Source organism: Lissotriton vulgaris, unplaced genomic scaffold (assembly GCF_964263255.1).
Source record: "Lissotriton vulgaris unplaced genomic scaffold, aLisVul1.2 SCAFFOLD_2321, whole genome shotgun sequence".
Lineage (NCBI taxonomy): Eukaryota > Metazoa > Chordata > Amphibia > Caudata > Salamandridae > Lissotriton > Lissotriton vulgaris.
Window position 1 is genome coordinate 152,883 of NW_028252924.1, and position 247,544 is coordinate 400,426.

At 46.3% G+C, this 247,544-nt stretch overlaps 1 protein-coding gene across 1 annotated transcript; it reads left to right on the plus strand.

The window, feature by feature from the left end:
* Positions 1-90,971: 90,971 nt before the first annotated feature.
* Positions 90,972-240,123, plus strand: LOC147661212 (intelectin-1-like). Its single transcript, XM_086951236.1, has 8 exons — positions 90,972-91,090; positions 97,733-97,803; positions 99,714-99,884; positions 182,120-182,367; positions 184,194-184,352; positions 191,889-192,009; positions 206,322-206,425; positions 239,640-240,123. The coding sequence occupies exons 2-8, from the start codon at positions 97,746-97,748 to the stop codon at positions 239,790-239,792; spliced, it is 1,014 nt and encodes a 337-aa protein (XP_086807362.1). The 5' UTR covers positions 90,972-91,090; positions 97,733-97,745; the 3' UTR covers positions 239,793-240,123.
* The last annotated feature ends 7,421 nt before the right edge of the window (positions 240,124-247,544 follow it).

Consider the following 247,544-nt stretch of genomic DNA (forward strand, 5'->3'; position numbering starts at 1 on the left):
CGTCCCTTGATAAGCAGATGGAGACTCTGGCACATAAGTTGGACACGGTGGCTATTGACAAATGAGAAGGTCAAATTGTTAGATATTAAGACATCGAGTCAAACGGCTGACGTCATCGAGTTGCAGACAGGGGTTCGAAATCTGAGGGCCTCGAATGACACTGTGGTCCGTCGCCTTGAGGACTTTGAAGGAAGGGCCCAAAGGAACAATGTCCGGATAATTGGAGTTCCGGAAAAGGCGGAGGATCAAGCGGCCGATCTTTATATCGAAGACCTTATCATCAACCATCTAAAGCCCAGGGGGCGTGGCTAAGGCGCCGATGTAGGTGGAAGCGGGACTCCGGAGCTCCTCCGCGCCCGCCTTGCACCACCACACATCCTGCGCCCCGGCTCGAACCCCGAGCCCACGAGTACACACAGGAAGGTCTCGGGAGCACGAGGGGTAAACCTGGAGGTCTGGGGACCCCTGTAGCTGCCCCCACCGAACTTCTTGTGAAGAGCGCGGCACCCGGAGAAGCGAGCGCCCAAAATGGCGGCCACCGTCCCGGCCTGAAACGCGGCGGTGCCCTGACAGCGCTAAGAGCCCTGGGACACTGTGGCTTTTGGCCGTTTGCCTGCGGAGGTCCCTTGAGTCCACTGGAGGTGAGGAGAGTTGGCGGGCGCCACAGAGCGAGCGGAACCGGAGTGTGAGGGGCGGCCGGTCTGCCTGACCCCAAGATGGCGCCGCCCGAGTGACAGTGCCTGCCTCAACTGTTGATCGCGGAGTCCATGGGGCCTCGTGGGGTGCTGAGCCTGCCCTCCTGACGGTGGGATAGTCCGGAGGCCCCCCTGCCCGAGGCAGCGCGGAGCCCATAACACCAGCAGGTTAGAGACACTTGAAAGTCGGTGGTGGGGAGATTGGAGGCGGAGATACTGACCACCTACTCCTGAGAGGCACCCGGACTGAAGGCAGGAGGAGGCGGCAGCCTGACCGGAGACGCCCGCACACCAGGACCCACCCCGGGACTGGTGCTTGCAAGTGCGAAGACAGCCTGTGAAAATGGGGAGTACTGGTGCCCCGCTGACCGGGTGGAGTGTGGCCTAACCCTTGCGCTGCTTGGAGACTGTGGGCCCCGCCCAGCAAGGGCCCGGAGGCGCGAAAGGGCAGAGTGATTGCGACGGACCTAGTGGGGAGAGCGGGAGTACCCTGACTCGCCGGCGACCAACACAGGGGCACACGAAGCTAACTGCCCGCCAGAATGGTGCGAGGAGGTAGGAAGAAGGGCTTTTTAAGCCCTGAAGTTGGATGACCCGGGCCACCTCGTGGAAGAAGATGCACCGGGGACTGGTGCGGGGAGCTCGGCCTGCCCACGGGATCCGACCTTGGCGGACATCATGCAGGCGATTGTGGCGTCGCGGGAAGCTCTCGAAAAGCGCATGGACACCATTGGCTCAGACCTGACCTTGCTGAAGGATGACCATAGGAAGCTAAAAGAGCGAGTGGCGACCACGGAGGTAACCCTGAAGGATCTGCCCGGGGATGTAGCTGCTCTAAAGACATCATTGGCGGAGATGGTGCAGAAGGTACGAGTGCTGGAGCTCAGAGCTGAGGACAGCGAAGGACGCTCTAGACGCAATAACCTCCGTCTTGTGGGGGTCCCAGAAAAAGTGGAGGGGCAGGATGCGGTCTCCTACCTGGAGGGTTGGCTGCGGTCCGAGGTAGCCCCAGAAGGACTTTCCCCGTTTTTCACCATTGAGCGGGAGCATAGAGTCCCCGCGCGCCCTCCCAAGCCGGGAGGACCGCCACGACCGATAGTACTGCGTCTCCTGCACTTCCGAGACAGGGACCACATCCTCCGGAGGGTACGGGACCTGCCGGACCTGGGGATCGACAACAGCAGGGTCATGGTCTTCCCAGACTTCACTAGGGATGTGCAAAGACAAAGGGCCTCCTTCCTGGCGGTCAAGCGGAAACTGAGGTCGCTACAGCTGCCATATGCCATGCTGTTCCCGGCGCGGCTGAGGGTCATTGCTGGGGAGCACACCCACTTTTTCCTAACTCCTCAGGAGGCCTGGAGCTGGTTGGATGCCAGGGGGGAGTCGAGCGCCGATCCCCCCCCGGAGGCTTCACCCAGGAGGGGTTCTACGGAAACGACGCCGACGCGAGGTTCTGGATCCCCGTTGGGGTGGCAGCAGGAGAGAGCTAAGGCGGTGCTGGCAGTGGCGGCCATCAGCCAGGGAGACGCCAGCCCCTCCAGCAGCGCATCGGAGCAGTCGAAGGTCAGTGCTCCCAGCCCAGGCTCTAGCAGTGGACACGAGCTTTCAGAGACGGAACTGCCGGTGGTGACTCCCCAAACAGCAGATGGAATCCTTGGCTGAGCTGGTTCGCAGGACTCTGTTCACGAATGTAAGGTACTGGGGTGCGGGTGCGGATGGGGGCTGCTTCCGGACGCTATGCAGTGAGAAGTGGATACCTCCTGGGACTTGTCACTGAGATGTGGGGGAAGGGAAGAGCCTTTTGAGGAGACCTACCTCTGGAATGGGAATGCTTCTCTGTAGGAAGTGTCTGTCTAGTATTTACCCACTTCTTTTTATGAGTGGTGAGGTTGTTTTTAATAAAAACTTTTTTAGGATTTTCTGTTAGTTCAGGTTTTACTGGTTTCCCTCCCAAACTATCTCTTCCTAGTTCTTCATTGGATTTTTCTATTATTCTGGTCAGTTCCTACGGTTGCTCAGTTACATCAAGTTCTTTTAGTTTTTGGCAGATTGCCACGGATGCTGCTTCACCTTTAATGTTAGCTAATAATATAGCTGAGACCTGTTTGAAATCTTTCTGTAATTTCATACCGAGATTCAAGGCAGGTTCTGGTCCGTATTCATTTTGAATCTGTTTCACGACGTCTGGGATTATCACCATAGATGGAACACCATGTGTTTTTGTGTAGATTGAAGCAAAGACTGTACCCCAAGTGTCACAGTCCTCCATGTGTGGTGCTATCCCCATTGATAAACAGATTGTTAGAATCCTGTGTTTCTCATGAGTTGTACTATCGGTATATACTACCTCTATTTGAGTAATTGGTTGAGCTAACCAGAATGGAATGTGTTCCCTTTTTGCTGGCAATTTACCAATGACTGATTGTATAGTCTGTGGTGTAATTTTGTTTGTGTTCCCCTGATAAGGGGTGTGCGGTGGAATTCTTATAGCAGGTTGGACTGTTAGAGTCCGCTTGACATATTGTACCAATTGTCTATGTATTTTAATTAATTATTTTAGCTGAGCTAACAGTTCTGGACATGTCATCTGTTCAATGTCAGGATGTGGTGTATAGCTGGCTAGTACCGGCCATGTTGCTCCTGGTCTACCTAATGAGCCGAGCCTGGTAATGTGATTTTGATGTTGTAGGGCACCTATAAACCAGAGCTGATGCTCTTGGTATGTTAATGGAATTTCAACGTCTTCGAAAGGAACGTATTCCGATAGAGGATCCCCTATCTTATAGAAGTGGAACACATGTGTTGTTGGATTTGCTTGTGGAAAGATAATCCATGAATAGAATACCTCTGTCTGCCGATATTCATGTGCCTCTATGACAAATATTACCCTACCACCTCTCGGTGATAGGCCATTTTCTATAAGCTTTTTAGCTATGGTTTTCCTTACATTTTCCGGGATGATTATAGCATCATCCTCATCTTCATTAAACCCTGTGGTGCCAAAACCTGGTTGATTTGCATTCACTGCAGCTCCACCGGCTCCGGTGTTGTCGTTATTCGACATTGTTTAATGAAGGTTTGCAGAGCAAGTCTCAAGGAAATAAAGATAAGGTGCACAATATTTTGGAACACTGTATCCTTCAACGTTGAACAAAACCAAAAACTAATACATCGGATTTTTCATCCTACTTAGTTATGGCGGATATTTTTATCCTTTAACCCACTCCAGACCTCTATTGGAGTATTTTACAGGAAAAAGGGGTCTCTGTGAAAAGCATGACTGAGTTACTTTAGAGCCTTACCAAATGTTGAGCACCATGTAGTGTAGTTCCTATATTCCCAATAGGCACTGCACATTGGAATAATATATCCTATAGATGTGACGTAGGACATATGTTGACGAGGTCTCTATCGAAATATATTAGACTTAATTGAGAGTGCCAGCTAGCTCAGAGGTCACTAGAAACTTTCTCGAGTTCACAAGAAGGGATTTAGTTTCTGACAACCTGTCGCAGGGATCCTGCTCCTACACAGAATTGTGTATAGAGACTTGGAACATCAGTGAATTAGGGTGTTCCAAAACTCATCTTAGTATCCAAAATCCCCTATCAGACTAGCAATCAGTGTCTCATTGGTTCTTACACACCCCCAATGATTAGACAACCCAGAACATGGACTTAGAACACCTCAGGTAACGTGGAACACATGAACATTCTTTCGTTATACTAACATATCAGTCCAGAATGAGGAGTAAATGATTATAAGCAAACATATTATTCTCGCGTGAAGCAAAATATTCTGAAAAGCTTTAATAACAAAATGTGTTGTGTGCAGAGGCTGCAGAAAAGGAAAATGGCGTTTAAACTTCTAATAAGCTCATGCTAACATAACACAGTGTGAAGGCAAAACCTATCTACATGAGACCCTCCCTTTGATCCGAGCACGGATAGGACAAATAAAGGGGCAAACTTAGGAATGCAGAGTTCAAGATCGATAGTCAGAACACAAGTCTCCCATTTGATACCTCAAGAGAAGAGATAAAAAATAAACATAATTCAGAAAAGAAAAAAAAATAAATCTAGCCTTCGGACATTGATAGTCAATAGGTTAGGTCTAAAAAAAAAATGTGTGAATAAACAAATACGATTATCCAATGAAACGTGTCGATCAAGGAAGCGAGATTGCAAACACATCTCATCCTTATAATGAATATGCAAAATATGCAGCAACAGCCTCCAACAGGAAGTCACTTTTCTCATCCGAAAATAAATCGGCCATCCAATTTAACAAAGGGAAAGAACATATATGTTCTTCAATTACCGGAGCCTCTAGCACCATCAGAGGACAACTCGGTGGGTTTTCAAAGAAGCTATGAGGTAAGAAATCTTGCGCCGCTGCAAACACATTCTAACGACCCAGTATTCCATGCATCGCTGCAAAGGCCATAATCCCTACATCAGAACTAAGCAATTCATGAGCAACTAAGGGGCTCATAAATTGATTATAATCCGCATCGGGAGACACCGTATTTCAGAGACACAAATCCAGAGCCCATTCGAAGTCGCAACTCAGGCAATGAAAGACAGGCTGGACGCATGTAAAGTAGGAAAATCGAAATGATAATCCATAAGCTGCACTCAATGTAGCAAGAGGCAGCGCTCCATAGTACTCAAGCATCTGGGCGCGAAACAGCCCCAGCCGAGACAGCTCGCATTGTAACACAGGATGTGCATCCATTTTGAAACAAACAAAACAGCAATAGCACGCCAGCAGCAAGAGCCAGTAGTAAGGGAAATCCACCGAACAGGCTGGAAAAAATAGAATGAAAGAAAGCTGGAAAGACCCCGAAAATCGTTTGAAAGGAAGTCACCAGGCCACTGCTTACAACTTTAAAAAAGTGAGCAAGCCCCGATGTGGAGGATGCATTGAAGATTGTGTGAATTAATTCACCGAAATGCAAGGGCAAATCAGTATAATAAGGCATGCACCTCTGTGCGGGTGTTAGCCAGGTGAAGGACAAATGTTTCATGAGCAGATGTGAGGGCAACTTCTTTTTGGGACAATAGAGCTCTAATGCGACTCATCTTATTGAACTCTGCTTTCAAGGTCAGAATCTTATGCCAGATGGAAACATCAGTTTCCCATGCGGGGTGGATACATTACATTCTCACAGCAAACCACACGCTCACTGGCGGTAACGACATAAGCAATCCCTTTTATTAACCCACAGCAATCTTCATTGTTTAAAAGTAAATAACTCCCATTTGCCAGTAATGTTAATGTAGGAACGATTGCAGGCACGGGGGTACCTTTCAAAATACAGGCTAAATTTGGCTCGTTCTGATTACAGGAGCCGTATAATCGGATATGTCTACACATTAATGAATGATTTGGTGTTTCAATGCATTCTTCACCATTCAAATAAACTTCTTTTCCCTCCCTAAGGCATCTATATGTGAATGGAAGCGACAAAGCTTCATGGAGATAAGAACTTCCAAGAGGCTCGTATCTACCAATGGCAAAGTACTTCATACAACCCTTGAACTCGAACAGTGGGAACGGGAGAATTATTAAACCGTGAATAAGCCACGTTGCAGTATTGGCCTCTGCCACAGAAAACGGTAAAGGCTCCAAACCCTCAATGTGTAACATAGAAAAAGAAGCATCTTTCATCGACAGTAAGCGCTGCTTGTCAGTCAAATTAAACGGGGCAAACAATGATGATGTATTCATGTAATGCCATGGCTATTTTCCGGCCTTAAGGGTCTGCAATGTCCATGCTAAATGCATAATAGAACGCAATTGATTTTGACTGTGGTACAAAACAGACACTTCATCTTGCCCAATATCTACAACAGATGACACAATATTATCTAACGTGTAAATGCGGGAAGAGAGCGTGTTTATGCTATTATCTACAACTGCTAGCACTTTTTCTAAATTTGCTTGATCTATAGCTCTAAGGCGGGTAGCCGCCTCAATCTGGGATGTTTTCCAGAATTCGTTACAAACAGCATATATCCATCTTTTAGATCTACCTTTAGCCGGGCCTTTTATAAAATCATTCAGATCAACATCGTCAGTCAGTTTAGATAAATGCAGTTTAACTGATGCCAAGGTAGAATGTCTGAACCAATGCTGACATAATTTGCCTACAGAATAGGTAGTCACAGAATGGCCACTCTCAAAACGGGGATCTACCCTGACCTGTGTAAAGCCATAAGCCAAACCCAGAAAACAATGCTGGCATGAGTTAGCACTTCTGTGCCAGAGCAACCAGCCTTCGGGATCAAAACTGGATATGTTAAAGGAGGAATTCAATAACAGAGTTTGTAACTCTCTCATGGAAAATTTAGTAGTATTACCCCAACCAGAATATTCCTCTAAGTCAGGAAAAGAAGGAGTATTTATTTAATCTTTTAGCAGTAGCCAATCCAAAGCATGTTGTCTGTGAAATTGTAGAATTCAAAAACAACATATGGTTCGGGATGAGGCGTGCACGGTGCAAAGCCTCAGTGCCTTGCACTTGCCAGCTTTTAGAACCCCAAACTGATTTAAGGTCAATTGTATCCTTCCACAACTTGTAGCCCCCAAGGCTAACTGGTCTAGAAAGGACTTCGAGTACAATAATTTAGTATCGGTAAGTCTAACTTTGGATGTGGACTTTTCAGTAATTGTAAAATAAAATGCATTGGGATTAGACTGATTAAAGTCTGTAAAGTAAGTGAACCTTTTCAAAAAGGAAGCAGAACTGCCTTGTATAGGACCTGGACAGTGTTCTCACTGGGTATAATTCACAGTGAGCCTTCTGGTATTAGTTTTATGTAGATAATGATTGCCAAAATGTTGGTAACAATATAAATTACCCTAATTACCAGACTCCAAATACAAATCTTCAGCATCAAAGGCAGCATAATATTTCAAATCAGAAAACAATGATTCTACGGCCTGAACATCCCAATCATCAGAACATATATTTTATTTAACTACATCCCCCATAGAAACTCTAAGCACATTAGGGACATTTATAACCTCAGTGGGCCCATGGATTTGAAATCGAACAGCATCCCATACAATCCCATCTAAGACAGGCCAAGCAGTGATATTACCAAAAGCCAAGTCTCTCTTCAATCTGTGTGATGAGGAATGGGTAGCCTATGTTCCATTAATATGTCGAATGCATGTTCTCTCCTCGACATAGTGTCCATTGGCGAGACGGAAAAAATAAAACACAAAACCAATTGACATAAAAAGGTAAATTGAAAAAAGTACCAACCAAATATAGGTCCAAGGGGGAAGCAAAAAATGTTTTTAAACAGTCTTGCTAGAACAGAAACCTTTGAAGGCTTTTTTTAAGTGTGGGAATCAGTGTCAAATGAAAATCTTGATTCCGTAGCTAAGCGGGTTTGCAAATCAGGCATCGATAAGTCAGTTGGGTAAGTGTAGTCAGTTTCATCATGTTGAGTACCAGGCAGTGTACTCCATAAAGGACTTGAAACAGCAGGCATCTCGAGAGCAACATCAGGCACAGGATTGAAAACAGGGGCCAAAACAGAATTTCTCAAAATCGAAGGACATGAGACCGCCGGTGTCATACTAAGAAGAATCGGCCACTCTGTGTATCTTGACATTGTCAATGGAGATATACCTGTTCTCCTTACGACCTGGAAGTGGTGGTAAAATGACTGTTCTTGTGCCCTTCACACCAAGCACTGAACCGGAGCTCGATAAGGGGGACCAAATTCTTTCTTGTTTTCGATCTTCTCATGAACCAGTTCTCCAACTTGGGGTAGCCAGCCAACTACCGGGATCTGCAAAGCATCATCCGAGGTGGAGGGCAAATGTTCCTTTGCAAGACTGTCTCTTGTCTTTTGTAGATCCTGTAAAACATTGCAATGTTCATCTACATCAAAGGAGGCAGCAATAGCCACCGAGTCTAGACCGTCAAGGTCCGGAACAAACATCTTGATACCAAAGAGCATCTCGTATGGGGTCCACCCACCCTGAGACCTTCTAGGGAGATTATTGAGAGCAGGCTGCCTGCTATTGAGGTGGGCCAGCCAGTTCCTGCCAGTGCCTATAACTCGAGCCGGCAAAGACTGCTTTAAATCTCGGTTCATCCGTTCCACAACACTATTACCCTCAGGTCTGTATGGAGACGAAAACTTGACTTGTACCCCCAACAAAGTCATGGCATCCTTATACGCCTTAGAGGCGAAAGCCGGACCCTGATCCGAATGGAAGGTACCACAGGCAAAAATCCCTACAAAGACACGCAAGTCTCTTATGACAGTCCGTGAATCAGCACTGCGGTGTGGCCACACCCACACAAAGCGTGTGCATGAATCAACTGCTACTAAGATGTACTTATACGCGGTATCAGAAGAAAAAGGACCGCAGTGATCTAAATAAACACACCCAAGCGGTTTATTAGATATGTACAACTGTGTCTGGGGCGGACGCGTAGCAGTAGAAGGCTTAATCTGCTGGCAAATGTCACATTGAAGGACATAATCCCTCGTCTGTTTGTACAGTCCCCGCCACCAGAAACGTTGATGTAAATGAGCTACAGTAGCCGAAACGCCCGAATGCACAGACGCAACACCTTCATGGGCTGCGGTAATCAGTGTGGGCCTGCGGGCCGTGTTGGGAATTAATCTCTCACCAACGTCAGGTATTTTCACATAAGGAACTTTATCAGGACTTAAGTGGTATGAATACTTCAAAGGGAATCCTTTAGGATATTTACTTCCCTTCTCAGTTGCAGCAACAGCTGCCAAGATTTCATCATCGATCTTACTTTTGGAACGTGTAACTGCTGCAACCAAATATGTCGATACTGCTGATTTCCCGGCCTCATCAGCCAACGAATTGCCAACAGCGTGGACTCCTACGCGCTGATGACCGAGAGTGTGAATCACAAACACGAGTGGCAACTGCTCTTTAAGCTCAGCCACTCGGACCCAGATCATTTTATGTTTTATCATGCTACCCTTGGAATCATGAAAATCATTCTGAATCCAAAATAAGAGGTTCTCATTGTAAGACTGAACACAGTAGTAAGAATCACTCACAATAAGTGTTGTCACACTAGGATCAGCGTACTCCAATGCAAGCATCAGAGCACGAAGCTCTGCCAATTGTGCGGTGCAGTCCCCAAGAGTCTGCGTGTGCACGACTCTGGACTTGAACTCATTATTCACCATGGCACCTACCACAATGGCGCAAGCGGAAATGTATGCGTGCTTAGACCCATGCGCAACTTGCGCTGAACCATCAGTGTATATGATGCAATGGAAATCCTCCAAAGGCCGCATAGCCAAAGGCGCAGGATGAACAAACTCATACTGCAAAAACTCCTGAGACTGTAAGGAGGCATAAAAAATAAACATGACATCCGGAGATGTCAATGATGCTGCCCATCGTATCCACCATGGGTGCAAAGCCTTAGAATTAGGTACACTGGCCTTCGTCACTGCCTCTAGTGCAGGATACGGGGTAACAACCAACATGCATCTTCCCTGCGACAGTGCACGTTCCTTAAGAATCGCCATTTGCACTGCTGTCAAAACTTTTCCCACAGAGGAAAACCGCATTTCAGCCGAAGTGTACAAGTGTGACTTGTAAGCAATAGGTACAGTGTCTCCTTCATTAAAAGTAAGGTACGTAAAACCCACCACCCCAGGGATGATTCTTATCGCCAGGTTGGTGTGGTTGTCACATGTCAGTAAGAATTTAGATTCTAGAAGATCAGCCTGCAAAGATTGCAAAATAGCTGAATGTTCTGGCAGCCAGCAAGATTTGGTAAAAGTTAGTTTTATCAAAGCATACAAAGGCTTGATACGCTGGGCATATTCGAGAATATAAGTACGCCAGAAATTCAAAAATCCCAGCAAGGACTGTAATTTGTTCAGAGTTGTTGGAGCGCGCAAAGGGGTTTTTAGAAAATTAGGACTAGAAGGGCGCGCTGCCTGGGTTAAGACGTTACAAAGTGTGTGAGGAGCAGGAGTGTCGTTGTGTAGTGCGTGAAGAGCAGACGGCAAAACACCCTTAACCGTCCAAACAAGTCAAAAGACAAGGCAAATTAACAAAAACAAGCTCTCGCAACTACATGTGTGTTCATCAAAACAAGGTACAATGACCAAAAGTTAAAAAGAAGCGCAGAAGCAGGTTCCTTGGTGTAAGTCTTCTTGTCACAGCAAGATGTTTAATTTTCTCCAGACTCGAGAATAATACAATCGCCGACACGTGTTTCGTCGTGTGCGGTTGAGTCACACGACTCTTCAGGGCTGGTAATACAAAATAATGTAGGCAATTTGTTATCTAAACATGTTTCACTTGATGCTGCATATGGTGACAATTGTGCAACCGACATGCAGTTGTGACGTGCGTTTGTATCGCACATGGTTGGTGAGATTTGGTGAAGAAACTTGCATATTCGGGCAAGTGATTGGCCTATAGTGCTAATGTGCACGTAGTGAGTGAGATGGATTAAAAAGACCAATGTGTGGTCATGTGTCACTCGTACACAGTGGTCCTAGAAATTAGAGGGTGTTCGTAGTGATGGTGAATGAAACGTGAGATGTCAGATATATTTAATCTAATTAGATGTGTGAGGAGGTATTTGTGTGGCCTCATGACGTGGTAGTGATAAGGGTGCCTATATAGGTTAAAGATCCAGAGAGCACAATTCATGCAAAATCTTCTGTTCAATGGATGATAGGTATTACCTTACACTCCAATTCCAATGTGTGGTTGGAGTAAGTCTGGGTCTTTAAAAGCTCAGTTTCAAGCTAAATAAGGTAAGGGTGAAAAAGATAAAAAGGAACTCATAAGGAGGCTTCTAAAGGAAGCAAATGCTTGCAGGACTAAGTTGAGTCTCGGGCAGCAAAGAAAATCTTTCTCTTACCAATGGGAATTCTGTATGTATATGAAACAGTCGAAGCTGTTTGACAAAGTAATCAGTTGCAGTGTATGGATAGAATTATCGTATCCCACTGGTAATTTCCATTTGAAAGTATAGCGCTATATAAAAAAGGGGATAAGGGAATCATGAGTTTCTGTTACATAGCGCTATGCAGTTAGTTTAAGCAAGTTTGCTAGTCATAGAAATCTAGAAAATAGCTTGCCCAGTTGCTCTTAAAGGATAAAATTTTGAAATTGCAAAGGATTACCTGTATCTCGCTATGCTGTAAGGCGGGGAGCCGGGAGGGGATTCTTTATAGCGCCAAGTTGAGGAAACGAGTACGTGACCTCTGCGGTGGTGTGCTGGCGAGTAAATACAAAATTATAGTAAGACAATTGTCCCAGGGACATGCGTTCAGAGCATCGCGCACCCAACGCTTATTAAATAAGACGCGGGTCCGTGGTGTATCGCACAGCGGTGGAGAAACTAACACTCACCCGCTGCAGGCAATCCCTCCTCTGTTAGTTCCCGGCGGTCGTCTCTCGTGTACGAACACGTGACCCCGGGAGAGGAGGGATTATATTGAGAATGGTAGACATAGAGGACGTACTCCAAAACGATGTGTATGTCAGCGCCATTATTAAAAGGGGAAATCATATGGGAAAAGGAGGACGTCTATGTCTAATTTAATGGAAATAACAGTCCTTGTCCACTGTTAAAATACCTAATCATGATATAAGGCAAAGGAGTAAATGTAGTCCACTAAAATGTAAGTGAATCACAAAATCCCGCTACTTGCCAATGCAACTCATTACTTGTTGCTCATGTGTGGGAATAGAATTTCTTTCAAACTTGCACCTCACATCTGAATAATCCAGCCACACCCAGGCTTGGCCCCGCATGCTCAACGTCACAGCTTCTTTTCTTCTTCGTTTTTTGATAATTTTATGTCTACATAACAACTGACATAGGGATTTGATCTCTATTTCCCTTATCAATTTTATGATTCTATTCCCACACATGAGCAACAAGTAATGAGTTGCATTGGCAAGTAGCGGGATTTTGTGATTCACTTACATTTTAGTGGACTACATTTACTCCTTTGCCTTATATCATGATTAGGTATTTTAACAGTGGACAAGGACTGTTATTTCCATTAAATTAGACATAGACGTCCTCCTTTTCCCATATGATTTCCCCTTTTAATAATGGCGCTGACATACACATCGTTTTGGAGTACGTCCTCTATGTCTACCATTCTCAATATAATCCCTCCTCTCCCGGGGTCACGTGTTCGTACACGAGAGACAACCGCCGGGAACTAACAGAGGAGGGATTGCCTGCAGCGGGTGAGTGTTAGTTTCTCCACCGCTGTGCGATACACCACGGACCCGCGTCTTATTTAATAAGCGTTGGGTGCGCGATGCTCTGAACGCATGTCCCTGGGACAATTGTCTTACTATAATTTTGTATTTACTCGCCAGCACACCACCGCAGAGGTCACGTACTCGTTTCCTCAACTTGGCGCTATAAAGAATCCCCTCCCGGCTCCCCGCCTTACAGCATAGCGAGATACAGGTAATCCTTTGCAATTTCAAAATTTTATCCTTTAAGAGCAACTGGGCAAGCTATTTTCTAGATTTCTATAACTAGCAAACTTGCTTAAACTAACTGCATAGCGCTATGTAACAGAAACTCATGAGTCCCTTATCCCCTTTTTTATATAGCGCTATACTTTCAAATGGAAATTACCAGTGGGATACGATAATTCTATCCATACACTGCAACTGATTACTTTGTCAAACAGCTTCGACTGTTTCATATACATACAGAATTCCCATTGGTAAGAGAAAGATTTTCTTTGCTGCCCGAGACTCAACTTAGTCCTGCAAGCATTTGCTTCCTTTAGAAGCCTCCTTATGAGTTCCTTTTTCTCTTTTTCACCCTTACCTTATTTAGCTTGAAACTGAGCTTTTAAAGACCCAGACTTACTCCAACCACACATTGGAATTGGAGTGTAAGGTAATACCTATCATCCATTGAACAGAAGATTTTGCATGAATTGTGCTCTCTGGATCTTTAACCTATATAGGCACCCTTATCACTACCACGTCATGAGGCCACACAAATACCTCCTCACACATCTAATTAGATTAAATATATCTGACATCTCGCGTTTCATTCACCATCACTACGAACGCCCTCTAATTTCTAGGACCACTGTGTACGAGTGACACATGACCACACATTGGTCTTTTTAATCCATCTCACTCACTACGTGCACATTAGCACTATAGGCCAATCACTTGCCCGAATATGCAAGTTTCTTCACCAAATCTCACCAACCATGTGCGATACAAACGCACGTCACAACTGCATGTCGGTTGCACAATTGTCACCATATGCAGCATCAAGTGAAACATGTTTAGATAACAAATTGCCTACATTATTTTGTATTACCAGCCCTGAAGAGTCGTGTGACTCAACCGCACACGACGAAACACGTGTCGGCGATTGTATTATTCTCGAGTCTGGAGAAAATTAAACATCTTGCTGTGACAAGAAGACTTACACCAAGGAACCTGCTTCTGCGCTTCTTTTTAACTTTTGGTCATTGTACCTTGTTTTGATGAACACACATGTAGTTGCGAGAGCTTATTTTTGTTGTTGGAGCGCGCAGTTGTGCGCATTTCTCTAAGAAGTGAGAAGCCAATCCCTGACCTTCATTGTTGAGCTCGTAGCCCAGGAACAACACTGTGTACTCTGCAATGTGAGGCTTCGGAAAGTTGAACTTGTAACCAAAGTCTGCAAAGTTACAAATAATGCGATCAATGCGACACAAATGCGCCCAAAGCTCGTCATCTGTGAGATATATGTCATCCACATACGAACATGCATCTGCCTATCCTCTCTAAGAGAGAGACAATACGGGCAGCAAACACGCCTCAACTATTTTAATAGCATATAGGCAAACGTTTATACTGGCGTTGTTTGCCGTCACAGGTAAAACTGGTCCACGGGGAACTCAGTCCGTCCAAATTGTGGGCAAAAAAAACGTTGGATATGTCAAGTGTGGTTTTAAACCGTTTACGCACAAGACCATCCACAAGAGCAGAGCCGTGGGTATTCTGTACTGCACAGCTACGGCAATGTGAGTTTAAATGCCGGTAATCCAATACCAAATGGTACGAGCCATCAGGCTTGGTCACAGTAAAAAGAGGGTTATTCATCGGTGACACACAAGTTTCAATTACACCTTGATATTCCAATTGTTCAAGGATTTCCGCGATGGAAGCCTTAGCTTCACGCCGGATGGGATATTGAGGTTGAGGCTGTGGCATAGACCAAAAGGAATCTCGAGTTGTGGGGAATATTTATCCCACCCACAATGTGTACAGTACAAAGCCAGCGCAAGAGCCTTAGCCTACTCTTCTGCAAAATTCAGCGCATGCTCCTTTGAGACTGTGTGCGCAAAACTAGGGAGGATTACCTCCTTCCCGCTCGGAGTTGCGAGCACAAAAGGTGGGGGCTATTCAGCCTCCACTAACAAAATGTCATAGGTAGTCGTAAGATTTTCCCAAAATACCCCTTTGATGGTACGCTGTATGTCACCTTCAATCAAAAGGACTATGTTAGAAAGTCTATCAGGGGAGCTACTCTAGTATCAGCTGTCTCCACAACAACATATTGGTCAGTCGCTGTCACCTTCAGTAGCGGATGCAGAGCCTCTCACACTATGGTAATCTCCGCCGCGCTGTCCAGCAAGGTCAGAGCCCATGTCTGATTCCGAAGCTGCGTTCTCACTATCTGTGGCATATCTCGCTGTTAAAGCGGCAACTTTATTTTTCTGAAACAGGCGTCTTTTCGGTGTCAAATCGTCCTGCTTGCCTTTACTGTCTTTCGGGCGGGGCTGGTCGCGTCCCTTTCTGGCCACCCCGACCTCTGCCGCCTCCTCCACCACCGCTCGATGAGGCCGATGAGTCCTGAAAAAAACGAGGAGATCGTTGTTCAGGAACCTGAAAACGATCAGGTGATTTTATCGTCGCGCGATCGCGCAAGTCATAAATACGTTCTGTAGGTGCAGGCACTGGAGATGCAGGACGAGACTCCTGTTTCTGTTGTTGTTGTTTACCCTGTTTGTGTTTTTTTGGCCAATTTAGCTTTTTAGCCTTGGGCTGTTCGTCCGTTTATGACTTCGGCCCTTGGGGTTGCTTTTTCTCTTTAGTGGAAAATGGCTTGACTCTCAAACTATTGCGGCCCACGGTCTTATAAGCCGCCAGAATAATTCTTGGTAACTGTTGGGGTTTATCGGCATCGGGTACAGCCTGCAAAGCATTAGACACCTGAAAGCTCACTGCATCTCCCTTGACATTTGCAAGTACGAGATCGGAAACGACGTCAAAGCTGCCGCATAGGCGCATACCCAATTCAACCGCTGCCTTAGGTCCGTGCTCATCTTGAACACGCTTAACGACCATTGGAAGGACAGTCATTGATGGTGTGCCGAAGCACCTCGTATACACTGCCGCAAAGATCTTACCCCATGGCTCACAGTCACCAGCTTCTGAGATCAAGTCTTTAGGCATACTAATTGTTAGAATACTGTGTTTTTCAACAAGAGTCGTGTTAGGAAATGCTGCTTCCAACTGGTCAAACTTTTTGGCAAGCCAGAAAGGAAAATCATCCTTATTCTGGAGGCGCTTGCCCCTCACTGCATTAACCATCATAGGACTAAGCTTCATTCCGCTTCGTCCAGCTGGAAGCGCCGCACCACCTGGGGCCCCGCCCGGGAGGTTGCGGGTAATGTACTGCACTAACGACGAATTACACTAATCGTGACTGTATGTAGCAGCCGTAAATCTGCGACGGACACCGCACCATGTTGAGGATGCGGTGTAAATCCAACCAAAACAAGCAAAGTAGCGCCTGGAATGGACAAGGGATCTAACCTTGGAGGTAACAAAGAGTGGGTAGGGCGCCATGAAACCAAACTCGATGCTGCCAAGCATTAATCGGAACTTCCTGTGTCCTATATGGAGTATATTCTTGAGGCACGGCAGTAGCAGTATAAGTGTCGAACATACCAGTATTTGTGTTCACTGCCGGAAAGGTCACCCACGAATAGAAAATTTCGTATGGGTAAGCCACTTCTGCACACACCACCAAGATAACTGCCATGCCATCAACAGGGACGTTATAAGTCTGCAAATGATTGCGCACCGCAATACGACTATGTTGCGGTATGTCAACGTCAGCCATAGTGACACAGTAATCGCCCCATCTCCTTGCTTCCTTACTTAGCTAAGGTTTTGGAGGCACATGTTGCAAAATCCTTGTCTGCCTTTATAGAACAGACCGAACATCTAGACCCTCATCAAGCTGGATTTCGCCCAAGGCATTCAACTGAGATGGTCATCTTGGCTGTCCTGGACGAGCTCCGCAGGGAGGCTGACATCGGCACCCCCCAGGCTCTAGTCCTCCTGGATCTGTCTGCCGCGTTCGACACGGTGGACCATAAGATCTTGTTAGACCGTGTCGAGCGCGCAGGCATCCAGGGCAGGGCCCTAAGCTGGATCACCTCCTTCCTGGAGGACCGTACACAGGCTGTCCGCCTGGCAAATTTTACAGCGCCAGGGCTGAATATCACATGTGGGGTTTCCCAGGGCTCCTCCCTGTCCCCACATTTGTTTAACATCTATTTACTCCCCCTAATCAAAGCCTTAAAACAGAGGAAAGTAACGACCTTCAACTACGCAGACGATCTGCAGCTTTCCTTTACTATAGACAACTCCACTGAATCCATCTCCAACTTTCAGGACACCATGGTGTTCATCCGCAACTGGATGGATTATAACCATCTAAAATTGAACCCCGGAAAGACCGAGGTACTGCTGATAGGAGATAGTTGCATCTCCTGGGGCCCTCACTATTGGCCAGCAGAACTAGGGACGTTCCCTAAACCCTCCTCTTCCGTAAAAAGCCTAGGGGTGACCATTGATAAAGATCTGTCCCTAAACACTCAAGTGGGCTCAGTTGTCTCTAAATGTTTTTTTCAACTGCGGAAGATCCAAAAGATACACCACTTACTCTCCCAGGCAGCACTGATACAAGTTGTGATTGGCCTAGTCTTATCCCATCTAGACTATGCGAACTCAATCTACCTAGGCCTCCCCTCCTATCAGATCAAGAGGCTCCAGCTTGTACAGAACCAGGCTGCCAGATTGATCTATCAACAGCCCAAGTGGCAATCGGCTAGAGCTCTGATAAAAAAACTCCATTGGCTCCCACTGCTTCAGCGGGCCACATTCAAAATTGCCTGCCTCACATTTAAATCTTTAAATTGTTATAGCCCAATTTTTATCAACAATCTGATACTGAGGTATGTTCCAACCCGTGATCTCCGTTCCAAACATCAAAACTTGTTGGTGAGCACAAAATTTAAACGCAAACGTCACGGTGGGTCTCGATTTGGACATTTGGCACCACAACTATGGAACTCACTCCCATGGGAGATCCGTTCTTGCCCTGACCTACTTCGGTTCAGAAAGCAGCTTAAGACATGGCTGTTCATACAGGCACATGAGTAACCGTCCCTTTTGAAGTCATGTCAGAACAGTTAACTCACAACTGCTCAAAACAGCGCCATGAAACCTTGGTCAAAGTGCGCTTTATAAATTGGTTATAACATAACATAACATAACAGTAAGAAAAAGGTACAATAAAAACTATGTAGAACGGGGAGGAGCTTTGCGCACATCCAAGATGGCCGCGTGAGCAAGGGCCTCCCAAGACCCTCGTACCCTCCCGCAGATATCCTGTCACTGATCCTGTCTGATGTCGACATCTCTGAGTAGATAAACCACAGGAGAATTGAACGCTGAAAATTGCGTCCCGATCGGACCCCGGAGGCCGGAGTTGTGGTGTGGTGAAGTTTGTAGCCCACGTCTCCCGGAGGCCCGGCGCTTGGGTTGGCATGGTGCCCGAGGTGTAATTGAACAACATCGGCACGGTTTTGCGGAGGCGGCCGGTCCAACCTCACTTTCACTTTCGATTTTGGCACTTGGACTGTTCTTTGATTCAGAAGACGTCTCATTGTGGCGACGGCTCATACCCCTGCTGGTGCCTGAGCGTCCTGAACAATATACGACGTGTCGTGCTTTGGCCTTGGGGGCGCGCCATCCCTCCCCTTTCTCTGGGCTGATCCGAGTGCCTCGCTCGGAAGCCGTTTTACATTCTCCGTTTTTTACATCGGGGCAAATAAGAGACATTGGGAGCATATCCTGGAAAATAGTTCCTATCTATTGCCCGCCAGACCGGAGACCTGTTCCCCCTTCTCCTGACTTGGGCACCGACTTGAGATTGCTCTGAAATGGCGAGCAAACCAGAGGGGGACAAGCAGAAGTTGAAAACCACCAGAAGGGGCGGATATACCCAGTCCAATGTCATGGATCGATATGCCCAGGTTAAGGGGTCGCCTGGTGGACTTGGTAAGTCGCAGGAGGAGGTGAAAGATTCCTCGGCTCCGGCAACTGAACCGACTTTGCAGGACGTTATGACGGTATCAGGTCGTCCCTTGGTAAGCAGATGGAGACTCTGGCACATAAGTTGGACACGGTGGCTATTGACAAATGAGAAGGTCAAATCGTTAGATATTAAGACGTCAAGTCTAACGGCTGACGCCATCGAGTTGCAGACAGAGGTTCGAAATCTGAGGGCCTCGAATGACACTGTGGTCCGTCGCCTTGAGGACTTTGAAGGAAGGGCCCAAAGGAACAATGTCCGGATAATTGGAGTTCCCGAAAAGGCGGAGGATCAAGCGGCCGATCTTTTTATCGAAGACCTTATCATCAACCATCTAAAGCCCAGGGGGCGTGGCTGAGGCGCCGATGTAGGTGGAAGCGGGACTCCGGAGCTCCTCCGCGCCCGTCTTGCACCACCACATATCCTGCGCCCCGGCTCGAACCCCGAGCCCACGAGTACACACAGGAAGGTCTCGGGAGCACGAGGGGTAAACCTGGAGGTCTGGGGACCCCTGTAGCTGCCCCCACCGAACTTCTTGTGAAGAGCGCGGCACCCGGAGGAGCGAGCGCCCAAAATGGCGGCGCCCGTCCCGGCCTGAAACGTGGCTGTGCCCTGACAGCGCTAAGAGCCCTGGGACACTGTGGCTTTTGGCCGTTTGCCTGCGGAGGTCCCTTGAGTCCACTGGAGGTGAGGAGAGTTGGCGGGCGCCACAGAGTGAGCGGAACCGGAGTGTGAGGGGCGGCCGGTCTGCCTGACCCCAAGATGGCGCCGCCCGAGTGACAGTGCCTGCCTCAACTGTTGATCGCGGAGTCCATGGGGCCTCGTGGGGTGCTGAGCCCGCCCTCCTGACGGTGGGATAGTCCGGAGGCCTCCCTGCCCGAGGCAGCACGGAGCCCACAACACCAGCAGGTTAGAGACACTTGAAAGTCGGTGGTGGGGAGATTGGAGGCGGAGATACCGACCACCTACTCCTGAGAGGCACCCGGACTGAAGGCAGGAGAAGGCGGCAGCCTGACCGGAGACGCCCGCACACCAGGACCCACCCTGGGACTGGTGCTTGCAAGTGCGAAGACAGCCTGTGAAGCCCAGAAGGGGGTGAATTTGCCAAGCGACCGAACGGGGAGTACTGGTGCCCCGCTGACCGGGTGGAGTGTGGCCTAACCCTTGCGCTGCTTGGAGACTGTGGGTCCCGCCCAGCAAGGGCCCGGAGGCGCGAAAGGGCAGAGTGATTGCGGAGGACCTAGTGGGGAGAGCGGGAGTACCCTGACTCGCCGGCGACCAACACAGGGGCACACGAAGCTAACTGCCCGCCAGAATGGTGCGAGGAGGTAGGAAGAAGGGCTTTGAAGCCCTGAAGTTGGATGACCCGGGCCACCTCGTGGAAGAAGATGCACCGGGGACTGGTGCGGGGAGCTCGGCCTGCCCACGGGATCCGTCCTTGGCGGACATCATGCAGGCGATTGTGGCGTCGCGGGAAGCTCTCGAAAAGCGCATGGACACCATTGGCTCAGACCTGACCTTGCTGAAGGATGACCATAGGAAGCTAAAAGAGCGAGTGGTGACCACGGAGGTAACCCTGAAGGATCTGCCCGGGGATGTAGCTGCTCTAAAGACATCATTGGCGGAGATGGCGCAGAAGGTACGAGTGCTGGAGCTCAGAGCTGAGGACAGCGAAGGACGCTCTAGACGCAATAACCTCCATCTTGTGGGGGTCCCAGAAAAAGTGGAGGGGCAGGATGCGGTCTCCTACCTGGAGGGTTGGCTGCGGTCCGAGGTAGCCCCAGAAGGACTTTCCCCGTTTTTCGCCATTGAGCGGGAGCATAGAGTCCCCGCGCGCCCTCCCAAGCCGGGAGGACCGCCACGACCGATAGTACTGCGTCTCCTGCACTTCCGAGACAGGGACCACATCCTCCGGAGGGTACGGGACATGCCGGACCTGGGGATTGACAACAGCAGGGTCATGGTCTTCCCGGACTTCACTAGGGATGTGCAAAGACAAAGGGCCTCCTTCCTGGCGGTCAAGCGGAAACTGAGGTCGCTACAGCTGCCATATGCCATGCTGTTCCCGGCGCGGCTGAGGGTCATTGCTGGGGAGCACACCCACTTTTTCCTAACTCCTCAGGAGGCCTGGAGCTGGTTGGATGCCAGGGGGGAGTCGAGTGCCGATCCCCCCCCGGAGGCCTCACCCAGGAGGCGTTCTACGGAAACGACGCCGACGCGAGGTTCTGGATCCCCGTTGGGGTGGCAGCAGGAGAGAGCTAAGGCGGTGCTGGCAGTGGCGGCCATCAGCCAGGGAGACGCCAGCCCCTCCAGCAGCGCATCGGAGCAGTCGAAGGTCAGTGCTCCCAGCCTAGGCTCCAGCAGTGGATACGAGCTTTCAGAGACGGAACTGCCGGTGGTGACTCCCCAAACAGCAGATGGAATCCTTGGCTGAGCTGGTTCGCAGGACTCTGTTCACGAATGTAAGGTACTGGGGTGCGGGTGCGGATGGGGGCTGCTTCCGGACACTATGCAGTGAGAAGTGGATACCTCCTGGGACTTGTCACTGAGATGTGGGGGAAGGGAAGAGCCGGGAGGCCTCTCCTGAGTTTTTTTGGGGGGGGCGGGACGGGGGCGGGGGGCTTCGGGCCTGCCTGGGGTAGGCGTCACTGCCACCCTAGCCCTATTCTACTGTGATACACCTTTGCTACTTAAGTTTGGATGGGGTTTCCATGTTGGTTGTCTGTCCTGGGGTGTGGGAGTTGGGGTAGTTTGCTTAAACGGGTTGGGGGGGATGGGGGTGGGACCTGGGCGTGCTGGGGGGATCACTGAGGGGGTCAATGGAATACGATGGACTCTACCATGGGATCCGACTTAAGCTACAAATGTCTCACGTGGAATGTAAGGGGGATGCATACAATGCGTAGGCAGCACAAGATCCGCTCCTATTTAGTCAGGCGGGGCATTCACATCGCCTTCCTCCAGGAAACGCATCTGCTAGCTAAGGAAGGGAAGGCGCTGCAGGGACGTTGGAGGGGACAAGTCTACCACACTGGCTACTCTGCTTATGCTAGGGGGGTGGCCATTTGGATACGGGCGGGGGTACCTTTCCAATGCACACAACAGGTAATTGACCCGGAGGGGAGATACGTAATGATGCGGGGCAAGCTGGATGGGAGGGACCTTAACTTGGGTTGTTTGTCCGCCCCGATTGTGGATTAGCATGCATTTCTCTCCCTGCTGTCCAACAAACTGGCCCCGTTTTTAGTGGAACCCTTGCTCCTGGGCGGAGACTTTAATAGTGTGACTGACACTGCCCTGGACAGATCTCACCCCCCCCTACCAAATGCACCAGCTGGCAAACTGGCACTTGCGCGCTCCGCCTGGCAACGCCAGTGGGATCTGGTCGACTCGTGGAGGGCTAACCACCCGTCGGACAGGGACAATTCGTTCTTCTCCGCTCTCCATGAATTGCACATCCGCATAGATGCCTTCCTGTGCTCCCAGGATGTGCATGCAGAGGTGTGCCACAGTGAGTATCTCACGCGCTCGATCTCTGACCATAACCCACTGCTTGTGCGGCTGCACTGGTCGCAATACCGCCCGAGGATCCCGACCTGGAAACTGCGCCCGAGGCGCTGGAAGACCAGCTCTTCCGAACCACAATAGCCTCGGGCATCGATGCGTACTTCCAGATCAACGCGGGCACGGCGGGCTCGGCCGCGACGGAATGGGACGCCTTCAAATCTATGATGCGGGGCCAATGCATAGCGATGGCGTCGGGTGCGCGGAGAACCTTGCTAGAGGACATCACGAGGGAAGACAAGAAATTAAGAGGGCTGGAGAGGGCAAGGCCTGAACGACCGGACACACATGAGGCCCTGCTGGAGGCACGAGAGGCGATGGCAGCGACGGTGGAGCGCCTCCGGTGCTTCGACTACAAGGCCTACCTTACACGCGCGCACTCGGAACGCGACAAGTCAGGAGCTCTTCTGGCCTGGCTGGCCAATCCGGCTCGCCGGAGCTCGGTCATCCTGGAACTCAGAGACCACGCGGGGGCGGTGCGCTTTGACCAGCAGGGGATTAATGGGTTATTCTATGATTACTACACGGAGCTTTACCGCAGCAGGGTCCTCCCTTCGCTGGATGAATTCCAGGCCTTTATGGAGGATCTTGAGCTCCCGGAGCTGGGGGACGAGGACCCGAAGCGACTCGGGGACAGGATCGAGGAGAGAGAGGTGCGAGTCGCCATCAAGAGCATGGCGAGGAACAAATCCCCGGGCAACGATGGATTCCCAACGGAATTTTATCTCACCTATGTTGATCTCCTTGCGCCCCGGCTGACGTGGCTATACAACGAATCGAGGAGGCTGGGCAGTCTGCCCGCGACCACCGGTGAGGCGCTAATCGTCCCCCTGCTAAAACCGTGCAAGCAACCATGGGACCACGCTCAACCTGGACTACAAGATTCTAAGTAAAATCTTGGCGACACGTTTGCTACCCCACATGCCCATGCTGGTTCATGCGGACCAGTCGGGCTTTATCCCGGCCCGCAACACTGCGCTTAACGTGAGGCGGCTCCTACATGTGCTGGAGGCTGACACCTATGACGGCGACGAGGCAGTGGTGTTTGCTGTCGATATGGAGAAGGCCTTTGACAGCCTAGAATGGCCTTACCTCTTCCATGTCATGCGCGCGTTGGGCCTTGGTGAGGGCTTCGTGAATTGGACGTCGCTGCTCTACCAGAACGCGACGGCGAGGGTCCGAACTGGGTGGGTTATCTCTGAGGTGTGTGTGGTGTGCAGTGGCACCCGCCAGGGATGTCCTCTCTCCCCCCTATTGTTCGCCCTGGCTGTTGAGCCCCTCGCGGCGGGAGCCCGGCTGGGCCGAGCATTTCGGGGACTAGACGTCTATGGACAAGTGCACCACATCACATTGTACGAAGATGATCTGCTGATGTTCCTGGCGGACTCGGCTGACTCCCTGCGTGGAGCTAAGGCCCTCCTGCAATCTTTGAGCAGAGTGTCGGGCCTCCGAGTGAACTGGGCGAAGTCCCACCTATTCCCAGCCCGCCCACGAAGAATATGCCCACAAACCACAGAGGGAGTGACGTGGGAGGAGAGGAGTTTGCGGTACCTTGGCACCTCGATATTCGGATATCCTTGAGGGAAATATTGGATCGGCAATCAGGCACGCTAAGGGGAATTTTGACTTTTGGAGCACGCTCCCGTTCTCACTGATGGGGAGAGTGGCGCTTCTCAAGATGGTGACCTTGCCTCGGCTGCTTTACTTCTTCGGGACTCTCCCGATCTGGATCCCGGCGAGCTACTTCCGGCGGCTGCGGACGATGGTCATCGGCTTTCTGTGGGGGTCGGGCAGACGCAGGGTGGCACATGACACGCTCCTCCGCCTTCGGTCGGACGGGGGGCTGGCAGTGCCAGACTATGAGCTCTACTACCTTTTGGCGCAACTGCAATGGCTGACGCAGTGGGTGGCTAGAGCCATGAGAGGAGAGGACGGCTCGGGTGAACCGGCGGGCCCGGTCCAGGTGTTATCCCGGATTGTCCTGGGACTCCCGATGGGAGATTTCCACCTCACTCAGGAATTTGCAACAGCCCGAAAATACTGGAACAGGTATCGCCGTAGGGGTGGTATCGCGGTTCCAAATGCGCCTGAGATCCCACTCAAGCTCTGCGAGGCGCTTCTGCATGGTGGTTCGTGGCACGGACTAGAAGGCTGGGACCTACAGGGGCTGTCGTCCATGGGTGACCTCTACGAGAACGGGGTGCTGTTGCCCTTCGACCTCCTGAAGGACCGCTTCGAGTTGGCGGGGGGGGGACTTCCTTCTTCACGCGGCGCTGACGGCGGCGATCCGCAAACACTGGAAGACGGGCATGACGGAACCGCCTCTGTCTCTGGGCTGCCAATATGTAGTGATGATGGCGGGGACGGTCAAGGCTGTCACATGTCTGTATCGACGCATGGTCTCGGAGGCCGTCGCCCCACTGCTGACCCTGAAGGCGAAATGGGAGGCTGACCTGGCGACCGAGATCCCTGAGGAGGCGTGGGATGGTATACTGGAGCGGGCCCGGAACGGGACGCGCAACGCTAGGTTCCAGCTGGTGCACTTTTATGTCCTACACAGGGCCTACCTGACCCCTGACAAACTACATAAGTACTTCCCAGCCCATCCGGCGTCCTGCCCGCGTTTCCCGGCGGACGTAGCCGATTTCCAACACATGTTCTGGTCCTGCCCTGAGCTGGGTTCCTTCTGGAGAGAGGTAGTGGATGTTCTGAGGGAGGTAACGGAGAGGGACTTACAATTCACCATGGCGCACTGCATCCTACACTGGTTCCCACACACATCAAAAAACAAGGTTACTAGCAAGTTGCTGGACCTGGGTCTTCTCCTGGCGAAGCGGGCCATCACGTCCCAATGGAAGGCGACCAGGGGCCCCACGGGAGAGCGATGGAAGGCTGAGCTACATAAATGGGCCAGGTGTGAGGGGGAACTTCGTATGCAGGCCGCACTCAGGGCAGACAATGACGCTCAGGAGAGGGCAAGGGCATGGGAGAGGCTGGTCCTAGATCTCACGCTTCTGGACGTGGACGAGGAGGACACCCCGGCGCATAGCCCAGCTCCGGCGGAGCGCCCGCCTGACGGAGGGGTGTCCTAGGCCCCTCCTTTGCTCCCCTATTTCCATTGTGATGACTGATAGCTGGTTGTTGATAGCTCACTTCGGATCTGACCTAGTCGAGAGGGCTGAGGATTCGTGCCGGTGATACTCTAGCACGCCTGGGGGGGTGGGGGGTGCGGATGGGGGCGGGGGGCGGTTCTGGGAGTGGGAGGGGGGTAGGAGGGGTTGGGAGAGTTGGGGGGGCGGGGGGCTGGTTGTTCAGTAATGGTAAGGAGTGGCTCTTAGTTCATTCGGACATGGGGCACAGAGGAGGGAGCGGAAGGACTGAAAAGCAGCACTGCCATTTCCCGAACATTTGGTGGTTATTGGACAAAGCAGAATTCCCCAGCGCAGTTCTCTATTCATGATATCGCCGCTCAACCTCTGGGGTGTGAGCTAAATGGCTGTGTGACAAGGGGATGGGGAAGTTGCATATATATTGAACAACAATGGAAATGGCGCGAATGCACCGACTGTATCACTTACCTTGCTGCAATAAAAAGAGATTTACAAAAAAAAAATCAACCATCTAAAGCCCAAGGGACTGAGTAAGTTCTTTACCGTGGAATGAGCACACAGGGTTCCTGGTGCAAGACCGACAGTGGGCGCCCCGCAGAGGCCTATTATAGCACGGATCTTTAACTTCTGCGATAGAGACGCTATCCTCCAGGCATCTCGAGCGGGTGGGCCCCTGAAGTTCGAGAACTCATCTATCAGCTTCTATCCGGACTTCACACAGGCGGTCCAAAAACAAAGACTCAGTTTTCTGGGGGTGAAGAGGAGACTTTGTGACATGGGTCTCAAATATGCCATGCTTTTTCCGGCCAAACTGAGGATTGAACACGATGAACGGACCTATTTCTTTGATAAGCCTGAAGTGGTGGCCGATTGGTTGGACACTTTGCCGGGCCAGCAAGATCTGGAGAGACAATCTGATGGGACTGAGGGCGGAAACATGGATCAGGAATGAATATCAAATGCTTGGTCCCTGGGGTTACTAGGGTATTTCTTTTTGTGACGGTTCTAATCTAATGTGTAGTTTCATGCGTATGGAATGGGGGGTAGTCGGACTACCGGAGGGTCTCTCTCCTCCACAGCTTAACTTTTTGTAGATGTGGGGGCGACAGGCACACTGTGAGTTGGGGTGGCTTTATAGTCGGAAGCAGGGGTGCAGGGTGGGGGGTATTGTAACGGGTTGTTTGGGAAGGGAAGGTGGGGGGTGTTGATTTTCAGTTTCGTTTTTCAGCAAGGCGCTATATTGCAAGACATTTTCATTGACGTGAATGACTCGGAGGGGGGTGGGTTTTCATTCTGTTTTATGAAGGGGGTAGGGGGTTGAGGTTTATGAGCTGGAATGTGAATGGGTTGGGGGACAAGATTAAACGCGGGGTGGTGTTGCAACTCCTGAAACGGCACTCTCCGGACGCGGTTTTACTTCAAGAAACCCACTTAGTGGGTAATACGTGTCATGCCATGAATAGAAAGGGATATTGTTTGGTGGCTCATGCTGGGTTCTCATTTGGGTCCCAGGGGGTTGGAATCCTCCTTAAGAACTATTTTCCATTTGAAGTGGAGTCCTCGGTCCTTGATGAGAGAGGGCGCTACGTGGCTATTTCTGGAAGGTGGGAGGGCCGCGCGCTTTCCCTTGTATCTGTTTATGTTCCTCCTGGCCTGCAGTCTACGACTTTTGCTGACCTGGGACGGGTTTTACTAGATCTCCCTGGGGGGTTTCTGATTCTGGGGGGTGATTTTAATGCAGTGGTATCTGGAGAGTTTGACAGGCACCCACCTCGGGTTCTCAAGGGGGCTCAGAGTTGGTTGCCTGACTTTATTGACATGATGGGCCTGGTGGACGGCTGGAGGTTGCTACACGCTACTCAACGACAGTATACTTTTCATTCTGGTGCCCACGGTAGTCTTTCAAGGATAGACTATGTGTTAGTGCCAGCTGCACAGGCGTCCTATATTGCTGAGGTCAGACATATGGCTCGGGGTATTTCCGATCACTCCACACTTTGGTTTCGGTTTGAACTGGCGCCGGGCTCTGGGGGGAGGATAGCTCTTATTAACCCTTGGTATCTCCGTAATCCCAAGACTCGCAGCTCACAAATTAGGCATTGGAACATTACTTCCAAGAGAACGAGGGTTCGGTCTCTTCCTCGATATCGTTGTGGGAGGCTTTTAAGACAGTGATTAGAGGTCAAGCTCTCTCTTTAATTGTGGGTGTTAAAAAACAGAAGGAAGAGGATGTGGTGAGGATAGAAACGGAGATAGCTGATTTGGAATTGGAACTGGAGCGAGAGGTCACCCGCTCTAGATTGCATGTCCTGCACTTGAAGCAGTCGGATTACAGAACGTTGGTAACGGATGGTGCGAGGGCCCTTAGTCGGGAACAACAGGGGCGTATCTACGATGTTAGGGATAAGGCTGGCAAATTAATTGCATGGTTGGATAGAAAGGACAGAGCTAGTCGTGTGGTACCTGAAATTGAGACGGAGGACGGGGCTCTGGTCTCCGACCCGCAAGAGATAGTGGCATGCTTTGCTGAACATTTTCGCTCTGTGTACTCTTTTGTGTCAGATAGACCAGAGGAAGATTCATGCTTGTTGTTGAGAGATACCACGCTCCCGTGTCTGTCCGAGGCGGACCGGGACCTTCTGGATGGTAGGATCTCTGCTGATGAAGTGGCGTTTACAATAAGGGGTGGTGAGGGACAGAGCCTCTGAATTAAGCAGAAAGCTCTCACCCAGTCAAGAGAGCAGGGCTAGATCCAACACCGTTTTTTAGCTCACTGCACCATCCCAGTTTCAGAACCTGGCTGTATGCAAATTAGTCTGTTCCTGTCCCAGTGCATGATGGGAACAGGGCAAACCAAACTACAAAAGCCAATTCTTACACTGGGAAGGAAACAAGCTCCCGGGGACCGGTTTCTGGCATTACAGCCGTCTTCGGCCCGGTTTGCTTGAATCCTGATGGTGCAATGAGCAAGGGTCTCACATCTGAGAATACCCTTCCACGCTTAGGGTGGACAAAAATATTTACAATAAGGGGTGGTGAGGGACAGAGTCTCTGAATTAAGCAGAAAGCTCTCACCCAGTCAAGAGATCAGGGCTAGATCCAACACCGTTTTTTAGCTCACTGCACCATCCCAGTTTCAGAACCTGGCTGTATGCAAATTAGTCTGTTCCTGTCCCAGTGCATGATGGAAACAGGGCAAACCAAACTACAAAAGCCAATTCTTACACTGGGAAGGAAACAAGCTCCCGGGGACCGGTTTCTGGCATTACAGCCGTCTTCGGCCCGGTTTGCTTGAATCCTGATGGTGCAATGAGCAAGGGTCTCACATCTGAGAATACCCTTCCACGCTTAGGGTGGACAAAAAAATTTACAATAAGGGGTGGTGAGGGACAGAGTCTCTGAATTAAGCAGAAAGCTCTCACCCAGTCAAGAGATCAGGGCTAGATCCAACACCGTTTTTTAGCTCACTGCACCATCCCAGTTTCAGAACCTGGCTGTATGCAAATTAGTCTGTTCCTGTCCCAGTGCATGATGGGAACAGGGCAAACCAAACTACAAAAGCCAATTCTTACACTGGGAAGGAAACAAGCTCCCGGGGACCGGTTTCTGGCATTACAGCCGTCTTCGGCCCGGTTTGCTTGAATCCTGATGGTGCAATGAGCAAGGGTCTCACATCTGAGAATACCCTTCCACGCTTAGGGTGGACAAAAATATTTACAATAAGGGGTGGTGAGGGACAGAGTCTCTGAATTAAGCAGAAAGCTCTCACCCAGTCAAGAGATCAGGGCTAGATCCAACACCGTTTTTTAGCTCACTGCACCATCCCAGTTTCAGAACCTGGCTGTATGCAAATTAGTCTGTTCCTGTCCCAGTGCATGATGGGAACAGGGCAAACCAAACTACAAAAGCCAATTCTTACACTGGGAAGGAAACAAGCTCCCGGGGACCGGTTTCTGGCATTACAGCCGTCTTCGGCCCGGTTTGCTTGAATCCTGATGGTGCAATGAGCAAGGGTCTCACATCTGAGAATACCCTTCCACGCTTAGGGTGGACAAAAATATTTACAATAAGGGGTGGTGAGGGACAGAGTCTCTGAATTAAGCAGAAAGCTCTCACCCAGTCAAGAGATCAGGGCTAGATCCAACACCGTTTTTTAGCTCACTGCACCATCCCAGTTTCAGAACCTGGCTGTATGCAAATTAGTCTGTTCCTGTCCCAGTGCATGATGGGAACAGGGCAAACCAAACTACAAAAGCCAATTCTTACACTGGGAAGGAAACAAGCTCCCGGGGACCGGTTTCTGGCATTACAGCCGTCTTCGGCCCGGTTTGCTTGAATCCTGATGGTGCAATGAGCAAGGGTCTCACATCTGAGAATACCCTTCCACGCTTAGGGTGGACAAAAATATTTACAATAAGGGGTGGTGAGGGACAGAGTCTCTGAATTAAGCAGAAAGCTCTCACCCAGTCAGATCAGGGCTAGATCCAACACCGTTTTTTCCATCAGGATTCAAGCAAGCCGGGCCGAAGAAGGCTGAAATGCCAGAAACCGGTCCCCGGTAGCTTGTCTCCTTTCTGGTGAAGAATTGGCTTGGTAGTTTAGTCTGCCCTGTTCCCATGATGCACTGGGCCAGGGACAGACTGATTTGCATATAGCCAGGTTCTGAGCTGGGATGGGGCAGTAAGATAAATAACGGTGATGGATCAAGCCCTGATCTTTGGACTGGGTAAGAGTGGTCTGTTTAACTCAGACACTCTGTTCATCACCACCCCCTTTTCTAAATCGTTTTTGGCCACTATAGGTGTGGCAGGGTATACTCAGACATGAGTCCCTTTCTAACTGCTCCATCAGGATTCAAGCAAGCCGGGCCGAAGAAGGCTGAAATGCCAGAAACCGGTCCCCGGTAGTTTGTCTCCTTTCTGGTGAAGAATTGGCTTGGTAGTTTAGTCTGCCCTGTTCCCATGATGCACTGGGCCAGGGACAGACTGATTTGCATATAGCCAGGTTCTGAGCTGGGATGGGGCAGTGAGATAAATAACGGTGATGGATCAAGCCCTGATCTTTGGACTGGGTAAGAGTGGTCTGTTTAACTCAGACACTCTGTTCATCACCACCCCCTTTTCTAAATCGTTTTTGGCCACTATAGGTGTGGCAGGGTATACTCAGACATGAGTCCCTTTCTCACTGCTCCATCAGGATTCAAGCAAGCCGGGCCGAAGAAGGCTGAAATGCCAGAAACCGGTCCCCGGTAGCTTGTCTCCTTTCTGGTGAAGAATTGGCTTGGTAGTTTAGTCTGCCCTGTTCCCATGATGCACTGGGCCAGGGACAGACTGATTTACATATAGCCAGGTTCTGAGCTGGGATGGGGCAGTGAGATAAATAATGGTGATGGATCAAGCCCTGATCTTTGGACTGGGTAAGAGTGGTCTGTTTAACTCAGACACTCTGTTCATCACCACCCCCTTTTCTAAATCGTTTTTGGCCACTATAGGTGTGGCAGGGTATACTCAGACATGAGTCCCTTTCTCACTGCTCCATCAGGATTCAAGCAAGCCGGGCCGAAGAAGGCTGAAATGCCAGAAACCGGTCCCCGGTAGCTTGTCTCCTTTCTGGTGAAGAATTGGCTTGGTAGTTTAGTCTGCCCTGTTCCCATGATGCACTGGGCCAGGGACAGACTGATTTGCATATAGCCAGGTTCTGAGCTGGGATAGGGCAGTGAGATAAATAACGGTGATGGATCAAGCCCTGATCTTTGGACTGGGTAAGAGTGGTCTGTTTAACTCAGACACTCTGTTCATCACCACCCCCTTTTCTAAATCGTTTTTGGCCACTATAGGTGTGGCAGGGTATACTCAGACATGAGTCCCTTTCTCACTGCTCCATCAGGATTCAAGCAAGCCGGGCCGAAGAAGGCTGAAATGCCAGAAACCGGTCCCCGGTAGCTTGTCTCCTTTCTGGTGAAGAATTGGCTTGGTAGTTTAGTCTGCCCTGTTCCCATGATGCACTGGGCCAGGGACAGACTGATTTGCATATAGCCAGGTTCTGAGCTGGGATGGGGCAGTGAGATAAATAACGGTGATGGATCAAGCCCTGATCTTTGGACTGGGTAAGAGTGGTCTGTTTAACTCAGACACTCTGTTCATCACCACCCCCTTTTCTAAATGGTTTTTGGCCACTATAGGTGTGGCAGGGTATACTCAGACATGAGTCCCTTTCTCACTGCTCCATCAGGATTCAAGCAAGCCGGGCCGAAGAAGTCTGAAATGCCAGAAACCGGTCCCCGGTAGCTTGTCTCCTTTCTGGTGAAGAATTGGCTTGGTAGTTTAGTCTGCCCTGTTCCCATGATGCACTGGGCCAGGGACAGACTGATTTGCATATAGCCAGGTTCTGAGCTGGGATGGGGCAGTGAGATAAATAACGGTGATGGATCAAGCCCTGATCTTTGGACTGGGTAAGAGTGGTCTGTTTAACTCAGACACTCTGTTCATCACCACCCCCTTTTCTAAATCGTTTTTGGCCACTATAGGTGTGGCAGGGTATACTCAGACATGAGTCCCTTTCTCACTGCTCCATCAGGATTCAAGCAAGCCGGGCCGAAGAAGTCTGAAATGCCAGAAACCGGTCCCCGGTAGCTTGTCTCCTTTCTGGTGAAGAATTGGCTTGGTAGTTTAGTCTGCCCTGTTCCCATGATGCACTGGGCCAGGGACAGACTGATTTGCATATAGCCAGGTTCTGAGCTGGGATGGGGCAGTGAGATAAATAACGGTGATGGATCAAGCCCTGATCTTTGGACTGGGTAAGAGTGGTCTGTTTAACTCAGACACTCTGTTCATCACCACCCCCTTTTCTAAATCGTTTTTGGCCACTATAGGTGTGGCAGGGTATACTCAGACATGAGTCCCTTTCTCACTGCTCCATCAGAATTCAAGCAAGCCGGGCCGAAGTAGGCTGAAATGCCAGAAACCGGTCCCCGGTAGCTTGTCTCCTTTCTGGTGAAGAATTGGCTTGGTAGTTTAGTCTGCCCTGTTCCCATGATGCACTGGGCCAGGGACAGACTGATTTGCATATAGCCAGGTTCTGAGCTGGGATGGGGCAGTGAGATAAATAACGGTGATGGATCAAGCCCTGATCTTTGGACTGGGTAAGAGTGGTCTGTTTAACTCAGACACTCTGTTCATCACCACCCCCTTTTCTAAATCGTTTTTGGCCACTATAGGTGTGGCAGGGTATACTCAGACATGAGTCCCTTTCTCACTGCTCCATCAGGATTCAAGCAAGCCGGGCCGAAGAAGGCTGAAATGCCAGAAACCGGACCCCGGTAGCTTGTCTCCTTTCTGGTGAAGAATTGGCTTGGTAGTTTAGTCTGCCCTGTTCCCATGATGCACTGGGCCAGGGACAGACTGATTTGCATATAGCCAGGTTCTGAGCTGGGATGGGGCAGTGAGATAAATAATGGTGATGGATCAAGCCCTGATCTTTGGACTGGGTAAGAGTGGTCTGTTTAACTCAGACACTCTGTTCATCACCACCCCCTTTTCTAAATCGTTTTTGGCCACTATAGGTGTGGCAGGGTATACTCAGACATGAGTCCCTTTCTCACTGCTCCATCAGGATTCAAGCAAGCCGGGCCGAAGAAGGCTGAAATGCCAGAAACCGGTCCCCGGTAGCTTGTCTCCTTTCTGGTGAAGAATTGGCTTGGTAGTTTAGTCTGCCCTGTTCCCATGATGCACTGGGCCAGGGACAGACTGATTTGCATATAGCCAGGTTCTGAGCTGGGATGGGGCAGTGAGATAAATAACGGTGATGGATCAAGCCCTGATCTTTGGACTGGGTAAGAGTGGTCTGTTTAACTCAGACACTCTGTTCATCACCACCCCCTTTTCTAAATCGTTTTTGGCCACTATAGGTGTGGCAGGGTATACTCAGACATGAGTCCCTTTCTCACTGCTCCATCAGGATTCAAGCAAGCCGGGCCGAAGAAGGCTGAAATGCCAGAAACCGGTCCCCGGTAGCTTGTCTCCTTTCTGGTGAAGAATTGGCTTGGTAGTTTAGTCTGCCCTGTTCCCATGATGCACTGGGCCAGGGACAGACTGATTTGCATATAGCCAGGTTCTGAGCTGGGATGGGGCAGTGAGATAAATAACGGTGATGGATCAAGCCCTGATCTTTGGACTGGGTAAGAGTGGTCTGTTTAACTCAGACACTCTGTTCATCACCACCCCCTTTTCTAAATCGTTTTTGGCCACTATAGGTGTGGCAGGGTATACTCAGACATGAGTCCCTTTCTCACTGCTCCATCAGGATTCAAGCAAGCCGGGCCGAAGAAGGCTGAAATGCCAGAAACCGGTCCCCGGTAGCTTGTCTCCTTTCTGGTGAAGAATTGGCTTGGTAGTTTAGTCTGCCCTGTTCCCATGATGCACTGGGCCAGGGACAGACTGATTTGCATATAGCCAGGTTCTGAGCTGGGATGGGGCAGTGAGATAAATAACGGTGATGGATCAAGCCCTGATCTTTGGACTGGGTAAGAGTGGTCTGTTTAACTCAGACACTCTGTTCATCACCACCCCCTTTTCTAAATCGTTTTTGGCCACTATAGGTGTGGCAGGGTATACTCAGACATGAGTCCCTTTCTCACTGCTCCATCAGGATTCAAGCAAGCCGGGCCGAAGAAGGCTGAAATGCCAGAAACCGGTCCCCGGTAGCTTGTCTCCTTTCTGGTGAAGAATTGGCTTGGTAGTTTAGTCTGCCCTGTTCCCATGATGCACTGGGCCAGGGACAGACTGATTTGCATATAGCCAGGTTCTGAGCTGGGATGGGGCAGTGAGATAAATAACGGTGATGGATCAAGCCCTGATCTTTGGACTGGGTAAGAGTGGTCTGTTTAACTCAGACACTCTGTTCATCACCACCCCCTTTTCTAAATCGATGAAGTGGCGTTGGCAGTGCGCTCTCTGAATTCAGGTAAAGCGATGGGTCCTGACGGTCTGCCGATTGAACTATATAAGCTCCGCCCAGATAGGATTGCTCCGTATTTGAGAAACATGTTCCTGGAGTCCGGGATTGTGGTCTTCTCCCCCGTGATCATAGATTGGCTTCAATAGTTGTAATACATAAGGAAGGAAAACCGAAGAATAGGTGTGCCTCGTATCGGCCGATCTCACTGTTGAACCCTGAACCTAAGATTCTGGCTAAGTTGTTGGCTAATAGACTGATAAAGGTTATTAGCGATCTGGTTCACCCAGACCAGTCTGGCTTTATCCCTCACAGAAATACGGCACTCAATCTTAGGCGCCTACATGGGGTTCTTGCAAGGGCCTCGACACTACGTGAGCCGGCCATTTTGGCATCATTGGATGCCACAATGGCGTTTGATACTGTTGAATGGCCATATCTGTGGGCGGTGCTAGCTAAATTTGGTTTCCGTTCCGATTTCATTAGCTGGGTGCGTCTTCTTTATGCAGACCCTCTGGCCCAGATCGTGGTTAATGGTCGCGTATCGGAGCCATTTTGTCTCGGGCGGGGTACTCGTCAGGGTTGCCCGCTGTCTCCTCTTTTATTCGCATTGGCTCTCGAGCCTCTCGCGGCTTGGATCCGCTGGGAGCCCTCGATGAGGGGCATTAATCGGTCTCCGCAATTTGAGGATCGTATTTCCCTATATGCGGTCGACATCTTGCTGTATTTGACCTCCCCCAAAGAATCTTTAATGGTACTCTGTGATGTTCTGGCCTCCTTCGGAAGAAACTCTGGTTTGTCATTAATTGGGCGAAATCTTATTTGTACGTTCTCAGTGGCGAGATACCGACCCTGCCGCATAACTGTCCTATCCAAATAGCACAAGAGGGAATTAAATATCTCAGAATTTATATTTCCATAGACCCTGTGGTTCGATACGAGAGGAACCTTCTTCCTCCCTTGACTCGGTTAAAGCGAGATGTTGCGGGCTGGTGGACACTCCCATTGTCCATGCTTGGGCGGGCAGCCCTTTTTAAAATGATGTCACTCCCTCGTTTTCTGTATGCCCTTCAGAACACGCTTGATATCGTCCCGGCTAGTTACTTTCGTTTGGTGGAGGATTTACAGAGGAAGTTGTTATGGGATGGCAGACCGCGTATTGCGCTAGCTAAATTGACGCTCCCGTGGTATGATGGGGGCATTGCTCTCCCTGATATTAAGAGATATTATTGGGCATCGCAGTTGGCAGCCATCAATCACGGTATGTACGGCCCTGTGTTAAATCCTGGCTTCGCCATGGATAGGTGGTTACTTCCTGGTGGTAATTATTATAGAGCGTTGTATTCTAAATCTGTGGTGAAGGCTTTGACGGGGCCGACCAAGACAGTTGTGTGGGTCTGGCGTGATGCTACCAATTTGCTAGGGTGGAAGGACCGTTTAACTTTGGCTACCCCACTTTTCGGCTCTGACAAATTTGGCAAACTGTTGAATACTAAAGGGTTCGACAAGTGGGATCTTATTGGTATCTCCAAGGTGGGAGACATATGGGTGAAGGGACAGGTGAAATCATTTGCGGCCTTACAGACCGAGTTTGAATTGGGAGGGATGGAATACTTTCGTTATGCTCAGATTCGGCATGCACTAACTTCCGTATTTCCGGAGGGTGTGGAGATACCAGAATCTATCCCGTTAGAGGATTGTATCTTGGATGGCCATATGCCTGATAGCACCATATCCCTAGTATACAAGAAATTGATTAATCATAGGGCAGACCTTTTATTGCAGCTTCGTGATCAGTGGGCCCGTGATGGCCTTGAGCTTGATGACGAAGATTGGCAGTCGGCGATCTCCTCTCCGAAGGAGGTCGCGATTCCAGTGCGACTGAGATTGGTTCCACTTAAAATATTACATAGGGTGTACATCACAGGTCCCTGCCTAGTCCGGATGGGGCTATCTGAGGAGGGTCTGTGTCGGAGGGGTTGCGGTCAGCTGGGGACATTCCTCCATATCATCTGGGAATGCCGGGAAGTGTTTGATTATTGGAGTAGAATCCATGCGGTAATGCAGGAGGTCATGGGCGTGGCTCTCTTACCGGAGGCCAGACGCTGTTTGCTGAATGTCTGGGAGCCTACTGATCATACTGTGGCACAAACCCAATGGGTGACTCTAGGGGCCATGATTGCCAAACGCAACATTGCGCAGTTGTGAGGGTCCCAGAGGCCTCCTACTCTTGATGTGTGGGTAGAAAACATGGACTGGTGTATGTTCCGGGAGAAAACGGTGTACTTGGCTCGAGGTCGCCCCCGGAAATGGAACAAGATCTGGGCCCCTTGGAATGGATATAGAGGGGATATATGTGTACCACCAGTTACTGCGGTCCTTGATGTCCCACTTTCCCCCTGACCCCTTAATATTATTGATTACTTTCTTAGTACTTCTGTGTTCTCTTCCCCCCCTCCCCCATCAATATATTGTTTATTGTAACGTTTGATGATATGATGCTCGACTCTCGTAAAGTCTTTGCATTCCTATGTTTTGTATATGCCTTGCTTTGTTTTCAATAAAAAGAAATATAAAAAAAAAAAAACTATGTAGCACAACTGGGTAGTAATTCAACCGTTTCAAAAGATTCAAGCTTGAAAAAGACCTATATAATTATAGGTAGGTTTGTCCGACACCACTGTCTTCCAGAAACAACAGTGAAGGGTGTTAAGGAGTGAGATAAGTACTACTCAAGTGTCATGTAATAAGACCACCAACGGTTGGGCGCCATGTTGCAGGGATCCTGCTCCTACACAGAACTGTGCATAGAGACTTGGAACCTCAGTGAATTAGGGTGTGCCAAAACTCGCCTTAGTATCCAAAATCCCCTACCAGACTAGCAATCAGTGTCTCATTGGTTCTTACACACCCCCAATGATTAGACAACCCAGAACATGGACTTAGAACACCTCAGGTAACGTGGAACACATGAACACTCTTTCGTTATACTAACATATCAGTCCAGATCGAGGAGTAAATGATGACACGTGCACGTTTGAAATATTTATTTCTAATGCAGTGTTCTCAAGCGCAGTATCTTAGCTAATACAAGCAAACATATTATAAGGAACAAGGTTAGCAGCATAGTTACTATTCCATAAAATACAAAGGGGGAAAGCATGTTAAAATGCTAAAGGAAAAAGGTCTAAATAGAACTTCAGTTTACCCTCCCTTGCTAGTATATTATATTATATCTACAGAAAGTCTCTTTGGGTTTAGAAGGGCGGGCCCATACCTCTGGTCTTAGCAGAAAGGGATCACATCATCTCCTGCACCAACTCTCTGCATGCGAATATTCATCAAGTGTATTTTCATGCTCTGTGCAGTGCATTATTAATCGCGCCTAAAACATAGAGTTGGCCACAGCTGCATATGTATTATGTCTATACTGTGCGCTGATCAAACCGAACAACAAGCGCTGTGTTGAAATAACCTTGAAGGCCTCGGCACTCACTGTTCAGACATAGCTTACCAAGCAAGGCTAACATTATAAGCAAACATATTATTCTCGTGTGAAGCAAAATATTCTACTAGGCGAAAAGCTTTAATAACAAAATGTGTCGAGTGCAGAGGCTGCAGAAAAGAAAAATGCCGTTTAAAATTCTAATAAGCTCATGCTAACATAACACAGTATGAAGGCAAAACCTATCTACATGACAAACCGCATAAACATGACAACTTTGTTTCCCCAATATAAAACTGATCTTCAGAGTCGTGGAAATAATAGATAGATATTTCACTCAGTCAATTGTGCATGCTTCGTTTCACCAGAGGGGCAGAGAAATAGAGAGACGGGCATTTTCAATAAAAGGATTTATTGAACAGTCTTCTTTCTCAAGCATAAGAAATAAACTGCTACAATCGTAGAACTGGTTGCAAAATATAATGCATACAGTAAAAAGAGTAGAATAAAATAATACTGTAAGAGCATTGTATGGTGCCTAGACCATAGATAAATACATACATAAATACCAGAGGTTAAAAGTACTCAATTGGTGCTTCTAAAATTTGCCTACCCCTATGTACCTAACCTAAGCTTAGTACGAGAGAAGAAGTAAGTGAGGTGTAGCATAAATATAATATTCTTTGCCAAGAATCTGTCTAAGATTTCTTTTAGGGTCTAATCAGCTCCGTACCTCGATTTGGAATGAAGAAGGTCAGGCTCAGGACTCGATTTCCCAACAACCCGCAAGGGTAGCTTGGAAACACTGGAGCTGGATTTCTCAGCAAGAGAAAAGACAGTGTCTCTCTCAGTGCATCTGCAGGAGGGTCGGCTTCCTTCGGCACTTGATGTAGCAGGATGTGTCGGGCAAGTAGATAGTCGAACTGCTCCAAACCACTGTGTGTTTGCTATGGCAAGTGTGGGCATATTTATACCTTGAAGGTACATAATTTGACGTAAAGTTGGACATAATAACGTCATCAAAGAGTCTCAATTCTTTGAAAACTCCATGAATTCTTGGACAAGTCAGTTTTCGAGCAAGGGGAAGCCCCTAGCTGCTGAAGCCGAGTTTTCCAAGAAATCGTTGTAGATTTTCGGAACTAGTGGAAATGGCCCTGCCGTATTTGGACTGCATGAGCTATGTCTAAATATGGTTATGATTCTTATGCCTATATAAGGATATTGTGATTTACACCTATATAAGGGCATGAATCGGGAAAATTGCAATAGGGTCCTAAAATGTTATACAACAACTGGAATACATAAAAAGTGAGTGGGTGATTTTAAAAGTGCATGAGTACTATCTGGGTGATTACAGAAGTACTAAGGTACTGCCTGAGTGATTACAGGAGGGCAAAGGTAGTGCGTGGGTGATTTTATAAGTGTATGAGCAAGTAGACACATATCTCAGTCACAAAACCATGCACAGCTCAAAACTTTACAGAGTACACTTCAATTTTCAAACAGACACTGAAAATGATGCGGTATATATGAAACATAACATTTTTCACATCATACAAATTACTCTAATAAATAACATCTCTACAAACATCTCAAACCTCACTTTCAGGCTACTGCTTAACAATTCTTCAACTACTTATAATATTACACCTACCCAAATAGAAAGTAGGAACCCTTCACATACCTTTAGCAAAAGTCTCACCATATTACTAAAACCATACATGAATATGTCTGTACCATAACACTATCCAAACCTAAAAAAAACACAGAACAAACTTCAAATTTCAAGCAAACATCAAAAAATATGCAGCATACTTAAAGTACCTCTCAAGAAACTTAAAAAAAGAAGCCTAATTAATAACACCTTATGTCACCATCTTTCACGCCAAAGGTGTGTGCTACATCTTCACCATTCTACTAGTACTCACAGTCTTGAGCCTATCACATAAAAAGAAACAACACCTCTTTGTTATACATCATGCACCTCTAAATGCATAAGACATATGAGAATACATATACAAGTAGAAACATTCTTGAGACAGAAGTCCATGCACACCTTAAAATTTGACAGACTCCACCTCCAAATTTAAAACAACAGCTAAAATGATGCGGTACTGGCGAGACTGAGGAGAAGTACTGTCCTTGCTGTGTGTCTGGTGTTGGCCTGCAGTTCCTGTTTCTGCCAAGTATAGGAGGAGGACTTTACTGTGTGCTGTGTCCCTTGCTTGAAGGAGATCTCTAAGGGCCTGAAGTGAGCTGGACTCCTGATACAAAGCCTCAGGGACACAAAGACTTCACCCCCAGCTCCCCGGAACTCTGCTGTTGTAAGTTTTGACCTGCCTTTTTTTTACAGTTTTATATAGCGCAAACCTGACCCGAATCGGGTAACAGAGTGCTTTAAAAAGCACCAGTTGCTTTACATGTGGACACATTAATTTAAATTAGGCATGGGGAGATTAAGTGATTTGCCCAGAATCACAGGATGTTCAGCGTCATTGCCGAGACTCGAACCCAGTTTCCCAGATTCGAGGTCGACCGCCCTAGCCGTTAGGGCAACTCCTTTCTCCATGCCTTCAGGTGCCTATGCCAGTTTTGGGCCTCTGGAGGTTGTTGCTGCTGTTTGGGAGCTGAAAGACAGAAGAAACTCAAAGAACTACAGAAACCAACGCATCACTCTTCTTGCGGCTGTTTTTCCAACTCATCTTCAACGCACAAGAAGAATTTCCACGCATCGTCCGCGCCGCTGCGTAAAACATTGCTGCACCTTTCATCACTGCAAGCATCGACGCATCGAGGGATCATGGCTGAAGAGGACCGACGCAGCACCTTGTAACACCGCTGCATCGATCGCCCATGCATCCCAAAGATCCACGCATCGTACCTGTGCGACACACATTCCCGACGCATCACCTGCAGACTGGAACCAGCACGAAGAATTGACGCATCACTCCCTCTGCATGCATCCAGATGGTGCTACTCCCTACACTAAATGACATCAACTGGGAATGGAAAGACTTTGATTTTGACTTTTACCTAACTACCTACCCCCTACCCTCCCCGCTCTACTCCTCTCCTCTCTCCTGCTATTGACCTTTGCCCTCACCTGTCCTTGCCCTAGTCCCCACTCTGTTTACCTGTGAATTTCCTGCTTCATTTGAGAGCTAGCTATTTTGTCTGATGCCCGATGGAGCTACCTTGGTTAGCTATAGGGGAGACAAGTCAGGGATTCCCTCCTTGGACGTCACCTACCCAGTCGGTCTTTAGCCAGACTTCCTTTCGTCTCTCCTGTCATCTCTTAACGCATCCTCCCTCTTTTTATGTCTCTCCGTCTCTCCTCTCTCAATGTAATTAGACTGAACTTTTTTGTCTGATGCCCGATGGAGCTACCTGGTTTTGCTATAGGGGAGATGGGCCGTGGATTCCCTCCTTGGTCGTCACCTACCTAGTCGGCCTTTAGACAGATTTCATTTTGTCTCTCTTTGTTGTTTCTTCCCCTATCCTCCCTTTCTCACCTTCCCTGTCCCCACCCCTCTACGCTTCATGTATTTTGCCCTCCTTGTTATTAAATGTTCCCCATTGAGACTTGGCTTTTGGCCAGAGCCCGGTGGAGCTACCTGATAGCTATAGAGGAGATGGGTTTTGGAACTTCCCCCTCGACAGTCACCTACCCAGCCGGACTTTGAGCAGACCTTCCTTTGTCTTTCTTCCGTATCTCCCTCCCACCCTGTTTTTTCTGTGAACCTCTTCCCTAGACTCTATAGACTCAACTATTTTGTCTGATGCCCGATGGAGCTACCTGGTTTAGCTATAGGGGAGATGGGCCGTGGATTCCCTCCTGGTCGTCACCTATCCAGTCGGTCTTTAGAGAGACTTCCTTTCGGCTCTACGGCTGTCTCTTCCCTTATCCTCTCTCTCTCACCTCCCCTACCCCCCACTTCTTTCTCTCTCCTTTCTCGCCTCTCCTAATGTATTGCTGATTGTTTAATGTAATGTGTAATTGTTGATCTATTTCTGTTATATTGTTGAACCACATTGTTGCACTTCCTTTCGTCCCTCCTGTCGTCTCCTCCCACATCCTCCCTCTATTTATGTCTCTCCTTCTCCCCTCTCTCAATGTATTGAGACTGAAATTTTCTGTCTGATGCCCGATGGAGCTACCTGGTGTAGCTATAGGGGAGATGGGCCGTGGATTCCCTCCTTGGTCATCAGCTACACAGTCGGTCTTTCGACAGACTTCTGTTCGTCTCTCCGTAGTGTCTCTTGCCTTATCCTCCCTTTCTCACCTCCCCTGCCCCCTCCACTACTTTTCTCTCTCCTTTCTCTCCTCTCCTATTTGTATTGCCTATTTTTTGGGGATTTATTGTGTAATTGTTGAACTTTTTCTGTTGCATTGTTGATTCTCATGTAAAGCGCTCTGATACCTCCGGGTCTAGCCAGCGCTATATAAAACTCTTGAAATAAAATAAATAAATAAATAAATAAAGTAACCACCTCCTTCATCAAACTCATTATGCTCAGAAAGGGAGGAGTCATCTTTGAAAAAGACCAATTGTAGTAACTGCCACATGAACATTGCCTTACAATAGACCACATATTATGTGTGTATCAGGACCATACACTAACATTCTACATCTCCTGCAGTGTTACATTTTAGAGGCCTTTAACTGGCTCTATATCCATGGAAGCCAGCATCTTCTCCTAGAAAACCATGTTTCCTAAATCAAGTGGGGTCCCATCAGCAGCAGGGCTTTGTGTATTGCTTTCTACTTTTTTTATTTAACATTTCTTTATGGAAAGAGGCACAACAAAGGGTCAGCAAGAAACAGTAGGGTGCATGAATCAGTCACATCAATGGTGGCGATAGGGGCTTGTACATATGCCCCTCAGTGTAATTACACAACGCAGCTTAATGACTTCATTTTGGAATTTAACGTGACAAGTGTGGGCGCGAAATTCCAAAATTGATGTGTACTAGGCAGTCCTTATTGAAATTTCGCCTTGGCCTAGACGCATAAGCTATTTCTCCATTGAGTGCAGTTTCTATTATTAAATCGTACAATATTTTCCACAAACAATGTTTAGGACACAATCTTTCTGTCACACGATACTTAGGCCATGATATTCTGGTAGGTTACCCATAACTAGAAGTTCCCTACCGGTCTACTTTCCTCCCTTTTAGGTCGAGCCTATAGCGGCAGCGCGCATCCGGTGCTGGCTTTGTGAGGCATGCAGTATTCAGTATGGAGTGGCTGCTCCGTTGAAGCTCCGCCCACTCTCCGCCCATCTTTTTCATTGGCTTAGTTCCTAAATGCTTAGTTCATGGTTACTGCCCCCTTTACTTCAAGTGTTGCACAGAATGTTTTATTTAGACTGTGAGCACTATTTTCTTCCCGTGCCTCCCACCCCCGCAGTCTGTGCCTTCTCAGACACCTCACCGCACTCCAGTTGTTCATGCCTTCTCGCCCACCCGGACTCCCGTTGCAATGCAAACTCATAAATGCGAGTCCTATTGCATTGCAAAGGCTTGTTTTATTAATGAACAATAAATACAGGGTAAAGCCGATGCCGAGACCCCACCCGCGCCCTTCACTGATAGCATCATTTGTAGTCTAACACACATGGCTTTTCTGTTTGTTTTTAATTAACAATAAATACACTTTGAGGGCCGATGCTGAGACCCCACCCAGGCCCTCTGCAGACAGCTTAATAAAGCATGATTTACAGAAACTTGGAGTGGATGAACGGAGCGCCGAGCACAAGAAGACGTAGCTCACCTTGCTTTCTAATTATGCTTGTTTCTATTACGAAAGTACAATTCTTGAATCAAAGCATGTTTGCGTCCCGCAAACATATGGGTAGCAGCGGTATTTCCAAGCTTCCCTTTGACGTTGTGGAGGCACAGACAGATATAGATACTCAGATGGTTAGAACATCGGTGTGTCGCCCCTTGCCCATGGAGTGCCTTCTGCACATATGATAGCAGTGAGCTGTGTGATTTTCCTGGGGTCCCAGCAGGGCCAGAAACACATTGCCTGATCGCTGCTGAACCCCCACCATACAAACCTGTATGCTCAGGACAACTCAAGGAGTATTCCTTCAGTTTCAATCCTGGCCCTATAAATGTAAATGTACATGTATTTATATAGCGCAAATCGCCCACATCGCAGGCATCTATGCGCTTGCTTAGGGAAACCGTCCTGGTATTCCCCTGTGAGATACCCCGGCAGGGTATCCACAAGGTGAAAGCCAGGCATCCCGCCGCGAGGGGCCGTTGTGGAGATTAAGCACGCTATTTCCCAGAGTCGCAGAGTGTGAACCCGTGAGTCGAGTAGGCACTGGAGCGAGAATTATCGAGTCCGTGGAATTATTGAGCCCAACCCCCATCGGGGCGGGGAATTGAACCCTGGTCCAGGGCCGATCTCAGCTTCCGGGTCTGCCGCCTCTAACCCCTGAGCCACACTTCTCCACGCTATAAAGCGTGTGGGGGAAGGAATCCTCTGGGCATATTAGCAAGGGCAATATCGCCGCTTTAGCAGGACTTTTTCCCGCTAAAGCGGCAATATTTTTACCGCCCTAACAGCAAGCTGTCGCTAACAGCAGTTAGCGACAGCTTTCAGGCGATAGTAACCGGTTTGGGACCCGCTTTGCATGTCAGCGATATTTATCGCTAATGACATGCAAAGTGAGCGTACCCAATCTGTTAGTGACTGAAAGCAGTCGCTTACACAGCTATCGCCTATTAGCAATCTCACGTTAAACATGGGATTTGCCGCCATCGCTGGATTTTATATCCCATTGGAAATAAACATTGGTAATACTGCGTTATCTCCGCGATAAAATACAGCGATAGGTAGCGATAAAAAAATTTACGCTAAGCGAGATTTGCGATAATTATCGCAAGTTGTTGCTAATAGGCCCCCTCATTCGGCATGAAGAGCTCCCGCTCATACGGCCCAAAGCCAGTTTATCACCTGCTCGGTTGTCTACCAATCTCACAGTGAGGTGGGCAGAAACAACGCTTTTAGTGCAATCCTTGGTCAGCTGCTGCAGCTTGTGACGTCTGCAGGGTGTGAGCAGTGTCAGCCAGCAATTAAATGCAAGGTTGTCGATTCCCAGCTGTGGAATGAGTCAGAGAACGATCACGTTTCCTTCTTTTGTGGGGAATATAGTAGCCTATGGCTGTGCTGGTAAAAAATCTTTTTTGGGGCTTCCACTGCAATGTTGTAATTTGCTTCCATTTCTAAAAGTAACTCAATCTACTTCAAAGGGTAGCGTTCAGTTTCATTTACAACAGAGGCCATCACTTCGATCAGAGCTTCTCACTGAATTTTGCACATCCACCTGTAGCACTCCTGGGCCTTTTAAGTGGTAGAACGGGGGTGGGAGGGTGTGTGTGTGTGTGCGTGCGTGAAATATATGAAATAGGAGCTGATCTAGCCACCTTATATGTATAGACTACATTTTCTTTGGATTGTGTGCATTCAGCTGAGCAGATTGGAACTCTTCCATGCATAGTTTTACTCTTCTTGGCATTCATCTGCAGCTTCTTGCTGAGAGTTCAAGTCAAACAAGTATTTTTTACTCTGCAGCCTCACAGCATGTTGCACTTTCCTCCCCCCCCCCCCCCGCATCTTTTACCACCTGTTTTGCTTGCCCTCAAATTCGCCCCCACTTGCGTTTTCACATTACTGTTTTCATCCCCACGTCCTTCCTTGTTTCTTCTTCACCCATCTTCCCCCAATTTAATCCATCACATGTCCATCCCCCACCCCACAGTCATTACTTGTTACTTTTTCCAACCCTCCACTACCAAGCCACTCCATTTTCGTACAAATAGGAGTTATGACAGTAAGAAATGGAAAAGTGCCAGTCATCATCAATCTGTGTAGATTTTCCTCGGGTTAGCTGAATAAAAAAGTTTCCTTTCAGGCAAGAACCACACCTTCAGGCCGCTTACATCTTGAACACAGTAGTGCGCATGCACCGACAATCAGCATTTTATGCTGCCAGTTATGCGAAGTCTGTGTCCAATGCCAGTCAACCCACTTTTAGCGCTCATTAAATTATCAAGCAGGTGCAATTCCGAATGCATGATGCTATATAAATGCCATCCCCAAGTTGAAAAAGAAATAAAACCCAAATGTACATGAGAAGTAAGAATTCTGTATGTTTTCTTTCAGAAAAAGAGGGTAAAAGAAAGCTACAAAACGCCCACACACCATAATAACAAACATTTACGTTGATGTGAATTTTGTTTAAAAAGGTCCTGTATAGCAAATGTATTGGTTTTACTGAGGCTGTTGTCTGTCTTCCATATATAGCTCCATTGAGGACAGATTGCGTGACAAGCAATTTGGTTGAGAGGGGCGCACAAGCAACAGTTTTAGAGTGCATGAACGTTTTTAGACATTGTTAGGTCTCGCCGAGGCAGCGCATATGCCGATTACTGTTAAAGCTTCCCTGCTAAAGAGCAGTAGATGGTGTAGAACGCAGGATAATGTACTGCTTGGATAAAAACTTTTAAGGTCCCAAAGGCAAGACCTATTGGCGATGCCAATGCTTGTTATTACTCTTTTGCACTTGTTCCTCGAATCCTCTTCAAATCCTTGTTTATTTCCTTATCATATGTTTGTGACTATCACTCCGCCCGCTAGTGCCCTTCATGTAACATCCATAAAATTGTTGCAGCCATTACCTTTCTCCAAACAAACTCCTGAGCCTCATCATCATCGTGTCTTGCTATAATGTCTGCAGGCCGCCCCTCTTTATTTGCATTCTTTTATTTGCTTCACACATCTCCTCCAGCCTCAGCACACTAACTTGACTACACAATTATGACTGTGCTGGAGACATTCTGAAGTCTTTAATTTTTGTCTTTCTACATTTTGATTTGCACGTTCAATAATCGAAAATAAAACAACAAAAAATACATTCCAAAGCGCTTTAAAAACTTTGGGGCTTATTTACAAGACCCTTACACTGCTGGTGTATCACTTTTTTTGACGCACTGACGGCCTAGGGTTCTGGCCCATATTTACAAGGCCATGCAAAGCGTGGCTTTTTATAGCCATGTAAATGCGGCCCCTTTTCACCCATCACTTTGTTTGAAAAGTACCATGGGTGTTGCTGTGGGTGTTCACACCAACAGCCATTTATCCTGCTGCATCCCAAGATTCACAACATTTCGTAAACCTGGTAATGTGTCAGAATTCTTCGCCTCCCCAGGGGAGGCACAAGGAGGCGCAACGAGGAGGACTACTTTTATTTTTTATAATGTTTTCCTTTTTCTATGCGTGCTGCATTCTGCAGCTCACATAGAAAGAGGAAAACACCATCAATGATTGTTTTTGTGCAGGAAGGTGCCCCTTCCTTAAAAAAAAACAATCATCCCTGCAACGCAAAGGTGCCTGTGTTGGCGCATGGCAGTCAATTGTGCGGCAGCATGGGAAAGAGCAGGGAGGACTCATATTGTTGTAAATATGACACACTCCGTGCTTTTAAAATGCCGCCTCTAAGTGCAGAAAAATGGCTTGCGGCGCCGCACTGCGTCATTTTGTTGTAAATGAGGCCCTTTGTTTTCTATATTGATTTTTTAGTTCAGTTCAAAATCCGTTATTTGATTTGAAAAAATACATCATCCATTGAGGTATAAAATAGCATTCCAGGGAAGGTAATAAAGTGCAACATAATGTGCAGTTCAAAAGTGCGGAATACATTGGAGTAGATAACAGCAACACAAAACAACAGCAGAAACCGCCAACAGCAAACAATTCTGATATCAAAACCCTGTGGCGGTCAGCTGTGAACAGAATTTAAAAGGAAACTTGTGTAGGAAGTTATCTTACGGGACAGACATAAAACATTAGATCAAAAAACTATAAGCCGGTTATCCTTCCATAGATTTACGTGCTTTAACTACTACTCTCAGAAGGGAACTAACATTAAAGCACACTTAACTGCTTTAAATAAGGCTTTAGGAATAGGTGAAAATACAGCCTAAAAAAATTATAATAAAACATAAACTGAAATAGGAACTGAGGTGACACAGCGTCTCTCGGTCAATATTGCTTTTTCGATTTGTCTTCTTGTTTATTTGTCTCTTTCTCTGCAAATCCTGGTTTTACAAGAGATAGACAGCCCGATCAATATATCTAAGTAAAACAAAGCCTTGAGAAAAACATATTCAAGACATAGATTTGTTAAATATCACCACAAAGGCAAATCAGCGAGCCAGGGCACAATCTAATTCAAACTTCTCCAAACCTCTGCCCTACTCAACGACAGGGGGGAGCCAGCAATGAATGTATGCAGGTCTAGCTCAATTTCAGCATTGATGCCACAGTGTGCACTTATCTGAAACATGCAGCAGCACAGGAAAATCAGCCTTCAGGATTGTAAGCAGTTAACAGAATAACAGGGTCACATTTCTTAGAGCAGTGGGGAATGGAAATGATTGTGGGAGGCCTTGTAGACCGGTGGTTTCAGAAATATAACCTGAAGGAAAGATCATCGTCTGCTTAGAAGAGTAACACTAACTTCTGATCAGTTAGTAAGCTCTGCTGACCTATTAGTAAGCTAAAGCGAGATCAACAGAGCATAGAAGAACAATGCAGGTGGGCAGAGAGGAAGCAATATACAACTCCCCTAAGCAATGTTTGGAGAGCGAAGTTGGCAGATGTTTGTCCAATGGAAGTAGACCAAAGTCCAATTAAACAGGTAAGATTTGTCCCCATTGTGGAAACATGCCACACCGCCTTTAGGGCCATGGAAAACAGCCTGTTCTTGTTCTAAGTTGACAGAATCTGGGCTTTTGTGACTGAAGCTCGATGCTATGAAAAATAAGCTGGATTCAATACTAGGGACAGGAAGACGGAGGGCATAGTTCACTATTAGAGTGAAGGCAACTGATGAATGATAGTACTTACTTAATAATAATTGCATTTTAATTTTGGTTTATATATGTAGGATTAAAACAATATTATTCACAATGGTTTGTAATTAGCCAATGTAGAGCCAAAAAAGGATACAAAATTAGTCAGCCACTGCAACTTACCTAAGATGCAATATCCTTTGTTTAAAAACAATAAAAGTAACACTGAAAGAAAAAGGCGTAATTTTGTAATAAGGAGAGCTGTCATAAATATAATACCCATACCGCTTAGGGCGAAGAGTGCTACGGCAAAAATTATGGATGGAATGCAAAATAAATCAAACATTCCTCCAGTCAAGAGATCTGGATTAAATCCATTGTTCTTTTGCTCACTACACCACCTTAGTTTGAACCCAGACATATGCAAATTAGTGTTGACCCTGCTCCTCATGGGAACAGTACAGCCTCCCGTTGCATTGCTGGATCAACAACTCCCTGGACCGCTTTTGGGAATTTATTCACTGAAGTCCATGTCCAAGGGATAGCCAGACCTGGTAGAGACAGTATGTGAATGGTGTAGTCGAGGAAGCCAGACAACACTGCAGCTGTCATTGGATTGGCACGTTGCCGCAGAGGACATTGGTGAGGCCCAAATGGATTCCTGTATAAACTATGGCAAATTGAAGGTACTGATAACAGCATTACCACCAGCAGGGATACAGTACGAAGGGGAGATCCTTAAAATCCACCAGCACCGGCCAACATTGAGCCCAAGATGGTAAATAGCCCAGATGGCAAGTCCACTGCGCACCTTCTTCCAGTGAGGGGGTGGCCATGCCTTGATGTTTATGAAGTGCTGCGGCAACAAATGATGGACAGAATGCTGAATAAATCAAACATTCACCACCAGTCAAGGGATCTGTGTAAAATCCATTGTTCCTTTGCTCACTACGCCATCCCAGTTTAGACCCAGCCATATATCAGTCTTGACCCTGCTCCTCATGGAAACAGTCCAGCCCAAACTGCCAAGCCGGATCCTCTCTGAACTGGAAACAAGCATCCTGGGACCGGTTTTGGGGCATCACCCCTCATCAGCCAAACTAAATTGAATACAGTGGCACAGCGAGAAAGGGGCCCACGTCTTGGCATACCCATCCCACTTAGGGCAAAGAGTGCTACGGCAAAAATTATGGATGGAATGCAAAATAAATGAAACATTCCCCCAGTCAAGAGATCTGGATTAAATCCATTGTTCTTTTGCTCACTACACCACCTTAGTTTGAACCCAGACATATGCAAATTAGTGTTGACCCTGCTCCTCATGGGAACAGTACAGCCTCCCGTTGCATTGCTGGAGTTGCGTTGTGCTTGCAACATAACTCTTGCAATGCATGACTTTTGCGCCGACAGATGTGTCAGAATTTCTGATGCATTTGTGAATCGTTGCGCCATGGTGCGCCTTATTGTAAATACGTTATTATATATGGGGTAACCCGAAATGAGTCCTAGGACCTGGGTATCAAGTATTACAGATATGGTGGTCCTAGACATAGAATTCCACACACAATTATTCAAAAGTTTCTCAGCTCAATTATTTTTCATATGAGAAATTGATTCCTAAAGTGAAAAAACAAAAATAGAATAGCCCAAAAACACACAGGTGTCCGATATAAACACACAAACAGGTTTCTTATTATCGTTGTTAAAAGTAGAGGAGAGAACTCTACTATTTATTCATAATAAAAAATCTCCTCATATGGCAGTACACAAATATACAATATCTACAATTCGGAACAGAAGGGGTTACGGAGAGAAAATAAAGTGCGTAGAGTGAAAAATTCTTGTGCTCGTGCAAAGGATAGAAAGGACCAAGCGGTCAGGGGATATTGAATGGTATGGTCATAGAAAAATCTGTTGGCTTAGATTCTAGACAGAGCCAGCTCTCAAAAGTTCATTTGTAAAGGAGTTGTAATTTTCTTTACAACGGTCACTTTGCTCAGGTTGTTTTTCGGTCTTCAAAAAAGGGTGGATGGGCAGGGGCATAAGAGATGCCGGCTCACTGTAGGGAAAGGATGTCGACGTTTCGACCCAAGGATAAACAGGGCAATTTGTATCCTCATAGGCGGGTCTTCATCAGGACGGGACGGTGAAGGGAAGGAGCATAGTTACATTGAATTCATGTAACCCCAGAAGTAAAGGCCGACACCTGTAACACAAATGTAAGGGCTCAGTTTGTATTTTAAAAAAACCAACAACATGAAGGTTTGAGATAAGTACTCCAGAAGCACTCACCCTGTTAGTGGTGCGTCTATGTGCCAACTGGTCAATTCGTTAAAAGAGAGCCGATCAAGCGTGCTCTCGAGTACTGGAAGAAGATAAGAAACATAAAGCCATCAGTGCTCTGTTTCTTACAAAGTAATTTGTACATACAAGACATGGACTAGACAAGGACAAAAATGAACAATGTGACACTAAATGGGAGCTAATCAGACTCACCCTCGCTCAGTCGGCGAAAGATGATAAGTTGGATTCTCAGTGAAGCAATATACACGCTGTGTCTGTGGACAAGAATGTATAATTAGCTAAGTGGGTCAACAGTTACAAAGTCGGAGACGATACATGTAACCTCGGGGATGTTTGTTGTCATAACATACCTCCTCCGTACAACTGCGCGGCCTATCAATGGGGCTCTGTCTGTCGGCGACTGCTGAGAGAAGCTCGATCAGCGCCAGGTTAAGTACTGGACGTGACGTCAACGTGCACGCCACTGACATATCACGCTAAGGCCGGGGCTGTTGCCTAGCAACATGCGTGGTGTGGAAAAGAAGACAGACTCTAGGCGTCTTAGAAGTTTGGAAAACATAGTAGACATGGAAACATTAACGTGCAATCGGAACATAATAAACATTATTTGCCGTGTACAGTACATATTTATAAGATACAAATGAAATATGCATCCGGATCACAAAATTCCATATAATTTCCAATGAACAACTATGGTACGAACGTAAACAGCAAGTGGAACATTCAGCCATTGTACAAGGTAGACATTTGTCTTGTTGTTTCTTCGTACTCATTCAGACCCCGATTAACTGTGTCAAATGTGTGCATCCATTTGCACTCTCGGAGACTAAGGGTACTGGCAAAGTTCCCACCCCTGATGTTCACCTGTACTTTTTCCAAGATCCACCACCGAAGACTTTCTGGTGGGTGACCGAAGGTCAGAAAATGTTCCACCAACGGAGCGCCCTGTACTTTGCAGCGTATTCTGCTTACATGCTGAAAAATGCGAGCCTTTACTTTTTGTATGGTCTGGCCCACATACAGGAAACCGCACGGACATTTGATGGCATATATAACACCCGCCGAGTTGCAGTTTGTTTGGTGGCGTAAGGTGTGGGTGTAGTTGTTGTGTGTGCACTGCTTGATTTCCAGAGTCAAAGGGCAGGCTTTGCACGCACCACATTTGTAATGGCCGACCACTGGTGGAGTGTTCCACAGAGTTGTTTGTGAGTTGCTCGGTTTGCTATGTAGTAGGGATTGGACAACATAGTCCCTGACACTTTTCCCTTTCCTGAAAGCATGCATAGGGGGCTCTGGGATCCCTATTTCATCTGCCACAAGGTGCCAATGACTGTTTATGACTCTCTTGATATCATTACTCCTGGTGTTAAAAGTAGTCACACAGGTCATTCTAGTGTTGGTGTCTTTTTCTTTGGTTTTAGGTTCAAGGAGAAATTCTCTGTGGCAAAACCATGCCTTCTTGCGAGACTTTTTTAGTAGTCTACGAGGGTAACCCGTGTCTGCTAATCTTTCAATGAGTAAGGATGATTCTGTAAAGTAATCCACCTTCCGGCTACAGTTCCTACGTAACCTCAGAAATTGGCCGTATGGTAGGTTGTCTCTGAGGTTACGTGGATGATGGCTTGAGTAGCGGAGTAAGGTGTTTCTCTCGCTGAGTTTTCTAAAGAGTGTGGTTCGCAAATGCCCCTCATCCTCAACTATGCTTATATCAAGGAAGTTGATTTGATGGTTGCTGAAGTCCAAAGAGAATTGGATGTCGTTGGAGCAGTTATTGAGCCAGGTATGAAAATTCTTCAACTGCTCCTCACTCCCCTGCCATATCATCAGCACATCGTCTATGTAACAACGCCATAGCACGATGTTGTCATGAAAGGGGTTGGTTCCATTAAGTACAAAGTTGTGTTCGTACGCATTCATGAAGATTATGGCCAGATCTGGGGCAAAGCTTGCCCCCATGGCTACACCCTTTGTTTGGACATAATACTCTCCATCGAAGTAGAAGAAGTTCTTCTTCATGGCGATCTCAAGGAGATCCAGGATGAAGGTCGTTGGGACTTGGCAGGGTCTTGGCCTCTCGTCCAGGACACCTCTAATAACATCCAGTGCTGCTTCTTGAGGGATATTGGTGTAAAGTGAGGTTACATCCATAGTGACCAGCAGATTGTTGGTTTGGTCAAAAGGGTACTCATCCACTAGTTGTATTACCTGCATGGTGTCTCTTAGATAAGCTGTGGTTGCCTCAGCAATAGGTTTAAGGAATATGTCCACATACTTACACAGGGGTTCTAGCACTGAGCCGCAACCGGAGACGATTGGTCTTCCCGGGGGTTTCTCCAAACGTTTGTGGACCTTAGGGAGCGTGTAAATAGTAGGTAACCTAGGGTGGCTGTTATTAAGATAGTCGTGTTCATGTTTAGTTAGGAAGCCATCATCTAGGGCCTTCCTAGTAATAGATTTGATCTCAGCACTTATTTCTTTGGTAGGGTCAGCCTGTAGTTTTTTATAATTACCCTCCACCCCTAGCTGTGAGAGTATTTCAGACTTATAGTCATCCCTGCTTTGAATGACGATCGCCCCACCCTTGTCGGCTGGTTTGATCACGATGTCAGAGTTTTGTAGATATTGTATGTATGTATGTATGTATAGGCATTTATATAGCGCACTACTTACCCGGAGGGTCCCAAGGCGCTTCGACCGCTGCGAAACCCTTCTTGGCTTCCCTGAGAGATGGTCCCTTAATGGGTATCTCCAGGGTGAGACCAGGCATCCCCGGCGGTCTGGTGGGGCCGTTAGTGAAGATGAGGCAAGCTAATGCCCAGAGTTGCCGAGTGTGATCGCTGATCAGAGTGGGCACCGAGGCGAGAGAATTATCGAGTCCGCTGACCCTGGTCCAGAAACCTGCCGCGCCGGGAATCGAACCCTGGTCCCGGGCCGTCCTCTGCTCTCGGGTCTGCCGCCTCTAACCATTGAGCCACACTACTTCACTGTTTGTGTACTGCCATATGAGGAGATTTTTTATTATGAATAAATAGTAGAGTTCTCTCCTCTACTTTTAACAACGATAATAAGAAACCTGTTTGTGTGTTTATATCGGACACCTGTGTGTTTTTGGGCTATTCTATTTTTGTTTTTTCACTTTAGGAATCAATTTCTCATATGAAAAATAATTGAGCTGAGAAACTTTTGAATAATTGTGTGTGGAATTCTATGTCTAGGACCACCATATCTGTAATACTTGATACCCAGGTCCTAGGACTCATTTCGGGTTACCCCATATATAATAACGATCTCTTGAGCAGGGACTCCTGCGAGGGTGTTTTGTATGTTTAATGTGTTTGATATATGTGAACTTTGTATGACCAGTTATCCACTAGAAATCAAGACAGGATATGGCAGAGAAAGACACTCTTACTTATAGCGAGGAATATATTAGCAAACTTATTGAGGCCCAGAAAGGTGGCAGTTTTCTGGGGCGCTCCACAACCCCAATTGACTTAACACTAAATGATAAGATCAATAAAGTTGAAAGGTTAGAGAAAAAACTGATTCGAACCAGACTACACGGCCATGTACTAACCCAATACTTGCAGGCGAATGTGATACCTATAGGGCTTCAGGTGAGAAACGAACCGGCCATATTTATTGACAACCCCAAATTCAAGGGCAAGTTTAGCTTTATCAGCAATAACTGCTCCAGGCACTGGATGGTGCTTGGAGTTGAGACAGCCCTAGAAGAGGTAGAACGCCTGATAAAAGAGATTGCTGACCTCAGAAAGGAGATAACTGATGACAAAGTGCTCAACAACGCCAAGGAAGCGTTGGAGCGCCTAGAAAAAACATTAAAAGACTTCGACACCTTTACTCAGTCAACCAAACTAGACAAATTAGCAAAGGATCTAAAGTTCTATGACAAGGCAGCAGTCTACCCATATCTAGCAGAGGGTTATTACAATAAAGATTCCCAAGGGAGGTTCCTAAGTAGGGGAAGAGGTGGTCACAGAAGATATACCACTTTTTCGGATTCCTCTGCAACCAGCAACTCTGACAACGAGCAGGAGAGACCTAGCACTAGTGGCAACTCATACCCTGACTACTCTAACACTTTTTAGAGGAGGACCAATGGGGGGACTACCAAGGCAGAGGCCGTCCCTGGGGGAGACCCAGGGGCCGCGGACAATCCAACTGGAACCGAGGGAGGGGAGGAACAGTGAAGAAACAGGTCCACTTCAGACCGGAACAGCATGGGGAAATCAGAACCCGACAGAAGCATTACAGGTGGTAGCTTGCCGAACGGAAAAAGGGCAAACTAGCTCTATCATCAACCTGTCTACCTATACCCAAAAACAAGAAGAATCCAGTATACTGGAAAAGGGCCTTTCCTTTGTCCCTACCAGCCTCCCTAATACCTTCAATCTGAAAACGGAGTTACACCAGTTCTTCAGGAAGGTTAGGTTAAAACACCATTTTAACAAAATACCTTTTAAACCGGTATTCAGCAATACTGGTTTACGGCCCCCATCCACTTTCACACCACCGGCACAAATGATGTCCAACAAAATCCTGGCATTTGAGCAAGTGGTTATGAGAGATATCAACCAGGTACTAGCCAAAAAGAAATACACTAAGTTTAATACCAGCAAACCAGAAAAACTGGCATTGGAAGCACTTAAACAAAACTCTGACATCGTGATCAAACCAGCCGACAAGGGTGGGGCGATCGTCATTCAAAGCAGGGATGACTATAAGTCTGAAATACTCTCACAGCTAGGGGTAGAGGGTAATTATAAAAAACTACAGGCTGACCCTACCAAAGAAATAAGTGCTGAGATCAAATCTATTACTAGGAAGGCCCTAGATGATGGCTTCCTAACTAAACATGAACACGACTATCTTAATAACAGCCACCCTAGGTTACCTACTATTTACACGCTCCCTAAGGTCCACAAACGTTTGGAGAAACCCCCGGGAAGACCAATCGTCTCCGGTTGCGGCTCAGTGCTAGAACTAGGGGTGGGCGGCCAGCTACGCTCCGTGCACGGAGTGTGCGTAGTTCCGCCCACTCCGCATTTTGCGGAGCTGGCGGAGCCAGGCGGCACTACGCACGCTCCGCAGACGGAGCGTAGCTGGCCGCCACCCGCCTCCCTCCCGCCCTCCCTAAATACTTTAAAATCAAAGAATGCTATAATTTAAAAAGCACTTACCTTGCTGCCGCTGGCCGCCGCGTTCCCCGGGGCTCGTTATCTTCCGTCTTCCGTCTTTATCAGTAATGCGCATGCGCGGGCGGCCGCGCATGCGCATTTTCACGAGAAAATGCGCATGCGCGGCCGCCCGCGCATGCGCATTACTGATAAAGACGGAAGACGGAAGATAACGAGCCCCGGGGAACGCGGCGGCCAGCGGCGGCAAGGTAAGTGCTTTTTAAATTATAGCATTCCTTTATTTTAAAGTATTTAGGGAGGGCGGGAGGGAGGCGGGTGGCGGGGCTGGCGGCCAGTGGTTTTGCGGAGTGGGGCTACGCGGAGTGCGGAGGTGGGCGTAGTTTCTCGCCCACTTCGCGTAGCTCCGCGAAGCCCCACTCCGCGAACTCCGCCCAGGGTTAGCTAGAACCCCTGTGTAAGTATGTGGACATATTCCTTAAACCTATTGCTGAGGCAACCACAGCTTATCTAAGAGACACCATGCAGGTAATACAACTAGTGGATGAGTACCCTTTTGACCAAACCAACAATCTGCTGGTCACTATGGATGTAACCTCACTTTACACCAATATCCCTCAAGAAGCAGCACTGGATGTTATTAGAGGTGTCCTGGACGAGAGGCCAAGACCCTGCCAAGTCCCAACGCCCTTCATCCTGGATCTCCTTGAGATCGCCATGAAGAAGAACTTCTTCTACTTCGATGGAGAGTATTATGTCCAAACAAAGGGTGTAGCCATGGGGGCAAGCTTTGCCCCAGATCTGGCCATAATCTTCATGAATGCGTACGAACACAACTTTGTACTTAATGGAACCAACCCCTTTCATGACAACATCGTGCTATGGCGTCGTTACATAGACGATGTGCTGATGATATGGCAGGGGAGTGAGGAGCAGTTGAAGAATTTTCATACCTGGCTCAATAACTGCTCCAACGACATCCAATTCTCTTTGGACTTCAGCAACCATCAAATCAACTTCCTTGATATAAGCATAGTTGAGGATGAGGGGCATTTGCGAACCACACTCTTTAGAAAACCCAGCAAGAGAAACACCTTACTCCGCTACTCAAGCCATCATCCACGTAACCTCAGAGACAACCTACCATACGGCCAATTTCTGAGGTTACGTAGGAACTGTAGCCGGAAGGTGGATTACTTTACAGAATCATCCTTACTCATTGAAAGATTAGCAGACAGGGGTTACCCTCGTAGACTACTAAAAAAGTCTCGCAAGAAGGCATGGTTTTGCCACAGAGAATTTCTCCTTGAACCTAAAACCAAAGAAAAAGACACCAACACTAGAATGACCTGTGTGACTACTTTTAACACCAGGAGTAATGATATCAAGAGAGTCATAAACAGTCATTGGCACCTTGTGGCAGATGAAATAGGGATCCCAGAGCCCCCTATGCATGCTTTCAGGAAAGGGAAAAGTGTCAGGGACTAAGTTGTCCAATCCCTACTACATAGCAAACCGAGCAACTCACAAACAACTCTGTGGAACACTCCACCAGTGGTCGGCCATTACAAATGTGGTGCGTGAAAAGCCTGCCCTTTGACTCTGGAAATCAAGCAGTGCACACACAACAACTACACCCACACCTTACGCCACCAAACAAACTGCAACTCGGCGGGTGTTATATATGCCATCAAATGTCCGTGCGGTTTCCTGTATGTGGGCCAGACCATACAAAAAGTAAAGGCTCGCATTTTTCAGCATGTAAGCAGAATACGCTGCAAAGTACAGGGCGCTCCGTTGGTGGAACATTTTCTGACCTACGGTCACCCACCAGAAAGTCTTCGGTGGTGGATCTTGGAAAAAGTACAGGTGAACATCAGGGGTGGGAACTTTGCCAGTACCCTTAGTCTCCGAGAGTGCAAATGGATGCACACATTTGACACAGTTAATCGGGGTCTGAATGAGTACGAAGAAACAACAAGACAAATGTCTACCTTGTACAATGGCTGAATGCTCCACTTGCTGTTTACGTTCGTACCATAGTTGTTCATTGGAAATTATATGGAATTTTGTGATCCGGATGCATATTTCATTTGTATCTTATAAATATGTACTGTACAAGGCAAATAATGTTTATTATGTTCCGATTGCACGTTAATGTTTCCATGTCTACTATGTTTTCCAAACTTCTAAGACGCCTAGAGTCTGTCTTCTTTTCCACACCACGCATGTTGCTAGGCAACAGCCCCGGCCTTAGCGTGATATGTCAGTGGCGTGCACGTTGACGTCACGTCCAGTACTTAACCTGGCGCTGATCGAGCTTCTCTCAGCAGTCGCCGACAGACAGAGCCCCATTGATAGGCCGCGCAGTTGTACGGAGGAGGTATGTTATGACAACAAACATCCCCGAGGTTACATGTATCGTCTCCGACTTTGTAACTGTTGACCCACTTAGCTAATTATACATTCTTGTCCACAGACACAGCGTGTATATTGCTTCACTGAGAATCCAACTTATCATCTTTCGCCGACTGAGCGAGGGTGAGTCTGATTAGCTCCCATTTAGTGTCACATTGTTCATTTTTGTCCTTGTCTAGTCCATGTCTTGTATGTACAAATTACTTTGTAAGAAACAGAGCACTGATGGCTTTATGTTTCTTATCTTCTTCCAGTACTCGAGAGCACGCTTGATCGGCTCTCTTTTAACGAATTGACCAGTTGGCACATAGACGCACCACTAACAGGGTGAGTGCTTCTGGAGTACTTATCTCAAACCTTCATGTTGTTGGTTTTTTTAAAATACAAACTGAGCCCTTACATTTGTGTTACAGGTGTCCGCCTTTACTTCTGGGGTTACATGAATTCAATGTAACTATGCTCCTTCCCTTCACCGTCCCGTCCTGATGAAGACCCGCCTATGAGGATACAAATTGCCCTGTTTATCCTTGGGTCGAAACGTCGACATCCTTTCCCTACAGTGAGCCGGCATCTCTTATGCCCCTGATCATCCACCCTTTTTTGAAGACCGAAAAACAACCTGAGCAAAGTGACCGTTGTAAAGACAATTACAACTCCTTTACAAACGAACTTTTGAGAGCTGGCTCTGTCTAGAATCTAAGCCAACAGATTTTTCTATGACCATACCATTCAATATCCCCTGACCGCTTGGTCCTTTCTATCCTTTGCACGAGCACAAGAATTTTTCACTCTACGCACTTTATTTTCTCTCCGTAACCCCTTCTGTTCCGAATTGTAGATATTGTATATTTGTGTACTGCCATATGAGGAGATTTTTTATTATGAATAAATAGTAGAGTTCTCTCCTCTACTTTTAACAACGATAATAAGAAACCTGTTTGTGTGTTTATATCGGACACCTGTGTGTTTTTGGGCTATTCTATCTTTGTTTTTTCACTTTAGGAATCAATTTCTCATATGAAAAATAATTGAGCTGAGAAACTTTTGAATAATTGTGTGTGGAATTCTATGTCTAGGACCACCATATCTGTAATAATTATTGTAAATACAGCGCATTCGTGGTGGTGCAAGGGTTTCGCAGGCTGGCGTTAGTTTCTTATAATAAGCCTCTGTATGCACACACTAAATTGGAGGGGTTCAGACAGCCCCATGTGGCCTCTTACTATGCAGCATATCACCTGTCGCAGTCAGTGCACTGGCTTCACCCTTGCCGCAACCCTCTCACTTGGATCACCATGGAAAGTGATCTACTTCTATCCAACAGGAATCTTGGAGCCCTCTACTAACCCCATCCTCCACTCCACCAGAGGAAGATAATCCAGAAATTAAAGCAATGCAGAGATTGTAAAACCATGCACACACCCTCCTGGATGTTAACTTTTGGCTTCATACGACCACTCCTATATGAGGCATACAGATAGGACACACTCCTGTATCCTTGCCAGAATGGCATGCCTGTGGCATTACTCACACAGACCAGCTGGTCACAGCAGACACACTCAAAACCTTTCACTATCTTCAGACTGAGTTTCCTCTGTCCCAATTCCAGCAATGCCTCTATCACCAACTGTGGCACTGCCTCTGGAGTCGACTGAGGGGGGATACCTATGACCTCCAAACTACCCTACCCGTCATTCTTTAGAGACCTTGGGTGGCTACAAGGGGCGATATCCATCTTATATTACCTACTGGCCAATCATCCCTTTTCAGACCCCCAAAAAGAACAAGTAAGAGTGCACTGGCAGCCTAGGCTGCAATGGGAGTACACCCCGGAGGCCTGGGCGGAACTCCTTATCACCCACAATAGGATACTTCAAAAGGCCCAACTGAAATTTACTTATTTTAAGACTCTTCACAATTCGGATTTGGCCCCCCACAAACTTCATGGGACTGGCCTCTTACTGCAAAACATCAGTTGGAAAGGCGGGGAGTGGGGCTGTCATCTCACACATGTCCTCTGGCATTACACACCACTTACTCCTCATTGGACCATAGTGTGGCCTGTATTAGGAGACACGCCTGGAATGCAGGTCATCATCCCCTCGATGCACCTTGCCGTCCTTCATGATAGGCCGGCCTGTACACTTCACAATGAGCCCTTTCAAAACTGTCTAGTGAGAGCCCTGGCTGCGGCCAAGGTGTGCATATTACGCCTTTAGAGAAAACCAACTCTCCCTGCCCTTTCGGAGTGGCTATTGAACTTGCTAGGGTTGCTGAGTGTGAGAGTATCATTTACAGAGTTAATGACCATATTACACTCTCTGAGGTAATATGGTAACCCTTATCAAACCATCGACTGGTCAGAATGACTACCACCGGTAAGATATCACTAAGGCCCAGGGGTGAACACCTTCCCACCCATTGACGGGAATGCCTGCCCATACCTACTTCACACCCCGACTATTCCTCTTCCTCTTGTACCCTGAGGTTTCACAGTAAATACCCACTAAACCACATTAGGAACGAGAACAAATCACTAGCTCGTATCAAGGATTGGGGTCGGGAGGAACCTTTTCCTTGAACCCTCTTATTCCCTAGACAGAGATCCCTTTGAAATGGCAAACATACTGTTAAAACCTCCTCATTGAGTGGAACGAAATATACTACTCACTAGAAGTACCTCATTTGTGCTTGCCCTAGTTAATTGTATCATACTGGGTGGGCTTGGTTTACATGTTTACATGCTTGTCTTTTGATATGTTTGCATACTACGGCAGTTGGCATTGCAAATTGGACTGTGAAGATGTGTTACCTGTATCATACCCGGTAAAATCTTAATAAAGAATTGTATAATAATAAACATATTTATTCTGAACAGCAGGTGGAAATTAGTGGGAGACGAAATATTCTGTTCCATCAGCAGAACTTTGGCGACTCTGCGCTAATCTTGTAACACAGAATTTCAGCCAAATTCTGCCTATACCCGGGAGGCAGACTTTTTTCTCTCATACGCGCCAAAAAGGTAAGTTGGTGAGTGAGATGTAGCATCCCCTAGCACGATTTTTGGTCGCTAGTATGACATTTGGCGTGATTTTTCTTATCCGTGCATTTGCAACTGTTTGCGGTCAGAAGGCTGCCGCTCGAGTAGAAAATCTACTCGAGCAGCAGCAAAATCAACTTGAGCAGGTGCAACCTCTGGTGTAGCGCATTGTGTCTTTTGCGCTGATTTTTCTGTGCTGAAAGATTAATCACCGCATGAGCAACCCGACGTTCCTATTTCTCATCATTGGCAGGACTCCGCAAAATCTCACTGAGTTTTTTGGATTTATGCTGAGTCAAATTCTGCAAGTCCCGCCCACCTCTAGCAGAAATGCCTATGGTGACACCCTCTAAAGAGCCCTAACAAGCAACAGGAGAGACACACTAAAGACATGTCCCAGCTTGTCAGGTAACCCCTAATTGTACCCTGGACTGCCTACGTGGCAGGAATATTTAAGTGTATATCAATGAGCCCGCCCTAACCGCTAGACTGTAGAAAGAACGTACCTCTATGGTCCTATCACAAAATGAGAGACGCATTCAATAAAAGACAGGCTTATTGGTTTTGCGAGATAGTCCTCAAAATAACTAAAAGCAAAATACTGAGTAGAGCACATTACAAATCAATGATGGAACACTTCAGGATAAGACCACCTTTGTAAGGCAGAAGCGACTAAACAGAGTGATTCCCTAGCAACTATGCATATCTAAATAGTGTTTTCAATATTCAACGAAATGTGAGAGTCTTTGATCCACCTATAACACAACCACAAAACCTAGTCAAAACAGTTTATCTGACACAGAACATACATATAGGAGTAACCTACATAGAAATACTGCAAAACCGTTGCAGGTTCACGCTGTAAGTGAGACTTAGGAGAATGTCAACATTAGAAAAATGAAAGTGTGCTTCTGTGTGAACTGCCACTCTCCTAGCAGTTCCCAGAATTCGGCACCATGCTCTATTTGACCACTGCTCTCTTGAGAACCTTGTGGTGTAATACTCAAATGGGTACCGCAATGCACTATGGGGCACTCATTTAGCATGGTGCTTTCATATTATTTCCTAGCCGGACTTGCCAATAAATAGTTGCTTCATGTCCATTTTATTTACTTCTCATAACTGCTCCCATTTTTTTTAAGGCAGAAACAGGCTGGTAAAGATGGAAGCCGATTTTCGGAAGCTTACACTGAGTAGGAATCAGTGGGACATGCTGTAGAGCTCCCAAGATCAAGTAGTACAAAATATTAAGATCTAAGGGGCCGATTAGGATGGCGGGCGGACTTTCGTCCGCCCGCCCGCCACCCTAGCGGTGCTGGGACTGGCCACCAGTGATGAGGCAGACCCGCACCTGCAGTTGGGATGCCACAGCCACGGTGGCGGTGGCATCCTCTATTCCCAGCATTGTGGCGGGCGGTGCTCACAGCACCGTCGGCCACAATGCTGGGAATGCACTGTGTGCATTGTCATGCACAAGGTGACAGGCACCGTGCAGTGCCTACCACCTTGTCCATGACAATGTAGGGGGTACCAATTGTAACCCCCTACATTGTCATGCGCACCCCCACCCCCCAATAACCTGGCGGCCCACAACGGGCCCCCATCAGCAAAACTGCATGCCTTTCCGTGGCAGCATCACCGTCATTGAAAGGCTGCTTCCCGCACCAATGCTAATATGGATGGCGTTGTCTAGCAGACACCACCACCATATCAAGCCCCATTTCCACCCGGTCGACTGGCGGGTGGACTTTCATCCGTCTGCCACCCTAGTGGTGCTGGGACCGGCCGCCAGTGGTGCGGCGGTCCCGCACCTGCAATTAGGATGCCACCGCCACTGTGGCGGTGGCATCCTCTATTCCCAGCATTGTGACGGGCGGTGCTCACAGCACCGTCTGCCACAATGCTGGGAATGCACTGTGTGCATTGCCATGCACAAGGTGACAGGCACCTTGTCCATGACAATGTAGGGGGGTATCACAGGTACCCCCCATGCGCACCCCCCACCCCCCAATAACCTTGGCACCGTAACGGGCTCCCAACAGCAAAATCTGCATGCCTTTCCGTGACAGCATCATTGCCACGAAAAGGCTGCTTCCCGCACCCATGCTAATATGGATGGCGGTGTCTAGCAGACCCCGCCATCATATCTAGCCCCTTTTCCGCCTAGTCGACTGGTGGAAAACCGGCAGATGGTCTTTCCGTCTGCCGGGTCCCCCCGCCACACTAATATGGCAGGGGGAAAAGGGTGGCGGGTGGTGAGAAATGTAGGGTGGATCGCCACTGCCATGCAGGCGGTGGCGATCCGCCCTACATCGTAATCCGCCCCTAAGGGGCCGATTAGGATGGCGGGCGAACAACCCTAGCGGTGCCGGGACCGCCCACCAGTGGTGTGGCGGTCTTGCACCTGCAATTAGGAGGCCATCGCCACCGCAGCGGTGGCATCCTCTATTCCCAGAGCACCGCCCGCCACAATGCTGGGATTGCACTGTGTGCATTGTCATGCACAAGGTGACAGGCACCGCGCGGTGCCTGCCACCTTGTCCATGACAATGTAGGGGAGTACCGTAGGTACCCCCCATGTGCACCCCCATCCCTCCAATAACGTGGGGGCCAGCAATGGGCCCCTGACAGCAAAATATGCATGCCTTTCCGTGGCTGCATCGCCGCCAAGGAAAGGCTGCTTCCCGCACCCATGCTAATATGGATGGCAGTGTCTAGCAGACACTGCCACCATATCTAGCCCCTTTTCCTCCCGGTCGACTGGTTGACCGGCAGACGGTCTTTCCATCCACCGGGCCCCCGCCATACTAATATGGTGGGGGGAAATCGGTGGTGGAAAATGTAGGGCGATCACCACTGCCATGCGGGCGGTGGCGATCCGCCCTATACCGTAATCAGCCCCATAGTGTTTAATAGGGTCAGAATCAATTTGCTCACAAAAAGTGAAAGTCGATTTCCAGGATTCAGATAACTAATTTCACCCACTTTTTTCCAGTCTGTGGGGGACATATTACAATGAGTATTGTCTGGGACTACTGTCATTTTAATGGGAACATTAGACAAAAGAATACTATTACCTTTAGCACTAGATCCAGCAAAACGGATCTTAGACTCGACATCTTTGGCATGCTTCCTCTGAATTTTTGCCTCTACCTCCTGTATTTATAATGCTGTGCTGCATTTCGTTTTTGCTGCCTTAGATGCTTTGGGCACTTTACCACTACTGATCAGTGTCAAAGTGCAAGTGCTCCTCATGTAAACTGTTATTATAATTGGTTCTCCCTGATTGGCATTATTTACTAACCGGTAATGCCCTAGTAAAGTGCACTGAATGTTCCAGGGCCTATAAATCAAATGTTATTAGTGAGCCTGCAGCACTGAGTGAAGTAGTGTGGCTCACTGGTTAGAGGCGGCAGACCTGAGAGGAGAGGACGGCGCGGGACCAGGGTTCGAATCCCAGCGCGGCAGGTTTCTGGACCAGGGTCAGCGGACTCGATAATTCTCTCGCCTCGGTGCCCACTCTGATCAGCGATCACACTCGGCAACTCTGGGCATTAGCTTGCCTCATCTTCACTAACGGCCCCACCAGACTGCCGGGGATGCCTGGTCTCACCCTGGAGATACCCATTAAGGGACCATCTCTCAGGGAAGCCAGGAAGGGTTTCGCAGCGGTCGAAGCGCCTTGGGACCCTCCGGGTAAGTAGTGCGCTATATAAATGCCTATACATACATACAGACACTGATTGTGCCACCCACATGAGAAGCCATGAAAAGGTATCTCAGCCCTCCCACTGCAGTGTCTGCGCGCAGTTTAAACTGCCATGTTGACCTGGCAAGTGCACCCACTTGCCAGGCCCTAACCTTCCATTTTCCTACATGTAAGGCACCCCTCTGGTAGGCCCATGGTACCCCCATGGGCATGGTGCAGTGTGTGTGAAAGGTAGGAAATGAACTGATGTGTGTGATATGTCCTAGTAATGAAATACTGCCAATTCGCTTTTTAGGCTATCTGTCCCATAGGGTAGCATGGGAGATACTTTGTAACATCTTACAAGTATAACTTGTCATTGGGACAAGATTGAAAATAAAGTTTAGGCTCTCTGAACTCAGAATTGAATAACACATTTTTAGTAAAGATAGTTTTTAAATTGTGTGTTTGAAAATGCCACTTTTAGAAAGTAGGCATTTTCTTGTTTAACCATTATGTGTGCCTCTGCCTTTTTTTAGATTGACTGTCTGGTTTGTTGTGACAGGGGCTGGGGTTGTGCATTCATTGTAGACAGACACTGGGGGGTTGAGGTGTGCCTGGCCCTTCCTGAATGGCTCAGATCTGAGCTGATTGAGGTTTGTCTGCATTTAGAGTTGTGGAGTTTTCCTTGCACCTGAATAGGGCCTGTCTCCCTAGCACAATGCTATCTCCACCCCCTGGGGTCATACTGCACGAGTGAGGACAGGACTGGTTTGTACTAGGCTCAGAGACCCTTTTACAAAGAGAACAAAGACAGAATGGGGTATAAGTAGTGGACCTTAAACCCCAGAACTTTAGATCACTTATTTACTCAAGAGGAACCTTTGCCAAGTAGAAGGGCTGGAGAGCTGTGAGGAGGAGTATTGTCTCTTTGATATATTCTGTGTGGGATGGCCTGCAGTTGTTGCTTCTGCCAAGAAAAAGGATAAAGACTTGAATTTTGCTGTGAACCTGCTTGAGGAAGAATCTCCAGGGGCTTGTGTGTGCTGGCCTCCGGTTTTGAAGTCTCAGGAACACAAAGACTTCACCTCCATCTCCCCTGAACTCTATTGCTGAGAGTTCTACCAGCCAGGAGGTCCCTAATCCAGTTTTGAGCCTCTGGAGGTTGTTCCTGCTGTTGGGAGCTGGAACCAAGTTGAAAAAAGCAAGAAAACCTGTCTCCGATGGCGTCAGCGATGCCAATGTGACGTCACAACCTGCCACGAGGCCAGAGGCACCGCTCGTGAAGTGCACGCCGCTTCCCCGGCTTGCACCACAGCTCCGACGCCCTTCTACGCCTCCAGTTATCAGCATTCCCAACGCCAGTTCATGTACCGACTCCGTCACCACAAGCTCATGCATCCTGTTATCACGGCGCTGATAGCCGCTGAGGGTGACTCCATGAACTCGCCGACTTCGCACCGAAACAACCGTCTTCCCCTGTCCTGGACTCACCACGTCACCTCCTCACAGACATGACGCCTCCCGTCCCCCCATTCCAGCCAGCGAACCGGCCTTGACCTCTGCACCTATGCCTCAGCTCCACAACTCTGAGCATCATCATTTTCGGGGTACTGTTTGTTTGGGGGTCCATGTGACTCTGTGCCCGACGCCACTCTCCTCGCGATCGGTGCCGTAATTTGGATTTATTGCAGTCACAACGTCGCAATAGCCCCAGGTAGAGCTATTTGTTTTGTACAAGCTTTATTTTGGAAATAACTGTTTTTAAGTGCGAGTAAAATTTTGAAGTGGAGCCACTGTGACTGGGGCTGCCTTTCTTGGTTTGCCAGAGACTTGTGGTGGGCTGTGCAAGGCTGCCGCTTCTGATCTGCTGTTTTGTGCTGGGAGAAGTGCATCATGGCTGGGATTGCTCCGCGTGCGCTCAGCTTACTTCTTGCTCCCTGGCTCGTTCAACGCGGGACATACACCAGGCTTCCTCTGTGTTTGGAGACAGAGGGGGCTGTGTTTTAGAAGCTGCACTCGGGAGTCCGCTGCTGGAGGGTAGCGAAGGACAGCATTTCTTGAATTCAAAGGCAGTTTGTGAGAGCGCAAGGCTACATCAGTTACAGCCGGTAAGAGTGGAGAGAGTGAAGGCTGGTAATTAAATACAGCTGCAGGGACCAACTGCTGTTGCCTTTCTGATATTGCCCCTGCACTTCCTTACTGTGGGCTACAAGTCCCAGCGCTCCTTTGAACCCGCCAGGTGCCGCTGGTGAGAGGGAGGCATGACCTTCACACTTATAGCGCTGCCTCTCCCACCGCCGCGCGGGACCAATTGCTGTTGCCTTGCTGATATTGCCCCTTTCATTAAGAGCTTGGGACCAACTTCATCATTGTGCGGAGCCTTACGGGGGACCGAAGCACCAGAGCACCATCGGACATACCAGGCCACTCAGCGCTTTTTGGCACTTCTTGGCTCGCTTAGCGCTGCACTGCCATACTGTGTACTACAAGACCCAGCATTCCAGCCCAGCTGATGCCACTCTCCCATCACTGTGGCGGATAAAGCTGCCAGAGGATCTTCGTGGTGCGGGATGCGCCCGTACAAAGCCTGGACCGAGGGCGGGCCCGTCCGTGTCTGGATGAGGCTGGGCTGGGTCCACTCTCGTTGACTGAAGTTTTGACTGAAGTTTTGAGGTTGGGTGCACCGCGTTAGCTGTAAGGACCTATTCACTTATTGAGCTGATCTAGGGTGAGTCTGTTGGTCTGGTAGGAGTTTGGGGCATTTGTGAGGTTTACTTTAGTGCAATCCCAAACTTGCAGGGCCGGAGGTCTTGCTAGGGAGGAGGCCCTGGACTTCTGATCTGATATACACACTTTAACTGTTGTTGACTGTAGCCTCTCGCTGTCTGTTCGTGACCTACAACCATGGTTGGGCTCAAGGCAACGTCGTCTACCTCCGTACCTGTTTTGAGAAAGAAGAAGGTGGGAGCTGCCTCCGCGGTCTCTTCCGTTTCCACCATGGATTCATTCCTGCTTAGTGCTGCCTCTGTGCTGGACAAAAAGATCGAGTTGGTGAATAGGCGCCTCTCGAGATCTCCTGTGTATCCTCTAACTTGCCCTCTGCGGTCGCTCAGGAGTTGCAAGTGTTTCGGGAGGGTGGTATTTCTGAACTTACAGGTTTAACCAACTGTTCTAGGCACTATTCGATCACTCAGGGGGTTTTCGGGTCACCTAGATTATTATCTACTGTCTCCATTAGTAATACAAGGTCTTTGCCACTCTCGCCTGTTATTGTAATACGTGACATGGGTGATGATTTGATTAAGAGCCAGGAAATGGGTGGCTGTTAGTAATATTGTGCTGACAACTCCCCTGCCCACTTTAAGTGTAGGGGTAATTCCGGTTGTGGTTGCGAATGGGAATCCGCAACATGGTATAGGCACTAAAAGGAAATCCCACGCTATTGGGGGCAAAGCAAAGAAAGCGAAATCTAATCTGGCTTCTAACATCGTTCAGCCAGAATCGGCCCCCTTACCTATTCCCCCCATATTAGATTTTTTGGGGGCTTTATCAGAATTCCAGCTAGTATTGTCTAAGCTCCTAGTTCTTAAACTGAGCCCCATCTTTGAGAGATTGACTAAAACAGAGGATAGTCTACTGTTACGTAACCCTGTGGTAGCAGCGCATTCATTAGGAGCCCCCAGTACAGTCCCCAAGCAAAAGCTTGTACGGATTCCCAAGTCACATACTAACCAGCAGTATCCTTTAAATCATCCCTTACCAGCTTTGCAGCCTGCTGACCAAGGAATTAGGGATACAACTCAACAAGTATGCCCAAGAAGTAACACCCTTATGTCAATGAATGGCTTAGATGTCAGGCATGGACCCAAGGACGGGAGGATGGAGAAAAGTGAGGAGCAAATGAGTCTTTCAGTAATAGACCTACATCCTGAATCCACCCCATATGTAGTAGTCCTGGGAAGTGTTCCATATCTCCCTCGCGGGGTAATTGAGGATTTTGGGCAGCTGAAAAACAAAATAACTCATTGGCTGACTCATAACACCGCCCTGGGTGCTCACATGGCCAAAAACATCATTATGGCCCATAGGGTTAGCTGGATCAGGATTTCCAGCAAAACAGGCACGGGTGACTGTGTAATTGTTAATTTTGATAACCCTCACATTGTGGGTAGGATATTGCCTGGGGCTACTCGGCACCTGACTCCAGGATCTGTTATTAGGGCACTCCCTTTGGGCTTCTTTTATAAATCTTTTTTACCAAGGGAAGTGCACTCTAATGCTTATCCGGATTCCCATCAAGGTGGGTGGGTTTTGATAAGCGTGGCTCAAATCCACCCGAGTGACTTACCGCACTCACCTATAATCACCATATAGGAAGTCAGCCGGACAGTGGAGAAGAATAAACAAAAGTCTTTATTAGGCCAAACAACACTCATATGAGAGGGCCCTGTCCGACCTCACTCCTAGGAGTGCGAACGAGAGGACTGACTCTCTGCATCACAGCAATACATTATAATGCAATACAGTAACGAGGGGTACGCCCCTTGTGGAAAATCACCGAGCCTCAGACCAGTGGACAATGCTCTCATACAGCAGGCATCTGCACCTGCAAGGGATACATTATTATCTCTACTCAAGGCCATGGAGCTAGGCTTCGGCGTCTCTGGGCATGAGAACATTACTGATAAAGAGACTTGTTAGTTTCGGCCACAGTAAGCTGAGAAACGAAAACTGCTGTCTTAGTACATTTCTGTATTCCTGCGGGAGGGGCATATGAGCGAGCAGGGCCCGCATGCACAGAGGGTTACACAAAATGGTGGCACACAGGCTAAGCTAAGAAACTGATATGGTCACACATACATTTGAGCATAAGCAAGGAGCAAGAATAGTAATTCAACATAGATGCATATACGAACTTCATTAGTTAGTCATATGATGCTAACTCGCACATCATCATAGGGCAATTAGGGTAACGAAAAGTGAACTCTATCAGACCCTCCTTTTAGCATCATTGGCTAACTATAGCCTCATTTATTTGCAAAAGGTAGTGCCGACATCCATTCTAGGGGCAGGACTTTATTTCTTTAGTCCAGAACATCTTCTGCAATAAACATTAACCAACTTGCATCAGCAGGAATTTCAGTAATCATAGAAGTGGTATATTGACCAGGTAACTTCTTTTTCGGACGCATATTTGCAGCACACATTGAACAACATGGAGGGAGGCAATATATGCAAAGGCAACAAGTCAGAATTACACTCACCACACCAACCAAACCCATCAATATTTTCCAACCCCAGGAAGAGAAGGCACCCCAGAGCCACCCTTGTAGGGACCATGTCCCATTATCCTGATGTAGTTCAGTCGCCAATCTATGTAATTTCTGCACTGCCAAGTTAACAGTCGGGGCGGAGTCAGGTATGTAAACACAGCAAGACGTCCCGATGACGCGACAGGCCCCACCCCTATCAGCCAGTATGACGTCAAGCACCATCCTGTTCTGGATCGTAAATAATCTCATAGCCTGAATTTCAACAGATATGTTAGTCGTAATGTCGGCTTCAGTTAGAACCACCTTTTCCATTACCCTAGACAGTCGTCTAATAGCCCTGCTGTTAAATATCGGACCCCAGAAAGGAAGCAAACCCTTAGAAAAATCAGTCCATTGTTGGTACGAGGTGTCTGTCTGATCGACGTCATCTACCTGAAGTTCCCTCCTTTTGCGCTGCTCTTGTGGCTGCTCCTGAGGACTGGGAAATCGACGATGAGTTTTGTGGTAATCGGAGGGAGCCACATACACAGGGGGAATCATATAGGCCAGGTAGCACACCCCACCCCAACCCTCGGGCAACCATAAGTATCCACTATCACCGCAAACGAAATAGATACTGGGTGGGGCAATCAAAGAGGGACTAACGGGCAAGCGCATTGAAGCAGTCACATTACATGAGCTATTACCAACTTTTATGGGACCCCTTCCCTCTATACAGAAAAATGGAGAAGGACCCACCACAGCCAGGGGTATCAGAGACTTGGAACTGTCGTTACTCTTTGGAGGGTGTCTGTAAGACAGAGTGGCATTCAATTTCAGGAAACTATCCCTGAGTCTGTCAGTATCATTTGGTATCAGAAATCGACCCAGCCTTTTCTCACACGTCTCTATAAAAGTCTGGTCAAAACGTCCATCAGTATATATTCGTCCAAGGGAAGATGGAGGCAGAGGGCGTACTCGCATTGTCATTGTCCACCCCCTATTCTGCAGGCGGGGAGTCAGGGAATCTGGCTGCTGGAAATATTTAACAAGACCTATAAGAGTGTACCACCCCACACAACTATTCACCGGCGTCAAAGGGAGAGCAAGGAATCTATCTTTCTTATAGGCAGCAGAAGGCAAAAGCCCACAAACCCAGCAATCTGTCATGTTGGTAGTGGCGTGTGCATGGTGCAAAGTCTTAATAAAAACATTATCTCTGTAATTTTTCCGCAACATTCTTTCACCATAATCAACAGTAATCATATTGTGTTCAGGAACAGCAGTGGGTGTAGGTGCAAGCACATGAACAGGGTAAGCCTTATCCAAGAAAAATAATATTCCAAGAGTCACTAGAAAGGCAATCATAATAATAATTATAACCACTATCTTTCCCTTTCGGGGAAGGGCCAACCAGGGGGAATCAGGCTCAGGTCTCTGGGGAGCTGCAAAGGGCTGCTCCTCATCAGGAATGGGCCGCCCAAAGGGATACATTCTGAATAATCTTCTTCTTTTTTTTTTTAAGTATCAAAAATCAAAAATAAAAATCACACTACTACTAGAAAAAATAGTCCCAGACAATCCTCAACCGGCCAGAGGGGTTCTTCAACCCTTAAAAAGGGATCTTCTCCCTGTGTCCTTCAAAGCCTCACAGGCAGGCTTTTACAGTCCATACCTTGTTCCAACGATGCTGTTCAACAATTTGGGAACAAGGGAAGCACTTAATTCGGGGCCCCGCACCACTCTATAGTCTCAAAGAACACAATCTTCGGCTAAACACCAGGGCTCTTATAAGTCCATCCCTACCACTAAATCTTCTTATTCAGGAAATCCACTAAGCCCTTCTTCCGGTGTCTAGTCCATCATTTTCAGCACTGTTACTTGTTATTTCTTTTTCGGGGCCTCAAATTATAGCGAGTGCTCCCTGGCACTTCGGGGTCAATGAACAAAACAGGTATATCTGTGGCAGACGCTGGACTTTCTGATGTCTCTTCACTAGTAGCAACAGGAGTAGTAGAGCTCACTGAATTCTCTATTCCGCTACGCTCTTCTCCAATCACTGAAGCATCCGAGAAAGGAGCATACCTCGGTATAGACTCATGCTCTTGGTCAGCGATGCCATCCTGTACCCATTTGTCATAGGGCAACGGGAGCGGGACTCTCTTTACATGTGAGGCGTGAGTCCACGCCTTCCTGCCGTCGATCCGAAGTGCGGTGCGCGTGGTGAGGAGCACCTGGCGCGGCTCTGACCACCTTGGCTCCAGACAAGACTTCCGTTGGTATCTTCGCACGACGACCCAGTCCCCTGGGTGGATGGAATGTCCAGGCCCCTCCGGCAGCGGCTTCAGAGTGTCTGCTACCTGCTGATGAATAGAACGGAGGTCTTTAGTCAAAGCATACAGATAATCTGTCAACAGAGGATATGGCACTTCAGAAAAACATTTAGGCCTGGGCACTCCCCAAATATTGGCCGGACGGCCGAATACCACTTCGTGGGGGGAGACGCCCATTTTTGCATTTACAGTGACTCTCGTTGAAAGCAAAGCTAAGGGAAGTGCGTCTGGCCAACGGAGACCTGTACTCTCACATATTTTGGCCATCTTTAGCTTGAGCGTGCCGTTAAACCGCTCCACCAGTCCTGCTGCCTGGGGATGTAAGGCTGAGTGGAATTTCTGGGATATATTCAAACCTTTACATATTTGTTTCACTAATTCTGCATTAAAGGACGTACCATTATCACTCCAGATCACCCTAGGTAATCCGAAACGGGAGAAATACTCCTTTATCAACATCTTTGCAGTAGAAATGGCTGTGCAATCTTTCGTAGCGTACGCCTCCACCCACCTACTAAAGGCACATACGACTACAAGGACGTACTTCAAGTTATTGACCCTTTCCATTTCGATGTAATCCATCTGGATCACCTCGAAAGGGAAAGAAGGGGGTGCAAAATTTCCAGTTGGGACAGGAGTACCCTTTCCAGGATTGTGTCTCAAACACACCATGCACTGACGAACCAAGTTAGTGGCCATTCTAGAGATATTTTTATTACTCCACACCGGGTCTAACAGCTTACAGATGCCCTTGGCGCTCACATGGGCAGGCCCATGTGCCATCGTCACTACTGGAAGAACATACGCATTCGGTAGCAACCATCGTCTCTTGTCTGTCGCATCTGTCCAACATTCATCCGCATCCAGTCGTCCCTGCCCATCCTTCCATGCTCTCAATTCCTCGTCTGTCGCTTTTCCCTGTATGTTCTTGACACTCTGTACAGTGTCTGCGAACATATGAACATCTGGGACCCATCTAGCTGGCCCTGCCACAAACATCCGTGGTAATTTTTCTCCAGCAGTTTCCTTCGCTGTCTCATCAGCAAAAGCATTGCCTCTTCCCACATCATCCACTATCGTCTTGTGTGCGCTACATTTTATCACAGCCAATCTTTTGGGTAGTGTCAGTGCCGTTAGCAGTCGTAATACCAGTGGACCATGTTGTATACGTTGTCCGTGAGAGGTCAGAAATCCCGTTCTGCCCAAAGTCGCCCATAATTATGAGCCACGCCAAAGGCGTATTGGCTGTCAGTATAAATGTTCACATCCAACCCCTCACTCAATTCACATGCTCTCAGTAAGGCAATAATCTCCGCAGCCTGGGCAGAATTGTAAGGAATCCTAGAAGTCTCCACCACCGTCTGTAGTGTTGTTATTGCATATGCTGCTGTCGATGTACCGTCTGGTAATTTAAAACAGGACCCATCTACATACAACTCCCCATCCGGTTCATCCAAGGGCCTGTCTGTCAGGTCCACCCTCCCCTTTGTCTCCTCTTCAGTCCTGAACAAACAATCATGTATGTCATCGTCTTTTGTATCTGTATCTGTGGGGATAGGTAACAAGGTGGCGGGATTCAGTGTAGCACACCTTTTGATCGTAACATGGGGTGCAAAAAGAGTCATCTCATAACCCGTAAGACGAGCACTAGTTAAGTGCTGCGTCTGTGTCCTGTTCAGCAAAATGTCCACAGCATGCGGTACCATTACTGTGAGGTCTGATCCCAGCACGAGCCCTGCCGATTGTCTTATAGAGACCGCAGCAGCCGCCGTGGCTCTCAGACAGCTCGGCAGCGCTCTCGCCACGTTATCGAGCATGGCAGAGAAATAAGCACAAGGTCTCTGCTTCCCCCCAAAACACTGAGTTAGGACAGACAACGCGCAACCTTCCGCCTCATGTACGTAAAGAACAAAAGGCTTCTGGTAATCAGGTGTCCCAAGAACTGGCGCAGAACACAAAGACGTTTTTAGTGACTCAAATGCTTCTTGACATGCAGGGGTCCAGGGTAGGGGCTCGCGCACTTCTTTGGTAGTCAGATACAATAGGGGTTTTGTTAGTAACGCATAGTTAGGTATCCACTGACGACAATACGATGTTATGCCTAAGAACGCGCGCACCTCTCGCTGCGTGTTAGGTACCTGCATGTTAGTGATCGCTTTTATGCGCTCTGGCGTCAATCTCCTCCCCACTTTCGAAAGGAGGTGACCGAGGTAGGTGACCTCCGTTCGACAGTATTGAAACTTTGGAAGGGACACTTTATGCCCTCTTTCGGCCAAATGATGTAGTAATTTCACAGTAGCATCCCGACAACCCTTCTCGTCGTCCGATGCTATCAGGATATCATCCACATACTGCAACATGACGTTGCCAGGTGGAAGTTCCAGTTCATCCAATTGTGCCTTTAGAGCCTGACTATATATGCTCGGACTCTCAGTGTACCCCTGAGGAATTCTCTTGAAGCGGAAGCTTCGGCCAGCCAATGAGAATCCGAAGAGGTAACGGCTCTCTTCATGTACTGGAATACTGAAGAAAGCATTTTTCAAGTCTAGGACAGAGAAATATTTGGCAGAAGGGGGTATCATTGTCAGTATTGTAGTAATGTCCGAGACCACCGGGTACTGTGGTTCCACTACTCTATTTACGTGTCGCAAATCGATCACAAATCTATAAACATCAGGAGTATTATCAGTAGCTTCAGGTGACCGTCTTTTGAGGATAGGTAAAATAGGGCTGTTGCATATGTTCGAATCAGTCTATTCCACTACACCAGACCGTATTAAATCTTGTATTATTTGTAACAGGGCCTTCTCCCCCTCCCTAGGAATCCTGTACTGTGGAACTCGGGGCAATTTCGCTCCCACCTTCACTCTTATTGTCACCGGAGCAATGTCCATTTTACCTACATCCGTATCATTGACAGCCCACAAGCTGTCTGGTATGCCTTGGAATTCAGGTGGCAATGGATCATCCTTCGAAAAACACTGCAATGGGCGGGCAACGTTCGGGCCCAAAGTAAGGTACACACCGTCTGGAGAACAATAGATGGTGGCGTGTAACCTTTTTAATAAATCTAGGCCCAACAAATTTTCCCCACAATTGGACGTCAATAGAAACGGTGAATCAACAGTAAAAGGGCCAATCGTCAACGTGAGAGGTTTAGAAATGGGGCTAATCACCGGAGTTCCTGCGAAACCCACGGAGATGTTATTCTTGCCAGACAGAGCCGCCCCTGGGACCCAAGAACGAGCCACAGAACTTTTCATTGCACCCGTATCCACTAGAAATTTTTGTTGAGACCCCGATAAGTCAGCTTTGACATAAGGTCCCCTCTGATCAACTTCCATAAGTACTGGTCCCATGCTCTGTCCTACGCTGTCCTAGTTGTGGGAGAACCCTGTCAAATCGTCCACTGAGTAATCATCGTTGTAGTACTGACCACCGCCCCTCTGCGACTGTTGTCTGTCTGCCCCATTGTCAAAGTAATTGCCTCCCGGTCTCCCGCCTCCTTCTGACCGCGCAGCCTGTCTCCCAAAATCACCACTACCTCGTCCTCGTCCCCTTCCTGGACCGCCTCCCGACTGAAGCAGTGGGCAATCTCGCCACCAATGCCCCTCCTGCTTACACTTGGCGCACTGATTCGGTCCCAGCCTTTCCCTACTTTCACCTCTCCCAAAGCCGCCCCCCCGACTCGGCGCTGCACCCCTTCCTCTGCCTCTAGCCACTTGCTGCAACAAAACTCTTGTCTTCAAATCCTTAGCTTTCTTTTCCTGCTTGTCCTTACTCTCATTTTCCCTGTGTTCATAATATTGCGCCATACTGAGTATTCCCGAAGGAGAGGACGTTGTCCACGTGCTCTCCGATGCTTGCAGTCTAGCTGAAATTTCAGGCAATAAGTTCATGACAAACCTATTAACAAAAAGCCGCAATCCGCCATCATGTGACACATCCTGTCCACTGTAATCCATAAACGTCTCCTCAAACCTCGTAAAGAAATCCGAGACCGCTTCGTCCTTTTTCTGCTTACAAGCCGTCAACTTGTCCCAATCTACCTTTTCGGTGGGATGAGTGAGTGCATATACTTTATTATGCGCCCTGGCAAAGCTAATATCTCAGCCTTCGGCTTCTCCCCGGGCTTACGCTCCTTGTCCCAATCCTGCAACTCCTGCCATGTACCTCCCAGCTCCTCCGTATGATCCGTACCTTTCACTTGCCGCCACACATCAACCGGGACCAAAAGCCCGAAAAACAATTCAACATCAGCCAACGTCATCACAGTAGAAGACGCCGCTTCCGTAAGCTCTTTGTAATAGGCAGTCGGATTCTTTCTAGAATCCGGTAGCTGGGCCTTCAATGACAACACCTCACTCCTCTTCCATGGCGTATACACCCATTGCTCCTGAAAATGTGCATCAATTCTGTTCCTGGTAACAGACTTCGTTACCGGGTCTAGCAACTCGGGGACCTCGGGGTGAAAAATAGGGTGCACCTCGCGCATTGGGTGGAGACCTGGGAAGTGGGGTGTGCCGGCAGAGGGTAATTCATTCCTGTATTTCAATAACGCACGCAGACTACTCATCACTTCTTTCACCCCTGTGTTCGTTCTATATGCTCCAGCCTGTATGTCTCGTAAAACCGCCGGGGCCACACCTCCATATCCCTGCTCCCATAGCGGTATCAATACATTGGACATGTGCCACAAAGCGTGCTGCTGCATCAAAGGCTCAAAATCTTTCATAGTGGACCAAATATCCTCAAACGAATAAATATTATTCCTGGCCCACTGACATGCCTGATTAGCCACCATACTCTTTTCATCTAAACCAACTGTAGAACGCGTGAGCAACTTCCGTACTTGTGAGAGTAATCCACTACCTGCGCCTCGACTCGGCGTTAGCATTTCCTGACTGGGGGTGGTACTAGCTGAAACAGTAGGGAGTGCTAAAGAAAATTGTGAGGGTGCAGGTGAAGTGGTCTGGAGTAGAGAAACGAGGGGTGTCGAGGGCGAGGACAGTTGGGGGGCACTTGCTGAAGGACCCGGAACGTCACTACTAGGGGCCGAAAGTGGCAAGGAGGGGTACAAGGGCTGTGGGGCATAAGGGGGAGGGGGTCGGGTATTCAAAATGTCCTCCATCTCATCTGGGTCGTCCTCTCGCACTACATAACTTTTATTTTCTTTCAACCTACAAAGCCTATCTGCGCGCTCCATACGTAGCGCATTCTCATTTCCCACCTGCTCTCTCGCCTTCTGCGCCATAGTCTGGGTGGACTTTTTATAAGCCTCTTTCTCATCTCTCAGCTTGCGCTTCCTGGCCTCTTTCTGCCACACTCGCAAAGAATCAAACATACTCTGACGGCTACGCCTAGCAAACAGTTTGTCTTGCAAATAATCCAACTTAGCTTCATCGAAAGAACCCGTCAAAGGCCATTGTAAATCCACATTATCAGCAGTGTACCGATGCCACAAAGTACCAAACAAAATCGGGACCAGTCCATGTTTGACATACATATCAAAACTCGGTGTCCCTTCAGGGGATGCAGGTTGGCTCTCGGCCAGTCTAGTATCTGAGGGTCGACAACAGCATCCAAAACATCGTAACTTGCTAAAACACGGCATCTTTACTTCGATGTAAAAGTAGCACTTCTCCACAGACTACGTTACCTTGAATCACAAACTCAAGCTCGTTCACACACACATCTAGACATACATCGGAAAAACCCACGCATACACAAATACAATATCTCCAAACACGTGTTACCAAATGGGACAAGGCCCGTCGACCAAGTCCTGGGGAACCTGGACTCTACCGCAGACCGAACAGTACGCTAACTGTTCTGAGGACGGGGAACAGATCCGCCACCCGTGCGGCACTATGGATCACTGCGCACTTTACCGCGGGAAACCCAGATCTCACCTCCACTGAACCACCACACTAGGAGTTCAGGGTAAGTACCGGAGTCTGCCCACAATGAGCCACGCCTTCACCACAGTACCATTCGGTCGGATCGCTACAAACAATTACCTTTAAATGCATCCCCAACCTCGTTAAGTCTGTCAGAGCACCAACTCGTACTCTGAGTTCCCCGGAGCACACTAGCCCCAGGAGCACACCGGCTCCTCAAACCATTGGAGACACTCTAGTCTCCCGGAACACTCCCGTTCCTGCAACAATCACAGGTGGACCACTCACCTTCCGTAGGCGGCACCGACCTCTACCGTTCTCCACCTCCGGCTGCCAAGACCAACACGGTCAGCTTCAAGTTCCGCCTTCTGGACCCCGGCGTAAGATCCGAACCGGGACCTCTCCCGATCAGCAGGGTGGGGCAGCGCTGCGAGAACCAAGCTCGGCATCAGATGGGTACCCGGGCCAACCGTGCCGACCAGCGGGTCCCCGGTCTTCTGCTACCCACTTACGGGTGAGAAAGATCCTTATCGCGGGGTCCCTATTCGGGCGCCATCTGATAAGCGTGGCTCAAATCCACCCGAGTGACTTACCGCACTCACCTATAATCACCATATAGGAAGTCAGCCGGACAGTGGAGAAGAATAAACAAAAGTCTTTATTAGGCCAAACAACACTCATATGAGAGGGCCCTGTCCGACCTCACTCCTAGGAGTGCGAACGAGAGGACTGACTCTCTGCATCACAGCAATACATTATAATGAAATACAGTAACGAGGGGTACGCCCCTTGTGGAAAATCACCGAGCCTCAGACCAGTGGACAATGCTCTCATACAGCAGGCATCTGCACCTGCAAGGGATACATTATTATCTCTACTCAAGGCCATGGAGCTAGGCTTCGGCGTCTCTGGGCATGAGAACATTACTGATAAGGAGACTTGTTAGTTTCGGCCACAGTAAGCTGAGAAACGAAAACTGCTGTCTTAGTACATTTCTGTATTCCTGCGGGAGGGGCATATGAGCGAGCAGGGCCCGCAGGCACAGAGGGTTACACAAAATGGTGGCACACAGGCTAAGCTAAGAAACTGATATGGTCACACATACATTTGAGCATAAGCAAGGAGCAAGAATAGTAATTCAGCATAGATGCATATACGAACTTCATTAGTTAGTCATATGATGCTAACTCGCACATCATCATAGGGCAATTAGGGTAACGAAAAGTGAACTCTATCAGTTTTAAGAACAACTCCAGTACAGCACCTTACCCCTGGGGCGCATTTACCACCTGTAACACCAGACTTGTATGCAACCTGCCCTTTGCTGGAGATAAACAATAGATTTTCTGCATTATCGGGGTTGGAGGGGTGTGATTGACTAGGTAATACTAGGTCAGATAACATTGAGTTTGTTGCTCAGAAGCAGTCTTCATTTGAGGTAGCCAAGGCGAGCCAAAGGGTATCATCTATTACATTTTTGTACTGGAATATTGCAGGATTGGCCAACAAATTCCAGGACCCACTATGGTTGCAATTTATGAAGCAATTCCAGGTGATCAACCTGCAAGAGACATGGTTGGTAGACTGTGATCAATTCCTGGAGGGTTATGAGGCCTTCTATGTCCCAGCCACTCCCGCGACCAGTGGAAGAGCCATGGGTGGCTTAATCACATATGTCAAGTCAAGTCAATAAATTTATATAGCGCGCTACATACCCAAAGGGTCTCAAGGCGCTTGGAGAGGGGTGGGGAATTACTTGTCAAATATCCACGTTTTAAGTTGCTTTCTGAATGCTAGGTGGTTCTGAGTAAGGCGAAGGTGAGTGGGAAGTGAGTTCCAGGTTTTAGCTGCCAGGTAGGAGAAGGATCTACCTCCCATGGTGTTTTTGTTGATGCGAGGTACAGTGGCAAGGGCTTGGTTGGCGGATCATAGCTGGCGGGTGGGGGTGTAGAAGGACAGTCTTGTGTTGAGGCATTCGGGTCCGATTTCGTAGAGCGCTTTGTGTGCGTGGGTTAGGAGCCGGAAAGTAATCCTTTTATTGACGGGGAGCCAGTGGAGGTTTTTCAGGTGTCCAGAGATGTGATCTTTACGCGGGATGTCTAGTATTAGCCTGGCTGAAGCGTTCTGGATGCGTTGGAGTTTTTTCTGGAGTTTTGCGGTGGTACCGGCGTAGAGGGTGTTTCCGTAGTCCAGACGGCTCGTGACCAGAGCGTGGGTGACTGTTTTTCTAGTTTCGGTGGGGATCCAACGAAATGTTTTTTTGAGCATGCGAAGAATGTTGAAGCAAGATGAAGAGACGGCGTTGACTTGTCTGTTCATCGAGAGTGAGGAATCCAGGATGACGCCCAGGTTCCGTGCGTGGTCCGTCGGGATGGGTGCTTTTCCAAGGGCCTCTGGCCACCAAGAGTCATCCCAGGCGGAGGGGGAGGTGCCTAGGATGAGGACTTCTGTTTTGTCTGAGTTCAGTTTCAGACGGCTGTGCTTCATCCATTCGGCTACTTCTTTCATTCCTTCATGCAGGTTGGTTTTGGCGATGTTAGGGTCTTTGGTGAGTGAGAGGATCAGTTGAGTGTCATCAGCGTAAGAGATGATGTTGAGGTTATGTTGGCATGCGATGCCCGCGAGGGGGCTCATGTATACGTTGAAGAGGGTGGGGCTGAGTGAAGATCCTTGTGGTACGCCGCAGATGACTTCAGTGGCCTCTGACTTGAATGGTGGAAGGCGGACTCTCTGGGTTCTTCCGGTGAGGAACGAGGTGATCCATTCCAGTGCTCTTCCTTGGATTCCGATGTTTCTGAGGCGTTGTAAAAGGGTGCTATGACAGACCGTGTCGAAGGCTGCGGAGAGGTCGAGGAGGATGAGGGCGACTGTGTCTCCATTGTCCAGTAGAGTTCGAATGTCGTCTGTTGCTGCCATGAGGGCGGTTTCAGTGCTGTGCTTGGCTCTGAAGCCGGACTGTGAGGAGTCGAGGGATTTGTTGGTTTCGAGGAATGTAGCGAGCTGGTTGTTGACCGCTTTCTCGATGACTTTGGCCGGGAATGGAAGGAGTGAGATAGGGCGGTAGTTTTTGAGTTTGGTGGGGTCAGCTGTGGGTTTCTTCAGGAGGGCGCTGAGTTCGGCATGTTTCCAGCTTTCCGGGAAGGTTGCAGAGTTGAGGGAGCAGTTGATGACGTCTCGGAGGTGCGGTGCTATAATGGAGTCTGCTTTGTTAAAGATGTGGTGAGGGCATGGGTCTGTGGGGGATCCTGAGTGGATGGAGTTCATCAGATGGGTGGTGTCCTCAGTGGAGATTGGCTTCCAGTCATTGAGGATGTTCAGGGGGGGTGGGGGTCCTGCAGGGGGTTGGGTGGGTTGGTCATCGGGTCGGTTGTCGAAGCTGTTGTGGATGTCGACAATTTTGTTGTGGAAGAATGAGGCTAGGGAGTCGCAGAGGGCTTGAGAGGGGGTGATGTCGTTGGAGTTGGCTGAGGGGTTGGTGAATTCCTTGACGATGTTGAATAATTCCTTGCTGTTGTGGGCGTTGTTATCTAGTCGGTCCTTGAAGGCGGTTTTCTTGGCATTCTGGATCAATCGGTGGTGTATGCGGGTGGCGTTTTTGAAGGCGTCCTTGGTGCTAGTGGTTGGGTCTTTTTTCCAGGCCTTCTCAAGGGAGCGACAGAGTTTCTTGGATTTCTTAAGATCATCGTTGAACCAGGAGGCCTTCTTGCTGCCTAGTTTGATTTGTCGTTTTTTCAGTGGTGCTAGGATGTCGGCGCTGTTGGATAACCATTGGGTAAGGTTGGTGGCTGCCTGGTCGGGGATTGAAGAGTGGGCTGGGGGGTTAAGAAGAAGCGATGAGGCGATCTGGTCGGTGGTGATTTTGTTCCAGTTCCTTTGCAGAGTGGGTTGGGGGTGGTTGTTGGATGTGGGCTTGTTGTAGGTAAAGTGAACGCAGCTGTGGTCAGTCCAAAGGAGAGCTGTGGAGTGGCTGAAGGAGACATGTTTGCTGGAGGTGAAGATAGGGTCGAGTGTGTGACCTGCTATGTGGGTGGGGGTAGTGACAAGTTGTTTAAGTCCGAGGTTGGCGAGGTTGTCTAAAAGGGTGGTGGTGTTGCGGTCGTTGTTATTTTCAAGGTGAAAGTTGAGGTCTCCCAGAAGGATGTAATCCTTGGAGGGGAGCGCGTGTGGAGTGATGAAGTACGTGATGTCTTCACTGAATTGTGCGCGAGGTCCTGGTGGCCTGTAAAGTAGGGTGCCTCTGAGTGTGGTCTTGGGGTCGATGTGGATCTGGAAGTGTTCGGTGTTGGCGAGATTGATGTCTGAGCTGGTTGAGATGCGGATGGAGTTCTTATGGACGATAGCGATGCCTCCTCCTGTGTGGCCGGAACGGTCCTTGCGGATGATCTTATAGCCTTCCGGGATGGCAATGGTGATGTCTGGGGCTGATGAGGCGTTCATCCATGTTTCTGTTAGGAAGGCGACGTCCGGAGAGATGGTGTCTAGTAGATTCCAGAGGTCAATGGCGTGCCTGTGGACCGAGCAGGTGTTGAGCAGGATGCATTGTAGGTGGTTGGGGTCGGATATCTGTTGTGTGTTCGTAGATGAGGAGTTGTTCTTGGTGCCGTCGAACTTGCAGGAGTAGCAGGAGAAGGGTCCATGGGTGTGTCCAGGAGCGGCTTGGACGCAGTTGGGGGGGCGGCCAGGGTTTAGGGCTTGGAGGGTGGTGGCATCGTAAGTAATGCGGGAGGGGTGGGCATGACGGGGACCAGGGGCTCTGGCGCTGGGCGCGGTCCAGGCGCGGACGGGCGTAGACGGGCTTACCTTTGGCGCACCTTCGGCGCAGATTGGGCGCGGTCGCTGCGCGTGGGTGCATCTGGCATAAATAGGTGGAGGGGGAGGGGCGAGGGGGGCTCAGCTGGGAGGCGGGGCGGGCTCTGGAGGACGGCCTTGCAGGGGAAAACAACAACAACCAAATGGCGGCGTGTGGAAAAGCACGAGCAGCAAAGCGCCAAGCCCTACCAATATAGCGCCACACAAGAGAGCAATGAAGGTACACTCAGAATAAAAGCGCAACAATTTCAGTTTATCTCTGCAGACAAAATGAGGCACATTAAAAGCAAATCGTCACAATGCAAAATAACGCGCTGAAAGTAAGGAGCCAGATCTCAAGCGCAGATCTGTGCAATGATCGCGTTGTGAATGTGTGAGCGCAGAATAACGATACCACAAAGCAGTTCGAGCAGCAGGGAGCCAGGGGAGCGTCTGCTCACAGCAAAGATGAGGCAGACACAGCGCTTACGGGGACGGGAGCGCTATAAGTAATCAGTGGGTATCTCCCTGGCCATTGACTATCATATTCGGGTTGTTACATCTTCTTGCCCGGATATATTGGCACTAATGGTATAAAAGGGAGACCCTAGAATGGTCTTTTGACTCTATTTTATCTAACCTCATGGTATTTAGTGATTTTAATATCCATCCTTGTGGCAACCCCATGGTATCTTGTCCTTCTGAAAATGGGGTGCCCGCGCATGAAGGGGTTTCACTTCGAACATCTTGTTCAGGGAGAACTTTTGAATATTCTGTTAAATGAATTTGACATAACAACCCTGATGTCCCTAACTGCCCCGCACACCACTTTTCCGGTCCCCACTTTTAAAGGGAGAGGTAGAGTGTCTTTCATTGATTTTATTCTAACTTCTTCTTCTTTACAATCAGCATTTTGTACTTTCAAAATTGTGGAGAGTGTATATACTGATCATAACCCCCTTTGCGTCTCTATGAGGGGTTTATGGTCAGCACGGAGTAGAGATATAGTATTGAGGGGTACCCTTAGACCTTTGGATGGAAGAAGTCATCTGAAATGGACCCAGATTTCCCCAGACAAATTCTATTGGGCAGTTAGAGAATCCTGTGCCCATGAGCTAGCTCAGTGTACTGCGGTTGGTTCCTCCCCAGGTGAGGTTATTGGTGCCTATGAATCTCTGGCCCACAAAGTCGGGGACTTTTAAGTATCCCTCCAGGCAGGACAGCCAGTCCCAAGGCCAGATGGTTTGACTTGTCCTTTTCTCGGGCTGCAAAAAACCTAAGGAAAGCTCTGGCTGCTAAACCTAGAAACCAAACCCAGGTGTGTACTTACCGGAAAGAATATAAATTATCCCTGGCTAGACGGAAGGGTATTCTTAAAGAGGAGGCTTGGAGAGAGTTGATAGATTCTAGTACCCTCAGTAATAGCTCCAGGTTCTGGAGTATTGTTAACAGCCCTCTTTTTGATCAGCAAATGGGGGGTGGACTAGATGCAAACATAATAGAGGAGGAATGGGTGTTGCATTTTAAATCAGTGTTTGCGAACCCAATGGACCACCCCTGTCCCTGTAAAGAAACTCGGGATTCAAATGCCCGGGTAATCATTTTTGATCAAGGTGAGGTGGAGATGGGCATCGCAGGGCTCTGTACCAAAAAAGCACCTGGGCCAGATGGCATCCCCCCGGATTTGTACAAGTCTGACCCTTTCTTCTGGGCACCGGTGCTTGTGGCTGTGTTTAACGCAGCCGCTAGGAACAGTTGTCCCTGGTCCTGGGCCACTTCTACTATAGTTCCTGTCTTCAAAAAGGGTGATAGGAATAGCACTCACTGCTAGAGGCCTAGCTCCCTTCTTGACACCATGGTCAAGGTTATAAGTTGTGTTCTCCTGGAGAGACTAACTCCTTGGGCGGAGGAGCATAAAGTTCTGTCGGATATCCAGTTTGGATTGCGACCGGGGAGTTCAACGGTTGCCCAGTGCCTCAACCTTTCTATGTTAATGAGTAAATACACAGTTGCCCACCCCGGCACTGTTTACCTTGCCTTCATGGACTTGTCCTCAGCTTTTGATTGTGTCAACAGGGTCAAACTGTGGCAGTCCATGAGGGCATAGGGGGTGGACAACAGTGTTGTTAACTTCTTAGAGGACCTGCATAGGTCCACAATGGCCAATGTTAGGTTCTCTAAGGATTTTAGGGTTAACAGGGACCTAGAGATTAACACCATCTTTGCTTAAGTTATTCTTCTTCTGTGCTGGGTCATAATGGAAATGGATGTGGTCATGACGAGCTCAGCTCGTCATGAGCACAGGAGCACTGTGCCTCATGACGAGCTGAGTTTGTCATGAGCACGGAAGGGGTTAAGAGGGGAGTTCATCAAGGGTGTATTTTGGCCCCTTTTTTATTTAATTTTTATATCAATGATTTGGATAGTGTACTTAGAGCCACGGGAGTAGACTTTCCATATGTAGGGAGGCGGAGCATCCCAGTTTTACTTTATGCTGACGATGCCGTTCTTTTATCCAGGACCTCATTAGGATTGCAATCTCTACTAAATGCATTCTCCAAATTTATGACGGATTGTAATATGGCAGTAAATAACACTAAATCTTATATAATGCAAGTGGGGCAGCGACCTAAAAAGAGTTATCAATTTAGCATTGGCCCTGCAAATATCCCTCGTACAAATGTATTTTCTTATCTTGGGGTATTGTTGGATGACCAGCTAAATTGGGGGCCACTTATTGCGAAGAAAAGGGGGACCTGTCTTGGGTAAACGCAGCAATTTTTAACTTTGCTTCCAAAGTAGGGAGGAAACCTATTGGTGCCATGTTAAAAGTTTATCATTCCAAAAGCGTGGCTGTAGCTAGCTATGGATGCGAAATTTGGGGACATATTGCTGTGATTCCCCTTCAGGTGACTGAGAATCAATTCCTGAAGTGGTTGTTGTGTGTTCCGTGCGGTTTATCAAATTTAGTGGCCCATGAGGAGCTGGGAGTCCCCTTTTTAAGCAACACTCTGGCTCTACACCCTCTTGTGTTTTGGATGAAGTGCTGGATGAACGAGGAGTTAACTTTAAACCATTTGATTTTACGGGAGTGCATGTCTCTTGATAAGGCAATGCAAATTCCCTGGTTAAGATACATTAGAAGTAGTTTGGAAGGGTTAGGGCGAACTGATTTATTTTTTAAACCCAAAAGTATTGTTAAAAAATGTGCAATCAATTAGTTTAGCTTTTGTAACCCTCAAGAAAATGGAAAGGGATGAACAGGAGGTGCAGAAACCAGGGGGCACATTAGGATGGCACCCTAGTGGTAAACGGGACCGCCCGCCTAAATGGCGGGGGTCCCGAATTGAGGATTAGGATGCGCCCGCCACACAGGCGGGCGCATTCTGTATATTTACCATAGCGGCGGGCGTAGCTGAAATCTCCACTCGCCGCAATGGTAAAAATGCACCTTTTGCATTTCAAAGTGCAACATGACAAGCACCGCGCAGTGCCTGCCATGTTGCACCTTGAAATGCGGGGGGGGGGTACCCCCCATGTGCACCCCCCAAGCTACGGACTCACAGCGGGCCCGCAATGAGCCGCCGCAGGGAGTCTCTGCATGCCTTTCCGTGGCGGCAAATGCATTGTGCAAAGCCCATTGTAATATGGCGGGCGGTGTCTCAAAGACACCGCCACCATGTTACACGTTTTCCGCCCCGGCCGCTAGGCGACCGGGGCGGAAAACAGGCGGGCGGAGTTTCACACCGCCGCGATCCCTCCCGCCATCCAAATCTGGCGGGGGGGAATTGGGCTGATGATGTCGGGTGGTTTTCCTCCTCCAGGCTGGCGGTAGCCACCGCCAGCCTGGCGGAGGAAATCCGCCCGACATCATAATGACCCCCCAAGTGTTAGAAAGTTGTTTTTAATGCTTAAAACAGCCCTGCTAACGGAGCCCTACTTGTTAGGGTCCTTATCTATACAAGAGAGGTTTTTATTAACAAGGTTTCAGATGAATTTTTTTCACCTCCTATTAGCAAGGTCTAAGGGATGCAGTAGAGGACAAGAATTTGCATCCTGTGGCTGCAACGGCCAGTCTCCACAGGATTTGCTGCATTTTATGTTTATGTGTAGGTTTTATGAAACCCCGAAAGGCATTTTATGTTTCCCATTTTAAAGAAGTTGAATTTCTCTCAGGCTCGCCCTGCCCTTTTCTATTTTTCTTCTCAATGTTTTGTGGTGTTGATATAAAGATAAGCATTTCTAAATGGGTTTAGCTGTCTTATGAGTTGGATTTAGAGATCATTGATGAGCATTTTGGCAATGCAGCAAATGGTGATAAGGGTCTTCTCTAAATGGTTTGAGGTAGGAGGGATGGAAGCTGATGAGTGTGATGTATGGTCAGTGGGAGATTTGCTGTTGATAAGCAGGGAATGAGTAAGTGTTTTAAGAAATCAAAATCAGATGAAGTGGGGGTCATGGTTGGAGTCGTCTGCAGTGTTGTTGAGATTCAGGTTCGGATGGTGATGCCTAGATGTGTGTTAAAGAGAATGAGTGGAATTAAGAGAGTGGCCAGAGAGAAATTGAGTGAATAGGAGTCTGTTGATTGTTGGATTGTTGGATTGAATGTGGGTTCTCTTCCAAAATGCAGAGTGGCACACAGGAAGGGATTTGTGAATTAAAACACCATGGTCATCAACAGATCCAATGCTTACTGGTGGGTGGTATGGAACAAGTCAGAGTAGGAGCCGACTCGAGGGAAGAAGGTTAGTATTGTGATGGGTGCAGTTATAAGTGACTATCCCTCTGCTATTCTTCTGAATCCAATTAACTGACTAACCTATCCACCACTCAAGTTACTTTCATATATCAATATACTAATTCAACACTAATCCTTTATCAGTTGCGGAGTAGCGTGCTACTCGCCAAAAAAGCGCTTCGATGTCTCATCAGGGGTAGTAAGCGCTATGTAAATGCAATTATAATGCAATACAATACTTATTGAGTAGGAGAGCAACCCTTCCACTTTTATCATTGGCCTGTGGCTTGTGAGAGACTGTAGCAATTTTGGTAAATGGCTTTTCCCTGCTTAGATACAGATTTCCCAAATTGTACTTTGATACTGAAATCTTGTTGCCGGAATATCATCTGGCATAAATATTGTGTATAAAATCTACACTTAATGGGATTATATTTTTGTAAACTATATTTAGGTTAGGTGTTGTCCAGGAAATATATGCTCCCACCAGTGTTGTCACTGCTCATCTTTACACATCTACAGAATCAATGAAGAATGGACCTGGTCTCAGGGCCTTGGCACTCGGTGTGTGGCAGAATTGGACTGGTTAAGATTTGTTTAAGGCTCACCTGTAATTGCACAGAAGTTTATTTAATGCAGTGATAGCCTGAGGCCTTGTACATGGATTCCCTGAAAGGTTAAATGCCCACCCTCAAGAATTTTCATGAACATTTGAGTTTTCGATTCAAAATCATGTCAGTCTCCACTGAAGTGGCCACACGTCCTCCAGTAGTTTTTTTGGATGAGAAACCCGAACTCTACGTTTTGGGAAATGCTGTAAAACAGGCAAAATCCCAACTTCTGAAAAAATAGTAGCATAACTGCGAATGGTGTTCACACCCTGACCTTTCACCAGGCCCACCTATTTATTTTCAAACAAGATTTTCGACAGACAATTTGAAAGTATAGCAATAATTTCAGAAATGAGTCCCGTGAGGATCATCCCTCTCTCATACACTTTTCAACCTATTCATGGAACCGCTCACCGAAATTCTCAACTCTGCTAATGTCCACTATCACATGCACGCAGACAATACAAAAATATATTTAAAAATCCACAAATTAGAGGACATCAAATCTCTCAACCTAACGTTACAGAAAACACAGACCTGGCTAGCCGAAACCATCTGAAACTAAACACTCTCAAAACTGAATTCCTCCTAATCGCTCCCCCTAACCAATCGACCATCATTCAAGACTGGCTGAAACATGTAACAGCACTCAACTGCCAACCACTCCTCATTGACACAGCAAAATCATTGGGAGTTACTCTTGCTAAAAATCTAAACATGCAGAAACACATCAGCACCGTAACAAGAGGAGCGAACTCTCAGATGAACACCTTGAGAAGACTCAACCCCTTCCTACCCGCAAATGACTTCAAACAGGCAGTTCAAGCATTAGTAATCTCAATAGTGGAATATGCGAGCGTCTCTCTTTGTGGCCTCCCCAGATCATAGACTGCCTCCCTTAGAGCTTCAATCAACACAGCAGCGAGACTCATCACAGGCACAAAAAGAAACTGTCACATCTCCCCTGACCTCAAAGCCCTCAATTGGCTACCTTTCGAAGAGAGGATTCATCTAAAATTTGCATGTCTGACATAGAAGGCCATACACAGCAACACTCCAAGCTATCTGGCACTGAAACTGGTACTTTCTTGTGGCAACAGATCCTCCAGAACCTCCAATAATCTTCTACTGAAACCACAACGATTTGCCAAGAAGAAAACTTATAACCGTGCCTTCTCGGTCATGGCGTCCAGGATTTGGAATGCACTGCCCATAGAAACCAGACTCTAATCCATCCTTTGTCTCCTTCAAAAAAGAAGTGAAAGCTATTCTCTTATCTAAACTCACATGAACTCTATATATAACTTGTATTACTATTGTGCACGTTCACTGAACTGTTTGTTTCCTACATATGCCTGTAAAGCGCTCTGATACCCGTAAGTGTCTTGTTCGCGCTGTACAAAACCTTCAAAATATAAACTACGGAAGCATGGTAGACATTTTTTAAGCTTGGCCCAGCCCCAACTAGAACGAACCAGAATGTGCCAGCACGACGACTAATCCCGTTTGCATACATTCAGATGTTTGCACTCTCAACCCCGCCCTTGCATGCGTTCTACAATTGCAGGAAAACGAGGGTGGTTAATTTCCCGTCATGTCACATGTTTGCCCTGAGGTTTTCCCTATTTGTGTTACAGCCCATAATCTTTATCTAAGGGGCCGCTGATAAGAGGAATCGTATAAAAGGGAGAGCTCTGGTCTGCAGCCCTGCAGTCTCTTTGGCGGCTTCCGAGACAAGCTGCCGAGTCAGAGGTTGTCTCAGGCTAGAGCAACGTTCCTCGTGAGAGGAGAAGCAGGTAATTGGAGGATATATTTTTTTTGCAGGGACGTAGTTATCAGTGGTGCAGCTGGTGCAGTGGCACCGGGGTCCAGAAGTGAGGGGAGGGGGGCAGTCTGCCCGGTACAGGCTGCACATTACAGGGCATCTGCTCTGAATGCTTTAAACACAGTCCCTGGCCCGGGGAGAGGCGGGTTGGATGGATTGGGAGTTGAGAAAAAGGAAAAAGAAGAAGAGATTAAATTGATAAATTTGAGAAAATGGAGAAAAGAGAGAAATAGGTATAGGAAAGTGATTGAGAGAAAAGATAAGAAAACGATGCTGAAATGAAGAGATGTGAACGGAGATGAAACGGCACAGAGATGGGGATGAGATAGGGAAAGTCGGGTAGAAAGAGGAACTAATACCAGTAGTGCAGCAGGTTCAGTGACACCCGGGCCTAGCGGTACGAGAGGCCTTCTGAACCCCGTTTATGGCATTTTTTTTTTATTACAGACTTTTGATGCAGGGGCGCCATTTTACCCTCCAGAATTAGGCCCCGTGTCAGTCTTGCAACACCCTGCTTTTTTGAATGGTTAGGGTAACGCGCTGGTTTCAGTTTTATGAGCACGTTCTGAAAATGTAATCAATTGTTAAACATTCAAACACCTACAATAAGCAAACCTTCAAATGGTGCCTTGTTATTGAAGCCGGCCTCAGAGATTCAGGTTATTAAAGCACGTCTCAGTAGCCGAGGTGATTGAAACATGTGGCATGTCTCAGTGGTCCAGGTTATTGAAGTGTGTCTCAGTGGTCCGGGTTATTGAAGTGTGTCTCAGTGGTCAAGGTTATCTAAATGCGTCTCAGTGGTCCAGGTTATTGAAGTGTGTCTCAGTGGTCCGGGTTATCGAAGTGCGTCTCAGTGGTCCAGGTTATTGAAGTGCGTCTCAGTGGTCGGGGTTATTGAAGTGCGTCTCAGTGGTCCGGGTTATTGAAGCGCATCTCAGTGGTCCAGGTTATTGAAGTGCGTCTCAGTGGGCCGGGTTATTGAAGCGCATCTCAGTGGTCCGGGTTATTGAAGTGCGTCTCAGTGGTCCGGGTTATTGAAGCGCGTCTCAGTGGTCCGGGTTATTGAAACGCATCTCAGTGGTCCAGGTTATTGAAGTGTGTCTTTGTGGCCCAGGGTAATGAAACATGTGACATGTCTCAGTGTTCAGGGTTATTGAAGTGCGTCTCAGTGGTCCGGGTTATTGAAGCGCATCTCAGTGGTCCCGGTTATTGAAGCGCATCTCATTGGTCCAGGTTATTGAAGCGCGTCTCAGTGGTCCAGGTTTTTGAAGTATGTCTCAGTGGCCCAGGTTATTGAAGCGCGACTCAGTGGCCCAGGGTATTGAAGTTCATCTCATTGGTCCGGGTTATTGAAGTGCGTCTCAGTGGTCCGGGGTATTGAAGCGCATCTCAGTGGTCCGGGTTATTGAAGCGCATCTCAGTGGTCCGGGTTTTTGAAGCGCATCTCAGTGTTCAGGGTTATTGAAGTGCGTCTCAGTGGTCCGGGTTATTGAAGCACATCTCAGTAGTCCGGGTTATTGAAGCGCATCTCAGTGTTCAGGGTTATTGAAGCGCATCTCAGTGGTCCGGGTTATTGAAGCGCATCTCAGTGTTCAGGGTTATTGAAGTGTGTCTCAGTGGTCTGGGTTATTGAAGCGCATCTCAGTGGTCCGGGTTATTGAAGCGCATCTCAGTGGTCCAGGTTATTAAAACACGTCTCAGTGGTCCAGGTTATTGAAGTGCGTCTCAGTGGCCCAGGTTATTGAAACATGTGACATGTCTTAGTGGTCCGGGTTATTGAAGCGCATCTCAGTGGTCCAGGTTATTGAAGTGCATCTCAGTGGTCCGGGTTATTGAAGTGCGTCTCAGTGGCCCAGGTTATTGAAGCGCATCTCAGTGGTCCAGGTTATTGAAGCGCATCTCAGTGGTCCGGGTTATTGAAGTGCGTCTCAGTGGCCCAGGTTATTGAAGGGCATCTCAGTGGTCCAGGTTATTGAAGCGCATCTCAGTGGTCCGGGTTATTGAAGCGCATCTCAGTGTTCAGGGTTATTGAAGTGCGTCTCAGTGGTCCAGGTTATTGAAGTGCGTCTCAGTGGTCCAGGTAATTGAAGTGCGTCTCAGTGGCCCAGGTTACTGAAATATGTGATATGTCTTAGTGTTCCCAGGTCACTGAAGTATGCCTCAGTGTTCCCAGTTCTTGAAGCACGCCTCAGTGGTGCAGGTTATTGAAGTGCGTCTCAGTGGCCCAGGTTATTGAAACATGTGACATGTCTCAGTGTTCAGGGTTATTGAAGTGCGTCTCAGTGGACCGGGTTATTAAAGCGCATCTCAGTGGTTCAGGTTATTGAAGCGCATCTCAGTGGTCCGGGTTATTGAAGCGCATCTCAGTGTTCAGGGTTATTGTAGTGCGTCTCAGTGGTCCGGGTATTGAAGCGCATCTCAGTGGCCTGGATTATTGAAGCGCATCTAAGTGGTCCAGGTTATTGAAGCACGTCTCAGTGGTCCAGGGTACTGAAGTGCGTCTCAGTGGCCCAGGGTATTGAAAGATGTGATATGTCTCAGTATTCAGGGTTATTGAAGTGCATCTCAGTGGTCCGGGTAATAACCCGGACACTTCATCTCAGTTGTCCAGGTTTTTGAAGCGCATCTCAGTGGTCCGGGTTATTGAAGCGCATCTCAGTGGTCCAGGGTACTGAAGTGCGTCTCAGTGGCCCAGAGTATTGAAAGATGTGATATGTCTCAGTATTCAGGGTTATTGAAGTGCATCTCAGTGGTCCGGGTAATAACCCGGACCACTCATCTCAGTTGTCCAGGTTTTTGAAGCGCATCTCAGTGGTCCGGGTTATTGAAGCGCATCTCAGTGGTCCGGGTTATTGAAGCGCATCTCAGTGTTCAGGGTTATTGAAGTGCGTCTCAGTGGTCCGAGTTATTGAAGCACATTCCATTGGTCCGGGTTATTGAAGCGCATCTCAGTGGTCCAGGTTATTGAAGCACGTCTCAGTGGTCCAGGTTATTGAAGCACGTCTCAGTGGTCCGGGTTATTGAAGCGCATCTCAGTGGTCCAGGTTATTGAAGCACGTCTCAGTGGTCCGGGTTATTGAAGCGCATCTCAGTGGTCCAGGTTATTGAAGCACGTCCCAGTGGTCCGGGTTATTGAAGCGCATCTCAGTGGTCCAGGTTATTGAAGCACGTCTTAGTCGTCCGGGTTATTGAAGCGCATCTCAGTGGTCCAGGTTATTGAAGCACGTCTCAGTGGTCCTGGTTATTGAAGCGCATCTCAGTGGTCCAGGTTATTGAAGCACATCTCAGTGGCCCAGGTTATTGAAACATGTGACATGTCTCAGTGTTCATGGTTATTGAAGCGCATCTCAGTGGTCCGGGTTATTGAAGCACGTCTAAGTGGTCCGGGTTATTGAAGCGCGTCTTAGTGGTCCAGGTTATTGAAGCACGTCTCAGTGGTCCAGGGTTTTGAAGCATGTCTCAGTGGTCCAGGTTATTGAAGCGCGTCTCAGTGGTCCGCGTTATTGAAGCACGTCTCAGTGGTCCGGGTTATTGAAGCGCGTCTCAGTGGTCCAGGCTTTTTAAGCATGTCTCAGTGGTCCAGGTTATTAAAGCCGTCTCAGTGGTCCGGATTATTGAAGCGCGTCTCAGTGGTCCAGGTTATTGAAGCACGTCTCAGTGGTCCAGGTTTTTGAAGCATGTCTCAGTGGTGCGGGTTATTGAAGCACGTCTCAGTGGTGCAGGTTATTGAAGCATGTCTCAGTGGTCCGGGTTACTGAAGCACATCTCAGTGGTCCGGGTTATTGAAGCGCATCTCAGTGGTCCGGGTTATTGAAGCGCATCTCAGTGGTCCGGGTTATTGAATTGTGTCACAGTGTTCCGGTGCTTTTAAAGTATGTCTAATTGTTCCGGGTTACTGTAGCATGCCTCAGTGGTCCGGGTTATTGAAGTGCGTCTAAGTGTTCCTGGGTATTGAAGCGTGTCTCAGTGTTCCGGGTTATTGAGGCGCATCTCAGTGGTCCGGGTTATTGAAGCGCATCTCAGTGTTCAGGGTTATTGAAGTGCGTCTCAGTGGTCCGGGTTATTGAAGCACATTCCATTGGTCCGGGTTATTGAAGCGCATCTCAGTGGTCCAGGTTATTGAAGCACGTCTCAGTGGTCCAGGTTATTGAAGCACGTCTCAGTGGTCCGGGCTATTGAAGCGCATCTCAGTGGTCCAGGTTATTGAAGCACGTCTCAGTGGTCCGGGTTATTGAAGCGCATCTCAGTGGTCCAGGTTATTGAAGCACGTCTCAGTGGTCCGGGTTATTGAAGCGCATCTCAGTGGTCCAGGTTATTGAAGCACGTCTCAGTGGTCCAGGTTATTGAAGCACGTCTCAGTGGTCCGGGTTATTGAAGCGCATCTCAGTGGTCCAGGTTATTGAAGCACGTCTCAGTGGTCCGGGTTATTGAAGCGCATCTCAGTGGTCCAGGTTATTGAAGCACGTCTCAGTGGTCCGGGTTATTGAAGCGCATCTCAGTGGTCCAGGTTATTGAAGCATGTCTTAGTGGTCCGGGTTATTGAAGCGCATCTCAGTGGTCCAGGTTATTGAAGCACGTCTTAGTGGTCCAGGTTATTGAAGCACATCTCAGTGGCCCAGGTTATTGAAACATGTGACATGTCTCAGTGTTCATGGTTATTGAAGCACATCTCAGTGGTCCGGGTTATTGAAGCACGTCTAAGTGGTCCGGGTTATTGAAGCGCGTCTTAGTGGTCCAGGTTATTGAAGCACGTCTCAGTGGTCCAGGTTTTCCAAGCATGTCTCAGTGGTCCAGGTTATTGAAGCGCGTCTCAGTGGTCCGCGTTATTGAAGCACGTCTCAGTGGTCCGGGTTATTGAAGCGCGTCTCAGTGGTCCAGGTGTTTTAAGCATGTCTCAGTGGTCCAGGTTATTAAAGCCGTCTCAGTGGTCCGGATTATTGAAGCGCGTCTCAGTGGTCCAGGTTATTGAAGCACGTCTCAGTGGTCCAGGTTATTGAAGCGCATCTCAGTGGTCCAGGTTTTTGAAGCACATCTCAGTGGCCCAGGTTATTGAAACATGTGACATGTCTCAGTGTTCATGGTTATTGAAGCACATCTCAGTGGTCCGGGTTATTGAAGCGCATCTCAGTGGTCCGGGTTATTGAAGCGCATCTCAGTGGTCCAGGTTATTGAAGCACGTCTCAGTGGTCCGGGTTATTGAAGCGCATCTCAGTGGTCCAGGTTATTGAAGCACATCTCAGTGGCCCAGGTTATTGAAACATGTGACATGTCTCAGTGTTCATGGTTATTGAAGCACATCTCAGTGGTCCGGGTTATTGAAGCACGTCTAAGTGGTACGGGTTATTGAAGCGCGTCTTAGTGGTCCAGGTTATTGAAGCACGTCTCAGTGGTCCAGGTTTTCCAAGCATGTCTCAGTGGTCCAGGTTATTGAAGTGCGTCTCAGTGGTCCGCGTTATTGAAGCACGTCTCAGTGGTCCGGGTTATTGAAGCGCGTCTCAGCGGTCCAGGTTTTTTAAGCATGTCTCAGTGGTCCAGGTTATTAAAGCTGTCTCAGTGGTCCGGATTATTGAAGCGCGTCTCAGTGGTCCAGGTTATTGAAGCACGTCTCAGTGGTCCAGGTTATTGCAGCGCATCTCAGTGGTCCAGGTTTTTGAAGCATGTCTCAGTGGTGCGGGTTATTGAAGCACGTCTCAGTGGTGTGGGTTATTGAAGCACGTCTCAGTGGTCCGGGTTACTGAAGCGCATCTCAGTGGTCCGGGTTATTGAAGCGCATCTCAGTGGTCCGGGTTATTGAAGTGTGTCACAGTGTTCCAGTGCTTTTGAAGTATGTCTAATTGTTCCGGGTTACTGTAGCATGCCTCAGTGGTATGGGTTATTGAAGTGCGTCTTAGTGTTCCTGGGTATTGAAGCGTGTCTCAGTGTTCCGGGTAACAAAAAATTAAAGTTATAATCCATCCTTAAATTGTGTCATTTGTCATCATCAGATTTTGATCCGGAGCAACAGGGAAAAAAAGACAGAAAAATTAGAGAATCAGAAAAAGATAGGAAAGCTGTTAGAAATGGAGAAAACAGGTATGAAAGAACTGCAAGAGTGAGATAAAGACGAGAAGTGTAGGGGGGGTGGAAGATAGAGGAATGGGGTGGAACCAAGACGGCACAGCCCTGGTATTCACCAATCCGGGCATCCACGAACACTGATGAGGGGCTTCTAAGAAAATCATTGAGACCTTGAATTTACGGTTAGTCTTTTACAAAGTCAGCACTGAACATAGTAATCAATTAAGCTTATTTACCTGATTAAAAATACTTGGTACCAGAATGGTGGCCAGTGAGAGAGACCTAAGAGGACCACTCAAGATATGCCACATGGGAATACCAGGACACCTGCAGGCCTGTGCCTGGTGCATCTTTCTAGGCATACTTCTCCAAATGTGTATAACCGGATAAACACCTGTGGAAGTGCATGCAGGCAGACATTTAAATCCCCATCTATACATTTACGTGTTTTTGGCGAATACGGTCTTTCTCTTCATGCACAATTGAAAATTCCTGTAATTCCAATGTCCATCTGTGCTTCCTCAACAATATTCCTTTTTCTCCCTCACCCCCTCAGGGCGAGCTGTAAAATGAAGATCCTCTGCCTGGTTCTTGTCCTGGTCTCCGTGTCCTGGAGCTCAGCCGCTGGTAGGAGTTTTCAAACAGGGCACATGGGTTTTGTGTGTGGGGTTTGGGGGCAGGGAAAGGGTTGATGTCCTGAGGCCACCTTCCACGAGAGGGCTGGTAAGGGTGGACTCAACTTGAGACCTTCAGAGCTGTATATCAGTGGTTCCATATGAGGGGTGACCCCGGAGAGATGGCGCGGTTCTTTCAACATTGTTGACTCTCTGAGCCATTGTGATCACTATGAAAGCTTCAGTTCCTTTTTTATGCTGCACCCAATCATGTGAGCTATCTACAGTCCACTACTGAGGGCCTCATTCCAAGTGCTCCAGTAACCCTGGTTGTGCTGGTGATGAAAGTTATTGGCCCTTTCAGGGTTATCATTTTTAGGAAGCAAAATCTCTGTGTGATAAACAGGAATGAAACTTGAGGTAATAAGTGTGGAAATCCAGTGCCCTCTAACTAATAGTCCCTTCATGCACATGCATCAGTTTCACTACTTTGCATTATGAAAGCTGAGGATATTGCATTTGTTGGGTGAGTGCGTCACTATATCATATGCAACAAATCGTATGTCCAGCCGCGGCCGGTAGTGGGAGTACCGGCCGGGCGGTGACGTGGGGAGGGGGAGGGGCAGGTTGGGGGATAGTAATGTATGGATTACGAACTTTAACAGGTAAGTAAACATATAAATACATAAAATGAATTTCGTTGCATGCACTGCATCACCAAATGCGATGCAGTGCGCGCAACGAAATTCGTTTTATGTATTTATATGTTTAATTACCTGTTAAAGTCCGTAATCAATACATTACTACTCCCAACCCTACCCCTCCCCCACCCCACGTCACCGCCCGGCTGGTACTCCCACTACCGGCCGCGGCTGCGTATGTCGGTGATGTTGCATCCATCACATCAATTTACAATCCTGTTGCAAGGTAAGTATATAATAAACTTTCTTTACCTCACTCATGCTCCGTAGAGGCTTGCACAGGTAAGAGCCTTGGTGGAGTGGGGTGTGGTAGAAGTCGACAGACAACGAGATAAGTAATATTAAATAAATAAATAGATGAGACTACACTTTGCGCTCGCGGCACTGCGGCGTCGGCGATGCCGCGAGTGCAAAGTAAGTGTTATTTATTTATTTATAATTACTTATCCTGTAGTCAGTCGACTTACACCACCTCACCCCGCCCCACCGACCTACCGCCTCACCATTCTTACCTGTGCGAGCAGCTACTGCTTATGTTTACCTCCCAAAGTAGGTATAGGTGGAGCTAAGAATAGTAACAATGTAGTTACTTTGTGATTTAGTGGAAGACGGTGTAGCAGAATCAATATTACTGTAGAATAACATTGACGTATACAGTCAAGCAAGCATTAGTTGAACCAGACATATTTATGTAGGGGGCACTATCCCACATTGCTAGTAGGATGGCGCCAGAAGTCCATTTGGATAATACTTTTAGTTGCCAGTCACTTGTTGCTCTGATTGAAGATTCTTTAATTCCTAATATTGAATAATGGCTGTATACAAACTGTTTTTATGTCAGAATTTTGAGGACAGAAATATTATAATGAAAATGATTGTGGCCTAACTATTGACAGCCAAAGTATTGTGAAAGTACGTAAATGCAGGTAAACATAGTTCCACTTTTTCTACTTCCATATTCAAGTACTAGATGATAACTACATTGTCTGGATACCTCTATATGGAGTTTTGGATACTAAACGTATACTTATTCATATAGACTTATCTTCACAATATTTTGAAACTCAATATATTAGGCACATCTGCTTTTATATCACAATATTTTAACTGTAATATTCTGGTCAAATACCATCATCTGCTTTTGTCACACGTTAGGTTAAACTTTCCTTGGAGATGGTCTCAAGAAGTGGTGAGTTTTCTGAACACTATCTGTTTCTTTCAGATGAATGTGATGCCAATGATCTTCCTTGTAAGAAGCTGGCCATCCTGGACCTGGTGGCCAAGTGGAACGCAGATGAGTGCGAGCAGAAGTATGACGGCTACCATCCCATGCAGGCAATGAAGCTTATGCGCAGCTGCCAGGAGATCAAGTCTCACGATAAGACATCCCAGGGTAAGTAGGAAGAAGTGCCCATCACCTTAGAAGGAGGGTTTCCGGTACTCCTTTCAAACACACATTCGGCCTCATTTATGGGTTTTTTACGTTGCAGGCATTGCTACTGCGCTGCCCTCTACGGCGAAAGAAAAGGGGAGGAATGCGGAAACCTTCCTGCACAAATACAATCACAAGAGGCATTTTCCTCTTTCTATGTGTGCTGCAGAATGAAGCACACATCGAACGAGGAAAAACGAGGAGAAATAAAGATATTCTCCTCACTGTACTTCCCTTACGCCTCCCTTGGGGAGGCATAAGTTTGGGCGCTACTTCAGACTTATAATTTCTCGTAAATCTGGGGCAGTGTCAAAAAGTCATGGATGTTGCTGGGTACGCCCCTAGTAAAACCCATGGAATGCCTCTTTCACTCAGTTTTCAGCATGAAAGGGGCACACATTATAAGGTCATGAAAAACTGTGTAATGTGGCTTTACATGGCCTTATAACTATGCTAGTGGCACATTGCGCCACTGGAAATTCAAATAAGTGACATTCTGGCAGCACAAAAGTGAGTGTAGGACCTCATACATGAGGGTCAATGTTCTTTTCAAGACTAGAATGTCTTTTACATCACCCGAGCTCACAGGTCTGCCTGGTGCATGTGTGAGTAAGTTATTCTGCCCAGATTTTCCACTGTTTTCTGGGATTCATTAGGCTACAAACCTCAGAATGCAGCTAATAAGCCAGCACTTGATGAGCTACTCACACGTGGGCCAAGAAAACTTTAAGAACTCTGCATGTCAATCATAGACCCTGTGTGGATGCTTCCTGACAATACTACAACACTGCCCTAATATTTATATGTTATGCCATGGAAATGAAAATAAATGTGGCCTAATAACACATGTTATGCAGAGCAACTTTCCTGATAAATGTACACTCACACTTATAAACCTAGAGTTCAAAGGTCAACTTCAAGTTTATTTCACAGTACAGCAAAAGTGGCATTAGAAAAACACGGATTATTGACTCACAGATTGCCTGCAACCATTAATTTACACTGGGAAACAACTCTTCAAATAGCCAGGATGACTCTGCATGTTGCATAAATGTAATCCCCTGCACCCTGGTTTTTGTTGAATACCTATTTTTTCCAGAAACAGATCCCATGAAAATTGCTTATGGCATAAAGCAAATGCAGATGCATAAAAAGCAATGTGATATGTATCACTATTGTTTAGGAAAGAGGAGTATAGTGACCCACTCAAGGTTTCGGCTCTGGTGGATCACACACAAGAATAGTAGAAAATTTCATATTACTCATTACAGAGCTGCATACCGACACTCAGGTAGTAAATAGCATAGCATATTACACTCTACACAACTGCATACACAATTCACTTGCAGGAGCAGGAAAACTTCTTCTGATCTGCTAGGGCTGTAATTTAAAGGAAGCAAAGAAGGGAAAGGCATTTGTTTTAAATGTTTTGGCAAGCAATGTCCAGTGCAGATGTCTAGAATTGTGCAACTTGAGTACCAGGCCTGCACCTATTCTGATGGCCTCATCATAAGCTGCCAGTTAATTCTGAAGGGGTCAGAACTGGAGTGGCGCCAGGGCCATATTGACTGTACCGGGCATCTGGTTGTTTCCCTCGGAGGCTGGAAGGGTGGGGGCTGGTTCTGCAGCAGTGGGGGACGGTTTTGTTACTGGGGCCCGGTTTTCCAGTGGTGGGGTCCGGTTTTGTTACTGGGGGCTTGTTTTGCAGCAGTGCTGCTATATCGGCCCCCAGTAACAAAAGCAGCAGTGCTTCCCACTTGCGCCCAACCCCAGGCTCAGGGAGGGGGAATACGAAAAAATTGCCAGGGCTGCTCTGAGTTTACAGTCCGGCCCTGGTGACCACCTCCCTTCAGCTCATTTTGGACACTGTCCCCAGTTCTGAACTTTTGACTTAGAAATCCTTGATTTAAAATGTGTTAGTCTCATAGGGGAACATCACTTACAACGCATTTATTACAACGCACTACCATTACAACGCAACCATTACAACGCAAACCATTACAACGCATTGCGCTGGGGGGCGCTCTAGGATAGGGAATATATTTAATTTACTATCCAACACCTTCCCTACTATCCACGGGGACTGGAGTTGGAATAGTAAATTAAATAAATCACTATCCAGCGCTAAAAAGCACTATGCGTTGTAGTGGTATGCGATGTAAAAACCGCGTTGTAACAGCAGGCGTTGTAATAGCCTGCGTTGTAACGACACCAATCCGTCTCATAAGTTCAATGGTAAAAGAATAAAACTACAACTCCCAGAGTGAATTAGTTGGTGGCCGAAAGTCCTGCACTGAAAACATTGTCCAGAATGACTGTGTCACAGATGGGCATCCTAGATGAGCATCAATTTGTGAGTGTGTATTCTGATGTTTATGTTTGTCCTAGTTACTGTGACTTACATAAATGTCCTTCCTAAGCTATTTCATTATAGTTTAATTCCTGGGGGAAAGTTAAGTGCTTCATTTGAGCCTGTGGTTTCCTGGGTGCACAGACATAATATCAAGCTTTTTATTTCGACCTACATAAATATTGAGTTTTAAATATCGTAAGGACAGAATATCGACATCAAGAATATCGGTGACCAGAATATCAACCCGAAGGAAAAAAATAAAGTTTTTGTTAATATCGAAGTTAGTAATATCGATAGCAAAAATATTGATGTTAATAATATCGATGTTTATGTTAGTGTTACGTATTTTAGTAGTTATTTTATATGTATGTGTTTCACATGTTTGTTATGTTTTGTATTTTTTTTAAATATATGTAGTAAATGTTTATAAGTTAGTCATTTTTTTAAAGTAAATTTTGTGTTTTAGTACCGCATCGGGTTGTGGGTTCATAGGGGAATAGGGTGGGAAATAATTTATTTATAGTAAATTAAATCATAATTTTTAGAAATTATAAATTATTTTTAATTAAATTTTGCTTTTTAGTTCCGTAGCGGGTTGTGGGTTTATAGGGGAATAGGGTGGGAAGTAATTTAATTGTAATAAAGTAATGATTCATTTTTATTTATTGGGATTGATAATTAGTTTATTGTTAGTTAGTTAATTATTATTGCGAATTCATTTTTATTAATTGATTCAGGGGAGTAGGGTGAGAAAAAAATGAATTATAATACATTAACTATTAATTTTTATTTTTTGGTATTGATTATACATTTATTGTTTATTAATTGTTAATTGGTAATTACTTTTTATTAATTGATTAATTGATAAATATATTAATTGAGCTTATTTAGTTTAGAAGCAGGTTGTGTTTTTTTAGGGGAATATGGTGGGAAGTAATTTATTACAATTAAGTAATTATTAATTAATATTTATTGGTATTGATAATTAGTTTGTTGTTAATTAATTGTTAATTGGTAATGAATTTGTATTGATGATTAATTTTTTGTATTGATAATTAATTGATTGTTAATTAAATATGAATTGGTAATTATTTTTTATTAATTGATTTATTGTTGATTAAATATGAATTGATAGCTAATTGTTATTAATTGATAATTATATCAATTGTGTTCATTTTTATGCGGAGCGGGTTGGGGGTTTATTGGGGACTAGGGTGGGAAGTAATGTAATGTTATTAGAGTAATAATTAATTTTATTTCCCTACTGTTGCACTCACTGGAGTGGGAATAGTAATTTTTGCCCCTACACTATTCAATACTTTCCCTACTGTTGCACTCACTGGAGTGGGAATAGTAATTTGTACCCCTATGCTAGCCAAAACTTCTCCTACTGTTGCACTTTCTGGAGTTGGAATAGAAATTATACCCCCTACGCTATCCAACACTTTCCCTACTGTTGCACTCACTGGAGTGAGAACAGTAATTTTTCCCCCTACGCTATCCTACATTTTCTCCCTACTGTTGCACTCACTGGAGTGGGAATAGTAATTTTTCGCCCTACGCTATCCAACACTATCCCTATTGTTGCACTCTTTGGAGTGGGAATAGTAATTTTAACCCCTATGCTATCCAACACTTTCCCTACTGTTGCAATAATTGGAGTGTGCATAGTAATTTTAACCTCTTCGCTATCCAACACTTTCCCTACTGTTGCACTCTCTGGAGCTGGAATAGCAATTATAACCCTTACGCTGCCAACACTTTCCCTACTGTTGCACTCACTGGAGTAGGGATAGTAATTTTTACCCCTACGCTATCCAACACTTTTCCTACTGTTGCACTCACTGGAGTGGGAATAGTAATTTTTACCCCTACGCTATCAAACACTTTCCCTACTGTTGCACGCTCTGTAGTTGGAATAGTAAAATTTACTCTTACACTATCCAACACATTCCCTACTGTTGCACTCACTGGATTGAGAATAGTAATTTTTACCCTTTCACTATTCAACACTTTCCCTACTGTTGCATTCTCTGGAGTGAGAATAGTCATTTTTACCCCTACGCTATCAAACACTTTCCCTACTGTTGCACTCTCTGGAGTTGGAATAGTAAAATTTACCCTTACGCTATACAACACTTTCCCTACTGTTCCACTCTCTGGAGTGTGAATAGTAATTTTTACCTCTATTCTATCAAACACTTTCCCTACTGTTGCACTCACTGGAGTGGGAATAGTAATTTGTTCCCCTATGCTATCCGACACTTTCCCTTCTGTTGCACTCTCTGGAGTTGGAATAGTTATTTTTATCCCTACGCTATCCAAAACTTTCCCTACTATTGCAATCTCTGGAGTTGGAATAGTATTTTTATTCCCTCCGCTATCCAATATTTTTCTGTATTCTTTCAGTTAATGTTGTGTATAATTTATTGTAAAAAGTTTTTTTAGTTAAATATGGTCGTTTTTAATTTGTTATATCTATTTTTTTATATTTGTATTTATATTATTTATGTATATGTATATATGTATGTATAATTTTGTTGTAAATAGAAGCTGGAGCCTGGTATCATGTAGGTTACTTTATTCAAGTCTTCAGGATGTTAAACCAAGTTACAAAGAAGACCACCAGGAGTGACTAGCTTGCCACTCGGCCTGCCTGGTTCCAACTGCCAGTTGTCACCAGGACCAGCCCCAAACACTCCATGATGTCACCCAAGGTTCCAGTGGTGACATCATGTGAGTGACCATGAAATTCAAGTCTTCAGGATGTTAAACCAAGTTACAAAGAAGACCACCAGGAGTGACTAGCTTGCCACTCGGCCTGCCTGGTTCCAACTGCCAGTTGTCACCAGGACCAGCCCCAAACACTCCATGATGTCACCCAAGGTTCCAGTGGTGACATCATGTGAGTGACCATGAAATCCCCAGAGATAGAAAGAAGATAAGCCAAATACAACAAATTTATAAACTTTTTCTAACAATTTTTAAGTTATTAAAATAATGATTTACAAATAATATTAAGTAAGTATATATATTATATTTTTATATGTTTTATTTATTTTAACATTATAGGGCCGATTCCAATCTGGGTCGGAAAGCTCTCCGACCGAGCGAGATCCGGAGTGTATTCTGACCGAGCCGGACTCCTGCAGTCCGACCGAGCAAGTACGATGCGGCCGCATCCTGCCTGACTCATTTTGGTCAGACTCCTATAGAAGTCAATGGGAGCCGGACGTACGAGCGTACATGGGCTCCCATTGATTGAATGCGTACTTCTCGCACAAGGGCGCCCCCTGCAGTGGGTACGCGTCGGTGTCATCCGCACCATACATGCCTGTGTGGGGGAGACCTTGGGTCTCCTTCTGTGTCCGAGACGTAAGGCTTCGGGTGACGGGGGGTCCGACGCAGACTCCCAAAGGAAGCTTCCCGACGTTTTGCAAGCCGGAAACTTCGGTTCGATCCGGCTATCCGACGCGTGCATCATACCGGCTCGGTCGGAAATCGCCTCCATTGCACGGCACGGTTTGTTTATGGACGAGGCATATGGAGTGGTTCAGACCCGGAAACGATTTGGTCGGCGATTTTGCGTTTCTCGCATCGTACTTGCTCGCTCATACAGCTCTACGAGTCGGGTGGAGAACACGCTTACAGCTCGTACTTTTTACGGCTGGATCGCGTTCGGGGACCTTCCAAGCGAGATCGGAATCGGCCCCTATATGTATTAGTTATAATTTTTAAACATTTTAAAATATTTTTTAACCATGTTTCTTTTCATTATATGTATTATTTAGTTTCTTTTACATTGTTTTTTTAACATTTAAAAAAAAAGATTTTTTTAACAACATTTTAGACATCGATATTTTTTTTCTATATTTTTGTGCTTACTATGATGTAAATAGGATGTCGATATTCTTGACTTCAATATTTTTGTCACAATATTTTTGTACCTCGATATTGTGGAACTCGATATTTTGTCAGTGATTCAGTTTCTGGTGCTCGGCACCGGCACTTAATTGTCAGCACCCCACTTTTGACAGCTGCCACATGGTGGCACTGTTTGTGCAGTTGGAGATGAGTAGAAGAGCAATTATTTATTAATTTAGTATACATAAAAATCAAGTAATACCTGCCACCCAAGGAATTTTTAAGACTTTTAGTGGCAATGGGTAGTCCAAGCTGTGGAGGCCTCCTGACAAGGGCTCTAGCACTTATTTGATTACAAATTGGGGGAAATTAGTGAGCAATCCTTGCTACAGGGTCGGACTGGCCTACAAGGCCAAGAGGCGGTGCAGGAGGGGCTGGTCTTACAGGTCAGAACGTGGGCGGCATTTGGTTAGTTGGGGTGGGCATATCAATAGTGGGCCAATTTTATTCTGTTGATTTCCCTTATATCACCAAAAGCCGAGCAGGGCAGCTTATAAATGCCAATGCTGCTTCGGCAACTAGGCAGCCGCACATACATCTCCCAAAATAAGTGCACCGAGGTCTCCTCACATTTTAGAGAAGTTGCAAAGACCCATAACGGGCTTCAAACATCCATAGTAATATTGTACACGGTGGTACCAACGCCGGTTGGTATTTCTGTCCTTTTATCATGTCATTATGATTCTCTACATCTGTAATCAGGAATAATATGCCAAAAATGGTGTTACCTTCCCAGCTTCTACATGTTTTCTCGAATGGCCTTTTCCTCTGAACAGGGGGATATCAGATCACTAATCAGCCTTATTTTTAAGGGATGCTCCCTTCTGTATTTACCATGTTCTGTTGTCTCTTCATCTCTTGGTATGTGGAGGACGCTAATGCATTGTGACATCCCGATGGACCGTGTGTGGACAGTCAGCCCCCATCTTTTTCAAATCGTGGATTTATCTCAAAATCGGCCGAGGTGCGTGATGCCCGCAACTTCAGTGGGTGGCGCGAAAAACCCCAAAAGTGTTGCTCCCTTGATTTATTTATTGTTTTCTTTCAGGCTGCCTGGAGCTCAGAACCCAGCACGCTTTGCCTGTTAGAAAGGCAGCAGAACGACATGTCTTTTTAGTGATTGCTCACCTTCCAAGGCGTCCCCTAAATGATGCTACATGGCCTTCCTCTGCTCTTCCTCCTCCTCCTCATGCTTAGAGTTGCTTGTCGAGTGGGGAGAGCGGAAACCAGATCAACACATAGGAGAGGAACCCTTCAGACGCAAAGGGAACTGCGTTTCAAATAACCTAAAAAAAGGAATCGTCCCATTTGTGAAATTATCTAGAATTGACTGCCACTCAATCTGATTCTATCCCCTATTTCATGCATACCACACCGATTATAAGACTTATTTTTAGTTAAAAAAAATTATATCTTCTACTTCATTTTCAATGTAATGAAAGCAATTTTTTGCACATTAAAATCAATCAATACATTGCATAAAACCATTTACATAGAACAAATGCAAATATCATAGAAACGATAACACTTTATTTATTTAAAAAAAAATCATGTCTATAGAGAATACTTCAAAAAACAGTCTAATCAAACCAAATTCTAGTAAAAGTAAACAGCTAGTTTGAGTGGCTTTCAATTCTTGACAATTTCACAAAGGGGACGATTCCTTTTCTTAGGAGAGCGGAAACCAGGCCTGCGTCAGTATTTTCTTTCAGTGATCCTAGAAGATGAGCAGGAGTTTTTCACCTGAAATGAGCTCTGCTATATTTGAACTTGTCTTTACTAGTCCCTCTTCACCCACCCCTCTGTCCATTCCTTGACCGACTCAACCAAGGATTAAGGAAGGAGAACTAGCCCATGCGCGAGCCGAGCCCTGAAAATATTTGACATGTACGTCATGCAGCAAATATATTGTTAAAATATGACAGTCTTCAATTGCAAAAAAGTTTCACCAGATTAAATCTCTGGTGAAACCTGCTCTGTAAATATGTAATCTATAATTGCCCGAGCCTAGTCGCTGTTAAAATGCAATCCTGAGTGAATTTGCAATTTGCATATATATTTATAACTCTAACCACTAGTATATGTAGTAGACCTTTGTACTTACTACCATTCCTATGTGATTTTAGAGTTTATCTGTTTGTATCCCCTCCTTGACTGACTCTCCTACTTGTACATTTGCAATTTTTCCCTCCCCTCGCTCCACTTGTACATTTGCAATTTTTTCTCCTGTTTATATCTCTTATGTAACTCATGTAATCCAAAGTCCTTTTGTAATGCAACTGGTTCTTATGTACAGCGCTCTGACACCTTCGGGTAATGTTCGCGCTACATAAAATAGCATTAAATAAATAATAAATAAAATAAACACTCTTACCCCCGCCATGAGGGTAAAGATACCAGTGACCTATGGGGCGAGTTCGTTGTCTTGTGTTTCCTATATGCTGAGACATGGCTGGGATGCAAACCTGGTTCTCCATGTTAAATGGGCAGCAGCTGTAACCTCTAGGCCGCATCCCCTTCTGCTAAAGCTCAGCCCGTTTTGGGCTTGAGGTTACAGGAAGACATCGAGCTGAGCCGGGTAACTGGCTCTAGCTTTCAGAAGCTTGCCACCTCAGTCAGGTGTCCCGTCAGCTACAGCGGCTGTGGGAGGAGGTAGTGAGCATTATGTTCCACAAAGTTTGAAAGTATTGTGTTTTCTTGTACTCGAATGTATTGACTTTGAGCCTTTCCTGTCATTGACAGGTGGTTCTCAGCTGTTTTGCATTGGCTTGGGCCTGAGGTCTCTATACAACTAACATAGTGGCCTTACACTCAAACCAGATTTGCAGGTGGCATAAGCTAAGATACTCCCCACTCTGACCTACGGGAGCCAGGGGCTCAGGGGTCGGGATTGTACCACCTTAGATAAAATGATACAAATAAAATACACAGGTCAATCTTTAAACTACCACCTAACACATCGCCTGCCCAAATTAGGCTGGAGTTTGGCATTGCCAAACAGTCTTTGGCTCGAAAGGTGGCCTTACCCCATTTGTTGTCATAAACTAAGGGTGACATTGGCAGGTTCCTTGGGCTGTTACCTTTGGCATGACCTGTAGTTTAGGTCGAGCTCTCCGGGGCAGGCCTACTTAAATCAGGCCTTGCGCTCTCTCGGCCTATCCAGTGCTAGGCCACCTCGAGTTAACAAGTCCAGGACACCATTGCTATCAATGCTTGAGAAAACGAGTTTAATCTATTGACATTATAAATGACAATGCCTTTTATTTATGTGTTAAAAACAAAAACTAAAATAAAAGGCATTGCCATTTGCAATGTCAATGGCTCAAACTCATGTAAATGCTAGACCTATTGCATTGCAAATGCATGTTTAGAAACTGACACCAAGTCCAGGTGTTCTTTGTTTTTTAAATGATCTTTATTGAGGTTTCTTAGGATACAATATGGGATACAATCTAACTGCACAATGTTGTTTTCAATATCAGCAGTCAACGAATCCCCAACAGCCCCCCCTTCCCAAACTGTCCGGTTAGGTAGCATCATAAGTAATATGGGATAATTGAATTGTCTGAAGCGTAACTGGCATCAGGGTAGCACACTTCTCCCCTGCCCTGGTACCCATGGGGTCTCGGGAAGCATCACACTGCTGAACCCTCGGAGTGGACATCGTCCGGGGGTTCTTTCAAGTCAGACATCCTGGCTGCCGAGGGTCTCAGGTCGATTTCTAGCCTCTCATCTTTGAGGACGTGTTTCACACGTGTCTCTTCTGCAGTCCCTCATTCAGAAACATCTCTGAGCAAGTCTGAGTGACTCGGAGGTTCTGAACTCAACCACCTAATAGATATCCAGGGTTTTGCCAACAATAGACAAAGTAAGTTGAACTTTCTGCTAAGTTATTTCTGGGAGGGTGCTGGGATCAGACTTATTAGTATCTGCTTCATTGTGAGCTGTATGTTCCACCCAGTGGTTCGACATCTCTCCACACCGTTTGCTAGTAGGGTATCAGCATTACACATGACCATGTCATGTGTATAAAGCTTACCTCTTTTGTCCCATAACATGGGCATCTATCGCTACAGGTAGTATATATGGTATGTGGTGTCATGAGAGAAAGGTTTGGTTATGTTATTGTGTTGCAAAAATGTAAATTTGGCATTAGAACGAACCATCTTCACTCCCTCATGTACCCGTGTCCAGTCTTATCTGGTCATGGGGTCATCCAGTACCTCCTTCCATTTGGTTTGGACTCCAAGTGTCCAGTCGGAATGTAGGGCCTTGTAAATATTAAAAATCATTCTCCATCTCCTGCCATGTTTAACAGCGTCACAAGTGTGTCAGATGGTTGTGGTGCATCCGAGAAAGTTGGACAAAGGTCCCGAGCAGTAGCTAAGATTTTCCCATATTGTAGGTATTGGCTCACGTCTAGTGTGAAGGATTCCATGGCTTCATTCCATGTGAAAAATAGCTGGTGGGGAAAAGATATCCTAAAGTGTTGCAGCCACTGTCTTCCCATTTGGGCAGGTAGTTCGCTATTTTAAAAAATGCCAAATACCATTTCCCACACTGAATTTAATCAAAGGAAAGGCAATTTGGCTGAAGCAGCAAAACCATGCCGAATGGCAAATCAATCCTGTAATCAATGAGGTAGCCTACCCCTCATTATGCCCGGAGTGAAGGTATCACCGCCGCAGGTCCGATTCGGCGTGAAAACCGGAAGTTCGGGAGCGTCATTCCTGTCGTGGGACTGGACTTCCGCCTTCTGCCGGAAGCCTGCGCCCATGGAGTGGCTGCCCAAGAGGAGCAGTGGTGACGCGGGGCTCCCATGCCTGAGGGAGAGCCCCGCGGTGAGTGCAGAAGTAAGGAGGCCGCTGATGCATGTGCGGGGCTCCCATGAGTGAGGGAAGCCCCGCGTGTGCCAGGTCATGCGAAGCGGAGGAGATGAGACCAGGGAGTCCTGTAGCAGCAACAAAAGAGCCCGATGAGCGGGGCTTACCTGTACCGTGGGGCCTGGTGCGTGTGTTTGTTTTTTAGTGATTGAGTACTCGTGCACTGGCTGGGGGCAGCTGCTACGTGTGTGTGTGTGTGCGCGTTCACAAGTTAACTCCCGCCTCGAGCCTAATAAACGCGGCGCCAAGTCAAGTCAAGTCAAGTCATAGAATTTGTATAGCGCACTACATACCCAGAGGGTTTCAAGGCGCTTAGGAAGGGGAGGAGGATTACTTGTCAAATATCCACGTTTTAAGTTGCTTTCTGAATGCTAGGTGGTTCTGGGTAAGGCGAAGGTAAGCGGGGAGTGAGTTCCATGTTTTAGCAGCCAGGTATGAGAAGGATCTGCCTCCCATGGTGGTCTTGTTGATGCGAGGTACAGTGGCGAGGGCTTGGCTGGAAGAACGTAGTTGGCGGGAGGGGGTGTAGAAGGACAGACGTGAGTTGAGGCAATCTGGTCCGATGTCGTAGAGTGATTTGTGTGCGTGGGTAAGCAGACGGAAAGTGATCCTCTTATTGACGGGTAGTCAGTGGAGGTCTTTAAGGTGACCAGAGATGTGTTCGTTGCGTGGGATGTCTAATATGAGCCTGGCTGAGGCGTTTTGGATTTGTTGGAGTTTCTTCTGGAGTTTTGCGGTAGTACCTGCGTAGAGGGTGTTTCCGTAGTCCAGTCGGCTCGTGACCAGAGCGTGGGTGACTGTTTTCCTTGTTTCGGAGGGGATCCAGCTAAATGTTTTTCTGAGCATGCGAAGAATGTTGAAGCAGGAAGAGGATACGGCGCTGACTTGTCTGTTCATTGAGAGTGAAGAATCCAGGATGACGCCTAGGTTCCGTGCATGGTCTGTCGGGATGGGTGCTTTTCCGAGGGCTTCTGGCCACCAGGAGTCGTCCCATGCAGAGGGGGATGTACCTAAGATGAGGACTTCTGTTTTGTCCGAGTTCAGTTTCAGACGGCTTTGTTTCATCCATTCGGCAACTTCTTTCATTCCTTCGTGTAGGTTAGTTTTGGCGGTGCTGGGGTCATTGGTGAGAGAAAGGATCAGTTGAGTGTCGTCCGCGTAAGAGATGATGTTGAGGTTGTGTTGGCGTGCGATGGCCGCGAGGGGGCTCATGTATACGTTGAAGAGGGTGGGACTGAGTGAGGATCCTTGTGGTACGCCGCAGATGACTTCAGAGGCCTCGGACTTGAATGGAGGAAGGCGGACTCTCTGGGTTCTTCCGGTGAGGAACGAGGTGATCCATTCAAGTGCTTTTCCTTGGATTCCGATGTTATTGAGGCGTTGTAAAAGGGTGCTGTGGCAGACTGTGTCGAAAGCTGCAGAGAGGTCAAGGAGGATGAGGGCGACTGTGTCTCCATTGTCCAGTAGAGTTCGAATGTCGTCTGTTGCTGCGATGAGGGCGGTCTCAGTGCTGTGTTTTGCTCGGAAGCCAGATTGTGAGGGGTCGAGGGATTTGTTGGCTTCGAGGAAGGCGGCGAGCTTGTTGTTGACAGCTTTCTCGATGACTTTGGCCGGGAATGGAAGAAGCGAGATGGGGCGGTAATTTTTGAGTTCGGTGGGGTCTGCTGTTGGTTTTTTCAGAAGGGCGGTGAGTTCAGCGTGTTTCCAGTCTTCCGGGAAGGTGGCGGAGTTGAGGGAGCAGTTGATGACGTCTCGGAGGTGCGGTGCTATGACGGAGTCTGCTTTGTTGAAGATGTGGTGAGGACATGGGTCTGTGGGGGATCCTGAGTGGATGGAATTCATCAGGCGGATGGTGTCCTCAGTGGAGATTGGGTTCCAGTCGTTAAGGGTGTTCACGGGGGGAAGATGATCAGCAAATGGTAGGGTGGGTTGGTTTCCGGGTTGGTTGTCAAAGCTGTTGTGGATGTCTGCAATCTTGTTGTGGAAAAATGAGGCTAGGGAGTCGCAGAGGATTTGAGAGGGGGTGATGTCGTTGGAGTTGGCCGAGGGATTGGAAAAATCCTTGACGATGTTGAACAGTTCCTTGCTGTTGTGGGCGTTGTTGTCAAGTCGATCCTTGAATGCTGTTTTCTTGGCTTTTCGGATCAATTGGTGGTGAGTGCGGGTGGCGCTTTTGAAGGCGTCCTTGGTGCTGGTGGTTGGGTCTTTTTTCCAGGCCTTTTCAAGGGAGCGGCAGAGTTTCTTGGACTTCTTGAGATCATCGTTGAACCATGAGGCCTTCTTGCTGCCAGGTTTGCTTTGACGTTTTTTCAGTGGTGCTAAGGTGTCAGCGGTGTTGGATAACCATAGGGTGAGGTTGGCGGCGGCTTCGTTGGCGTTAGAAGAGAGGGCTGGGGAGTTTCGAAGGAGCGATGCGGAGATTTGGTTCGTGGTGATTTTGTTCCAGTTTCTTTGCAGGGTAGGTTGGAGGTAGGCGTGGGCGGAAAATCCGTTCCGCTAGCGGATTTTGCGGATTTTCGGGAAATCCGCAATCCGCGAGATTTGCGAATTTCCCGCAAAATCCGCAAATCCGCGAGCAGCGGATTTTGCTCGCACTGCTCGCACTGTTCGCGTGAGTTCGCGCCCCGCGAATAAGTGCAAAATTGCAGAAATACGATCTTAGCAAAACTGAAAGTAACTACTTACCAGGTTCAAAAGTTCAGGCTCATCATTAGTAGCCATTTCCTGGAGTGCTTCCTGAGGGGCCCCTCCAGAGTTCAGTTGCAAGTTGAAACTATTATGTGACCCTGCTCTGAACCTCAGAATAGTTACACATATGCCACAAAGGTCCTGAATTACAGCTAAGGGAGACAAGCAGGAGCCAGGCTGGAAGTTAAAATCCATTAATCAGCCCCTAATTCATTATTGTCAGTTGGGGCAGGGCAGGTGTTGTAACTAATTTTGCAACAATGAAAGCACTTAGCAAGTGCAAAAGATCACTAATCAGGGCGCACTAAGGAAGCAGGTGCCAGCTAAAAAAATATTCTGTGACACATGAATCAGCCCCAAATTAATTCAGGTCACTTGAGGCAGGGAAGGTGTGCTTTGCTTTGCCGAAAATAATGTACACTGGACAACCAGAGGGTGTGGTGATGAAACAGAGGGTGGCATGGGTGGGCCAGAGGGTGGCATGAGTAGTCAGAGAGTGGCAGTGGTGACAGAGAGTGGCAGTGATGAAGAAGAGTGTCCCAAACAGGCTGGACACGTAGAAACAACAAGTTCGCGAAACTTGCGACCCGACAGGTAAGTTCGCAATTTGCGAAAGTGTACAAAACCCTCGCGAACTGGCAGAAACACGGGCGAACACAAAAAAAAAAATCCGCAAATTCGCGGGAATTCGCGGATTTTGCGGATTGCGAATCCGCAAATCCGCAAAATTCGCGAACGCGAGATCCGCAAAATTCGCTCATGCTTAGTTGGAGGTGGATGTTGGGTTTTGGTTTGTTGTAGGTGAAGTGAACGCAGCTGTGGTCAGTCCAGAGGAGGTCCGTGGTGTGGCTGAAGGAGACATGGTTGCTGGAGGTGAAGATTGGGTCGAGTGTGTGACCTGCGATGTGGGTGGGGGAAGTGACTAGTTGTTTAAGTCCGAGGTTGGCGAGGTTGTCCACGAGGGTGGCGGTGTTGTGGTCGTTGATCTTTTCAAGGTGAAAGTTGAGGTCTCCCAGAAGGATGTAGTCTTTGGAGGGGAGCGCGTGTGGAGTGATGAAGTCCGTGATGTCTTCACTGAATTTTGCGCGGGGTCCTGGTGGTCTGTAGAGGAGGGTGCCTCTGAGTGTGGTTTTGGGGTCGATGTGGATCTGGAAGTGAAGGTGTTCGGAGTTGGCGAGGTTGGTGTCAGAGCTGGTTGAGATGCGGATTGATTTCTTATGGACGATAGCGATCCCTCCTCCTGTGTGGCTGGTACGGTCTTTGCGAGTGATCTTATAGTCTTCAGGGATGGCAATGGTGATGTCTGGTGCGGAGGAAGCGTTCATCCATGTTTCCGTAAGGAAGGCGATGTCCGGAGAAATGGTGTCTAGTAGATTCCATAGGTCAATGGCGTGCCTGTGGACTGATCGGGTGTTGAGAAGGATGCATTGTAGGTGATTGGGGTCGGGGATCTGTGGTGTGGTCGTAGCGGATATGTTGACGGTGCCGCTGAATTTGCAGGAGTAGCAAGAGAAAGGTCCATGGGTGTGTCCAGGAGCGGCTTGGACGCAGTTGGGGGCGCGACCGGGGTCAAGGGCTAGGAGGGTGGCGGCATCGTAGGTAATGCGGGAGGGCTGGGGAGCGCGAGGGGCAGGGGGTCTGGCGCTGGGCGCGGTCCAGGCGCGGACGGGCGTAGACGGGCTTACCTTTGGCGCACCTTCGGCGCGAATTGGGGGCGGTCGCTGCGCGTGAACGCTGCGCGCGGGAACTACTGTCATATGTGGATAGTGGGGGGGGAGGGGCGAGGGCGGCTCAGCTGGGAGGCGGGGCGGGCTCAGGGAGTACGACAACAACAACACCGGAGACAAAATGGAGGGGGGAGCAGAGCAGGGCGCCGGGGGATATCGCGCAAATAATGCTAATGCAGGCACAAATGTTTCAACCTAGCGATGATGAAACAAATACGTTTTCAAGTAAAATTGCAATACTACAGTTGCTTGCTATGCAGCGCTGATCACCAATACCGCGTTTCAGCAGACAGGCAGACCAGGGAGCGACCACTCGGGGCAGGAGCGACGAGGAGTCAAGCACCAGCATCCACGTGCAAGCCGTACATCTGTAACAATGAAACTGAAACTTAATTAACGGCAACGGCTCACAGTGTATGGTAGCGCGTGTTTACGCGCGCGTCCACATTTCCAGTCCATCTCTTGCGCGTGCCCATCTCTTGTCTCCCATGAGAGGCAACTCAGTAACAATAATCTCGCTGGCGACAGCGCTTCACGCTGCGTCGCCAGGCGAGACCTAAAAACACAGACTGTCCAAGCACAGTCATGGGTGGGTGATACTAAAACCACAGGGCTACCTAAGCGGACCATATGGAAACCAGTCCAAGGTCCACCAGGCCAACGAGGTCATGAAATATAGGCTGGGACTATTACCCATATTAAGATATCTACCCTCATGGAGAAGGAGGCCAGAGCAAAACCCCTGTCGACTATGCCAACAAGAGCTAGAGAACATTGTTTTGTCTTCTGCCTATGACACTCTGGCATGGGGGATCGACGTGAGCTCCTGTACAGGAAGTGGAGAGATAGTGGCATGAGGTCATGTAGGGAGGCAGTATTGGCCTATTTTTAACCAATGGACATTAGTCTGAATTGTGCAATTGCTAAGTTCCAACAGAGATTTGATAGGAAGTCTGCGATCTAGGATCTAGGTGAATGCGGGGAAGCTGGAATTTGTTTTGAGAAGATAGCATTGTTCCTGATTTTCTTATCTACATCCACATCTCAAATCTTCTCATACCTCCTCAATTGACAGCTGCACCCAATGGCCGACTCATACCTAAATTCCATAATGCTCATTGTTTTTTTTTAATGGAGTTTTATACAGTACGAACTTGAACCTAAGGTATCGGGTATCAGATCGCTTTACACGAGCACCAGTTGCGTTACATGAGTAAACATTCATTTGTGGTTGCCACAGGGAGATTAAATGATTTGCTCAGAATTACAGGATGTTGCGCGTCCTTGCCTAGACTCGAACCCGGTTCCCCAGATTTGAGGTCCACCGCCATAGTCCTTAGGCAAACTCCTCTCATCACGTGGATTCCTAAGAAGTAAGCACTTGCACTTTAACTTTAAAAATCTACCACCTCACACCTCTTAACGAGCACTTTCGTCTTTCTTTTCTAATAAGTTTGCTGCTCTCAAGCCCAGCGTTCACCCTAGATTTTACCATAAGCATCTGTACACTAAATGTAATAAAACTAGACTTTACAAATTAACACTTGCACCTAAATGTTTCATAATGAATTCTCCTAGAGCGCGCAAATGAGCATTTACACATTCACCTCAAAATTGACTCTTCTATTATGGTTGCACTGATTTCTTAGGTTTTATCTTTCTTTGATTTTAAAATAAGCACTCATATTTTTAACTTAAGCAGGGTAATGATCCCTTTAGGCTTTCTCTATCTGTCCCCGCACCTGCCCTGGTCTCTAAAATGAGCATCTGCACTTTAACCCTTACTATGCCACAGCACCTTTTGACACAATAGTACGTGCATAAAGAAAGGGGCTCCCTAGGCCGGAGGAACAGGTTTAAATAGATTTTATTGCCATGAATTTATGATGATGGTTCGATTCTATATGTTACTGTATAGGTATTTATTATGTATTTACATTGCAACGGTATTTATTATTAAAGCAATAAAGAATTACTTTGTTCCAGTAATCCCTGTGCACGACAGTACAGAGCGTTTCCCTCCTGTCCACTTTGAAGAGCAGATAAGCCAAACCTGGCTACATGGGATAAGGTCCTGATCTGCAGCCCTCCGGAAGCTGGACTACTCTACTAGCGCACAGAGTGGAGGGGTGGGGGAGGGCTCGCTTGTATATCCTGATCCTCTTGCTGGGGAGAGGCCTGAACAGCTGATAGGCTTTAAGCTTCTTCCTAAGTGCTAATCTGAGCTGAGAAGGCAGTTCAGGGTGTAATGCACCTGCCACTTAGATGTGCATGAAACCTACCTATGGGTCATACATTCCAACCCTACTACAAGATAATACCAAACTAATGCACATGCTGCATGCACAGAACCTGTAATCAAATGGTCCCACTTCCAGTGAGATAGTTTGTTCATTGGGTAATGGGTCCAGTAGTCAGTTCAGTTCAGTTCAAACAAGTTTTATTCGACGAATAGTCATAAAAGCAAATACAAATATTTATATAAATACATTTAAAAAAATCATGACAAAATACTAAAATAGGCTTGATTGGCCGTTGGACAATTACATACATCATCAAATATAACAGTAGTTCATTATTTACTGGAGCAATCACTGTAACTATTAGTCAAACTCTAGCACATGAAGTCTCGGTTCAAAAAACACTATAGGTAAGAATTCATGTGGAGACAATATGATCACATGCCCTGGAAGATGTTTTAATTCATCATTGCAAGCGCAATTTAGTCAGGGCTTGATTTCATCCTGATTATCCACATCCACCCAAGATATTTTGCAACTGCTATAGAAGTAGGGGGCGCGGTATTGGTGCGTAGTATTCTTTCCGCTACCATACTACTTTTTGTCCCAATGTTCTTTCATATACGGCTCAACCAAACCCTTCGTGGTAAGTCATAAGATGGGCAGACAAATAGCATATGTGCAACTGATTCATTACATGCCTGACAGCTGGGGCACCTACTATCACCTATTTTATTCCACCTTGATGTAAAAGACCCTAGGGGCAGGGAGCCTGCTCTCAACTGAAAATACAGCTTCCTGTCCAGTGGTTTGGTGATAGAATCCCAATATGGTTCCAGACTCAGGGTGAGATTACAATCCAAAAATCTTCCTGTTAATGAGGAAGAATCACCAGCTGTTAATTTGTTAAGTACGACCATTTTCCAATACTTTCCTTTCAATTTTTTTTAGAGGAAAAGCATGCTGTGGCGGGGTCCTCCAAAAGCTTCGACATAACGATTTTAGCTAGGATGTCTTTAATGCCTCGAAGCCAGCTGATTTTATGGAAAGTATCAGATTTTACTATATCTGCAAACCCGGTGGCATATGGTGCCAGTTCAGGCGTGGCCCACAGTCTACGCCAGTATAGCACAACACGTAGCTTTACAATATCAGAAAGGGGGTTTCTCCCAAGATCATAAAACAACGGGCACAGTGGTGTGATGTGTGGAAGGTTGGTAATACCCCATAAGTACTTGTTTGCTGACAAACTAAGTTTGGATATGTTGCCTAGACCCCATAACTCTACACCATATAATGCTGAGCTAACCACTTTAATGTTGTCTACCCGAAGCACCAGACTAATAGGTTTTGTGAAGGACCTATTATGCTCTAGTCATAAGGTCCCCAAGAGTTGCCTGTGTTTTAATGTGGCCATATCAATCTGGTGGTTCCACTTGAGATCATTCTGAATATTCACCCCCAGGTAAATGAACTCCCTAACTTGCTCCAGAGGGTGATTGTTCATTGTAATACCACCTTTAAAAACTTTATGTTGATTAAAAGTCATAAATTTAGTTTTTGACACGTTGACTTTGAGACCGCGTGTGGTACAGAATTCCTCAAATATATTTACAGCTCTCTGGAGCCCACTCAGAGTCTTCGAAATTATGAACGAGTCATCTGCGAACATTAAAATCGGGATTCTAGACCCGGCTAAAATCTGGAAATCAGTATTCGCACGGGACACGCAGTCAACTACAATATTATTAAACACACCCCGCTCAACAGGAAAAGAACTAGTCACTTGACCCTGAGAGCCCCATTGCATCTTCGCGTAATTACCCTCATGCAGTCTAATTAAGAGAGCCAGTAGATCAATAGGTAGGTCAAGTTCATGTAGAGTTACCCAGAGACTTGAACGGGGAACAAGATCAAAAGCGGTTTTTAGGTCAACAAAGGCAGCATGCAGGCTGGCTTTGCCCAAGACCACTTTCCAATGTATTAGTATAAAACGGAACACCTGGTCGATGGTACTTGTGGCTGCACGAAAGCCGGCTTGCAATGGTGACAATATGTTATACTCGAATGTCTGACAAAATATCGAAATCCACAATATCGATGTACTAAAATATCGGAACAAATATATCGAAATCAAAAATATCGGGTTCCTATACTTTATTAGATATATACACAAATATCGATTTTTAAATATCGACATACAAAAACATCGTTTACTGTGATATCGACTACATTAATATCGGAATACAAAAATATCGCTTTCTACAAAATATAATGATATTAACAAAAATATCGACTTCAAATATATCGTGCACATAAATATCGGATTAAAAACTATATCGACTTTTTATAAGCATTTCTTAACATAATTAATTAACGCTTTATATGTTTTCACATCAAAATAAACATACAATACTTTCATTTCTACTATAGACACACTATAAATTCATCAAATATTTACTATTGGTATAATTATATCACCTACACATATAAAAATATTCTATGCTAGTTTGTATACTGTTATAATTATTTTTGGTTTCTCAATTCTAATACAAAGTAATCACAACTGAAATTCAAATATACTAACTAACCAATCACAACCCTAATTTTTTAAATGAACCAATAGCAAAGTAATTACTACTGACACTCCCCTATATAAGCAATGAAAATGTAAGCACAAACTACTTGCCAAAAGTCACTGAAGGAGATTCATCTCTATCCGAATTGCTGCACAACAACTAGAAGAACAAGACTATCAACCTACTATTACATCTTCTAAGTAAGTAAATAAAATAGAAACAGCATTATTTGCTAATACTACTTACTTACCTGCTAAATACCCAGTGCCCCTTTGCTATTCATACTACTTAACATGCTAAATAATGATATAAAAATATTTTTTTTAGATACTACCACTACTGATTATTCTACTCAAAATAAGTGTGAACAAAGCATAGGAATACCGATTCTAAAAACTATGTAAGTAATTTCACATTGTTTCATATGGCTGAGATACCCGCCACCCCCTCTCAACACAATCCCCAAGGATGGGAAACCGGAAACGGTTCTGAACTTTTGGAAGGCGGGAGGGAGTGACCCTCCCGGCCGTATTTATTAAAATATGAAACAAAATCCAAACATTAAAATAACAGTTTCATATTATGTACAATTTCATTTCCACATTACGATGTTTGGCTAACCTTAACAGATCTCTAATACAAAGGTTCTCCTAGCCGAACTAACATCCTACAAAACATTTGACTTGAAATTGTACATCCTAACGTTAAGGGCCAACGGCAAGGTCGTAACCGGTGTCAGATCCCTAAACCAGAAATACCCCCCCTCACTTGTGAGGGGAGCGACCGCACAGAGGCGTACCTCAAGTGCATCTACCAATTTCCCTTGGACTTGACGGGGGCCCCAATGAACTCGACGCCATTTAACGGTCGTCCGAGGACTCGTGTGAGGTGTCTAAAAGGTAGCGTAAACCCCCTCCCGAACCCCACACAACTTACCCCATCTGCCATCGCAGATGTCCTGGCCCCGGGAAATTCCCCAGGAGGGCCCGTAGCCCCTCCTATCCAGGAAGGGGCCTTGACCACCTTTCCTTTCCTTCCGGCGGCCAATCCTTAGAAGGGACCGCCTCCCCGTTGAGGGGCCAATGGCCACCTCCACCGAGCGCTCCCATCCGTAATGGGTGACGCCCCCCATAGGGATCTTCCAATTACTGCTCACCGATCATGACCTTACCGCCCGACCAAAATAAATACGACAATTTACCTAAATTACTGAATTACTAAACAACCATAACTATTACAAGCATGATTACTGATCAACACTAGTGCAGAATTACTTTATTTGCAAAAGAAAACATACTGAAAATGACCATTCTTTATTGCATACTCAAAATATCACGACAATCATCACAACCTGCAAGAAATAGAGTTACCAGATGAAAACTTTATTCAAAACAACTAGCTGTCCTCAGGGGCTGGTGGGTGGGTCAAAATTGGCTCTTCGTTCCGTCTCGAGCTCACGTGCAGCGGGGAGGTGCAGCTTCAGAGCACAGGAACAAGAGGATGCTTTCTTGGCTTGTTGCTCCTTTTATCCGTCTTCGGGCGGGCGTAAACCCGCCCCCGCCTGCCTCCGAGGGCGTGGCCGGCCGCGTCAGTGTCTAGGACAACCCACTCCAGGGCGGGAAAAAGGCGCGCCCCGGCTACGCCGCTTCGGGCATACCAGCCGAGACTCGCCTCCCGCCCAAGATGGCTTCCCGGGGGGATCGTGGTACTCCACCATACGTTCGGGGGGACCGAATGGTCGCCCCTTTCCATATGGCTGAGATACCCGCCACCCCCTCTCAACACAATCCCCAAGGATGGGAAACCGGAAACGGTTCTGAACTTTTGGAAGGCGGGAGGGAGTGACCCTCCCGGCCGTATTTATTAAAATATGAAAGAAAATCAAAACATTAAAATAACAGTTTCATATTATGTACAATTTCATTTCCACATTACGATGTTTGGCTAACCTTAACAGATCTCTAATACAAAGGTTCTCCTAGCCGAACTAACATCCTACAAAACATTTGACTTGAAATTGTACATCCTAACGTTAAGGGCCAACGGCAAGGTCATAACCGGTGTCAGATCCCTAAACCAGAAATACCCGCCCTCACTTGTGAGGGGAGCGACCGCACAGAGGCGTACCTCAAGTGCATCTACCAATTTCCCTTGGACTTGACGGGGGCCCCAATGAACTCGACGCCATTTAACGGTCGTCCGAGGACTCGTGTGAGGTGTCTAAAAGGTAGCGTAAACCCCCTCCCGAACCCCACACAACTTACCCCATCTGCCGTCGCAGATGTCCTGGCCCCGGGAAATTCCCCAGGAGGGCCCGTAGCCCCTCCTATCCAGGAAGGGGCCTTGACCACCTTTCCTTTCCTTCCGGCGGCCTATCCTTAGAAGGGACCGCCTCCCCGTTGAGGGGCCAATGGCCACCTCCCCCGAGCGCTCCCATCCGTAATGGGTGACGCCCCCCCCATAGGGATCTTCCAATTACTGCTCACCGATCATGACCTTACCGCCACAGGCCGGATAGTTGACCGGCTATCCGGACCCCCCACAACAACTCCTGCCTAAAGGTCATGTTTTAAACTCTTTAGCCAAGCTATGAGGTCTCCTATGAGTAACTCATTCCCCACCCGGGACAAATGAACCCCATCTCCCAAATACATACTGTCCCCTTTGATACAACCATGCGAAACAGAATGCAGTGTATTTGAACGAAACAATCTACTCAACTTGTTATTTATTTTCTTTACTGAATGATTCAGAGCAGAAACCGAAATAGCCCCCCGCCACACTTTCCATGGAATCATATGGGACCATGCAATTGTGAACCCTGGAACTCTTCTTGCCAACCAACTTACTGTGGAAAGCATTGCCTCAAGAAGAAGTCGTCTACCAGTGGCCACCAAATCGTTGCCCCCAAGATGGACTATGATTATAGACGGCGGTGACCTTGTCCGCCCTAACAAACCCTCGAAAAAGGATTGAAACTGGTCAATACAGAGCCCGCCCCTTCCGTAGAAGGACACCCTGTACCCGTATTCCCCAGCCACGTGAATCATGTCACCTGCTTTGAATACGTCCGCGGCACGCCTCACGTATGAGTGGCCCACGACCCACACCTCCTTTTTCGCAGCCGGTGATGTCTGACCGCTGTTCCCCAGGTGTCGGGTCGACTGCACAGTCCGCCCCGCTTCGTAAGCTTGCGCAACTGAAAACCAAACAAAAACAAGAAGCGTGAGTACATTATTACAGCTTCACAACATGTGCAACCGCACATACCTTTTATAACAGTTCGAGGACCAACACCCCAAACGTTTTACTTTTTCTACACTCAGACCCCTGGCTGTAGCCTCAGTAGCAGCCCCTATCCGAAAGGAATGGGTCCCGAACACACCGGGGTTCAAGCCCGCGGCCGAAATCGACATCGCAAGCACCCGCTGGAACTGAAACCTCGTCAGTGGGGTGGCGTCAGCGTGTCTCAACAAGGTCCCCCCCCCATGATGCCACCCTCTGCACTAAATATTCCTCTACGCACACCACAGGGCACATGGAAGACCCGGGGATCCTCTGAATGATTATGCAGTCCCCTATTGCACCCTGATCGGTTTTGGACCTAACAAACGAGACCGTCATCGTCTCCTCCCTGACCTGAATGTGCTCCCGGCACAGTCCCCCCATCGTATCCTGCTTGTTCTTCGCCACTAATTCGCTTACCCGCATAGCCCCATGGAATGCTAGCGCAAATGCAGCTCGGAATAACACTGCTTCGTACTGGGATGAACACGTTGCCGGGAGTACGGACAATAACAGGGTCAACCTATCCAGACCTATCGGGTGCCTTTCATCTACTCTGCGACCCTCAAGGCGTTGCCACCCCCGTAGCGCTTTCTGCACAACGAAAGACGCTGTCGGGTCCTGGATCCCATGAGCCCTTGCCATAAAGGAAATGGCGGCCCGATGCCTCTGGGCCGTAGCTACTGATTTGCCTGACTGATGTAAAGACAGCAAAAATTTTACTACAAACTCTTCCTGGCCCCAAAGCTCCCCCCTAGCAGCACCCAAAAAGGACCAATAGGAACGGAACGCCCCTTCATATGCCTTCCTCGTCCTGGGTGCTAAACTCTCTCCCACGAGGTTTTGTAGTTCGGAGCACCGAGAGACCAGAGAGCTTCGGGAAAGGGTGCCGCCACCGGGTCCGCTGTGGGTAGAAAACCCCAGAAGGCCTGCATACGGAAACGAGAAAGCGCATCAGCCGCTTGGTTCAGTACCCCCGGCACATGTTTTGCCCTAAATAGCACATTCAATTGCATACACAATAACACAATTTCTTTGAGCAATCTCAGAATCCATTTGCATCGTGCTGCCTGACTATTGATACACTCAACCACGGTCATGTTATCAGACCAAAACACCACAGAGTGATCCCGGAACCCCCCAGGCCAAGTTTTCAGGGCCACCAAAATAGGGAAAAGTTCGAGAAAAGCAATGTTACTCGTCAGCCCGCACTCGTGCCACCATGACGGCCATTTTTGAGCCGACCATTGTGTACCAAATATGGCACCAAAACCTATACTCCCCGCCGAATCTGTCCAAAGCCCCAGCTCCTCGGAGGACACCGCCGGTTTGTTCCAGACAATTCGACCATTGAAATCCGCCAAAAATGCCAACCAAATGCGCATGTCCTGGCGAACCTCTGCCGAGAGCCTCGTGCGATGATGACCTTCCTTCAGGCCGACCATGGCTTGTGCAATCGAGCGGGAAAAGGGGCGCGCCATTGGCATCACTCTCAGGGCAAAATTCAACTGACCCACCACTTGTTGTAATTGATGCAGGTTTACTTTCGTTGCACGAATACATGTTTCAAGGGATAACCTGAATTTTAACACTTTTTCCTTGGGTAATCTAAAGCAACCTTCTTCCGAGTCGAGCTCGATACCCAGAAACTCGAGCAAAGTCGAGGGACCCACAGTCTTACCTGGCGCCAATGGCACACCGAATTGATTCATTAAGACACAAAATTCATGTAAAGCCTGTCCACACTCAGGATCCCCGGCTGCCCCCAAAAACAGAAAGTCATCGAGATAATGCATAACATGCTGAAAACCTGTCTTCCTTGTGAATACCCATTGCAGAAAACAACTGAACTTTTCGAAATAGGCACAGGATATCGAGCACCCCATTGGCATACATCTATCCATGTAATAGCGACCCTGAAACATAAAACCAAGGAGACGCTGATCGTCTGGGTGTACCGGGAGCAACCGGAACGCTGACTCGATGTCTGATTTTGCCATCAGCGCCCCGGGCCCCAGGCGATTCAACATGGCAACGGCCTCATCGAAAGATGCGTACCGCACCGAACACACTTCCGGGTCTATCGCTTCATTCACGGAAAGACCACGTGGGGCTGACAAGTTATGTATCAGCCGAAACTCACCCGGGTCCTTCTTGGGGACCACCCCTAGAGGGGAACAAACAAAGTTAGCAACCGGTGGCAAATCAAATGGCCCGGCGACACGACCTCGAGTCACCTCCTTCCCAATCTTTACCTGTACCACCGACGTATGCTGCAAGACCGACAGTTGATTCTTACAGTTTGCTACACCCTGAAAATCCCCCACTGGGATGCGGAAACCATATGAAAACCCGTTTCGCAACACCCCAGCGGAAGCATGATCCGGGTATTCGTTGAGCCAAGGAATCATTGCCATGGTATCGATCGGAGTAGGTAAAGGCGCCCCTCGGACTATTTCAGACCTGTTTGGCGCTTCCCCTACCACCGTTATCACCCGTTTTGGCTCTGCACATGGACTCAGGATGGGATGGCTGCCCACACCCCCCACATTCATGTCTGAACTTGCATGACCCCTGGGGCCTCGTACATTTCCCTCTGTTAAAATTCCAACAAATCCCCCTTTTACCTGCGTTGCCACTCGGCTTCGAGTGGTGCTCGTTACCTGCACCCGTCCGAAAGGGTGTCCCAGAGAATTGGCGGGAAGATTCACCCCGTTACTCCCTGACAATGGCACTTTTAACATTCCTGAACTCTCCATTTTTTGCCATGAAACGGAGTCGTAACAATCCCAAGTCAGAACTGGGTCGTGTTCCTTAGCTTTTCTAAAATTATTGTCATAACAGAACCACTGATTGCCCCCGTACGATACGGCATACTCCATGATACGTGACTGATAAATAGGCAACTCGGTCAGTAACTCGGGCCTGCGCTCGCCCATGATGGAGGTAAAAATGCCCCACGCTCTGCCCCAAGTACCAATGTTTTCATCAACCTTAAAGGCGGCCATTTTTGCGCGCCAAACACTCGGATGCATGAGCTCCTTTTGGCTCTTAACATGCTCCATCTCGTAATGGTCGGTAAGCAAAGAAAAAATGTTCACATACTTATTCGCCCAAATCTTTTCCTTAATTTCCAGTGGAACATGCTGAGCCACCTTCTCCCTACGTGAAGGTACAGACCCCTCCCCCGCGATCGGCAATGGCCGCTTACCTGAACCAGATGCTGCATTTGCCGCCGAACTTGGGCCTGTTGCATTTTCCGCCGCCGGAACTGGCGGGGTAACAGAAGATGGTGCCTTCGCAGCCTCTCTAGATTCCCGCAGTTGTCTCATTACTGCCCGGGCGTCGTCAGCCGTGGTGTCCTCACTATCCTTTCCCAACCACGCTGCCAATTGTGCCGCTAACTCGGGAGGCATATCTTCCCCGGTCACGGGGGTGACCACTACGGGGATCGGATGCCCCTCCTTCGGAACCGGGGTTGGCTCCTCGAGTGGGGTATCGGGAACCGGGGTTTCCCCCCCAAGTGCCCCCCTTTTGGACCTCTTGCCTCTTCCACCAGGGATTACCCCTGGCAAAGCTGGTCCGATGACTCGCTTCGGTCCTCCCTCCCCGTTCTTAGCCGCCATCTGCTTTTTCAAATCGGCTACCTCCTTTATGAGCATGCGGAGCATCTGATCGGTACCGACCCGCTTTCCGACCTTCTTGCCTGGCATTCTCAAACGAAGATATCTGTAAAACAAAAAGAAAGATTACAACGCTCAAAATTGGCTCTTCGTTCCGTCTCGAGCTCACGTGCAGCGGGGAGGTGCAGCTTCAGAGCACAGGAACAAGAGGATGCTTTCTTGGCTTGTTGCTCCTTTTATCCGTCTTCGGGCGGGCGTAAACCCGCCCCCGCCTGCCTCCGAGGGCGTGGCCGGCCGCGTCAGTGTCTAGGACAACCCACTCCAGGGCGGGAAAAAGGCGCGCCCCGGCTACGCCGCTTCGGGCATACCAGCCGAGACTCGCCTCCCGCCCAAGATGGCTTCCCGGGGGGATCGTGGTACTCCACCATACGTTCGGGGGGACCGAATGGTCGCCCCTTTCCATTATGTGCACATTAATCTAAACACACAGAAATAATGACTTTTGCACACCATCTTTCTATTTTTCTGTAGATTCTACTACTGAAAACTGCACTACTACTGAACTAAGGACATCAGTACTATTTCTACAATACTTTTTACTAAGTAAGTAAAAAAAATAGCAACTGCATTATTTGCTACTACTACCTAATTACCTGCTAAATACCCAGTACCTCTTTGCTATTCATTGTAGTTAACATGCTAAATAATTATATACAACTATTTTTTTAAGATACTACGACTACAGAATATTCTACTCAAAATAACTGTGAACAAAGCATAGGAATACAGATTCAAAAAACTATGTAAGTAATTTCACATTGTTTCATTATGTGCACATAAATCTAAACACACAGAAATAATCATTTGTGCCCCACATATTTCTTTTTTTCTATAGATTCTACTACTAAAAACTGCACTACTACTGAACTAAGGACAACATTACTATTTCTACAATACTTTTTGCTAAGTAAGTACATAAAATAGAAACGCATAATTTGCTACTACTAATTATTTACCTGCTAAATACCCAGTGCCCCTTTCCTATTCATACTGCTAAATAATTTTATAATACTATTTTTTTAGATACTACGACTACTGAATATTCTACTCAAACTAACTGTGAACATAGCATAGGAAGACAGATTTGAATAACTATGTAAGTAATGTCACATTGTTTCATTATGTGCACAAAAATCTAAACACACAGAAATAATCAGTTGTGCTCCACATATTTTTATTTTTCTGTAGATTCGACTACTGAAAACTGCACTACTAATGAACTAAGGACATTATTACTATTTCTAGAATACATTTTACTAAGTAAGTATTATGCAACTGAAATAAATGTGGAAAAACCATACAAACATTTATAACTGTTCTAATTTTTTTCTATTATATATTGTTTATTTACAGAGCAAACACAGCGAATAGATATACAGACATCATACAGAACTTCACATTCTAAATAATACTGATAAAAATCACAAAGTAAGTATATTAAAGAACATATTTACCAGATAATGTTTTAAATAACCTACCAACATGGTGATTAAGCTAACACATATGTTCCTTATTTTTATAAGATAACACTACAAACTACTCTCCAGAAGCTGAAGAAACAATTATACTGCCAAATACCAACCTTAAAAAATATGTAAGTATCCTCACAATGTGAATCATGAAGATACACTTTTGTAGTAGAAATGAGCTCTTACATTGCAAATATACCTAAACATTAATTAATAATATACTACTTTCATGTTTCTCATAACAGCTACAACAACATCACTACAATTTATCCCCAACTAAAGAAGCAAGAAACTCCTAAGTTTTGCTGTACATTCTAAAACACGTAAGTATAAACATTCCTACTTATCACTAACATAGATTATTTATCACATTTAATTTGACATTAACTATTATATATATATGTTTTATAGATATACAAAGTACAAAATGACCGAAGGAGCCGAATTTGTGACCAGCCAAAAAGTAAAACTATTACTATGCTACATGGGTTACACGTACACACAAGAAAAGCAATATGGCATGAAAGTTAATTGGAAATGTTGTAAATATTATTCGAACAAGTGCTATGGAAGAGCAACAACTAGAGAAGCTACAGTACTATATACTAGGGAACACAATCATCCACCTAATATTACTGAAATAGAAGTTAGAACAGCTTTGGAAAATATGAAAGAAGCTAGTACAGGTTCCCAAAAGCAAACAAATGCCATTTTAAAAGAAGCCATTCCTAAAATCCCAAAAACAGCCACAACCCAAATGCCAAATATCCTGTCCTTAAAAAGAACTATAGCACGAACTAAAAAAGCTACAACTGCTACAACACCATCTCCCAGAACATATCAGGATATAAATTTAACTGCAAACCAAATATTTACTTTAAATAAACAACCATTTATAGTTTATGACAACGAAAACAATGAAAAAAGGCTTATAATTTTTGGTACCAATATGAATTTAGTTAAACTGCAGCAAAGCCAATATTGGATGATGGATGGAACTTTTAACATCTGTCCCAAACCATTTTTCCAATTATACACAATACATGGCCTCTACCACAACTGCAACATCCCTTTGCTATATGCCCTATTGCCAAACAAAAACAATTCAACATACATGGAATTATTAAATATCATAAAACAAAAAACGAATGATTTTTCTCCAGAAAAATCATTCTTAATTTTGAGCATGCAATGCTCTCAACTATTCTAAGAATCCACCCCCATACCTGCATCCAAGGCTGCTATTATCATTTCAACCAGTGTTTATGGAGACACCTTCAAAAAACTACCCTAAGGGGCCCATTATGATGTCGGGCGGATTGCCTCCGCCAGGCTGGCGGTGGCCACCGCCGGCCTGGCGGAGGCAATCCGCCCGACATCCATGTCTTGATTCCCCCCCGCCAGATTAGGAGGGCGGAGGGGACAGCAGCGGACGGAAAGACCGTCCGCCGCTTTACCGCCGCGGTCGCCTTGCGACCGCGGTGGTAATAGATCAATATGGTGGCGGTGTCCAATGGACACCGCCAGCCATATTACAATGGCTATATGCAGAGGCCTTTCCGCGGCGTCAATGCCGCCACGGAAAGGCAGGCGGCAATTGCTGCGGGGGTCCCCTGCGGGGCACCCAGGTGATGACAGAGGTGGAGGGGGACATGGGGGGTACCTATGGTACCCCCCCACATTTGCATATGCAAGGCGGCAGGCACCGCGCGGTGCCTGCCGCTTTGCATATGCAAATGCTCAAAAGCATTTTTAGCATTGTGGCGGGCGGTGCAGAGTGCACCGCCCGCCACAATGCTTACACTACAGGATGTGCCCGCTACAGTGGCGGGCACATCCTAATTCCCCCCACGGGACCCCCGCCCTTATGGCGGGCGGTCCCGTTCTCCGATAGGGTGACGGGCGGACGATGTCCGCCCGTCATCCTAATGGGGCCCTAAGTGTCGAATATGCTACAAATTCATCATTTGCTTTCCAAATCAAAAAACTCATTGCACTTGCTTATGTCCCTGCAACAGATGTAGCTGAACATTACAACATTATTATAGACAGTCCATTCTACAAACAAAACGAAGCTAGATTAAGTCCTTTTCTCGATTACTTTGAAGACACCTGGGTAGGCAGACTCCACAGATCTGGCCACAGACGAAATCCGAAATTCCTCATACCCTGGTGGAACGTGTACAATAGTACCCTTAACGGAGAATCAAAAACTAACAATGCTGTGGAAGGTTGGCACAATGCATTTGTACAATCAACTGGCAGAACCAAACCTACTCTAGAAAAATTCATTACATGCCTACAGAAAGAACAGAGCTATCAAGAATTTAGAATGGACCAATCTGTAACAGAACTTGTCCCAAAAACATCCAAGCAAAATAAACAAATGCACAAGTACCTGGAAGAACAAGTTAAACTTTACCCTAATACCAAAGGCATAGAATACCTAAACATCATAGCCAAAACACTACTGTAAATAATTCTCAAACTGTTATAAAACACCAAAAGTATCATCTAAGTATGCAAAAATATGTAACGTGAGCTTCTAAAGTATTTAATGTATGCAATATATAAAGATATTATTATAATATATGCACACATTAAAACTAAATAACAAGTTAAAAACAATTCCATAATAAATATGACATTACCCACCCACACAAAAATAGAAAACAATGACTTACCAATTATGTTGTCAATCCAATAACGTCCTTCTCCACCAAAGTAATCCAGGTAGTGCAAAATTAACCCAAAAAAAAATGTAAAAATACAACTGTTCCAAAATGAAGAAATCCACGTAGTCCTTAGCCATCGAATAACCATAAAAAACCCGAAAAAGTAGAAAAATAGAAAGAATTGCTCCTGGAAACCCGAAAAATGTAAAGAAGTGTTTGTAAATCAGTGTTGAATGAAACAAACAAACACTTCCTTTAAAAAAAAACGGAACTTCCGATGTAGCGTACACCTATGAAAAAAACATAGAAAACAGACATTCCCACCCACATTAATTAGCTAGTAATTAGATACCAACATATTAACATTGATGATTTAATTTTAGATATACCCTAAAAGAGTAAAATTCACTCTATAAATAAATAGTTAACTAACTAACACAACGTGTATATACCATACATAAATATCTGTTTTCAAAATCTAAAACATAACTCTCTCACATTCAACAACACTAAATATAAGGTCACTAGTCTAAAAACATCATAAAAATACACACAAAACATATAAAATCAACCTTACCTGAAGCGACGTGAAGTGTCTCCCAACCGCGATCAGCCCTTCTTCCAAATAACCCAAAACGACCTAACCCGGTTACAAAATAAAGCACCCAAATGCAATAAAATAGTCCCAAGTTAAAAATATAATATCTATACTGAACCAAATATGTTAAAAAAATATATTATTTTATGTTATTTGAAAAAATATTTTCTTTAATCCTACAATGATTTCATTATCAAAAATGTACATGAATGTAATAATTAAAGATTATGAAAACAATAATGTTTATGTTAACAATGTATAGAAATATAAGCACATTGTCACAAAAGAAAATAATGTAAAAAAGTGTAAAAAATGTGTGACTTATATTATAAAAATTTGATCGTCACAAATGAAGCAGAAAAAAGCTTAATTAAAAAATACTTGTGATATGTATATTTTTTTGTCTGACATAACAATATGTAAAAGAGATAATAAAGAATGTTAATTTCTGTTAAAAGAAATTACAAAATAATAATGCTTCTGTATAGTTGTTTATGATTGTGTTTATAAAAATTTTTTTTAAAAGGAAATGTAAATAAAAATATTGTTGTATGAAAAAATATTTTATTTTTGAAACATAAATAAAATAAATGTTTCTACAATCATGTTGATCAATTTGTATCATTATCTTACCAGAAAGTATCAATGTTATTAATAATTTTTCACTGTATATTAAATGTGAGTATATGTTGGACTCTAATAATGTAATGATTCATATACCAAATCCAGTGTACATTAAATTAGAGTAGATGCTGCACACTAATGACATAATAAATAATATTCCTACTGCATTCTACATTAAATTTAAATATGTGCTGTACACTAATTAATTATAAAAGAATATTCCAACTGCAGTCTACAGTAAATTAGAGTTGGTGTAATGTTATATATTTCTAATTTCCTTTAATTAATTGAATGTAAAATAATTTTATTTTTACCCTGTACAACTGTACACCAAAAACACAAAACTGACCCTGAACCCTACAAATACCCCTTGACCCATAAACAGAAAACTGACCCTGAACCCAAGAAATACTCCTTTACCCAAAAACTGAAAACTGATCCTGAACCCAAAAAATAGCCCTTTACCCAAAAACTGAAAACTGACCCTGAACCCAACAAATACCCCTGTACCCAAAAACTTAAAACTGACCCAGAACCCTAAAAAAAACCTTTACCCAAATACTGAAAACTGACCCAGAACCCAACAAATAGCCCTTTATCCAAAAACTGAAAACTGACCCTGAACCCTAAAAATATCCCTTTATCCAAAAACTGAAAACTGACCCAGAACCCAACAAATACCCCTTTACCCAAAAAATAAAAACTGACCCTGAACCCAACAAATAGCCCTTTACCCAAAAACTAAAAACTGACCCAGAACCCAACAAATACCCCTTTACCCAAAAACTGTAAACTGACCCTGAAACCAACAAATACCCCTTTACCCAAAAACTGAAAACTGACCCTGAACCCAACAAATACCCCTTTACCCAAAAACTAAAAACTGACCCAGAACCCAACAAATACCCCTTTACCCAAAAACTGAAAACTGACCCTGAAACCAACAAATACCCCTTTACCCAAAAACTGAAAACTGACCCTGAACCCTAAAAATACCCCTTTATCCAAAAACTGAAAACTGACCCAGAACCCAACAAATACCCCTTTACCCAAAAACTAAAAACTGACCCTGAACCCAACAAATACCCCTTTACCCAAAAACTAAAAACTGACCCTGAACCCGACAAATACCCCTTTACCCAAAAACTGAAAACTGACCCTGAACCCAACAAATACCCCTTTACCCAAAAACTGAAAACTGACCCTGAACCCAACAAATACCCCTTTACCCAAAAACTAAAAACTGACCCAGAACCCAACAAATACCCCTTTACCCAAAAACTGAAAACTGACCCTGAACCCAACAAATACCCCTTTACCCAAAAACTGAAAACTGACCCTGAACCCAACAAATACCCCTTTACCCAAAAACTGAAAACTGACCCTAAACCCAACAAATACCCCTTTACCCACAAACAGAAAACTAACCCTGAACCCAAAAAATAGCCCTTTACCCAAAAACTGAAAACTGACCCTGAACCCAACAAATACCCCTTTACCCACAAACTGAAAACTTACCCTGAACACAAAAAATACCCCTTTACCCAAAAACTGAAAACTACACAATAACTCTCAACAAAATCCTTTACCCAATATGAATTATTATTATTTAATTACCAATTAAAAAATAATTAACAATAACGTACATATATGAACTCATTAGCTGTAATAATTTTTTTTAAATAATAATGATAAGTTTTCAAATTTTAATTAACACAAAAATAAATTATATACTTTTAAAAAATTCACATAATTAATATAATTAAGTAATTATAATTAATTAATTACCAATAAATTAATAATTAATAATATGTACTATATGATATTAAATAATTAACTACTTAATTTACATTAATTACCAATTAGGTATAAATTAGAAATATAGAATAACATATAATAATTAATTAATTATTATTATATTACTTCCCACCCTTATCCCCTATAAACCCAATAACCCGCTCCTAAACCTAGAAATGTTTTTAAAAATAAAATTATTTATACCATTTAAATTAACACAAAAAAATATTATGTTAAAATAATTAACCTCATTAATATAAATAATTAATTATTATTAATTAATTACCAATTAATTACTCTTTAATAATATGGACTATATGATCTTAATTAATTAACTAAATAATTAAAAATAATTACCAATTAATTAATTAATTAATTAATTATTATTAAATTACTTCCCACCCTTATCCCCTATAAACCCAATAACCCGCTCCTAAACCTAGATATGTTTTTAAAAAAATATAATTAATAAAATATATTTTTTTTAAGGATACTCCTTTTTTACTACATTTTATGTACAATTATTTTACTTTTTCCTATACTATTGATTATTTCCAATAGTACACGATATTTTGTATTGTCGATATTTTGTCAAACGATATTATTGTTTTCGATATTTTTTTTCACTTACCTATTCCGATATTTTTGTATCCGATATTTTTGCTTCCCTATATTTGTGACCTTCGATATTTTTTCTTCGATATTTTGTCTTTCCGATATATTTTTTTCGATATTTTGTCTGATTACCGTTATACTCCTCAACCCACTCCTGTATTTTGTTAAGAATCAGTCTCCCTAGTATTTTTTGTTCTGTATCTATCAGGCTGATGGGTCGATTGTTCCCCGGCAGAGACTTATCACCTTTTTTGCACAGAGGGATTATTTCCGCTTCTTTCCACGAAGCCGGTAATGGGGCTAATTGTGCAATCACATTAACCAGTAACATTATGTACTTTCCCCATCTGTGTTTATCGTGGAGGAACACATCAGCAGGGATGCCATCTTGGCCGGGTGCTCTCCCACCTACCACTGCTCCAAACGCTTTCTCTACATCCCTGATGTTAAAAGCCTCTTCTTCATAAAACACGTGACTTAAACCTACCACAGTTGACTCAAGTGGGCTACATGTATATTGAGGCTCAAAATGTGTGACCCACTCTTCCTGTGAGACGTAGTTTTGTGGTTGGTCTGGGATGCTCTCCGTACCCCACTTTATGATGTTCCAGAATTGTTTGCTATCTTTCTAAGTGCTAGCCTCCCTGAGATCCTGCCATCTTTTATCTTCCCTGGAGCGTTTGGCTATGAACAAAGATTTTTTATATGCCTGCCTAGCTGCACGTACTGCAACTGGTTTGCCACCTCTAATTGCATTACCTAAGAGAGCTCTTGACTGCCGGCAATCAGTGTTATACCAGCAGCTGGATTTTTGGTTTATCACTTTTCTGGATTTATTTTGTTTAATAAAATGTGTTTTCATATGAGAAAAGAAGCTATCATGGGACCTAGTAACAGTCTCAAGACCTGAAGTAGTACGACCTGCACCATACAACACTAATATAGCGTTATCAACATCCTTTGCCATCAATTCGAGAACCCCTGGATTTTCCACTATGGCTGACCACTTCAGTCATCTCACGTCGTTGGTGGGGACAACGTCATGCGTACGTAAATCTAACTCTCTACTGGACGGTTTTGGCGACCGCCACCAGCTAGAAGACACACAAAGGGGATTGTGGTCGATTTTGAGTTGAACCCTTACTTCCATATCGTTAATGGTAGGCCAGAGTTCCAGGCTCACAAGTATATCATTGATTCTACTTGTGCTTAATCCATTACTGAATGTATTAGACCCCAATCTATCAAGGGAGGTTCAACCGTTCAGGGCCCTTAGCCCCTTCTTAAGACAAATCTTCTTTATTGGGGCAAGCGTCAATCTTGGTATTCCCCACTTAGCATCTTCCTCGTCAATCGCGAGCTATTCATCACAGATGAGTGGTTCAAATGTTGAGTTAAAATTGTTCCCCTCAAATAGATATTATAAATATCGACTTTTCCTAATAATCCCAGGGTTAATCTCACTGCTTGGATGTCAATACTGTTGGAAGATAGTTCCTGAATACTAATACCTAGTGCTTGCCATACCCATATGGTCAATCTAGCCGAGGGACGGCCTTTACCCCCTTTTATTGCTGGCACATAGTAATTTAGAAAGCCTACCCGATGTGGCGGAGTTAAGAGCCAGGTTTCTTGGAAACAAAAGATATCAAATGAATCAATAAACTTAAGCCAATCTGGTGATAAAAATTTGGAACTAACTCCTGCAATGCTCCATTATACCAGAGTGTCCATATCGAAGGCATAACTACTGCATACTGAGTCTACAGTATACCCTGTAGATGGACCACTGGGCCCTGCTGGGCACACAATTTCAGGTAGTTGCAAGGTTGAATTTTGGCTAACATGTTTGACATGCCTGAGTTTCCGCAAATCTAACTCCCTTGGCCATTTTCTATAGATGATATCAGACCATCAACACTGCCAGTTCGGGATCTAGGTACTACCGTCTGTTAATCATTGCATTCAAGCTTGGAGCTGCCTATTCGTCCTACTACCAGATGCTCAAGATGATTAAGGGGCTTAATAGTAAGCAGGGACTGTCGAAACTGGATAACTGAATGATCAGGTGAACAAGTTCTGTATTCTAGTGCTAGCAGGTTTTTAGCTAGTGCCTCACTCACAAGGGTTAGTTCAATACAGTCTAGGGGGTTTGTAGGGGAAGTGAGCTTACGTGCTTTTATAATGTCATCCCTTATTACGGAATGGCAGCCCCTTACATGCAGAGTCAAGTGAATAGCCTTATTAATCAGTGAGTCTACATGTTCTATTTTGTTATGCCCCAACTTCTGCACATTCACCATAAAGATTCGCAGATGTTTGTGCAGCTTGAAGCTATCACTTTCTCCCCGACCTACCCCCCATCCCTTCACTGGTGGCTTGTTGGTTAGATAAGGGTATGCCATTTTTTATAATCTTACCCCACTGTGGATGTGTCTGCATCCTAAATGTGTCATTAAGTAGAGGGTTGGCAGTGATTCTGGTTTTCAACTCTACCTTACTTTCACAGGGAATCACTGTGCAGGGATTGATTTGCTTGGCCAACTCGCTACATGAGGGGGTACTTTTTCCTGCGTTTCACTGCCACGAAGGATAGATGTTTTACCTGGACTGGTGGTTGGTTACATTGAGTGAGCGCGCTACAAGTAGAACAGTTAGTACTAGGAGACCTTCCTTGCATTAGGAGAGTAATCATAGATGTTAGAATCTCCATCATTATCTTCAGAGACCCTAGTTCGGTCCATAGCGAGTGGACTGCAAGGATAATCTGTGTATCTGGGGTATGATTTTGTGGCCTGGTTATCGTCCTGCCCTTTGTTTTTTGCAGTTGGGAGTTCCAAGCACTGGGTAATTTCCTCCGCCTGAGTACATGATAGTACAGCGTATCTATTTCTACTAATAACTGTAGGATTTATTAATGTGTGATAGTGGCCATCCACATCGGTAGAACTTAGGACGGTGTCAGAGAGGGATTTCTCCCTGCCAGAATTTGTGCCACTCACATCTATATTCTCCTTAGGGCACCTTTTGCGTTTGTGGAAAATATTAGGGATAACAGGACTGATTTTTGAACTATCCCTGGAAGGATGTACTGTACTAGAAGGGGACTTATCTGTCACCACTTGTGGGTTTGACTCACTCACTAACAGGTCCTCACATTCCTCTATGAGCGTATCAATACGATCCAGTACACAATTACTAGCTGGATGTTTGAATGCCTTCTTTGCTTTTTTCCCTTTGCGAGTTTTGCCACCCAACCCTTCATCACCCCCCACTCCCCCCCTTTCATGGACTTTCTTTTCCCCATCACTGCAAAATAATGCTCGTGATTAAAGAGATTTACGCAAATTAGCAACAATTAGCAAATGGCAATTAACCAGAATTTTACAGAGTCAACGCGGATGAGAAAACAAGTACCTTGTCAATGACAATATTGTCTCAATCCCGGTATGCCTGACCAAATCTTCAAGCCAAAGGGGGGTGGCCCTGCCTCTTCCTGGCACGGACGGGCAAGGACGGGCCCGCCCTTGACCCGGGCTTTTCCCAGGCGCTGCCCTCGCGCGTCCCTCGCCGCAGTGATGTCGCGCCCCATTAGGTGCTCTGCTGCGGGCTTGCTCCTCCCTCCTGGAGGGAGCACTTTACAGCAGAGCCTTGTGTGATAGTGAGTACCTCTGAAGACAGCTCTTACTGGGTCCCCCCCGCAGTGGTGTCGCGCGCCTTTAGGCGCTCCGGTGCGGGCTTGCTCCTCCCTCCTGGGGGGAGCACTTTACAGCAGAGGCTTGTGGGACAGGGAGTCTCTCTCAAAACAGGCATTACTGGGTCCCGCGCCGCAGTGGTGTCGCGCGCCTTTAGGCGCTCTGGTGCTGGCTTGCTCCTTCCTCCTGGGGGGAGCACTTTACAGCAGAGGCTTGTGGGACAGGGAGTCTCTCTCAAAACAGGCATTACTGGGTCCCGCGCCGCAGTGGTGTCGCGCGCCTTTGGGCGCTCCGGTGCTGGCTGGCACCTTCCTCCTGGGGGGAGCACTTTACAACAGAGGCTTGTGGGACAGGGAGTCTCTCTCAAAACAGGCATTACTGGGTCCCGCGCCGCAGTGGTGTCGCGTGCCTTTAGGCGCTCCGGTGCTGGCTGGCACCTTCCTCCTGGGGGGAGCACTTTACAACAGAGGCTTGTGGGACAGGGAGTCTCTCTCAAAACAGGCATTACTGGGTCCCGCGCCGCAGTGGTGTCGCGCGCCTTTAGGCGCTCCGGTGCTGGCTTGCTCCTTCCTCCTGGGGGGAGCACTTTACAGCAGAGCCTTGTGTGACAGTGAGTTCCTCTGAAGACAGGTGTTACTGGGTCCCGCGCCGCGGTGGTGTCGCGCGCCTTTAGGCGCTCCGGTGCGGACTTGATCCTCCCTCCTGGGGGAGCACTTTACAGCAGAGGCTTGTGGGACAGGGAGTCCCTCTGAAAACAGGCTTACTGGGTAATGCACCGTAGTGGTGTCGCGCGCCTATAGGGCTCTGGTGCGGGCTTGCTTCTCCCTCCTTGGGGGAGCACTTTACAGCAGAAGCTTGTGGGACAGGGAGTCCCTCTGAAGACAGGCATTACTGGGTACCGCGCCACAGTGGTGTCACGCGCCTTTAGGCGCTCCGGTGCGGGTTTGCTCCTCCCTCCTGGGGGGAGCACTTTACAGCAGAGGCTTGTGGGACAGGGAGTCTCTCTGAAGACAGGCGTTTCTGGGTCCCGTGCCGCGGTGGTGTCGCACGCCTTTAGGCGCTCCGGTGTGGATTTGCTCCTCCCTCCTGGGGGGAGCACTTTACAGCAGAGGCTTGTGGGACAGGGAGTCCCTCTGAAGACAGGTGTTACTGGGTCCAGTAGTCACAGTTACCCATAGAGGATTGAACTGTAATAAGTGCATGGATTGATTTCCTTAAGAGCACAAGACTATTCCAAAAAAAACAACAACAACCACTGGAATAACCACCATGATTGGGATCCTGAGAAGTGTGCTACTCATCTTAAAGCTCTTCAATTTCTTATAAGCTTTAGTAAGAGCTAAATAAATGTAATTACAATGCAATACAATTTCAATTGAATCAATTGGACCAACACAGCTGACAATAGTGATTACTAAACGGAAAGTTCAGCACTGGAGTACTGTGTCCCCAAAGACATGGAGTCATTTGGTAACTTTATGTGTGCACAGACACAAGTCAATCACTTAGGGACGGCAGATAAACATTAACTATTTTAAGTCATTAAGTCTATAGATACAAAAAGTATTAATCTATGACATATTGGTTGGTTATATTTCTTCATTATGCTAATCGATTTTTATTATTTACAAAAGCTTGTACTTGGAAGTGAGTCGGTATGACGGTATTTTTATTTCAGGCATAAGTTATTTAAAACCATTGCAATACAGAAGTAAAGTTTATAAAAAATAAAAATGCTAGTGCATCATAAAATGCAGTAGCCATAGTAAAGAATCAGCCCAGGTGAAAGGATCGAGAGTTCTAGTAGAGGCTAAGTTACTAAGTTCATTCCTTTCACTCTGAGCTTATTTTCGCATTTATTTTAGACTAGCGCTCTGCGACTGGGCCCAATCACCCAGCTGCCCCGCTAAGGTCCTTATATTGCTGTCCTCTTGATCTCCCCTGCTGCCTCGGTGCTCGATCCATGAGATGATGTCCCACGAAAAGTGCCAGTGCGTTGCGATTTAGTTCCAGTGAAAGGGCTCTATCCAGATCAGTCTCTGGGTCCCCCAAATTCCACGCCCAAGCAGCCTCAGTCTTGACCATGTCGTCTGGAGAGCTTTCCATAAAAAATTTACAGTCCATTTATTCTGCGCCCCCCACCCTTCAGATAATCCAGAAGTGCACTCCTTTTCCCCAAAATTATTCGGGGTCTTACTGCTCTAATTGTGTTTACCACCTGAAGATATTTATATTCTTGCCCTTCCCGTAATGAATATCGCATCCTTAGGTCCTGCAGTGATCTACATACATCTTTCACCATTATTTGCCCCAGTGTTACAATGCCCTGCTGCTCCCAATCCACCCATACACAAATTTGGGAAAAGTCCAGAATTCCACAGAGGAGTATGGTGATTATACTTAGAAATTCCCATTGCTTTCTGCACCGATGCCAAGACCCCCACTATATCTTCGAGCAGTTTATACCGGGTTTTCTTATAATACCTTCTTTCCGTTTTCCGCAAGAGTACCCCGAAAGCTTCATTACCCAATGCCAGCTGGAATATAGATGGAATGTCATCTTGGCCCCTTCCCTGTCCCGCCCCCCCCTGATCGAAAAGTATTGCCATTTCTATAAGGAGACAGGACCAGTGATAATTCCTGATATTTGGCATACCCAAACCTCCCCTTTCCTGAGGTAAAGACATACATTTATTTGATCTTCTAATCTTGCCGTATTGCCATATAAATTTCATAAACATTGCTTCAATTTCCTTTATTAGTTTATCCTCTATTTTAAAAGGGATAGACCTGAACTTGTACAAAATCTTGGGAAACATAGTCATTTTAATGACATTAGCCCTACCTATTATCGTTAGATGTAAAGTATCCATCCTTTTTAAATCTTGTTCCATTGATTTCAGAAGTGGTGTGAAATTATCTCTAATTATATTTCCTGGTTGTGAATTAAGTGTTATACCAAGATACACCACCGAATTGGCATATCTAGCATCCCGTTTAATTATATTCTTGGAACACAGAATTTGGGTTTTAGCCTCGTTTAATCTGTATCCTGAGCATTCCCCGAACAAGTTTGTCAAAGTCACTATTTCCCTCAGAGTAGATTCGGGATCAGTTGTGATGATGGCTAGGTCATCCGCGTATGCGAGCAATTTTGTTTGGAATCCTTTTATAACTACAGGTTTTATCACCGTATTAGACATTATTTGAATTATTAAAGGGTCGATGTAAAAAGCAAATAAAATGGGAGAACAGGGGCAACCCTGTCTGGTCCCCCTCGTTATACTAAATTTTTCTGAGCCCCCCCCATCAATTGGATCCTAGCTGAAGGAGTAGAATACATTGCCTGAATGGCTTGTCGGAACCTTGGTCTGAACCCTCTCTCCTCCAACACCTTCCACAGGAAAGACCACCTTACCCGGTCAAATTCCTTTTCCGCATTGAGGAGGACCATCGCGGCCCCCTCCCCACTGGCAGCACAGATATCAAACACAGTGATAGCCCTTCTGATGTGATCCGTCGTACCTCTCCCTGGGATGAACCCATGCTGCCAGGGCGATACAAGAGCCGCGATGACCCTCCCAAACCGGGTAGCCAGGATCTTAGAATACAACTTGTTATCAGCATTGACTAGGGAAATAGGCCGATAGGACCCCGGGTTTTCTTTAGGTTTGCCCTTCTTGTGGAACACCACAATGTTGGTACTCATCCATGATTCCGGTATTTTGCCAGGTATCATGATCCCGTTAAACAGGTCTAGAAAGAGAGGGGATATTTCCTCCCGCAAACACTTATAAATCTCGAGTGGTAGCCCATCCGGACCCACCGCCTTTCCTAATGCCAAACTTTGTAATCCTCCTATGACCTCGTCCATAGTAATGACTTGTTCAAGCGCTTCCCTCTCTTCCTGCCCCAGTCTTACACCTGTGTTTGCCCAATTATTACTTGTGGTATCTATCTCCGCCTCTTCCTGATATAGGTCTTGATAATACCGCCTGAAGACCTCTAGGATCTCAGATGGTTCCTCATATGCTCTCCCCTGTTCTTCCATTTTTGCAATTACATTTTTCGACGTGGCCTGTTTGATCCGCAACGCTAGTGCCTTCCCAGCCTGTTCCCCTGTCTCATATAACCTGGTTCTTTGTGTATGGTATTCAGCCACTGATATTTTAGCCAATTGACTCTGTAGTCCCGCTTTAATTGTATTAATCCTCTCTAGACTTTCCAATCCTTGCAGCCCCTGACATATATCTCTAAGGTGTTGTGCTTCTGCCTCACTCAATCTATTCAATAGTTGCTCCCTTTCCAGCTTGCTCTTTTTCCATTGCCTGTTAGAATACCTAATGGTCTCCCCTCTTAACCCTGCCTTATAACTGTCCCATACTACCCCCGGGAGGCACTGTATCTATTGGCATCAAAGAAAGCCTTTGACCAGTTTTTAATACATTCTATATAGACAGTGTCGGATAATAGTTTCCTATCAAAAGTCCATGGTCTGGGTCCCTTGGTAGGTCGATTAACATCCATTGTAATTACCAGGGGATTGTGATCGGACATTATCATTGGAAGTTTGGAGATTTCGACCTTATTCTATTCAGTAGCTGATACGAAAAAGTATTCTAATTTACAGTATTTGTTAAAAGGATGTGAGAAGTAGGTAAACCTGGTATCCACTGATTCTTTATTATCCCATACATCTCTTAACCCATGTGTCTGCAACAGCGCCGATATGGCTCTATATACACGGGGTTTACGTCCAGTATATGAGTATATTGAAATCTCCGCACAGTACTATTGGGGCAGGCGAATCTAACAATTCCTTCTCCATAAAATCAAAGGTCCCCGGGTCATCCAAATTCGGCCCATAGATTGAGCAGACAGTGAATCCCATGTTCATTTCGCACACAGCCCACCTGCCAAGGGCGTCTGCTTTCGAGCGTTTGATGCCTCCCAAACCCTCCTTCCCGATAATAGCTACCCCCCTTATAGTAGATGTTTGAGAGGAGCATGAGAGAATATCGAACCCTTTCAACTTAAGCCAGTGCTTTTTCTTCCATGGCACATGCGTCTCTTGTATCCCAAGGATATCAATCCCTGTCATTTTAAGATATTCCTCAAATCTACCCCTCTTTTTCCAGTCGTTTAACCCATTAATGTTTATGGAGCCAATCCTAAGCTTAGGCATACTCCTGCACCAGACATTGCCAGCTTCTCAAACAACAAAAATACATATTAGATACATAATTACAACACCTCTTTTCCCTTATTTTTACAATTGAATTTGTAAGTGAATTTGTGATACGTGCTCTCTTTTTTAAGTTTCCCCCCCCCTTTCCCACCTCTCTCCCCTCCCGCCCCCCCCTTGCTCCCACCACCCCCCTCCCTGCACTGGCCCCTCGGCCACTCTCCCACTTCTGCGGGGTGCTCAGACTGTGTCTGTGCATGTGATGGAAGCAGCGTCTCGGCGAGGACAACCTACTTTTTGGCCTTACCGGCCTTAGCCTCAGAGCTCAAATATCCTATAACCAGCCACCGAAATAACGAATAGCAAACACTTGACAATTCCATTCATTGCCTATGCCTTAAAGATCATCCCACCAATACCCAATAGCCTCTTATCCCTTCATGTATACTTAGCTACTGGTATATCCTGATATCTGTCTGTCCGTACCCCTTAACCCACCCTGAGATGACAACAATTCCAAAACAAAATTTATATATAGTCCAAAAATTCCTTCGCCTTAATTTCTGAAGGGAAATACAAGGTTTTCCCTTCATGGATTATTTTGAGCTGGGCTGGGTTTATAAGATAGACTTGCACTTTCTTATCTTGGAAAGGCTTAATCAGTTGACGTAACCTCCAACGCTTTCTACCGTCACATTGCAGAAATCAGGTCTGACAAAAAATGATAACCCCTCAACTGTTCTCTTTGCGTCTGGTCTAGCCTTCTCCGCTATAGCCTGGCGCAGAATGAAGTTCCCCAAAAAAATCAGGATTGCTCTGGGTTTATCTCCTTCTCTTGTGTTTCGCTTTATCTTGAATGGGGTTCTGTGCGCCCGCTGAATTTCTGACTCCCAGCGCCAACTATCCAATTCAGGGAATGCTTTAGAGAATAATTTGGCAATAAACATTCTCACATCCCCCCTCCAAGCCTTCTGGAACTCCTAAAACCCTTGGATTGTTTCTCCTAAGCCTATTTTCAAGGTCCTACAGTTTCCACTGTATGTCCTGGGCTTGTGCCCCGTAAGATTCCACCTTACTGGTGGTGGCAGCAGATTCAGCCTCAGTGGAGACCACTCTTTCTTCGAGGTTTGACACTCTATCGTCCACCGTCGCACAGTTCTTTGAAAGCTTCCTCACAACGCTCTTTATTTTCCTCATAGCTGCTTGGGACTTAAGATTATCCTGCCTGGTCTCCTCCCGATGCGCGATAATTTCCTGATGGATCGCCTCTAACATGGACCGTTGGATAGACTAAAAGTCTTGAGTTTGATTAGGAGAGCCCTGAAGTAAATTAGTAGGAGAATGATCCCAAACCAGCCCCTTCTGCCCAATCTTTTTTAAGGAAACTCATGGTTTCACTGCCGTTACAGGAATAGTCTCCTCCGGATCACTTTCTGACTCAAGATTGCTACCGTCTATATCTGAACTTTGTTCACCCTCGTCTTCAGACCAGTCTGCTTCTTCGGCCACAGAGTGAAAGCATTCACTAGGGGTTTTCTCACTTTCAGTGTTGCTGGCTACCGCCGTCTCCTCAGTTGAGATAATACCCTTAGACACAGACATAGTACTGACTACAGTGTGGTCAACCTTAGTCAAATCATGGTTTTTGACAGCGCTGCCTCCCATACCCTCCAGACGTTCCATTTGTGTTATATTTACTGAGCCAGGAATAAGACTGGCAGTACCTGCCTGGGTGTTATTCTCATCTGGAGGATTAACCAGCGAAGCTTGAGCGAGTGTGTCTGAGGCGCCCCCAACCGTAGTCATTATTGAATTAGTAACCGTAGGAGCAGTCAGATCTGACCCCTCTCTACTTTCTCGGTCTGAAACGCAGGCTTCATAGGCCTCAAGGTCGTTCTGAACCTCCAACAGTATCTTGCCACCAACCATTCCAGTCTCTGCTTCATTCATAGTAACAGGAGCTTTACCCCCTTTCTCCTTACCACCACGGACGAACATCTCCACTATGCTTACACTCGCAGTAGTAGTAGCGGTAGTTTGGCGCGTCCTGACCGTTGGTGGCCTGGCTTCCTTCGCCGGGGGTTGAGATCATGCTGGTGTTAAAGCTGACTCCTCGCTCTGTCCAACATTACTTGCTGCAGGAGTGCTCACATTTTCGCCCACATTCTTCTTCTTAGATGATTTCCCACCGATATTGACTTTTGGGGCCATCCTGCTGCCTCGCTGTCTGGCCCTGGACACACAACCCCTCTTGATCCTCTCTATCCTCTCGGGTCGGCAGTGCGTCCCTCCAGCGCTGAGGATGACCGTGAGTGCACCGGGTTTGCTCCGCCCACTAACTCCGCGAACTCCGCCGACTGCTTCCGTGTTACCCGACTCCAGGCAGACTGAGATCCCAGACGCTGCAAGCATCCGAAGCACAGCCGGTGGCAGCGAAAGTCGGTAGGTAAGCATTTGTTACCGTGAGAATCACCCAAAACGTCAAGCACCGGCTCTGAGGCAAAACCCGCTTATCACTCCATGTCCTCGCTCCCGAGTCGCTGCTGCTCAGCCGCTCAACGCGGCCGCCATCTTTCCCCCTCCTCCGCTCCTCCAATCTTAGAGCTCAACATTTTAAAACCTTATTTAATTTATATTATACGCCATCCAAGCTGTTTGATTGGGGGAAGAGGGCTGATAGTGATTGCCCTAGATGTGGTAGAGGACCGGCAGATATTGTGCACATGTTTCATGGGTGTGAGAAATTGGAATCAATCAAATCAGAGATAGCGGCTTTTCTAGAGGGACTTTTAGATGTCAAATTGAATTTATCCCCAACATTACCGATTATTGGGTGTGATATTAAACTGAATCTAAGCATCGAGAAGGAAGCCTTAATTTTTATAGCGGCAGCTGTACTCCGAATATTATTATCAGCCGCCTGGAAAGAGAGAGAGGTTCCAACTTTTCAAATGTGGATGTGTAGGCTTCTCGGCATCCATAACATTGAGGGTGCCCTATATGAGCTTAAGGGCTTAAAAACCAAAGAGATGGGGATACGGCTGTGGGCACCAGTAGCCAGATGGAGAGCGGCAAGGATGGGGGGTCTCTCAAGTGGGTCTGTAAATGTTATGCCTTAGGATTGTCTTTTCTGTATAGCTTACTTTATTTAGAATGTGATTTGTGGCGACATGAAATGCAAAGAACTGGCTTTGATTTTGACCATTATTTGTTCTTATATGCCAATCGGCATACTGCATTTTCTGGATTGAATTGCTTTTTGTTACGTGATATGTGTACACAAATTCTCAGTAAAATAAAAAATAAAAAAAAGCGTTGCGATTTAGTTCACATTCAAGGGGTTGTTTGATGAGTAATATTTATTGGGGGGTACCAGTCTCTAATCATTCTTCCAAGGGGAGGATAGCAGCCTGTCGGATTACTGGTGCTCCAACTTGCATGGGTAGCCAAGAGTGTTCCTTTGGCATGGTCTTCTCTGAGGGTCATTCTGGCTCATTTGAAATAATCCAGGCTCACCTTTTAGACTGTCTGATGGCCAGGTCGGGGCCCAGGGCGGGGTTGGAGAGCATCTCTAATGATTTGTATGAAAAGCCCACTACAAGCCAGGATTTGGGGTTCTTTTTGAGTAAAACATATGGCGATGCCTCACGGCAGGTACTTGCTTTTTTGCTCAGGCATAATTCCCTAAATAGGATTCTTCTCATGTTGGCTATGGTTGAGCAGTCACATTTTCTCAGTCCACCAATTAAATATGAACATCATATGCATCATTTCGAAGGTCCTCCGTAAATCATAGGTTAAAAGTTTGCTCGGCTATTGAATCACACTACAAAGAATACTTCAGATTATCTGTCTTAAACCAAAACGTTAGCCTCAAATGTATGGACCTAATCTGCTTTAAGGACAAAAGCCCTCGAGGGGCGTGGCTAGCCGAGCAGCGAAATGGCTGCTCTTTGAGTGAGCTCCGCCGGCTACGTTCAGTAAGCCTGTAACCATCCTCTTCCTGGTCCTTGCGGACCCCCGCTGCCTCAGGGATCGACAGCGGATGCCCGGGAGTTCATCCTGCCGAAGTTTGGTGCCCGTGGCGAGTGAAACCGAGGAGCTGTGGCCATTTGCGGATCCGCCGACCTAGAAGCCCGCTCCGATCCTTGGCGGAAGTGCAGGACCCTGGGCATCGCGAGCCACGATAGCCCGCGGCTTTGAAGGCCTCTGGGGGCCGGGCGAACGGAGGCGATAGATCCTGCCTGCAGCGAAGCCGCCGAATTGACGTCCTGCGGTGAGTCCCTGCTGTGCCTGGAAAGCAAACCGGGACGCTGCGGACCGTGACGCTGCGGACCGGAGGATCGCGGAGGGCGACTGATCTCCCTCCTTGATGACCGGTCCTGCCGCGACGCTGCAGACGGGGCGGCCGCACTCCCAGAGCTGACGAGTGCTGCTCGTAGCTGCTGAATCCCGGTTGGGGTGCTGTGCCTGACTTTCTGTGCCTGCCGGCTGCCTCGTGGGTGGTGCAACACGGAGCTGAAAGTGAGGTAGGAGACTACCCACACCCCTCGAGATTGCGCTGCTCCGACGGAGTGGTGCTACTACCATTACCCAACGGGGTCGAATCACTATTTGCACCTCTGTGATCAGATGGGGCTATATCCCTGAAATCTGAGCCCCTGCCCCCACTTTGGTGGTTTCTTGGACACTGTGAGGCTCACCTAACAAAACTCCAGCGCCCGCCATTTTGAGGCTTGCAAATATTCTGGCCTGCATGCTGCTGGAAACGCGGGCCTTGTGCGACTACGCAGTTGAGACCTGGAAGACCGGCCTGGGCACCTGCACCCCCCGGAACTGCCTGCACCGCTTTAGCACCACACCGGACAGGGCACGCACAGCCTGCGGGAGGGCGCTACTTCTCCAAGATACTTGCTGGCACATCCTCGCTAACACGATGGGGAAAAATGAGGCCTGGCAGCCCAAAATCAGCTTTGACAACAAACGTCCTTCAAAGAACCCAGCAACAGAGACGGACAGCGGCGAATCGTCGTCGCAGGGGCCACCGTCAGACATAGACTTTGGGGCGCTCATCATGGAGGTGCGATCCAGCTTGAAGAGCATTGATACTAAACTTGACGCCATGTCTTCACAGCTGGAATCGGTGAAAACTAAGGTTGACGCCCATGAAACTAGGCTGGATTGCTTAGAAAACAGACAGACTGAATGCTGTGAATTTCAACAGCAGGCCAAGCAGCATATCACATCCCTGGAGCGAGAGCTGGACAATCTGCGTGCCAAGTCAGATGATTTGGAGGCACGTTCCCGTAGGTCTAATATACGCATTACGGGAATTCCGGAGACAACAAACACTGGCAAGATGGAGGTGTTTGTTACGGACCTGCTGCACGAGCTCTTCGACCCGGACCTATCATCAGTCTTCACGGTCGAGAGGGCACACACACAGATCGCTTGGGAAAAAGCCGCCACTGGGAACCCCACCTCGTCCCATCCTTGCTAAATTGCTTAATTATCAAGACAGAGATATGATCTTGAGGCTGGCGAGGGAGAAGGGTAAGATTACGCATAAGGGAAACAACATCTCCTTTTACCCAAACTTCACCCCCCTGGTGCAAGCGGCCCATAAAGAATTCTTGCCGGCAAAGAAACTGTTGCTGCAAGCTGGCGTGCCATACTCTCTGTTGTACCCGGCAAAACTGAAGGTATTCCATGACAACACTACACACTTCTTCACTGATGCGAAGTCTGCGCTCAAGTACGCCAAACACATCAGCAGTACGGGAACCAGAAGGAAGTCGCCCAGACTAGAAGATACTGCGGAACAACTCAGCGATAATGACTGAATGGACAGCTACTGTGAGATTTGAGACATTACAATTCTACCTCCACCACCTCTTAATTGGAAGCTCCAAGGCTCCTTACGCCCGCTGCTGCTGCACCTTGACTGAGACTGAAGGGGGTAAGGAACTGCTGTATCCCCGGGCACCCTGCCATGACTCCTGGTATACTATTGCCTGTGTAAACATTGCCTTCGTTGGAATTAGTTGGCCCTGGGGAGGGGGTGCCGTCGAGACCTCGAAGCTTACTTCCTGAATGTAGCCACCCCGTCCACACGGGGGTGTACGCTGGTCACACCACGCCCCATGGGGTGTCTCCCATTGTTCTTGATGTTGGTTCTCTATCACGCCTTGCGTGTCTTTTTGAGGGGTATGTCATGACCTGATTGGGGGGTTGCTGAGGGTGGGGGGAGGTTGGAGGGGTTTGTGGAGTTGTTGTTTTTCGTTATGGTACGGTGCAATGTAGTCTTTATTCTGCCTTCATTTTTGCGCAGGGGTTCGATAATTACGATGTGTGCGGGACATTGCTGCTCTGGGGGGCGGGAACAGCTGGGGTCGGAACTGCTGCTTCAGCACCTCGGCCATGGGGGGGATTAAGATTTGGACCTGGAACATTAGGGGCCTTGGAGATTACAAGAAGGCCCGTTTGATGCATGGGGTACTGGCCAGACATAATGTGGACATTTGCTTTTTGCAAGAGACTCATATTAATACAACCCCTTCACCCAGATTGAAGAATTCCAGATGGTCAACTGTGTATTCTGCCATTTACTCTAATTATGCAAGGGGGGTGGCGGTACTTGTGCGCAGGGGGCTGGATTGGCGGGAACACGCCCACGTGCTAGATGTGAATGGGAGATACGTCATATTACAGGGGCGACCCATCGTGCTGGCTGCCATTTACGGTCCGAATGTGGACGACCCTGACTTCTTTAGAGGAGTCTGGGCGCAAATTGCATTACTTGACTGCCAATCGGTTGTAATAGGAGGCGATTTTAATGTTGTGCTGGATGATGAAATGGATCGGAGGGGGGTGGGTAGACCAACACACACTAGAGCGAGGCAAGCCGTCCTTGATATAATGAGTGAGGGGATGCTTTTTGATGTATGGAGAGTTCGACATCCGGATGTGAAAGTGGGTACCTGTTAGACGTGCCACAAGTCTGCTTGGTCAAGGCTGGACTTCTGGCTGGTGTCACCTGAGGTTGCGACATGGGTGTCGGGAGTTGACATCCAGGCTAGATCACTGTCTGACCATGCCCCTTGCATGCTGGAGTTGCGCCTGCCCGACACTATACACAGAGCGTTCACGTGGCGCCTACCCCCACACGCACTTACAGACCCAGTATTTGTGGAGGAGATCAGGGGGGATATCGTTAAATATTTTGCCGAGAACACAGGTTCTGTCTCATCTGAAGCTATCGAGTGGGACGCCTTTAAGGCTTTAAGGTGATCAGAGGCCAGTGCATAGCGCGACAGGCGGGAGTGCTCCGTACCATCCGTGACACACTAGCTAAGCTGGAAGGGGAGTTGAGAGGTCTAGATGCAGCCTTTAGCCATGACCCGTCCTTAGAGATTGCTGGGGATCTAAAAGCTAAGCTACTCGCCTTCAATGAGGAAGCGGAGCGCGAGGTGCGATTCCTGGGTAGACAGGCCGAGGCCCGTAGGTATGGGGAGAGAGACAGGCCAAATAGGACCCTCGCTAGGTTGATAGCTCCTCGTACACAGTCACATTACATCCACACCATACACGACAGGGAGGGATCCCTAGCCGTTGGCCAAGAGGCTGTGCTGCGCGCCTTCACTGATTTCTATGCGACACTATATACCTCCAAGCAACCCACGATCCCAGCCTCTTTGGACAGCTTTCTTGACTCTATCGCCCTAGTTTGGTTTAATAACAACCACAGACAATACATGGACTTACCTGTCACCGTCCAGGATATCATTCAGGTGATCAAGAGTATGCCGGCCAACAAAGCCCCTGGCCCTGACGGTTTGACAACGTCCTTTTACAAAACTTATGCGGAAGAGCTGGCGCCGAAACTACACTCTGTGTTCGTTGAGGCCCTTGAATTGAACTCCCTGCCGGATTCCATGCGTGAAGCCTTAATAATTACTCTCTTAAAACCTGACAAAGACGAGCTGCTCCTGGACTCCTATAGGCCCCTCTCCCTGATAAATGTTGACGCTAAAATTTATGCAAAGGTGATTGCGGACAAACTACAGCCGATGCTGCAGATCATCGCACTTCCTGACCAGTCCGGGTTTATCCCTGGCCGTGCCACATCCCACAACCTCAGGACCATTTTCTCTGTCCTCCATTACTTGCACCCTTCTGTGCAGGCAGCGGTGGTATTCCTGGACGCCACCAAAGCGTTCGACTCCTTAGAGTGGCCTTATTTGTTTAGAATTTTGGAAAGGATGGGGTTTAGCCGTAACTTCATGACTCTAATCAAGCTACTGTACACCGAACCTAGGGCTAGGGTGAGTGTGAATGGCCTTGTTTCCAAACCCTTTGCGATCTCTAGGGGGACCAGACAGGGGTGCCCTCTGTCACCCCTTCTTTTTGCCATCGCGATGGAGCCGCTTGCGGCTCGGATACGACAGCACCACACCCATGACAGCGCACTTTCACGCGCATGTCCGCTCTTTGCTGTTGAAATTGATTTGGCCGGAGGACAGGCGAGGGTATCCTGGGACCTACTTACACTCCCGCTTCGGCAAGGGGGCCTTGGAGCTCCTGACTTGAGGCTGTACTCCCTTTGTGCGCAGGCGCAATTTCTGCATTTCTGGGCCTTCCCCACTCCCTACCAACCGCACGTGGCGGTGGAGCTGGCTGTGGTTGCCCCTTTGCCGCTGCGAGTGGCGCTCTACGGAAAAGTCTCACGTCCTTCGAGGGAGGTTGACACCGTGGAGATGGTTCGCCTTTCCTGGCGCGAACTGCAAAGGAGAGCGGGACTCTCCTTGCTTTACGCACCTGCCATCCCCCTGCGGGGTAACCCGTTGTTGCCTTGCTTAAGCACCAGAGGTGACACCCTCGTGCTTCGCGGGAAGAGGCTGCACACCTTCGCTGATATATACCCTGACGGTGCCTTTGAGGAATGGTGCGTGAGGGACGACAGCCAGCCTGAATCTTTTGCGGACGCACTGCTATACCATTCCCTTAGGGAATCCTGCAAGAAGCTGGGGCCTCAATTCCCGGAGGAACCGCAAGCTCTAGACGCCCTTCAGAACTTGCTTTCGAGACCCTCCCCCAAAAAACTGGTGTCGAGACTCTACAACTGCATGCAAGAGCAGGCCCCAATAACTGTAGCCGCGGCCAAACTGGCTTGGGCGGCTGACCTGGTAGATCCTTTAACAGACGAGACGTGGGAATACTGCTGTAGGCAGCTCACGGCGCTATCTCCTAACTATCGGCTGCGACTCATCCACTTTAAATTCTTACACCGGTATTACCGAACGCCGGTGCTGTTACACCGCATGGGCATTCGCGCGGATGCATCCTGTTGGAAATGCGGAGGAGTGGACGCGTCCTTTATCCATATGGCATGGAGCTGCCCTAAACTAGACGAATACTGGTCGGACGTCTTCACGGCCATCAATCAAATCTTACATAGAAATGATAAATCATCGCCACTTCTGGGTTTGTTGGGCTATGTCAAGGATACCGAACCTTGTGACAGGAAGCTACACGCACTACTCCTCCTCTATGCCAAACGACAGATTTCACTACACTGGGGCAGGAAAGCTCTCCCCTCGTTCACAGAGTGGATCAGGGATGTAACATATGGCCATGCACAACTGACTCACTATTGGGAGACAATGCCCACCGCTTCCAGGCCTAATGATATCTGGGAACCGTTCCTACAATGGACTAGGGAGCGTGCGGGCTCGGACGCCTCTGGAGGATCGCCGGATGTGGGCGTTTCGGATGATATGGGTTAAATGGTTTGGAGGTGAGGTCATGCTGTTGTAACTCCGCCATCCTGCGCAGGCGCGGGCTGGACCTGCTCTTGAGCGCGCCCTGAACCTGCTGTCCTATTGATTTTGCGAATGCTGCATGTCCTAGCTTCCGCAGTCTCCCTTGCTGCCACATAACCCAGTGATCTGCCCTGCTTCAGTATCCTCTCTCTCCCCCCTTGTCCCCCCCCCCATCTCCTTGGTGAAGGCTTGGAGCCTGTGACACCTCTGACCCTACCACTGCTCGCCACCCGTTGACTGTTGCCCAGCGCAAGGCCGCGCAGCCCCGTGTATGCGTGGGGAATTGTGTGACTGACTTTCTGCACTTGCACCGATGTTTGTTGTTCTTGTTACCTTTCTGTTTGTTGGGGATGGTTGGGTGAAAACAGTGCTGCTAGACGTATCCTTTCAATCTGCCCATCAGCAGACTGCGTTCTGCTGCTCGCTCCGAGGCAGCCTTGTTAATTCCAAGTACATTTGCTTGTCTACGACGCTGAAAAAAGTAAGACCACTTACCATGCTAAGATTGCGCTGCTCACGTACATGTTTTTATTGTAATGTGTATTGTCCTGGGGACTCAGTGGCCTGTCGGGTTATGTTCCCTCCGATGTCTTTATTATATTTTGTGACATCATATTTCATAGCGGCCTGCCTCCGGGTTGTTGGCGTGACGCAGTGTGCTCTTATGTCTCTTTTTGCATAATAAATGTCTTACACCAAAAAAAAAAAAAAAGGACAAAAGCCCTCTCCCACACAAGGGTCGTATACTTCATCATCGGGCTCTTCCTCACGCCGACACTCACTGTGGGCCCAAATAAAGTTTGGGATTCATCTGGAGGTAATTTCAGCATTTTTGCATCATTCCTTTCCCCCTCTTCCCATTCCACTAATTAGACTTTGACACCCACACAACTCCTCACCACTCCTCATCCTGGATACTGTTCCAAACATTTTACACCTCAAGAGCTCCTCTCCACCAAGGTTGTGACCCACACTGGTACCCCAACATAGTGTCACTGTGAAGACAAGTTCTCAGTAGTTGTGATTAGGAGAATTTGCACCATATTTTTTTCCTCCTTATTAAATTTTTATTAGGCCATAACTATTGAAGGTCACGTACATAAGGTGCCACAAAAAAGCTGCCAAAAATGCAAGTGTGCCACAAAATTTGGATTTTTGTGCCGCAAAATTTATTTACTAATCTCTTTTGCAATATGTTGCTTTGACTGTGAGATGTTCTTTATTAGAATGGTTGACTGCAAAGTGGTTCACACCAATCTCAAGTGGTCTCCAACCTCAGATGTGAGAATATCACCCTTTTCTGTTTATATTTTTGCATTCTGGGATTTGTAGTCCTGCATTTGTGATGGACACAGCATAAAACTAGATTACAGACCAAAAAGAATATAACCAAGACCAAATGAGCTACTCATATCTATCATGCAACTGCTCAGAAGGTCTGGAGCCTACTGCTGCGTGTATTATGTGTTCAGGCTCTGGGCAAATAATACAAGCAACTGTAGGATGGTACTGTGGAAGTCAATAGGGCAATTTAGGTGTATCATTTTTATTTAGTCCCCCATTTCTGTGATCCTGACTTTTCTCACTGCCAATGATAAAAACAGAGCTAGAAAACATCGCAATTACTGAGTTATTAAGTATTATACACTCATCCAGTCCTATTTGAACAAATGTAGCGCAAGTGACTTGTGTACAGGTTGTCACAAGCGGTTAAGATGGAAGCTCTACTGCCTCAACAACATGCATTAAGCCTCCAAGTAGGTTTTAGGCCTGGGCGGTAAATTCCGTTCCGTTCGCGGAATTTGTGGAATTTGGGTAATTTCGCATTCTGCGGAGAATGCGAAATTTCCCAAAATTCTGCATTGCGCGGCGTTGCAAAGTTTTTGCTTGTTCGCGTTCTCAAAATGCATGTTTGCGAGATATTCCCCCCTCGAACATGCAAACAGCGATTGCGAACAGGAAAAAAGCATCGCAAACAAGCAATTCCACGTGTTCGCGGAATTTCTGCGTGTTCGCTGAGATTTTTTACCGTTTCGGGGAGATTTGCATAACGTGATTATGCAAATTACACCCACCCTTAGTAGGTTTCACCCCATTGATCTCTGTGTATTGGTTATACTGGCCAACACATGCACATAGTTGGTTGTTCATTTGATCTCCTACAAGATTCACATTCAGTTCCTTTATGTTCTTACTCCACCCACATTGCTGGCATACATTACATTGAGCGTGCTGGTAGCAAGTACATAAGAAGTAGTTGTAAAAAGGTAGGGCAGGATTGGGCAGAAAAGCTGGTTGGGGCATATGCTGGAATCCTGGGTAAAGGGCATGGGGGGCTTACACAAGGGGATCTTGCCAGAGGTACATTCAGCGTGAGAAGTTGCATGAGTTGTGGGTGGGACAGAGGATGTCATGTTTCTCCAACAGGGGATGCTGGCCAAGCGGTGCCAGTCCACCCACCATCCTGGGCGCTTGCAGCATTGACGATAGAGGCACATCTTTAGCTCTTGAGAACCAAAGCTTAAAACCTCTGGAATAAATGATTCCCTGTATTGTTGAATATGTTTAGGAAAGTCTAATAAAGGAAGCCATTTTTAAAGTAGGGATAGAATAGATTGGTAGTGTCAGGACAGGCATGGACAACTCCTTGCTGAGATGACTGCTGTTGTCACCGGGCACTCTATCAGCTTTGCTTTTTTTCTTGATTCATTCAGGTGATCAAGAAGAAAACCCAGCAGGATAGACTTAGGGGGCGGTGCCACGTGGTCTTCAGTAACAAAAGCTGATCATCTTCAGAGCCGGACTGGGAACCAAAACCGGCCCTGACAAAGTGCTCAACCTGCAGCCTGGAACCAGATGAAGGCAGTCATCTGCTACTCAGCTATTTTCCTGTTTCTAAAAAAGAAAGTCTGCGGCTTCATGATGGACCCGGATATCCCAAATGACTGCATTCTTGAAGTGAACTTTTCTGTCAGCATTCACACAAGCCTCTACGACCAGCTCCTGTTCCACTTACCTCTCCATACATCCGTAAAGACTTGTACAAATATCAGAGATATTCTTTTTGTGAAAGTACCATAAGCACTAAATTCTTTTGAGTGGCTCATGCCTGAATAGGATTTGAGGCTGCCCGCTTCTACATAAGATTGACTGGTGGATGCAGTATTTTGTCTTCAATATTGCGGTTATGAAACGAGTACATGCAAGTATAGAATTCAACACCAGATAGATTAGTAAGCCCATCAGCCACCCCCTACATACTTATTCTATGTGCTTTTCCATCTGTACATGCATTAAAACAGCTTTACTACCCCCCCATGTTCAAGACCTTTAATATGTTAACCTACTGTTTTTACTCTACCAGCTCTGATCATAGAATGTTGCTCTTTTCATAACTATACTTTGAATGAGCATAGCACTGTAGTGCCATAAGCAGACCTTTATATTTGGCAGTACCACTACTGTAAAAAGAACCAATTCTTTTGCTAATTTGTAGTCCTTTCTCTCTGTTTAGAAATGTGATAGTATTCTGCAGAATATTGAATGCAAAATATCATGGAGCCAAAATATTGAGGCTAAAATATCTAGGGCCAAATATCATGAAGGTAAGTATATATAGCTAAGTATAGGTTTACTATTCTTAACTTCACATATATGCACTTTGATGATATACAAATATTTAAGGTATGTAGATGTGGAGTTAAGAACAGTAAATACATACTTGTATGCATTTCCCTTCACAATATTTTTGTCCTCAATATTAAGGTCTCGAAGTTTTGGCCCCATAAGATTATTTGTCCTTGATATTCTTAAATACAATTAATACTACTGTAATATTTCCCTTTTTATATTATAAATTCTATTCAATAGTTTAACCTTTTCTTAGAGGACCTGCCATGCACTATATTGGTAGTTCTCTCTAAATTCTGTCCACTCTCTCTTTGTCCTTCTGGGAATGTGTATTATGGGGCTGAGTATACTCCAGGTGAGTCACTGCTAATTGTCAGTAAAGCAGTAACATAAACCTTTCAGCTTCTCAGAGATCCCCTAAAGCATGCCAAGATACTGCAAAATGATTTGTGCACAGTCCTCTTTTGAGGAGTGGACTTGACTTTCTTCTTTTACCTGCCACCTCCCTGCAAATGATTCTCACATTTTAGTCTCCTCGCCATCATTTTTCTTGCTCACTCACTGCTCATGTAACTGGCTGCCTTACTGTGTCGGATACTACCCATGTAAGGTCTTATTTATGAGGTCTTGCGTCACTTTTACGCAGCTGGTGTGTCACTTTTTGTGATGCACCAGCAGTGTAAAAAGTGTGCCATGTTGCGTCATATTTACAAAGTGACGCATCTAGGTAGATGCGTCACTTTGTAAACCCCTGTGCCACATTATACCTGCGCCAGGTATAATGTATGCAGGGGGGTGGTCCGACACAAGAAAGGGTCATAGAAGTGACGCTGTGAAATCTATGACCACTTCTAGGACGCAAATGCGTCAATATCTTACGTCATGGCAGGTGTAAGACTGACGCAGGCCCTTTCACATGGGACTTGCTCATGTGTAATGACCCATTGCTGGAGCTGCGTCACTTTTGTGACACACTCCAGCAATGCGTCATTTTTGCACCTACAGATACGTCAGAAACACTGACGTATCTGTAACTCCTTGCGACATGATGCCACATACTGTAAATATGACGCATAATTGGTGTCGCAAGGAGGGCGCCATGAAAAGTGACGCATCTCTGTTTTCTCGCAGCGATGCGTCACTTTTCATAAATGAGGCCCATAGTTTCCTCCCCAACGCCAAATTTCATATACCAGATTTATGCCACAGGTTATAGTTTCACTCCCCCTCCTTCCTGCGTATTTTTTATTTCAAGTACATTGCTCTTTTTATCCTTCGAATTTTTATGGATTTTTCAATAATAAAAAATGAAAAAGGATTGTTAAAAAAAAAATCAGTTCTAGTAAGAAACACACATTTCCAACATATATCTTGTAGTATCCTTAGGGTAATAGTCCCCCTTATAACTTCCACTCTCCCAACCAACCCACCCTCTTCGCCTGCGAGATATGGTCCCCAGGGCCGTTTCTAGGTGTTGTGCTGCCCTAACCGAGAATTGAAAAATGCCGCCCCCCCACCCTCAGTTTTTCTACCATCACTCTCTCCCCCGTCATCCAGGCTAGAAGAATAAATGCATTAGATGTAAAAGAACTTGTATTAACTTTGCAAACATGTGTACACATTTTTAAAGGTAAGGGGTCCTCTGCTCTTAAGTTCTGCACTGTGCACACAATTTTATGATGCATACATCTAGATCATGAAAGAAATATACAATATTATATGGTATATTCTCAGGCCGGGCCCTGTATATTCTGATAATTTAAACCACATGTCACAAGTACACTTAGAAAGAAAACGGGTAGCTTGAACTCTCCATGTTGTGTTCTGAGCAGTTTACAGTGATGTGTTTTAGGGTGACACCCTGCAAAGTGTAAACGTCGAAATTATCAAAATATTAAACAGGAAGTCATGCAAGAACTTCGTTAAAATAGAAAAGCTTACTGTACATTTCCAAAAACATTTTTTTCTTTAAAACTTTACTAAGCTCCCGCGTTAAATTGGTTAAATTAAATGGGTTGGGAGTCAGCATGGTATTACCGTTGTGTTTATTGCATCCAATAAGTCATGGTAGATCGTGTGCAACAGCTCTGCATTTTCTAAGGCATGATTTGAATGAAAGGTGGATGTGTGTTTTTCTATTGGACAGTAAAACCCGGTGCAGACGGAGAAACCCATACCAGCGCAGAGTACAGCACACTCTCTTCGTGTTTGTGCTTCCAGACCAGCCCCGCCCGCACCACCACCATCCAAACCGTCCTCACTCAGAGTCTCGGGCACAGGGCGTCACGGTCACCTCACCCCTCACAGTGCTGCCTGCCTGCCTGGTCTGCTACCCAACCACCAGCTCCTGCTCAGCTCAGTGACAGTGTGTGTTTTTGCGCCACCACTCTCCAGCCGACCGTGATGACGGGCTCGGCCCGGAGATAACAGATAATAATGATTGTATTGATGAATGATTCACCTGACCTCACCCGTCACCCGTGGGCCGCCCGCCTCCGCCTCATTTACAACATTAGGCCTGCCTGACTCGGACAGTGATGAACATTATCATTATTACACATAATAAATTAACACATGATGATTCATTCATTTCATGAAAATGCATCCGATTCCGATCCGAAATATTTATATTTATTTTCGCAGCCAGGCCCAGCGGCCTTCTGACTGACTCACAGGCGGTGCATGCACTGTCTCTGATTGACTGGCTGCTCAAGTCACTCACGACCTGCTGCGACACGACCACCACACGGCCAGGCCTCAGACCTGACCACGGCCATGCTGTTTTGGCTCGTGGTGCTGCTGTGCTGGGGAGAGCGGGCCGGCGGGAGACGGAGTCGGGACCGGAGACTCCGTGTGGCACTGGCAGGTCAAGTGGCAGCTGCAGACCAGTAATTAATTATTAAATTATTATGGGCAAAGGCCGGGGGAGCAGCGCGCCAGGCCAGCCGACACACAAAGTCCGTCCCGTCCCCCGCGCGCGCCGAGACAGAAGGTGGCAGTTGGCACTGGTGCGCCGTGCGCCGCGCGTCACCGTCACTGGCCTGCCCTGCCCTCCCTGGCCAAAGCACGGCTCGTGGATTGGCCAAGAATGTTCCCCAGGGCTGTCATTGGTAGCGCTCAAGATTGACGGCCCTGGGGACCCACTGAGGTCCCACAGACCCGCACCCCGCTCTTCTACCCCCCACACGCCATAATAATCCTAGGGTGTGCGCCGCTCGGCTAACTAACCTGAACGCAACACAACAACAACAAGCATCAGCAAATGCAAACATCAGCAGGCCTGGTGTGGTGGCCAGAGGTGCGCTTCGGCTTCGCTTCACTTGCACAGTCAGTGCATGTGCACAGTGCACTGAGTAGAGTCCAGACCACATGATTACAAAAAAATGCTGCCCTCAACATTTTGCCGCCCTAGGCGGCCGCCTAGTCCTGCCTAATGGCAGAAACAGCCCTGATGGTCCCCTGTAAACAACCTTCCTAATCAGTACACAAGGAGCACTAGGCATTTCAAAGGTTTTTACCGGGTCTGGGTCATTTGTCACCAACTAGAGGTATTGGCCATGTCGGATGGCCTGTCAACAATGAATGGAACAGGCATGCTTTAAAATCTGTAATGTTATTAAATGTTTCAAAAGGAGCGTGGGGCCCAGAAAATGCGTGGGCCAGGTACTTTTGACTGCCACCTTTCCATGCTCCTTCTGGCGGTCCGCTTAGCATATTGTAAACATCCATGACTTCTGGGTTGCTGCCTCACGCTTCACCTCCCTGCACGTTTTCTGATTTTGTATCCAACCATAGGCAAAAGTGTAACCAGTATACCTCCTTTGAAACATACCTGTTTAAGACTCTATGGAACTTTTATGGTATGCAAACCAAAATAAATGACATTAACATAGCCTGGCTCAGTTGGTGTACTCATTTCAAATTAGAGTAAATAGTGAAGTACACCGAGGCTCTATGTCTTCATATATTACACAGGTGATGTTTAACATCTATATTCTAATGCTTTTATGGTAACGCACATTTTTATCTGCCCTCACTATCTTCTTACCTGCTACAAGGCCTTTATATGGGCTCTGTATCAGCGTTGTCATCTTTAAATTCAAACAATTTATGATTTGTTCAACTGTGTGAATAAATTAATTGTTGAGTGAAAAAAATGCCTGTGTCTGTGCCACATTGATTAATATGATAGATTGACCTTATGTGTCTGGAACAATTAGGGTTAATTTGAAAGTGCCATCACTAAACTCCCAACTCTAACCCCTAAGGGCAGCGATTCTTAACATTTTGACTTCTGCGGACCCCCAGTGCATTTATTTCTGCAAATCGGGGACCCACACTGAGTCACTACTGGAAGCTGGAGACCTGGGTCTAAGCAATTTCTATGAGTTGAACCTCAAAACAATGCAAACAATAGTGGGCGTGGGTATCCTTCTTACGCAGTGCCCACACCTCAGTAGATCTAGCACACCTGTCACCTTCCATCTCTAAAGGAGTTTGGAAACCCTTGGATGACTATATGGAACTCTCCTCGAAAGGATTAGTACCTCAATTCCCTGTTGATTCGTCTGTCTAATTGTTGTTTGTTCTTTATGTTACATTGGGTCGCTCATGTGGGAATCCTTCTTTTTCTCTTCTTTCATCTTTCCTGTCCTCTCATCCCGTTCTTTCTTTCTGCTGTGTTTTCTCCCTTCTTTCCTTTTTTCTTTCTTTTCTTCTACCTCCTCCCTTGTCCCCATCCTCAATTCAGAGAGTGATGCGTTTTGCTTTTGATTACTGACAGCCTATATTGGTTCATATTCTCAACTTCGCATTGATTGTCTTTTTTAATTTTATTTACATCTATTTTACTTACTTCTTAAGTGATGTATATGCTTATCTTTTTCACTTATGTCAGAATGTATCACCTCTATTGTACTGGTTTTTATTACTTGGATCATTATCTCTCTCAATAAAATCTTCTTGAAATGAAAAAAAAACCAATGCAAACAATATAGAAACAAGAAGTCATGAAACAAATTTAGAAATTCCAAAATATTTGATATATTCACAAACAAGTATTGTAAAATAGAAACTTTCACTTTAATGGGAAATTGTGACCTTTTCTAAAGTTGAATTTTAATTTTAAAAGGATGTAATATGTTAGACTCAGCATATCACTTTGTCTATTTTTGCTTCTAATGCATGATCTCTTTTTGTTGGCTCTTCGTTGACACCACCCTTCGTCTTTACTATATTCTGTTTGCTGTACTTGTGCTGCTCCCATGAATCCAGCAAAGGATTCCAGGGTGTTTGGCAGATGTGCTACTCTGTCACAAACGTGATGGATATCTTGTCCACCTTATTACAAGTGCCAAAGGATAAAATGAAACTGTCATATGGCGGATGGGATTTCCATGACATTTGTGACTGAGTAACCCGTCCGTCAAACTCTAAATCAGGCTCTTCATTTTTCATCTTTAAATTCAAATCCCTTCATAGTTATAGAATGTTTTAAATGTTACATTTTACCTTTTGCTTCCTAATGTAGATATAATTTATTAATCAGCTAATATTATTCAATTTTCAAAACAGTCGCAGACCCCCTGGATAGCCATTGCGGCTGCACAGGGTCAACAAACTGCATGTTAGGAAGCACTGCATTAGAGGCCAAACACTTGATGAGGGACATGGGGTGCAAACAAGTCTCCACACTTTATCATTCTGTGGTGATTCGCACTACACGCAATTGAAGCTCAGGAGAGGGACACTGGTTGATCTACAGGAGAAGGTGTGGGAATAGTCACTCAGTAGAGGGGCATCCACTTTAAATATCATCGCTGTGCATATACCACATGCTATAAACTCTGGTGAGCCGACTGGGCAGATTCTTCCAGCTGCCTGAGACACGTACGATGACCCGGGGACTTTATTCATACTACATGGGAATGCCCATAGATCAGAATGTTCTGGGAGGGGTGGATGCCAATATTGGGAGAAGTGACAGAATGGCAGTTGGAGAAGAACCCCCCAAACTTGTCTTGCCTCACATGTACTCTGATCAAGATACAAATTGGCGGTGCTACATCTGGGCCTGGTGTTCGCAAAGTGCAACATAGCCAAAGCATGGAGAAATGAAAACCTGCCAGATCTCAAGAATAGGGATATGGTTCACAGCTTGATTCTAGAAGTACCAATATACAAAGTACGACCTATGCAAACATTTAATTAAATCTGGGGGAGTTGGTAGATTTTAGGGATATAGAGAGAGATTTATAAGAGGAAACTGCAGTAGTCTAATTATAAAAGAAGGGGATAAGAGCTTCAGTCAGACCCTCCAGAATTTCGCAATTTGCAAAATAATCGTGAAATCGGCAGTTTTGCAAAAATGCAGCGATTTTTACAAAACTGCCTGAGAAATCCATGCCCTCAACAGCCTAACGCAGGAGTCCTATCACATGTCCTAAGATGTTGCAGTGCTGGTATGTTGCAATGCTGTTGTTTTAAGCCGCGTGTGCTTTTGCTCACAGATGAAATGTACACCTTCCATCATACATTCCACCACAGACACTGTTACTTTCAGTGAAAATGGTGAAGCCTGATGAGATATATATCTAATCGGACGACAGCTAAGTGAACTCACCGTTCCACACAATCCAGTCGTTTCAGACATTTTCTTCTCAGCCACTTTCCACTTGTGATTGAAATGCAGATTTTCCTAGTTATTATGACGGAAAGTCTTAATTTTATTAAAGACACGGAGGCGAGTATTATGCTTTTCCTTATCTTGCTTTATTACACAGCAGCCAAGATAAGTGAAACACTACAGTTCCCAGGGGCCCAAGCAACAGGCTGGTCAATGGGAATGGAGAAAAAACGGCATAACTGACCAATGGTAGCCAAGCATAGTAAGAAAGGTCACCACTGACTGCGCAGCTTCCTCTTTTCGCTGGCGAGCAGATCAGAGAATGTCAGAAAAAAAAGGATATAGTCAGCAACAAGAGAAAACGCCAAAGTCCAGGAACAAACTCCTTGAATCAGTAGAAACCATGTGGAACGTTCAACTGGAATTCTAGATGAAGGATCCGGGTTGAAAGGGAAGAAGGTCCTCTGGGGAGAAGCTTGAAGCTTATAAAGAGAGGTCTTCCTACGATGACGCCAGAGGCAGGGCTGGATTCGCTAGAGGGAGGGAGAACACAAGAAATTAGTAGTGTTGCGGCGGGATAATACTCGCCTACGTGTCTTTAATAAAATTAAGACTTTCCGTCATAATAACTAGGAAAATCTAAATTTTATGGCAAGACCGGAGGCTCCTATTATGCTTGTTTAAAGCATGTCAATTACAACAGAAGCCACAGTATTAATTGGTTTGCAATAAAACATACGAAAAACATTGTCATTTGACCAGTCTGCTGATCTCAGAATGTCCTCCAGACGGGAGCCTGCCCAAAAGGCCTTAGAGTCCTTGGCTCCTCTGGTGGAATGCGCTCCAAAAACGGAGACATCAATGCCCGCGAGGGACATAACCCAACAGACCCCACGGGCGAGGGTAGGAGAGGAGACAGGTAGGTGGGGTTTACGGAAAGAAATAAGGAGTTGGGAATGAGAAGGCGTTCTGCGATCAGAAGTCCGTTGTTCATAGACTTTTAAACATTGCCCAACACACAGTTTAGGATGAGAAGGGAAGTATGGATAGAAAACAGAATCCAAATGAGTTTTTGTTCTTCTGTGAATCTGGAACACAACACCTGCGGGAGAAAATTGGCGAGCGGAAATATCTAACGCTCTAACATCAGAGACACGTTTGATAGAAACTAAGCAAAGCAACATTGTAAGTTTAGCAGACAACATTTTGAGGGAGATGGCGGAATTATCTGGCCAATCCGAAAACAGTTTGAGAACAACAGAAACATCCCATAAAGAAGAATACTTAGCCAACAGAGGTTTGGCACAGCAAACTCCTTTGAGTAAACGGCAGATTAGAGGATGGGAGCCAACTGGTGTGCCATCAATAGGCGCATGGTTGAGAGAAATCGCTGAACGGTAAAGATTGATGGTGCGATAGGACTTACCTGCACTGGCCTCTGAAGCCAGAAAATTGACAACAAAATTTAGAGGGGCTGAAAGGGGATCGATGTTCCTTTCCAGACACCAGCTTGCCCAAAGAGACCAGGCGGATCTGTAGGCTTTGGAAGTCCCGGGAGCGCAGGCTTGGCTAATGAAGAGCGCAGCTTCCTGTGAAATGAGGACGTCAGGATTGGCAGGCTGGAAATTTTCCAGGCCGACAGAATCAGAGTGTTGTCCAGAATTAGATTGTGACGTGCACCCTGGGGACTCAAGAGTAGATTGTCGCAAGACGGGAGAAGTACTGGAAAATCCACCGTCATTTCTAGTAGTGAAGGGAACCAAATCTGGGATTACCAGAAGGGGGCCACAAGGACCAAAGAGGTTGACTGTCGGTGTACCTGAGCAAGAACTCTGCTGATCATGAGGAAAGGAGGGAAGGTGTAATTGAGATGACGAGACCAGTCCTGGAGGAAAGCATCCGTTTCTAAGGCTAACGGATCCGGTCGCCAACTGAAGAAGCGGGGTAACTGAGAGTTGAGGCGGGATGTGAAGAGATCTATGGAAAAAGGACCCCATTTTTGAGATAGAGAAAGAAAGAAGGACAGAAGCAACTTTCAATCGCTGGAGTCTCGGAGAAAACGCAAATGCCAATCGGCTACTGAATTGAGATCTCCTGGAAGATATTCCGCTGTCAAGGAAAGTTGGTTTGACAGACAAGATTCCCAAAGACTTTTCACCAGCTCCGCCAGAGGTTTGGACTTGGTCCCACCTAGGTGGTTTATGTAACGGACCGCAGAAACATTGTCCATTCAAAAAAGAATGGAACAGCGGATCTTGTTTTTGGAGAGGCTTCCGATCGCAAAGGAACCGGCAAGCATCTCTAAACAATTGATGTGCCATTTGGACTCCTCTAGAGACCATGTACCTCCAGTCGATATTTGACCACACCGGGCGCCCCAACCTGACAGGCTGGCATCGGACTCTAACACAAGATTTGGGGCAGAAGCGAAGATAGTGCGACCGTTCCACGCATCTAAATGGTCTGTCCACCATTGAAGTTCGACGCGGGACTCTGGATCCAGGGCGATAAGATCGGCGTAGGCCAGACCTTGGCGCAGGTGTTTGATTTTTAGGCGCTGAAGAGCATTATAGTTAGGCATGGGCGGAAAATCCGTTCCGCTCGCGGATTTTGCGGATTTTCGGGAAATCCGCAATCCGCGAGATTTGCGAATTTCCTGCAAAATCCGCAAATCCGCGAGCAGCGGATTTTGCTCGCACTGCTCGCACTGTTCGCGTGAGTTCGCGCCCCGCGAATAAGTGCGAAATTGCAGAAATACGATCTAAGCAAAACTGAAAGTAACTACTTACCAGGTTCAAAAGTTCAGGCACATCATTAGTAGCCATTCCCTGTAGTGCTTCCTGAGGGGCCCCTCCAGAGTTCAGTTGCCAGTTGCAACTATTATGTGACCCTGCTCTGAACCTCAGAATAGTTACACATATGCCACAAAGGTCCTGAATTACAGCTAAGGGAGACAAGCAGGAGCCAGGCTGGAAGTTAAAATCCATTAATCAGCCCCTAATTCATTATTGTCAGTTGGGGCAGGGCAGGTGTTGTAACTAATTTTGCAACAATGAAAGCACTTAGCAAGTGCAAAAGATCACTAATCAGGGCGCACTAAGGAAGCAGGTGCCAGCTAAAAAAATATTCTGTGACACATTAATCAGCCCCAAATTAATTCAGGTCACTTGAGGCAGGGAAGGTGTGCTTTGCTTTGCCGAAAATAATGTACACTGGACAACCAGAGGGTGTGGTGATGAAACAGAGGGTGGCATGGGTGGGCCAGAGGGTGGCATGAGTAGTCAGAGAGTGGCAGTGGTGACAGAGAGTGGCAGTGATGAAGAAGAGTGTCCCAAACAGGTTGGACACGTAGAAACAACAAGTTCGCAAAACTTGCGACCCGACAGGTAAGTTCGCAAATTGCGAAATTGTAAAAACCCTCGCGAACTGGCAGAAACACGGGCGAACACAAAAAAAAAAAAAAATCCGCAAATTCGCGGGAATTCGCGGATTTTGCGGATTGCGAGTTTGCAAATCCGCAAATTCGCGGATTGCCAATCCGCAAAATCCGCTCATGCCTAATTATAGTGAAGAGGGCCTGGAAATATGGCCTGGATGGAAGAGGAAAGCAGACCGACGATCCTTGCCAAGGTGCGAAGAGAGATAAGAGATGTTTCGAGGACCTTGGCGATCTCCCCCTTGATCGTTGAGACTTTGGCCTGAGGGAGATGGAGAGAAGCTGCAGGGGAGTCCACCATGAACCCCAAGAATTCCATGTTCTGTGACGGGATAAGAGACGATTTTTCGATGTTGATGAGAAAACCAATATCCAGCAGAAGACTCTGGGTCACCTGTAGGTCGGATAAGAGAAGATGCTTGTCTGAATTCATGAGGAAAATGTCGTCCAGATATATGATGAGTCTGATGCCGAGTGACCGAAGGAAGGCCACAACCGGTTTGAGGAGTTTTGTAAAGCACCAGGGTGCTGAAGAAAGACGAAAGGAAGAGAAGTAAACCTGTACGTCACTCCCGATCACTGAAATTGCAGAAAATTCGAGTGGGAGGGGTGAATGGGAACAGTAAGATAGGCATCCTGAATGTCCAGACGGAACATCCAATCGTTGGGATGGAGAGTGTCCCGAAGATGGAGAATAGTTTCCATTTTGAAGTGGCGATCTACCACGAATTGGTTGAAGCATCTTAAGTTTATCACTGGGCGCAGTTTCTTGTTTTTCTTTTGGACCAGAAAAATGGAGCTGAAAAAGCCTGAGGAGTCGAAGGGAGAAATTTGGATGGCTTGTTTTTGAAGGAGAGTGTGAATCTCGTTGGAGATGAGGAGGGCCATGTCTGAGGAGAAGACAAGAGGAGGAGGAAGAGAAGGCTGAAAAGGCGGAGAGTAGAGCTCTATAAGATAACCTTGGACTGTGTTGAGCACCCATGGGTCTGTGGAAATCGTTTGCCATTTGGGTAGAAATAGTCTCAATCGACCCCCTACGGGAGGAGGGGGAAGAAAGCTCACCTTGTTGGTTGGAGTTGTTATTCCAGAAATTCTTGTGTCCTCTGCCACGGAAACCTCTACCCCGCTGAAGGTAGAACTGGGGTTTGTAGTCCTGGGAAGTGTTGTACGAGCCTCTGGAGCCTTGGTTTTTGTAAGGACGGCCAGAACAGCGACCCCTGCCTCTGCCGGCCCGTCCAAAAACCCGAGGGTCGAAGACTTTTTTGATAGACGGTTGAGCCTTGTCCAAAGATGCGAACGTAGAAACAAACCTACTAAGATCGTGGAAAAGGTTCTCAACAAAGAGGAGACCATTTGCCTTGGAACCTGGGTCCAAAGGAGCAAGATTGGCCAATTTTGGATCTAGTTTTATAAGAAGGCCTTTGCGCCGTTTGTGAGTGATGGCCGCATTAGCATTACCCAACAAGCAAAAGGCACGTTGTGCCCACATGGATACGTCCTCCACCGACAGGTCAGAACCGTCAAGGCGGGCCGACTGAGCCATATCAAGAACACGAGCCAGTGGACCCACAACGTCCAACAATTTATCACGGCAAGTGTACCAGGATTTATCCACCCCTCTGCGGGGGTCCTTGCCAAATTTTGAAAAGAAAGTAAGCAACGGCTGGTCTATGGCAGGAACAAGGGTAATTTTGTCAGGATGAGAAGGTTTAGGACATTCAGATTTAAGACGGGACCTAACAGTGGATTCTAGGGGAAGGCGGAGCCTGGCAGCAATGTATTCACCCACATGGGAAGCGAGAAGCCATTCGGTAGAATATGGATGACGAATGGAGGAAGGGTAAAACATTGGAAGACCTTCGGCATCAAACACAGGCTCAAAAGAAAAGGAATCAGTTTTTGCTTTTTTAGAGGGGGGGGGGTCAGCGTAATCAAAAACAGCAACTAAATCATCTGCGTCAGGAATATCATCATCATCATCAGTGTCCAAGATGGTGGAAATTACCAACTTCTGTTTTGGGCTCTCTGCGTGCTTAGCTTTTTGTTTGCGCTTGCCCTCGGTACCAACAAACCCTTCCATAGAAGGAGGCCTGGGAGGAGCCCTGTCCTCAATCAAGTGCGAGAAAACCTTGCTAGTCAATCTAGACGCAGTTTTTGAAGCACAAGAAACAGAAGAGAACACCTTTCTTTTTCTACTTTCCCCCGCAGATTGGGCCAGAGCTTTGGACACAAGGTTTATCATCGTATTTTCCATGGATTTGGACATTTTCCTCATAGAGACTTCAACTGCAGTCTCAACAGAATTATTTATGAATTTATTGAGGTCTTTCCTGAAGGCTTCGCCTTCCTCATTATGTTGCATAGGCTCTGGAGAGCTTTCCATTGTAAAAAATGCTTGAATTGGTGCAGGAGGCAGGTGAGGGTTAATGGAGAAGGCAGGGGGAGTGGTCAGTCGACCCAAAGGCAGAGCCGGGGGAGTGCCCAGAAGAAGGAAGCTTCGGAGGAGAAGGCGAAGGCTCCGGGCAGCAGAGGAAGTGAAATATGGGAGCCCGGGTGACAAAAACACGAAGGGAAGCCCAAAGTGAGGAGGAAACGCTCGCGCCACCGAACTGAAGCAGGTGAGCGCCGAGCGTTGAATGGATAACGCACGCCACGTGCGCAGGCGGACGAAACCACTGGAACAGGAACTGGGGGGGGGGGGGGTAGAATACGAGTGGCGCCGAGCGCCTAAAGCGGGCAGAAAGACGAAAGGAAGGAGCGCCGGAGTCGCGGGGCAGTAGCAAAGCACAATAAATTTCCAACAAATGTTAAAGGGTGGCAAAATTAAGCATATAACCATAAGCAAACGCAGCAAATATCGAGCATAAAGATAAAGGCACTTATCTGACTGCGAGCAGCAAGAAAAGAGGAAGCTGCGCAGTCAGTGGGGACATTTATTACTATGCTTGGCTACCATTGGTCAGTTATGCCGTTTTTTCTCCGTTCCCATTGGCCAGCCTGTTGCTTGGACCCCTGGGAACTGTAGTGTTTCACTTATCTTGGCTGCTGTGAAATAAAGCAAGATAAGGAAAAGCATAATAGGAGCCTCCGGTCTTGCCATAAAATTAGCCTCCTAGAAATTAACCTTGATTAGGACATATTTAGCGACTTATACCTCAAGAAAGAGACATGTAACATCGGGGAACACATGTTGGCTTGTTGACAACGAGCACTTACAATGACAGTTCCTGTGTTTTGCTTCTCTGTTCATGTTAGAAGTAAAGGCAGCACAGATAGTTTGCCTTTCAGCTCTGTACAAATACAACCGGTTACCCATTCGGTCAACTTGAACCCTAATTTTTCATGCTGCGCCCACTATTCTGGAAAAACATTATGTCCCACTCTTCTGCGGTTTATACCGAGCACAGCCAGTGCCACACTATACTCGTACACCATTTACCTCAATTACAACAGATGGCACATTGTATAACATTTTCTCTAGTCTGGTACTGTTCAGGATTTTACATTTATCTTCTAACAAGCATTGGCAAAGAACACAGGTCTGGGTTTAATTTGTTATTATATGTCAACAGTATTTGTTTTTGTGTTTCTTTTCATGCATTAACATTTTAAAGCTGGAGCAACTGGCTTTGCCAATGCTTGTTAAGTTTAAACTCTGATTCTGAATTATTACACATCTTTTAATAAAAAAAAGTTTCTTCCTTTAACTGCATTTTTTGTAACCCAACTATGAGAAATCAAGCAATATATTTCTCCTTCATAAATTACTGCCTTTACTTTCCATCATCTCCGCTGATAGACTTTCACAACCTCACCAAACACCTACGCTCTGCCGCAGCCCTCACTCACACACACTTCCCCCACATCCGCAAAAAAAGAGCCGGGGATCACTTTTTCTTCTACATCGCACCCAAAACATGGAAACACCTCCCTAAACACATCAGAGCCTCCTCCTCACTTTTTGATTAAACACAGAAGTAACCACACACCTACACACCTGCCCAAGTGCCCGGACACTCTCACAGGTGATTAGTATACATCTCAACCTAACATAACATAACATCTGTTAGTCTCTCCTTCTTTTTGCAGGTGGGTCTAATAGTTTTCTTTTTACCGGATGTTGCCTTGAGCTTGTCTATTTGGGTCTGTCTCTCATTTAGACTTTGCACTTCAGCCTATTATCATGTTTGTGATTGTTTGGTAAGCATTTTAGAAAAAGGATTGCATTGGCATCGTCCAAAGGCACAGTGGAAATGAACATAAGCATTGCTTTCTCCACACGTCTACATTAAAGTCCTTTTCCAGTTTAAGAGGTTTTCCACCATGTGAGAGACCAGTCTAGCTGTTGATTTGAAAATATGTAAAATATTTTTTCTTTATGCAGACTACTGTTGAGCGATTTTACTTCCTCCTAGTCTTGTTTTGCATACTCCCTTCCTTCATCTCCTGAGCATGCAGGTCCTACTTCTGTTCTGTACATTCTGTTTGTTTATTTTTGGTTAACACGTTTCCTTGACATAAGGGACATATCATACTTTCATCTGGCCATTGTCTATCCCTGTCTTCTCCTGGGAATGTAAAGCAGGAGTTTAGTATTGTTATAGATCGGGTGCCAGATCTAGTGGTTTTTACTAAAGGAGAAAGCTACTCTTCCCACATTTTGTTTGGAGTTCCGTCATCGCTGTCTTTGTGGTGTAGCCATTGTTTAGTGATCCCATGATGAACTGCATGCATCCTCTTCTATTCCATTGCATTTATGATTCTCTTGAGGACCAGTGATGAGAAGGTAAAGACATGGCTTGGAGCGGGAGCTTGGAGCTGAAGCTCCATGTCGACCCCGCACTCAAGGCTGCAGAAATAGGCTTTCCAGCACTCCACTCCGGAACAAAAGGCAGGTTCCGGCGCCGGAATATGGTTGGGGGCGTTTGGGCATAACATCACTGCCCTAACCTGAATAACTGGCCCCGAATCGAGAGTTCACGGTTCTGAGCAAGATGGCGCCTGCCCAGAGCTGACTTGTTGCGGACTACCCTGGTCCTGGCGCTGACCCATAGATGGGACCCTGAAGCTGGGGCGGACCTCGTATAATCATCTAGCAAGTACTGCGTTTCTAAATCTGGAGACTACACTGACCCTTATGATCTTGGGCAGCCGTTCTCGCCGGCGTGTGCATTGTCACTGGGCCAACAGCGTGATTGCGAAGGCAGACGGAGCAACCCGTTCCTGTTCTCTCCTAGGGCCGCTTGATGCCCAACATCCAGCAACACGCCCGGCATTTAGTTTACAGTAAGCCCCGGGGCACTGCCTCATTAGACCGGCGGCTGGGCTCTGCACTGCTTTGTAAGACATGGGGTGGTGCTGACTGGCGGTAGACTGACATCAGCTGTTCATACACTGCCGGCAGTGTCCTCCGAGAACCAAAGCAGGCGCTTCTGAGGCGGTGAGTGGGGAATGAAATAACAGCCACATACGATCCCTTTGTGGGCTTTGGGAATGTTCTGGCACCTAATTTAATTCCCAATAAGAGCTCGACAATCTACTTTCAAATCTGAACTCACTGAACCTGATCCTAAAATGGTGCCTGCCTAGGTACTCTCACCATTGAGGGAAGATGTCCAATCAGCTGAGGGGGCCCAGTTGTTCTCCCAGGATAAATGACATAACTGAGTTCAACAAAGCCATAGAACTTGAGGCATGCCCAGCTGCTGAACCACAGTGGCTAATCAGACCCAACTTGCCTCACTATATGATGGCAGCCAAGCTACAAAACCTTACCAATCCTAACATCCTCGCCATCCCCACTCGCCCGTCTCTGGACTCAAAACTTTTGGTCACTTCCTGATCTTCCCTTCCTTCATCCATCGGAGCCTCAACCACATGGCCGATTCCCTGTGGAGCTGCACCGACAGCTATAGGGGAGATTGGCTCTGGCACACCACTATGGCCGTCACCTACCCAGCCGGACTTCAGACATATGTTCTCATCGCTTTTTCCGCTGTTGTTTTCTTCCTATTGACTCCCAACACTCCATTGGTCTCTCTGGTTCTTATTTTTTGTGTTCTCCAGTAACTACTGTCTCGAATCTGTAATCATGCTGTAACTAATGTGAAATTCTGTAACTTGTAACGAGATTGTTTACTTATGTAAAGCGTTCTGATACCTCTGGGTATAGCAAGATTCATAGTAAAAAAAAAAAGCGAGGGTCCCTGGAATAAGCAATGCTAGGAGAAGGAGGCAGGGAATGACTATCAAAAAATACAAAACAACCTCTCCTAGAACATTATAAATCTGTAGGTAATATATCCATTAATTTATATATATCATCATTGTCCCACACAAACAAAATTATTTAGAAAAACATACAATTTTATTATTTGAAATCCATCCAAAAGCGAACTAAAAAATTATCGCCCTATTGCAAGTCTCCCTTTCCTAGCGAAGGTTATAGAAAAGGCCATGAACCAGCAGTTGTCAGCTTATATAGAGAACAATCATTTGCTGGATGATACACAGTTCGGCTTCCGTAAACATCACGGCACGGAAACCGCTCTCATTAAAGCAGCCGACGACATAAGAGTCATCCGTGACCAAGGAGGTACTGCCGTATTAGTCCTCCTTGATTTGTCTGCTGCCTTCGACACGGTCGACCACAAGATCTTGGTCGACCGTGTCGAGAGGATGGGCATTCAGCTTACTGCTAGAGATCTTCTGGCCTCCTTCCTGGCCAATAGAACCGAGGCGGTCACCCTGGGCCCCTTCCAATCGGCCGATCTGTCGTTACCGTGTGGGGTCCCACAAGGCTCATCCCTGAGTCCGACACTATTTAATATATACGTGTCGGACCTTGCTAGTGTCATCAAAGCCTACGGGATGGGCCTGACCTCATACGCCGACGACACCCAGTTGGTTCTGGCCATAAAGGGTGATGGACAGAAGATGGCGGAGAGTTTCCAAGATGGGATGACTGCTATTAGTGAGTGGATGGCAAGAAATTGCCTGAAGCTCAACTATGATAAAACAGAGGTGGTTATCTTCGGTAAGCTCTCCCCAGCCTGGTCGGCAACCTGGTGGCCAGCGGCCATAGGCACACCTCCTTGCCCCACGGTCAAAGTTAGAAACTTAGGGGTCACCTTTGACAACCAGCTCAACTTCATGGCCCATGCGAATAAAGTGGCTGCTAATGCTCACTTTAAGTTACGTATTGTAAGGAAAATCATACCTTACCTACCTGAATCAGCAGCAAAAACACTAGTCTCTTCGCTAGTGTTGTCTTTATTAGACTACTGTAACGGTCTGTTGCTTAATGCCCAGAACAGAGTCATCAAAAAATTACAGACCGTTCAGAATGCCGCTGCCCGCATACTTGCAAAAAAACCTAGATTTGCACCCATCACGGACACGCTTAAAAAATACCACTGGCTGTCCATTCACAATAGGGTCAAATTTAAATCTCTGTGCACTGTTTTTAAATCACTTCAGGATTTAGGACCTTGATTCCTTAAAAAACAACTGATTCCTTACAATCCTTCGAGAATGCTCAGATCCACATCTTTTAACCAGCTAGTGGTTCAACGTAGCCGTACAGTTTCCTGGGGTGATCGCCGCTTTTCAATCGCGGCCCCTAGACTTTGGAACACCCTACCCATCCACATAAGAACTAGTTCTACTCTTCTTCAGTTTAGAAAAAAACTGAAGACATGGCTTTTTAATCAGTAATTCACTTTTTCCGCTTTTTTCTGTCTAGGGTGAGACTTCAATGCAATTTCAGCGCTGAGACGCCTAAGGGTAATTGTACGCGCTCTATAAATGGCATTAAATAAATAAATAAATAAATAAATCAATGATTCATACAAATATATATATATTCGTGTCAGCTAGAGACACGGTACAGAGACCCCCATTTCACAAGTGGCCCTGACTTCACTGGCTTTACTGCTGCGGCGGTTTTTCGTGTGTTTCCATGGAAGTGGATGGTTGGGGCTCGCCACAGACTTTGGGGTGAAATCGAAGCGGTTTTGAGGTTAACCTGGCCTCATGCTGGGCGGTGTGGAATGCCGCTACTGCCCCCGTTGTATTGAACCCTGGACTTCTGAGGCTGAAACGGTTTGGGGACCCGAGGAGGCGCCTTTTGCTCTTCAATATGCAGAAAATCGGCAAGAACTTGAAAATCATTCTGCCATCACCGCAACCCCCTGTAATACTCACCTGGGCCTGACACCGTGCATCTTGGGTGTTCTGGTCCTCACACACCACGTGACTGATACAACAGGTGAGATAACAACGTCAGGGGGAGGAGCGGGCCCTCGTCAATTAAGAGGGCGGCAAAACAGACATTCACATTGTTGGAAGCAAACTGCATACTTGGGCGCTGATGAAGGCTTACCTATAGCCGAAATGCATTCGCCAATTGAGAATTAAAGGCGGCTTCCAAAGTTCTCCCCTGGTGGTCTCTGCTCTCTCGCAAGAAGGAGGTGTGTTTGTGTATATATATATATATATATATATATAGTTAGGACCTAGTTTCCATAGGAAATCCGCAACATTCTATTGGGAATAACTTTGGCGCCGGTTGATGAATCTCCGCAAATTTCTCAAAGAAGATGGCTCGCTACGCTCCGCTCCTTCCCTGAAAATCTCGGGAAGATTCGTCAAGCGGGGGCCGAGAAAAAAGGGGGGTCCCAAAACGTGTTTTCCTCATGTTAATTTCCATAGGACGTTTAGACACGGCTACAGCCCAAACCGCTGAACGGAATTACACCAAATTTGGGAAAATGGTAGGGTCTGGTACACAGATCACGCTTTTGTTGAAATGGTGTAAATCCCTCCTGTAGTTGCTGAGAAAATTAAAGTTAAAATCAATTATATATCTATAAGCGCGCACCGTGCGCGCACCTTGCCGTGCACGAGCTTCATGCTGATTGGCTGCCACTGTCTGTCAACACTCTAAAACAGAAATTGTTGGCAGCCATCTTGTGCCTCGGTAGACTGAGGCACAAGAAAGCAGAAAAACCAAGGTGTAGAACTCAAACAGGGGGCAGGGTAGAAGCACCCTGACCCCCTAGACCTGCTCATGGGGTCCCACAGGGACCCCCAAGGCAAAAAAAAAAGTTTTTTTAATGAAAAATCGCGGGGTGCGCGCACCGTGCGCGCACCCCATGATTGTCCAAAAAAAATAAATAATTTTGTTGCCTTAGGGGTCACTTACCTCCCTTTTATCATCCTCAAATCCCCTTCCCTCACCATCTTTCCATTTCTTTTACCTTCATTCCCCTTACCCTACTCTATGTATCTCTCTTTGTCCCTTACTCTCCTTACATATGTCCATCCTCACTCCCCTTCTGTCACTCCTCCTCCTTTACTTTCTTTTCCATACTGCTCTTCCCATATTTTTAATTTCCCTTAGCTCACTACCCTACCTTTAGACACCTTGGGGCAGATTTACAAGCCCCTTACACCTGTTTTGCGCCACCGTTGCATCACTTTTGTGACGCAGTGGTGGTGCAAAAGATGTGCCATGGTGCGGGCTATTTACAATGTGACGCATCTGGTTCCGTCATGGCCCCGTCCGTTCTTCAGATCGTCAGCGCAGGCGCGAATCTCTTTGTCCCTTACTCTCCTTCCTTATGTCCATCCTCACTCCCCTTCTGTCACTCCTCCTTTACTCTTTTCCATACTGCTCTTCCCATAATTTTAAATTTCCCTTAACTCACTAACCTACCTTTAGACACCTTGGGGCAGATTTACAAGCCCCTTACACCTGTTTTGCGCCGCCGTTGCGTCACTTTTGTGACGCAGAGGCGGTGCAAAAGATGCGCCATGGTGCGGGCTATTTACAACGTGACGCATCTGGTTCCGTCATGGCCCCGCCCGTTCTTCAGATCATCAGCGCAGGCACGAATCTCTTTGTCCCTTACTCTCCTTCCTTATGTCCATCCTCACTCCCCTTCTGTCACTCCTCCTCCTTTACTTTCTTTTCCATTCTGCTCTTCCCATAATTTTTAATTTCCCTTAACTCACTACCCTACCTTTAGACACCTTGGGGCAGATTTACAAGCCCCTTACACCTGTTTTGCGCCGCCGTTGCGTCACTTTTGTGACGCAGAGGCGGTGCAAAAGATGCGCCATGGTGCGGGCTATTTACAACGTGACGCATCTGGTTCCGTCATGGCCCCGCCCGTTCTTCAGATCATCAGCGCAGGCACGAATCTCTTTGTCCCTTACTCTCCTTCCTTATGTCCATCCTCACTCCCCTTCTGTCACTCCTCCTCCTTTACTTTCTTTTCCATACTGCTCTTCCCATAATTTTTAATTTCCCTTAATTCACTACCCTACCTTTAGACACCTTGGGGCAGATTTACAAGCCCCTTACACCTGTTTTGCGCCGCCGTTGCATCACTTTTGTGACGCAGCGGCGGTGCAAAAGATGCGCCATGGTGTTGGCTATTTACAACGTGACGCATCTGGTTCCGTCATGGTCCCGCCCGTTCTTCAGAATATCAGCGCAGGCGCGAAATCAGCGCCACGTAGGCGTGCCGGGCGGGCCATTACGGAACCACTCCGTCACCAGCGCAGCCCACGCGAGGGCTATGACGGAGCGGTTCCGTCATAAGCGTGGGAGGGGTTAAAGGATTGTTGTACATCAAACAGCCGACGTCCATCGTATATCAAGAGAGATGAAACCATGCACACATTCGACCACAATTGTACAACACACGGTATAGTTAGGAATTAGCATTTACAAAACCTTTGAAATTCACTGAAAAAATCATAGGTTTTAAACCCGTTATAGTTAGGAAGTAGCATTCAAAAAACCTATGAAATTTACTGAAAAAACCATAGGTTTTAAACACGTTATAGTTAGGAAGTTGCATTTAAAAAACCTATGAAATTCACTGAAAAAAACATAGGTTTTACACACGTTATAGTTAGGAAGTAGCATTTACAAAACCTATGAAATTCACTGAAATAACCATAGGTTTGACACATGTTATAGTTAGCTGGATATTTTACTCATATAAAACCAATGAAATTCCCCCGTTATAGTTACTTCAGCTAACTCTAACTCGCGTGCCCGCAATGTACTGCTGATGACTTCACATATTACATCACTCATGACATGGTCAGTGACATCACTCATGACATCACTGATGACACCTCAAATGACATCACTGATGACATCATCCTTGTGGAAGAGTGGCAGACCTTCACTCACCCTAATATAACCTTTATTACACACACTCAAAAATAGAAAATAACATTTTCAATACAATAGCCATACCAATGCCACTTAGAACACATCTGTTTTGGAATTTGAAGATCTATATACACAACCACTTATTGATCAACAGACATATACAGTCACTCATATATTATATACAGTCACTCATATATGTATTCAGTCACCATATGTTCTTATACACTGATACATCCTGATCATCCTGTTACACACCGACACTCAACCATAGAGTTGCTCACACATAACTTATATGTACTAGTTTAAAACATATGTACTTACTCAGAAATACACTATTGGTTATTCATTCACTTAGACAGTCATATATACACTCATACAGAAAAAAACAAATAATAACCTAAATACCTACTCACCACACACACTCACTCACCCATACAGTCCAGCATATATGCTGCCTACAACACATACAAACAGTAAGTCACTCATTCATGCATCTATGCACTACGTAAGATCTCCCAACGAAGCATATTGACACTTAGACACTCAGACACTCCAACTAATAATCAAACAAACAATAACCTATATAGACATTATGTATCACTCATATAGCTACTCACCAACACATGCAGCCACTTACACAGAAGCTGAGAGACTGATACAGATGAGTATATATTTAAACATTACTCACTAACCCATGTACTCATTAAGATATACTTAATCAGTCAGTTATACAATCTATTTTTCACCTAAAAAGCAGCCATTTATACACTTATATACTCAATTCTTCTTCCATCAACCTTCAGATAAACATATATAAAACATATTTAATTTTCAGAACTAACCCATTCACTGGAGGATGTCATCAGTGATGTCATGAGTGATGTCACTGACCATGTCATGAGTGATGTAATATTTGAAGTCATCAGCAGTGCATTGCGGGCGCGCGAGTTATAGTTAGCTGAAGTAACTATAACGGGGGAATTTCGTTGGTTTTATATGAGTAAAATATCCAGCTAACTATAACATGTGTCAAACCTATGTTTTTTTCAGTGAATATATATATATATATATATATATATATATATATATGTATATATATATATATATATATATATATATATATATATATACGCATTTCTTCTGGCCCCCTGTGACTCTTTCTAACAGCGCCACGGTCTCTTCTAGCTCCCCTTGCAGTCCTAATTGAATAGCACCTTATTGAAATTGGCGTCCCCTGTGTCCTTCTGAGAGAATTTCCTTGAGGGCACTTTCCCCTGGATTTCAGGCAGCGATATCGGCTACACTGATTAGAGGCGGGTTCGATCTAGACCTCTTGAGAGTTTATATACTTGATTTCACCAGCCTCAAGAAATAGCCCTTGTGATTCTGGTATTTCCTATTAAGGACAGAATAATTGAAGTTTGAAGAAATCCACGCCTTTGAAGAAATTGTACATATAATATGTTTTTCCTTGCGCCCTGACGAAGGAACTATGGATAATTGTCCTTTCCGAAACGCGCGTCAGCGCTTCTTTGCTTGTATTATCTTGTTCTTTTTCTTTGTACCTTTGTTTTGTTATATTTGTATTGTCTCTGTGTTATTGTGTATGGTGTTGTGGTTACTTGAGAGGATGCCTGGATGTGTGAGAATGACTGGGGGCTATATGATGTGTTTAATTGACTGAATTGCATTGTACATATATATATATTTTTTATGAATTCTTGATGGATTTCAAATAATAAAATTATACGTGTTTCTAAATAATTTTGTTTCTGTGGGACAATGATGATATATATAAATTAATGGATATATTACCTACAGATTTATAATGTTCTAGGAGAGTTTTTTTGTGTTTTTTATAGCCAGATTCATGCCGCAGCCCTTAGGCCACCAAAAAAGTAGCCACCAACATCTTCAATGACTGAGACATCCTGCCTGGGCTGACAATGACGATGCCCCATGGGCGGATTCTAAAACTGTTACACCACACAATACATCATTATCCCTAAATTTACCACCATTGTGTGTGCCCTTTACCAAAGCACTCGTTTTCCCCTTGTTGGGGAGGGTTACAGCATTTATACCCAGGAGTCTCAGAGACCCCCCCTGAGAGAGTCCACAGCATCAAGGGAGCCACAAACAGTGGAGGTGTGGGGATGGCACCCCTTGCCAAAGCACTCCTTCTCCCTTTGTTGGGGAGGGATCCTGTATTTATGCCCTGGAGTTTCATAGACCCCTCTGAGAGAGTCCACAGTGCAAAGGAAACCACACACAGCGGAAGTGTGGGAATGATACCTCTTCCACTGGGATCACAGCACACTGGATGTCAGACTCTGTTTTTCCTCATCTCCCGGTTGCGTTTTCCTTCACCCTCCACCCCCCTCTTTCCCTCGCTCATTCTTGGTCTACCTCCCATGCTCCTATCCTCTCTCCCTTGAATCTCTCCCCCCTTGCCTGCTTTTTTTCCTCCTTACATCTATGTTTTTAACGCATGTAACTTCGCTCCAGTAACTCGCTCCAGTAACTCATGTAACTATGCTCTGAAACAATGTTCGTCCTCATGTAAAGCGCTCTGATACCTCTGGGTCTAGCCAACGCTATATAAAACTTTTCAAATAAATAAATAAAATAAACATAACATAAAATTCAAAAGACATGTTATAGGATCCAATATATTCTTGAAAGATAGTATGTGAAAGATTGATGTATTGGGGTAGTAGCATGTCTCATGCTCCCTCCTTTGGAGTGCCCTGGTAACCTTTAGCTCTATGTCTGGAGTTAATGATACCTGTGGTACTGGTTATTATGTGGAGGGAGTCACAGTTAATGGGTATTGTAAGTGGGACCCTGAAGAACCTCCTAGAGATTAGGAATTAACATGAATCATAAATTCTGATCATCTGAATCAAGCAAAGGATACCAGCTTAGAACCCACTTTAGAGTTTGGCAGATGGGTTACTGTGTCACAAATGTGATGGATATATTGTCCACCCTATTACAAGTGCTATAGGATATAATGCTCTTGTAGTAAGGCGGATGGGATTTCCATGACATTTGTGATGGAGTAACCCACCCGCCAAACTCTTCAACATGACCTGAAAAGGTATTCCTCATAGCATGCCTGCTATTTCACCTGAAATTCTGTCTGCTTTCAGCAACCACAATCTCTCATTGAAAGTCACCAGGTCTGTGTTGTTCCTGCTAATCCTATAATCCCACTCTGACCAGTACCTCATGTTACTGGCCACATTCCAATTTCTACCACACTGATAAACAAAACCTGGGTGGCTTAACAACTCAGGATAACTTGTTTCTTCAGTTGTTGATTCGGTGTCTAGTTAAATCAATATTCTCATCAAAGTGTCAAAATACTTAACACTTGTATCAATACATTTGTGTGTTCCATATTACTGTAATATTAGAAGAAAAGTGTTAAGAACATTTCACATTATTTCCTGTGTTCCCTACAGATGGACTTTACACTCTTAAAACTGAGGATGGTGTTCCATATCAGACCTACTGTGACATGACCACCAACGGAGGTGGCTGGACCTTGGTAGCAAGTGTCCATGAAAATAATATGTATGGGAAGTGCACTACAGGAGACCGCTGGTCCAGCCAGCAAGGAAGCAATCCAAATCTGCCTCAAGGAGATGATAACTGGGCAAATTACAACACATTTGGGAGTGCAAGTGGAGCTACAAGTGATGACTATAAGGTACAAAATGTTCTTGAATTTCATACAGTGTGCATTGGACACTGATTTGGTCAGTCGCTTCTTAAATTGCATTGGTGCTTTTCCAGTACGAAAAATAAAAGAGGGGGGGGAAATAGAGGGATACGCTAGGTCCACCCTCCTATTCTAGTGTTAGAAGCAAAAAATCTGATGTTTCGGATAAGGAACCTAGCTTGGTAAAGGAGATTGTCATCAGTGATAGATGTAATATTGAAAGGAAAGATTTATTTTTTGAGTCCCCTCACGCACCAGAGTTTCCTCACAGTGACATGCTTTATCATGGGGCCATCCCAACCCACTGCGAGTTGAGGCGTGCTGTGACTTGCGAAAATACGTAGGAGCACTTATTCTTGCCTGGTTAGCAATGAGTCAGGAGTCCTAGCAAGGCACTCTGCTAGGACTCCTGACTCATTTCTAACCAGGCAGACCTAGCGACCCACCCCACTTTTAATATATCATCTAGGAGCAAGAATAAAGTAATTCCGCCCACTAGTTAGGTATTTTTAGATTCACTCCACTCCACACACATCACCGCACTACACATAGTTTATCACTACAAGTGCTCCTAAGTATTTTCGCAAGTTGCAGCACGCCTCAACCCGCAGCAGGTTGGGCTGGCCCCTATGATGAAGCATGTCACCGTGAGGAAACTCTGGTTAGTGAGGGGACTCAAGAAAGGACATTTTTCCTTTCAAGATTACATCTTTCACTGATGACAATCTACCTTACCAAGCTAGGTTCCTTATCCAAAATCTCTGATTTTTTGTTTCTGGCTTTTTCATTATGGTCAGCTCTTACAGTTGGCAGTAGAGCTGTAGATGGACCTGGTGTACGATACATGCCATCACTTCCGCATGGCATTCTGAAGTGTTATGGAGGCAGACCTTTTTTTCAGTCTAAAATGCCATTTATGGCCAAGCTTTCTCAGAGCAATCAATTGGTAGATTGGGTTGAGTAGCAATGTGTACCAATGGCTGCATGGAAACACAACTCCCTGGAATCTCTGTTGTTAAAAATTGGTACTTAGTCCCACATTCACATTTTTAGGAGAAGAAGTTAATAAATTCCAATGCTCAAATTTTGGGAAATCATTTCAATTTTTGGAGGGTAAGACATAACATTCTACAATTAAAATATTGGAAGCTATTCCACTTTTGGAGGTGCAGATATTTGCATGCCTATAATTTTGTTAAGTAACAAATGCCCACAATTAAAATATTGTTACTTAAGATCTCAGGTGGAATACTGTCAATTCCTAATACTCCGTTTTCAGAACAAAATGGAAGGCAGACAAAGGGATTTGTGAGAGACCCGTTATTTGGCCACAGAGAACATATAGAGGAGCTCAGGGAGGCAATGATGGGAAACAGTTCTGCAAATCCACCAACATAAGAATTCTTCCATGATTCCAAATCAGGAAGTTATAGTTTAAGCAAAAGACAATAAATAGAAGACTACCTACTTCATATTTTTGTTCATCTTGATTTCTTATGGACTTGAGAACAAACATACTAAAAAAGAAATAAATGAAGCAGTGAAGTAGCTTCTTTAGAGATTTACCAAGATAATTGTGGTTTAAAGGAAGGGTAGATGATGAGTCTGGTTTCTATCTAAGCAAGTCATGCAGGGCAGCAATTGAACATCAATACTGTTGTATATTGGTCCACAAAAAATTCTATTTGTTTCCCCAACATGTCTTACTGGAATAAGCGATTGATTAGGAGAAGTTTGGTTACAAGTGAGACTTAATGTATGTATGTATGACTGTATGTATTTGATAAATGTGTAAATGTATTTTTTGTTGGCAGAATCCTGGCTACTATGATATCAAAGCAAAGGATCTAGCCGTGTGGCATGTGCCAAATGTCACACCGATGAAAGACTGGAGAAGTGACGCTATACTGAGATACCACACTGAAACTGCCTTTCTTCCATCTGAAGGAGGAAATCTGTTCCATCTTTTTAAGGTAATGTAAGAGGTGAAAGGTCTGTGTGGATTTTCCGGTGTCTTCATTTACAATAAAGTTGTTGCTTCTACCAAGATAGAGAAATGCACTTCAGTTTAGTGATAAGATGTCCTGCAAATGTTATACATAAACTTTCATTTCATCTCTCTCTTAACAAATGGAAAGTGACATCAGAAAGAGACTCAAAACACACAAATAGCTGGATATCAGGAAGAAGGTGGAGTTGGAGGTTAGAGCCAAAACATTTGGATTACCAGGAAGAAGGTGGGCTTGCATGTTAGCTCCCAAACTCCCCAAATATCGACATACTTTATTGCTTTGACTTTACTGAACACTCCAAAGCAAGGTAGTTATTGCAGTAAATTGATTAAGACAAGAGTAAATGGGGACACCTTTGAATGTGATATTATGGATAGGGATGGGCAGCACTCAAGGAATTTCACTCCACCGAATTCCACGAAGTTACATAAAAACTCTGCCAGATTCTGTGGAGTTCTGCCAATGGGCAGAAATGTGCCCATCACACTGGTTGTACTGCGATTTAGCACTGGTGGTGGCACTAAGCGATGTGCAAGAGTGCGCAGCCATCTCCAGTTGATTTTGCTGCCATTCGAGTAAAAAATCTACTCGAGAAGCAGTGTTCTGATAAGAAACATATGTGATTGCCCGAGTTAGAAAATCTTGTTTGAAGTCCTCCTAGTGACAGGAACTCTAGAAAAAGTTCAGTCACAAATGCTGATTGGCAGCATTTAGCTGGAACTCCGTATTACAAGAGTAATCCAGAGTTGCCAAATTCTGCCAATTCTGCGAGTGGAATGACATTTTCCACTTGGGAGCATTAATAGACACTGAAGTTTCTCTGACTGACTTCTGATGAGAAAAGAGTTGTGAGATAAGGAATCACCCTGGAACCTCCTCCCTTTTCAGATTTTATCTGTGATATGTTTGTATGGATTACGTATTGCAAGTACCTCTTCAAGAAACTTTGCACAAACATCAACAAGTTGTACATAAAAGTCTAAAACAGATTGACTATGATGGAGGTGCATGGTGTAGGGATACATGATTAAAGGCAAAATACACCAATGCTTATTTACAAAGAAAATATACATAAATAAAACTTGAATGAGAGGATCTGGAGTTAAATTGATTTTCAGGATGCTCAAGAACCCTTGAGTGCAGCTTTGTGGAACGCTTTTCTGGGGATCATGCTCCAATTTTTCCGGGGGAGCCAATACTGTGAATAGTGATCATACTGTCAAACAGGATGAGATGAGCTTAAGTCAGAACCCTCTCGGAGAAAGAGGTGTTTTTTTTTTTAATGACTCTCAATGTAAGCAAGGAGGTGACATGCCTTAAATCCAAGGGAGGATGGCTTAGTGAAAGAACTTTATGAGAGCAAAGTTTTGACATTTGGAGAATAATAAGGAACCTCAGGCACTAAGGCTTTGTGAATGGAAGGGCACTGAGAGTAGACAGAGATTATCAGACTGAGGTAGAACTTGCAAGCTTAAACTTAATTTGAATTCTTTATAATTGAATTGAGAGACAGGTTGTCTGGAGGTGAAGCAGGAGTTGGTGGTTGCATTTGAGTGATTAAACAAGGTAAAGCTGAACAATGTAAGGACAATCTCAACTTGTAAGAATATGATGTGTGAGAGGCCAATGCCACAACTCTTCCAATCATTCAGGTTTCTCTGGTACCAGGGAATTAGTCACAGTCCAGGTCAGGTAGATAACTGGTGGATTGGATCATGCAGATTGTGATAGGGTGAAAGATGAAAAATTAGACTACTGTGTTCCAAGAAAAAAAGGAGTTAAGGTACTTCTATGGGTGAAGTAAAGGAGGATACATGTAGCTTCATGTTTAATAGGATGGTCTGGAAGAATGAGGCATAATACATTCACCAATCAATAATCAGTAACTTACATCTATTTGGGTAAGGGAAATAGTTTGTGATCAAAAGTAAGGTTCTTTGACATCGCAACATGACATGGGTCCCCCTTATGGCAAATTGGACAATGACGCAGATATGAATTTGAGTGTGGCAGTAATTTTTGGAACTTTTCACCCATATTATACCTTGGAGCTTTTGCGCAAACATCTGATGTTTAGTGCTGCTCTATGGTGCAGTTCTTGATTTCTAAAGGCTATGACTGTGTTGGAATTACTTTTCATGAGCCCTTCTCCTGCTGGTCCCAAGCAGCAGCTCCCCATTGGTCAAGGATTTGAGATCATCTATACTGGACTGGGAACATTCAAGGACAATCGTTTGCACACTAAGGTTCCTCCACAAAGAACTGCCATCAATTGCTCAGAATTATGCCAGAGAAACACTGGAAATTCTGCAGCAAATTCCATTTATGAAAAGCATTCAGGGCAATATATGTTAAAAAAGACTGTCACCAGTACAATCCAACTGTCTACTACAAAAACACAAAGGGCCTCATTACAATGTCGTGAGACCAACACCTACGGCACGTCAGTGTTGGTCCCACCGATAGCTGCGGCAGCAGTCAGACTGACGCATTACGCTGTGGTCAGTCAAATCACATTGGTGGAGGGACAGACCGGCAGCTTCCAATGTGCTCAGGGAGCCCTTCGGGCAATCAGATCGCATTCCCCACAATGGAGGCGGTACCTTCTCAGGCACAGTCATGGGGATTACGATCCACCTATCTGCCAGCTTTTTCATGTTGGTTCTTCCGACATGAAAAGGCTGTCGGAAAGGCTTTTTTGGAGCCCCTGTCTCCTGTGGCCCTCTACTATGGGTCCTGCCACATGGTGCATGGATGCTAAAAAGTGTATATTTTCTATTGTGGTTTGTGCTGCGGCTCACAGCACATGCCGCAATGGAAAGTATACACTTTCTGAGTGTCACAAAGGTGATCACATCCAAATATTTGAAGCAGGACCGCCAACTCCTTGTCAGGTGGACCCACTTCCCCTATGGTGGCAGTGGGACGCTTGTCCCACCGGCATCATAATAGGGCCCAAAGCCTTAGAACCTGATTCCACTCAGCAGAAAAATCATGACCTATGAAACATGCCTTGCAAACCTGCCAGTCATGTCTTACTTAAGGCAGTGGTGCAGGCTGATTTGCCTAGTAAGGTGTCTGGCCATAAAGGATACTTACCAAGCAGCCACTGTGTGTAAAAATGCATCAAAATTATCTTAAACAGTTGATAATCTCATTGGTGACTGGCTCAGGGGTGGGACAATCCATGTCGGCAACAAAAGAGCGTCTTCTATGTAGATCTTTTGAAATCTCCTACCAACGTTCTCCTAACTTGCCCCTCTATAATTGAGACTAAAAGATTTGCAATAGACGAAACAAATGAAGCACTGGAATCTACACCTGTAGTGAAGCAATGCAAATCATCCTAAGCCAGGTGAACCACAAGATCTCCATAATCATCAATTTTAATTCTGAGATCCTTCAGGGCAATAGAGATGCATTCCACAATTGATGTACAAGTACCCCTCTGTAAAATAACTTTGCACCCTCCCTCCCGTTCCCCAAAAAGAGTGCTCTTGAGTTTTCAAAACTCTTAGGAGTGAGAACAAATTAGATTTTTGATGATTTCAGAAATAAGTAGTGTCACAGGACCATTGACAGTAGCAAATTCACTGGAAATTACATCACAGAAACGAAAAAGTGCTCAAAAGAAAACTGAACTGAATGGAAAATATGCATTGGTGTCCAGGTTAAATATGGAAAATGTATTATCCCCAAAATGGGGAGTATAGGTTTGTAATGTGCAGACAACTGCTTTAGGTTGGTTCATACTATACTGATAGGGCTTACTGGATCGTCTCAAGTTGTTAGCAGCTGCACTGCACACAACAGAGGGCTGAGAAAAGCTACCTTTGGATTTCTGGTTCTGGTTCTCCTCAGTAGGTGTGTCCTCAGTGAAGGAGTATCCTAGCAGCCAAACACTGACAGAGAATTGGGTGGCAGGTCAGGGGGACGTAAGGATGGACAAAAATAAATTTTAAAAAACACATAATTTGCTGGCCTCCTCTGCGGACCCCTACCATGCCGCCTTCTCCTCAGCTTCTGAGGCTAAACAAGGGATAACTGAGCTTTCTTAAAAGGCTCAAGATTGAATCATACAGGTAGGAACCACCCTCCCTGTGAAATAAAGTGTCTGAGAAAGATACACTCTCATTTTCAAAAACCCACATTCAGAATCTAATTTCCATGCCTTCCCCCTTCTCACCAATATCATTGAGCACCACAGCTAAGCAGCACAAGGAATCGGAGGAACTCATTCGTCTAAACAAGAAGCATATTAGAACAGAGCTTCACTGACATTTTTTGTTGGAGCATTTAAAAACAGGCATTATCCCTTGGGGCCTCCAGATTAAAAATGTTCTAGTAATATTTATTGATGATCCTGAATACAAAAAAGGTTTCAGTTTTGTTAGTACCAAATGTAGTCATGACCTCATGGTCTACACTATAGAAACAGCCCAAAGAATTTGCCAGAAAGAGGTTGAGGAACTTGAAAATTTAATTCAAACAATCATAATGTGACTGTAGCAAAGACACTACTGGAGAATATAGACAAAGAGATTCAGACCTTCAACTTCAAAACTTCCAAATTCGATAAAGACTCAAAATCTTTCAACATAGAGACAGTCTACCCCTACTCGAAGGGCGACTATTACATGAACGTGGACTCATGTAGAGCCTTATCAGAGCAGATCTAAGAATAGATTTTTAACATTCTCAGAATCCTCATCATCGGATTCGACAGGTGATTCAGATCCAAGAGAAGGCCCCTTAAAAAGACAGAGCTCTTTTTTAGAGAAAGGCGATCAAAGAAACCGAGTAAGGTTCAAACAACAGCAACCAAGGGAAATGAGGACAAGGCGAAATGTTACAAAACTTGAGTAAAACATCAATAATAAATTTGGCAACCAAAGGATTGTCCAAAGCAGAGAAGTAGGTTTGGGAACTGGGAAATAAATTTGTTCCACACCAGTATACAGTCTACACCAATTTGAAAATTGAAGCATTGGAATTCTTTCTCAAGATCTGTCTCAATGTGTTCTTCCATGGAAAAGAAAATACAGGCAACACTGAACTTTCAGAATTAACCAAAAAATCAAATTTCAATCCTCCACCGTACAGCATTCCAAAACAAGTAACCCCCTCAAACAGGCGGTTTTGTCCACTATTAGTCAATTGGAAAACAGAAAACTGTACAGTAAAAGGAATATTAATAGGGAACAACAAAAGGCCATAGAAGACCTACAAAAAGATGACACAATAATTATCAAGTCAGCGGATAAGGGTGGGGCTCTTGTCATTTGGTCAAAAGTAGGCCTGGGCGGTAAATTCCGTTCCGCTCGTGGAATTTGCAAAATTTGGGTAATTTCGCGTTCCGCGGAGAACGCGAAATTGCCCAAAATTCTGCGTTCCGCGACTTTGCGATTTTTTTTGCTTGTTCGCGTTCTCAAAATGCGTGTTCGAGAGATATTTCCCCCCGAGCATGCAAACAGCAATTGCGAACAGGAAAAAAGCATTGCGAACAAGCAATTCCGCGTGTTTGCGGAATTTCTGTGTGTTTGTGGTTTTTTTTTACCGTTTTGCAGAGATTTGCGTAACGCAATTACGCAAATTCCGCCCACCCCTAGTCAAAAGAGATGGATCTAGCTAAAAAAAAGAGTCAAATTTTGAACCAAGAATGGTATCGACAGGTTAACCCCTTCGATGCTGATGACGAGCTTAGCTCGTCATCAGCCACGGGGGGCGTCTGCGGATGACGAGCTGAGCTCGTCATCTAACGCGGCTTTTCGAAAAAAGCCGCGTAGGGGAAAAATCACCGCAGCAGCGATGCGGTTAAGGAAGACCTCACATGTCAAAAAGAAGGGGAGATCTCTACCAAACTAAGAGATGGATTAGAGCAAGGAATTTTTTGTCCAAATAATTTGATTTCCTCAACAAAACACACCCAAGAATTCCAGTTATTTATTTTCTCCCAAAAATTCACAAGAGCCTCACACAACCACCCGGTAAACTAATCGTCTCCGGTTGCGACTCGGTATTGGAACCTATCACAAAATATGTTGACATCTTCCTGAAGCCAATTAATGGATCAAGTACCATCTTATCTAAGGGATACAATGGACTTCAAAAACAAAATAGAAGGCCATACATTTGACCCTGCTTTGCAATGGCTGGTATCATTTGATTTCATCTCACTTTATACCCAGATTCCTCAAGAGGAAGCGCTCCAAAGAATAAAACACCATTTGGAAACAAGACAAAGGTCCCACAGAGTACGAACAGACTTTATACTTGAACAAGTAGGATTAGCCCTAAAGAAAAACTATTTTAAGTTCGATGTTACATTCTTCATGCAGATCAAAGGGACCGCGATGGGGTGCCCCTTCACCCCAGAAATAGCCATGTTGCTCATGGCTCGCTTTGAGGATACATTTATTATCAATCACAATCCTTTTGGAAAACATATCTAGCAATGGGACAAGTATATAGATGCTGTATTGTGCCTTTGGAATGGTGTAATTTTACAATTGTCAGTATGATTTACACATGCACTGAATTTATGTCTAATTGTTTTGCTTACACAGGCACTGAATTCAAGCACAACTGTTTAATTTGACAAATGCAAATGTACTGTTGATGAATGTTTTGACCTTTTGAAAAATCAGCATAGAGCAATATTGGTTTGTAAGTGTATCACCACATGTTTTCAGACTTATAAAATTGTAGAGATGTTTCTTTTATAAAATTTTAAATGATGGAGAAATAATGTAACCAGGACCAATGATTATAAATATTGCCCCTTATTCTGCTGAAATAAATAGCAGCAAAAGAAAAAATGGTTGCCAGGTTCTACTTTTTTGTAAAGCTTCTACTCAGCTTCTGCGGAAAGAGGAAGCACACAGGCTCCCTCCCCTAAGACAATCACAACACTGCAATGCAGAGTTGTGATTGGTCTGAGCGCTGTGGTTCGGCGCTCAGACAGGAAATGGGAAGCCGAGCATGTTCCTTATCAGGCTGTGTAATGCAGCCTGATGGGGAACATGCAAATTGTGCTTGACTGTTTGGCCAGCCCTAGAGGGCAGTCCAAACAGTCATGCCCACTTAAGGAGTCAAACTACTCCTCCCCCTGTGACCCCAGCCATGCCCACCCTTCCTTACCTAGCCCGTAGTGAAAAATAAAATGATAATAACAGGGTATTTATCATTTTATTTTTCCTTCCTCCTGCTGTCAGAGCAATGGGGTGACACTCCTATGTGAGTGACTCATATTGTGGGATGGCATTTGTGAAAATCCTCAAAATTAAAAGTACTTTACCAATTGGCTTTGAAAATAGCTGCATTGTATGTTGAACGTTTTCAGTGCAGGTTACAAGCACTGTTTTCACTCATTAGCTCACATCTCAAATGCTATAACATTTTAAGGGAAAAATAATATTTGCAACTGCTTATAGAGAAATAACTATCCTGTGATGGCTATGTTTATTTTTCTCATTTTACTCCTGTCTTGGTTTCCAGAAATACCCAGTAAGATATGGCATTGCAAGCTGCCCATCTGGCAATGGCCCAGCTGTGCCAATTGTCTTCGACAAAGGCAATGCCCAGAAGGTTACAGAGTATTACTCACCAAATGGGCTAGGTATGATACATCTTTATTCCTTTTTATGTTCTGTGGTATGGTCTGTAATAGAATAGAATTGGGGTAGCTATTGTACTAAAGACACCTGGGTGCCAAAGTTGCACAGCTACAATCTCAGAAGCCTAATGTCCTCTTTCTCAAGATTCACTTCCTGAACCTGGCCTGTCCTTAGAAATCCGAAGAGAGGGACAAAATTAACAATGATTTGCATTGCAATAGAGCTTGCATTTTTAGTTAGGGCTATTGGCGTTGTAAATGACACTGTCTTTTATCTATGTGTTTTGGTTTGGAGTGTGGTGGATGTATGAACAGAGACAAAGCCTCAGCACTGCCCAGAGGACTTAAAATGAGGAATTACCACTGGGACCAGAGAAGCAGCACTGTCTAGAGTAGTTAGAATGAGGATTTACCGATGAGACCAGGGAAGCAAGCAGCAGCACTGTCTAGAGGGTTTAGAATGGGGAATTACCAACAGGACCAGAGATGCAGCTAGCAGCAATGTCTAAAGGATTTAGAATGAGAAATTACTGACAGGACCAAAGATGCAGCTGCAGCACTGCTATAGGACTTAGAATTTGGAATTACTGATGAGACCGGAGAAGCAGCTATAAGTGTAGGTATAAGCTATATGTATTTGGCCATACAGCACTTCTTTTTTTTGTTAGGCACCTTTAAATTTGAGATAAAAGCAAAATGCCACAGGCTTGCAACCCACAGTGCCCTTTACAAGTAAATGATCCTAACAAAACATGTTGCTTATTCTGAGAATTCGATTTAGTCATAAACAGATTGCTTCCCTGCTCCTTCTTTGGGACAGTACATTTTGCAGTGTACATATCATAAGCAGTTTCTCCAACAAAGAAGGAGTGCTGATCCAACATTGGTGATGAAAGTTAAAAGTACCAAGCTGATTGGTGGCTACTTTTTGAAGTGCTCACCTTAAGGCTGGATCTGTGTTGCAAAGGTAATTACCATAGTTTTTTTTAACCCATGGTCATACATAAAAAAACATTAATAAAAAGAAAAACATGTCTTCAGAAAGAACTGTAGCAAATTAAATGTCTGTGAAAGCTATGGGAAATATGTGCTGCAACACTACCACAGAAAGCTGTCAGTAGGACCAGATCTGAAAGCCCTTGGTTCACTTTCCGGGGTTTTACCTAGATGTACCACTAGATGGCAGCAAATAAAAGTGTTATTCAGTAGTGAGAAACATGCCAGTGATAACTGATATTACTACATTAAAGTGATGATCTTCATTTTTTTCTACATTGAGGGCCCGATTCAGATCTCGCTGGGAAAGCCCTATGGCTGACTAGTGCCAGTAGAGCTTTCGGAGCAACTCCGGCTGCTGGGCTCCGAGTGATCGAGTACGATGCAATTCAGCGCTGACGGACTCGGGTCGCTTAGAGCCCCATTGAAGTGAATGGGATCCTGTTGTACAGAGCATACATAGGATCCCATTGACGAAAAAGGCACGTCTTGGAAAAGGCCAGCCACTGTCGAGGGGTGGCCTCGGTGCACCCGCATCGTGCATGCATGTGAAGAGAGGACCCCTGGGACCCACCCACTGGCTGAGTTGTAGGGCCCCAGGTGAAGGGGGTCCACCGAACTCCGAAGTCTGCTTCCCTGAGCTTTTTCGAGTCAGAGGCTTCGACTCACTCCGGCTGCTCGAAATGCGCATCGCAATCGCTCAGTTGGAAATCTTATACATTGCACTGTATCCATCGGCCATTCTGGAGTCGCTCAGAAGGCATCGCTGACAGGTACGAGTCAGTTGTAGCTCAAGGCTTAAAGCGCATCATACTTGCTTGCTTGTACAGCAGTACGAGTCGGTCGGAAATCGGGTCTACAAATCGGACTCATGCTTGACGAATGCGATTCGTAGTCCTTCCGAGCGAGATCCAAATCGGGCTTTAAGTCTTCGGATGTCTCTTTGGTGGGAGCTCACTTTGTTGCTGCCAATTCACATTGGTTGTCACTGCCTGAATTACAATTGTGTGCAATAGCAGAACACTAGTGAAATTTTATTGGGGAAAGTTGTTTCATTATTAAGCTTTTTTTTTAACCAGATCTGAGAACATCGATTAACAAATGTTAACTACTCTGTACCAGTCCTTGGTTTTGAAGACACAAAATAGGAGCACAATGTTAGCATGTTTTCTATCTATAGCTTAGCTCTGCAACGACCGCACGACCACAGCCCATGGATGTAATGTAAGCAAGTCAAGTCAAGTCAAGTCAAGTGATTTATATAGCGCGCTACATAACCAGAGGGTCTCAAGGCGCTTGAGGCGGGTGGGGAATTACTTGTCGAATAGCCAGCACATAAGCCTAGGTTTTCATGAATGCGTCTTTAAATGAACAAAGTGAAATATTGACACCTGGTTAAAAGGTTTTTGTTTCTTTTTATCTTTCATGTGTGATCGCAGTTCTTAAAAAGTTTATTTCTGTATTTAAAGGACATGTATTTAAGTATCCAATAGTGCCTGGTGCCCGATGAAACTATGGTGTTTTAAATTTATACAATTATTAAAAAGGTCAGAGGGAAACAGGATTGACACTGCCGGTTCATGAATTGTTTAAATGGTAGGTTTTTAGTAGTTTACCTTGTACCAGTGCTGTTTACTTAAGCTCTCTGATGTCCGGTATGTGTTAGTTTAGCATTTTATAAAAATACGATGATGGCGAGAGCTACATTAAAAAAATGGTAGAAATCAGAAGCGATAAAATAACTGTGCGGGCTCAACAAACATATAAATATATGTATGAAATATGAAGTGCAGCCCACAGAGGCTGTACTGCTTCATTTAAACAGATGGCCAGAGAGGGCCAACCAAAAGAAACAATCAGTGATGTTCTGTGGGAGGGAGCCAAGCACCCAAAGGCGGACACTATTGACCAACCAGAGTAAAGCAATTTCGAAAGGCAGGCCAACCAACCAAACAGAAGCGATGGACTTGTCGAAAGCCCATAGACTGAATACAGTTTGTCTCGCAGGGCAGCTCATGCACTGCCCAGGCTTGACCTAAAAAAGATAGGCCAGATTCACAAACCTGAAGGTTTAACTTGCACAAGCAAATAACCTGTTTTATGTGTGTGTAACCCCCTTTGCAAGGCTGATTAACCTTCTTAAAAGTGTTTACACTCAGATCAATTTCTGTGGAGTGGCCCAGTGTTTTGATACACTAATTATCGTATGGATAAAATCATACACCAATGTGTTAGGGATTTTATCGGATGCGACAATTAACGCATATTCTGTTTATTTGCAACATAATATGTGGATAATATGTGGATTTGGGTGCGTACAGCTCCAAAATCTGCCTGTTCCACTAAAAACTAGGGGCCTTATTTATGAAGGTCTTGCGCCGCCGGTGCGTCACTTTTAAAATGGGAAAAAGTTATGCACCATTGGCGCAAGGCCTTCATAAATGAGGCCCCAGGCCTTTGGATTCCAGAAGGTTTTATCAGCCGAAACGTAGCGTACGCAAAGCAATGTTTATCACCCCTTGTAAATGCGATCCATGTGCAAAAAGTGTTTGTGAATGGATCACAATTAAATGGCCCCTTGTAAAGAGCGCCTATACCTATTATATAGGTGGGGACTCAGCATTTCAGGATGGGAATTCTTTGACGGTTGTAAACAGCATTAAACTTTCAACCAATACCACAAACCATTTTCCAACCCTTTTCCACCCTCGAAATACTGGGAGAGCAATGCCTGAGAAGGTGTAAATCCCTTATTCAGAAAGTCAAGGGAAAACAAACAACCTTCAAAAATAGAGGTGGGAGCGAGAAGTAAGGCTTCTCTGCAGTCACAAATAACTTCACATTGGTGATTAAAAAAAAAAAACATGAAAATGTTTGTTTGTGTACACAAGTGTATTTTTTTAAATGAAGAACAAGAATTTACAGGAGTTATCCAGAAACACACCAGAAACAGAACGCTTGTCTGAGATTTTCAGGCATGGAGAGCTCTGTGAATGTGTGCAAATCGTGAATGTGCACCCATGCGATGTAGTCAATCTGTTGGCTCAGATGTGTAACTTGGGAATGGTGCCACAAATTCGTGGCAGGGGTCAGTATAACTCCAACCCCACTGAATATGGCCTTTATCGATTGTATTTAACATTCTGCAAACTAGGGGAAGCTCAACTAACATAATGAGAAATGTCATCCAAATTATAATGTGGAAAATCCAAAATAAAAATTTTCCTCTGTATAAGCTCAATTAGTGCATGGTCCAAGTCCATTCCAAAGTTTAGTGCCTGCTATACTACATGTAGCAGGTTGTGGTCTATTTCTGTGTTTGAATGGGCGCATACATTGTAAAGATAATACCTACTACTAAATGCAGCCTTTTTAATGTGTACAAGACTATAGGTATAGTAGATGTGTTAGCATCTACTACATTGCAAACTTTAGTCTTTTCAACATTAATAGTATTCTAGTCAAACTGGAAGGACTGTGATCTGCTAACCCGTATGTAGAAGTGGGCATTCCTTCAATATGTAGAACACAATTGCCACAGTCACAAGACTGCCTTCTGTTATATCTGATAAAGTAGGCAGCAGTCTTCAATGAGTACTGACAAAGCTAATAGGGCCGGCTTTAAAGTGCTATCACATACAAATAGCATATGTGCCAGCTGTGTCGTGCTTGTTTTGTGTTTACAGACATCGTGTGAGACAGCTGCAGATTGCCTTTTTCAGATTAGTGATCATTGTATCACTTTTCAGCTTGGGAAAATAGGGCACTGAAAGTGTCTCTTAAGCCATGCAAACATCACACAGAGGCAAACCACAAACATTAAAATGTAACACGTATGCATTCAGAATATTTGGCACTTATGTATGTGCTGGGGCGAGTGTTCCTGGAAAGGTGCCATACGATTGATGTTTAAAAATGTGATGATGTTGCTATAGGGCGGGTTAGACAATTAGTGAACAGCCAGGCACTAGAACCTGTTTAAAGAGCGTACATAAAAAGTAAAAGTTGTCTACAAACACTCTCATAGTAGTACATTATTGGTTCGTTGTCGAAAATAGTTAATAATCCCTTCCAGTATAAAAAGTGGTGAAAATGAAGTAGTTAGAGAGTGATTTCGGAGGTTGAAAGGCCGCCATGTTGGAAATATCTGACGCAGACTCACTCATATCGAAACGTTTGAACTGCATCAAGCTAAGGTGAGGACATAAAAGCAAGCCACACTTTGACATGGGGAGACTGGCAGGTGCAAAATATCTGGGTGCGGGTTCTTGGTGGCTGCAGCGCCACAGAACCAGAGGCAGCTGCCAAACAGGTTAGGGTGTGGCAGGGAACCCAAGGTCAAAATCTTTTTACAGTTTTATAAAGCGCAAACGTGGCCAAAGGGCAGTGAAGCGCTTTACGGCGTTAAAAATTATCGCCGGTTTAGGGCAGAAAACTGCAGCTAAAACTGCGATAATGGGCTTGATAATATGCCCTTCAGAATTCCAGTAGAAGTCCATGTTCGGGTGTGAACATGGGCTTCTATTGGAATTCTCCAAGGCATATTAACACCAATTTAGGGGCAGTTTTCTGCCGCTAAACCGGCGATAATTTTAACGCCATTCTTGATAATATGCCCCAAAGTTCTTTTGTTTTTATTTTTTTGCCACAGGGAGATTAAGTGTTTTTTTCCAGAATCACAGGATGTTGAGCCGACCCCTGGAACTTAAATCTGGTTGTCCAGTTCCAAAGTCAGCAACTCTGGCCGTAACGCCATATCCTCTACCCACAAATGCAAGCAGACTGTACAGTTCAAGGCACCCAGGGCCGGATGCGCAAGAGTTTTAGCATTGGCAGACCTTCCAATTCCGAAAATCAGAGGGTTTGCGAAAGCTTAAAACCTTTTACTTATGTATTAAATGCACTTAGCGATTCTGCAAATATTTTTCATAACGCTAAATGTGTTTAGAAATGGATACCTAATCAGTAGCTGGAAGAGGCGTGCTGTAAGTGCCCCTTCCAAACACCGATTATGTGCCATATGAATCAATGCTTTGCGACCGAAAACTTGTCGTTAAACATTGATATTTTACTAACCCACAAAAGTTGGGGAAGTAATGCACAAATGGGAAGGGAACTCATTGGGACCCTACACCTTTGCAAATGTAAAAAAAACGTTTGTTGATGAGGAGGTGTTTGTTTGTGGACCACTGCCTCCTCTTACTCACACAAAAACAAAAAAACATTTATTTTAAAACGCAGTCTGGTTTACTAAAAGGAAGATGCCTGCAATTTAAAAAAACAAAAAAGTTTGATTTATTAAACACAATCACTCACTTGGTAGTCTACTGACCCCAACAGGCCACCATCCGTCGGATGGCTATAAATAGTAAGTTTGTTCCAAATTGCGGCCTACTGCATAATTAATATTAATGACGTGAGTTGTACGACCCACTATCCATACTAATATAATAAAAAGAGAGCCCAAACCTTTGAGGCGGGTAATCTCAGGAACCACAGCACCAATCACAACACCCAATACAGCGTTGGAAATGGCAGTTGCAGCAGAAGGACATAGGCTATGCAGACGACCACCATATACATTTAAAAGGTAAAAGAACCGTGCCAGCAAAGTAGTCCCTTGTGGGCGTGTCTGCGTTGTGCTGTGGGTGTGTGCTGGGGGCGTGGCAAACATTGGGGGCCATGTCTCATATCGTGTGCTAATCCCACCCTGCTCCCTTTAAATACCACTGCACCCCATAATCATAACCCAACCTTACTCCTTAAAATACCCCAACACCCTTAAACACTAACCCATCTTAACCCTATAAATATACCCTGTACCCCAAAATCAAAACCTATCCCTAAACCCCAAAAATACCCCTGTACCCCAAAACCCAAACCTAGCCCTGAACCCTATAAATACCCCTGTACCTCAAAACCCAAACCTACCCCTGAACCCTAAAAATACCCCTGTACCCCAAAACCCAAACCTAGCCCTGGACCCTAAAAATACCCCTGTAATACCCCTGTACCCCAAAACCCAAACCTACCCCTGAACCATAAAATACCCCTGTACCCCAAAACCCAAACCTAGCCCTGAATCCTTAAAATACCCCTGAACCCCAAAACCCAAGCCTACCCCTGAACCCTAAAAATACCCCTGTACCCCAAAACCCAAACCTAGCCCTAAACCTTAAAAATACCCCTGTACCCCAAAACCCAAACCTATCCCTGAACTCTAAAAATACCTCTGTATCTCAAAACCCAAACCTAGCCCTGAACCCTTAAAATACCCCAGTACCCCAAAACCCAAACCTACCCTGAACCCTAAAAATACCCCTATACCCCAAAACCCAAACCTAGCCCTGAACCCTAAAAATGCCCCTGTACCCCAAAACCCATACCTATCCCTAAACCCTAAAACTACCCCTGTACCCCATAACCCAAAACTATATCTGAACCCTTAAAATACCCAAACACCCCAAAACATATACCTCAGTACCCCAAAACATATACCCCTATACCCATACTTACCTTATTCAAACATTTAAAAAAAACATGCTTTTACCATTCATGCATTTACAACGAATTTAATTGTAAATGTATGTGTGGTAAAAGCATATAAAATGTAATGCCATACGTTTTAATGGCATTGCGGAGTCATGGTACTTTCGTAATGAAAGTTTGTGGAGTGATGGTATGCGGAAAGCAAGTTGCGGAATAATGGGTGTTTACCCTCCCCCATTGGTGGCACGGCAGCCCACATCTCCAGCAACATACTCATATTTTTTCACCACCCATTTGAAAAATGCACAGGTCTCTCTCATTGATGGCCAGCACCGACATACACTTTTAGACACACCTTCCGCCACAAGTTCTAGAATTGCGAACTTTAGAGCTGGGGAGCTACGTTCGGATCTCGGCATCAGCTCAACATCCTGTGATTCCAGGCAAATGGCTTTGTCTCCCCGTGCCTACCACAAATGAATGTGTTCTTCTGTAATGTAAATTGTGCTCATGCCATGTTGTCGAGTTCGCGCTATATAATATTGCAAGGAAAAATAAAGTAGGGAAACTCGAGTTCACACACTACTGAACACGCACTCTTAAGTGCATCAGCAGTGCACTGTGAATCGGAGCGTTTCACAGGCCTGTCACAGATAAGAAATGCCATCAAAACGAAATCCTACAAAACAATATACCACTGACCGGCAGCAATTCATACCCGGACAACGTCAGGACGGGCTGCTTGTGATTCAATATTTGTGAACCGACCTATTAGTACATAGGTCATGTTACAAAATACCGCACTAGTTGCAAAATTATTGGTTGCAAATTGCGACCATTTTTTTCTGACCAGTGCATTGTACATGTGGGGCCAGATGCACAACCCATTTTTGCATGCGCAAACGGGTTAGCGACCCGTTTGCGCATGCAAAGACCTCATGAGCCATGTACAAAGCCTATTTAACGAGTCACAATTTATTTGCAACTTGCTAAATAGGTTTTGCGGCTCGCTATTAGGAAGGGGTGTTCCCTTCCTAATAGCCACCGCAAAGCTGTGTACCAATGTTTTACGACTGCAATTGTGGTCGCAAAACACTCTAAAATTACCACCCTCTTCAAGAGGGTGGTAATGGAGTAGCAAATGGTTTGTGACTTGCTCAGAAAATAGTTTTTAAGGGCAGGCAGTGGTTCCAGGGAAAATGAGTTGCATTAAAAAAAACGGCTTTATTTAAAAGCAGTCCCAGACATGATGGTCCGTTGATCCCAGCAGGCCACCATACCTGGGAGGGCCTGCCATTCTCAATGGGGTCGCAAATTGCGAGTGGCTCATTAATATTCATGAGCCTCGCATTTTGCGACCCCATTGGGAATCGCTAACAGTGTCTCTGACACTGTTGCACATCCCAATTTGCGACTCATAAATTGCGACTCGCAATTGAGCGCAATTTGCAAGTCGCAAATTGGGTGGTCGTTCATCTGGCCCGTAGCCCTTAGCTATGAAAAGTTTGTAACTGCGCATTTCAAAGCACCCAGCTGACGAAACCTGTGGGCATATTTACAAGCCCATATCGCCATATGAATGGCACTTTTTTTTACGTTACTGTGGCGATAGGGGCTTCGCCTTATTTTCAAGTCAGCGTGAAGCCACGTAACGTGGCTTAACGTCGCATTGTGAATAAGACCCCCTTCCCGGCTACACTTAGCGTGAAAGGGGTGGGCAATGGGTCTTGAGGCTGGTGTTCCCCCGCAACACCCTTTGATTTTGACGCTGCCCCTATTTACAAGTGTGGCGTAAATAGGAAGCTGCTTCAAAATTAACCGCTTTGCTGCGGCGCGAATTTCACTGCTGTGCTGGGACATTCCAATCCTGGCCGTGGCTCAGACGGCCCCCTGCCATCGTGCGCACACGCCCACCGTGACTCATGACGGCCGGGGGCCGTCATGAGCACGGAAGAGGTTAAGAACAGGGAAAACCGGGTCTTAACATGGCAAAACGAGGTGACATGCTTTATTTCTCCACATTTTTGTTGTTTCTATGTGTGCTGCAATGCAGCAAACATAAAAGAGCAAAAACGCCATTAATGATCGTTTATGTGCAGGAAGGTGTCCTCTCCTGCACATAAACAATCATCAAAAAATGATGTATGCAAATTCTATGTGTGCTGCACAATGCATTCTGGATTGTTTATGTGCAGGAAGCAAACCTTCCTGCACATAAACAATCATTCCCTCAATGCAGGCCCCCTTGCACTATGGGGCAAGCGTGCCTGCATTGGCGCTAGGCAACTGATTTTAGCACCAGTGCAGGGAGAAACGCAAGGGTGATCTGTATTATTGTAAATACAACACATCCCTGCATTTCTAAAGCGACCGAGCAGGGTGTTAGCAATTTTTGAGCTAACCTGCGCTCCGCAACTTGCTTGTAAATATGCCCCTTTGTCTCTGCACCCTTACATGCTTCCTAAAGTATACAGAGACGCAGGTGACGAGTTCGATGAAAAAAGAGGTTTCTTGATCTGAGACTTAAAGACACTGCTTGAAACCTGGAGTAAAGGCAGTCTAGAAGAGCAAACAGCACTCTAAACTGCAAGGGCAATAATGCTAAGCTTAAAACGCAAATGCTGTTGCTTTATGGGAGTGGTCATATATGCTGATGCAACAGAACTGCTGCAGACTAACGTGAAAACATCAGAAATCTTTCTGCGACAGCTCTGGGATCCGTGGTCCTCAAGTAGCAGTAACCCCTTGTTTTTAGGTCTCGGCTAAAAGACGCGCGTAAGCGCGTCTCCGCCGAGATCTTATGTCAGCGAGTAGCAGTCCCAGGAGACAGTCCTGGCCACGCGCATCCTTCCAGGCGATTTGTAACTGGAACGCGCGCTGTGGCCAGGCGCTGTCTCCTGGGAAGCGCAAGCACCGCACACGCATGTGCATACACACACACACGCGCCCATGCACGCACGCACATACATACATACATACATACATACAGAGACACCACCCCTGACTCATACACACACGCGCGCACACACACAAGTGCACCGAGGCCCCCGCTCCCCCTCCCCCGCCGTCACAGTCGCACACATACATACACACACACACACGAGCATACACACACACACAAGTGCACCAATCGCGCTCCAGCCGTTTGGAACTTATCTTACCTCAGCACGCGGCGCCCAACCTCCTGCTGGCGCGGCCCCGGGGCTCTACACCGCTCACAGGAGCCCCGGGCCGCGAGACGCAACGACTCCGCCTGCCTCCTCTTCAGTTCTGGTCTGAACGTGGCCCCGCCCCCGTCACTGGCGACCGTGCCTGACTTCCGGGGCGGCCGCGATACGTGCCTAAACAATAGCGATGCGGGCCACTTCATCTTTGGATTTTCATCCTAATCCTCTGGGGGCAAACATACATACAACTGCCCAACTATTTCCAAAAACGTACCCTAACAAAATGACAGATCTATTGGCTTTACCAGTGCATATTTTGTAATCCTTGCGTATTATTCAGAAAATACATATTTTTACTGTTTCTTACAAACGTGTTTTGACCTTCAAGTTATGCTAACTTTAATGATGCTTTAAATGTTTGTTGCATAATATATCCCTCACAAATCTCTGAAGAGTTCTGTGCTCCGCTATGTTAGCAAGTAGGCTCAAATACCTTCCAAGTGGCCTGGTTTCGCTGATAGGGAGCTCTGTTGCAGCTCACATAAAGACAGTGACCTCTCACTGCCTTGGCCTTCGTGTCGGAGTACCTACTTTTATTAAGCATTTTACGTTGCTTTTATATTGCACATGCTCAAAAATGGAAAGTTAAGTGGATTCCTGTTTGTCGAACAGTGCAGAGTGGTGAGTGCAGAGTGGTGAGTGCAGAGTGGTGAGTGCAGAGTGGTGAGTGCAGAGTGCAGAGTGGTGAGTGCAGAGTGGTGAGTGCAGAGTGGTGAGTGCAGAGTGGTGAGTGCAGAGTGCAGAGTGGTGAGTGGTGAGTGCAGAGTGGTGAGTGCAGAGTGGTGAGTGCAGAGTGGTGAGTGGTGAGTGCAGAGTGCAGAGTGGTGAGTGCAGAGTGGTGAGTGCAGAGTGCAGAGTGGTGAGTGGTGAGTGCAGAGTGGTGAGTGGTGAGTGCAGAGTGCAGAGTGGTGAGTGCAGAGTGCAGAGTGGTGAGTGGTGAGTGCAGAGTGGTGAGTGCAGAGTGGTGAGTGCAGAGTGGTGAGTGCAGAGTGGTGAGTGCAGAGTGGTGAGTGCAGAGTGGTGAGTGCAGAGTGCAGAGTGGTGAGTGCAGAGTGGTGAGTGCAGAGTGGTGAGTGCAGAGTGGTGAGTGCAGAGTGGTGAGTGCAGAGTGCAGAGTGGTGAGTGCAGAGTGGTGAGTGCAGAGTGGTGAGTGGTGAGTGCAGAGTGGTGAGTGCAGAGTGGTGAGTGCAGAGTGGTGAGTGGTGAGTGCAGAGTGGTGAGTGGTGAGTGCAGAGTGGTGAGTGCAGAGTGGTGAGTGCAGAGTGGCGAGTGCAGAGTGGCGAGTGCAGAGTGGCGAGTGTGCAGAGTGGCGAGTGTGCAGAGTGGCGAGTGTGCAGAGTGGCAGAGTGGCGAGTGTGCAGAGTGGCGAGTGTGCAGAGTGGCGAGTGTGCAGAGTGGCGAGTGTGCAGAGTGGCGAGTGTGCAGAGTGGCGAGTGTGCAGAGTGGCGAGTGTGCAGAGTGGCGAGTGTGCAGAGTGGTGAGTGTGCAGAGTGAGTGTGCAGAGCAGTGAGTGCAGAGCAAGTGTGCAGAGCATTGTGTGCTGTTGAGTGCAGAGTGCTGTGTATTGGCAATGTTAATGACAATGGCCATTTATTTTTGATTTAAAGAAAAAAAAGAAATGTCATGAGCAATGCCAATAGCTCTACCTTTAATGATGCCGAGACCATTGCATTGCAAATGCTTGTTTTATTTACCAATTAGAGCTGGCGGATGCCACTTGGATTAGTAAATTAAAAAATTTGGATTTTCAGGGCAAAACTGCATTTTTTTACAGAAAAAGAGCTGGTAGTCTGGGGTAAGGAAGGAGGAAATAGGGGGAGCGCATGGGGTGAGGACAGAGAAAATGCAGCATAAGGGGGCGAGCAACATGGAGGTGAAGAGAGACTCCCATGGGGCGAAGGACACAAGGCGGAGGGATGAGGGAGAGCAGAACACAGCTCACCAAGAGAGCAGAAGCAAGTGTGAGGACGAGAAGCAGGCAAAGGACAGCAACACTATGAGCGGGGCAGCATGTGAGGCGAGAACAACAATGAGCATGTGGGGATGGGCATTTGAAGGGCGCACACAGGAAAGGATGGAGTTAGAAAACCAATGAACTCTCATGGAGTGCCTAACCTTAAAAGATACACCAAAAGTGAGCGGTGGAAGGAGACGTGTGCACTTCCTCAGCATCTAAAACGTTTTGCGTCTACACAATGATATCAATTGGCAACACAAGTCTCCTTTCTGTTTCAACTGAAGAGGTAGAAAGGAGAAATGTGAAGTACTGCACATTCAGCAATGAAGAGCAGACACATCCCATTAAATTACAAAAGTTTGCCATGAGCTGAATTAAAAAGAAATCCTACAGAGCTCTCCACAACACTAAACCAGAATACCTGAACAACCGCCTGACCTTCCACCGGCCAACCAGACCCGTACAGTTTGCCGCCCTGGCCCTCGCCACCCTCCAACAGACCTATCGCACCCGAACAGGAGATCGCTCCTTCTCCCACCTCGCAGCCAAAGCTTGGATTGACCTCCCCATCCAACTCCGAGTATCAACATCCCTCGCTGAGTTAAGGAGCAGACTCAGGACCTGGCTGTCGGAATAGACTCACATCATGCTAGCACCTGGATAGCCCTCGGGGTGATTAGCACACAACTCTGATTGATTAAAAGTGTGCTGGTGCATAACATTCATCTTCGGGTAGGTACCTTTGCCCAGGTCATTGCAAACACTGCACCCAGTCTTGGATTTGTATGTGATAACCTCATGCATTCCGATTGCTATGTTTCGATTCCCCTGAACAAAACTTAGGACGAACATATCTAGAATAAATGATTTGTGGGCGAAAGTTCAGGATTGCAGACAAAGTCCATCATGAATTGATGTGAGGTAGTAAATAATTGGTGTACACCCCTGTTTGCACAGGTGCAGCCATATTTCAACGATTTTTACACCTTGTTATCAGCTTGCACAATGGTAACTTTTGTGGTTTTGTTCCTGTCGGAAAATGTGAAAAAAAATTATTGTAACATTTTTTCATATTTCTTAACAGAACATCTTATTAAAATATGCACTAATGAATACAAATGTAATCTGTAATGTTGGGCATTTGTCCAAACTGGCAATTAGGCGTGTGAATCACAAATTAAACAGCCCATCTCACCCTTTTCCAAAATGGGTGTTACCAGTATGCACACCCATTTATTTGCCTATTAATCCTGATGCACAGTATGGACAGAAATTCTAATGTATTATTTTTTTGTAATTAAAAAAAAATAAAGACCCGGAAAACAGTTGATTTCTGTTTATATTAACCTTTTAAAATCTGTAGTCAAAATATTTTATTTCCAAGAAATACATTCTTACAGAAATATTGCACATTTCCCAGTTCATTAATGCAAACAACTTCTAAAGCATGTAGAAATTTGCAAGCATGAACATCTGGGCGCCCTACATTTTTCAGCTCAGTATGCAATAAATGAGAAACATATACAACATTGTATCAATCAGTCTGAATTATGCTTGTAATTGCAGTTGCATTTGCGGCTCCTTATAAGATGCATCAACGTTGTCTACCTACAGATTAATACCTTTTTGTCTTTTTTTACCATCAGGTCAATTTACTGCTGGGTATGTCCAGTTTAGAGTGATAAACAACGAGCGAGCTGCCCTTGCCTTGTGTTCTGGGTTAAAGGTCACCGGCTGTGACAGTGAACATGTGAGTTGTGGCAATCATCAGCCAGATATTCATTCGAAATGGACGGGGGAAGGGAGTAGGGTTTATTTTTAGGTTTGCCTCAATGTCACATTTGGTATTTTTACTCAATATATTGGAGGTGAAAAATCAAGGAACTGGGGTGTGTCATGTGGAATTGTGAAATAGTGCAGCAAGAGAAGAGCCCAAGTAGTGTCATGCAGGACGAAAGGGGTTTAGTTGCTGAAACGTGTTAATATGGAACCTGTTTTTTTCCATCAAAAAATAGAAACCCTTCCTTCAAAGAATACATTGAGGTGCCAGGCATGTATACTAATGCCACATGTGTGTGTCATACTAAAGTAAGGTATCCATATCAAAGGCCTTTGCTTTTATCTTATCTTTTCATATTCTTTATCCGGCAGACACTGTACACACACATGCAATTCATATGAAGACATTAAAACAATAAAATCGATAAAATCCTTCAAACCTTATTAAAATCCTTGATGAACATTACTCGTATAACCCCTTGAGAAATCATCACCAGTCATAGATTTTCACAGTATGGCTGGAGCCATTGACTTGCATGCTTGGGTTCCAGTAGCACCTCATTAGGGAGGGTCAATATATTAAAGGGTCAAGCTAAAAACTAACCCAAATCACATAACTAGCAGCAATAGACAATAGAGTATATATACTAGCTTTTATAGTCCTCAATATCTCATTTATTGTATGGGGCCATTCATGTCTGCAGGGAAATGTAAACAGGTGTAATGAAAATGGGAGCCAGGCAGATTAACATTTTTTATATTACAGCAGGTTTTCTATTTACATGTATGTTGTTGAAAAATGTTAACACGGAATACACATCAAATTCCTCTGAAAAGAAGAAAACAAACAGTTGGAACTCTCAACAGAAGAAAAAAACTGTGTGTCATTTGTGGAAACAATTTCCGAGTGAAACTGATGCATACAGACAGCCCTTTAACTAGAGTTGCCGGATCAGGTCAGATCAGAAAGTCCTGGCCTTTCATATATCAAATTAGTGCAATGCTTCAATGCAACTGATTGGATTAACAAGCATGGTTCCCCAGAATTGTAAAAGGAAGTGCCAGGACAGTATATTTCATACTGGGCATCCATGGCACAATCTGACACTCTAAGTGTGACATTGGTTTGTGCTATAAATACAGGAGGTAAATTGCACTGCTACATTGAAGTGCAGGCGCACGGCTATATCCAAGAGGCCAAGAATGGAATGGGCATGCAATGTGCGCGGCACTGTTCCAACTTGAAGCAGAACAAGATTTGGAGGAGCATGAACTGTGAAGTTTCTTAAATAAATTATTTCTCTGAGTCAGGCCAAGGACCAAATTTGAGGTGACATTCAGTTCCTTTCTCTACCCTACAATGTTTCCTCTAAATATTTTTCTGTCTGCATGGTAGCAGAATGTTTGCATGAACACTTTGCTTAAATAGGTGCACAGGGGAGTGACGGGCTAATCAACAATATTTAGGCGAGTGTGCGGGATTAAAAACCTTTGCGGGACTCAACGATAATAATTATTAACATGGTGACCGTTTCGGATAGGGCAAATTGCACCATCAGAGAGGGGGGAAGACCTATTGGTGGGGTGAGGTGGGGCTGGGCTGGGTGGGGGGGGGGGGCTAAGTCGACAGGCGACGGAATAGGTATAATTAAATAAATAAATGATACCTATTTCAACGTCTGTCGGTTCCGCCCCTGCCCTGCCCCGCCCACAATATTTACATGTGCCGGCCGCCACTGGTTGCATCGAAGGCTTTTTGTTTGCCTTTTTCCTGTTGGGAGATATGATTGTGTGATGAAGATGTTTGAAGAGAGATGAGCCATGGGTTTTTCTTAATCTATTGAGCCACAGCATGAGCTAAGCCATCAAAACATTTAGGGTCTCATTTATGAGGTTTTGGGGCAGGGCAGTGCTGCAAGGAATTTTGCTGCACTGCCCTGCATCAAACAAAAAGGGCAGGAATGTGCCCTGTTTATGAGATATGGCGTGTTCCTGTCCTTTTCCCCAGCGTTCCTGCACAATGGACTGCCATGAGCCAACGCACGCACCTTGCACAATGGTGCTAGGGTGTCTGCACTGTAGGGGGTGATCGTTTTTGTGCCAGAAGGGTGACCTTACTGCACATGAGGCACATGGTCAAGACTGATTTGCATATGGCCAGGTCTAAACCAGGGTGACATGGTGAGCAAAAGAATGATGGATTTAACCCAGATTTTTTGACTGGGGTGAATGTTTTGATTTGTTCTGCATTCCGTCCAGCAATTGTGTGTCTTGCTCTAGATTTATCAAGGCACGTAGGGCCACGCAAGGTACATCTCACTCAGGTTCATACTGCAATTGAACCTCATTGCACAGCACAAGGGCGGCGCAAAACTTTGATAAATCTGGCCCATTTTTATCTGCTTAAAGTGCGTAAAGTGAATTCAGTTAACCCGATGTGGCTCCAGGTTAGTCTGTGGTTTTAGACCGCACAGCTCAAAAACAGTCAAACTCTAAAATTGAGCTCTAATTTGGAGAAAGATGGAGCTAAATGATTTGGCTTTGCATACATTACAGTTACTCAGCTCTATCCAAAGTCCATTATGATGATGCAGCCATAGGTATACAACAGGATAGCAACTGACTGCACGTGGAATTCTTGTGCAGAACTCCAAACGAATAAAAGGCCAACAATGGGCTAAAAAAAAGTTCAGAAATATGGACCAATTCATACAACAAGCAGTAATCCTAAACCTGTAAATGTTCACATACAAACAAGTGTAGATTTTCCATTTTTAGGCATTGACAAACATTACAGTATTTAGGTGAAAGGCTGGGCCTGGCACCAGTTTCCAGGCTCACTTCTGAGAACATTTTGTGGTAATTGCTGCTAACGCCTGTTCCCCCTGTGCAGAGTTTGACACATAGAGGAGTTTTGAAGCCTCCTGTGCAAGTGCATGGGGTTGTGTTCTTTGTTTAGTCGGGGGAAATTAAATTAACAGTGGTGGCCGGAACAGGTATGTGCGGGGGTGGGGTGGGGTGGGGTGGTAGGGTGTAAGTCGAAACATGACAAAATAGGTAAAATTATATAAATAAATGAAACCCATTCCTTCGTCTGTCGACTCATTCCCCCACTCCACTGCCCCACTGCACTTACCTGCACCGGCCACAACTGCAAATGCCTTTTTCAATTGGGCAGTTGTAGGTGTAAAAATCTCTACTTGAGGTTGTTCCTTAACTACAATTCACACACTAGACACCTCTCCCTCACCTATTTGTTATAATGCAATGCTTAGTCTGATGAGAAATTATTGCATTATTAGCTTGAGCGCATCTGGGAACGTTAGCGTGCAGAACTAAAAAAATATGGTACTGCTTAATTTTGTTACATTCAAGCTGTGCTAAAATAGTTCATACAGTGTTAAGTAGGTGCCTCCCTCTTTGTATCTTTTTTTTATCAGAGTTGTTTACTGTGTAGCTACATGCCCTTCATTAGGTTGCCTATCCATATCCAGACATCATAATGATGAAAAATAGCACAAAAATAAAAGACCCCATTGGCAACCCATTGCAGACTTGTCAGAAGGCGGTGCAAGGAGGTCACTATAACATAGTATGCACACAACGGGACATTCCCTCCTCCCCAAATTTCTTCACTTACCACCCGCTACGCCCAATAACTCTCAGAATCAGGACATGGTGTCTACGGCGTAGCCTTTTATTCACATCAATCCAAGTGAATCATCATAGTCCATTATGGAATAAAAGTATCCTTCTTGGAAATATAAGAACTATTCACAGCATCACACTTTATCTGCATTAACATGTCAACGGCAGTAAGGAAATTAGGTACGACATTACACTTTAAGATTTATTTCGGCTGTACACTAGAACAACCTGGTCATACATTTTAAACTTACACTTTAACTTTTAACTCAGCCATGCATAAGAACTTGGCCGTACATTTGAACTTGGCCGTCTAGGCTGCCAAATAAGCATGAGCGAATTTTGCGGATCTCGCGTTCGCGAATTTTGCGGATTTGCGGATTCGCAATCCGCAAAATCCGCGAATTCCCGCGAATTTGCGGATTTTTTTTTTTTTTGTGTTCGCCCGTGTTTCTGCCAGTTCGCGAGGGTTTTGTACACTTTCGCAAATTGCGAACTTACCTGTCGGGTCGCAAGTTTCGCGAACTTGTTGTTTCTACGTGTCCAGCCTGTTTGGGACACTCTTCTTCATCACTGCCACTCTCTGTCACCACTGCCACTCTCTGACTACTCATGCCACCCTCTGGCCCACCCATGCCACCCTCTGTTTCATCACCACACCCTCTGGTTGTCCAGTGTACATTATTTTCGGCAAAGCAAAGCACACCTTCCCTGCCTCAAGTGACCTGAATTAATTTGGGGCTGATTCATGTGTCACAGAATATTTTTTTAGCTGGCACCTGCTTCCTTAGTGCGCCCTGATTAGTGATCTTTTGCACTTGCTAAGTGCTTTCATTGTTGCAAAATTAGTTACAACACCTGCCCTGCCCCAACTGACAATAATGAATTAGGGGCTGATTAATGGATTTTAACTTCCAGCCTGGCTCCTGCTTGTCTCCCTTAGCTGTAATTCAGGACCTTTGTGGCATATGTGTAACTATTCTGAGGTTCAGAGCAGGGTCACATAATAGTTTCAACTGGCAACTGAACTCTGGAGGGGCCCCTCAGGAAGCACTCCAGGAAATGGCTACTAATGATGAGCCTGAACTTTTGAACCTGGTAAGTAGTTACTTTCAGTTTTGCTAAGATCGTATTTCTGCAATTTTGCACTTATTCGCGGGGCGCGAACTCACGCGAACAGTGCGAGCAGTGCGAGCAAAATCCGCTGCTCGCGGATTTGCGGATTTTGCGGGAAATTCGCAAATCTCGCGGATTGCGGATTTCCCGAAAATCCGCAAAATCCGCGAGCGGAACGGATTTTCCGCCCACGCCTACTGCCAAACTCCCACTCGGCTGCGCACATTACGCCGGCAGGCCCCAACGCGATACAGGCAAAAGTTACATTACTTGACATCCTGGAAAGGGGCGACCACTCGGTCCCCCCGCACGTATGGCGGAGTACCACGATCCCCCCGGGAAGCCATCTTGGGCGGGAAGCGAGTCTCGGCTGGTATGCCCGAAGCGGCGGGTGGCGGAGAGAGAGGGGGAAGGGGGGCCGGAACGTCCTCCGGCTGGAACAGCCCCAGGAGGGAGAGCCAAGAGGCCTAGGAGGGGACCAGCTGGGGGAGACGTCCCGGTTCCCTGTAACCCGCTCGAAGCGCCAACCCCAGTACCCGTGGAGGGGAATCCGATTCCCGTGGTGGTCACCCCGGTGTCCAATGAAGATATGCCGCCCGAGCTGGCAGCACAACTTGCAGCGTGGTTGGGCGAAAGTAGTGAGGGCGCCACGGCTGTAGACGCGCAGGCGCTGATGAAGCAATTGCGCGAGAAACGGGATGCAGCCAAGGTGTCCGCGCCAGCTGCAGTAGTCGACAAGCCACAAGGGACGATTGCGACCACAGAGGCAGCGTCCGGTGCAGGTAAGCGGCCATTGCCGATTGCGAGGGATGAGTCAGCACCCTCTCGTAGAGAAAGGTTGGGTCAACATGTGCCTTTGGCTATTAAAGAGAAGATTTGGGCGGGGGAATATGTGAACATCTTCTCGTTGCTTGTTGATCATTATGAGGTGGAGCATGTAAAGGCCAGAAAGACCTCATGCATCCGAGTGTTTGGCGCGCAAAAATGGCCGCCTTTAAAGTGAATGAGAATATTGGCAATTGGGGCAAAGCATGGGGGATTTTTACGTCGATCTTAGGGGAACGTAGGCCCGAGTTGCTTTCCGAGTTGCCGACCTATCAGTCGCGAATCATGGGGTACTCGACGTCACACCAGGGTAACCATTGGTTCTGCTACGATAACCTTTTTAGAAAGGCTAAAGAGCATAATAAAAGCTTAACCTGGGATTGTTATGATTCTTTGACATGGGATAAAATGAAGGAGACAGGTATGTTGAAAATGCCATTGGTAGGGAGTAATGTTGGCGAATCCTCCCGCCAATATGCGGGGACGCCCTTTCGATCAGGTACGGGTACCGACGATCACTCGAGACCTGCCGGCAATACAGGGAAAAAGGGGTTCTGCTGGAATTTCAACAGAGGTAAATGTACTAGGCCCCAGGGATCGTGTAAATTTAAACACGAATGTAGTGGGTGCGGGTCGTCCCATCCTGAGTCCACGTGCAGAGCCAAAACAGGTGATAACGGGGGTAGAGGAGGCGCCAAACAGGTCTGACATAGTCCGAGGGGCGCCTTTACCTACCCCGATTGATACCTTGGCGATGATTCCCTGGCTCAGCGAATACCCGGATCGTACTTCTGCTGGGGTGCTGCGGAACGGGTTTTCGTATGGTTTCCGCATCCCAGTAGGGGACTTTCAGGGTGTGGAGAAGTGTAAAAATCAACTTTCGGTCCTGCAGCATACGACCGTGGTACAGGATAAGATCCGGAAAGAAGTTACTCGGGGTCGGGTCGCCGGCCCGTTTAGTGTACCCCCGGTGCAGAGTTTTGTTTGTTCTCCTTTAGGGGTGGTCCCCAAGAAGGACCCGGGTGAGTTCCGACTGATTCATAATTTATCAGCTCCACGTGGTCTTTCTGTAAACGATGCAATAGACCCGGAAGTGTGTTCGGTGCGGTACGCATCTTTCGATGAGGCCGTAGCCATTTTGAATCGCCTGGGGCCCGGGGCGCTGATGGCGAAGTCAGATATCGAGTCAGCGTTCCGATTGCTCCCGGTACACCCAGACGACCAGCGTCTCCTGGGTTTCATGTTTCAGGGTCATTATTACATGGATAGGTGTATGCCGATGGGGTGCTCTATATCTTGTGCCTATTTCGAGAAATTCAGTAGTTTTCTACAATGGGTCTTCACAAGGAGGACGGGTTTCCAACATGTAATGCATTACCTTGATGATTTTCTGTTCCTTGGGGCAGCCGGGGATCTCGAATGTGGCCAGGCCTTGGCCGAATTTTGTGTGTTAATGAAGGAGTTTGGTGTGCCACTGGCACCAGGTAAGACGGTGGGTCCTGCGACTTGCCTCGAGTTTCTGGGGATCGAGTTAGACTCCAGTGAGGGTTGTTTTCGTTTACCAGCTGACAAAGTGTTGAAGTTCAGGGCAGCCCTGCAAATGTGTATATACGGATCTAAAGTTACGCTGCATCAATTACAGCAGTTGGTGGGACAGTTGAATTTTGCCCTGAGGGTTATACCGATGGCCCGCCCCTTTTCCCGTTCAATTGCCCAGGCTATGGTCGGCCTAAAGGAGGGTCATCATCGCACGAGACTATCGGCTGAGGTCCGCCAGGACATGCGCATTTGGTTAGCATTTCTGGCGGATTTTAATGGTCGAGTCGTCTGGAACAAACCGGCCGTGTCCTCTGAAGAGCTGGGGCTATGGACAGATTCGGCAGGTAGCATAGGTTTTGGTGCCATCTTCGGCTCAAAATGGTCGGCACAAAAGTGGCCGGCATGGTGGCATGACAATGGACTGACAAGTAATATTGCTTTCCTGGAACTTTTTCCCATTTTGGTGGCCCTGAGAACCTGGCCCGAAGGGTTCAAAGATCACTCTGTTGTATTTTGGTCTGACAATATGACCGTGGTCGAGTGCATCAATAGCCAGGCAGCACGATGTAAACTGATTTTAAGACTGCTCAAAGAAATAGTTTTACTGTGTATGCAACTGAATGTGATATTCAGAGCAAAACATGTCCCAGGGGTAATGAATCAGGCGGCTGATGCACTGTCTCGTTTTCATATGCAGGCTTTCTCGGGTTTCCTTCCCACAGCGGACCCAGAGCCGGCACCCTTTCCCGAAGCTCTCTGGTCTCTCGGTGCCCCGAACTTCGTCACCTCGTGGGAGAGAGTCTAGCACCAAGGACGAGGAAGGCATATGAAGGGGCGTTTCGGTCCTATGTAGCCTTTTTGGGGACTGATAGAGAGGGGCTTTGGGGCCACGAGGAATGGGTAGTGAATTTTCTGATGTCCTTACGTAGGGCTGGGAAATCGGTGGCTACGGCCCAGAGGCATCGTGCTGCCATTTCCTTTGTTGCCAGGGCTCATGGTATCCAGGACCCGACAGCGTCTTTCGTGGTACAGAAAGCGCTGCGTGGGTGGCAACGCCTTGAGGGTCGCAGAGTAGATGAGAGGCGCCCGATAGGTTTGGATAGGTTAGCCCAGTTGTTGGCCACACTCCCTGCCACATGTTCATCTCAGTTTGAGACGGTGTTGTTCCGAGCCGCGTTTACGCTGGCATTTCATGGGGCGATGCGGGTAAGCGAACTGGTGGCTGGGAACAAACGGGATGTGACAGGGGGTTTGTGCCAGGAACACGTTCAGATCAGAGGAGAGACAATGACTGTCTCCTTTGTCAGGTCCAAGACCGATCAAGGTGGGATGGGTGACTGCATAATCATACGCAGGATTCCCGGGTCCTCCATGTGTCCGATAAAGTGTTTAGAAGATTACCTAGCACGAAGGGTGGCATCATGGGGGGGGGACATTGTTGAGACACGCTGACGCCACCCCACTGACAAGGTTTCAGTTTCAGCGGGTGCTTGCGATGTCGATTGCCGCTGCGGGCTTGAACCCGGGCGAGTTTGGGACCCATTCCTTTCGGATAGGGGCTGCTACGGAAGCTACAGCCAGGGGTCTGAATGTGGAACAAGTTAAACGGGTGGGGCGTTGGTCCTCCAATTGTTATAAAAGGTATGTGCGGTTGCACATGTTGTGAAGCTGTAACAATGTACTCACGCTTCTTGTTTTTGTTTGGTTTTCAGTTGCGCAAGCCTACGAGGCGGGGCGGACTATGCAGTCGACCCAACACCGGGCCAGCGGTCAGACATCACCGGCTGTGAAAAAGGAGGTGTGGGTCGTGGGCCACTCATACGTGAGGCGTGCCGCGGACGTATTCAAAGCAGGTGACATGATTCACGTAGCTGGGGAATACGGGTACAGTGTGTCCTTCTACGGAAGAGGCGGTCTCTGTATTGACCAGTTTCAAGCATTTTTCGAGGGTTTGTTAGGGCGGACGAGGTCACCGCCGTCTATAGTCATAGTACATCTAGGGGGCAATGATTTGGTCACCACCGGTAGACGACTTCTCCTGGAGGCAATGCTTTCCACTGTAAGTTGGTTGGCGAGGAGAGTTCCGGGGTGCACAATTGCGTGGTCCCATATGATCCCACGAAAGGTGTGGCGAGGGGCTATGTCTGTTCCTGCTTTGAATCACTCTGTGAGAAAGCTTAATAACAAAGTGAGTAGGTTGTTCCGTTCCAGGACATTGCATTCTATTTCGCATGGCTGTATTAATGATGACAGTATGTATTTGGGGGATGGTGTGCATTTGTCTCGGGTGGGGAATGAGTTACTCATAGGAGACTTCTTAGCATGGTTAAAAACGTTAAAACATGACCTTTAGGTAGGAGCTTTGTGGGGGGTCCGGATAGCCGGTCAACTATCCGGCCTGTGGCGGTAAGGTCATGATCGGTGAGCACTAATTGGAAGATCCCTATGAGTGGGAGTCACCCAACACGGATGGGAGCGCTCGGGAGAGGTGGCCATTGGCCCCTCAACGGGGAGGCGGTCCCTTCTAAGGATGGGTCGCCGAAAGAAAAGGAAAGGCGGTCAAGGCCCCTTCCTGTGTAGGAGGGGTTACAGCCCCCTCCTGGGGAATTTCCCGGGGCCAGTGACGTCTGCGACGGCAGATGTGGTAAGTTGTGCGGGGTTTGGGGGGGGGGGGTCTACGCTACCTTCTAGATACCTCACACAAGTCCTCGAACGACCTTTAAGTGGCGTCGAGTTTTATTGGTGCCCCCGTCAAGTCAAGGGAAATTGGTAGTTGCACTTGAGGTACGCCTCAGTGCTGTCGCCCCTCACAAGTGGGGGGGGTATTTCTGGTTAGGGATCTTGACACCGGTTACGACCTTGCCGTTGGCCCTTAAACGTTAGGATGTACAATTTCATAATTTCAAGTAAATGTTTGTAGGATGTTAGTTCAGCTAGGAGAACCTCTGTATTAGAGAATCTGTTAAGGTTAGCCAAACATCGCAATGTGGTAATGAAATTGTACATTAATATGAAACTGTTTAACGTTTTAATTTTGTTTAATAAATACGGCCGGGAGGGTCACTCCCTCCCTCTTCCAAAAACTTCAAGAACTGTTTCCGGTTTCCCTCCTTTGGGGATTGTGCTGAGAGGGGGTGGCGGGTATCTCAGCCATATGGAAAGGGGCGACCACTCGGTCCCCCCGCACGTATGGCGGAGTACCACGATCCCCCCGGGAAGCCATCTTGGGCGGGAAGCGAGTCTCGGCTGGTATGCCCGAAGCGGCGTAGCCGGGGCGCGCGTTTTCCCGCCCTAGAGTGGGCTGGCCTAGACACTGACGCGGCTGGCCACGCCCTCGGGCAGGCAGGGGCGGGTTTACGCCCGCCCTGAAGACGGATAAAAGGAGAAGCAAGATCCGAAGGCATCCTCTTGTTCCTGTGCTCTGAAGCTGCACCTCCTCGCTGCACGTGAGCTCGAGACGGAACGAAGAGCCAATTTTGACCCACCCACCAGCCCCTGATGACAGCAAGTGGTTTTTGAATAAAGTTGATGGATAACTCTGATTTTCGTTTACAGGTTGTGGTTTTATCGTGATAATTTTGAGTATGTAATAAAGAATGTCGATTTGTGTTACGTTTCGCAAATAAAGAAATTCTGCTTTAGTGTTCATGGGTAAGCATGCTTTTATTAAAAGTGTAGTTGCTACTGTCTTTTTAGTTTAGTCATTTAGTTAGCATTGTCGTATTTATTTTGGTCGGGCGGTAAGGTCATGATCGGTGAGCACTAATTGGAAGATCCCTATGAGTGGGCGTCACCCAACACGGATGGGAGCGCTCGGGAGAGGTGGCCATTGGCCCCTTAACGGGGAGGCGGTCCCTTCTAAGGATGGGTCGCCGAAAGAAAAGGAAAGGCGGTCAAGGCCCCTTCCTGTGTAGGAGGGGTTACAGCCCCCTCCTGGGGAATTTCCCGGGGCCAGTGACGTCTGCGACGGCAGATGTGGTAAGTTGTGCGGGGTTTGGGGGGGGGTCTACGCTACCTTCTAGATACCTCACACGAGTCCTCGAACGACCTTTTAGTGGCGTCGAGTTTTATTGGTGCCCCCGTCAAGTCAAGGGAAATTGGTAGTTGCACTTGAGGTACGCCTCAGTGCTGTCGCCCCTCACAAGTGGGGGGGGTATTTCTGGTTAGGGATCTTGACACCGGTTACGACCTTGCCGTTGGCCCTTAAACGTTAGGATGTACAATTTCATAATTTCAAGTAAATGTTTGTAGGATGTTAGTTCGGCTAGGAGAACCTCTGTATTAGAGAATCTGTTAAGGTTAGCCAAACATCGCAATGTGGTAATGAAATTGTACATTAATATGAAACTGTTTAACGTTTTAATTTTGTTTAATAAATACGGCCGGGAGGGTCACTCCCTCCCTCTTCCAAAAACTTCAAGAACTGTTTCCGGTTTCCCTCCTTTGGGGATTGTGTTGAGAGGGGGTGGCGGGTATCTCAGCCATATGAGCACCGCATACCACACCAGGCCACCGGGGTACCTGAACTCAGGCATCTTCCCCACAATCCCCAACTGGGCTACGCACATAGCGCCGGCAGGCCCCAACACGCTACAGCCAGCAGTTACATTGCTTGACATCCAGGGCACCGCATAACACACTGGCCCACCGGGGCACCTGAACACAGGCATCCTCCCCAAGATTCTACTCAGTCCATATGTGATGGGTTTGGGCATTAGAGTCCAGGACTACCGGCACGCCAGTTCCTCCTCCCTGCCTACCCACTACACTTGTGGAATCTACCCCTTCCAGGGATCCATCGAATGGATTGGCTGCATCTCTATTGTTGTGCATCACCTTTTGTTGTAAACTGTCAGCGCTCCGCCTTATGAAGCCTTGGCCTTCTGCAGGGTGGGTAGGTGGTCGACGACGCTCCTGTAGCCAGGCTGTGGTCCGAGGAGACAAAGATAACGAAACCCCAGGAGCACAGCCTTAAATAAATCTGTTAAGTTTCACTTCAGCTAAGTTTCGTTTTTCCAAACCGCCAGCCCATCATTAAACAGCCAGCCCCCACCTCCTTTTCTGATCCACGGAGGAGGCTAGCGCGCGGCGCAACTAAGGGCGCCCCTCCCCTGGTCGCCGGGGGCGCCTGTTCATAGTATGAGCACAACGGGACATTCCCTCCTCCCCAAATTCCTTCCCTTACCACCTGCTACACCCAATAACTCTCAGAATCAGGACATGTTGTCTACGGCGTAGCCTTTTATTTACATCAATCCAAGTGAATCATCATAGTCCATTACCAAATAAAAGTATCCTTCTTGTATATATAAGAACTATTCACAGCATCAAACTTTATCTGCATCAACATGTCAACTGCAGTAAGGAAATTAGGTACGACATTACACTTTAACACTTATTTCGGCCAAACACTAGAACATCCTGACAGTACATTTCGAACTTACACTTTAACTTTTAACTCGGCCGTACATAAGAACTTGGCCGTACATTTGAACTCGGCCGTAGGCCGCCAAACTCCCACTTTGCTGCGCACATTGCTCGGGCAGGCCCAAACACGCTGCAGCCAACAGTTATATTACTTGACATCCTGAGCACCACATACCGCACCAGGCCACCGGGGTACCTGAACTCAAGCATCTTCCCCACAGTCCCCAACTGGGCTGCGCACATTGCCCCGGCAGGCCCCAACGCGCTACAGCCAACAGTTACATTACTTGACATCCAGGGCACCGCATACCGCATTGGCTCACCGGGGCGCCTGAACACAGGCATCCTCCCCAAGATTCTACTCAGTCCATACGTGATAGGTTAGGGCATTAGAGTCCAGGACTACCAGCAGGCCAGTCCCTCCTCCCCGCCTACCCACTGCACTCGTGGAATCTATCCCTTCCAGGGGTCCATCAAATGGCTGCATCTGCATTGTTGTGCATCACCTTTTGTTGTAAACTGTCAGCGCTCCGTCACAGGGTGAGAAGTTACCTGGCACACTCGCCCTCCCTGACGCTGACACTGCTCCATAACACCTGCCCTTTTTCTACCGCTAAACCTTATCCTTACAGAACCACACCGCAGGGGCGGATTGGCAAGGCGGGCATTCGGGAATGGGCCGAAGGGCCGGTGCCTCAGTGCCCTCTGTGGGCCGTTTTTTTCTCCCCTGTCCCAGTCCACAGAGAGTGGACTAGGAAAGGGGAGAAAAAAAACGGCCCACAGAGTGCACGGAGACAGACAGAGAAAATGAAAGCAGCCTCGCTGTGCGGCCGGACGATTGTCAGCTGTGTGGCCTCTCCTTCACCCCTGCCCTGCCAAGCAATCAAGCTGAGGCTGGGCTGGGGAGGGGTGATTGCAAGAATCGGCCTCCCTGGGGGCCAGGTGTTTCTCAGGCCTTTGAGCCATTTTCACCTCGGCCCCCCTGGGGTCCATGCAGCTCAGAAACGGTGTTAGTCTTAGCACCTCGCCCACAGCCCTTCACATTCAGGGCATAGTGGACGAGGAAGAATGGGTCTTGCTGTGGGGGCCAGGTGATGTTTGGAATTTTTTTATTTAATTTATTTATTTATGCGATTTTATATAGCGCGGACTTTACCCGAAGGTGTCAGAGCGCTTCACACATGGAACAGCAATAATACATGAGGAGAAAAATTACAAGTGGACAAATTATAAAAGCAAACGTTAAGTTACATGAATCAAAAGTGACAATAGTGAGCTACCAAAATACATGAGGTAGCAATCGGTACGTTACAGGAGGAAAAAGTGATATGTGTGCAGGTTACAAAAGCGTACAAAGTATAAGTAGAGGTATCATACTGCAATAAATGGCAGACACTCCAGCACAAGAACAAACGTTACGTAGGCAATGGTGGCACTTGTGCAAGTATCTAAAGCAAACAAAAGTGAGAGGTAGCATACTGTGTGATACCAGAGAAAAGTGACGTGTGCAAGTTACAAAAGGGTACCATACACAGGTACAAGGGTAATACTACAGTAAATGGTAAACACTCAAACTACCAGAACACACTGGGAAGGCACTTCCCATGCACCAGCTTCACCTCAGCCTCCCCCCTGGCTACCTGGCTACCTTGGATGACCCAGAAAGCTGTGTTTTGTGCTCCCCTGCCAGGACATTTTCCCGAGGCCTGGAGGGCTGATTAATTTACTAATTGCAGGGGCCTTACCTGTTCATGTGCTCCTGAGCTGAAGGTCTGGGGAGGGCTAAGTAGGTTAGTAATAGCAGGGGCTTTGCTGCTTTTCAGGTGCTCCTGTGCTGGAGGGCTGGAATAATTTTGTGACAGAAAGGGGCCTTGCTATTTTTTTTAGTTGCTCAGCATGTAGGCCATTGGCACCTTTGCCCTATGTACTGTGCAAGAACAGTATCCTCCCACTTTCATTCCTTGTCTGTGCAAATAGTGTTTCATGAAAGGGCACGCCCCTTGAATGTGGGCCACGCCCCTTAAATATGGGCCACGCCTCTTGAATGTGGGCCACTTTTTTCGTCAGTGCCCGGGCCGAATTGTGATCCCAATCCGACCCTGCCACACCGATGTCCTGATCAGAAAGAGATGAGACAATAGGGAATTGTTTTGATTAGTTTGTTATTTGTGCATCTTGGACTGGGAGCCCCCCAGCCTATAACGCCAAAGTAATTGACCCACAGGCTATAAGCTGCATACCCAAGGGAACCATGACTTTTCCCATTTCCAGAACCTCCCGCACATGTTAATGTGGCATCTGTAGTGTCACCTAAGTGAACCATCACTTTTCCATTGCAATAATCTCTCGCACATATTAATGCGACATCCGCAGTGTCCCTCCTGGACACGTCTACCTGTGCATTCACTGCATTTACTGGCACATACGCGGGATAACTCCACCAAATGTCCCTGTCTCCCTGCATCCAAGGAGAACACCCTTCCTGAGCCGTCCGCGGTGTGCGACGTGCCGACAGGCCCTGCCTTGCCACAGCCTGTCCCAGGACCATTAATGGAGAACATAGTTGCAATACCCGCGATTAATCCGCCCCGCCCCAAAGGGAGTTTGTTGAGAATAAGTCTGCACCACATATCCAAGGAAAGCACCACTGCAGGTATACCTGATCATAGGAGACTACCCCCTTGTCCCACTAAATAGCGTTTAAACGGCACCAGAGCAAGCCAATATTGTGCACTAAGTTATTTACCTAGACCGGCGCTTATGTTTGAAGAAAGGGCTTTGGAGCCGGCAAAACTGTGTGCCCCTCCCCTCACTGTTTACAAGGAAAGCATCGCCACCAGCATACCTGATGACAAGAGACTCCTGCAAGTAAGTAAGAGGGTCCCCCCCCAATCTGTTATTGATGATTACTTTATGGATAATGCTATTCTGCCACAAGGTGGTTTTCAACGCCTAACCATAGGAAAAAATGGTGTTGCCCTTCTTGAAGGCAATTGGAAGCTGCAGCATTTTTTTATGCACCCACGACAAAATTAGTCACCATTGCTGGCAAACGATTTAACACCCCTGATGTTTGTTATGGCCTTATAGTTATGAACACACTGCATCAGCCAGGGTGCCTGGAGCATCGCTCTCTCCTATCCAGCGAGCATCTCAGGTGAGGCCAGAAATTTTGTGACCAACGGCAGGTTAGCCCCCTCTCTCGCCCACCCAGAGCCCATTAAGCTCAATTGCACCTAACTGAAGCTTCTTGGGAGCCACACCAGGTGTACCATGTAGCAGGAGGCCTTGTGCATGCTTAGCTAGCTTGAGTTCTACATGAGGTGAAGATATTCCCTTACTCCCTAGTCACTTATTCCCTTATTCCCTAGTCACCAGGCCCATTAATGTGGCCTGGTGACTAGCCAGATTATGTACTACACTTAAGACGTAGTTGCCGGTGCAGCCAAGCAATTCAATACCCTGATGTTTTTGATGTCCTCGGATCAGCAAGATGACTAACTCCTTGTCCCAACTTTGGGAAGGAGGCGATCCTCTTGCGACAATGGCCGTCTGAAGGATCTCGCTTAGGCTGCTAGCCATATCAGTAGGACCAGTGCACCTCGTTTTGCTATCACCCCAGCCAGGTGGTTAGATGTGGGCAAGTGTATGTAGGCTGACATGGAACTAGCCGAGACTCGCACAGATAGCATAGGACCCTTTTGACCCTGATGAAAATTAGCCACTGTTGCCACCATCGAGAGCTGTTTTGGGACACACCCGACTGAGACATCAGTAACCAACGGCTGCCCTTTGTACCACCAGGGTGCTTAGCCGTGCAATACATGCAAGCCGGTGTCCATTGGAATAATTACCCCAGCCGTGCCCGCTCGCCTGTCACTCCGAGTGACAGACCATACACCCCATTGGAACTGAGGAATTGGCTCCCCGTAAGCTAGACATGATAACATGTTCCCGGCTAAACCAAGCCAACTTCTAGTGGCAATACATACCCAGGCAGACGTCGTGACATCTCTCCACAAGCACCACGCCGTTGCTGGCCATACCCTTTCCGATATGCCGTCCTTGTTCCCATGACTCAGAGGCCATTATTATAGCCAGGTGCCTCTCGGTGAGCGCAGGCGTGGATGCGGAAAGAAACAAAGAGAAAACGGTGTTCAGAGCCGGTGAACCTAAGTGACGTACATAAACTATACTCATACTCAATAGAGCTATATACAATTTCCCTGAAAGCACTTAGGTAAAACCACTGAGGGCTAATGTGCGCCTCTCCCCGCGCCTACTAAGAAGAGCTGCCTTAATTCCCCACGACTCGCAAAATGCCCTCGATTTACCAATCTCTGTAAATAAGAGAAGAGCGTAATGTTGGCAAACGCTTCCGCTGGTACAGCTACTGCTGGGAAATGTTGACGACTTTTAGCGATACTGGGGCATATTATCAAGCCTGTGCGCTAAAATTATCGCCGCTTTATCGGCCGAAAACGGCCGATAAAGCGGCGATAATGGGCTTGATAATATGCTCTATGGAATTCCAATCGAAGCACATGTTAGATGTGAAGACATCTAACATGGGCTTCGATTGGAATTCCATAGAGCATATTATCAAGCCCATTATCGCCGCTTTATCGGCCGTTTTCGGCCGATAAAGCGGCGATAATTTTAGCGCACAGGCTTGATAATATGCCCCATTGTTCCTGCTGCAAGGTCTTTGGGAAGTGTTCGCCTGCCGTACGACCCATGTACACCAAGCTTTCACCTTCCCAGTGAAGCGCGCCTCCGGATATCACCGATATAAAAAACAACCAAAAAGAGAAAAATTAAACCATTGAAATGTAGTGCATGATCCCGCCCCCAGCCTTGCCACACAGGGGGCGTAATAATAAACACGAGTTTCCCCTGTTTTACCTTTAGTTAACATGTTCTTGTAGGAATGGGGCTGCTGTAGAAAATGACCATGACAAGGGGGAAAACTTTATTCCCTCTGTAAAGTTTCGTATTACCGCTTGCTGATGAGAAATAAGACACCCCTATGACAATTTATACCTGTGTTGGTAAGTACAGGTACTTAAGTGGACCGGGTCCTGCCGGTGCTCAGCACCGGCAGTTCTAACAAGCGTTGAAAATGCAATAGGTCTCGCCCTCGTTTAACTTAAAGCAATTCTGTTTGTAATTAGGTGGCTTTTTAGCTTTGCTTTTATTAGTGTTTTTCAAACTTTCATGTACAAGACATGCATATGTATGCATATATGTATATGTATGCATGCATTTATATTTGTATTTATATAGATATGTAGATGTATATATATGTTATGATTATATATGTATGTATATATATATACACATACATATAAATGCATATGTGTATATATATATATGTATATATATATGGTCCAGTTGAAGGCAATCACCGAGACGCGTTGACCATCCTCCTTGTTTGCACTAATGGTGTTGTAAAAGAATAAAAAATACCTTAATTTGAAGAAATAGCGATTTGGATTCCGTTTGTGCTGTGGTGTATTCTAACTGCTGGGCTACGAACTGGAGCTCGGCTGGGTTCGTTCTTTGCTTGAGAAATATATATATATATATATATATATATATATATATATATATATATATATATATATATATATATATATATATATATATATATACATATATATATATATATATATATATATATATATCCTTTCACCAGTCTGTAACCGGCGCGCTCAAAATCAGGGGTGCAATTTCCAGGACCAGACCAAGTCCTGTGAAAATCTTTCAACAGCAAACTTTGAAGAAATTGCACTCCTAAACACGAGGCTTTTCGTTTTTTGAAGCGTTTTTATTCCATTGGAACAGACACCATCACCCCCTTTTTTAAAAAGAGTTTCTGTTTTTAAATTTCTTTTAGCGGCTCGCGCTTCCATAGCTGATGTTCTTTAATCAATTATCTCACTTTAAGGTGATGTTGCTGTTATGGCAATTGTTCTGCTTCCCTCGTGTTCAGTCACTATATAAAAATTTATAGTTCCTTTCGAAATAGTTTTACGCTACGGCGTCTCTTTGCAAAACTTCACAGTTTAGCGCTAGAATGTTAACAACATTGTGATATCGCCACTCTCTTACCAGGCCAGTCCTCCGGTTTCGCAATGCACTCCGACCCCGCTCTTCCGGGTTTCTCACTCCAGGATTCCTAAAGATGGGCTTATCACTGTTGCTTGATTTTCAAGTCTCCAAGGGGCCTATTTATGAAGGACTTGCGCCACCGGTGCGTCACTTTTTCCCATGTTAAAAGTGACGCACCGGCGGCGCAAGTCCTTCATAAATAAGGCCCCAAGTGTCTGATTTTCTGTTGCAGGTCACCCTCCAGGAATTCGGGTGAAGCTGCGAGTTTTCAATCGTCGTCTAATGGACAATGGATCTTGGGTACTAAACCGAGACCTTGTTGTTAAATCAACAATCATTGAATATGTTGCAAAGAGAAATGTAAATGTATGCTTTAATAATCGCATATATGTCACAACAATATACATTTGACTCAGGAATGTCAACTGATTGCATAAATAATCACTTTTTATAATATATGATAAATGCAACGTGAATTGCGAAAAACAAATGCTGAAAATGTACATACACGACATACATCTGATAAACATGTATTTGAAACGATTTAAAAGAAAGAAAAAATGCATATAGGATAGCTGATGTCCTTATAGAAATACAGAGACCAGAATGCACTGTTCTGGCTTTTTAAGTGTAACCTATATATACTGAAACTGAAAAAGGACTCACAACACCGTGAGAAAGAACATTTTTTGTTCGAAACGTTGGTGGGTGATGGTGGCTGTTCCAATGGAATAAAAACACTTCAAAAAACGAAAAGCCTTGTGTTTAGGAGTGCAATTTCTTCAAAGTTTGCTGTTGAAATATAAATATATATATATATATATATATATATATATATATATATATATATATATATATATATATATATACTCTGTAAATGTCTATTCTCGGCCTGTAAGTGTGACTAGCGAATCTAGTACTATTGAGGTGCTGTCGCATTTCTTGCACACTCTTCCTAGTGATATGCACCTACTGGTAGGGGGTGACTTGAATTGTCACTTTGAGCCCCTACTGGGGATGAAGGATGGAATCTTAGCGGCAGAGGATGAACATTGGGCTATTCCACCGAGTCAGTCTCCATCACCAAAGTCATGGTCACCTCTAGCAATCCAGATAATGGCCCTAACTCTAAATCATTCTATCAGGGTCTGCAACGGCCGCACGCCCTCTGATACTCCAGCTAAGTGCACATTTAACAAAATTGGACACGAGTCACGTCTCGATTATATTCTGGTCAAGACACGACTGTGGTCAAAGGTGATCGACTTTAACGTCAATACAAGAGCGGAGAGAGATCATAATGCACTAACCCTGGAGCTGGTTCATCCAGCTTCCAGTAAGAATGGCATGACTAATCAGGGGGATTCGGGCGACAGGATTATACTATTAAATAATAGACGCAGAGTTAGGTGGGATAAAATAGTGGCAAACCCGGAAAAACTCTGTAAAGTATACAAACGAATCGTTCCTCTGTTTGTGGAGGTTGATGTTTTAAATGCCCAGCCCTCGCCCCCCGATTACAATGCTAAATTGCAGGGTCTTCATAGGGAATTAGTATGTAACTTAGCAGAGGTATTTAACCCCCGGTAGCTACTAGGAAAAAAAGGGCTCCTGCAAGCTCTTGGTATAATGCAGCATGTAGAAAGGCCAAGACCGAGCTAGTTCAGGGCTTAAAGTTAAGCAATAATAAAGTCCAAATTCAAGCCAAGAGAACACACTATAAAAGAGTAACTAAGCATGCAAAGCAAGATTGGGACCAAGAAACGCGGACCAGCCTAACTGTCGCCCTCGAAACCATGGATGCACGGAGATTCTGGTCTATAGTTAAAACTGGTTGTGGGGAACCGAAATCGGCTATTGAACCAAACATAGAAGCCACAGTATGGGAAGATCATTTCCAGGCCCTATACTCTTTAGAGAAAGGTATGGAAGGCATACCTGTACTTTCAGCTCTCCTCCCCCAGTCTGATGAGCTAGAATTCACTGTTGAGGAGGTGTGCAACTCCATCGCAAAACTTGCTGTGGGAAAAGCTCCGGGCCTTGACAAACTTCCCGGTGACCTCTTCAGACATGAACCGAATATTTGGGGCCCGTATTTAGAAATACTTTTTAAAGCAATCCTGAGTGTTATGGCGGTTCCCTGTACTTGGCTGGGGGCAGAAATTGTCCCTACATTTAAGAAGGGCTCCCCTCTTCTCCCAGCCAACTACAGGCCCATCAGCCTTATAGATGTCCCGCAAAAAATCTTTGCGCGACTAATTTAAGATCGTATCCAGGACTGGATCGAGGAGCAGGCAATTCTTAGTCCATATCAAGCAGGGTTCAAGAAGAACACCTCCACCATGGACCAAATCTTCCGTTTAGCTTTACTATTCTGGAAAACGGTGAGGATAGAGGGTGGCAGCCTCTATATGGTGTTCGTGGACCTTCGCTCTGCTTTTGACCTAGTCCCCCGGCAGAAACTATGGTCTGTGCTCCAAGAAATGGGTATACCGGCCCATCTTCTAACTATTCTGATGAGGCTACACAAGGCAAATTTCGCGCAGGTTAGATGTGGGAAGAACGGGGCACTATCATCTAGGTTCCCCGTTGACAGGGGGGTAATACAGGGGTGCGTATTGGCACCTACCCTGTTCTGCCTCAATGTCAACGGGGTAATCGCCCATCTAGATGATGTACACCATAATGATGCCCCAAAGTTGGCAGGCAGCAGGGTGCCGGCGATCATGTTTGCAGACGACACCCTTCTGCTGTCCAAGTTTCCCATGGGGATTCAGCGCATACTGGATGGCTTTGAGGATTTTTGCAGAGGCCGGGGGTTGGAGATAAATGTTAACAAAACCAAATTCATGATCTTCAACCCCCCTGCAATTACTCGACCAAATCCCATCTTGGGTACAACCAGACTAGAAAGGGTGTCGACTTTTGAATATCTGGGGGTAACCATTAATGAGAACTTGTCATGGGGCCCCCAGCAAATCAAGTCACAAATGAAACTTGCACAGCTCGCCGGGGGAGTCCTTAAGCTTTCCAATTCGTCTACATTTAAACCAGTTGGTCCCCCTTTGGAGATCTATAAAACCCAAGCAAGGGCTGCAAATCTCTATGGTGGGGAACTATGGGGTTATTCTTGTAGGCCTGAAATTGTCAAAACGGAGAATAAATTTTTAAGGCAATTGTTGGCTCTCCCACCCAGCACCCCGCTCCTCCCTCTGAGGCTCGACTTAGGGTTGAGACCTATTGAAGACGAACTAACTCTTAAACCGCTTAGGTTCTGGCGTAGGCTCTGGATAACCCCGAGCTGTTAAACTATAGGCTAGAACTTAAAGAAATACTAACCCATTGGAGTGTAGCTAAAATCCCTTGGCTCATGTTTATAAAGAGTGAATGTGTGAGGCTGGGATTACCTGCCTTATGGCATGATCCTGAGAAGAGTTGTAATATGGTCTCGCGCAAATCCCTTACCAGGGTTTTTGCTGATAACAAATTAACTGCTGCTTTGTTTAACCGTGACGTTGGCACTTTAACCAATTCTTTTGTAATGACCAAAGACTCATATCATTTCGAGCACTTCTTGGATGATATTTATCCTATTTTAGCCAGGAAACTGTATGTACAATGGAGATATGGTACTCTAACTATAAGAGCTTTTACTAGCAAATGGTCCGCCTGTGCACCGAGAAATTGCCCTGGCTCTAGTTGTGACATAGAAAATGAATTGCACATTCTCTTCCTCTGCCCAGCTTACTGTAACTCTAGGAAGTATTGGCCAGTACCCCTGTGCAAGAACTTGGGTTTTGTACAGTGTATGCATGCTATTAGAGTTTTAAAAATCTATACGACCAGACCCATTGTATTTGCGGTTTCACAATTCCTGGCAGCTATGTGACACAAGTGTAGACATCTAATTGCAAATGCATGATAGTGATCAGTTTTTAGTTGATAAGACTTGCTTTTTAGAGATCATGTAATATTTTAGTTCTTACGTTTTTTAATTATCTAACATGTGTGTAACACTGTAATGGATTATCATCCCTGAATACTGCTTTCTTAACTGTCTTCTGTACTCTTTTATGGAAAAATGCCGAAATAAAGATATATGAAATGAAATGAAATATATATATATATATGTGTGTGCACTTAGAGAGATAGAGAGGTAGAGGTAGAGAGGTATAGAGTAGAGAGTAGTAGAGAGAGAGGCAGAGAGAGAGGTAGAGCGAGAGATAGAGAGAGTTAAGAGGTAGAGAGTAGAGAGTGAGTAGTCGAGAGTAGAGAGTGAGTAGTAGGGGGTAGAGAGTGAGTAGTAGAGTATAGAGAATAGTAGAGAGGGAGTAGTAGAGAGTGAGTAGTAGAGAGTGGGTAGTAGAGAGTAGCATGAGTAGTAGAGTGGGTAGTAGAGTGAGTAAAGAGTAGTAGAGAGTGAGTAGAGAGTAGAGAGTAGTAGAGAGTGAGTAGTAGAGAGTAGTAGAGAGTGAGTAGTAGAGAGTAGCAGAGAGTGAGTAGTAGAGAGTGGTGGGGAGTGAGTAGTAGAGAGAGTAGTAGAGAGTGAGTAGTAGAGAGTAGTAGAAAGTGAGTAGTAGAGAGTAGTAGAGAATGAGCGCTTAGAATGAAAACCCGACATAATTTCCATACGGTTTAGAGTTCGGATGTGTAGCCTTGGCCCCCTGGCCAGCGGGAATGTGCACAGTAAACTAAAGAGGTTCCCAGTAGTACCGGCTGCGGCAGGCAGCAAAAGAACGAACTTTGGGGTTCAAAACCTGGCATTGTCACTGTGACCGAATGTGTGATTCTGTGTAAATAACGCTGCTACAGAGTGTGAGGTGAGGAGGGGTGGGGGGGCTAGGGGGGCAGTAGGATATTGTCTGGGTACGCGCAATGGGTGCTCCGGTAAAAGTGCATCAATACCGGAGTCGGATTATCGGGGAGGCAAAGGCGTGCAAGGGCAGGGGGCCCTCAGTTTGGCAGCCTAAGAAAGAGGCCGCAAGGGGTCTAATTACAAAGTTAAGGGGGTATTAGCGGACCCAGGAGGAGGAATTTAAGATAAGAAGGATGGGGCGTGCCATGGATCCATTGGGTGTTCTCACACAGCAAGTAGTAAAAGAGTAGGTGAGGAGGGGAGCATTCACCACAGGCGAAGTGTGGCATATCAAAGCAGGACTACGGTGGAAGGGTAATAAAAGTTTGTAGATACGTCACTCCCCCTAAAAAATACAGTTTGAGATCCCCCCACACTGCGCAGCTCCCAGCACACAAACACATGTTGGAGGTGACCTTTGTGAGGGGTGCTGCTTGAGCACTTTGTTTAAAGGGGCTGATTGAGCCCTGTTTGCAGGTTGCGGAGTGAGCCCCTTGGTTTGCGGTTCGACGTCCAGTTTTCGTGCCAGGGATGCGGGCATCCAGAAGAGAAAGAAAAATAAATAAATAAACTTTTTCCAGATGGGGAAAACCGGGGGGTTGCTGCTCTGCGGAGATGGGGTTGGCGGAGATTGGAATTCAGTTAGGAGATGGACATGGTGGCGGGGGGACTCTGGGAGAGTCCTAGGGCTGCTGCTGGTCGGGAGGGAGTGGCGCTGGCCTAGTGGTTGGTGGGATTTGGGAGTTGCAGTGCAGCGTTGGACGGTGGGGGTTTGCAGCAGGGGTGTCCCGTGAAGTTAACATGTGCACCCCGTGAAGTAACATGAGTGAAGTAACATGCGCACGGACAGCACATGGACGGACGTAGGATCCGGGTAGAGTGTGAGGAAGACTGAGCTTCAAAGTCGCAGCACTGACGAAAACAGCCTGTGGCTCAGTGCAGCTGACAGCAGGGGTGGGGGCATCCTGGGACACTGCGTGCATGCTGTGACTGAGCTCTCAGATTGCCGGGAATAACGCTCTTGAGCGTGTATTGTAGGATTTGCAAATTAATAACGTAGGGGTCAAGGACATGGAGGGGCTGGAGTGTTGGTGCTGGCCTGGTGGGGGAAGTTTGCAATTCGTGGTAGACATACTGGGCACCGAGGGAGAAAGGATTGCAGGAGATGTGTGGGGAGGTGCGCATCCTGGGGTTGGAGGACGGGTATTGTGGTGCTTGTCACAGGCTTGGAGCGTGGTTGGGCATGTGGGGTTAGTTCCAGAGGGTAGGGGCCGGAGGGTTACGGTGAAGTGGTGGGTGGGGGGGGCTGCTGTGGGAGCATCGGCTTCGTAGTAGTGTATTTGGTGGTGGGATGCAGGAGTGGAGAGGCCCTGTGTGCAGAACTGCCGACGTTTGAGCCGGGGAATAATGTTTAGATCTTATCGTCGCTCAACAACAGCCGGTGATCCTGGGCAGAGTATTAATGACCCACAGTATCGAAAAAGAGGAATTCGGTCTGAAGTGACGCATCAGGGGGCATAAGGGCGCGGGCCCAGTGTTTGAGATCCCACAGGGAGTGTGGGTGCCACCTGATGGAAGTTTTAGCGGCGCCATGAGCGGGGGCGGGGCAGGGAGGGGGGATCGTGGTGCAAATTTGGATGGATGGGGGAGGTCACATGGCAGGGGAAGAGGCGCAAGGGGGATGGGTACAGGGGGAGGCCTTTAAAGGGGAATTTTTCCCAGACTGCGGGAGGCTCAATGGAGGTGAAGGAATGCGGGGGCAGGGGTGGGAAGCTCGATGTTGTGGTAGCAAGGAAGGAGGGTCGGGGTTTCAGGGCGAAGGGACGAGCATAGTGGGCAAGGCTGGGTAATCCTACAGCAAGCTGAATTGGGTTGCACTAAAAGCGCATGGGGGCACCAAGTTAGGTAGCTAAGAAGGAGACAGCAACAGGTATTTTTACAGGATAAAGGAGGGAGGAGACCGGTTTGAGGGCTGAGGCCATTCAAGAGAAAGTATTTCTCAAATAAGGATGCCAGGGCAAGTGGGAGATAACCAATTGGGGCGGCCGGTCTTTACCTATTTTCAGTCAGTAGTCCATCCCTCATTCCTAAAAGCAATGAAAAGACTTTAGTCACAAAATTCTGGTAATACGGATTAAACACGTAAGAGCCTTGCTTTCAGAAAAAATAGCGTCCTCCCTCTTTCATCACAGGCTTGGTCAACTATACTATATGCCTGACCCTAAAAGTGCCCCGGGTGACTGGGGGTAAAGCGCTGTCTGGGGAGGGATGAAGAGGCGCTATACAGGGAGCAATGCTGGGGAGTGCTGAGTAGCTGGCAGGGTAGTTACTCAGGTGCTTGTGGATCGGACAGCCGCCTTCGGGACATGCAGAGGGCCGAGCTCACAAGGAGAAAGTGGTGCAGAGGTCATGTCTAGATTCAAGCTCGTAGAGCTGACTTTTCCGGTTAACTCATTACAATTATTTTATGATAGATTATGCAAAAAATGTAAGCAACGCGGATAGTAGGAGTTACTATTACTCAATTTAGGATATTTTGTTTTTATCGTTTGAAAGAGACTTATCTGCTAAGGCTCGAATTCCAGTCCTTGAGATTGCCACATTTGTCAGCTGCGAGCGTTTTAGTCACCGAAGCATTGTGGCATCCCCTGCCCTCCCCCATTTGTAACAAGGAGTTGGCCTAACGGCTAGGGCGCTCGACCTCGGACCTGGGGATCTGGGTTGGAGTCTCGGTAACGACGCCAAAACCTCCTGTGATTCTGGGCAAATCACTTAATCTCCCCGTGCCTAAAATGAATGTGTGTCCTCATGTAACGTAACTGGTGATATGTAAAGCTCTCTGATACCTGATTCGGTTCGGGTCTAGTTCGCGCTATATAAAACTCTGCAAAAAAAAAAGGGGGGGGGGTATTTTCCCTCCCTTTGCAGTGCGTTTTCCACCTCTTCCCGGGTCTTGTCTTGAGGAAGCGGCAGGGACCAGCTGCAGAGCAGAATGCTAATTATTCTCAGTGTCAGTTTTGGGATCCGTGCCTGCCCCGAGCTGCACCCCCAAGTCAAGACAGGCAGGGTGCACTGCATCTTGTTATTGACACCGGTGGGAGGGGTGGGGGGCTGGTCATTGCCTATCCATCTGTGTACGTTTGGGGTCTCATGCACAGAACATAATCGCGCCACGCCACCTCGGGGCCTGCCATACTCAGGCAGTGCATGTCTTTCAATAATACAATTTTAATATGGAGCTACACTACAGCTCAGTTTACCCGAATGGGATATCCTTGTTTTACGTGTGTTTACAAGACGGTGACTCTGACGGGGGCGCACGCCGAACAAGCACTCGCTTTGGTGACGGCCATTTTCTCTTTTTCTGCTTTCCCACTTGGACGGACTCGACTGGACTTCCTGCTGGCGTAAAAGATTTATTATCTTATTTATGGGGCCATCTGTTTGGACCCATAAAGAAGATAACAAACCTTTCACGCCAGCAGTAAGTCAGGGCAGCCAGTCCAAGTGGGACGGACAAAAAAAGAGAAACGTGTATGTCAGAGGACGCTCTTTTCCAATGGCTGGCAACCGTTTAGCATGAACGGTGACGCCAGCCAATGGAAAAGAGGGGCGGGGCTTAAAGCCCGCTAGTGAATCTCCCCAATATCACTAAATCTCGCCAGCGAGACTGCGCATGTGCGCAGTCTTATGCTAGGCTTTGACCTAAAAATCAAAATGAGTCCTTGTCGTACTCTCTTTCATTGTCCTCTCCCTCCAAGTAAAAACAAAATGAATCTTACTTTTGCAGCAATACAGCCCTTTACTGCCTTTGTAGGAACTTCAAAGAGGCTTGTTACAGTTTTTCCACATTCACGTTATCGTAGAACTGAAGCCTTTTAACTAGTATACCAAGTTGCATTTTTCTTTTTTGTTATTTATCTTATTTATCATATGCAACTAACAACCCTCGACAAAGCCGATAATTCGGACTTGCTGTAGGTGCAATGTTGCTTTTTATAATTATTATATATCTGCATGCCATGACAGGAAGAAGCATCAAAATATTAGCCGGGCGGCACATAATGTAACCAAGGGCACGGGCCATGTGCTTAAGACATGCCCTTAATTGCACCAGGAACCCCTCTTTGAAAAAACCTCCAGTTTTTTCATCCCGCCTAAAGCCCTGAGTGACTAGATTTGCGGGTCTAGCGGCTCAGTGGACAATGCGTCAGCCGCACGGCTTCATGCTCGAGGACAACAGTTCAAATCCCGTCGGGTCCATGCAACTCCTCATCCCACTGAGGTCGATAAAATGAACGCCATTGAGTTGGGCAATAACCAACATCTTCTATTGTGCACCGCAATGCCCCCAAGTGAACATATATTATACATCTACATGCTATGCAATGTTTGCAAAGAGAAGATGTGCCAATGGTCTGCTTTACACTTCTGAGTGTGTGACATCACAGTTATGAAACATGATATTCATGGACTTCTGGCAAATACTAATTAGGAGATTTTGCTGAGCCCCTGGCAAGGTTCTATGAAACAAACATAACAACTGAAAATTGTGTAATTATGTATCTGTATACAAAAGTTGCAGGCATCTCATAAATGTTGAAACATAATTTGTAATGCTATTAAGTACCTTTTATGACCTCTGCATAATTCCTATATGTGATTGTGTGCCAGCTGCCAGTGTAGCATTTGAAACCTTTTGACAGTTTAGCTGAGGTAGCCCACATCCGAACTGCTCATAGCATCTCTATATCTGATTAAACTACCTGCAGTGACTCGTGGAGATTATTGACGTCCTTATTATTACAGTTATCCAGCTTGAATCACCAGTGCTAAAACCAAAATAGAACATTGTTTTCTCTTGCGCGTATTGGCCCATGCCCTGCCTCTCATGGTAGCAATTGTCGTGTGTCCGCCCGGCTGGGACAGCTTTACGGACCCAGCCGCACCGGTGAACTTCACAGGTCTTTAAAAGACCATGTACCTGCTAACAAGGCGTTGTTGGGTTTTCACCCCTTCTCCGAACCCCTGTAACTCCCTTCTGCGTATTGATGGAAACAGCAGGGTGGAAACTGACCACAAAACACGACTGCAGCTAGCTTGGCCCTTTGCCAAAAGGACACTGTAAAGCAGTGGCTGCCAGCCGACTCCATCCAAAAAGGCCAGATCAACGCTCGTGTAGTGGCGCCTCTGGGGCTGTTGCCGTGCTCCACCCCCACACCTCGGAATGCAACACCCCCACCATGGCGAGTTGCTGACTTGGTAGCTCCCTACCCCAAAGTTCGGGTCTATAGTGGAGTCCCTGACAAGAGTCATACATCAATGGTGCAAAAGTGCTGGCCAGAGTGCTATGTTGTCAAAAGGGAAGTCTCTCTGTATGGTGGGGTGGGTACAAAACTCCCGGGCACACCGATGGCAAATTGAAATCGCTTAAACGGGTATTCACTTCAAAAGTGCACAAAGCATACTTTTTCCAGATCACTCGTCACCTGGCCCACCCCTTATTACTCACACGTCCTGCTCCCCTGCTGTGTAACCGATGGAGCACGTTTTGTATGCTGATAACGGTATATCATGGTACAGATGTAACCAGCCCCTGTGCTCAGTTAGGCTTTCTTTGATTGCCAGTGGTCCCTCAGGCCCCGGGGCCCCCGATGCGTGTCGCCTCACCATGGGGAATGGGGTCCCACAGCGTACTCTAGCTCACTATCGAAGTTAAGCATCCGGTCCAAGACTTATATTATAAAAACAACACCGAAGACTGCAAGCGCAGCTTCAAAACAATTGAAACATTTATCATCGATACCTGCAGCTGCCCGAGGCCACCCGGTGGCCATCAAGAGGGCGGGCTCGTAGTTACAGAGGGCTGCCCCGCCCCCTACCTAGTCAGCCACTCCCCTCCGGGCAGGAGAGTCCCGGTGGGAGTATTTGTGGGCCATTGACGCACGTCCGGGGCGGTAGGCAGGGCGAGGGGTATTTAACCTCTCCTCGCCATCTATTCTGCCTCTTTACCGCTCCGGACGTCGCGTGTCGCCTCGTGGACACTCTTTTACTAGGCGGTGAGTTCAGGCCTTATGGCCTCACGACTTGTTCCCCCTCCGCCTACTCCCTCTTCGCGGAGGTCGAGCGGGGCTAGGCGGCCCGCTTATCGACGGGCCGCTGTGGAGGTGCGGGTTGTTGAGCCGTGTCGTGTGCCGTCGCAGCCAACCTCGTGGTCGTGCTTGCGGCGGCCGAGCTCGCTGAGTCGGCCCGTTTGCACCCGGGCCTCGTGTCCCAACCTAGCTGGTGGGCGGGCGCCCTGCGGGGAGTGTTACGAGGCGTAGGGCCGCTCGTAGGCATCCGATCGCTTGCAGTATTGTGTCGGTGTGAGGCGGGTTGTGGGTGAATGTCTAACTTCCCGCCCCGCACAGCTTGTTGCTTGTGGAAGTCGAAAGTCAGGCAGGAGGTCGGGTGGTACGGGGGACGCCATGGCCTGTTACAATCAGCTGTGGCGTCTGACCTGGCACCTCTACACCGAGTCCTCGTGGGGGTTCGCTCGGGTCCGAGGAGCGACTGTGGTGCTCCCCCCCCCCCCGGCGGCGGTCCCTGGTTCTCTCCCTTTATGGAATGGCGGGAGCGGCCTGGGGCGGCTACCAGGATTGCGCAGGGCGGCGGGGGCCCTCCCTCCTCTTGCCAACCCTACGCCACAGGGAGAGGATGTGGGGTAATGGCTATAGCTGCCGACTTTGGAGCTCGATGAGCAGGTTCAAGTCTCGGCTTTTGCGTGCAGTACGCCAGTCCAGTATTAGTGTTCAGCTGCCACTGGTCCTGCCTCGAAGCCTTCTGCTGTGCTGGTGGGCCTTGGCCTGTCCCTAGGTACTGTCCCGGGGGGGCGCTGCCTCTGTTCAAGATGGTGGTGGCGGCGGCGCCTCCTCGTGGTCGGGCCTACTGTAGGGGTAGGATACGCAGGCACGGCTGCCTGCTCTTGTCGAATGTCATGTGTTGTTGTCTGCTTTTATTCGCTTCATGGAGCCACAGGTCAGAGTTTAATCGAGCACCTTTGATGGGGACAGCTTCATAAGGCCAGGTCTCGAGTCCTGCCTTTGCTGCAGTAGTATCACAGGTGATAATTTTAATCAGTGAATGTTTCCACGTATGTATGATCCATGCTTCCTGTTGCTGTTAACTGTGGTGCTGGGTGGCTGCCATACTGCAGGGTGGTGTGCTAAGCCCGCTCCCCCCTCCCCCCTCCAGGGATGTGGCCGTGGGGGCCGACCACTTCCTTATGCCCGACGTGCCCACATGCCTTTGCGAACGCCCGCAGGTACAGCCCCGGAGTCGGCCTCTCTTGGGGAGCGTCTGCCTCTTTTAATAATTTGGAGGTCAGCGCCTTCCAGGTAGAGGGATCAACAGGCCTATCCTCTCCGAGAGGGGCCTTGTCTCCGTCCTGCGGCTCTTTCCATGGCTGGGGTGCGCGTCTCTGCCCGCTGGTTGGGAGCAGCTTGGTGGAGGCGCTCGGTGGCCGGTGGTCCCTCTGCCTCGGAACGGGCTCTGGGCTCGGCTTTAGTCGGCTGATGGCTTCCTGCGCCCCAATCCTCCTCTAAATGCCCGCCCCCCCACCCCATTGCACGTTGGTAGCGGGCGGGGGGTCTGCAGCTTTGGGTGATGCAGGCGATGGGTATCGGGGGGGAGTTGCCGGGCCGGGTTGCCATGCCATCCCGCTGTGTTTTGGGCATCCCTGGTGACCGGGCCCCTCCCCTAGTTTAGGTTAATTTGGCAACATGCTGGGTGTTACTTTGGGCAGCCCATGTGCCCTGCTGTAGCATGCTGAGAGCATGCTTCCCATGTTCCTTCCTGCTAGACCCAGTGGGCACACGCGGGTTCACGCACTGGATGGCCTCGTAGCACATGTCAGTCCTTTGTGGGTTCAGGTTCAGTCACTCGGGCCGTGATGCTGCGTGGCTTACCGGACCGGCTGGCACCCGGGTTCCCGGTATACTAGCCTGTCTCGTGCTTTTCTAATGCCTTAATTTGCTTTGCAGACCAACGTTGTGCCCGCCCTATTCCGCCCACGCCCTTGTGGCCCCTTTTTAGCAGCAGGAACTATCCTCCAGAGGTATGTATAGGGGACTGCGGGTGGCAACGGAGCGCCATTTTGGGCGAAGCTCGTGCAGGGTGAGCTGAGGATCACCTTGGGGGGACCCATTCCTGCCTTTTGCCAGCTCACACTGACTTTCTTTTGCAGGGAAAGAGTACGCGTTCGGGATGGACAGCCAGGGATCCCCCCCGCTTTTCACCCAGACGTCCCAAGTCGATGAGTCATTGCTAGGACCCTCCCATGATGCACAACTGAAAGCTGTCATGGATCTAATAAAGGCTAAGGGGGTTGCTTGGGCACGTGAACTATTGAAGGCCAGCAATCCCAGGGATTCCGGGGTCGGCCCGTCGCCATCGGCATCTGAACATGAGATCATAGCGGAAGCAGGTCCCTCCAGGCCCAAGATGGTGCGTAGGGCCACTGTGAAGGACTTTCCCGCGGACCCAGCACCTGCCAAAGTCCATGCACCCGAGCCGGTCAGAAATGTAATTGTGCACGCAGCCGCATCCCCCCCTCCTCCTGCCAGAGCACCCCCTCCTCCGACGGCAGTTGCTCATTCCTCGAACTTTGCCACACGTGAGGACCTGGGTAAGCTCACGAACTCCCTCGTGGACTTTATGGCCGAGGTCAGAGCTGGCCTACGGGCACCCATCGTTTCATCAGGGGCTGCAGCCGGGGCTCACGGTGCGGGGTCCATGGCCCCTGCACCTGCTGTCCAGCTCCCAGCCGACGCTGGGGTCACGCAGGTGTGGGGCGGGCTCTCGGACCCAAGTGGGCCTATCACTGGTAGCGCAGCGAACATCCTTCCCTCTGCCCCCGCTCCCCCGGTTGCTCCGGGCACCCGCCAGGCTCAGCTGCCACCGTGCTCCCCACGCCTGCACTAAACCGAACTCCTTGTCGACGACGCTCCTGTAGCCAGGCTGAGGTCCGAGGAGACAAAGAGAACGAAACCCCAGGAGCGCAGCCTTAAATACCTCTGTTAAGTTTCCCTTCAGCTAAGTTTTGTATTTGCAAACCGCCAGCCCTTCATTAAACAGCCAGCCCCCACCTCCTTCACTGATCCACGGAGGGGGCTAGCCCCGCGGCCCAACTAAGGGCTATTTCTTAATGAAGAGACCGCTAAATGACTAATATCACTAGATGACACTACGCGCAGACTCTGCTGTTTTTTAATTTTTAACTGCAGAACATTTTGTTTTCAACTTTGAAGCTCCACTCGAGTTAGTTAGTTGTCCCAGGCCTCCCTATAGCTTCTGACATGCAGCAGAATGTCCATCAGGGTAGAAGGAAGGAAAAAGGAAAACAACATGTGATTGGTTCTACAGAAGATACCTTAGTTGAGGTAGGGGTTGATGTATTTTGGCACAGGGGCACATAACAAACCACAGGCTAAACAGACACTGCACACGCTGCTCAGAGATAATTGTTTTCTCATATTCCGTCACTTTGAGAACATAGTAGTACAAACCTTGTACATAATACTCATCTTACAAAGTACCAAGAAATCATCTGTAAGTGGCCATTGTTTTAGTTTTTCATTCTATCGGGATAACTTTTTATGTTTTATCTACCCCTGCTTTCTTCCAGCATTGCATCGGTGGTGGAGGACACTTCCCCGAAGCTGCTCCCAAGCAGTGCGGAGACTTTGCCAGCTTTGATTGGAATGGTTATGGAGCTGGTACAGGCTGGGGTGCAAGCACAGCAATCACAGAGGCCGCGGTGCTGCTGTGGTACCGCTGATCAGTGGAAAACAGGAAACACCTTTGCCCATCTATTAAGAAATATTGGATTCCCTTCATTTGCAATTTAACTCAATCCACATCGTTATGTGAGTTTGAAAATTAGGTAGGAAGTTCTGTTTTGGACAAAGGTGCCAGTGCACTTTAAAACAACGTGGATTGCTAGAATTATATACTGTAGTTCTATATATGCAGAAGTCAAATGTCATTATCACATGACAAAAGAAAAATCAAGGTAGCAAAACGTGGACTGCTAGAATTGAATGCTTTATTTCTTTGCATATTAAAAAAAACGTTTTTATCGTATGAAAAATAAAGAAATCACCAGAAAATGTCACGTTTGTATTAATCATGTTGTCAATTACTACCAAATGCCTTGATCATATTTAATCTGTACTAGTCTTCATTTGCATTGATTGCTTTTTGGATTTTCTTTTCAGTTCTTTATTCTTTATTAAAGAAGTACGAAATTTACATTAGCAGGAGTACAGCATACCTGAAATGATCTTCACTAAAACATTGTAAATAAAATTGTCATTATAACACAACCAGAACAAGCATTGGCATTGCCAATAGGTCTCGCCTTTAGGAACTTATTAGAATTTAGCTGCAGCACATTATCCTGGGTGCTGTGCCGCTAGTTACAACCAGGTAAAACCATTTCATGAATAAGTCAAATAAGAAAGCTTAGCAGACCACTAAAAGAGGTATGAAAGATGAAGGCTCAGCGGGCGATAAAAGAATAGCGAAGTCATGAGCGTCTAGTGACAAAACTGCAATTCATATTGCATGAGCATCACACCTTAGAGCTTGCCTTACATTGCAAGACATAACGGTCACCTGAAAAGCAGGACACAAGATATGAGTATTACACGATTTAATCATCATGTACATATTTTGATAACATTTTTCACTGAGGTTTCTTAGAATACGATTAACCAAGAAACTAGTTAGTAAGATGCCGATGTAAAAGAGGACTATGAACACTGCTTCATTAAGGGAAGCTGGGATGATAAAAAGCTGCCTATTTGTGGTTTGGAATCTGTCCACAAACAGCCTTGTATTCTTAATTTTGTGAAATCAAACTACACTAAAAAAATTAGTGAGTAACCTCACATTTGGTAGTGTAAATTTGATTTACACTACTTGATTTTGAGTGGAGAAGTGTGGCTCAATGGTTAGAGCGGCAGACCCTGATGCAGAGGTCAGGCCCGGGACCAGGGTTCAATTCCCCGCCTCGGCAGGTCTTGGGCTCAAAATTCCACGGACCTGATAATTCTCGCCTCGGTGCCTATTCCAATCATGGAGTCCCACTCTGCAACTCTGGGCAATAGCTTGCTTAATCTCCACAACGGCCCTCACACACTAAGGATGCCTGGCCTCCACCTTGGGGGTGCCCAGAAGTGGACGCCTCACAGAGAAAGCCAGGACGGGTTCCACAGCGGTATTCGTACAAGCGCCTTGAGACACTTGCGGGTGAGTAGTGTGCTATACAAGTATCAATTTACAATTTAGAGGGTGAATGGTTACACTTAAGCCCATGTTTTGCACATCTGAAAAGTTTCTTCTAAATTCGGCAATCACAAGTTCTAACTAAAATCGCTGGTTAGTTTTAGACAGTGGCATTTACAACTATAGGGAAAGTCATGGCACACAGGCCTGAAGTTTTTGATGACAATTAGAAAGGTGGTAAATTGTGAGAGATGTGCTGTTTAACCGAACACACTCTAGTAAGTGGTCTAGTGGACAGTCGGAGGAAATTAACTTCCACTAACCAATAACACAGATTTTTGAGCCACAGCTGTAACAGCGCAGTAAAGGTAGAATAAAAGACGATTAAAAAGTCACATTCCATCACGATAGGTGTGGCAAAGTGTGTGAACTGCATCATGACTCATGCCTCAGCTTTTTCCCCCTCGTACTTAACGAACATCTGCAAATTAACTGAACTCCCACCATGGGGATTTTAGAGCGATTACCGTGTGTTTTTTCCTAGTTGGCTAAACTAAATCCGAGTTCAGCACCGTTAATGACTGTTCTATACATGTGTTTGATTGAATCTTAAAGAGCGAATCAGGCAGCTTTGATTTTCTGAAGGATGTAAGAGCACAAGCCTCATTGGTCTGTAGTGTGCTTTTGAGTCCGATTTACTGGAGGTAGGTCTTTTATGGTAGGGTGTTAAAATATCGATTACAAAAATATAGCTGACATAAATATGGTTGCAAAAATATCGTTTACAAAAATATCGACACCCTATACTTAAACAGGTAAGTACATAAATATCGACTCCAAAATATCGTTGTAATTAATATAGATGTAAAAAATATCGACTTTTTAAAATAATTAAAATTACATTAAATAATAAATAAATATAAGTACTATTAACAAAATACATTACATTACTTTTATTTTTTAACTATTTCAAAAAAATGTACTACACTTTTTAATTATAAACTTAATAAATGTGGACATATAAATTGATTTTACACATTACTTTATATAACAACAATAATACATACATATAATTAAAATACCCCTTTACCCAAAAACCCAAAACTGACCCTGAACCCTAAAAATACCCCTTTACCCAAAAACTGAAAACTGACCCTGAACCCTAAAAATACCCCTTAACCCAAAAACATTTTCACAAAAAAAATCCTGTACACACACCTAAAATTAATTAAAAAATTAACATAATTAATTACATAATTATTATTCAATTAACTAATTGAAATTAATTAACTATTATTTATTACACTATTTATATTCATTTAAAACATTAATTAATCTATTATTTCATTATATTTAAATACCCCTTTACCCAAAAACTGAAAACTGACCCTGAACCCAAAAAATACCCCTTTACCCAAGAACTGAAAACTGACCCTGAACCCTAAAAATACCCCTTTACCCAAAAACTGAAAACTGACCCTGAACCCTAAAAATACCCCTTTACCCAAAAACTGAAAACTGACCCTGAACCCTAAAAATACCCCTTTACCCAAAAACTGAAAACTGACCCTGAACCCTAAAAATACCCCTTTACCCAAAAACATTTTCACTAAAAAAATCCTGTACACACACCTAAAATTAATTAAAAAATTAACATAATTAATTACATAATTATTATTCAATTAACTAATTGAAATTAATTAACTATTATTTATTACACTATTTATATTCATTTAAAACATTAATTAATGTATTATTTCATTATATTTAAATTACTTCCCACCCTACTCCCCTATAAACCCACAACCCGCTACGGAACTATTAATACTAAATTCAACTGAAAATACATAATTAAATAATAATATACTACTAAAAATACTACTTTGACTACAAATATTCATTAAAAACACTACATTACTTATAATTATTTAAAAAACGATATTATTGTAAACTATGTTTTTGTAAACGATATTTATTACAACTATATTAATGTTAACGATATTACTTACCTGTCTGTCGATATTCTGGTCAGACGATATTTTTGTCATCGATATTTCTTCCTGTAGATATTTTTGCAGCGATATTTAGGTTAGTCGATATTTTTACGACGATATTCCTGCTCTGTACCGTCTTTTATATATCACATATTGTCCCAGATAGTATTTTCAAATGTCCCAGACACGTTTTCAATGTTTTTATGAGCCCACAATACCATTTTCGCTGGCTTGAAATACAATATGAAAACCCCCGCTAGAGTGGAAACACGATTTTAAAGGGAAAGCGGAGCGTTCTCTTATCCATTTTCTTAAGACAGTAATGTCAGTAGGTTCTTGCAATACGTTCTCCATTTTAAATGTGATTCTATTCCTTACTCAGCTTAAGAGAACATGCCATGCAGCTACTGGGTGTTCTTGAAGTAGAAGAAATGTAAGGGCATATGTTTCAGAGCCAAAACGTAAAAGGTGATAGCATTCTATTCACACTGTAAGATGCCCACTCACCATGAAAGCTGCAGTTTCTCAGAAACAAATACACTAAAAGCCTAGCTTGCCGTGCATCCTTCAGGCCTCGCAGTATCAGCAGCAGGGGAGGTGGGATGAGGGACTGAGCTACACAGCGCTCTGTCTGTGAATGGTCTTCCTTTGCACCTGATTCAGCAAGGACACCGGATACCAGTATCACTAGCTGGGTTGGTTATATTTTGCTCCACCTTCCTTCCTCTTCACCCCAGATCCAGAGCTGTCTACTGCAAGATGCTCTTATTCGGAGGAAGCAGGCTGTAACAGGCACTGTAATCGCCTTCAAATGGAATGCACCCGATCAGCTTCTCGGGCTCATCTTGTAATGCCTTGACAAAGAGCAGTAAGGCACGACAGCAGTGCCGTTTCAGGGTGTGAATCGTTCTTGTTTCTGCTGGGGAGGGGGTGATTTGAGTGAGTACCTAGTAGGTAGGGCAGTGTCCGTGCATGTGTCACTGTGTGTCTCTGTGCGGATCTACTGTGTTTTAGTGAGAGTCACTACATCATTGTGTGGGTGAGTGGCTAAATCTGCGTGTCTGGTGTAGGTTGGTCACAATATATCCTCAGTTCCTCATTTTCCCAAACATGGTGATGCAAGTAGTTTTCTGTAACCAGTCGACAATGAGGACAAGCATTGGCCACGAAAGTCATTGCGATCACGATCACTGTGAAAGCGAAAGTGATCACGATGACGCGCTAAAACACGCAAGGGATGCGCGTGCAGCGCGCGTGCTTCTTGTGCGTTCTAACAAGCTGGTCGCTGCTTTGGGAGCACTTCCCAAAGCCCCTACTAAATGTCTCTCCGAGCAGCGCATGCGCGCTGACTCAATGAGACCTAATCAATGGTTCTTAACCGCTATATACTAAATCAACAAACAATTAATTGGTATAACTTAGTATTTCCTCATTTCTATAATGGAAAAGAGTGAGGGAAGGGGAAAAAAGGGGGCAGGAAGCCTATTAAGAGGAAGAGATGGGTATAAGCTACCACTGTATCAAATTAATGATTAATGACTTTGGAAGAAAAAAATTGAGTTAAGGGAGTTCAACTGATGTGTAGTAGTAGGGGAGGTAGGCAATTTTCTAGAAAGAAAGGATGAAAGAGGCATCCCCAGAATGTCTCACTTGAATAATAGCTTAGTCGAAGTGATTGTGTCACAGTCTAATCCATGGTGATTGCAGAGCATATTCCACCGTTTAAGGAATCTAACCTCCTGGGCGTTCTTCCAGCTGGACATTATAACCTGAAAAGCAATTGCAATTCACAAATCTGCAAACTTCCCCAGCATAACAGAGTTATTCCCTACAGGAGAATAATTGCCCCAAAAATATGCATTTTATCAAATGGAGAAGAAATCATGGAAATATCAAAAATGGTAACTCAAACTTGGAATGGATTGTTAAAGATCATCTTTCTACTGAGTTTTGCTCATCATTTTTGATCTGTCTATGGAAGTGTGGAGGTAATTGTCCATGTTTTTATCGATGAAGAAGGCCTTCGTGGGAACTGTGAAGTTGAATGTAGGGAAACTTCTGTTTTGAGCCAGTGATGTGGTGGCAGTGAATGGGGGTAATTGGGGTAATTCACTTGCTGGAACGTTTTTACTGAACTTGCTTGTGGATGTTTTAATACTTTTAACACAAAGTAGGATACAACGTAGTTCGTTGATACAATTCTGATTATTATTTGGTAGTCATGGCAGGAGCAACACCTTTTCATCAGAGAAATTTGTGATATTTACCCGCACTACCAAACAACATCAACGTTAAAAACACAGCACAATAGGCTCCACATAAAAAAACATTCTTAAAAATGGCTGAAGGAAACTCAAGTTATGACTGTTTAAAGAAAAAGTCAACAAATGCCCAAATGAACAATGGAGGGTGTATAAGTCACAGTTAGCAAAGCTGTGTTACCCAAAAAGACCACAAGAGGGCACGTTTCAATCAATCAATCAATCAATCAATCAATCAATCAATGACACTTATAGAGCGCGCTACATACCCGTAGGGTCTCGAGGCGCTGGGGGAGGGGGGGTGCCGCTACTGCTCGAACAGCCAGGTCTTCAGCTTCTTCCTGAAGGAGAGGTGGTCTTGGGTCAGGCGCAGGTCGGTCGGGAGGGAGTTCCAGGTCTTGGCGGCCAGGTAGGAGAAGGACCTTCCTCCTGTAGTCGCTCTTCGGATGCGGGGGATGGCGGCGAGGGCGTGGTTGGCTGATCGGAGGTGGCGTTTGGGAGCGTAGAAGTTGATCCGGCTGTTGAGGTAGCTCGGGCCTTGGTCGTGTAGGGCTTTGTGTGCGTGGGTGAGGAGGCGGAAGGTGATTCTTTTGTTGACGGGGAGCCAGTGAAGGTCTCTCAGATGTCCGGAGATGTGGCTGGTTCGTGGGATGTTTGCACCAATATTAAGTTATTGGCACACTATTCTGCTTTGCAGACAAGAATCCACAAGTGGAATCAGCTATTTTCCAGACTGGTATACCATAATGCTCTCCATCTTCTTGATGATTGTCTGTGAGAATCCTGCAGGAGCTCCATGGAGGAGGCAGACCTCTCTGCCACAGGTGAGAATAACAATTTCTTGAAGATGCTGCAAAAGCCATTCTCTCTACCAGGGCGAACACTTGGACTGTGCAATCCACACCCAACTGTGGAGATGATTCTCCCACACAGGATCAAGCAATTCTTCAGTATTCTTCAGTGGCCCTAAGGCAGATTCACAGGATCAGTCAACTGATCCTTGAAGAGTCGTTCCAGTCCTTGGGTTCAGGGGAAAAGTAGAAGTTACCACAGGCTTCATCATTCCAAAGTTAGGTAGGAGTCTTCCATGATAAGGTACCACCCTCTCTTCCCAATCTCAGAACAACTTCCCTTCCTGCTGGAGAGGAATGTCAAAGGGACCCTTGCGGCTAAACGCTTCTGACATTTGGGCATCCTTATGGGGTCTTAATTTTAAAATGAATGGGACTGCTCCGGTAATTTCTATTGTCTGGTGTTCTGTTAGATGCTGGAATTATCTTATTGAAACAATCACTGTAAGAACGAATTGAAATGAAATGTACATTCAAAGATGGCGCGCAAACAAAAAAGTTTGTTGATGTCCGTTGTTTGTTTAAATTACCCTGATGAACACAGATAATGGTGCCGCGCAGCGCGTTCAGATGTGAACACTGACGAAGGGATTCTTTCCCGAAACGCGTTTGTTCTGTGAATAAATCCTTTGCTGATTGCTGAAAACCCCGTGAGTGTTGTATTTTCTTCTGACCCGGCTGGGTATCCTAGAGGAATTGGAGCAATCATTTGTGACGCGGGGCACAGCCGCGTAACAGCACCCGCTTGTGAGTGACTCGTGCTATCGGTGTAAAAGGAGCTTGAATATATATATATATATATATATATATATATATATATATATATATATATATATATATATATATATATATATATATATATATATATATAAAAAAAACATATATATATATATATATATACATATATACATACATACATACATATATAGATATATTGTTCTCCAAAAACAAAAGACAACGCAGCACTCTCCTGGGGATTTCGTGATTTCATTTATTTGCGAGCCATCTCACTCCACCTACGCGTTTCGACCGTCTAGGTCTTAGTCACGGGACATAGCATTAGTCCATCAGCACTTTTACATTTTTATATCTCTTTCCCACTATTCCCTTTAAGAGGAATTGTGGGATCGGTAGTCATAATTAATAAACCTTAAAATAAATCATCGTTCTTAGATAATCAAGGTGCACATTTCAT

Excerpts from the sequence above, each read along its gene's own strand:
- LOC147661212 (XM_086951236.1), top strand. The coding sequence starts at position 97,746 with ATGAAGATCCTCTGCCTGGTTCTTGTCCTGGTCTCCGTGTCCTGGAGC. Across the intron at positions 184,353-191,888 it reads ATCTGTTCCATCTTTTTAAG|AAATACCCAGTAAGATATGG; the intron begins GTAATGTAAGAG and ends CTTGGTTTCCAG. Across the intron at positions 206,426-239,639 it reads CCGGCTGTGACAGTGAACAT|CATTGCATCGGTGGTGGAGG; the intron begins GTGAGTTGTGGC and ends GCTTTCTTCCAG.